The sequence below is a fragment of the Leuresthes tenuis genome, unplaced genomic scaffold (genome assembly GCF_036924035.1).
Source record: "Leuresthes tenuis unplaced genomic scaffold, fLeuTen1.0.hap1 SCAF_20, whole genome shotgun sequence".
Taxonomy (NCBI): Eukaryota; Metazoa; Chordata; class Actinopteri; order Atheriniformes; family Atherinopsidae; genus Leuresthes; species Leuresthes tenuis.
The window spans coordinates 11,815,236-12,099,169 of record NW_027325374.1 but is presented as its reverse complement, the minus strand read 5'-3'; the positions used below and the strand labels follow the sequence as shown (position 1 = coordinate 12,099,169).

The window sequence follows — 283,934 nt, the reverse complement described above, 5'->3', positions numbered from 1 at the left end:
GAACATGAGGTGTAGCTCCTGGGTAGATTGAAATAAAGTGTTAGGAAACTGTGGTGTCTTCTGGCATTTGCTGGTTAGATATTTTCTGGACCAGTTGCCAAATAGGGCCACCCTTTTGAATGTGCATGTGCACCATTGAATGTGCATTTGGATCATTTGTGCTGACCGGAATATGGGGAAGACGGATCTGTTTCAGCACCCTGTGTTCAGAGTTCAGAGTTCAGATCGAGGCATCAATTACTTCAGTTTTTTTTTCTCCTGGCCCGCAGGAAAAGGCCAATCATTTTGGCTCTAGGGAAACAATTCTTTAACATGTTTACTGTACTACATGAAATTCAACTTGCTGACAATTAGGTACAACTTGGAGTTAGGGTTAGGGGTTAACGAGCTGAGAAAGTCGCTTCTTAAATGTGAATATGTTGTGAATGTGAAACGCGCATTACGTGTTTTCAAAACTGCAACAATGGGAAAAAAAACTTTCAGGTGCATAAAGGAGGCGAGGTAAAATGGTTAAATAAAAATTCAAATGAGACTAGAATGACAAAAAATACCTGACGCTTCCCCCCCATCCGATTTATATAAGCATCTGCAACATGGTTCGAGATCCAAAACCTCACAATCCTTTCTACAAAATCCTGACAAGATAATTCGTTACAGTCTAAACTGCTTGTGGCTCATGGCTAAATGTAGATACATTTTAAACTCCCCACATTCTTCAAATGACACCTAAATTATGCCATCATGAATTAAGTCTTTTTCACAATAACTATTTGCATTATACTGTACCCTGAGGTTGGGTTCTCGATAGATTTTAGTAAGTATCAGGACATTATTAACACATCTGAAGTCATTTCATGTCCTCATGCTCATTCAGATTTTGTATCTATGGCTTTTCTTTTGTGTATGTAATACTGACTGCTTTGTTTACTGCTTTTGGAGCATAGTGGTAATGTCCTTTGAAGATTCCTTTGAACTTGACAGGCTGTCGAAAGTCGTTCCCTCCCATGAATTTTTAGAGCTCCTTTCACCCCTCTAAAGCATATGAAGGTTTTTAAGAGAAACAATTAATCAAAACATTGAAATACTTTACACATTGTGTAAAATTTTGTAAGATTATTTTTTTTTATTTTTGTTTCTAAAGGAGTTAGTGTTACGTTTCCTTAAAGAATATTTACAGAATAATGGTTTACAAATGAGACAAGTTAAATTTTGACAGGTCATGCAGAATGCAGAATGATATCAGTTAGCACTTGTTTATTCAGCCAGTGACTTGCTGTTGTTCACATCTCCTACACTACAGCCAATGACCCAGTCAGGTGGCTATAATGCTCCATGTTCCAGAGTGAACAACTTCCAACACACTTGGACTCTCTGGGGGGAGCCATTATGGTCAGTGCCCTTGATGAATGTTCACTGATGTACGTTAAAGTTCATCCTATTGCTATTTCACTTACAGTGGTCTTGGAGGGTTGTCTGTTAAAGGAGATATAATTTCATCTGTTCCGTTCCCCTGAGTGTCTACTCATCTGAGAATATTTATATCTTTATGGATAGATGCAGACAAGGGTACTAGAAGTAGTGAGGCCAAGTGACTATTCATCAACCCAGTTTACACATTTTTCCCCACATACTTTAGATTACAGATTATTGTATCCACATTTTCTTTTTTCCCCCTCCCCCTTAATAAAATCCCCCATTGTAAAGTAATGAAATCCCATAAACAGCATTTAACAATGAAATGATAAAAATATTCTCTAAACTTTGGTGTTTCTGATTTACCCTGGATACACAAACAGTATTTACAAAATGCTCAGGTGCAGTTAGTAAGGTACATGGACTCTGCATGCACACAGCTAAATTACAGGGGAAACAAGTTTCTTTTTTCAAAATGGAAGATTTGATTGAAAAAAGAACTGCAGTGGACTGGAGCAATAAGTCATCAGATATGAGCAATGCCAGAGACTCTTACTAGATCAGACAAGGCTACTTGACATTTGAGCAAGGGGTGTGGGCCACCTGAGGCAGAGATACAAAACGGTCACATAGCTACTCTTTCTGGTGTTCTAACAGTTATTTCTTCCTGGGGTTTTATTCCTCCTCCAAAAAAGTAATTTATCATCTTTTTGTCTTTTAATTTTTCTTTTTTATGCATGCAAAATGCATTTATATAATGCAATTATTGAGTTATCAAATCTTCAGTCATCTGCTAAAAAAAATCCTATCGGTGTTATATTCCAATGTATACATAATGGAAAAACTAAACATTTCAATATATTTTTTCCTAGTTTTATGCAGCCCTCTTATTTTCAGTCCAAGGTTGATAATGTGAACCAGTGTTCCTCCAGAGCTGAAGATGCACACGAGATATTCAATGTTGTCAATTCCCAGCTGGCCTGACTGTTAACAAGTATCCCTCTATTCTAATTTCCAATTGTCTTTACTATCAAATAAAGGGATAAAAACAATCCTCTTAAAGAAATTGATATTTGTGACACCACTGTGAGTATTAGGCCCTTATAAAAAGAAAAACCACCTGCTGTAGGGTTCTTCTCCTAACCTTTCTTAGATTGTAGGTATAAATGTTGTCAGCCTCTATCACTGTATTGATTATTACCCTCTGCAAAGTATTAAAAATCAATGTTTCCTCTCACTGCTAGTGTGCACATTAGAACATCTCCAGGGAGCCACTGTTTAACAAGACTGATCTGCTCATCTCCACAACTCCACTGGATACATAACCTTGTACACATCCCAGAAAGAGATGTGTTACTCTTGTTGTAAATAAATACTTGATTTTTTTCTTCAGTACACCAAATGCCACGGTTTGTATTTGGGTACCAAAAAAGTCAACAAGGCTTACCACTCATTGAGAAGTGAAGACTAATGGAAATCAAAAGCGGCAAAATAATTTCAAAATCCATCTTTTTCTTTGGTATATTATCTTCGGTCCTGCACCTGTGTAGAGCCCATAAAGGTGAACGCAGTCATGGATTGTACCCAATCCACCTTTGTAAAACAAGATTAGTTCTTAATAGGGATCACCATTTTTCTTTTAACAGTGGTTCAGTCTCTAGCATAGCACTACACTTTTCAGATTAATGACTCAGGTAATGTCCTTTTCTGTTACAGCTGAACTCCAGGAACAGGCCTTCACAGAGCACAAGTGGCAGATAGATTCTTAAGGCTCCAAGAATAATTAGTTGGTTCAACATTACTGTGGACTTCCACTTCTGGTCTTTCTCCGTCAGCTATTTAAGTCCAAGTTGGTCCTACAAAAGATTTAATTTCTCAAGATCCCACAGTTCATCACAAAATTCCTGGACTTTTCCTCTTGTAAGTAATGCTGCATTTCCCTCCTTGCCCTTAAACACTGATTGAAATGAGCATATAAGAGAGTTAATCAGCAGTACCCTAATTGCAATGCCTGGCTGCATCTTGTTCATCCACTTTTAAATCCCAGCGCTTTTGGGATCAATGCGCAGGCAAATACACTGCAGGTCTTTTTCACTGGAAAGTCTCCATTTAAAAGTCAGATGGGTTACCTGTCAGAGCAGAAATTTGACATGAGAGCAAGGGACCTTGTTAGAAAATATGCCATCCGCTGAAGAAGAGTCACAGATTTCTTGCTGAGTACCAAGAACGACACAGACCAATTCAATATAATATACTTTTGTGACATTTTAACAGGACTGAACAAAATATATCAGTTTTTCATTTTCCCGTGGTTGGCTTTTTGGTTTTGGAACATCAGAGACTGGTGAAGCAATGTTCATTTTAATAGTTCTTAAACTGATGGAAATAATGTCTCATCATGCTAAGCAAAATCTGCTTTTTAAGTATATATATTCACACAAGTAGTATATAAATGTAAATAAATACAGAAAGTAATTAAGAAACTCATGTAAACCCTAAGTTTGTGCAAGATTATACAAAAACGATGGTACGTTCTATGGAAATATGTTTCCCAATAGCTGGAGCAAGGTCAAAAGACTGTAAAAAAATGTGTGATTCTAAACAGACACCAAGTGGAACATGTTACAACTCAGAGGTTGACTGGCAACAAGCTAGTCACATGAGTGGGTCTAAACGAGCATCCCCAAAAGACCTTCAGAAGTTAAGACCACTCTGTGAAAAACTGTGCATACATAGTTTACCCATGTTTGTCCAATATTTCAGAATGTAAAATTGCAACACAGCAAACACTTCCAATTTGATTATACTCTCTTGATTTCCGAAAAGTGATCTGCAAATCATTGTATTTTTAAAAAGAAAAAAGTTCCATCTGCATAGTTAAACATTATCATTTTTCAACAACAACAAAAAAGATTGTGCATGTATTTAAAAAATGAAAAATGTACTTTCAACTGAAGTAAAACAAAAAAAAAAGTGTTGGCTTATGTAAACAGCCTAGTCTGACAAAACAACAACCTCTCTCTGGGTTCCGGCTTTATCACTCGTGTGTACTCACAGGTCAAATTGCAGCGTGTTATCCAGTGTGCTTTTTCATTGTGCACACAACACAGCTATCCAACTTTTCTATCAGGCTTTCAGTTACAGTTTATCAGAGGGGACAGCAAATATCCCTTAAGCAGTGGTCAAGGCTAAATGTGAGCTAGGTCTATGACAGCTATCTCTGTGTGCTTATATAAACAAGAGATTGAGACCAGAAGCAGCAGATAGAAGAAAACAAAAAGCAGAATGCAGAGTGCTGTCCATGGTGCTGACTCTAGAGACTAAGATAAACAAAATTACTATCCATCACAAAAGTCATAACATTTTATCTCCACTGAGTAGAAAATGACAACAGCCATTGTTACCTCCCGAAGATAATATAAAATGTTTTTTCAACAATTAGCCTAATTATATGATATCTCACGCATGATGCATGTTTTTGTGTCATTAAAAACACCAATACCCTCACGTCAGTACAATGATAGTACATCTATAGGCACCAAAGTTCTTTATCTGAAGCATCTTGTCACTTGGGGCAGGTAGACCATGTTACAGCTGTAGAGGTAATAACACCCTTAACAAGAAACATCACAGAAATGAGTGATTAATATTCAAAATTTTTGAGCACATGCTTCCAAATGGGATCAGCTGTTCTCAGCTGTTGTTCCCAAAAGCACTAGACCTGCAGTCACATCTACATTTACAAGTTCTTCATAACGTAATAGATGGGAGGAGGTGGTGGTGGATGGAGTGGACAGCTGTGTCAACTATGATATGCTGTGTTCATATTCATTGCAGCTTAGCAGCTATTTGGGTTTTCCCATACGTACAGTCAATAACAAATTTAGCTGCTATGAAGAACCTTAAAAAAATATTTCGCATTTAAAGCCAGAATATGTTGACTGTGCGATATTAAAGAGAGTTTTTCATGCATCACTCATTTGCCTTTATTGCTTGCCCTACAACGACTTACTGGGAGGAAGTCTGCAGCTATTTTGTGTGTTACTCAATGGGAAGTCCTGTTCATCAGAAGCATAATTATTGCACAACTTTGTGAAACTAAAATATCTGAATTTCCTAGAGGTTGTATTTCCTCTCTTCTGCTGTTTAATGTGACTTCCTTGATCTCGTATAAAATAGCAAGAGCAATTTCCACCACTCTATTTCATTCTGACACCATGTTGCTTTGAATCAAATGTTTCCAAATCTCCAGATACTGTAACAAAGTAATATCAATAATTAAATTTGACTTTTGCAGAGCTTTGAAATCTTTCATCGTCTTAAAATCAAAATAGAAACTACATATCCTACTATGTACAGTGTGCAAATAGTATGTGACCAAAATATACATGTAAAAATTGCAATACTGCCAAAAGTGCAACATCAAATCCTAAGCACCATTAATTCAATCTGCAGGAAAGCATCATACACATATGTTCACAAATTTCAATCCCCCTGTGAGAATGATTTGGGAAACACTAACCTTAATGTTTTATTCAAATGCCTGATAAATAATACATGATATAGTGTGTGAATCTGTGTGTTTCATGATTTTATTCTTTTTTTAATTGGCTCCACAAAATAGTCCTCTGACCAGTGTCACATACTGGGAATATAATGAGAAACACATTGAATGAAGTGTAAAACAGAGGGGGGCTATGTAAAGCCAGTCTAATGTGTTGTTGAAAAGGTTGTTCATTTTCTTTGAAGTACGGTTGCCTGAGTTACTCATATATTGGCAATGTGTTAATTGAGTTAATTGCAGAACACCTCCAGTGTGGAGAAACAGAAATGAGGGCACAGGCTTTAAGCAATCTACCACTCTGAATGTGGTCAACCAATTGTAGCCAACTCAAAAGTAAACTGCCATTTATTTGCTATATTTTAGATATTTCACTCCCTTTGTTACATCCCCTTTGAGCCTTTATGACGCTGTCTTTGAAGCTGCGTGGTAAAAAAATATCATTGGTGTTTTAACTTTTGCTTCATTTGGACCTGCAAATTTAAAACGACTGTTCGAGACAGGGCATGAGGTTTAGTGAGGAAAGCTGAAATTGAAATAGCAGCTTCGGTTCCCCATCAGAGAGGGGTATCGGATGGACAGATAATGTGGAAAATATACTGTAAATTTAGTGTATAAAACCACTTAAAAGTTATATAGTTGACTTTAGGTGGATCATTTTGTGGGTGGCTAAAATATGTTTTTCATCTAAAACTCATTCACACATACATCCAAATTGGATGAGTCAGCTGGGATCCACCATAGATACCATAACTATGGATAAGTACACCATACATTCCCTATTAAAAGAAACAAATACAAACCTAAAAATAAAAGATGCATTTAACAAAAAAACAAAACAGTGCAATGCTATTTTCCTTACAGTTCGTGACTGAAATGATTCATTGACCATGATGTTATCAAACAGACGTTGCTGAAAAGCCATTCAAATTATTTTGAGCCAGGGAGTGACTGTGTTTGTCTGCCCAGAAAAATTCACAAGTCACAAACAGCCTGAAATATAGATCAGATTTGTGTGCAGTATACCTCACTCACAGCCCACACTTGAATATGTCTCCACATACTGATGCTTTTCTTTCACCTTTGATACAGTACATGTACAAAGATTATTCAAGAACAGAGACAAGCAGCGTTAGATTGTGGGAGGATTTCATTTTTTTCCATGACGACTTTACTGTTCTGAAATTTCCAAACACATTTACAATCCATTTCCATTTAGTCACAGGAGAAAACATTATTCAGAGTGACTTAGAAGTGAGGAACAACAGTCAAGCTTCAGAATGATATGAAACCAGCATTTCAGTGATGCCAAACAAATATCATGAAGAGGAAGAGAGTTGAATGGTAATCTGATCAGAAGTTTTTTGTGTTTTTGTTTACTTTTTTTTTGGTCATATTTCAGCTTATTACCAAAAAAGACTTTGAAACCTACAAATATAGGTCCATAGGTATTTCAAGATGCTCATGTTTTAAAAACAAACCAAAAAAGTGGCAGAGCAACTACCAAAAGTCAATAAGACACAGAGACACAGTTATCACTTGTAAAGGTGAGTCACTCATTCATAATTGTACAAATTTTTACAAAGCACAAAGAGGTGCTTTGACAACTTCTGCAGGAAGTACACAGGAATAAACACGTAGATGTGACATAGGCTCGTTTATAACTGGAATTTACTCCTACAGATTAAATACAGATCAACCTTGGGAGACTTGTAGGAAAACAAACTTTAATTACTAATATTTTTAACATATTTTTCACACAAGCAGCAATGTGCTGCTACATGTTACAATCTTTTTTAACAATTCAGACTAGCAATTACACTCCTCACTTTGTGATGCGCACACAAAGAGTTTGTCCTTGTATTATTTCTGTTTATATCGTAGCACTGTGACGCCATGTAATACTGCTGCTGAAGGTCTGCAGGTTTGTTGATTCAAAGTGACATTTCACACATACAATCCACAACCTGGTTCACACTGTAGCTCAAGGGAGGCCTTCCTCCTGTCCACCTACATTAAAGCCTGTCCCGTCATTTGAGCACCACAGTGCTGCACATTGTAGTAATAATCAGGACAGATATGAACTTATGAAGTGCTTTTTTGGTAGAACATATGTATTATTGATAGAATTAGTGAGATTAAGTTTTAAATGGAATAACATTGAGGAAGTGCTGTTCACCACCTTTATAACATAAAAGGAGATTTTGGTAGAATGGTGACCCAACTATCCAGAGTTTCAGCGAATACTAAAACCAATGCCCAGACATATGAAAATAAGTCTAGAAGCATGTTGTTGCCCAACACCTTAATGAGATACTGGGTTTTATTCCTTAAAATGTTGCCTTTCTCAATATGATGATCTAGTTTAAACTGAAATGTTTAGGGGGGAATTGAGCATTCATAGTACATAATATCTAGTCTATTTTGGTCCCATCGAATGAAATGCACAAAAAGGCAAAGCAATAAACCTTAGTTCAGTTCTTTTTAAACTTACTCAATCAATTGTACACTTAGTTAATAAGATTTTGCAAATGCCAAGGAGTTTAAAAAGCATACTTGGGCTACCAAAGAGATGCAGTGATTGCAATAATACCATCAATTGACAGGAGGGACTAATCAATCACTAAAATAAGATATGAAAAATCTTTGTTATGTTCAATCAACACATGATATATTATACTGTCACATGACCAGAGTCAGCTTCATGCAGATATAATAAAACCTCCAGCAATCTCTAAACAGAAATTCATCATTCTTCAGTGGTTGATCAGATGCACAAACGTTATATTGTATTTTATGTATTAATGTAGCAGCAGTGAGAGATTCAAACTTGAACAATCAACAAGTCTTCCATCTTTTATAGGCATTTAGGTTGCTTGTGTTTACCAGCAGATGCAACCTATCAAGCATTACATTTACAAAAATGTCTGCTTTTAAATAAAATGCCATAAAGCTTGCATAAAAAAAACTGTAGGGGGAGCAATGTTTCTTTTTCTCTGTTTACTTTGACTTTCACAATTCGATTAAATCTATAAACTTTATACGTTTAGGAAACAAAACCACTTAATTAGGTTTAGGAAAACATGATAGGTATGGTTAGATTTCATTAATTTTGCTGAATTTACATCAGGTAAGAAAGTCCATTTTCCAGACTATCTGGGCAATTAGTTCTCCAGAAATTTTACATGTTTCTTTAATGGTTGGTGTAATCTATACTGGCCCTATATCAGCCCCGGTGCAGACCCAGGTCTCGCTGGAGGGATTATATGTCCCAGGAAGAGCTGGAGAATGTCGCTGGGGAGAGGGATGTCTGGTTTTCTCTCCTGGACCTGACCTCAGATAAGGTGATGAAAATGGATAGATGGATAATGACATATACCTTCATGTCTGCTTGCTAAAGGAGAGTAGAGCAAAACTTATATGCCCCCCCCCCCCTCCCTCATACAGTTGCAAAAGACAGAAATACAGAACAAAGTACAAAATTCAACTATGCATGATTAACCATTGAAAAGAGGTACTAATTAGGAAAGAATAATAAGATGTAAAAAGTTATCTAAATGAATAATAGCAGATGAAACAAAAGACCGTCTGTGCATACTTGTACTGCCTTTAGGGACACTAAACAGCCGCTCAGATGGGAGCAACTGAAACTCTGCTTTTAAAGAATGCTTAGTACCCAGAACAATTGGCTGTGCCTTTGAAATTAATCTCTCTTTATATGGATGAAGAGGGTCATTAAGGGCAGCACTAGCAAAATTACAACAAGTCTTGTTTTAATTAGCTTCTCTTTTTAAGATTAAGACCACCAAACCTTAATCATGGCACAAGAAATAACAAATTGCCAGTGCCAGTGATCTGACGTCCATTAGTTGATTGGCACAGACAAATATTACATCTACACTACATTGTCTGAATACATTTCACAATATACAGTCTGTGACTCTGCTATGTTAAACTAAGTGGAGCTATTCTTGACAATTCATGCTGTGATTCTCAACAAGTCTTGACAGCCATCAATTTGACAAAGAAACAAATACTGAGAGCCGAGTAAGAAATGAGTCACTCTGCAGTAACAGTACATCTGAAATTGTATAAAATATTTCTTACTGAGAGACAGAAAAGTAGTAATGAAGTAGTGTGAATAGGAATTAGGAACGAGACTGTAATTTATCATCCAAGCTTGACTTTTAGTGGTTCAAGGCCACTTTAGGAGTGAATATAATACAGTTCATAGTTTAAGGGAATTCTTGGCCTTCAAAAGAGTCAGTTGATGAAGCCAGTTTTTTAAAAACTAAAACATCTAACTCAGCTTAACTCTTTATCGCATTATTCAAATATGGAACTTATGGAACTGATCGTGTCACTTACATATAGAGAGCAAATTTGAATTGAGAGATTTTTCAGGCCACATAGCATACAAACCAATCTATCCTTGGACCCTCAATTTAGGAGAAAAAAAAGTCAACCAAACACAAACAGAGCAGTAAAAAATAACAATATTTCTAATGATAGTGTTATTATTCAAATAGCATAGTTACAAAGTGCTTCATAAATGGAACAAAAAAGAAAAATACAAATCTCCATACGTAGGGTATACACATTCAAACACACATGTACTGCACACATAAGCATTGAAAACATCCATGCACAAATATAAGAGTTGTGCCAGGTGAAAGTTTTAGATAATATAGATAAAAGTAGGTTGATAATCAGAGACATCAGTGAGCATTTATGATTTTAATTTAAGACTAACTAAATATAATGCAACTGAGGAAGGATCCCTTTTTCCAGTATGGACAGACAAGAACAAGACTTGTACAGTTTTAGAGGTCCTGTACATGTACAATCCCAATGTTTGAGTTAAAAGAACAAAGTGTCTCTCCCACCACCTGTGTCATTTTTTTAAAGCTACTCTTTTATATTATAAGCTCTAATTGTCTTTATTTATTAATAGAGAAGGTCAAGATTGTAGGCAGAGAGAAGGATGACATGCAGCAAAGAGCCATAGGCCAGGAACTGAACTCTGGTGTGCCACTACAAGGATTTACAGTCTCAGAACCAACAAGTTCTCAAACTGAAATGGTTTTACGTCATTTATTCAAAACTGCTCATAATGGTGTTTCTACAAGCAGCAGAAGGGAAATACGACCCATATGAGCATTCCCACTTTAGAGCAGACGTTACAAGTCTTCCGTTTACATTTTTCAACCATAGGCCTTTGTGTGACGTGAGTTCAACACAAACATGTGTTCCATGGATAAAACCAACTAATCATTATCTTTACAATGCAGCCGTTAACCTTATGGACGCCATTCTGCTGGTTGCCTTAGTTACATGTAAGCACAACATTACGTATAACATAACATTATGAACAATAATAATAATAAAAAAACATCTCTTGGTTAGGGTTAGAAATCATAACTACTTGGTTAGTGTTAGAAAGCAATTATGGTTAGAGCTAAAACACAACCATCACTGTTATGGATGCCATTTTGACTTTTGACATGCAGCTGCTCTCATTATCCCTTGATGTTCCACATTCTTTGAACATAATCATTGGCATAATCTGCCTTTGTGAACAAACACCACAGGGGCGCTTTTTGAGGAGGAAGACGTCTGTTCATAGGGTGTCTGCTAACCAATTAAACTACGCAGCCCCAAAAGGTAATACTTCATGACAAAACAGGATTTTTTTCAACCATCCTGACATTGTCATTTTAATTGCATAAAATATAGAGAACAAACAAACAAAAAACTAAATTTAATTACGAAAAAAACAATGGTCTGACAACGAAAAGTTAGGGTTTCTTCATTTAAACATCCATTAAGATTGTGGATGGGATGTAGGACAACATTAAGCAACTTCCAAATGTCCCCATTAAGACGTCCTGGGGCAGAATTGACTAAAATGTTGGATTGACACCTCAACTCGGGCTAAAATTGATTGCTGACTTTGCGCTTGATGCCAGTTTATGAGCAATATTGAGCCTACTTTGGTTGAGTAAGTTCTATGAGTTTCTTCTGTTACATATGCATGTAATGCATAACATTTCAAATCAGCTTGCACCAAAGGCAATAAAAGCAAACCTTTTGGCAGATGAGGTCATGAAGACAGAAGAGATTGAAAGAATGATCACATATCCTGAAGCCTTTATAGTGGTTTGAAAAACAAATGTAGAAAAAACAAGTAGCAGTGGATTGCCATGCAGTACAAAAGGTTGAGCAGAAAGACAGCAATATGAGTGATTTAAACTCCAAGGGGAAAAAGTGAATTGGCATACCTTGTGTTTTTAATCAATTATACCTCTTAAATTGTTAAGAGAGTTCACGCAAAGTTGCCAATGGTTTGGATGTATACGTTTGAAGCTGCTATACCTAAACATAACAAGTAGAATATTCTCTTTAATCATGTCTGGACGCTCGTAAAAAGGTAAGCTGCTAAAAATCCACTGTCAAAGTGCAGATGAATATACTGCTTAAGTCATAGGATCAACACAATACAAAAAAGGAACAAATTAAATTATTAAACAATGTCATCCCATTTCACCGGATGTTAGGGCAAATTATTTTCCCACACAGAAAAAGGCAGTCCTCCTTTTAGCTTACTCAAGCAGAAAGATAATCAATGTAAAGCACATGATGTTTATGGATAGAAAAACATAATCCAGAGAAACTACCAGATAACAGCACAGATGGAGGGAAAGCTAGCACCCTGATAATAGCGCTCCAGCTGTCAAACTGTCACATTCAACATTACTGACACAGGGCCCACCTACATACTCTGTTGCTATGTGATAGGTGGGATGACAGGCACCAAACTAATTTGCTCAACACTGTATCTGAGAAGTCTGAAATTACGGGGATTCAGTCAGCTGAGCAAAATTATAAAATGATGGCAATTCAACAAGCAAAAAGTCTCAAATCAATCAGCCATTTCACATGTCTACAGGGAATCGCAAGTATAAATATAAATTACGCATCCTAATGAGGCTATAGCATCAAAGTGCCTCCCGCTGCTTACTTTCTTCTGCTGTCCTTTTCTCCATGTATTTTCAGTAATCACTCTTTCCTCACCACAAATTATTAAACAACCTCCAGCAGCGACTTCTCACATGAATAAGAATTCAAAGTTGCCATGTCAAGTACACCTGCTCTGGTAAGGGGGGGTGGCGATTCCACCTGTTTCAGGTTGGCCTCGTCATCTACTGGCGGCGAGTGCAAGCAGTTTCTCTCCTCAGTAATCATAACAGTCACCTCTGGTGGTGATAACATGAAGACAGCCAATGGGTGACTTATCAGTACATGATCTATGATATAAGCACCAGATCAGTCCTTTTATCTGAAATCTTCATAACATTCTACAGAAAAGTGTTGAGTAACCTTCAGTGATAGCATGACTAAGATTTTGCTTAACCTAATGCTGAGGCTAAACAGAACCTATCTGGGTTGAAACTCTGAGCAGTTTGTGAAATAACATTCCTTTTTCATGTTCAGGGAACACAGGGACCTTTGATAGATGATGCACGTGTGCAGGCAGAAGAAAAAAAGCATGCACGCACACGTGCAGAGCAACAGACAGAGTCATGGCTTTTAGTGACTGAGGCACACTGCTTTTCCAGGAATGTGTGGATGAAAACAGCACTTCAGTGATAACCTTGAAGCATTGAGCAGCGCTGCCTTCAAAGTGCGCAAGAACCCAGAAGGGCAGCAAAACAAATCATTGGACCTGCAGGCTGCAAGTGAAATTACCTCCCTTTCTGCCTCTTTATTTCTATGAGTAACCCTTCATAGTTGATGTTGACGGAATATTAAAGAGGCTCGTCGGAGAAGATGGAGTGATGAATGTACCCTTCTTTCATCTCCTAAGAATTTATTTTCCTCTCTCTGTGGGCCACTGCCTTTATGAATGGCATCCAAGTGAACACACTCGCATTTATCTTTCTGCTGGGATTCTATCTTATCATAGTACATATACAGATAATGACTTGTCTTGTCATTTAAACTGCAATCTGTTCTCCTGGACATGTTTTTCTCTATAATGGTTATCAGTATAAAAACACACTGACATTTTCTATTGTGTCCATGCAGCTGCTTGTACTTTTGGTTAAACTTCATTTTCGGGATGACATGCTGAATCAAAACATAATCACAGTAAGTAACTTCAGATATAACAAATATACCAGCAGAAAACAAATATCCCAACAACAATACTTGAGCTACAAAACAGCATGAGCCGTACTTGCTTAAGATGATTCCATCAAACGTGTATAAGTTTCATTAAAAAGTAAGGATCATAGGAAGAAATATCAACAGTGAGAAAATCTGGGAAGACACAAAATGGTCAAGTGATATTTGGCTAATTTCACATAATATGATCCAAATGAAGCAGCTGCTGATATTTAAGTCAGACTTAGTCGTGAATATACTCAACTGGTGAAAGCAATCATAACTCTGAAATCATTTTGGATGTACTGTATTTCTGCCACTGAGATGCAGACTTCTGATTTGCTGCAATTACACCATGGTTAAGAATTGGACTCAGTTTCTGTGTGTACAGTCAGATAGGGGCAGAAAAGCCTTAAAATCCCAGCTTATCATAAGCTCTCAAAACTCAAGCCCCCCCAAAAAACCCAGACTTATCTTGTACGTCTCCCACATCTTCTTGGCGCGAGTTGTCATTCTTGGGTCAGGTAGTTGACCCTGTGTTGCACCCCTGCTGCTCCACTCCTCTGGCCTCCCCGAGGAGTCTCTTGTCTGTGATTCAGGCTCTTATCTTCACAGTGCATACTGTGAGGTAGACCGCACAGACATGGGTCGCAAGACCGATCGCGAACACACATCTGAGTGAATTATTCAAATTGCCATGAGCAAGAGGAGTGTACAACCTTTTCCTGTTACGTGAGCGGAATGGCTGGTCAGGCAGCAGTCACTGCAGATCAGGAAAGTCATTTGGTTTGGACAAAAATGTAATTTGTTCTCATGTATCTGATTTTATTGTAATAGCTGTGATGGTAATTTGGTAATGACCTGGTGTCCATCTTACATTGTGTGCAGCTTAAATGAATCAATTCACAATGAGCACTGGCTCAATGTGTCCTAAATTAATTAAGAGTTCATTTTTACCTCAGTTATTGTAGTAAAGTGCATGTATGTGTGGAGGTGTTGACACAAGGCAGCAGAAAAAGAGAGGCGACATCAATGTTGTCTGAACATCACAAATATCACAGCTAAAGGTAGCAGCATGGAAATCAATTACATGGTTGGTTCACCTAATTGGTATCCACCTCAGCATAAACATAGATAACAGCTGCAACAAAATTAATGTCAACGAGTATTTTTTTCATGGAAGCTAAACATTTTTTACTAAATACAGAAAATGATACTTTGAGCATATCTCAAGGAGTTAAAAAAAAGTTCAATTTGTGCATATTTTTAATTAGAAATCATTAACTAGTTTGGTTCAAGCTAAGAGAATAATTTTGTCCAATGAAGGCAAACACTCATAACCTGAAAAACTCTTATAGTCCAATAGTTGTTTGTATGTATTAAATGGTTTCCACAACATCAGTAATCCTCAGTCGATTATCCTGCAGTGTAGATGAAAATAATGCAAATTCTGCAGTCACAAACATCAAAGCTTTGCCATAAATTAGGTAGATACTAGACAAGAAATCCTGTAAAGCCAGCTATATCTTTTCTCAGCTGCTGATAGATGAGCCTTGCATTGAACCACAAAAAGATGTTTTCTGTGGCCATCATTATCACAGCTGACCACAAGTAGACATGAAGTCTGCTCCTTAGCTGCTTGTGCCTCACTGCTCTTCACCAGTACTATGCAATTACAACCATTTGACCATAATCATGCTGCAAATGTTTAAGTGCTATTAACAGTGTGATCCTTCTGTGACCTTCAACATTTTCACTAGTTAATTTACTCTTCTCATTGTCTATTAATAATGCTCAATTTTCTTTTAAAGTAATAATGATATCTGTTGAGATTGAGCAGTGGTGTACACCTTAGGTCAGTCAGATTGCAGTCTTGTGAATCATTAACAGCATCTAATCAAGGGAGTGGTGTGTGACATCATACAAGGCTTACAAATTAATCAACTGATCAAAATGCTTTTTAATCCCCCTTTTCACTTCAGCTGGCACAGAGTAGGAACTATAACAGAGGTTCAGGCAAAAATGTATAATTTCCTTATGAAGAAAATTCAACTGTACATTCAAGCAGAAATTCTAGAGAAAAATCCTCATTAACCCACAAATTATATAAGTGCTCAGACCTGACAGGAAAAAGACAGCTAGATCTAGGTCTTTCTCCAAGACAAGCACTCCTGACTCCCTGTTGTAAAGTTATAACCTGCCAAAAAGCCTCTTCTTTGGTGTGAGTGATATTCTCATTAGTTTTTAAATACCATCTGACCGATGACAGAAGACTTACTATCAGAAAGATATGTGCATTCATTTGTAGAATCTGAGGACGTTGAATAACAGATGTTAGCCTGGCCTTGTACTTTTTTTCTTTTTTTTTTTTTTACTCAGTTGTGCATGAATGAGATTGAGACTGCCAAAGAAATACTTGAACAAGATGTTGTATCCTTATATAAGAAAAAAGGAGTGTTTGCAAAGACCTTATCGATTTATTTTATTTTTCTAAATGCAATAGGTCTTTGGTTACACAAAGAAAACGTATAAATGGAGTTATCCATTGAACTGTCTAAAATGTATTATTCATATTACTTAGCCAACAAAACAAGAGCGTCCTGTCCTCTTTTAACTGGGACATCTGGTCTCTTACATCCAGCAAGAATAAAAACCTCAGCAACATTTTAAATTCTGACCTTGATTTTACACCCTGTTTTACTGTTTATTCCATATAGAAATGAGAAAACATTGGTATACGCCATGCTGGAGTTATCAGTTATCTGGATTACTGTAATGAGATACGGTGTATAACTGGGCTGGGACCATTACAAACCAGTCAACTAATGAGAACACTCCTACTTGGGTTTTAAGAAAGACTAAAGTGAAAGACTCTTACTTATGTATACTGTGTCCAAGTTTCTTTTTAAATTTTGTTCTTAATTTTTAAAAAGGCATAAAATGGTCTTGCCCACCCCTTTACATCACTGATTCCTTGTCATGCTTCTGATCCTCTTAAGCAGCTCTTTTAACTATTCCCAGGGTTGCATGAAACCCTTTGGAGATGCTAAGGGTTAGTTGTAAAGCCCCCAACATAGGAAACACTCTGCCTTTAAATATTAGACTTATCAAGTACACAGGCAGTTTTTAAAAACCAACTCAAAACATCTTTTTAATTTTGCAGCCTTATGCTGAAAGGTGTAGTTTTCAATTTATCCTTACCACGAAGAAATGATTTACAAAGTTAAAGGCACTTTTACAAAGATTCAAATATGAATGTTGAAAACAAAATAACACCTTATTAATTTTGTATAATAACTATGCTCTTTTTCTTATGATGTCAGATATTTTATGTACTACTGAAGTGGTCACTTAAGTCAGAAACTAAGATTTTCAGTGAGCATGATTCAGTTAATGAATTCCACTTTGCATATACACATGCACATCATTGTGTATAGCTAAATAATTAACAGTAAGAACAAAATCTGAACAAAACTAGCTTCTTTCAACCCGTCAACTAGTCTTATTTCCAATTTATGTTGCAATTGTGGGTCTTTGGGTCACACTAACTTTGCACTCTATACCAGCCAGGATGTAGGGAATAAGACAGTAGTCCTAAAGACCGTCTTTGCAAATCAAAGGCTTGTGTTGAGAACTTACAACGAGAGGGAACATCGGATCAAATGCAAGTGCCTTCAGAGAACACTGCAGAGCATTTTAAATATTTAACAGGACCTTTTCAAAAATCACCATTCTTTTAAATCTTTTGGGAAGTTTGGTTCTTGTAGTATTGCGTTAAACTATGGAAAGTGATCCAAAAAAAGAACACGTCCTTTGAGTGTTCAGCGATTAAAGTTTTATCAAGACCGCAGGTCTGTGGGTTAATTGTTGCTTTTTTCCTACATCAGAAAGTATTAGTCATCCAACACCTCACCAAAGAGTTTTGTTGCAAGATTATGGATTTATGTTTTTCTAGACCTTAGAGGATTCATTCATTTCAATTGCAATTTCAAGTACATTTACACCTGATAAATGTGTGGTGTATAGAAACATTGGCACCATGCTTTTTTAAAATCAGCGGGAAGAGAATCTAAACACCATCTGCACCAAACATTCATCTCTTTGGAAAGTAATCAAAAGCTATTACAATAAATAACAAGACTGTATTTCTTCATCAAGACTGAATCAGAGGTTGACATGCACCTCTGCTAAAATTTACCTCTGGCAAAATTTCTAAAAAAACAGAATTCCAAATTTACAATAAATTCGCATATCACAATCATATATTAATTAAAGAATCTGAATGATAGTGGTTCATTAAATCTTTCAAGTGCTGCGGCAGATGCACTCTCTAAAGGAAGTCATATTTGAGCCAGCTTCCCCACACAGTCTGAGTCAGTGGGATTTGCACGACCAAAGCCTAATTGCCTGCTTCCAGGCTTAAACTTGGTATATATGATCTAGCATCAGTTGTTCTTGAGAGTTATATTAATGTAAAAACCTGATTTGTTTTCATTAAGATGTTTTTCTCCTGTGATTTCTTATATACCAAGATAGCTCTTAGCCTTTAATGCCTCCACAGCAACTCAACAGGAAAAATGAATCCAACCTCACACCCAAAATGGCCTTCTTACTTTAGATAGGGTAAGCGTAAAATAATTACATTCATGTAATGGACAAGAAATAAATGTGGACTAAAAGTTCAAGCCACAGTCCCTTGGTCAAAAAAATGGAATAAAATCTTTAAAAAAAAAACATCCTGTCAATCATAGAAGGCAATTTCTATCCAAGAGGGAGAAGTGAGAAATATGTTCTTAGATTTCTTATGTTTTCTGTAAATCCTTTGAAGCAGAAATCTGGGTGTTCTTAACCAAAAGAAACCCACACACAAAGCGGAAAACATCGAGATGGGTCTCATGTGCACAGCTGTCATCATAGATGCTCCGCAGTAATCATACTTTAAGATTTAATTCAGAGCTCTGAATTAACAGAAAAAGAAAAAATTAAATAGAATAATCATAGACCTCATGGGCCGCAGGCTCGTTGTGGTGGCCTAGCAGCAGTGAAGATCTTCAGGGATTTGTGGTTTGGGATTACGGCAGAACACAGATGTTCTTCAGTAGCAGCCAAGAAGAGCTGCCAGTGACTAACTGGGAAGAAAAGACAGCAGCTGCAGTGTAAAATATGGAAATCTATCTCATGACTATTCCAGAAACCATATGATAGCATAGTTAAGGTAGGACAAGTTTATACAGAGACATGTAAAAGTTTGGGCAACCTCGATCAAAACTTCTGTTACTCTGAATAGTTAAGTGGGTAGAGGATAAAATGATCTCCAAAAAGGAATGGGTTAAAGATAGAAAAAATAATAATAATAAAATAAAAATCACATTTCAGATAGGATTTATGTATTACTTTTGTAGGTACTTACTTTTGTTACAAATTTTCTGAGTGGAGAAAAGAAACCAAGAAATTTGCACTCTAAAAAGACTGAACTCTCAAAGGTTAAACCAGACTGTAATTAGCTTGTCAGCTTCTTTCAAATCTTTAAAACTGATCAAACCTCGTCTTAGTGTTCAGCAGCCATGGGCTTCTATCAGCAGCTTCCTACCATCATGAAAGAGTGAAATCTTTACTCCTGTTTAAAAAATGAAAGACCCGAATCAAAATGTGAGAAATATCTGATGGTGTCAAAAATTTAGACTGATCGTCCTGCAGGTTATCTGCTGCTCCAAACTCTGTAAACCAACCACGAAAAATATTACCACAAACCTTTATTTTTAGCTCATCTGCCCATAAAACCTATTTTATGTTACTATGATCCTTGAAATTAGTGTTGCTCTTCACAGTTGCAGTCTGCTACAATTCAAATACCATCCATGCATGAAATATGATTTGTACCCAAGTTCATCAGATGCCAGTTGAACAGTGTGGCTTGCAGGGAATTTACAAGATTGCAGATTGCTAAACTCACACAGTATGTAGCTGCATCTCTCTCAAAACTCAAAATGAAGTGACGTCACCACTGAAAATCTGTGAATGGGCCTCAAAAGAGCAATGCATGTAAGATGGCCAAGAAAACTGGGAAAACTAGAGGCCTTTTGGTTGAAGACTGGACTAAAAACCATCACAAATTGATTTTTTAAGGTTTGTTGTAAGTGATGTGCGACTGATTGCGCCATTATTTACTGCTCAGAAAAAGCATGTCTTAGATTTTGAGCTTGACGTGACACTGATAGCTGATGCAAGAGATAACAGCAGGTATGCAACAGAGAAGGTGTGGTGAAGAGGAGAGAATATATCCACTTGTATTGATCTATTTGAAAAGGTAGAGGATGTTGTCTGAACTATCTTACTTTACACATCAACGAATAACATTCAAAAGGAGAGGGCAGATGTGTCCAAGCTTTTACTGTATATATATATATATATATATATATATGAACAAATAAACACACACACACAAATGTAACCATTTCTTCTTGTATCAGTGTCACACTGTTCATAACTTAAAAAGAGTCAGTATTACTAAAGTCACTGTTTTGTAGGAAAATCAATAATTGGAAAATGCAATTAAGAAAAAAAGCAGTAAAGAAATAAAAGAAGCAAAAGCAAAAAAAAAAATACAGAAACATAAATTTACATAAAAACTCAAATATATAAAAAAATATTTTTATCATTTATATCAACATTTATTAATTCATTAATACGCCTTATAGTTGATCTTCTTTCCCTATTACAGTTTAATCTTTTAATGGCACTCCTATTATATTTTTATATTATTATTATATAATATATTATTATATTGTTATATTTTTGCATTTTTCCATATTCTTGCAGCAGGGAAGATGTGGTGCCATTGCAAGGGAGTATTTGAGTCTTTTGTTCAAAAACTAGATTTGTCATTAGTTACCAATTTTAAAAAGAAAAAAGTTATATAAGCCTTCTGAAAAACAGCCAAATCTAGAGTGAAAAAAGGGCGTGTGGCGTGAGAGCTTTTGAAAGTGCGAATTATGTGAATTTCACACTTAATGCGGGAGACTTGAGAGCCCAGATGTCTAATCAGCCGGTTTCTACCATTGAGGAGAGGAGAAGCTAATATTAGCTGTTATCAAAGAATAATTAGAATGTGTTCAATCATTGTTTTAACTACTATATGGTCAAGGTGGCAGGATTTATATCTCCTTCTTTAGGGTTATGTTTCCAGTTTGTAACCTTCCAGTCGTCTATTCTGACTGTTACAGTTATGAACAGCATACCTTGTGAATCTTAACATAACATAACATAACATAACATAACATAACATAACATAACATAACACAACACAACACAACACAACACAACACAACGCAGTACAATGCTGGCTTGTTGTGTTTATGCGCACATCTGGCAAAAAACTTTCACTTTCATTTTCCTTGCCGGATTTAGACATATATCAGCGGCGGATCAACTTTGACTCACTTTCCACCTACTTTCACACATGACAGGATGCTCAACGACAGGCACATCAGCCCCGACTTGAAAAGGTCTGTGTGAAAGAGGCTGTGTTGCGTTTCCTCTTCAGCCATTCACATATGTCATCAGACATGTGACAGGCGTGACTGTACAAAGGTGAAACCCACTAAGTGGCAAAAAGGCAGCCGCAGACTGTTTGACTGGCTGGAAAACGCAGAAAACAAAATGGCGGCAAAGTTATAGCATCGATTGGAACAACATATTCAGAAAAAAGTCAGTTTTCATTACACAAACTTACAAAAGTAAAGAGGATAGAACCAAATAGACTTAAAGCAACTTTCAAGTAACATTAACATGTTCACACTTTAAATTAAATTTTGTGAACTGACTTACTATTAAATGTTTGCTCCAAGTACAAAAGGACACTTCAACCTGCCTTTTCATACCAATAACAGGTTTACAAGTCAAATGTTTTCAGAATCTTATAAATCGAAGGGCTAAGCTTATTAGTAACTGCAATAAGGGGGCACTTTAACTGTGTCACGAGTATGCTCACATACAACATGGGCTGCATCATGGATTCTACTCTCCGATTTCATCCATACTTACAGTTTTCATTACAGTGGCTCTAATACAGTACTTAATGGCATTAACAATTAATACAATTTAAAAAAGTACCAGTTCATTTATAGTCAGAATGTTGATGGGGTCTCTGTTGCCTTAATTTCTCATAAAAATACTGCTGTGTCTTTGAGGCTTTGCTTTGTGAATCCTTTCAGCATACAAACAGCGCTGCCAACTTTTCAGCGAAGCTTGGAGTGAGAAAATGTGGGTTCGGGTGTAAGTGGGGAGGTGACGACTTTATAGCCCTTAAGTCTAATAATGCTTTGTTACATGTGTGTATAAATCATGTTCTTGTTTGACTTATTCTAGTGAAATTCCTATTGTGTAGCAATGTTTTTTTTTCCTAGTTGTGACATCCGTGTTAAAAGAAGACCACAGAGTGTCTATCGTGCCTCAAGCACAGGTATGAGCAGTCATTGCTCTGTTTTAACAATACAGTAGGTTTGTGCAGTGACTAATGCTGCAAGCATAATCAGTTCTTAAGTCTCCCACTTAGAAAAATACAAAATAGGGTATAAGCTGCACATGACTAGATCATGGTCAGATCTGGTCTATCAATTTACATTCAAAAAGCGTAACTAAGGCTGTAGTTCATGTAGGATCTTGAAACATTTGGGGCTTAGTCCAATCCAGTCTTTGGATTTTCATTGGACAGTTATCATTTTCAAGTTATTATTTAAGTTTTCTAAGAATAAAATGAAGTTAAGATGTGTTGTCCAAGTCATTTACAGAAGCTGCCAATTCCAACATAAAAAAAACAAAATTATAACAGCCTGAGTTCTTATTCAGCGTTATCATTTTATAATGTTAGAAACTGGATTGAAACACTAAGACTACATTAGAGGAACATTGAATTTTGCTAACACTTTATTATATTTTTTTAATTAATCAACCAGTGACTCACTTGTGTCACAATGGATGTTTTTGAACTATGACAAAATGTATCTTATCTACCTGATACCCTCCTCTTCTGGAGTTGTCCAACTCTTACAGTATGACTTCCCATCTGTGTGTTGCACTCTTCAGCTCCTCTTGTCCTCTTCCCCTTTCTCTAACCCTCCAGCTACTAAAATCTAATTAAATTTCTTACTTTTTGGTCTTCTAATTAGGCTCGATCCAAGTTTCTTATCTATTGACCTATTTTTACACAGCCTTAACCAAATGGGTTATTTGAACAGAAGAGTGCTTTTAAATAAGGTTTAGTCATAATGCCTGCTCTGACAGCTTAACTACTCCCATTTGTTGGGGGTCATTTTAGGGTTAATATATTAGTGTGAGCCATCTGATTTTATGGGCCATCACTTTTTTTTTCCTCTCTTTAAATTATGTGCTGCAATATTTTTTTTTTGTTATATATTAAAAACTTTATACTATCCTCAACACAACTCAGCTACCACAAGAGCATTTATTGGCTGTTTTCTACACGTGTTCTAGATGTAGGCAGGTTATGGTCCCAGGTCACATGAAGCAGATGGTGCTTGTATGAATTTAGAGAAAGCTTCTTTTAAGAATGAATGTTCAACATTAAGGGCTGAAGCCCTGAAGGTTTTTCAAATGCACAAAGAAAAGGGCCATGAATTTACATGAATGAGATGACAAAGTTTCAGAGCAGCATATATACAGTGTTACTGAATTCACATGCAATCCAGCCTACCTGTGCTAAGAGACAAAAAGACATTGAAAAGAAGCAGCTGCCTGGCAAACCTCTGGTAAGCTAGCTACAGCTCCATGGTGCACGGCTCCAATAACTGGCGTCAGGATAAGCAAACATTTGTCGACAGCGAAAATTTCTTCCTGATTGTTTCGAAAACCTTTGTTATGCTGCATTTTGCAGAATTGCATCCTTGGTATAAAAAAGGAACGTTTCAATATCGTTTCAATACCTGTTTTTAGTCAAATGTTAATTTCAGGTGTCCACAAATCTTTGATAAGTTGCAACAACATTTAATTTCAGGTGATATTCACTTGACTAATGACTAGATACATCATCAACGTTTTATGTTTTTGCCATTCAGAGCGACATATCTATATTGTCTAATGGGAGCAGTGATGTAGATGCGTACCTTCTATGCAGTTGTATATGTTGCGCTTCATTTATGCATCAAATTGAAAATTTGACAGAGTGACGACAAGACATGAAAGTTTGGGGCACAAGATGGCATATTATAATTAATCCTAAGAGAAATAATACTGTCTCTACCAAATGTGATGTGACAGCATCTAATAAGGTGCACGTAAAATAGGAAATAAGTTATGTTAAGAATATTTAATGGGTATCAGGTTTGAAAAAGCTATGACAAATCAGATTTAACTATAAAATTATGAGAGACAAATAAAACATTAGACAAATGCAACTGCAGTAAATACAGGAAGAAGCAAACAGTGTGTGTATGCAGACGCCCACGTATGCGCATTCAGTCAGCCAGTGATACCAGCATGGTCTGCCGAAGAGGGAAGTGAAGTACAAGCTGCATGTTGCAAGCTGTGCTATATTTCAGGTCTGGAGTGTGAAAACTGTCAAGTCTAGCACATTGGCATGGACAAAAGCTTGTTTCTGAGGTAGGACACATTTGCCCCTTGATTTTTTATATATACATTTTCATTTATCTTATTGATTTATTGTATTTATTTATCTATTTATTTTCACCTGTGCAAGTGGACAGTGCAGTTGGGTTGAAGTTTGTTGGCAGAACTGGGGTGGGTGCATCTATAAGGAGCAACTCTGAGACACAGATCAACCACTATAGATTGATAAATTACACGGTATAGTCTCTGTTGCAAGTGCTGCATGGGTTTTCTGTTTATTTTATTCTATTTTTTCAGTATGTCAGTATATTATAGTTGTGCCAAAAGGAATTTTGTTAGATTTGCAATGGTTCTGATAAGAAAAATAGGGTTGCTGAGGTTTCAATCTAATTAGGGTTCATTGTTTTCTGATACTGTGATATTCAATGTGAAATTGTCATTAATTTACTTCACACTTCATTTTTTACTCTTGTAAGTTCTAACACTTTGACTCAACACAGATAAATTGGGGACTATGTTACAGACAATAAAAATCTACCTTTAGAGACATTTCCAGGTATCCTGCCTCATTTCAGACTGCAGATACAAACAGAATTAAAACTAAATGTACCACTGATAAAGAAATTGAAATCGACTTTTCCAGTTGAATAATACATTTGATTTCCATTATCTTATTTAGTTATATACTCTCTGCCACTTTTATTAATGGCATGCATGTAATGTCGGGTACTGAATGTTTGATGGCGGTCTGATGTACATCATCATGATAATCTTTTCTGTCTTGTTTGTTGCACATGCAGAACAACATAAATCTTCCTTACCTTCAGATAGATGTTAGCACGTTGTGTGGGATTCTCATTTTTCTTTTAGGTATTCTAGATAACTATATACATTTTCTTGTCAATTATAAGAGGACTGAGAGCAAGCTAAGTGAACTGTGTCAGCTTAATGCTTGATCTAGTGAGTTTTTTATACAACAAACCTTTGTCTAACCTCACAGTTAAATAAATGTCTCATGTCTGGCTCTGCAAATGGAAAAAAAAACACAAAGACATCTGTACAGCTTTACCAGCAAACTAGCTAAGGCTATGTGCATGTGAAACACATTGTGCAGGGATTTGTATAACCATGTGAGTACTTGAACATTTAAGTTAGTAGGGAAGTAATTTTGAGCACTAATCCTAATTTTCTTTTGCTGCTTTTTTTTTTTTTGCACCTGCTGACACCTAAGCTCAAGGCTGGTGTGAGAGACATCGACTACCTCTCCTTTCTATGGTTTTCCCAGCCGGGGTGATTAACCTTGCTGTTCCAGTGAGAAAACACTAGATTAAATGTGCTGGGTTTGTGGACACCCAGGACAGAAAAAAGGTTGGGAACAATCATGAACAACACAGAAAAGAAGCCTTAGAACTGAATAGAAACGCACAGCTATAACCCACTATTGTGTATTATTCATCAAGTTTTACCATCCCAGTTGTTGTTGTCACAGCTCCTGAGACCTTAAAAAATTTGTTTCATATCACTGAAGGATTATCTGAATTGAAGCATTAATTACAATGTCATAAGATGCATGATCAGCTTCCTTGTTTGCTTTGCTGCAAACCTCTCTTTACTGTAGTCGTAAAAAAATTGAAAAATAAATTAGTTTTTACTCCTTGGTATTTTTAAAGCTGTTTGATGTTTGATGAAAATACATGTTTTGCTTTAGCTTTGGGAAAAGATGTGGGAAAGAATATGGAATGTGTTCGTTTTGACTTGACAAGCAACTTGTTTGTGCTGTTGTTATGGCAATGCCGATCGATATATTGGGGGCATAGTCACAGAAGAGGAAATTAAAAGAAGGGTGTGCTTATCTGATAAATCTGTTGTCACTAATGGTTCTGATCTTTTAAGTATTCTGGTTTTGTTTAAAAAAGTTTTAAATATATAGACAAGTCTTTGAGAACCCTTGATTACCTAGATAGAAAAATATTTTTACATATCAGGACATATTGAAAAATCCAATACCAGGTCTTTAAATTAGGCCAGAACAGGTTTAGAGGAAACCAGTTTGGGCCAAGTTTTGCTGTCATTATTATCTGTTATTATGTCATAATTTCCCTGAGCATTGCACAGTCTGACCTTGGGGTGGAACTTGATAAGACTTCCACTCCTGTGAAGATTAACAACGATCTTGAAAGTTTTTACTTTTGAATAATCTTTCTCGCTGTATAATTATGGAGTTATTATGGGGTTTGAAAATAGTTTAAAATGCCTATATAACCATTTGTAGATTGATGTACAGTAACAATAGCCTCTCTAAGATCATTGCTGTTGTCTTTCCTCCTTTGCGTTGTGATAAAATACAACTGGATGTTCCAGGTGGTTACACTTGATGATCATTTCATCAAGTGCATCTTATTAGCAGCACCTGGCTGCTACTTATCCTCTTAATTATTATGGAAGCAGAGAGGGTGTAACTACTTTTTTTCCACACTCTGCTTCTGTATTTGGCAATTTTTTGCTGAGTAAATATTGACAGGTGTGATATGTCATAAGTGTTGTTGTTCACCTGAGGTTGTATTTACAATTTCAAGACCTGGTTCAGACAAGATGATTTTTTTTCTCCTTATCTCCTGATACGTAAAATTTTAAATTTGAAAGTGGGTTTAATTTCCTTTTCATTATTGTAAATTGGCTTATTGTTGTCTGTCAGTGACTTATCCTGGTCTCTGGACATTTTTCAGTGGTTATCAAAATAAAGAGTGCTGTGGTTAAGATAGTGGAAAGACAAAGAGATTATCAGAAACATGGCAACTCCTGTAATGTAGAAACAGAGAACCAATAACTAAATTCCTTGTGTTTGGCCTCCAGAATATGATCAAAACCAGGATAATGATGTGCATGAAAACACCCATGAGCTCATTGCCCTGAAAGCCAACCTCATCATTGAAATGAGCAACACAGAAAGCCGGTCTCAACTCTCATTTAAAAAACCTCTTCGTGGAATGTCAATGATTCACAAGCTTGAGCTGGGATTTTTTTTTTAAACTTGTTCAAGCTGGTCCTCCCAGCAAAACTGATGCATGCTCAGCTTGAACAGCCTTTACTGTACACTTGGTGATGGCTTAAATTACTATATTTCACTTCAAATACCAGTTCCATCGCTTTTCTAAAATTGTTCCAAGTCGGGAAACAAAATTGAGGGTTATCAAAAATAATAAATTGCTGCTGTTAAGGACAGTAAGAATATAAGAACCTTAAAATGAAGTGACAAAGGGGTGTCACAGACAGATGTGTTAATGGTAGAAGAAAGTTATACTTATAATTAATTACTTCAGATATTTCAGTTGTTAAAAATGACAGCTTTGAAGCAGACTAAATCTGAAGTGTGGTATAAACTAAGCCAAAGCAACATAGTGAAACTTGCTTCAGTCAGCTAATGATAAATGCCCCTCAAAATGCCTCTCAAAATAAGCTGTCAGAATATCTGATATGTAATAAGTCCCATAGCAGCAGTTTGTTCACCACGTCTGCCAGAAAGTAGCACATTCATGATAAATGTGCGTTAATAGTAAATAGTTTTATTAGGTTTGGACACTTATTACACAAATAAAAAAAAATAACCATCTTGTTCTTGATTCCAATGATCTCTTTTTATCATATATTTTGTTGCTGCATTGGCAAACGTCCCCAGAACAACTACAAAGCAATCATTCTATCATCCCACAGAACGAAGAAGCTCAGCTGAGTCATACTGTGATCATACTCTCACTGTAAGGGACCGAAAACAGTGATTACTGCAAGAATGAATCTGAATCTGTGTTGTACAAGCTGCAACTAGGCTAATCTATATTACAACTTTGCAAATGAAGAAGACAATAGTGTATTTTACCTTAGGCGGTTCCATATGTCTGAACTGCCGGTAACCATAGAGATGCTGAAGTGCAGAGAAAAGGTGGTGACTTCAGAGGCTTCAGAGATTATTTAAAGAATGGTGAACTAATTTATGCTATTGTAACAAATTGATTCAGAGAAAACTTAAATGCTTCCAGCATTTGCCATCCAGACTGACTTTATCTCAACAACTTGGTAAACAGAAATAAAAAACGTTTGCAATAGGAAATCCTGTATCATTTGATCAGGAAGACACATGCTGCTTTTGTTTCTGCAGCGTTAGGGTTTTAGAAAGCTGTTCAGGTTGAGCAAGTAATAAGAGAAATTGACGTTAAACTATGGGGCATTAGGATAACGGTAACATGAAAGAACCGTTATCTCGTTCAGACTAAATGAAAATAAAAAAAAACAAAGTCACTGCAGAGAATAAAAGTGAGGAAAGCTTATTTTACAATGCAAGATGTAAGGTTCCTCTTTAAGTACATTAAATGCAAAACCCCCAACTACTACTTGTTTACGCCTACTCTATATGACAGCATGCCTTTCCGACTTGCACTGTGTTAAAATACGAGCCTAAAGGTCATTTGGCAATAATGTTGGTTTAGCAAGTTTTACAGAGAAGTGACCAGGATGCCCTTGCAGACATGATGCTGAAACATTCACCTGCTAATAGATTAATGTGGGTATTGTTCATGTCTGAAAAGGTCCAAAGTAGCTGATCTGCTTTTGAATGCTTCCACACATGACTCAAGATTCTGTAACAAAATGTAGGTGGCTGCTTATGTTGGAGAATGAAAACAGTATGTGAATCTGACTCATGTATCACTAAGATCTTTCTACAGAATTAAGCAGGTACATTTATTCTTAATACCCACCCTGGATTTGACTAAAAACTTAAATAGCAAAGAAAAGAACCTTCAGCATTTGGGAAGGACTGAATAGATGTCCGGTTAAGAGTTGAATATAAATGAGCTGAATAGAAATGAAGATGAACGTATTAATCATAAAAAAGTAAGAAAATGAAAAAAGAAGGTGAAGACCAATGAGTGGATTAGGGTTAAACAATGTATAAACAGTGATTTTTCTTACCTTCTTTATTGTAACCCAAATAAAACACCATAGAAACAGTCAAAGTTTAAAACGTTGTTTGTGTGCTTCCATTTCATGGTTAATTTTTATGTATTTTTTGCCATGCTATGCACAAGGTTAGTGTTTAACCATAGCATCTATACCTATTGTTAATTTTTCAGACAACAAAACAATGTTTTGTAAAACAAGAGAAAGACCCGTTAGATGATTACATGCCTTTATTTCCTTCTTGGCACAAATTGGAAGGAAAATGATCTCTCAAGTTGATAGATGAGAAAATCATTGCTCAGTCCTTGCTAGGCCATTTCTTCATTTTATCTCTTATTTCAAACAGCAAACGTGGTTACTGAACTGGATACAAAAGACAGCATTCAATTTCATTTTAAATCCCACAATAGTCCCATGTTTTCACTCCAAGAAGATGTGATGCAGCTCCTGGAGATGAAGGCTTAACGAAACGCAGCCGTAACTTTAACACCTGAATGGAAGGTTAGGTACAGTTTAAGTGTGAGTGAGAGGGCCTTTCATTCTTCTTTTTATTTTGTTTTGAGTGTAAGGTTGAGAGCTTTCTGTGCCCTTATATCTGGTTCCATTCATCACAAAATCCTTAATGATATTCTAATATACGTTTAAAGTTTTATAATTTTCTCCTAACGTGGGTATTCTTTTTGTTTCCACATTTTGCTCTAATTATTGTTTCATATTTTTACCATTTTCCCCTCAAATAAAACAGGGATTCAATAAAAAGCCTGGTCCATTCTAATGACCAGTGCCAGGGTAAACAAATAAATGTCAGTCCAAAATACAAGCCAGGCAGGGTGGGGAAAAAAAACCTATCTAATCAGTTTGCTGTTTTTAATTAACATTTTGTTTGACTTGTTTATGCATTTGTCAATTATATATCACCAAACAATGGAGCTCTCGAATAATTTAATTAATTCTGACCCTTTTTGGATCTTTGCCCTATGTTGGTACATATGGCAGCTTACAAATATATTCAAAAATCAAAGCCCAACTAAGAACAAGAGGAGTTTTCTATCCAATTAAATACAAAGGGGAAATTAATCTAATACAGTACTGGAAGTGTAAAGCATGTAGTAACAAATGAGAAAACTAGTAGTGTGGAAGCCTGTTACTGCCTCATTTATCCATCATCAACAGACACTGAAATATCCCTCCAAAATCTGCGGCAAGCACAAAAATTTCTCAATACATTCAAAGCAAATTCTAAAGGGACGAAGGGAAAAAAAAAAACAGGTGGAGGATTTTCACAAAACTTTTGGAAATGATAGGAATTCCTATTTTAACGAATGGACTGCTAACTGACTCGCATACAAACACAGATGTAAAAAATGGGATGAAATGTTTGTGTACCATTCCATATTTTGTTTTGAAACATCAAAAGAAGGTATTGTGGAAAAATCTGTTAAGTCATACTAAAAACAAGAATTAGAAATTAAGGAATGATTCTAATAAATGCCCGATACCCTAATCATATGAAGCAGATAAAGGCCTTGGCCTTTATTTGAGGAAATATAGCAATATATTTCACTTGTTATGTATTTGTTTAGAAGCACTCATTATTGTTCATCATGTAATATGCCTCAGTGCACTCACTGTTTTGTGTTTTTGTTCTCCTACATGCTCTCTGATCTCTGCAGCTGAGGCTTTTTCACCTAAGGGAAGGCGCACATTGTGTATATTCCTTTTTTTATTTTTCAACTTATCCACTTGATTTGTGTTATATGTTCCAACATATTCCTGTTCATTAAGTCCTGCTTTGAAAGGGTAAACTGCTGTGTAAAAGAGATGTGTGGCATTCAAGACAGTGCATGAATATTTTATTGTGCTGCAGTGTTTATTTCATAGACATTACAGTGTTTTTGCTGTATGCCTTTGTGTAACATGCATGTGTTTTTTTCTTTTCACAAGATTGAAGTAAGTCACTTGGAATTTAATGATTCAAGACAAGCCCTAAGGTAAAACATTAGGATCATCCCCCTATTTTCAGATGCACTGAGACAATCCAAAGCATTTAATCACTAGCAGTGATTCAACTTACAAACAGGTTGGCTGTGTCTTTAAACATTATGTAGCCACAGTGGAAAAGCATTCAGAAATTAGTAGAAAGACCCTTACTCTGTCACATCCTGCTCTACCATTTGGTAGACTATACTTATCAAAGATTAGAGGAAGTGAACCTACCTTAACTATACCTATATACCTAAAACTATACCTAAAAAATGTTACTTGAGAATGGCAAGTCATCTGTCTCTCTACAATTGGCTCATTGTTTTTGTGCGAGTACAGACAGCTAAAAAGCACATATTAGTCTTTTCTTTTGAATGTTACAAATTGTTTACATAAAAGAGGAATTCTGAAAATCACAATTGGTCGGGATTGCTCTAAAGTAGAGCATCTAGAGTATGGTAGAATTGTCACAGTTTTTGTGTAGGCTTCAAGGACAACTTTAATCCAATTTTTCCAAGGAAAAAGCAGAGCATAGGATCATCTTGCAAGACTGTTGACAGTCACTTGAAGACACCAATTTTAACAAAAATGATCTCAGCAGGCAGTGTGAGATCTGGGTAATCTTGACAGATTTTGCTGAACATGTACACATGCAGGCTTTTCAGCAACATTTTAATTATTTTGATAAAGCACAGGAAAGTGATCTGTCTCTGTACGCTTTATAAGCTGCATAGTGTGCTTCTACCTCAACACATTCAGTAACTCTTCTGCCATTTGTCTTATGATTTCACACGATGTGTGTATAGACTAATGACTGTTCTGTGAAAAAGAGAGCAGAAATAGCACACTGACTCATAGCTTCTTAATTGCTTGTGGCAATTCACTCTAGTCTTTAGCCCTCTCCAATAAGTTAACCGTACTTTTAACTCAGCCTTTCTCACAGTAAAGTGTGATGTGTCCACGTGCCAAAAATGAAATGCAGACCTTTCCCTCAGCAAATATTATTTCTTTAGAGCCCCTCCGGGGATCTACAGGGCTCCAGTAAAGCTGAAACAGTTAGTATTCTTCACGTGGATCTGATCTAAGCTTTTTGATATGCATTTCCTAACATGAACCTGCTTGAATAACTTACTACATTGCAAAGCTATGTTTAAAACACAGCATGTAGGGCATTCCTGCCACATGTTTCATCAAGGTGAAATGTGATAGATTAAGTATGATATACACAATTAGTGAAAATTTTAACCATAACTAGAGGGATGTCAATTCTATGATTCTATGATGCAATATTTAAAATGTGGTGTAGATGATTTGATCGGATGCACAGACCAGGTATGACAGGCTTTGAAATGTAAAATATAAACATATTGCATTTCAACTCAGTGCTAAGACTGAAAGCCATTTCTTCCTGACCTCCTGACTTGTCCTCAAGCTTTTCAATGAAGGAGGGTAAGAGAAAATTTCAAATTGTGAGCATAAAGAGGCCAGGCTGAAGATGGCTGCAGCCTGCTTCAGGGAACATTCTGAGGCTCCTGGGAGGGGAACTCAGGCTAGAAATATGGCAAAGCTGCTGATGAAAGCATCAGAAAAGAGGTCTCAGCCTAAAGCTGATAAGCAGTAGGTAGAGGCTTAATTACCTTATTTCCCTACCTTATTTAATGTAACAACATTACATACAGTGGCAGGATGTTGCAGTATGGTAAAATTAATCATCTTCACAAAAAAGTACAGTCTAACTAAATATTTACACATATTACCATATTCAACCATTACAAAGCTGAAGAATGTGTACGTTGAGTGGTTGTAAGTACTTTGAGTTAGTGTGTTGTGTGCAGGAATGTAGTGAAGCGTCCATTTGAAGATGTTTCCTTACACAAGAATGTGGTGATAACTACAAAATGGAAATGACTGGGGAATTGTAGAAGTTTTTCTCAGGGAAGAATAAGACAAAAAACATTTCAGTAAATTTTGAGTTGAACATGTGCCTCTAATTTGCTTCAAATAGGATTAGCTTCAGGGCCACAGGGATTTCAAAGTGGCAGCTTTTTCAGATGCTTTTGAGCCTAATGGTATTTTATCACGAGTTGGATTGCCCTTGGCGTCATGTCAAAATTAAGATTCAGGCATGGCTTTCTGCCCAGTTTAACAAGTTCTACATGACAATCAAGCAAGCCAAGTGAAAAATGAACTCTGCCATATGTGGACAACCAAACCGAAGATTTCAACCTGCATCCCCCAGCTGTTAAATTGGTAATGAAGCAGCATAACCCTGAGCTACAGTAGCTCAGGCTTATGCTGCCTCCTGGAAAAGAAAATCTTCACTCAAATAGAATCGGTTGAAGATTCATGCTGTAACAGGAGGGTATGTTTTTCTTAGCTTTTTTGTTTGTCATTCATTCAAATCTTGTGGATTTTATTCAGATTTGATGTAAACATGAGCAGCTGATGTAGCATCAAGTTTACTACTGGACCCAGGTGCAGCTGCACATCCTGCACATTATTCTAAAGTCAGAAGACACAGAGGAGCAATCTAAAGGTTTACAGTTCTACAGCATTAAGCAATGAGAGTTGGTTATAAAAGGGCAGCTGTACGATATTGTATTTCAGACTAAATGTCATGGTAACAAGCAGAAAAGCACATGTAGTTCTAAAGCTGCACATAGACATACAGATTATCACAATGTGCAATGTTCCTCTGAGTACTGAGTACCGAGTACCCTAACAAGAACAGACCAACAAATCAACTGTTATTTTTATTAGTGACAAAACTGCAGTGTTTCTCATGTATATTTCAATTCATTAGACTTCTGTCTGTTTGGAATCTAAATATTTTTGACTAAAATAATGAAATGTTTAAACAATCCTTCCCCTTTTCTAATTGAATTTCTTTTCAAGGGCATTTTAAACATCTCCAACATTTCTCAGCAATTTTGTCGGCTTTTGTCTTCCACCTCAAAATCTCTTCCTTAAATCAAACTTTTCCTCTAGGCTATTTCAGATGTTTTTTAATTAACTTATTCATCTATATATTTCTGCTCTGTGACTGAACTTGAAGCTGCTGTCATACAGTTTCTCCCTGAATAAATCTTGAATTTTTTATCTTAATTGGATTGGCCTGGACAAGTAAAGGAGACTCAAAACAGTACAGACTTAAACCATGTGCTTCCTCTACTTTCTACGGTCAACATTTAGATGTCATTGAAGCACTCTTACCATCTCATTGCAAAGGGTTCAGCTGGGGTCTACAAGTGGTAGGAATATATTCAAAAGTAAAGGGTTTCAATATAAAGCATGTAATTTCTAAGATATTGTACTTGTCTTATCATCAGTCGCCACCTTTCCTTTGCTCTTTAGGGAAGCGGAAAGCTTTGCTAGGCAACCGGTGAAATTAAAAAGAGTGTTGATGTCACAGGGCTTTCAATCCAGAAATTTTCAGCAAATCAAATGCATGGCTGGAGTCAAGTTCTTTTTAAGAGGAGATCACAGTCAGATGATGTTGATAAAAGTACAAATGCTCAGACCAGTTTTAAGTTTTTAATCTACTGTAACAAGGGCAAGAAAGCAGGAAGGAATGTTGTCCCGTTCTTCTGCTCCACACATTAAAATATTAGAGTGTGAGTACAGCACAGCATAGAGGCTCCAGAAGTTTAAGACTTCCTACATAAACCTTTCCATTTTGATCATATACAATAGCCCAACCCTTATACCATAGCAATGGTTAAATTGTAACCTTTTGATTTGTTTTCTTGTCTTTTAAGAGACAGGAAGTAATGGAACATGTACACAAATCCTTCTAATCCTTCTACAAACACTAATAGCCATTGCCATTATTTTTGCTAATGTCCTGCATGGCCTGCACTACCACCACATCTCTTATTTCATGTCCCAGGAGCTCTCTGCTTTCAATCCAGAAATTTTCAGCAAATCAAGTACATGGCTGGAGTCAAGTTTGTCTGTTAAAACACTCTGGTTGCTCTGTCTGTATGTTTAATGTCTATCTCAACCCAGACCCCAAATCTTTTGATGTACAATGCATTATGTTGGAAGCCAAAAATAGAGATTGCTCACAGTTAAAAAAATTTTAAATCTTACAGCAAGTTAATTCAGACTCCAAGTAGTATTTGACTTGTTTCAACACAAGATGCAAGAAATTCAAATGTGTAAACGGTGACATTTTCAACATGCCTGATTGATGATACTATGAATATGTTGACAAAGCACAATCAAAAGGAAATTGAATTTTGTATGTCATTTACAGCACTTTTCTGTCCGACTGCTTGCAATTTTAACAGGTAGCTTCAGGCTCACTGGGTACATTTCAAACATTACATTTTTTTTCTTCTCCATTTGTCAGCATTGTTTTTTGCTCCACTGCATGGGCAGTGAACAGTACAGTAGTGAATAAATATTGAATCTGGCAGATCGCTGTGTTAAACTAACCTAAGTTGTTAAAACAGGTATCACAGCACATAACATCTGCTGGCTAGTTATTGACCTCTAATCATTATCCCTCTTCCACATATGTACTCATAAAATCTAGATGTCATTGTCACTCCGTTCCCCTGTGTATCATTTAAGTTTGTAGAAGCGATCGTTATGAAAGGTTGCATATATGGCAAAAATTTTTACATCATGTATCTTTTGTAATGACAGTTACCATGCTGTACAGTTGGTGCACTTAATGACGAACGAAAAATCAGAACTTGCAACTTCCAACAAAAAACGCTGTTTACAAGTCAGATTTCCTTGACAGGATATCAAGGGAAAAGTATTCTGGGACATGGACTGTGTATCACATGTAAACTGAGATGGCTGCAAGGTAAAATACAGTTAAAACTGTAACAGAAGCTGAAGCAAAAAATGGCCATCACCTTTTTTAATCATGTAGCTGAAATGATATCTGGGGGCAGAAGGACAGACCGATAGCCAAAGGTATCTTGTTAAAATTCTATCAAGGGGCTTAATAAGCTTAGCCTAGAGACACAGGAGATTAGCAAGAGAACAGCAACAGTAATTACATACATGATACCATCTGAGAACAGTAAAACATACAATAGGCTGAGCAGCAGAAGCCTCAGCATTCTGAATTGATTCTGATGCACATTAAAAACGTTGAATTACTTGAGTTAACAATAGTAAGTTATGAAATGTTTTAAAGTTCTGCATGATTCGGGGTTATAAGTCTTTCATTAGTGGATAAATCAGGAATATTTCACCCACATTTGATGTATTTCATAGAGACGTGGCAATTCTTTGAAGTAGATTGCCTCACTCTTGATTTGAGCATTGTCTAGGAGAACAATTTCATGCAATTTCAGAGTACAAGCTGGTATCAACATGTTACAAAGAGTCCAGACAGTTTGGAGCACCCATTACATTGTTGTTGGATTGTCCTTGTTTTCGTGACCAGAGTTTTGAGATGTGTTATTTTCTTTTAGGCATGTGGCATTTTATGGTGAAACACCAATACAAAGAGTGTGTACAATGTCCCATTAGCCAACTGTCATACTATTGCTTCATACAATTTTCATTATGTCATGAGCAATTGTGTTCAGTCGACATTGAAATTTAAATAAAACTGCTTGCATTTCACAAGTAGGACTACATTTTAAAGATTAGAAAGAATGTAAATATGATTAATAGCCTTTTTCTTACTATTACATAGTTGCAGGTATGCAACCCATCATTAATAACCCATCATTTATTTGCCATTTAGCTTGTTTTTGAGCCACCTGGAAGACTTCTGATGATAATGAAGAGTTTTATAAATCAAAGGAAACTGGAAAAGTCACAATTACAAACACAAGGAGTTCAAAGAGTAGAAGAATCGAGCAGCTATGCAAATAAACATGCAGCTGTCAGCCCTCCAAATCTGATCAATGGCTATGTCCCACCAGCCAATAACACTGCTGCAAGGACCATTTATATCTCACTGTAAAATGCAATTAATGAAGTCTGAAAAAAGGCAAGCTCTCATTAGCGTTCATTGACCCCTGCAGATTTAACTGCTCCTTTTTTGTAAATATAAAAAAAATGCCAAATTTTTTCTTTTGTTGTATTTTGTACATCCATCCATCCATTTTCTATACCCGCTTAATCCGTCAGTCGGGTCGGGCAGTTATTGAGCGAGAGGTGGAGTACACCCTGGACAGTCACCAATTTAACCTAACATGCATGTTTTTGGAGGGTGGGAGGAAGATGAAGTATCCGGAGAGAATCCACACATACACGGGTAAAACATGCAAACCCCACACAGAAAGGCCCCAGCGTATTTTGTACATAATTTCCAAAATAAATACATAAATAAATAAATGGATAGATAAATTGATCATTTTAAATTCATGCCTAATCTAAACTATTTTCAAACTTATTGTTTTTACAGGAAACATACAAGTCTGTCTCAGCAAATGTGCTCTACAAGCCATCGATTCTGCATGTACCAGTTTGAGGGACCGCATAAGAAAATTAAATAATCCCTTCTTCACTCTTCCTTACAAGCATTTAGAAAAAAGTAAAGCAGTGACAAGATTTTAAAGGCCCTCTCTAAAGCCAGTATGGTTGATTTGAACATCCTTCTAGATATACATTGCTTTCAGGCCGTAAAATACAACTATTCTTTTTTTTTTCAAACACTTGCACAAAAATGTAATCACAGTTGTAATTAGTATTTAGCATTTTTGTCAATAGGTTGCCTAATTTGTTACACATTGGAAGTTTATTGCAATGTGTTAGAAATACAGAAATATGTATATCTACTTACAGGACTGGCAATCAAGCTGTTCATCTCAATAACAATATCTGTCAATTAGTTCTGATTTCCATCATGAGTCATCGGACTTCATGCTACAATTTCCACTCAGTTTTCTCTTCAGAAGGCACTTTACTAAGTTACTTAAAAGAGTTGAAAATCAAAGCTGTGCAGCCTGCTGTCTGCAGCTCTTGATCTAATAGCTCACACTGACATTTGTTGGTGCAAGAACTGCACTGTGTTCAAAATGGCCAAAAATTACCACATTTTCTTTAATAGACACATTTTCAATTAACCTTTCTGACTTTTACACTGATACCCCTGTAAACCATCTTCTGAGGCAATATGGATCCTATCTGAGACTAGTGAAACTCTACCCAAATAAAAAAATAAATAAAAAAAATAAAAAACACCTTTGCGGTAAGACTTCAAAACATAATTTCCGTTTGGAGAAAGATTTTTAATTGCTTTCTAATTTCTATATGTGGTCCTGAAAGAGATAAATGTTGCCAACCCTGACCTACAGTATACCTTGTAATTACTTTGAAGCAGTTCAGTCAATGATTTTTTCTTATTATTACCATGTGACTTTCTGTGCAAGCATCTGCTTGGATGGTTTGACATAAAAGAAAAAACAACCCAAAATGTAGCCGTGGTGATTTGGCTTATCAAAGTCAACTTTTCCATGATAATTCTGTATTGATCTGGATGAGCAAAGCTACCATATAAACTAATCAAGCACAATCATTACTTAGGAGGTTAAGCTTAATTACTTAGCAATCATTCCAACTTGACTGGCTTCTCGATAATCAGGCATAAGTAGTTCAATTGTCAGTAACAAGAAAAATGTAAATGAGCAAAAGTCCAAGTAATTATCTCCAATAGCCTATTGATTTCTTTGAACAGTACAAAAAGAAAACAAGAAACAAACCCCTCATTAAATCATAAACTACATCTACAATGAATTTCTATGTCTCTCTCTTTTATACTAATGTATTTTAACTGTGACATCATGCAATTTCTCATCTATTTGTCACACTCAGTTTATCATGACTGCAGCCTCCACCCTGTCCCTCCTCTCAGATGTGCAGTAAAAGACCAAGCTGATGGATCAACTAACCCCTGCCTCATCTTCCTGCTCAAACAGCTCATGGCAGGAATGGATAATGCTTCCAAATATCATCAACATCAAAGTGAAACGTGCTGTGAAATGAGCTTGGTATTTATTAGAGCCACTGTGAATGACATGATTGCACCCTGGGGACTCAGTGTGATGAAGAACTAATCTACAAATTTGCATCCTAGTGTAGCTGATTCAAGGCTATTTTAAGCATTTGCACATGAACATTTCGTGAAGCAATTCATGTGAAGGTTGTGAAGGGAAGCGGATGGATGGTTTTGTGAGCATCTGGATAGACTTGGACAACAGCAAAGACATGTTGAATGACAAAGATAGCTTAAAAATTCTATCTAGTCCAGCCACACTAGCCTTTGTAAATGAAAAGCTTTGACAGAGATGGAAAATCGAGATCCCATTTGTTTCAGTTGATTAATTATGTATAATCCCAATTTAAGCATATTTTTGAAGTGACATAAGAGAACAGGAAAATGCATCTGAACATTGCTTACGTAATTCGTTCATAATTCAGTCCACAAAAGTATTTATCTGAGTAGAAGTTCAGTGACATTTTCTAAAACTGATCAATGTGTATATCAGATGAACTATAAAAAGGGTCCCAGTGAGCAAGGCCTCAATATTTCACTCTCAATGTGTCTCACAATGATCTGATTTTCAAGCGCATTTTTATCTTTCAAATAGATGCATGAGGTTTTATGTAGGCAGTAGATGTTGTTTAGAGATCATCATGACATCCAATCTTATGTCATATCTACAGTATATCAATGCAGCATTACATCCATATGAAACAAAACTGGGGCATGGAAAAAACAATATGTTGAAAATCTTTGAGTCATAGTAGTAACACCATGCATTTATGCATGTGGCAATGAACAGTTCAGAAAAGAGTTTCAAATACAGCTTTACAACGTTGATTTGCCAACATAAATCATATCACACACCACTTGAACTTTTAATGAATATCTCAATAGACCGCTATAAAACATTTGATTAAGATGCAGTCCTTTTAAGTTCAACCACTATTTTTGTGTGAATCTTCTTTGAAAACATTGCTAAGCCCTTCTATTAAGACTTTTAAATGGCTGCCTGTTTCTATTCAAGTCTTTGGGCTTTGTAATGCTGCTTATACTGAACATAAGGAAACTGATAAACAATACTCCTATGCTCAATTCAGACATTTATATCGACCTGAGCTGCATGGGTTTGAATGGTGCCAAGAAACCACAGCAGGCAAAGTGATCCCACACAAACCAAAGGTGAACCAGCCTCTAAACAAGTAGGAGAAAGGCCACAACTCCAAACCCAAAACATCTTGCTGTGAGGGTACAATGCCATCTACTCGACCAACATACCACCCACGTAAAAGTTCTGAAAGTCAAAGTGTGTATGGATGTACATATAAGCCCTCAGACCAGAGAACATGCCAATGAATTAGAGTATCATAAATTTACATATATACACATGTAAAAGCTAAATGTATACACCAATATGCCTCTCTTGGTGCGTGCCCTATGTTTAACATCAAGCTGTATCTTTGATGGCTGTAATTACTGTTACAGACTTCATCACTCTGCGCTGGATTATTTTGTATTCAGTAACAAACCAGAAGGTCTGCAGAGTCTTTACTCGCCTCCAAATGTGCATTCATCCAGTTAGAGGAAGCGTTTGATTAGCTATTGCGTCGGAATCGTTATTCATCTTTTTGCAATCTCTATTTCTTGATTTTGGTTTTCCTTAAAGGTTACATTTTCAAGTATTTGATCTTGAAAATCAGCAGCAACTATGTTCTCTGAGCAAATTGTGTTTTAACCTAAGAAAGAAGTCACTCTCTGTCTCTGTGTCATAAATCCGGCAGTTCTGTTTTTAGTACCTGTCAGTCTAGTTGCACATTCAAGTTGTCTTTTTCCCCACTGAATAAACAATGTACTGTGGCTAGAAAAAAAACTTTAGAAAAAAAAAAGAGAGAGAGAGAGAGAGAGAAAGAGGGATAAGACCAGAGCCCTCATTACTAGTTTCTCTCAGAATGATCTACAATCTGCTTGAGGGGATCCAAGTTAGATTTCCTTTTTCAGTTTTGATTCTATTTGTTTTAACCAAGATGCGGCTGCCCTAGTGCAACACAAATATTAATTGGAATATAATGAGCATCAATTCACAGGTTTTTGAGTACCTATGTGATATTTCCATCATTAATATCACTTCAAGGTAATGGGTACAAATTATGTGGGTGGCTGGGAGGGTCTGAACCCCCACATCCTCTCTGGAGGAAAATCTGAGTTGCCCCCCTTACAAACATAACTATATATGTCAGAATGACAATACAATCTAATTTCAAAATAACTTACAACAAAATGTAGATGAAAACTGAGTACAATGATTAGAAAACTGTTTAAACCCTATATTGGATTAATTAATTGAGAGCACATACTGTATTTTTAGAAAAATCATTTGACGCCTCAGTTTCTACACTTGTGTTTTGTCTGTGCATCATTTGTAAATCATTGCAGAAATGTAGAAAGTGCTGTGTTGGTGTAGGTGTCTGCATATAGGCATGTTTCCTAAATTTGAATTCAAGCTATGAGCTATGCCCGTTTTTGCTGCCCCAGCCACCGCATCCTTGTGAAAATGATCGTATCAACTGAGGTGCTGTGTTTCCACTAATGCAGAGTTGTGCTAGAGCTCACTGTAAAAGCTCACATTTACTGCAACCATGTGACATGGGACTGAGTGCAGGCTTAACACTTTCCCACTGCACTGACAAGCCAAATGTTATAGTGGGTGTTAGCGGGTGTAAAAAGGGCTACACCGTCAGTCTCAAGGCTAAGCAAAGCTCGTCATGTCCCACCTTCAGGTACAGGCAGAAGAACACTAACAGTCTAAAATTTGAAGAGAATAAACAGTATCAATTCCTCATGTAGAAGAATTCATTTATTTTGGATTTGGTTTCTGTTTTATCATGGCAGGATGAAATGTCACTGCTGTTTTACAAATTATACTCAATGCAAATTGTTGTGTTCCTTTTGATTAGGGAGCAACTGGGATTTAGACACAGAAAATAAAGCTTAGCGCAGCAACTCATAGAAGAACCATTCCCAAGCTTCTTATCAGTTTGGGTCAAGCAACAGTTAACATCTCTAATGTTGTTCTTTGCTTTTTTTTCAATTTCCACACCTTTCTTAAATCTCTGCATTATCCCAGTTGAACTCAAGAGTACACTGACAGCTTTCAGTATGAATTAAAGAAAAAAGAAAAGCTACATGCATTGGTGCTGCATGTGGCAATCAAATGGGAAGTCAACCAACATTTAAAATTTTAATAAAAACAGCGTTCATATGGCTGAATGACGAACAAATGGAAATATTAACACCCCTAGTGGGGGCTTATCTCTGTTGAGGGATTTCTTGTGAAGACGCATCCTATGCTGGTACCTAAATCTTCACTCTTCAGACATGTGCGATTATTATGGCATGCACAGTACACATAAATCCCAAGCTGCAGATACATACACATGCTGTGCTTGTGTACTTAGATAGCGATGCCGCTTGAGAAGAGCAAATATTTACCATGGTATCCATTTTGGCCATTTTTAATTTCAGCAACAACAAACACTGACGCTGCTCTCTAGCGTTCTTGTATCTCATCTGTCCCTCCATCTTTCCTTTGTGACTCAGGCTGATGTTTACAGATTGTCCTAATATTTTGACATCCATCATGACAGTTTTGTCAGTGGAAACATGAAAAGAATTTGTCGGAAAAGTATTTTCCCATTTGATGCTGCTCGCCACACACTACACAAACAGCTGACCTACATAAAGCATACTGGTTTAAAGGGACACTAGTGAAACTAAGATCCATAGCTGCCAGACATTTGTTTGAAAGTGAGTTTTTGAATATTACAAAACAGTGTTCTAGAAAACAAATAAGTAGGAGAGGGTAAGCGGTTCTTCATGAACCTTTTGAAATGTATGAAGGCTTTTTTTTTTTTTTTTTTTAAATCACCATAGGGCTTCATAAAAATGCCAGTTCAATCTAGATTTAATGATGCACTGTTTAAAAATCTGTCATTCTTCACAATTTAAATTAGCTGGCGATGATTAAAGATGATTAAAGCCTTAACTGGCCTACCACCGGAGCTTCAGATGACATAGTCCGTCTCTTTTTTTTGTCATCTCGCATCTCATCTCTTGTTCTGCACGAATCTCTCTATGTTTCTACTCCTAATTAGAACTATACTTCCTGGGAGGAGATGAGAGGTTGTGTGGGAGGACAGAGGCAAAGCTGTAGGAAAGAAACAGGATGCACACTGAATGCATGTAGGCTCAGCTGTGAATGACAGCACAGACAAGGCAGCCTCAGAGAGCAACCTTTCACAACAAGTATAATGAAGACATCTCAAATGAGCTTGCATGACCTGTGCACAGGGTTTGCTGACCTCTTCAGTCAATAACTAGCTTCAAAATCCCCTAAAGACCTCCCAGCATGACTCAGTCATCTCTCTTTTCTCCTGTCTCACAAATATACATGTTTCTCCAGGTAAAAAAGCTCAAGAAACAGAAATAACATCACTTTTTTTAGACCATAAAAAAAAAAGAACCATTGTTATGGCTGAGTTCCATTACAGCAGCATTGGATGGGTATCATGAGGCGTTAATGCCCTTATGCCTCTGCAAAAAGGTAATGATATCTAAATGATTATTTTGCCGCCACATTGCACATATATACGACTGATGAAATGGCCCTTGTGAAATCATTCAAATCATATTACAACAGTAGCACAGACAACTGGGCAGCAAGGAATTCTGAAAGAAAATGACTCGGTACAACAAGGTGCATGTCAAATATTCTGCTTCTGAAACTATGAATAGGAGCAAATCTGCCACTGGAGTCTTTACACCCACTTAGCTAACAGATGGGCTTGCTCTCACCAATGACAAATGTCTTTGAGGTCACTCATTGGTATTCCTTGTATTGCTTTGTGCAAAGTTATCAAGGCCTATTATTTTTCAGCCAGACCCTGAATCAGAAGCTTTACCTTCCAAAAGACCCTGCAGCAGTGTAGGTTGTTTAATTTAAACTGCACACTTTTTTTTTTTTTTTACAAGTCTTACATGACGTTTTTGTCACAAAAATGTCACAAAAATGCTTACCATGCAGTATTTAATATTATCTAATATTTATATGCATAACTCAACTAGAGTAGCACTATGACAGAGGCAACATTTGGCAGATAGTTTGGTGTTTCTTCACAGTGGATAGTAAATTGGGGAAAAAATAACTATTCTAATAGCCATAATCAATTAAACTCAGAATTATTTTGGCGCCAGTGCTCCCTTTCAAAAAGAATGACCAGCCATACCATTATGACCACCTACCTCATTTCAGAAAATTCTCCTCGTGCCGCCATAAAAGCTTTGACCTGTGAGGAAGTGGACAAAGAAACTCTAAAGGTGTCCTGGAGTTCAGGCACTGGAACTTCGGTAATAGATCCTTTAGGCTATGGGGTGGATTGGGCTTGTTTCCCACCGATGCTGCCGAATCCCATCGCTCCTCAGAGTCTTTTCTGTGGTCTAGTAGATATTCCCAAGTATCTGTTCTGCAAGAGACTGTCATCATAGGGGATCTGAGTGGAACCCAGAAAACAAATGTCTTTGTGAAAGTAAAGACAGCTTGTCTTCACTTTCCCAAGAATATGGACATTAGATTAAGTCTATTCCAGATTGTGGTAGTAATGCATCTAAAGCACTTATAATTAGAAGATTTTGAGAAATGTATCATTTACATTACAAACATAAACATGTATGACTGTCTTGAACAAACAGAGTAGACTTCCATTCATGTTAATGTCAATCAGCTTTTTTTTTTTGTGGTTACAACAGCACAGCTCACCTGTATGACCGCATGTGTTGAACTAGAGTGGCTGGAGTCACTTATTCTTGTCACTTAAGGCCAAATGATGACTAATTTCAGAGCAATTTCAAGGTAACTTAGCTGCTGTTATCGCACAGGACAGACCTAGTGGAGGCTATTTTAACAGACCACTTACTGGCACACTGCGGCTACATCTTGGAGGAGTAAATTTTACACCCTTTCAACATCAAGTTACAGGACTGCCCAACTTTAGTAACTGAATTTCAATCAGTCTCAGGGCACTAAGAAGGTGCTTTATACTCTGGCATCTAAGACACAAACTGAATAAGTGAATAGGGCCAATGTCAAGAAAAGATGAGCACTCTTTTACACCAATATCTAAAAAAAAAAAAGCAAAACTTTGACCATTCATCTTTCTCACGTACAACCTAATGACCATTAATAGAGTGTTGCCTCCATTAAGTGAACAACTCATGTATAGATGCAGGATCTTAACTTGCAGTACAAAACCACATTTCCAAGACACAACATAGTTCATGTTTTCTGATTTTTGGTGAGTATAGCTGTTCCCTCACAAGAGGACTCATGCAGAGAGTTGTTTATCTAAATGTGCCATCATTTTTTTCCACGGCCAGCGGCGGTTTCCTGACAGCTGAGGTTAAACATCCCTTTCAGAATGAAAACTGCTTTCATTCATGGCGAATATTTTAAAAAGAAAAAAAAACCTTCAGTTTATACTTCACTAGTTGAAATTCTAAACCATACTGCGACGTTTCAGACACATCTGCTGCAGATCAAACATAAAAGTGCAATCACTTTAATGTACTGCACATCATCTGCTGTCAGTAAACCGAGATTGGACTGTATAACTTTTCTGTTGTTCTCAGTTTTAAATGCAAAACCTCAGGGCTTCAAGCTTACATTTGTTTTAATTTATGTATTTGTTTGTTTGTTTTGCATTACTTTGTAATTTGTTTAATTGAAATTGTGTGCATCCATTGGAACATGACCCACTCTATAAGATGCAGAAAATATATGGGGCGTTCATACAGAAGCGGAGACAGTTTAATTAAATCTGTTGGAGTAAATCTGCAAGTGAATAATTCTAATGTTAATCTCTGTTTGGCGTTAATTACAGGATCACTGATCATCACTCAAATTTTGTTTGTTTTCAAAAGCAAAAAGAAAAGGTATATTTAGGTTGCTGTAATTTTTGACAATACTGCATGAGAACACAATATGTTTCCAGCATAACATGAACAATTTGTCAACTCCTGCTAGACAAAAAAAAAAGCTGCTGTTTTCTGTGTATGCCAGATGTCTGCAGGCTGGCTGGCAAATGAAAAAAAATGGGGGATCCTTGCCAAAAGGACTCTGATTGAAAAATTGATTAATGAGGATGTCAGTAACCTGCATGCAGGGAAGATAGAAAAATACATTTTTCAGATACAAAGCCACTATACATGTGTAGTTAGCAATTTGTTTGGACACTGGGTAGCTCAACAGTAACGCCTTTAGCAAATGTAATGCATGGTGTTCAGTATAAAAGGTTTTGTAGATGTGGGAAACATTATCTAAGTGCCTAACAAATTCTTTATTTTAAATTTTCACAATGAAATATGTACAGGCTTTCTTCTATCTGAAGATTCAGACCAGACCCAAAGGGCTTGACAATGTTGTGATGTAACCTTTAGGTCAACACAGTGCTGTTGGCTTTGGTCATGTCCTCACAAAATAAAACTTTAAAAAAAAAAAGTGTTTGCTTTGAGTTAAAGGGCAAGGGAGCAAGCCCAAGATGAACTTGTGAACTCTGATGCCTCAGACGGCACTGCTCCAAGAACCATTATTCATTAATATAACCACATGCACAGAATTAATCCAAACTATACTGTGCAATAAAGATGCCTGATGGTAACTGTCTCTGTCTTTGGCTTGGAGGCACCTGAGAGAGACCATCACACTTTGGAAAAGTATATTGCGGTGAGACCAATCAGTATTCTTTTGTATTTAAAAAAATGGACACCAAGACCTCCAGACCAAAGAAGAAAGGACCATCCAAACTTTTATCAGCAATAAGTCCAAAGGCCTGGCTCTGTGATGGCATTGTGTCGCATCACTGCCCATAAGCTCATTTACTTGTCTGATGGCAGCATTAATGCAGAAAAGTTTGTGACCTAAATTCCTTTGAAAACCATTGGAGAGAGCTGAAAACTGAAAAAGACGGATGTAAGAAGCATCTAAATGACTGAAAAACTTGCAGAATGTTTACATGACACTAGAAAAAAATGTGTTACACCAAAATTAGACTAAAAATTCATGTAAACATGTTATTCTGACTTAAGTCATTTGGAATCAAAGCTCTCAAATTCGACTAACACCCAGATAATGTAGTTGGGGATCAATCACTCCTGCAGGTATTCGCCCTAAATTCAAATGAGTCTAGGTACTCTGTACATGTTTCAAAGTTCCATCTTATTGTATCTTTTAGTAAAACCTGTAAAATGTAACTGTATATTAACACAGCTAATTTCCCAATAAAGCTGCTCTCTCACGCACATAGTTTTCTGTTTCATTAGTCTAAAAGCTAAATCCATCAGAAAATATGACAGAAAACCAGCCTATTAAGATTGATTTAAAGCATTTCCAGACTGTCACTCTGCTCTAATAAAATCCTGATTTCATAACTGCAGTTCAAATAACTTAAAGACAACATCTGTGCAGTGAACTGGCTTACATGCACAATGATCTCCTATAGAGATAGTTAAAAGGAGTAGAATGTCGTGAATGTTTACTCACACACAGTCCGCAGCATTGGACATACTTTGGTTTAAAACTCAATTCCTTTCCTCTGCAAACATTGGTCCAATTAACTGACCAGATCGATTTTTAACCATAGTTTGACTCAACTGTGCAACTGTACTGATTTAGGGGAACACTAATTGTGTCACAAAGAAATTTGAATTTAATTAATCTGTTAATGTACATTTTTTGCTGAGGATATTGTAAATGATGTCACTGACATTAAGCGGGGCCCTGAATCCTGACCAGGTCTGTATAGGTCAAGTCAGAAGCAATCATTTGGATCGGGACAGGTGCTTGTTTAGCTTTAAGTGATTGATGGCTGGGCTGCTACCTGCCTCGGTTGTCAATGGCTCTGCCACCAAGGGTCATCTCCACAACACACTTTGTAAGAGAAGACAGGAGGCACATGACTCACACACAGCAAGTTGCAGCAGTGTCCACATATCTGTCACTCACATCCGCTCATCACAAAGACAATTGGTTGGCTATACACTTCATGGCCCATTTCTGTCTGTGGGTTATGGCAATGTGCAAACGAACCAGAGCTGCTTTTCAAGAATAATGTCATGCAGTGGGCAGAAATAAGTATATTTATATAGTATAAGTATATAATAACAAGCAGGCAGCAGGAGGGAAATGTTTCCACACTGGAGAAAATGTCATTTTGAAGTGTTTTTTTTTTATAACAAAGTCAGAAGGTTCTCTTATGAATGAAGGAGGGTGGTTAGATGGTCAGGTAATGTGCAGTAAGGGAAATATCCACCCTGAAATTTTGATTACTATTAATCAATATTAAATTTCACACAGACATGATGCAAATATGATATCTGTGTGTTGTCCTGTTGTGGGAAGAGCAGGTTGGTCATTTACTTTTCCATGATACTGGGTTGTTATCAAATGCTCAGCAGCAATATCAAGCTGCCTCTACAATTCTGAGAATTCTGCTAAGTGCAGTGTGAAACATGGGTATTCAGAAGTTCTGGCTAACTAAAGGCGACTTGAGGTTATGAGGATGGGTCAGGAAATTATGCTAATATAATGAGTTGGATTTAGTGTCAGACAATAACAATAACTTTCAGCAAATTACTTGTTAGGTTTTGACAAGAGGAGGTGACACTCAGGAGGGAGGACTCAATTCTTAATTTTTATGTAGAGCAATGGTGTGCTATGGTGGGCCAGTGAGAAGATTTACTAAACAGATGTTCCTGCTTTTTTAATCTTTCATGGCTTCATATTAGTAGTTAGTATTAGTATTTCTAGTAGTATGAACAAACTATATTTTTCACATGTCTTTACCTCTAAACCATTCATCTTGCAATGTCTGGTCCCCATCTCTGAGAGGCTACGCTGATGTAGGATGCATTTGTAAACTGCTTCATGCGTTGCATATATTTATGAGCACATATTTCTGCCAAGAGCATAACCCACCACTCCATGTCACTGGTCACTTCACCAGATGTTCAAAACAGTTTAATAATACAATAACATGGAGCTGACCCAGTATCTCTCTGCATTAAAGCCTAACCTAGTTTACTTAGTCTCTCTTGTCACGTGGGTTAGGCTTCATGCAAAAAATATTGTCTTTTTTTTCTGCCCATCTGAAATTAATACAGAAATTGAAAAAAGGCTCTGTTTAAAATTTATGTTGCTCATTAATAGGTAGTTTGTCTTGAACTCTTGATGAACAGAGAGTCCGTTCTAAGAAGCAGATCACAGTAACTCAAAATCTATGAGGAGTTTCTTTTGACAACCAACCAGCCAATTTTACATTATTTATCCCTTTAGTGGGTATGGGTATGCCTAATAACCCATTTTAACACAGCGTTTGAGTTCAGAATGTTTTTTTCCTTGTTTTTCTACCAAGTATTCATGTCAAAAACCTTTCCCCTTCTAGTGTACATACAGCACAAGTAAAGTTATTAGTGCCCTTTCAATGACTTTGCCTGTAAATTTCATTCTTTATGTACATATGTGTACACAGTATCTAATTTCACTGTAACACCTCAGTTATACTTTAAAAATAAAGAACCACAAAGCATATTACGCAAAGAAACCCAACTCTTATATCGTCAACTTTCCTGAGATTTTTCTTCTCATAGGAAAACACTGCATATATTTAGGATTTGAATCGTAATGTAAAATGCCATCTTCTCTTTTCAACAATCATTTTAAACAGTCTCAAAAAGGATGCACGGAGTAATCTGTTTCCATACATTTAGCTGAGACTCCAATTTACTTTTAAAAATGCATTCCAGCAAAAGTCAAGCTCATGTTTCTTCAGCAATACCTCATAAATATTCCCACAGTTTAAACAATCTTCCACAAGAGGTTAGGGTATTGTAGATGCTGACTGTAAAATGTTCCACTGAAAAACACTGAATCCCATTATCAGAAGCACATTTGAACATTCAAGAACAAATGCAATGCAAGGATTGTGACGTGTTGACTAAGAAAAAAAAACTTTAAAAAGTAAAGGGAAGAAAAGATAACTCAACGAGAATACAAGAGTCATTCGCTGCATATAATGAACAACAAATAGTCGTGTCAACAACACTTGTAACTGTCATTTTATGCCATTTTTCCTCCCACTTCTAAATATTCAAATAATCAGTCTTGGTTCTACCTCCTCTAGCCTCTTCTTAAAGCGCTAAGTTGTTGTTTTTTTTAATGCCAGATCTGTGATCTATGTGATCACATGTCATGGACATAAATAAAAACTACCTAAGTTACATTAGGTAGGTTATATATTTTATTTCTTTGCAAATCATTTTGTACAATCAAAAAAAAAAAAGCAGAATAGCAAACATGTTATGCATTAGTAATTCAACAAATCAAGCCCCTCGTCCCCCTCAACAGTGTTTACCAGCTGTTTAAATCATCACTGCTACAAAAACATAAATACATTTTAAAAAAATACATTTCTTACTTCAGTTTAATTTTCTAGCAACCTCTTGGGTCTGTGATACATTAGTATTCCTGCATACCAATGGCCTATTGTGCTCAATTGCTGAGCAAATTGCTCAATCAGTTGGCTGCAGATTGAATTTGCTCATGACAGTGTGTGGTGTAAATATCCTGCAGTCACCTTTCCACCAAAGTACCAGGAAACAACCAATGCACTTTTACAAAGATGGAGATGTTGTATTTATGACAAGAAAACCATTTTGTGAAATCGAGAAAGGACCCTCTGTCTTAACAAGTAAGGGCTGTTAACTACATGCTGGTAAGAGAACTGGATGAGATGGTGCTGTATGATGTCTTGAGATCAGTGGCCATAGTATGAGGACTCGCTGGGTCATTATTTTTAGATGAAACTGTATCTAAGGACCACAAATTATGGTTTCATCTGTACAGCTCTAACTTATTATCCTGTAAATCTGTCAAGCATTGTGTCCCTGCAATTTGGCACCTCGCACTACACTCCTCTGCTACTGTGAGCTAAACACGTCGACAAGACAACTAGAGGAATCTCATCTGCTGACTGCACTCTAAGACAGGGAGGCAGCATCTGTGGTGTTAAACACCAGACACAATCATGGATGTGACATTTCTCAGCACGGCGTCATACTCCTCCACGCCACAGAAACCCCCATCGGCACCCAAGAGGGCCCCCTGTGGCTCTTTGTTGTCCAACAATCCACAAGTACAGATGCCTCTACAAAGACAAAGATGGCCCCTGCTGTACTTGCCCAATGGTTATTTCATTTCAAGTGTCTATCCCAAGTCTATTGATAATAGCAGTTACTGTAGTCTGGGTTGGGGCTTGTCACTGGCCTCTTTGAACATTAGAGGGTGTAATTTATGTGTGTGTGTGGAGGGGGGGGCAAGCAGAAGGAAATAGCAATGATACAATGTATAGGCTTAGTTCTTACAGTGTAATCTGATCTAAAGTGGACATAAATACACATAATCACAGTCTTTGTTGCAGTTACAGTTGAAAAATTGGCTATATGAAAATGTAGTTTACAATAATTTAAGAGCAGGTGTGGAATGATCGAGGGTCGGCTTGATCCATTTATATTTACTTTTAATGACATCTCAAAACATCAACACATACCGGCTTAAGAAAACGTCCTGTAACCCCCGGCAACAGCACATTCACTTCCACTTGAACAAGCTTGCGTTACAAAGTAACTGTTACTGTGGCAACATTAGTTCAACTATATAACTATATATGACAGTAGGCATTTGTCATGATGCAATATTTCATATCTTATTATAATTGTACATATACACAATTAAATGCCACATCTTAAAGAAACAGTTCTCTGCTAATTACATGTGCAAATTCAAAAAACAAAACTACGAACAGTTAAATTTTCTACTGGAAAGCGGTGACTAGCAGTTACCTACATTTTCTTTTAATCCAAAAATGGTGCTAAGCCTAATTAGGAATAATAAATGCATACCAGTTGAGAGCCAGTGTGATGAAGGTGTTTCTCAATTCATTCACTGTAGGGCTTATCTCTAAATTTTGGAGTATGTCAGCAGCTTGGGTCTGAATTATGTTTCCGCGCTGCAGCAATAAAGTCTACAGCCAAGGGTCTCCATCTCCAAGATGTAGCTCCTGCTGAGTGGAGATGGATACAGCGCCACACACTGAGATATTTTTAACTTTTTGCATAATATATTGTCTCAAATCTAAATGCTTTTTATCATTGAGGAGCACATGCTGTACCACACAGCGAGGTCCAGCTGAGAAATGCTATTAAACATTTTGTTGAGAGGACAAATGGTGTTAGATGCTTCTCCTCTTGTTTTTCTTAGCAGTATACTTTAAGACACTGCAAATATCTAAACTCACCATGCGCCATTCTCTCAGTACGATATGAACTGTTTATACACAGATATACTGTATTAGAGCTGCTTGCTAAAATGTGCAGAAATCTAATGTGTGGGTAATGTTTAAGTAACAAACAAAAATATTTTCCATCTCTATTTGTATCTGAATTGTTATTTGCGTAACACATTTATAAATATGCATATCTAAGTGTGTAATCAGATCTCTAAATATGTGGAAAAATATCTGTGTTCAGATTCACAAGTGAATTTGTGCTGAAAATATAGACCAAAGAAATCTGTTTAAACTTTTTGGTCTTTCCACAGATTATTTTTGCTGCATTCCTGCTGTAGCATATCTGAAAATGTGTGTCTCAATTTGCAAAGTGGGGAGAGATTTGTCTGTGACTAAAGGTTTTCCTTTGCCCTGAGCCCTGGCTCACAGGCTCACTGTCAGTTTGTGTACTGCTCTGCCCGCAGTGTGCCTCAGTAGCCTACAGCCAATATACTTCTCGGTGTCAGCGTTCAGGGATTTTCAGCATGACATTGCTGGGTTGGGTAGTGGTTGTGGCTGCAGCTGTGCCAGTGAAAGGCAGTGCGGGCTACAAGGTTGTGGAAGAATCTTTTAGTCAGGGTTTGAAGTCAGGTTAGATGTGGAGCGACAGACGATTATAGGTGCAGAGCGAACAGATGACTGGCAAAAACACATTACTTTTTACCCTGTAAGCTGAGGTTTGTCACGTGCATAAATTCAAAAGTAATTTTTGCCTCACAGTACTTCTTTTTATTTTTCATAATTAGTCACCAAAATTAGGTAAAACTTTGGGTACAAATAGACTTTTTCACAACATTAACCAAGCCCTTTTGCTATAAGTATCAGGACACAGTTGGTCCAAAAGGATTTATTTTGAAACTGAACAATATTGCAGTGTTCGGATGGTTGAAAATGATCTCATAACCCCTCAGTCTGGTCTGTTTGTCAGGTAGTCAATAATTCAGGTATCAACCTCAGTTTTCTGATCACAGGTAAGTTGTATGCGTGGAGGTGATGAGAACAAGATTATGTTCTGATTTTCCTAATACAGGACGGGCAGAGGAGCTGTATGCATCAGTTATATTTGCATAGAACAAATCCAATTTTTTTTTTCTCTGGCGGAAGGCTGAAAAAACTGAAAGTCAAAAGTATAACAGAGTGAAAGACAAGGTAGAAACCTCTAGAGATGGCCATGAATGTGTTGGGGTGTTGTGTTTGTAGCCTGGCAACAACTGAATTGATGAAATCAGACAGCAGTGGCACAGGTTTAAATATACACCGTTACTAGAGTAACACAGGTTAATTCTATTGGTAGATAGCAAGGACAGAAACTCACAGCTAACTGTTTAATGTCCTTCAAAGTGACATGCCAGGATTACATCATATGTTGTTAAAGTACCCCTCCAGCACTTCCTGATTTATTAAATAATAACAATAATAATCATAATAGCGCCATGCACATCTCAGCACTTCCTCTAAAGTCACTACACTGGTCAGTCTGCTAAGGGAAAAAGAGACAGTCTGCCCAGGTATTGTTGCTCAAGAGATGGTTGAGAAACCTGACAGTATGTGACTGCCTCCCTGGGAAAAGCCTGTTTCTCCTTAGGCTTTCTGAACTCTGTGCCACAGACAGCGCATTTTTCTGAGGAATCTGAACACATCATTTTGTCACCAGGCTGCAAGCGGGATTGCTCATGGGTTTTACCTGGGCAGCATGAACCAAAAAGAGTGAGACAGAGAGAAAACAGATCTGGGGGTAAAAAAAAAAAAAAAAAAAAAGTACCAACATGCTCTCTCCTATTTGCCCTCACATCTCTCATATAAAAAGTTTACCCAGTTTTTTTTTTTTTTGTTTAGGTTAAATTCGTGAACGGGGGTTGAGAGGGGTCATGTCATAATGGAACCTCAGCCAGTGGATGACTATCTGCCCCAATGTCTTAAATGAAAATACATGAAAAGAAATTGACTTATTGGACGTCCTTTCTCATACTCACGGTGTCTCCCAGAAAAATAGTTGGAACAGTGGCACATTTTATGGGTTTCGTTGTAAAAAAAAAAACAAGCTGTTCATGGATCAAATTTATCAAACAGGTTTCTTAAAAATGAATGCTGCACACCTGTGTCCTATCTGGTATTTTCTTTTAAATGAGCTACCTCAAAGTCTCAAAATAAATTGAATACACTTCTGCTGTAGTTTAACATCTTTGGATTACACATGAAGGCTTACAGAAGGCTTACAGAACCCTATTTCATGCTATCACAGGCATAAACAGAACAGGTCACGTCTGCCATTTTTTAGCAAGCAGAGGAAAACAAACCACCTTGTTTCTCCACCCTGCATGTGCTACTTTTTCCTGTAACTTGCTTTGAGCCCTAGTCATCAGGATTTATTGGTTCTGGTTCTTCTTAATAGTCGATGTAGAACATTCTGGCTGTCTGGTTTCACCTGGAGGCTAAAGGTGGTGCTCTGTAGATTCAAAGTAGTAATCTTAGCCGTAGTGTTAGTTTTGGCACATTTTGCTTGCGATTTGTCTTGTACTACAAAAAAAAAATCTTATGAACATGTTAACATGGTACAAAGTTAGGAAATGGATTTCTATCCGAGTGGAACTGTGTCTTCATTGATGCTCCAAGTATGTATTTTGTTTGATCTAATTTTCCTAAGGATGATCGAGAAGAGGCGTTTGGCTCACTCAACACCCAGGGCTTTTCCTCTTCAACTCATCACAGATTAAAGATCTTTTTCTGAACATTAGTTGGTGCTTGGAGAGCTCAATCAACTATTCCCATTTGTAAAAAAAAAAAAAAAAAACTCTTCTATAGGCACGGTAGCTTATTAAAACAGGAGTTACAAAAAAGTCAGAGGTACCAGGGGAAATAAGAAAGAAAAAAATAAATGTTTTAGAAAAAATTTAAATCTATAAAATAAAAATAAAAAATCTCAACAAAATACAACATGATCAGAGCTGCTGCAACTTGCTGGTAATATGGTTCAGATTCCAAGATGTATAACAGAGAAATCTATGCAAGTGTGGGTATAGTATATAAAGTATATCCAAAACAGTGCCATTACAGGGTCATAAGTACTGAATTGGTAGGACTTCTTATCATGCTTTTTTTTAAGATAGTTACAGCCCTGCTGTAACTACCTTTAGTTTATCAAGTTTTTTAGACTCAGTTGTCCTTCTCTATTTCAATTTTATGTTACGAGAGAACAAAGATATCAGGCCGATTGGGAAGTCTTTTTGCTAGCGTTGGCATTTTACTCTAGTTTCTCAAATTCACTTGGCAAACTTACATGGAATTTGCATTACTTTGTGAATGTGGGATGGGCACAGAACTAATGTTTCTCAGCTACTCTCTGAACATGTCTCACTCAAAGAGAAATTACAGAACTCAGCACAGTAGGAGTGCAAAGCAGCGTAGACTCAGAGCCTACAGGTGGATTCCAGGGATGGAGGTGGAGCTTTTAAAATTCTGTATGAATTGCAGGAGTAGGAAACCGACAGCACACAGTAGCCGTCAGGGGAACACGTAGGAGTGAATGCGTAATAAACTGAAAATACACTCACACTTTGTCAAAAACAACTACGTTAAATACTGAAATTTCAACTTGGCAGAATCATAAGGAGAATGTTTTGTGTAAGGGTTTGCAGTTTTCAGAAGGCATGTGAGATGAGCAGTATAACTCATTCCACAGAGAGTGTAACAACACCAACTGATACGTCTCTGAGTCCAAGACCTCTCAAAGATTTACTGTAGCTGCAGCTTGACAGATCGCCCTTTCTTTGTCTCCAGTGGCTGTCCTTGAGAATCTGGTCAGGCCAGACTTTATCCCTCTCCATGTTTCCGTTGTTGTTCTTTTTTTCCTTTTTTCGGTTGGCACACATCTGTCACTGTTTGGCTCTTTCTGTGAGCATCTTTTTGCCCTTACGACTATCTGTGTTCATTGTTTTATTTCTCTGCACATGTGGGGAGCCTAAGAAACAAAAGTCAAACATGTCTTACTTGTCACAAGGCCAAAGAAAGTGTTAGAGTGACTTTATGTTATATTCATATTACCTTTTGTTTTATTACACTATCAATGAATGTAATTTTCCATAGGAATATTTAACAAATCCCAGGTGATATATTCTTGCAAATTTCACATTATGAGCTCTTTTGCACTTTGTAGTCATTCATTATTGCTTGAAATAAGTAGACGAAGTCCTGTCAGTGAAAGTTGTTATCTTCTGATTGTTCTGAGGCTAATCTTCTCCACCAAGTAATGATTAGATTGTATCAGATCCAAGGATAAACATCATTTGAATCTTAAACAGCCTGCTTATTGTTGAGACTAGCATTTGATGTGCAGCAGACAGAGGTGCAGAATTGTTGCAGCTATAAAAAGTGTGAGCTTTATGACAAACCGGCTGAAGTTACATAGGCTGAATATCAGTCAAATGTGTTATCTAACGGCTTTGAAAACTGCTAACTTTTAACTTAAACTGCAGAGCTCTTCATCTTTCAATTTGCCGCATTGTTGTTCATCATGAGATTTTGAATTCTAGCTCTTGTCATGCACATGAGGTTTTTGCTGTGTGATGATGTTATTGAAGCACACCTAAAAGCCCCACATTTGAAGGCAGGTATCACCTTGTGAATCTTCATGATCAAAAGACGAGTGGTTACCTGGGGCAGTGAAAAATGTAGATAGGCAAAATGGGCTCATTGTAACTGGGAGATCATTTTAGAGGCACCCTGCACGGCTGCAAAGTTGGTTTTTGAATCTGCCGTTCTAACAATCAACCTCCTTGGTAATATTCCAAATAACAAATCCCTTTATGTACAAACAGTTTAACAGCATGAGACAAATAATGATAAATTGTTAAACTTGTGAATATAAATCATTAAAGTCTGAATAGATATTGCAAACCACATAAATAGCTGTACATTCCTATTATCCTGATATACTTTACTGATCCCAAGCTGAGAAATTTCATATCACAAGAAACTGGAATGATGACCAAAAGCAACAAAAATGAGATCAAAGTCATTCAAATTTTCCCCTTAAGAAAGATTTTATCAACAACAATTAGTAAGGATTGTGACTATGCTTCAAAATCTGAGTTCTAGTTTTCACATGATTTCATCACAAATCTAAATCAGAGAGGCAACGTGGGTGAAAATGTCAAGGGTGAGTCTCTCTACCTTCTGGAAAATAGTAAATTCTGTTAGCGCTGTCATAGTTTAGCTCTGGATTTCACTGACTTACTAATACATACTACACCCCCATTCACCTTTACCCTGCATGAGAATTTGTGAGTTAAGTGCTAAAAGACTCAAGCCTTGATTAGTTAGACTAAATCAAATAAATTAAGCTGCTCCTTAGCTTTCCGTTCATTTAATTAAAACAAGCTACTGTATCTACTGTAGTGCACCACAGCTGCTGGTGATAGGATACATCTCATTATTAAAGATGTAATAGATGATGACAGACACCCCCCCAAACACACACACACACACACATTTTATCTGCACCCTCACTTTAGGCATTGCAGTATGAACACAGTGCCAGGGAGATTCTGCAAAGAAGGCAAAAGGATCTGCTGCTCCAAGTTGAACAGTCTCTCAAGGGAAACATATTGCCATGACAGATGAAGAGACAGTGACTGCTGAAGCATGTGCAGATAATGCAGAAGCATATGCACAGAGACCGAAATTAAGAGTAAATACACTGCAGGAAACCAGGCCGCCGCTTGTTTGAATCTGCAGCCAACACCTCAACGTGTCATTCCGATGTGGTCTACAAGAGAAATGAAAAGGCCTTGACTGGGCTCTGTCTGATATGATCCAGCTTATATCTCTATTATGCCTTTGATGCGAGAGAGTGTTGTATGTTCAGAGTGCTAAGGAACAGATTATCATGCATCCTAAATTTGGTACTATTTGCCCTCGTCTTTCCAGGAAGCACTGGCACATATTAAGGCTATGAATAGACGTACATTATGAATGTTAATTCAACGAATTCCCACTCCCAACTCATCACATATAGATGCTTGGTCCGAACCCCTTAGAATCTCATTTTAATGCTCAGATACAGCTCAGAGCTGCAGTGCGGGTAATGACACAGAGCAGCGTGGACGTTCTTTGAATGAGAAAATAGCGACTTAATAAACAATAGTCTAATGCGAAAGTGTCAAGGGGTAAAACGATTTATAGATGTTTGTTCGAATTTGCTGTGATGTTCTTGAGGTCCGAGTTATTTTAGATGGAAAAATGTATTTCCTGTGTTTCTTATGGAACAACAATATATTTGGTCTCTGAGCTATTGTTGAGTGGATACATACTTTAAATGATTTGGAATTACTGGATACAGGTTTTGTAGAGCACAGCCCATTTTCAGGAGAATTTTGACTGTCTACAAAATATGACAAAACGGCTGTTTAGCTTTTAAGAGAAAGAAAAACATCATTGACAGATATGCCTATGAAGCCAATAGCTTCAAAATTAACCAAATGTCCCATCCAAACTGAACAGGTGTGTAGAAACCATTGAGCTTTGTTTGGCAGTTACATTTGTTTAATCTAATTAGCATAATTTAAAAATAATGCCAAAGCTTTGAAGCAGCTTGAGCAGCATCCTCTGGGTATGATAGACCATTTTTATTTTCATAAATTTATTAATTTTAGTGTCAATTTTTCAATCGAAGGAAAATTTGTGTACAATGTGCATACAAACATGCCACCTTGTAACGATATTGTATCTGGTGCAGTGTGGTCTAAACAAGTAGCAAGTGTCAGCTGCTGAACTGACAGTATCTCTCATCGCTTATCTCTCTTTTGATTTATGTGCGAACTACACTTGTGTACCGTGGGTCTTATCTTCTATCAAAACACATCATAGACTTCCTCCAGTGGTTCAAATAATAACAAACTACTGATCCAAATACTTTCACTAAGATCGTTGCTATTCGGTTTAACACTTTACTCTTACATGCACACAATGCCTCACCTGACTCCCACTTCTAAATGACATTGTGCTGCATTCCATTCGAGAGTCTGAAAGGGTTTCTTTCACTGATGCCCCAAACAATAGAGACTGCTCTAACAGAATTAATCAGTTATGCATTCGTCCAGGATCATATAATGAGTGCATGTTGGCATGTGTGGTGCCAGACACATTCATTTGAATTCTAAGATGGATCTTTGGAAAAAGTTCTCATGTTGAATTCCCAGCATGATCAGACCGTACTAAATAAAATTTAAAAAATCAGTACTTTTGTACTTATTTTTATTTGCACCTACATAAAAAAGGCTGCAAATGATACTCTGAACCAAGGAGATTTGAAGAAAAAAAAAAGATATTTCACATAACTGTGGAGAAGCCTAAACAGTTTTTTTCCTCTCCACAACTCTTTGGATTCTTGCTTTAATCAGAAATAGAAACACACAAAACATTTTGCTTTAATGTGGAAGAACAATGTAAGGCCTGCAAAACTCAACAGCCTGAAGAACAAGGCACAGCTCTTCACTTGCTGTTATTTCATCCTGTCGGGGTACTTGGGTGGAATAGCAGAGATGTGTACAGGCGGAGCATCCCTCTTGCAATTCTGTAGAGTCAACAATCGCCTCTTGCTACAAACAAGAGTGTGAGATATTATCACCGTCTCTCAGCCAAAACCAAAAACACTTTAAACTACCCAGTGAAGTCTCAGTGAAGATAAATGTAGTTGATGTAGTTTCCTATGCTTGACCCGTCCAGTCTCCGAAGCTTCCTCTTCAGCAGGTAAAGCTCTTTCATAGTACTTGTCAGTCATTCTGATAAAGTGCATTGCCTGAGGCTGAATTCACCACTATCTGTAAAATCAGCATGGGAATATCCATAAGCAACATGCAAGACAATCAAAGATCTATGTTATGGTTCACCCACAGTCCACTCAATGTGACTCCATGTTGTGCATCACTCAATTTCAGCATCATTATTTTTGCAATAAACTGGAAGTAATGTTAATATTCTAAATAATTTAATTCTATTAATCCCAAGAAGCAGAAAAACTCTACCATTTATTAAGGGGGCTTAATTTAAAGCTATAAAATTCACTAAAACGCCATTTTCACAACATGCTGTAGGTTATAAATGGGAAAAGAAGGAGAAAAAAAAACAACATCCATCTCAGCCGGAGCTCCATTTCTGTCGAGCAGTTAAAATTCCTGTTGACACCGAGATGCAAATGGTGGACATCATTAGAGATGCTTTATCTGCTATGTGATTCTAGAGCTCTATTCGCAAGAAGGCAGATTTAGTATGTATGCACAGCACATAAGGGAAATATAAAATGTGCAAGATGCTGTTTACATAGAATATAGTAATTCATATTAAAAGCCTAAATTGTTCCATACATTATCATAAGAACATCTCTGGATATTCGCAGTAATGTAGTATTTATGGGAAGGGGAGCTTTTAGGAGATGAGATTGCAGTCAGAGAAAGGATACTTAAATGTTGAATGATGAATGTGATAAGTTGCCCAAAGCATTTTCACTGTGTAATCAGAGATCACAAAAGACATTATACAACCTGAACTTAAATTACTTCAGCTAGTATGCTGATAGATGAGTGTTTTACTGGGAAAAGAAATCTGTTCAGCCAGACAGTATTTCATGACTGTGTTGATACTGTTTGTTACCAACACATTGCCACCAAGAATTTAGTTCAAACTAAAACTGGATCAAACTGTTATCTAAATAAGTAAATGCACATTAAAAACAACAAATGTATAGAGTCGACCATATCGAGGTGATGATTTTTCTACTTATTTATACTGCCTTCTAATACGGCAGTGGATGAATCTCAAGGAAAGAAATGTGCATTCTAATCCAACTAAAGTATCACCAGCCCAGTTCCACAGAGTGGCAATATATCCCATCTGTCAATCTGACTACTGCTGAATTTGCATGATATAATGCAAATAAGCAACCTGAAAGTCACTAAATCAAATACACTTGAAGTATTATTGAAAAAATGATTTAATTTGTTCAAGTTATAAAAATGGATGCGGAATAAAGCACATCTTTTCATATGAAATTAGTTGCTTATCGCAGGCTTTGTAAGAAAAACACTGTTTTCTATGTGCTTTTCTAAGATTAGAATATTCTTAAAGATTTTCCCTGTGCCCCTTATCCAAATACACATCAGTTGATTGGGACTACCCCTGTTTAATAAATGATGTTTCAAGAAAGCCCAACAATTCCCAGACTATTCAGTATGGTGGCACAGGAAGAATAAGCAAGAATCCTGACATAAATTATTGCATTCTCAGTTTTATCCTGTTCAAGGTTGCAGGGAGGCTGGAGCCTATATTTTGCCTATGGACAGGTCTCCAGTCCATCACAGGGCTTGCTCCAAACATTTCTCATATTGTCTTTGAGTAGATTGTCAGCTATACTACGGCATAACGTGCAAATTGAATTCATCCAGGCAGCTCAATTTGCCTTTAGTCTTTACTGTGGCAATGGAGCTCAGGGCAGGGCATCTGGATAGCTGAGGAGGTCAAGGATACAGGTTGAGCTGTACATCAGTATGATCTAAAGATGGACCTTAAAGTCTGAAATGCAGTGAGAAAAAAGAACCTACAAAAATATTTTATATGATCTGATGAAAATAAAACTGTCATACAAATACGAACACCCTGCAAAGCCTATAGCACCCATAGTACATTCAATGTAGTAGCAGACAGCATGTTACGGTAAGTGGCTCCCGCGACATGTTTGATATGATACTATTATGACTAATGAAGAAGAACCTGTCAGGTAATGGTATGGCTTTGTCATGTTTATTTATGCGAAGGAAGGAAAAACATGTAAGAGGTTGGTCACTTAGTCACAAAAGGAGATAAATGGCAACAATTCAGATGATATTAGTACTCAGTGAACTTGAGCTGGGTAGTATTTTTCATAATAACTATTTCAACTACAATAGCAGCAAAAAAATATTATCAAAAACAATGTTTTTTTTTCCTTGTCCAAGGGCTAGTTCAAACATAAATTGAAAATAGACCTTGGTTTGATTCAATGAGGCTTCATAAGTTTGTGTACTGTTGCTTTAATTCTTCACTTGAGTATGAAAGCCATCTAGCAAAATGATTCACTAAGAGAATGTTTTACAATCCATGATACAAATCTTAACAATACGCCAACATAAGAAAATTTATAAAACTACACACATTGGTTTGCAAAGCTCCTTTTTGCAAACAAAAAATACAAATTTAAAAAAGTGAAAATAAAATTAACCAAAAACAACATGTAATGACAAAGCCTAAGAGCTCAAGACAAACATTAGGTTGGAGGGCTGGCAACGGAATCCTTTTATTGGTTATGCAACTTTTACAACCCTTTTGTAGAAATAACAATGTAACTCAGTTTGAGGAGTGCTTAAGAAAGTGGAAAGACTCTGAGGAGTAAGACAAGTGACCGAAAGAGGCTTTTAGCGGAGCATCACTGCGTGAAGATGTTGCAGAACAGCTGAAACAGCAGCACAGTTGAGTTCACACACAATCAGTGAGCCAGACATTTCACTGGGGAGAAAAAGCGGTCTCATAGCTACAGGCTATATTCAGGTATATACAGTATAAGGTCAGTTCCACTGTAAAATTACTTTCTGCTGATTTTTCACTTTTTCTTGATAGGGTCAATTGTTACATACTTGCACAAGTACATGGTGACCAACAACATAAAATATGTACAGACATTTATATGGTTCATACACAGTGAAAGAATGCACCTCAAAAGATATCCAATTCAATTGGTCAAAGCAATCCATCAAAGGGGACCGGAGGCCACAGATCACATTTTTTTTAAATTTACATCACAACAATAATCTGGCCAAAACTTTATGTCCACTCAGATTATCAGATCAAATCAGAGCTCAGCCCCACTCAGAAACTATCAACACATAAATCCATTCATTCTTTCTTTCATGGAAGTGAGATAGTATGGAGAGCTTTACTGTAGATCCCCTCTTTGCTCGGCTTTCCTTTTGGATTTTTTATTAATTACTGGTTTATAATCTCATAATCCTAGGTTTTCCTCATGTTAATCACAGTCTGGAAATAAACAGATTTTATACCTTGCAATTTTGATAGTATTTATATAATTGATTTAAAAAGCATCTCAGGCAAATGTAAGAAATTGTACAAACAAAACTGTAATAAAAGCTTTTTGGAGGCAGGGAATCAGCAGAAATTCGGTTGCACTTGCTGGCTTTTTTCTTCTTTTGATGAACCCATAAAAGGCCATGAGAACAGGATATACACATTATGATGCAAGGTGTGAGTAGAGTGAATGTTCCTGTTCTCACACTCCCTCTGGAAACACTGACCTCTGGCATGACAACAATCCATATGAGCTCTACAACAGTTTGTTCCATTCACTTTCTCCTTTAGTCTTTGGTAAAGTGTTATCCTGATTAGATTCTGATTGGTGATACTTTCTGGTGCTATGAGTGATGTGGTGATGAAAATGCATTGTAGGCTTTGTGATTTATCAGACAGGGTTGTAGTGAAATTCATGTATTACTTAAAGTGCTGTGACTGCACTGTTTTTTTTTTTAATTCACCTGCCAAAAGCTCACTTTAATAGCTGTATGTAAAATATTGTACTAATGAGCTGCAGCCTCAAGCCATGATTGGTTCCCAAACATTCCCTTCATATTAAACATATTCAAAAATAAAATTAAATAATTTTAAATGTAAAGATCCTCTTTAAGAAAGTAATTTAGGCTTACTGTATGGAGCTACTCTTTATACTTGCTGAAGCAGCATCACAGAAAACACTACATAAGCATATAACAGGGAGCCAATTCAGCTCAGCTGGCAAGAGGGCTGCAGTATCATAACTATTATGGTTCAGAGTTCATTGCTTACAATGTGTTAGAAATTTAAATACCCCATTAAAAAGCATTAAGACTTGTAAAACCAAAAGAATAAAAGTAAACACACAATGGTTGCTCTTGGAACAGACTACAACAGGAAACCTTAAACTTTAAGGATTCTGAAATGAACACAAAGTAAATTTGGTGTGACAAATCAGAAGTTCGATCTTGGTACTGCCTCAAAAGTAATTGTATGTATGGATGTCATTAGGATGACTTAGCATCGAGACCAATGCGTATCAATACTACTCCAAACTTAACTTAAATGCTGTTTCTGTTGTATTGCAATTATTAGTACATCAGGACAAATACCGAAAGACAAGAACTAAAATCATTCCATATCACCTGATGTAATTAAATTACTTAACTTGTACTGCGGAACACTGTCTTCAGTAGCTTTTAATGCACTGTCTGCATTGACTGTGTTGCTCAATGTTTTTACTCTTATATGAACTGAATCCATTATTTAAACTCCTACTAGTGTTTGAAACCTCAGTGCTCCGCTTGTCATCTTTTTCTGTAGTTACAGATGGACGAGGCACAATCACAAAGCCATACAGGCAAGGAATCTCTAGACCAACATTAAGCACAATAACAAATTTAATTCACATGGACTACTTGCAGTTATAAATGTAAATGATAAGCTATACAAATGAGCAGTATGGTTGGACTCGGGTGTCTTTTGATATCCACTTACGGAGCTGTAGTTGCAAAGTGACTGACATTGCCTGTGGGTTTATTTAAGGAATCAAGTTTAAAGTGCTTAAAACCAATGCTGTGTCCTTTTTTTAAACCGCATAAAAGATAAAATCATCTTAACATGATTTAACAAGATTGGGATGGCCATATGTCTATGTTAGTAAATCTCAGCACTAAAGTCAGTTAGCTGTACTGTGGATGTAGCAGTAGCCACTGTGCTAAACAATCTTCATATTTCTAGACTTTCGTATTTAGAAGCATTTTGTTACTCTCTGAAATGCAACATTTTATGCATTTCTCCTACAATATCAATAGTAACACTGGGGCTTATTGATACTTAGTTATCTACTTGTCAGAAACTGGCATCCATATAGCACTGGGTTTTGACACTCATCCCTGATGTTTTATAATTAGTTAGCCACCCCATCATCTTTAAGTGCCTTTAATAAACCCCCCATTGTATTGTTTGGATCTGCAGTTTCAGACATTCAGAAATATTTAATGAATTGCTAAATGTTATTTGAAATGTCAGGCTTAAATTAGCCCATATAATCAGTTTCAAGGAAAGTCGTGTTGTTGAAGGATTTAAATTGACATTCCCACCAAAAAACTTTGTCTGGGCATATTCAACTAATTTTACTCTGACAATGTTTATTACTCAGCAATCAAAGTTCTGAATTTCAGGACCAAAAGAATGATTTCTTTTTCAACTATTTTATCATATAATTGATGTGGACATAAAGGTGTTTTTCAGATGAAACATCTCAAACTACATCAGAGGCAACAGAGGTACGGGAAAGCTACACAACATAAAACTAAAGTGAGGGGGAAAAAAAAAGTATAAACTCAAAAAGGTATATGGGCATGTTCGTGCATATGTGGGATAAAATGCACCTAAATTTTGTCTAAATTTGTCTTATTGGAAGTATGAACAGTTTAAAGTAGCTATTGATTGCAGTAGTATGCAATACATACAGTACAAGACTACGTCATTTGTATTGAGCATATTTGGAAGAACAGTATTTCTATTTTAACTATAAAGGTTGCATCTTCTAATGCATTGTTTTTTAATTTTGTCAATTCTTGAGCACTGACAATTCACCTGGACCTTTAGATTAGCTTGATTCTCATAGTTCAGCACAATATAATGCTTTATATTGTAGGTTTAGTTTGTATGTAGCTTGACAAATCACTTTCGTAATGGGTTTGTAATGGGTCGTCCTTAGAGCTGTGAAATAGTGCTGAATGAATATATTTTTAGCTATTGTTGTGGGAGGTTTCTAAATAACAATATAGATGTTGGTAAATTATGTTCTAGGAGTACAACACTCATTCTTTACTAAGATGCAAGAGGGAGCAGTTGGTCCGGGATAGATCTGTTTCTAAAGTAGTCGTCTACCCTTGTGTGTCACATTATAGCCGTTACCACGACAAGGATAATTGGAAGTGTGGTACAGAATACCAAGTACAAATACTGAGGACAAAATAATGCCAGAAAAAAAAAAAGGGGGGGAAGCCAAGAATAATATAGAAGCCGTCTGCACTGATTTAAAACAATATATAGTGCACCATCATTTTAAGGCATTATAGTTTAAATACATAATGGAATTTGTAATTAAAGTTGGGAAGTGTGATAAAAAAAAGTTAACAGAGCTGGTGTAGATTGTCAATCATCCAGGTAATGGTAATCCTAACAAGCTTAAATAGAAGGCAGCTGGACTTCTGTTCTTGTAGATGTTTCACCTATCATCCAGAAGGCTGGTGGGGATTTTCAGGCTTATAAACTGTAGCTAGGACATTTTAACAATTTTGGGTGTTAAAATGAAGATATCTTTTACTAACTTCAATATATAAAAGTTCCTCCACAGCTATGTGCTCATTTAGTGCCTGTGAAAATCTATGCAACCTCTGAGGCCTTTATGTTCTTTTGAAAAGCAGATTTCTAGCATGGATAAACTCAGATTGAAAATTGCACGGTTAAACAACAAGAAAAACAAATTACTTAAACTGTTCATAGGAGCCAACGCCAAAATCCAATATAATGACTAAAACTGTCAGCACTCACAACTAAGTTTTACAACAACTTCAATCATCAGTTTTTGAGCAGATCAAAGCTGTCGTAAAACTAATTTGTGAGTGCTGACACTTCAGTCGTTATATCTAATATTGTACTATTCATCTGAGACCACCAACCTTGTATATGCACTTTGAGAGCTTCCCAAATGGGAGCAACTGCTAGCAACTTGTTTCAATTACTCTACAAGAACGCAATAAGCCTAAATATGTCTAGCTCTCTCAAATGAACTGAAGGCCAAAATATCCCAGATATCAGAAGGTGAAGAAGGTAAGTGAGTTGGAAGCCACTGCCCAAAGACTTGCATCATATACAGATTCCTACTCTACCAAAAATCACACAGCAGAATCAATGTGGAAAGCTAAAATAACAGGAATATTGAAACCTCAAACCTGACCATCTACATATAGAATATGATAAAATACCAGCAGAGTCCTGTTTTGCGATCATGAAAGATGGCAGTCATGTTCCTCTAGTATTGTGACCCTGCCCACTCACAGTTTGCATGCATTACATACGTGGGGAGTTTAAAGGAATCCATAAACACTAAGCCTATTGCGGGGGGTGGGGGAAGAGGGGGGTAACTGTTCCTCATGACTGGCTCTGTCACCTGGGAGAGAGGGGGAAAAAATGACTCCACAAGACGAAACCTGCAAGATCATTGCACGATGGCTAAATTCTCCCAGAACATTTGGGATGATCAGACAATGGCTGTGCAACACTCAGCACTATTTTTAAGATGATCTCAGTGGTGTTATGAAATACAGAGCCATCTTCTCGTGAAGGCTTTACATTACCTCTTTTGATATAACAACATTGCCCCCTCCTGGTCTTATCATGCACTACAGATCACATATATTGTGCTGTGTATAAGTGCTCATGTATGCTGCTGTTCCCAGTATGGGAAGGATTGTTGTGCTATTACAAAGCACTGAATGCACTCTGTCGAGAGCTAACACAAGAAAATTTGCCAAACAAGCAAAGCTGTGTCATAAATCCATCTAATCATCATTTTGGCTTTTCTAAAAGCCAGCTGGCTGTGTGCTCCATTTTGGGTTCATCTTTGTATGTTCTCATATGTCAACTGGTCATAAGGTAATTTGTTGTAAATCACAGACAATCTTCCAACACAGCAAGCAAGAACAGCCTGAATTACATGTGATCAATCAAGTTGTTTGAAGGTGTAAATAAAGGTTGACAGGGCTTCATTAAGCACAAGTGCGTTTTTTAAAAGTGGGAAAATGTAAATAGAAGGCTCTAAGATCCAGTATAAGTTACTTATTTTTGGATTTATCAAAGGAACATAGGATGCCACTCAGCTGGGTGCCTTTTTGTGCAGACTTTGCATGTTCTCTCTGCTTGAGTTTTAGCAAAATAAGAGATAATTGACAATCTTATATCTGTTTTTTTGTTGTTGTTTTTGTTTTTTAAATTATATTTACAACAATTGTTATACCTGTCAATGTTTATCATTTCAAAACCTCACTTTAAGCTGAAACACCAAAGTTAAAACAATCTAAATCTTGGTTGCATGTGAAAGGTTTTTCACTTTTGCTTCCACGCATAAAATGCACTTCTTTCCCAAATATAAACTAGCTTGGAGTGAAGGCCTTTTATCATCCACTGAGGAGATGGATGTGTACTTACTGACACAAGACCCTTACTTACCATATAAGAGAGCAGAGTTCAGAAGCCTAGAAAACTGGTGGCTTTTTTCCACTTAGATGAGCTGGCAGTTTCCCTGCTTGTTTTATCACTGATGTCATATTTCCCCTTTTAGTCCCAGATAAGTGAGACAAGTGCATCTACTTCCATTACCACCACAGCAGGAAAACATGGCACCACAAACATCCTTTTTCTGGGTCACAGAGGATGAGTTTTAGAGCTCTAAGACACATTTCTAAACTTGCTCAGTTTAGACAGGTGTATTCATTGTGTCCAAATTTTAGCATAATCATAGTAACTTTTACAGATGCTAATCACAACCAAACTGACCTTGATCTTGTTTCAGGGAAGCTATGAATTACACGAGGGATTTGAGTTGCCTAATGACCTACCTTTCTCCCTATATGCATCTATGATATGCAAATTAAAGCAGCAAAGTACTCCCAAAATTCAATCAGATCATTTGCCTATCAAGAAGAGCCCATAATGAAAGGATAAGGTTTCTACTTTGAACTGGTACTATGTTTATATGAATATAGTACAAAAATTATTAGTTTTTAGGATACAGCCAACTCTAGACTGATATTAATTTATATGCACAAAAGTTTTATTGTCATGTACAGGGAATACACTACATTTGTCCTCTGCTTTTAACCCATCCAGGTTGGCACCTGTTGAACACACACTCATAGAGACAGATGCCATACACTGGACTGGTGGGCAGCCAATTACAGTGCCCGGGGAGCATGGGGGTACGGTGCCTTGCTCAAGGGCACCTCAGCCGGGTCAAGGAGGTGGACTGACATCCCTCCAGCTGTCAGTTTCACCAATGTTCGAGTGGCGAGAGTGGGAATCGAATCTCCTGATTATTGGATGACCCACTCTAACCACTGAGCCACGGCCACTCAGTTAGTTAATAGCATTTAATCTCACAGTAACGTGGCAATACCATATTTTAGCATTTATTTTGGATTCTATGTGTTGATTGTGAGCCAGCAAGTCGTCAACCTATCAAGCAGCATACCTATTGCAACAACACACTCATTCAAGATAACCTTGAGAAAATATCTCTGGATCTATGGTTTGCATCTAATATATGTCTAAACCTTTAGCCATATTTATTTATTTTTTAAATATGAAGACTAATCAGTACATCTGATTTTATTCCAGTGATGACGATCCAAACAAGGGATGTCTTTAATAGCATGTTTGAAATCAACAAGAATTCATTTTATACAGTAAAAAAAAATAAAAAATTGTTCAATAGATCAAAAAAGCTTGTACATACTTGTATTTTCCACTAGATGGTAGTGTTTTATTTCACTGGGGATTTAGAGATGTACTATTCACCCTCCAAATATGACATCTCTTCTTCACAAATAGCCTCCATTTATGGAAACCCATTCAAAATATAAAAATTGTATGCTTTCAAGAAAAACTCATTTCAGGTATTCACAGATAGCCAATAGGTCTGAGATGTCTCATTGATCCAAGAGGAAAATACAGTGAAATTAGTCATGTTAAAAAAAGGCTACAAAAATGAAGCACAATGTGATCCTTTCATTAGGATTTGGCTGCTGGGATTACAGTATAAACCTGAATGGTTGCTAAATTACAGTCAAGACAGGAAACTATGGATGACAATGGTAAGAATTTCAGGTATGCTTACTTCCTGTAAAAATGTGATGTTTCTTTGTTGCTTACCAGACAGCCATCCTACTCCAAGCTTTAAAAAGATACAATGAAACAACCTTAGAATGGACATTGTGTGGTTGATTTACAAGCAACTCTTGGATAATTCTGGTGAATAGACATGACTTTGCTTTAACAAACCCAATATGTTAAGAAATCATGGATCTATTGAATAAAGGGAGCAGTATGAACATTAGAAAAATAACAATTGCTATTCAACATGGCTTGTATCTATTGGAGCAATGTAAAAGGGATAATTTTGCCAATTTATGTTATATCTAAAAACAAGTCTAATTTTATGAAGAGCTGTGCAGTATTTTCACTGTGAAGAAAATAAATCACAGTGTCAATAAACTTACAATTAATAAGATGTATTCATCTTTTTTGTGCATCTCTGGATTAATAACCAGAAACCATTTAGTCCATAGGCTCCAAGGCCAAAATATAGTCTTATTAATAAATATCTATGCTGTTCACATTCTCAACAATGACTATATCTGTGTTTTTTCTCGCAAACGTGAGTATTTGAAGTATAGAGATGAACAACAGAGGGGTAGAATATGCAACAGTTTAAAATGCACAGATTAAACATTTATATTGAGTTTCTCAAAACAAAAACGCCCCATGTCTTACAATCAATCCTTTAAACCTGTAGGGGGAGATAATTTCATACTTTAAAAGATCAGTTTTGCATTTGGCTTTATTTTTTTTCCAAAGCTTAAAAAGGGTGTCAAGGGAAGAAATGCACACTTCATCTACTAAATAAGTCAAAGTAATCATAGAAATGATCAACAAACTAACTGCACTTCCGACGGGTGCAATAACTCAAATCATACAACATCCTTTTCAAAGGCCCAGAGACTGACTTGGAGACCCAGTAATAGGTTAGTGTTGGTCTCGTGATATACATAGAACAATGATATTGATTACTCCCCAATAAATCTCACCTCACAAATGTTCTACTGTGGCAAAAGCTTATGTGTTCTTGGGGGCACATCAAATGAATGATCTCCATAAAGAACAGGAGATGGAAATGGTGAAAGAGCTTTTGCAAGGTAATAAAGAACCTTCCATGAGCAAAGGACTTCAGTGATTGAGCTTCTTCCTGTTGCTGATTCTGTATGGATTTTCCATTTGTTTAAGAATGATGCATCATATGAAAGAAATACAACTTTGGCTGCCATCACTGAAAACGCTACATCTGATGGCTTTTTCACCTCAAGTGGTGCTTTAGTTAGTAGCATTTAATCTCACAGTAACGTGGCAATCCTATATTGTAGCAGAATCATTTAAATCTGATATAAAATTGCTTTAGCTTAGTGACAACACCAGAAGGAGATAACACCTTAACAGACTTACCTTTGCATCATATTTATGGTTTAAAGCAAAGATTTAATTGACATCTGATATTCTCTTTAACAAAGAAAATAAATAATAGAGCAAGTATACACATAAGGATGACTACTGTGTATGAGCCAAAGTACTCGGATAGTTCAGGCACTACAAACAGATATAGACCTATTGGTCTAATAGCCCAGTTCATTTACAAGATGCCATCAACTAATCTGTGAAATTACCATGTGATTAACTATACAACTGAACACAAAAGTAACAAAAAATGTTAATTGAGAAGGAATGAGAGCTGGTTGAAGAACAGTGTTGACATTTTCATGGTTTTGCAAAGTGATGAGACTAAACAGAGGTCTTTATCTCTGCATCATTTTCTATCCTGTCATAAATACACAAATCAATGTCTTTAATGTATGCCTTTTACTTAAGGCAGGAAATGTGCCATGACTTACATCTAGTGGGATGTAATCCAGCAAGCACTCCAAAATGATTAATTAGACAAGCTCCGATTGATTTAAACTTGTGGCAAGCCCTCTGTCAGACTCTTTGCTATCATGCAGGACATTCATGTACTTTAAGGGATTTCCCTTCTCTTAAACCTGAAGCAAAAAGAAAAAAAAACAATATCATCTCAAATCAAACGTTTTCCAAATCTTTTACATTTCAAACTGAACAATTTAAGATAGCAGATAGATGGTACAGGCAGTGTCAACATAGAAAATTATAACCAAGGCCATAGGTTAATACAAGTAATTACAAATAAGTATAAATCTCCCAAGGCTAAATCAAAACACTTGCCTTTGCACCCTCTGCATGCTCAGTCGTTGTGTCTGGAACCAGCTCTGGAGTTACCATCTGCATTACATTTGTTAGTATTGCTGCCATTTTCTAAGCTATTTAAAGTTTGCTGTAGTCTTTTTTTGCAATGGCATATTTCTGCTATCTACAAAAGAAAAAAAGAAAAAAATCAAAATCAATGGACTTAGGTCACGACTGCTGGACAGTTTTAAAGCAGTCTCCACATTCCATCAGTTCCCATGCAACCTTGTTTTTTTGTTGTTTTTTTGGGGGGGAGGGGGTCCTGCTAAAAGACCTCAGAGGCAAAACAGAGGCAGCAAAGCAGCCCACAGCTTGTTTGTACCTCCAACATATTTTACTATGGATAGGATTTTCTCTTTATGGGCTTAACTCATTCGCATGCAAACAAACTGATGCACTGCATTCCCAAAGAGCTCTACAGTGCAGTGCTTTCAGCTGTCAAAAGAATATCCCTCCAGAGACACTGTGGCATTCTTATTAATATTTAAATATAACTATTGTGTTTTGTGCTCTTCTTTCAATAGTACTGCTCTTCTTAGCCATCATTCCATATGTGCAGCTGATGATATGGACTGAAATCACCACTCCAACATGCTCCAGGACAGCATCAAGCTCTCAAGATGTCGTGTTTTTTTCCCTACAATCTGTACCAGGCTTCATAGATGTGTCTCATTCAGTTTGGTTTTTTTCTTTTTCCTTTTAAAGCCATATTCTGGAGGCATCTCATCAGTTTTATGACCGTGAAACCTTTTGGTATTAAAAACTGTTCAAACAGGGAATTCAAGATCTTTGGCTTTATAGTCTTTGGAACGGTCCTGGTATGGTAACAGCATTCCTGATGCTCTCAGAGCTCTTTGTATCAAGTTCTTTAGGCAGTCATCACCATTTGTGCGGTACTTGAAATTCAGATATAGAAGCAATATGATTTTTCATCTGTCCAACACTAATCACCTTTTGTCTTGTCCTGATAAACAAATATCTTTAAACTTAAAATATATAATAATATAGATGTATAATAATCAAAATATAAAACTGTTACCCTGCAGGCTACTTCCTCTCTCAAATAAAAAGGACAGACCCTTAACAGCCTTTAGAGTACAAATAAAAACTTGGACTTAAGTGAGAAAGTGAGACACTGAGACTTAGAAATTGTTGCAATTGAGTTGTTGATAGATTTACTACATATCTGTTAAGTGGTGTCACACAGGCCTGCAGGTTACATAATGAGCCATTATGGGCTTGAAATGTTGATTTTCCACGGAGTTAATAAGTGGACACTGGAATCTTATTATATGACGGGTAACCTGCTCGCCGCCAGCCATGCATTTGTTTAAACCGTTTTAAGAGTTTGATGTAAACTGAGACTCTTAATAGGCTTATTAAGATCATTGTGCGCACTACCACGTGACGTCACACCTTCACGCGCTGCATCCCGAGCTTCAGTTTTTTTTTTTTTTTTTTTTTAAATCACAGAGTGGAGGACAGGCTGGATCAGACAGTGTTATTTTGTCTTTACCTGCCACGCGGAATGCATTTCTTCAGCTATTTGGATATAATTGAAGCTTTCACTCCACCCTGGGCTGTAATGAACAGAAATCTATCTCCTTCATTAAGTTAAAGTATTTGGTCTTTGAGTTGATTTTGGAAAAAAAAAATCCTCTTTTTCGGCTATCTTTGAAAGTTTGTCCTCAACCCGACCGACGGTGCCGGATCACAGACCGGCGCAGACTAACAGACCAGACGGAAAAACAGGACGGTGAAGTGGAAATCAGTCGTCCAAAAGTCGGGCAGGTTCGCACGGCGTGGTTTTAGCTGCCGGACTCGAGAAGTGGAATTCTGTCTGTTGGATCTACAGAATGCTTCACCATTTCATCCCACACAATGTGCAACTCAACGAAAAGTGGATCAGTCTGACAAGTCGTCTTGACATTTAATTTAATTCCTTTTTAAATCTTGGAAACCTTCTTTGGCGAAATGATTTTAACCTTTGTTATTGTATTGTCCACCCTGGGTAAGTGACACCTTCATATGTTGAAGTTTTGCTTAGTCTAACAAACAATGCGTTTACATACATATTTATAAAAATGGGACTTGGTTCTTTAACCATTCATTTGAAGCAGTGGCAGCGATGATAAACAAAGCTCACCGCCAAACAGACAGCCAGTCATCATCTTGAGTTGTTGTGATTATTGAGGAATGAGGAGCATTTGGGGTTCATGAGGTTTAATGCTTGCTGCATATTTGAGTATTTTTTGCCAACACAAAATGCTCCCAGTCTCCTTTTTGACAATGTTTGTAAGCAGATGGCAAAGTTGTGCGTAAAAGAATGTTCCAAATTGGTTAACACGCATCACACAAATGCTTCATCAGTTATTGTAACTCGCAGATTCGGTGATCCCCTTGAAGGGTGACAGCAGCTCAGCCTCCCGTCCCGTCCGACTGGACTGCGTGAAGGCCAGCGAACAATGTCTGAAGGAGTACTCCTGCAGCACCAAGTACCGGACGATGAGACAGTGTGTGGCGGGGCGGGAAAGCAACTTCAGCGCGGTTACCGGTCCAGAGGCACAGGGCGAGTGCCGCAGCGCCATAGATGCCATGAAGCAAAGCCCCCTTTACAACTGCAGGTGTAGGAGAGCCATGAAGAAGGAGAAGAACTGTCTCCGGATCTTTTGGAGCATTTTTCAGAGTTTACAAGGTATGCGTGGATTCCTATTGAATGTATTCATGATGCTGGGAGAATATGCCAAAGAAAAAGCAACAATATGATAGTTTTAACTACTGCTTGAAATCTAACTTTTCATACAAAAGTGAAAAAATATGAGCAAAATGGACTAAGTTATGCAGACAGTCATTTTGTTGTACTGCAGCTGGTCAAGTGAAGAAATATTGTTTTATATACCAACAATTATTTTAATCTGTAATGATGTATTACTTCTTAAAATCAAACTGTATTTTCAAATTAAATACGTGTCAAGAAAATGCAGTAACAAGTATCTTTGTATTTAAGTATAATGAAATCTCTGTTTCAAGTAGTTTGAAAATTAAAAAGTAGTAAGCTAATACTTCATATTTGTACTTTCTTCTTGATTAAGTGTACTTTATAATCATTGAACTTAAAATCACCCAGTGTTTAAATCATACTGCAGTAAGGAAACTTTAGCAATCTGCACAGCTATCCAAATGTAATGCATGCATGCATGTTCTCAGAGCAAATGCATGCACTATAATCCAAGTCATTCTAGTTTTAGATACTTTTAACTCCTTTGCTTTAAGCCCAAACATCACAATCCATGCAGTCCTAAGATTACGTGCATGACCATCAAAGCAGTTTTAAACCAATGTGAGCTTATTGAATGCATCTGACCAAAGCAACATTTGAAAAAAAAAAAAATAATCCATTTGTGTTCATGCATTATGGAGTTATAGCACAAATCACTGACATCAGTATACGTAATTAAGAGGGCTTCTCTAATTGGTGTTATAATGTTAAGAAATATCAGACAGCCTCCACTCACTCAAACATGTTTAGATGTAAGGCTCACACACACCATTTCAAGCACACATTGTTGACTATCTGTTTTGCCCTGCAGGTAATGATTTACTGGAATACTCTCCATATGAGCCAGTCAATAGCCGGCTCTCAGACATCTTCCGCCTGGCTCCCATCATAGCTGGTAAGAGGCTGAGTTTAAGTTCTTAAACGTTTCAGTTTGGACACTGTGCAGCATTAATTTACCATGTATATTGCCGATATTGCTCAGTTGTACTTAACACAAGTCACCATATCAACAAATCGTAACTATATCTGACAACCACTCTCTTCTATCGCTGTCTGGTTTCAGGCTGCAGCTTTCAACGCCCATGATCCATCATAAAAGCTTTTATCTGCCAATGTGACCCACATTACACAAAGCAGAATAATTTGGTATATTTCACTTTTAGCCCTCAGAGCAGTGAGAAGCGGTCTGCATGTTTTTCCGCTGTTGTAGTACTAATGCCAAACATAGCATTTATGTGCTAGTTTTGAATTAATCATCCTTTAGAGTAGAATCTGTTTTGTCTGAGCTCTCTGAGCCTGTTGGGCCGAAAGCCTTGGAAAAAAAAAACAAAAAAAAAACTGGATTGGTTTTCCATTGTTATTCTAAATGCCATACACGTCCACAAACATCAAAGGTGGACCTAGGAGCATACACTTAGGCAGGCCCATATTTAGGTGTACAGACACATTCACACAGAGGAGCAATTAACCATCTGTCTGCATTCAATGGCTCTGATAGAACAAGAGTGGTGTGACAAGTGCAGAGCTATCTGGCACTCCTGAATGTTGGGCTTTCTGGCTGGATTTGGGCGTTTGCTGAACTGGCCACCAACCATTACAGTGAAAGAAGGTCATTTGTTTCTCGTCCTACCCAGACCTTGTCGGTGTCTGGCTCTCACTTTGATTAAATCCACTTAGCATATCACAGTGGCTCTGTTCCACATAGGATGACATAATGCTTAACTGTATTTCAAACACACAGAAAAAAAACAAAAAAAAAAACAACACATTATTGGATTCTAAATATGGTCCAGTGAGATATAAGTCTAGCAATGGGACACTATGAAATGAAGAACTCAAAGAAAATTAAAATTTCAGAAGTGGTTAAGACTTAACAAGGCTTTTCAGATATCAGGAACATTGTTGTAAGCAAAAAATTAAATTTAAAAGCCAAGAGGAAAAATCAACTTGAAGAAATCATTTTCTCACTGCAAGGTCTGATGATTAATGTAGCTTAGACGAGGCAGCAGACGCAGACACCATAAAAAAAAGTAATAATTCTTTAAAAAAAAAAAAGAGGGGGGGGGGGGGATAATTCAATCTTGATTAAGATACGTTTAAAAATCTGATTCATCCCTAATGTGCTCTTCTATCAAAGTCAATGACTCAGAATATGGAAACTTGGCAGGATAACTCATCAGTATTAGGTGCTATTATCATAAGAAATCATCTTGATTACCTAGATTACGTGAGAAAGAAAAATTCTATAAAAAGGATATAGAATACGAAGCAGTGTAGCCATTTTAATGTAAACCAATGTGTAAACAACCACAGGAGCCTCCAAGAAAGAAGAATCACTTAATGGGCAACATATCAGGAATCCATTTCCCATAAGTGACCTCATTCCTGCCTGAAACTAAGCCAGGCCTGGGGCAATCAGCAGTGTAAAATAATGCACGCAACTCAGGATAGAATGGCCTTTACTGTATCCCATGGGTCAACTGTGAGGGGGTGATGCTCAGTATTCTGAATGTCCAAAAAATAAAAAATAAAATAAATCAAGCTGGTAGTTTGGACAGTTATACATACGTATAAGTTTTACAACATTCATTCTGAAGTCCTTTACTGCATCTTACATAAAAAGATATCGGTTAGTGCAATATACATCTTTATTTATTCTGCTACTTTCAAATGTAAAGCCATCAATACATGTCTGCATGTAGAACAGCAGATATTAGTGGAGCTGCTTAAGTCACTTAGTCTTTAAAAGTTTTTAAAGGTCTTTTTTCCCCTTAATCTGATTGTTAGCAAGTAAGAATCCTAGAGAGCCTTCTTAACCTGCTGTTAGGTCATAGGGTTGGGAATTTTAGCAAACCAACAACCATTTTTTTAATTATTTTACCTAGTTTTTCTTCTCCCTTTTTTAAGCCCAATCATTTTTTAAGAGTATGCAAGTGCCACAGCTCTTGTCCCCATACCAAGACAACTCCACCTTAATACAAATGATGACTCACATCAGCTCTGAGCCACTTGTAAGCTCCTCTTTGATCAAACCAATGTTATGATGATAAACAACTGAGTAAGAGACATTTGGTAGCAGGAGTGCAACATTAAACATCTTTGTCCTTTACGATCATTAATCAAGTTGCTCCTTGGGTTCAGCACTAATAGTTTAACAGAACTGTACAGATCGCAAGCTCCATACAGAACAGCTACAGCTGGGGAGTTTAGCTTAAGGATGGGCTATGATTTTCAACTTTTCAAATAGTCATAGATACAAGAAATCAAAAAGTTTATGCGACTATCATCTTGATGAGACTATTCTGTTTTAACCATCAGCTGGTAGTAAGCCATCTCCACAAGGTGGCAGTAATGCACAGAACTGTTTGCCAACTGACATAAAAACACTGCCAGACTCCAACACCACAGATCTGACACTATAAGCCTAATGCAAATGGTGCTCCAAGAGGAGAAACATACTAAGCTGAAGGCCGCAGCCATCAAACACTCCTTCAAGTGTGAAAATCCGTCAAAAAACACCAACGACAATGTTTTTCAGTACAAAACTTTTCCAGGTATTGCTAGCATATTATACATTTTTCAGAAGCTTTTCAGTCATCTCGGAAAATTAAGATCTTATTCAGAAAAGGATACATAAAACAAATCAAATGTCAAAAGTCATACAGTCTACCATTTCTTGAAAAATTTTAGCTCATCTTGAATACGATGGCAGCAGCATGTCTCAAGAAAGTTGGGATGGAGGTGCCTAAAGGCTTGAAAAATTAGTGGTACTAAAAAGAAACAGTTGGATGTTGCAACAAATTAGGTTAAAGCTCTATCGTGCAAAGAAGAAGCCTTATGAGGACACAATCCAGAAAAGCCTCCATCTTCACTGGGCCACAGCACATTTATCATGAACTGAGGTAAAGTGTAAAACCGTTGGGGTAGACAAATCAGAAATTGAAACTCATGGGGCGTGGGGCTGCATTAGTGCCCAAGAATCTGACAACTTGCAAATCTGGAGAGGCACCATCAATGCTGAAAGGTATAGACAGGTTTTAGACCAACAAATGTTCCCATCATTTTTTTTTCCCCCCAGGGAAGGCATATTTTAGCAAGACAATTCTAAACTGTATACTGTATCTATTACAAAAGCATGTCTTCATGGTAGAAGAGTCAGGGTGCTTGCAGGGATTCCAATAATCTTGTCCTTTTACTGATTGAAATAATTTGCCTCAACAAAATCGATCCCGGACTGTGGAGCAGCTAGAATCCTATATCAGACAAGAGTGGGACAACATTCCCCTCCCAAAGGCCCTGCGACTGGTCTCGTCAGTTCACAGACATTTATGGACTGTTGTTAAAAGAAGAGGAGATGCTACATAGTGGTAAACATGGTCCGATCTAAAATTCAAGTTGTTGCTGCCATCAGACATCTAAAATCATTTTAATTAAATAGTAAAATATCTCACTTTCAACATTTAAAGTGTTTTCCCATGTTCTACTGTGAATTAAATCTTGGTCTGTGAGGAGTTTACAGTGTCAGAACCTTTTTGGAATTAGGCTTGTAGGAAGTTATCAATGAGCTAAAAACAACTCCTGTGGTGATTTTGAATGGACATGTGTTTTCTTGATTTTGCCATTTCCAATGCATAGGAGGAAGGGAGGAAACAAGATTGTTGCAATGTATCATCACATTCTGAACTCATTAGTAGCTTGTAGAGACAACATTTCTTCAACAAAAAAGGTATGAACATAGTTTCCACTCAAAGAAGCACAAACAGTAAATAAGATAAAGCAAGAGGGCTTTTTTGTTTCTTCTTCCTCCACTCAAAACACCACAAATGTTCTCTCAAAAAATATTCCCAGTTTCAAAGAGACATATTGGAAAAGTTAAAAAAAAAAAAAAAAAAAAAAACCTCAAGCAAAATATCCAATTTTAAACAGAGGCAGTAATTTTCAATGGAGAGCTCACTTGCTCTGACCCTACTGCTGATTCCTGTATCGCTACCGACTTCTCACAGTCCTCTTATCTCATCTGTACTCTTGCTGAGGATATAGTCCAGTGAACAAGAAATTAGGCCTAGCATGATAGTTCTCCATTTCAAGAATCTCAAGAATAAAACAGTTGATCTAGCTGCCTAAAGCAACTGATTAATCCTCTAACATTTGTCTTCTGCCATTGGCCCAGACTGCCTGTGAACTGTGCACATAAGAGCAAGCTACTCCAGCTGAACACTGTGGCTATAGGAAGATGACAAACTTTAAATTTGCTGATAATTTTTGCATAAGAGCCATAGCCATATTGCCAAACTAGCTGCAGCCATTCCCTATCATATATTTCTCCCTTGTGTTTGGTCTGACCCTTTGTGACCCCAGAATAACAGAATTTATTGCAAATGAAAATAAGTAGTGGGGTGTTTGAAAGTTAGGTTTATGCGCGATCACATGAGAAAACTTCAGATATCAGGGTAATGAAGCAAGTAAATCGAAATTTGATTATGTAGTTATTATAGCATAGTGGAGTCAAGCTCTCAAATTACCATATGAGAGTACATATTTTTTCATTAATACATGCAGTCACATCAGTTGAGCTACCTTTTTATTTAGTGTTTTCTAAATGAAACCTAGAGAGCATTCATGACTTTCTTTATGGTTATACAAGGGCTTTTCTTAACCAAATTAATTATTTTTATCCAAGGGTCTTCATTTGCCCTTTTCACTTTTCTAGCTGCTTTTAAAACGAAACATACCCAACTGATTTTGATGTCATTGACATACCTTGCCTAAATATTATTTTCTCTACCTTAATCTGTATGACAAACCTCAATAATCTCTAGACCTGATAGGTCTTTTGTGCACAAACTGACATTTGAGCAACACAAAGCTGCCCATGAAACAGCAGATAAAGGTGTAACAGTAAGTATCCTTAACAATCTCAATAAAGCTGTTACGGTTTGCTACATGTGTAAGTTTGCAGTAGGGTGCAGGTATAACTATTTCTCTTAAGTGAATTCATGATGTGAGTTTTAAGGCAGCTCAACATGGTTCAACAGTTGTTATAAACCACTGATGATTGTCTATGACCGAACAGAGCCATAGATCCTTTCAAAAGGTGTGCAGATTCAGTGATTCTCTTGATAGATTTATTCAGTTTGAAGTCAAAGTTGAAAGCGTCACCTCAATTCTCGTATAATTTGTTGGACTCGCTGTACAACTTGAGTTACAGAAATTAGGTCAGGAGGAAAATGGTTATAGGGTTTCCTCAGATTAAACATTTCGAAAGTGGTAAGTTTCTGCGAGGCAGATTTTACACAATCACTGTGTCTTATCCAATTCTTGCTCTTCAGTGAGTTAATAAAATCTGAAGATGCAGGGATGTATTCTTTCCCACTCGTTGCATTTTTCAAATCACTAAACTGAAGCTAAGCTTTGATTTACTCTGCCATATAGGCTAAAATATCAGTGTAACAGCAGAAAAATCCACTGACAATTTAATGCTAGAAAACTACATGTGACATAACAATGTTAACAGTGCAAGTTTACTGTCATGCTGAGGCCAGTTAATAATATAATTTAATGGATGCAACTAACTCACAGTTATGTCTTCTCACTTCATTTTAGATCACTTTTATTTTACTGTTTGTGTATCTAGTTAGTTACCAGTAAAAGACAGTAGGGTATCCACCTCAGGTTGTTCTGTGCATATAACTTTTCATACTGAAGCAGAGCATATTCTAAAATAAAAATAAAAAGTATTCTGTATTTGCTTTGCCAAGAGCTGACATGTTTCTTGCTAATTCATGCCAAGTAAAAATATTTTATATGAATCCTGCCAAAAATGTCAATGAGCAAATATTTTCTACATAAACTTTCTATGGAAGCAGACAGATGGAGAGACGCTAATTCAGTCATTTACATACCAACGTCCTTTCTTCCAGCACTCTCTGCCACAAGTGAATGTTACTGAGAAATGAAGGCTCAGTTAAATGGCTTGAAAAACAGTAATTCTTCAGCAAGATCAATGTACCTTATAGCTGAGCCATGACAGACTGTGTAGGAAGCCAAGTGGATATGCAGGTGCAAGTCATGCAGGCAGTGGCTGATCATGGTTTGGAGATAAGTAAATAAAGTGCTGTAGGCTGCAGAGTACACAGGATAATAGTTTCAGACAGGCATAAAAAATATTTTATGTGAGCTAGACACACCCTTCATCACAACCACTAATGAATGTACACAAGCACAAGATTCCTAACACTATGTGCACTACTGCATCGGAGGACCCCCATCCACATGTAAATCAACCTGAATTCACAGGTACACGCATATTTCTCAAGATTTAGAAATGTCCAGGAGCTTGTCAAATGCACTGCTTGCCAGACACGGATTTATTTGCAAGGAATATGCACAAAAATGTAAAAAAACTCAAACATTGATTTTGCACCTGCATCACTTTTGAAAGTGATCTCATGGTACTTCAGGGTTCAAATTCTGAAATTTTGATCGGTTTTGTTGTGAAAACATATGGGACTTAATGGTGCATTCAAGTATGACCTGCACATTGGAAAAATCTGTACCCAAGTAGTCATACAAGGTAATACTCTCCTCTCCCTTCCCTCTCCCATTATCAGAATACATCAATTAATACATAAAACAATATATATATATATATATATATATATATATATATATATATATATATATATATATATATATATATATATATATATATATATATATATATATATATATCATCCACAGCAGAGACTTCTTGCTCTCTCAAACAAATGCTTCAATGACAGATTTGACAAATTTCGGTTTTCACCTGTTGTCTTGTCTGTATGCAGCCAAATTATGTTATATATATATATATGAGGAACTTCCTTAAGCTACCACAATCAGTCCTTGTTGCCCTGTCTGTAAAGTCCTTCATCCACAGTATAACATTTCTGCAGAGATTAATCAGTACTCTTTCAATCAATTTAGGATAAATGTCTGACACAAAGATTGAAGAATAGCTGCTGCAGGAGTAACCGAGTGGGAGTTCACTAATTACATTGGTGCATTTAATAAATGGGACTTTGGTCTGGTCATAAATATTAAGACGCTGGTGTGGATTTTGTCATGTTGGCAGGAAGCTTGACAGGAGACAGGGCACCAAGAGGGATAGCGCTCAGACCACTGCCACTTTGCTTCTATGATGGGAAATGATAAAGAGAGCACTAAACGGAAGGAAGGGTTTAAAAAGATTAATTAAACCACTGATACAATATGAAGCACATTGATTTGTACAATTTGCTAAACAGCATGTTTTAGTATGGGTATTTGGAGCAGTTAAATAAAGATACCCTAGAATCAGACATAAGTTAATATAGCTGCAAAACTTTACATTTATATATTAAATTAACATAACAGACAAACTTCATTTGAAACATATTCAGTTTCCGAACATGCAGTATTACTGGAAATCATTCATCTTCTGCATAGATAAGAAAGATGCCAGATGCCTTTTGGATGGTAAAAGATTTTGACTGCATTTTGGGAAATTTAGATGTTTGGGAAACTTTTATTGTTTGATGGAGAGTTTTTTTTTTTAATGTATACTTGTATGTTTTCTTTTTAATACTAATATTTTAAATCCTGATAAATGGTGGGGACATGTACTGAAATTGGGGTTTTAAATATTGACAATATACAAAATAAGCCAGGCAATTTTCTTTAAAAGAACTTTTTTGCCTCTGTACTTTTAGATGTCACAGACATTTGTGGCTGACATCAAGGGTCACAATAACACATAATCTGGATTGCTTGGACAAGGGAGGCTTTTCAAATCATTCAAAGATAAAAAGCAGCATCTTGAGAGATTTGTTGACAGTGTTATTCTTAGTGTATGTTTTTATTATCACTCAAATATGAACTGGTAGAACAAATAAAACCATAAAATCCATGATTTGGAATGTACTTCAGTGTATTTATATTAGACCTCAGAAGAAAAAAAAAAGCATTTTAAAAAGTGTCTCACTGCACATTGTCGTTTTAAGATGCCTAAATGGCGGCATGTTAATAGAATACTAAATAAAAATCAATAACACAGAAGCCTTTTTTTTTTAAGAACTCAAACTCTGAACAAACAGAGTATTTGTCATACCTTATATTTCTCAACAACTGTACCCATATTACACAACATTGTAGAGGCAAAGACAAACCTATGAAGAGAAACTGCATTTTCCTGAGCTTATTTATAACTTAGGTGAACATATTTTCTCAAGATTACTGTAATTGAGGTAAATCTGTTTCACCTACGGCCCAAGAGCTACAAAACAGCCACTCAGGGATCACAGCTCACATCTCTGGGCACTTTTCAGATGTAAGTAATGGGTTTTGTAATGTGTGATTAACCCAAGGTTCAAAATTTTATTCAGATTTAATCATGGCTCATTCCGTGGTGCATGAAATAGTGCAGTGAGCTTCAATTCCACATCAAAAGGCAAAATTATCAAATTCATTCTTCCATGTCAAGGCCGGGGATACAGTTTGTGTTACTGTGCAGAAGTCAGTGGAGCAGGAAGGACTTTAGCTACGACAATTTAGAAATAATGAGAAGTGAGAGGCATTATGTTGACCATGGAGTGCTGTTGATGTAATGAAAGGAAAGGGAAGGCATACTGGGATGGAAGGAAAGGTGAGTGACTGTTTCCAGAACCATTTTTTTCTTTTACGTTCAAGATCAACAATTCTAGTTGTCTAGTAGACATATGACATCAAAATCACACTTATGAAGCAAGAAACCCTGCAGCAGGAACACAAACAATGAAAAGATGAAGGCATTTAGCTTTTTCATGTGAATGGGTGAAAGGTAATTTGATAGCTGCTGTGCAGAGTGTTCTGTTGCACACAGTATGTGACCAAGGAGTTTTGATAGAGGTATCTCACAACTAGAAGCACACCATTTAGTCAGCTAATTTCGAGTTTAAACATAAGAAAGTAACTACAAGAAACTACGCAAAAACAATTCATGACATAGTTCCAGTAGAGTGTTTGCAAATACAGCAATGGTTGATCTCAACAGGGCTCAAAGTTGTTATTCGGTTGCTGTTTTGTTGTTCCAGTTATGCGATAAGTGAGGCAATTCCAGCCTAAATGAGTCAGAAATTGCTCTTAAACACATAAAAAGACGTCTGGGGAACCATTTCAAAGATCGTTTAAAGCTTTGCTCTAGCTGTGACTCTGGGATAATTTCTCCTCCCATCATTTGAATAATAGAGACAGAATTGCTGGTAACAACAATAAATCCTTTTCATTTATTTATTCATTTTTTAAATCATTAATCTGAATTACATGAGATACTGTTGTACATTTCACCAAAGGCATTGTCTGGGAGTTTTTCATTATGTGGAAATGGGGATTTCACAGTTTTTTTGTTTGTTCTTTTCTGTCCAAGAGCTGCAAAATAAAATAGTATATTAAAAAGTAGCCAGAAATGCAACCATAGAGGGGGGGGGGCTGCACCACATAGCAAACATATTAGTGGAGATGGGCTTATAAGAGTACCATTCCAGTAATATATTTCCATAAGCTACTCACCCTCTAATCTTTGACCTTTAGACACTGTAACAAACAAGAAAGCAATAGAACCCCAACAAAAAACATTATGAAATCACCTCATTTGGATGTTTTTTATCCAGTTTTTTCCCCCCCTTCAGATGAAGAGAACAATTGTGGAATCAAGAGTAAAACAAACGACAACAAAAAACAACCTCCTCTGGCTTTTATGACAGCTTGAATTCTTTGGGGCATAGACTTCACTGATGAATAACAAAAAATCTTCATCTGTCAGGTTAAAACTTCCTTATATAGCAGTTAACTAATTAGCTTTCCAGGATGGAGCCTGGTCATGGACCATTTATACCATCTGCACCATAAGTTTTCAATCATAATGCAATCCAGGCTGTTTGGTGACCAAGTTGTTGGGTTTATGCTTTTACTGAAGAAACGTTTGAACGCTCTTTGCTTTGTGGCAAGATGCATTGTATCCTGAAAAATAACCTCACCATCACCAAACCACATTTAAAATTATGGAATGAAACAACATTTCAGTGTCTACCTGTGCATTTATTGTAGATCTCATCTCCCAGGTCTTTCACCCAACATAATTGATTGTGGAAATGTGCTGGTTTACTTCAGGCAGTCATCTTTATAAGTTTAACTGGACCTGCACAAACAAAAGTTACAGCAACATCTCTTTGCTTAGTGCAGACTGGTGATTCATCATTGAATATCACCGCCATCTAATCATCCACAATCCATGATTGCTTCTCTTTAGCTCACTTGTAACCTCGTTTTCTTCTGTTTGAGTGTTAGTGATGGTTTGTGTTCGGCCTCCCTGGATAGAAATCCGATTTCCTTCAGTCCTTGAGGTTCAGTCACAAATACTGACTCCTGTTTCAGCCTGAGGCATACTGCTTTGAGTTTTCTAGCCTTAAACTTTATTATTCTCCTTGGTCAACCTGCGTGCTTCCCATTGACAACCATTCCATTTTTTTTGTACACTCTAAATTTAGAACCAGAATCATCTAATTGAAAGAGTTTTATTAACCACTTTTCCTGTCAATCAACTACGTGCAACAGCTTGATAAGCTTTGCAAGCTCTCTTTAAACTCTTTTGCATTTCACACAAATGTGCTGGCATTTGTTGTACAATTGTATTCATTTGTGTTAAGCTTGTTTTACAAAGCCAGAATGTTCAGCCATTAGATAAAATTGTTGTGTCATATCCATAAAAATAAATAAGGATAATGAACATCCATAAGTGTGTAGTATTTAAAAAGAAGCAATATGCGCCTCTCTCTTCTGTCCTAGTTGAGCCCGCTTCCACAAAGGAGAACAACTGTCTCAATGCTGCCAAGGCCTGTAACCTGAATGACACTTGTAAGAAATATCGCTCAGCTTATATCAACCCCTGCACTAGCAGGGTGTCTGCCTCTGAGGTCTGCAACAAGCGCAAATGTCATAAGGCTCTACGACAGTTCTTTGACAAGGTAATTAAGCATGCCAAGTTTCAGAGGTCTTTTTGTCTTGTTGTGTTTTTGTGCCTACCAGGTGACAAAATAAAAAAAAAATACTTTAATAATGATCTTAAATTAAGCTCATTTTGGATCCTCTCTCTTTGTAGAAGTCATACATGTGATATCATGTCGTATAGTGTATCAGTTAAAGGTACTTTTCATGTCGAGTGTGGCCACATTAGATGTCAAAGTTTCAGTTCCCATGACTACAAGGTGTTTATAAAATTTGTAAGTTATACCTAAAGTAAAGAAAATTTGGCTGAATTGAAAGTTCATGTTTGATGGGACAAATTGCATCAGCATCTCTTGTTTCCCTTCCTTCTGAAATTAAGGTTCCAACCAAATACAGCTACGGAATGCTGTTTTGTTCCTGTCCAACCGGAGATCAGACAGCGTGTGCAGAGCGCAGACGACAAACCATTGTACCAGTCTGCTCCTATGAAGATAAAGACAAACCTAACTGTCTGTCTCTGCAGAACACATGCAAGACGAACTACATCTGCAGGTAAAATTGCAAAGAGATCCATAACAGGCTAATGTTATAAGATCTGCTTCCTCAGTCATAAAAAGATTTTAAAAAATAGTTTTGAACCAAGATGAATCTCATCAGTCCTCAGATGTTAAAAATACATATGGAAGAATACTTTTGCCTCATCTTTAGAGATTATGATGGCCCTCTCCTAAGGTCAAAACTACTACTGTTACTGTTGCTACTAGTGCAGTGTAAAAACTGAAAATCATTTTGAGAGAAAATTCTACCTTTCACTCCAGTTCACAGTCAAAGAAGAACCAATAATAATAATAATAACAATAACTGAAAGGTAGCATATATTGTGCAGTGTAATCATAGGTTACAGAGTACGGTTTGAATGGTAAATGTTTTTAAAAGAATCAGAGTAGGTGAAAGTTTTGCAAAAGTTGCCTTAAAGGAAACAGTTTGACATAACTTCTTGAGGCTTAAGAAAACATCTGCGACATGCTTTGGTAATGGAGTGCCCCACTCCATTCTGCCCTGCCCCTCTTTCCTCGAGGCCTCTTTCGTGATCTGTAATACTAAATAACCCTTATGAGAGAACATACAGTAAAACAGCCTGAGAGCTAAGACCTTACAGCAGACTGAAATATATAATAAAACGTATTCCTGATTTAAAACAATTTGCCGTTTAAGGCACAATCTCATTACAAGCTGTTGAACAGCCCAAATTGGTAAAATATGCAGCTCAGAATGTCAACAGCCACTGGCCAGTTAATAACACCAGTGAGAACTTGCAGCACGGTTCTTCACATATTGGCTCCATAAAATCTGGGCTTTTCAGTTACTCCATTCCTTTTGTGTTTAAGTTTTTACTTGCCAACATTAAAGCTGTAGCTTACATGGTCAATATTTCTATAATGTTTGTTTTTGAAGGTATAAATGTGATGTATTAATAGTGCATTCAATGGGATATTAGAATTTCTAACTTTGAACTGGAAAACATTTGAAGACTGCCAATCAGATGTCAGTTTTCCTTGTCAAGACATTGAACAAAGTCAAAGTACTGGTATTTTATTTCTTATATGGAGATAATGAGAAAAGGTGCTCATAACAGAATAAACATGTTTCTTGTATCGCTCTTGCTAATAGGTCAAGACTGGCAGACTTCATCAGCAGTTGTCAGCCAGAAGTTCGCTCCATATCTGGCTGTCTTAGAGAGAACTATGCTGACTGTCTGCTGTCTTACTCAGGCCTGATTGGTAAGTCATTCTAGACTTAAAGCTGGACTAATAATGCTATTTATTAATGGTTTTATGTCAGTGTTGTTGCCAGATTGCATCTAAATTAGCTTGCAGGCAAAGAACAACAAGAAAAAAAAACAAAGAATAAAATTACTAAAAGTCAGAATTTAAAATGAGCAGAAGCAGAAATTAGGATATTCATCAATAGGAGTGTACATAACATTTTGTTAATCAAATTACTTTTCAAGACATCTATTTGGAATGTTACTCATTCTTCATTTACTTATTGTATTTATTTTTATTAGCAATGTTTACTCTTTGTTGGCTCAGTCAGAAGTTATATTTGGAGCGTTAATCAGATTTAGTTTTTTCAAAACGAAAAGGTAACGGAATGAAAACATTTTTTCTTAAGCAAATACAAAGAATATAAGCCCTCTTTAATAACTCAAACAGCTACAATTCTTACATGCTTCAAATCATGTATGTTTTTTCAACCTGGAGGCTGCGAGTTGAATTACAGATGTTCACAAGCAAGTTTGGCAGGTTTGTCTTAATGTGTTATACAGAGCAGAGGTTGTGACACCAGTTCAATTAAGCCACCAGACAACGACTGAGATCAGAGTGAAACTGCACATCTACATGTCATGCAGTTCATACACCACAACACTATGTAGTAATTGTACCCTTTCATCAGCAGGTTTCATTATATAGAGACGAAAAATTATGTCCCACTGAGATTTTGTAATGAGATTTTAACACAAGGCAACAGTGACCAATTGCAATCTCAACAGGCAGACATTTTAATCTACACCACTCGTATCCGACTTCACAGAGTTTATCACTTCTAATGGACCCCCCCCCCCCCTTCCACTTATTCTTGTCTCCCCACAGACACACACTGCCACCCCCCACCAACCCCCCTTTCCACTCATTCTTGTGCCCCTCCCCCACGCCAAAGTCTGCTTCACAGAGCTAATAATTGAGTCTACTCAACTTCATGCTCCCGAAACAAAAGTAGCCATTTTGTTTAGTTACACCACGATGGAAAAATAGTGTTGTTTCACTTGACTTTTTGCCAATGAAGTATAATGTGGCTCGGTCATCGTTGATGACTTGAAACTGCTGTATAACGTTAGCAGCCTTAATTAGACTTTCCACAAGTTGCTTTTTCCCCCCCACTTTTGTTTACATTAGCATTCATTTAAACAATGTTAACAAATAAACAAGACCAGCAGGTATGTTACATAATCCGGAAGATATCATACAGGTCAATGTGGCTTATAGTCACAATGCAGTAGGTTGTTAATGTTAAGTGTCAGCATCAGGGCACATGGCAGACTCAGGGGGTTTCACAACTTTAGCCAATTAAGTCCTGTCAGAGCCTGAAGGTCTGCTCTCTAATGGATTGTTTTAATATTCTATGCAAGTTCTCTAGAACTTAGAAATGAAGTAAAGGCTACATATAAAGTGAAGTAAGCTCACTTTTCTGCTGTATGACAAACATCTTTATTTTAGGCTGAAGAGTCTCAAAAATACTTAATAAACCTAAAGTTTCCCGTTAAAGCCTTCATCTTAAATAATGGGCTCCACTCGCATTGACTAACTGTAGTCTTCTCTTTCATACTGCAGGTACAGTGATGACACCCAATTATGTGCGATCTTTTGGTATTAGCCTGTCACCATGGTGTGACTGCAGCAGCAGTGGGAACAGCAAGCCAGACTGTGATAAATTTGCAGAGTTTTTCACAAACAATCGATGTCTGCGTGAGTTGCCATATTCTGCTTTCCTAAAGAAATACATTTCAACCCAACGCTGCATTTTTGTTCTCTGCATGAGTTGGTTTAAAAATTGTAGACTGCGAAACAATAGCTTTAAAAAAAAAATTGATATCCGATAGTCTGTGATGTGTCTGACATTCTTTTCAGCGATTTGACAATAACAATATAGTACAGCATTCACATCAGCATTTGGTTTGTCACTGATGTGGCAATCAATTGCTTTCAGTGTTATACTTTTAAAACTTGGCTGAGGGCATTCTGGTGAACAATGTTAATTACACTGAACAACTGACTCAAAATCAAGTAATTTGGTGCATATTTTCCTTCATATCTACAGCATTTTCTTTGTTTTGCTAATTCAATACCATTCAGTTCTTCAGTTTGGGAAAGTCAGATCATTCTGCTCTTCTCTGGTAGGTAATGCCATCCAGGCATTTGGCAATGGTACCGACGTTGGAGTATGGCAACCCCAACCCCCAATTCAGCCTACTGTAGAGCAGAGCATCACTCAAAGGGGCAAAGCACGAACAAACAATGCTCTGGACACACTGACAGATGTAACCAAACTGGATCTTAATGGCGACTCATTCGACATCTGTGGGACAATGCAGGTGAAGTTTTACAAAGAGAAATTCTGAATTTGGCTACATATTTTCTCTGAAGAAACTATTATTCTAATGTCACTGAGTATATCTTATTCAATGCAGTTTATGTGTACAGACAATAGAACATTCATTGTTATAATCCACCATGAATGGAGCTACCCAATTAAAATCTCATCACATTCAGAGGGATAAATGTCTTCCAGTTTATACCTCTACTAATTTCTCATTAAAAAAAATGTTTATTGGCCTTCTAAGGGCTTCCCAGCTCAAAGAAAAGGGCACTGCAAAATTGTGATGTAATTAGTGTCTATTTTAGCAATAACTATGTATTCAAATGCAGTAGTTTATATGAAGTTAATGGCGATGCCTTTTGGTCCACTCGGAAATACACACATTAAAACCCTTCAGGTTAATAACTTATGTTAATTAATGTCCATCCTGTTTACCTTTTGTGTGCATTTTAAAGGTTTTAGAAACCTCTCAAAACGTTTTTTGTCTCAAAAGAAAATGGTTGAATACAATTCAAGATCTATTTAGCACAGCTTCTTTCTTAGTGGCAGACATCTGGCATCTTTCACCTTGGTGGGTCAGGGATGGTTCTTTGATGGTATGCACAGGATCTCCCTCCTGGGCAGAAAGATAATATGTCAGTGTGGAGTCAGAGTTTCCTAAGCTGTCATGTCAAAGCTAATTGGTTGCCTCTAACATCAGAAATGGCCTACAGGGGTAGTGTTCATATGACCGTGTGTGTGTGTCTCTCTGTGTATGTGTGTGTGTGAGAGCAAGCTAGGAGCAAAATATTATGGCAAGGATCAACCAAATGTTTTCTCCCAATGCTTCATAGTCAACTGTGGGGAGTGGAGAGGGGTTTAGCATGTTTCCTTTTATACTCTGTTATTGTGAGAATGCTTGAAGACATTCTCACTATTGTTTTCCTGTTTCACTTTATTATTATTATTATTCCGTACGCTTTTCGATGCTCAACTACTTCTGCAATCTTTCACCAATTTCTAAAATTTTGGTATAAAAACGTTGAGCCCATCCAGGAGATTTCTTCTATGACTTTTGTTGTTTATAACTTTTATACTTTTTAAACTATTCAACTTTGATTAAAAAATTTTCCTCATTCAAATGAATGGAAAGTGCTTTCAACTCTTCAAAAACCTCCTCTTTCCAACCTAAACTACTTCTGCATATTTTCACCGATTTGTACAATTTTGGTATCTAAACGTTAAGCTCTTTCATGAGATGCTATCTTTGACTTTTGGTGTTTCTATGTTTTACACTTTTTAAAATGTTTAACATTTTATTCAAATTTTCTGCAATTTATAGGCAAATTTCACATTTCAACTGTTTCTCCTCTTTCCAACCTAACTACTTCTTCATACTTTCACCGATGTCTACAATTTTGGTCTCAAAACGTTCAGCTCTTTCGGGAGATTCCAGCTTTGACTTTTGGTGTTTCTAACTTTAACACTTTTTAAAATATTTAACATTTTATTCAAATTTTCAGCCATTTTTATGCAAATTTCACATTTCAACTGTTTCTCCTCTTTTTAAACGTAACTACTTCTGCATAGTTTCAGCTTGAGACACCATTCAAACTTTAAACGGGTGACAACACATTCAGCTATTACCAATTGGTGCAGCTTTTTCAAATATTAAGCCAGTTTTGAAATATGACTTTAAAAAAAACATGAAAAAAGTTCTCAATTTTTTCAGCCCTTTCATCAAATCCTCTGTTTTTCCAATAGGTTTAAATCATTCCACCATTGTTATTTCAACTTCAAATTCCTTCAACCAGGACTTCAGCAACTGGTTTTTCAGCAATTGAAAGATTTTCCATTTCAGCATTGTCAGCTATCCCTATTCAACTTCATCAGCATTCTCACTGCTTTTTTTTTTTTTAACAGCTTTTTCTAGTTCTATTTTTCAGCCAGTCAAGTCATTTAGAACAATTCTCAAATTAGCTTTATTACAACTAGACCCTCTATTATTTGGATTACAATACAAAATGAATGAATATGCTATGAGAAAAACAATTCGAACTTGAAAAATCACCAATTCAGTAAAACGGAGCAATGATAATAGTGTATGATTTTTTTTTATGAGGCTATTTTAACCCATATCCTATTTTTTCCTCCTACGACAAGTACATTTGGCACCTAGACCTAATAGCAAATGAAACTGCAAAATGTAAAGACAATATAAAATAAGTTAACAGTCCCATGTAGAGCTTGCACTGATTGTCCTTAGTGAAATTCCAGCGTTTTATTTCTGCATATCATCCTTTGACCTCAAAAGTCAGATTTAAATACAGACTGCTGTCGCCATCTCTGCAACAACTCGTGTTATTGCACATTTAGATACATGCTTTTCTCATAGGCCTGATGATTATGATTTTTTGTTTGTCCATTTACTTTGAATAAAGCCATATGCATGCAAATCTCAATTTGTGATACTTTCCCTTTTGTTCAGTTGCATTTCATTGTCCTGGTAACCGCTCCAGGGACATATTGGGCTTAACAAACACTAGATATTTGCTGTTCTTGGACAAATACTTTAAGGGTATATTTATAAATGAGATTATATCATATACTTTTAACCCAGGCAATCTGTCATATTGGCTTTTAATAGCGATAATATGATGTATTACCAGTTAAACATCCTTTAGGAGGAAAGAGCTCTCCAGAATTCTGATTCACTGATTTTTTTTCTACTTAAGAAACCAACACATGAAGTGTTTATTCTGCTCCCAAACCATTACAGACTCACTTTATCATTTTCTGTATCATAACACTGTATCTGCGTTTGTCTGTATGAGAAAAAACAGGTAGGCATTTTGTGTGTGGCTTAGAAGCTTTGAAGCAATCTGAGAAACGTTTCAATACATTTTTTTTTCATTTCATAACCTTGAGCAAGGACAAACTGGAAATATAAAACAAAATACTTTTACATGCACTTAAATTTCACAGAGGAGAACAATTAGGAAAATAGGTTCAGATAAAATCTCTAAACATGAGAATTGAAGCAGAATTTTATATTTTTTGTCACCACCATCAGTCTGGCTCTTGGTAAAGCCAATAAAAAAAAAAAGAAACTAAGTTATTGTCTTTTTTCTCATTTTCCCTACAGGCCCAAAAACTGGTGACAAATCAAACAGTGGACACGGCTCTTTGTGTGGTAAGACACAATTTATCCTGTGCATGCCAGGACCATAGTTCCTCTAAATTATATTATGAGTCAAATGGCATACTATAGTTAAAATAAATTGAATACCATTACATTCATGACCTAAAACACCAGATTTTCAAAGTGCTAAAAGTTGGTAATTAAAACAAAAGTATTACTTTGGATTTTTTAGATCCAAAAAGGTATTTTAAGGGTGAAATTAGAGTTTGTTTTTGTTTTTTCTTCCTTTCCAGTTCACAAATAATGTAGCACCACTGAAGAAAATACAGTATTTCTACATAATTTAAGAAGCAGCATTACGGTCTCTTAATTGTTCTACATCAGATATTTTTGTTGGTTGCTACCATTTGTCTTCCCATATAGCAAATGTTTCAGTGGAATTTCAAGTCGGAGGCTTAATGTATGCATATCAATTTATTCTATATCAGTGTCTTTACTTGTTGCACCTGAAAAACTTTGATGCATTGAATCTTGAAAAACAAAAACATATATACATACATACACATATATATCAATGTTCCACCTGAGGTGCATCCACACTGTGATCTCTCCCTTTAGAACAATCAAATGGATGAGTCCAGCGCGTCGAATGCCATTCCTAGAAGCTCACCAGCGGAACTGACCTGCTTACGTCCCTCAACAATGCTCTTCGCTCTGGCCTTCGCTTTTACGGCAACAGTTCTACAGCTCAAAAGTCTCCAGCTTTTGTAGGAACCAAGGACCGTGGATAAGCATTCTTGTCGAAAGAAGTAATTGAACCAATTTTAATTTTGACATTTACCAAAGTGCAACACCTAAATTTTTCTTTAAATGGAAAAGAGATGTGCAGCACAGTGATAGAAGTAAAATCATAGGCAATAGTGGGATTATATTTGTGGATTACATGTTGACTGTTCTGTGTGGAAAACAGACGTGCAGAGATATCAGCTCATTTGCCGTCCATGCCCTGTGGGAGAATTTTGTGACTTCAAAAAAATGTGATTCACACTTGGGAATACACATTCTGGAGATAAACTCCGATCTGATGTGATTCAGCTCATTTTTCTTTGGAATGTGCGCAGTCACTGCACATTTGACTGAATGGACTGCCGACAGTGTTTTGAGCATAAAGTGAATCATTCTCTGCATAACTGCACGTGTATCTGTCCTGTTAATAAGCTTGATTCAGTTGAACCAAAAGGCAATTGGAGAGGTAAAAGCCTGGATCTAAATGTGAGGACAAAATATTAACAACAGATTTCATAGACTTATTATGTGGACCGTGATACGGAAAAGGTTTGAACTCATTTAAGAGTGTAATTTGTCAGGGAATCCACAAAAGACAAAGACGCATCCACAGGAAGAAAATCATTTTCTCTTCAATGTGTTCAGTACTAGGTATAGATCAGTTTTGTAAATTTGATTCTCATGGTGGTTTGTGGCTTTATCACATTACTACTTAAAAGACCATTTTGTACATATAATACATGAGTGCCCACTCTGTTACTGTATGCTGCTGTTAGCTTGTAATAAATTGTCAGTAATATTCCGAGATTCTACATTAGTACAGGTGACTTAGGTCCTTCTGCTTTATCTGTGACGAGATATGATTCTTGTCTCATGTGGTTGCAGATATTACTTTATTGTACAATTATCTTTTGAGTAGAAAGTGAAAATGGTATCCTAAACACCATTTCCTCCAAATCATTAAATTATTTGTAACAACAACAACAAGAATTCACAAAAGCATTTACTTAAAAAGAATATTAATTGTTTATTGGTTTGATCCAAATTCTTAAAAATGCTGCCTTTAATATTTTCTAACTACTCATATTTTGGGACAAAGCAAGTGGACTATATTTGACAAATAAATAATTTGCCAATACCCATAAGCAAAGCAAATGCCAGAAGACAAAAGCAAACAGCCATTAATTACAAACTATTGAAGCTGATATGAATGGAGGAAATGATGAAAACACAAAAACAGTTTGCACTTAATGGCAGCAATTGTCAAAGACATTCAAAAAAATTGAATGAACGCTTGTTCGTAAACATCCTTACCATTTCTGAAACTGTAACATGCAGCTGCTGTAAACACTTTTTAATACCTGTTGACATCTAAAGAAAAGCCAGTAATGGTGCATTACTGAAAACACTGTGCATAAGAAGTCAAAAATTGATTTTGGTCAAAAAAAAAAAAAAAAAAAATGTCATTATATAGTTACTACTTACATAAACCATGAGACATTGCAAGAACAAGGACACTTCATGTACTAAAATTTTGTTTTCATTTGCCTAAAAGCAAAAATAAATGAAAAACTGACCTATACTGGTCATCAGTCAAGATCAGTTAATGTATCCTGGCTCATATCATCCTTTCCCTCCAATGGCTAGTTTATCTCATCTTTCAGTATAGGAGGAAGTCTTGTATGGAAGGATTATAAAATGGCACCTGGCAAACGGACTGCTATTGTCAGTCAGATAATATCAGTCCCTGTGCAGTGACACAGGCAGACAAGGACGCAGCCTATTGAGGACAGACTCCTCAGTGGACAGGAGGGGGATGTGTATCAAGAATACACCCCACCTGTTTTGGCATAGTGATGGAGTACATGACCTAGAGAATGTGCCAAAGATTTATTAGACATGTCACACAACCAGAAGGGCCATGTTATGCATGAGATTGAAAAGACAACTGTCCACTTTGGCTGATGCAGAAGTGCAAGACACTCAACTTACCAGCACCTTAGGTTCTTTTTTTTTTGAGGTTCTCAAAAACTAACCACAAAAATGAACCACTCAAAAACCACAGTGTGAAAACTGCCATTTGCCATTTTGTGTCCTGCACACATCTTTTGTCTGGATGGGGACAACTACTGTACCAGAACTTACTGGTTTTACTATAGAGAATGTGATGGTATGTAATCCTGTGTTGCATGCTGGGACAGGAGCGCCATCCTGTAAGGACTGGCCTCCCCTTTGCTCATCCTGCCACAATTATTTTGTCTGGCTAAAGAGCCAAATTTAAAAGATGGGAAGAGAGGAAGAGAAGAGAGAAGATGGATCATACCAGGAAAAATTGGGTCCTGCCACTGAATACACGAGCTACTAATTAATAAGCCAGTATTGTGCCAAAATCCGAACCCCGTGTAAACCGACTCCCCTGTTCTGGCCAGTTTATTAAAAGTAAACGAATTATGATACTTCTAAAAACATTCAGCGATTGGTTTATATCATACAGTCATGTGTAATGGGTTTTATAAGTCACAATGTTGATAATAAAGATGTGTTTTAATCTTGAAAATCATGAGGTTTTTGGTTTTTTATTTATTTATATATATATATATATATGCTCAAATATATATACATGATATATATATATATATATATATATACTTGTAGTGGATATATACGTTCAGCAATATTTATGAGAAGAAATGGACAGATGTGATTTTAGAAAATTAACAGTTTGATTGTAGAAACATGAGCCTGAAGGTATCATTAATTAAATTGTGCTGTCTGTGTAGCTTTAAAGGGATCTATCCATACAGTTTTTCTATGTGATGCTAGATAAGAACCATTTGGAAGTTTCCATTTTTAAATAAACTCATAATAAATTCAATTTTCTAACACATGTACTGCTACATGGAATTCTACTATGGCATTATTACACTCGGAGATGTGAATGACAGAGTTTAACAATGGAGGTTTTAAGAATGCAACACACACAGCAGGTGACTCAAGCCTCCGGACAAATAGCTGTCATTAAACTCATTATAAATATCAAGGCTTTATTGCAAGTTTATTGTTCTCTTGCAATAAAGCCCTGAGGACAGGCAGATAGTGTTTCGAGACCTCCCCTCCCATGACTGTAAAACCACCACAGGTCTACTCAATCTGAAAATTCACTCTTGGCATGGATTAAAGTGGATACTGATAAAAACAGTTCAATCACAGCAGCACTGTCTGCTATCAAATTACTGCAACGTTGACCTCTTCAGTATCATTGTTTAAGCACCTTAAAAAGAGCTCTGGACTTCACCTTTTCCATTAACAGAGAGAGCAGTTACAATTCCACTTTATTACTTTTGTTTCCTTGTTGTGCCCAAATAACGGTGTGTGTCTGACTTTTCACAATAACAACCTCATAGTATCAGCTATTTCCAGATGCTTCCCCTCATATCTTTGAAAGGGTGAAAAATGAAAGATCATATTTCAGGTTAACTCTTACGCTTAGTTTCAGTTAGTTTTGATGCTACTTTAAAAGAAAGTTTGATTGGATAAAGAAAATAGACTTTAGATAATAGGTGACAATCTTTTAGAGTACGGGTTGAGAACAGACCACTCACTTTGTTTTGATGTTGATCAAATTTGATAGTTAAGTCTTTAAAACGGCTTTTTGGTTTATCCATCCATCCATCCATTTTCTATACCCACTATCCAATTCAGCGTTGCAGGGGGTACTGGAGCCTATCTCGGCTGCTATTGGGCAAAAGGCAGGGTATACAGATTGGTTTGCATCCAAGACCCACCATGGTGAGGCAAACAACCATCCACACTCAATTTAGAATCAGCAATGAACACAACATGCATGTTTTTTGGTTGGTGTGAGCAAGTACTCAGAGAGTACCCACAAATGCATACGGAGAACAACTCTACACAGAAGAACCCAAACCCGAAAGAGAGATTCCAACCAGGAACCCGCTTGCTGTGAGGCAACAGTGCTTCTCACTAACTGGAGTGTAGGTTTTGGTCAAATGCAAAAAAGCAGTCATTGGTCATAGTGCAGAGATCATATTTGTCCAGGATCCAAGTCAACAACTTTAACTATCCAACTCAAAGGCAACTTTTTTTTAGCTGTTACCAGAAATACTGAGACAGGTTTTTATGATGAGCCATCTCAACAACACTATACAGCAATCCTGCAATGACTAAAGTCACGAGTCTTCAGTTGAACACATTAACCATGGCATTTTGTAACGATGTGACCTTTTAACACATCGTGCCACATAAAACGAATGAACTAATCTTTTTCAAATAGGTAAAATTTGTGTGATTAGCTTGACTATCTGTAAAGGTTCCTTTGCTCTGATTATCTGTCACAATGAGAATTTAGAGCTCGCCAAAGATCTTCATATTATGGTTCTCCATTTGGTAATTTATCAACATGATAAGCCCATGATCCAGTGACTGGATAGTGTCCTTCATGTGGGTGACTGGAGTTCAAACCCTGAACCTCCCTGCACGAAAGGTACTACCTCCTTATAAACATGTTCATTCAGCTCAAACTGCCCATACTTGTTTATTAATAAATCAAATAATTGACCACCCAAAAAGCCTTTTTTTTAATAAACCATTACTGCAAAGTATCCATAAGAGTGTCTAATCACTTAAAATATGATTACAGAATTCTGTTTAAGTGGGTCTTTTCTTGAACATTATACATAAATCTCTTACATTCAAATAAAGATGACCTGTCTTAAATATAAGATTTACCTCGGACTCTACTGAATAAACACAATCCTAATTTTCTTAGCCTTGAATGAGAAGAACAAGTTTAAGTCTGAAAACGAACAAAGTGAGGAAATGGCTTTGTTAAATTAACCACAAACTGAAAAATGTCATTCCACTTAACTTGGATTTCAGCACCATGGAGAGCATCATTTTCACAAAGGGCAACCTGAGGTGAAACCAGAGTGACTGATACCAGCTGTTCTCAATCAAATTAATGAGTCCCACAAGATGATTTGTCCCTGTTCGCTTTTAAATAAGGAATGTCCATCAATTTTCTCCTTCTACCCATTGTGGCCAATGTCTGATCTGTACCGTTTCTAGAAATAATACATTCTTGTCTTTAAATCTTCTTTCAGAAGATTTCTTTCTTTCTTTCTTTCTTTCTTTCAAAAAAAAAACAATTTTAATAAAACATCCTTTAAAAATATTATCTACAAGTGTAATAATAATAATAATTAGTGGTTTATAAAAGACATTTTATCGTGAGGGAAGTTTTAGCATAAAACAGATTATTCTGAGACCTTGTTAAAGTCCCCATGTCCTTTGTGGATGGGAGTGTACATGGCAGAGAGCTGGTGACTAATGGGGGGGAGAAACATGACACCTTTGGTGACTTGAGTTGAGTAAATCTTGTGTTATCAGGCTTATTGATATCAGCAGGCTAGTTTAGATGGCAAACTCGCACATTGAACAGGTTATCCATCTGATTGCAGAATGTGTACAGTGTTGATTTTATATAAATACATATATATATATATATTTATATTCAGGCACTGACTCTTATTTCGAGCAAACCCTAAACTCAGCAATGCAGAAGTTGCAATAATAAGCATCGGCCCCGAAGTAATGTTACAGAACTGATAACAGCAACGTTATTCCTCAGCAGGGTGAAATATAGATTACTGTTGAGTCAGTTGGCATGGGCCAATGTTAACCAAGAAATTCATGTATGGAGACACGAACTTAAACATTTCAGATACTGTATGCATGGGATATTATATCAAACTTTTTTCATTTGATTCCGAAGACACAGGAAATGGTAATTACTGACTTCAACATATTGAACACATTTGAATCTTTGCTAGATTATAATGTTATGTAGCACTAATAAGTAGCAAATCAGATAAATCTGACCATTTTTGCTCTTGAGCCTCCCCCTACAGTTGTGGGATGTAACCCCATTGTAGTAAAAACAAATCTGTCTGAATTTGGCACATGCACGGCTGTACACATGACTGCAAGACAGAACATTTTCAGAGCCTGCCAAATTCAAAAACTGTTGTAAAAACTGACCAAATATTTGCAACCAAGTCTGAAATGGGACTGAGGTGGCCAACAACCAGGGACGATAACAAAAAGGTTATAACTTATATTTCAGTCTCTGATATATAATAGAATTGGGATGAACCCTGTAGTTTTTATATTGATGTAGTTTTTATATTATGCATTTCCCATTATTTGTGATGCAGAGCAGTCAAGTTTGGAATATATAAACATATTTTATATAGTTTATATGTAGTTCTTTTTTTTTCTTGCCCTTCCCTCACAGCTTCAATCCCCTCCGATTTACAAACTGAGCAGAGCAGATGGAGTAATGATCATGGTTGTATTCTCTTCACGATCATAAACTTGCATATTAACAACTTCACCTATAGAGCCAAGCAAGCAAAATAATCGGTTACTGCTTAACATTCAGTAGCAGCAAAACTAAGTTTGCATCAGTCTTTCTAATATTCGTAGCTTACAGACGTTAAATACTCCAACACACAGTGTTATGAAAGCTTTAATGCATTCATGCAGAAGTGGCATTCATACTTTTTTATCCGGTGAATGTGAAGTCAATGCAGCTCTACTGGGGATTGAACAACATTCTTGTAGACATAGTAACTACTATATACAACAGCATTGCAACAATTACAGCTGTGCACTACACCAGTGCAGAACTTTGTGGCAACATTATCCATAGCAGACAGGAAGACAGAAAATGAAAAAAAAAAGTGGCGTTCTAAAACAAAAGCAGGGTTCAAAAGAGCTATAACAGAGTTAGTGAGGTCTGCTAGCTGAATCCAAAGAATCTCAGATCGACTATGCACATCAGAAAGCCAAAGGAGGGCACATAGCTGTAGACAGCTGAATGTTTGCTGACTGTCTCATCTCTATCATACACTGCCACAGAGTGTGATTTAATATGCTGTGCTCTCACACATGATTTTCTCACACAGCTGCTGGTCTGTTTAATGTGTTCTTAATTGTGAGACCGAAGCATTTATTATTGGACCTCCACTGGTTAATGTGCTGAAATTATTGTGCAAAAATGTAAAGTTGTAGACAGCAGGACAAGAGGAAAGTGGATGGCAGGTAAAGACTGAATTTGTTTGCTCAATATTTGGATGCATTAGGATGAGCAGGGCCCACTTTGACCATCTTGCTCTGGAGCACATTGCGGACATCTTACTCCATTGTCACCAATTTGCATGTAAAGTTTAACTGGTTATTCGAAACTGACTGCAAAAATTAGCGTGCATAGTTGTTTTGTCTCTGTGTCCGAGATAAACTAGCAACCTGTCAAGCCTTTCGCCCAAAGATGCCCCCCTGTGACCCTGCATAAGATGAACCAGTTACTGAAAATGGATGGACGGAATTGAGAAGCCATAGAAACGTGACCTGTTTTGTTTTAGGACTGTGAGCTAACTTACTTAAGAATTTAAAATGCTGAACCATGAACATCTTATGAACTAAACTAATTTTGCACTATTAAAAAAAAAAAAAAAAAAAGACTTTACTAACTGCAGGATAATCTGGTCCAAGTATTGTGGTGATGTTAAGTGGTTTTTAATGTGAACTTGGTCCAAATATGTTATGCGACATCTATTAATATCTGCATAAATGAGTTGGCATTAATAGACCCAAAACCAAAAGCTACACCTGAGATGGGAAATTAATAACTGCAATTCAGCTCGCACGATTTATAAGCCAAACGCAAACAGAGCAGAAGCAGACTTGAACTCACTGACAGAAAGGTCTTACCTTCCTACAGCGAAGGACATCCTCTACATCGCAACAGAGACCTCCCAAAGTTTGCCAGTCCCAGAGAAAACATGCGAGCTTTGAGTGCAAGCTTGTGGGTGATGAGCGCCACTCCGACGAAAAAAATGTCAACAAATTTGTCCTGGAGTCATAGTTGGTGTATGGCGAGCAGGTTTTCACACGTCCAAAATGTCCAAAAGTCTTTAAATGAGATTGAAAGCTATTAAAAACGGCTGCAATCGCTAAGAGTGGCGTAAAAATGGCGGTTCAATTAGCCTGACCTGTTGCAGGTGTGTTCGTTGCGTAATCTGTGCGTCTATAAAAGATCAGGGAACGAAGGAGCCACTAAAACATCCAGATACAAAAGATACTGATGGTTTATGATAGCCTCCACTCCTAATGTTGCTGTTTCTCCGATATTAAAATGTAAATTTGATCAAGTAAGCCTATTAACACTAAAATGAGGCTGTTTTTTGGGGGGGGAGTAATGTTGAAAGTATTATCACGACGAATTGTCTTAAATAGCATCCATCATAAAAATGCAATTTTTTTGCAATGAAAAATATGACCATGGATTATCATTTTTTTTGTGTATGTTCTGTTTAATATGAAAGTCACAAAGAATCTGAAGATTTGCCTACATTTACAGTGTATTATTGAGTATTGTTATTTATATTTAAACCATCAGCAGCGCCTGAGACCGGAATGAGGAACCGACTAACGAAAAAAAAAAATTCTTAAAGTAATAAGAGTACACACAATGAGTTGCTTCCTTTTCTTTAAACGACTCACCATTTTGTTCAAATTGATGAAGGTCCAATCAAATAAAATATCAGATTGACTGCTCTCCAATATTCTTGTCTCCGTGTAACAGTCTGTTTTATATATTCTATCTTTAGAACTCAGTTCAGATCAACACGGATCGAGACATCTGGAGCTGGACAAAAGATTTTTCAGAAAGACACATTTGTGCAGCAGACAGTTTATATCAGCCAGTCTTTAATTGGCATATTTTAAGATCAGCTCTTTGGAAGGAAAGGTAAGTCAGTAGTGTTTTTTTTTTACACAAAGTACCAAACCTTGATAATCTAGTAACAAATCAAATGTAAGTATTAAAATGAGTCAGCTGTTATTTAGATGTAATTACCATCACAGCAGCAGGGGAAACAGCTGTTGAGTTTGCATTTTCACTTTAATGCTTGTTTTTCTTTCTTTTTTTTGAAAACCATAATAATTTCACATTCACTTGTCAGTTTCCGTGATAAACTCTGAGCTAAGCTGTTTAATGTTAAGGAGTTGCAATACATGAATGGCTGTGTGGTCGCTCATCTTTTTCATGTTATGTTTCTAAGGAAAGGCTTAGATGATGATGTGATTTGTCATCTTTGTGAAAGAATATGAATATGAAGTAGCTAAGTTAGTCCACAGAGCAAAGCATAGCAGTTTCACAACAAAGGCTCAAAGTTTGTAAACTTGTCAAATTTTCTGGGCTACAGAATTGTGACACGCCAAAGGTTAAACTATATGCTGAAAAATGAGGAAATTGCTACATTTTCAACACTCCAAAAACACTCCATGCCTATGTTTTCCTTTGCAAATTGTTAGATGCTTAAATTTTTCATTATGTGAAACTGTATGAATATGATATTTCACATATTATATATGTACAGTATATATACCATAGACAGTTATCGGGTGGATTTAAGGGTGTGTTCACACTTGTGGTTCGGTTTCCTGGTCCAGACGGAAGTAGAATTTAGCCCTGGTTACTTTTTCTATTCTGGTTGGCTTTCCCTTTTCACTCTGGCATTCTGGGTAATGGTTCTGTTAATCAGTCCTCTACAGCCACTGCCTGAGAGGACCTTTCACTTTGTACAGAAGCAGGTTATTGGCTGGGAGTTGGATGGAACTGTCCAACCTGGGTAACCAGTCTGGGTTTGTTCCATCCGTTAGCAGCCAGTTAATTTGTGGTGCTAGACATTCATGGAGATCAGTTAGTCTCTTTCGCCAGAAGGTGTGTATCATACCTGGGCCTGGTGCAGTCCAGCTCGTCATATTTCAGACCCTTTCTTGGATGTCTGTCGCTGTGATGGTGACTGGTTCTTGTTCTGGGAGACTGCTGTACTCAGATCTTCCAGCCATGGAGCAGTCATTGGTTGCTTCTTTCTCTCGTATGCTCTGCCAGAATTGTTTAGTCACAAACACTGACCGTGCGGTTTTGGAGGTTTCAGTCCTCCACATGTAACACATTTGGTGAGCTACTCTGGAGTTCTGTTCGGAAAATCTCTATCCGTTTTTCATCAGTCTTGCTCAAAGAGTTACAAAGTGCTTGGATGAACATTTTTTGGTGAAACCTCTGCTCAGCCTCCGATGATCAATGAAACACTGAAATGTCTTTGTTCAACTGAAATGGAACAAAGACAAAGAGACCAAAATTAGCACGTTTGTCATGTGGAAACATCTCAGCAGCTGAACCAGTCTTCATAAATCAATAATCTGTGTTCAAGCTTCCTTCTGCTCTTTCTCTTTCTGCACTCCATAACTTTGGGCCTATTTCATCCAGGGAATTATCTTCCACTTCTTTTTTAATTGATATATTTCACATGAGCAAATCTTCTACTGAGTTTATTCAGATAATCAGTGTAAGGTATAATAAGGATTGCTATTTTACAAATAGCCTTCTCGTGACTATTTTGAATTGATTTCTTTTTCGTTTTACAATTACAGTTAGTGATTTACTCATATAACCTAACATGTGACTCCTTTCACATGCAATCTTGACCTGACTTGACTCTAGCACACAAGACAATAACCTTTATAGTCAACATTACAATAACAACCGGCAGTGATTGTTGGGAGTCATACAGCTTCATGTGCAAAACTGGCAACTAAAAGTGACACAAAGTTGCAAGGAACAGTGGAGCTTCAACCCCACCAGTCACATCCCTTTAAAACACAACATGTTGATTCACTCACAGCTGTCCAGCTGAGAAGACCAGTTCAGACCAAAAAGCCCTCAGCAAAAGGTGCATCGTTGGCACTCGAGAGTCAAAAGTAACATGCTGACAGAAAAAGCAGGATCGAATCCCCCTTAAAAGTCTGAGAGACACTGTAACATTCGATTGTATGCTCTTTGTGTGCAGCATACACCGACACTAACTAGGTTAATCTAGCTCTTGCACACTTCTCTAGGACACTAGTGGCTTTTCTCCAAGAGCGCCTGCAGCTAATAAGTGCACTGTCAAGAATAAGTGAGGATTATCCAGAGTAGCACTTTGGCAGGCTGCCTCTCTGTTCCTGATGTCCTCATTCAAATGCACATCAATGACATTGAACAGGGAGCACTAACACTCTAAAAGGTGTAAGCATCCTGGAGGACAAACCTCTTGATAGGGGGCAAAACTTCAAAAGGACAAATGGAGTGCGTTTCTTCTTTGTTACATGCCTAGCCTGAGCTGCACCATGCAGATGAAAGTAAAATACTCACCAGGATTTGCCATCTTTGACGTCTCGACTACAGCACATGCAGTCTAGTGACACAATTAGATTTCTATTACATGTCTAATTTAGCATGATTTTTTCTTCCCATATTTGACTGAATCTCTTTTGTCCATGCATGCCAAATAATTAAACGTGGAAATAGCATTGTTTGCGTTAGTGCTGTGCCTCCTATCAGATGTGTTACAATAAAGATGAAACTACGAACCACCTACAAAAGAAGGGGATTTTAATGTGCCTGGAATGTCATTTTAGAGAAAATATAAATGCAAACGTATACCGTACGTGTCAAATTTAAAGTTACAATCCAAAGGTTAATATGACCCTTTGCCTTATGGGAAAAAAAAGCTTTATTCAACTCCCATTTGCAAAACGTTTTTATCTTTTAATAGACAGCATAATTCAGTCGCCGACTGTGAGTCAGCTGTGTCTAATAAAACAGTTTGGATTAATCCCTTTAAAATAAAAGTTTATCAAAGTACAAAGAACCTACTTTACATCATATAGTTATACTGTACACATTTAAAAGGGGAAGTTCAATTTAAATTGCACTGTCAAATATGCTGAAAGTAATTATCTTGCACTAACACAAAATACATCAAGGCTGAGTTTTGAGATTTGATCACTTTTAAAGTGAGCAATTATCTTTCCCTGGGAAGGCAATCACAGATTGAAGGTTTAAGCTTCAGAGGCTTCAAGCCTCAGGCAGCCACACAGAAGCAAGGGAACATCTAGAGCAGTACCACAGTGCGAGGAGGGTTTGAGAAAAGACTTCATTGCACAAAAGATTTTCAGTTCAGAGTTGTTTTTTTTTCTTTTTAATTTTCTGGCACATTGTCCATTTTTTAAAATACACTGACAGTCACCGATATGCAGTTTGTTATCTTTTTCACGGTACAGTGGGACTCTTGATTCCTGTGTAATGACAGTATTAAAGGATGACCCTACAAAGACGAAATAAAAACACATTAGCAGGCATACCATCCTCACGGCGACCACTTCTGCAACAGAACATCCAGAAAATGCCCAAACAGTTCATAAAGATGGACAAATCAAGAGAAGCAGACATTAGAATAACTGGTTTAAGTCTACAAGATACTCAAGTTAAATGTGCCATTACACAGGAATCTGTTAAATATCAAAACAAATTATTAACAGAAATGCTCTTTTCACAAGAGTTGCAAAAAAACTATTTATTATAGATATAATAGTATCAGGTCACAAGGCCTAAAATAACCAATACTTTTTTTTTTGCCAGTTTGCCATAAAAACCTGACAAAAACACATGAAATCTCAAGAAACAAAAGTGACAAAGACGCACGTTTGTTCAGCAAGACACTGTACAGCTTCGGGAAAAAACTTCTTCAGGTCCTCGCCTCCCCTCTGTTAGAGTTCACGGAAAAGCCAAGGCATTATAAAAAGGTAACAACTCCTTGCACTCGAAGATTGAAACAAAGTCATAGCTTCAGAGGACTATTTGGAAAAAAAAAACCAAAAATTTAAAATAAATGAAACAAAGAAGTAAACAGCCAGAGGATCGTGATGTTCCTGCTCTGATTTTTATGAAGCAGACTCCTGAACGAGGTCCATCCACCACGGTGATCCACGTTCAAAAGTGTCAAAATGTCCAGGTTGCAAAATGATGCAATTATAAAACTACAGTAAAGAACCAACCAGAACTTCAGTGTTTTTTCTGTCTCACTTATTAAACAGTAACTGGGAAAACAAAACTTTTTTTTAAAACAAATTAAACTTCCAGTTGCTTAATAAAATGTGTCTTACTTCTCCCGTGTTTTGGAGACTCCCATGCTTTAGTTCTATGAATGACTTGTTCGTGCCCTCTTCAAGTTTCCCCAACTTCAGCCACACGTCGCCAGTAGTGATCGCCGTCTCTGCAGCCTTACTACACGTGTTCCACAGAAAGTACAGACTTTAGCTCTAGCTGGGTGGATAATTCATATGTACAGGAGGTGCTAAGACAAATCAATGATGGCATTTGACAGAGTAGTGTGAAGAAAATTCTCAAGCTGTCGTGATCTCTGTAGTTATGGAGCGTCAAATCCTCCTCACAGAAAGGCCAAATGAAATCAGCCCATACAGCGAGTCTTTAAAGTGAAATGCTTCAGCACCACAGAATTTGCAAGCAGGCAAAAAGAGGGTCAAAAATTTGTGAAGGCAGTATGTGTACCGGAAATCTATCAGCCGTTTTTAATCATCTGTTGCATTGCATTTCAAGAATAGGAGGGTCATTTAATAGTGACTTCTTCTAAAGTACAGTCAGCCTTGTTTTTCTCTCACAAAGACCAAAGAGATGGGGTCACAAAGCATTTATGACTAAATAATCCATCTCTGATGTCACGACCAGTCACATACAGGCGTGGGTGTCCACTTAATGCAGACACTTTGCTTTGTCATGATGGCTCCCCAAGAAAAAGGGAAGAAGCCCAGCTGGGTGGGGGCTGTAGCAGAAGCTGGTGAAGGATTTCTGAAGTTAAAGTATGCAACAAAAAAAAAAAGACAAGAAAAGAAAAGAAAAGAAAAGGTAATATGGGTTGTGCTCTTGGAGCATGAAAAGTTCAGTGGTAGCAGCTGAATGAAATCTTCCACGTGTATACATGTTATGTCTCTAGAGAGGCTTCCAACCAGGACCTGAGACATGTTGGAACAATATGACCTCAGATGGGGTCGAAAGGGGAGCGATGGAGGTTTAGAGTCAAACGCAAGTCCCTTGGTGCGCTGGAGGAAGGGCTTTTCGATTCTTTAAAGCCTGTGACTTGTCCTTGAAATCGGATGGTTTCTGCTGCGAAATGTCTGTCAGCGCACTGGCAACAATGAGTCCTGCAGGAGGGCAAAGAGTGAGAGAAGAAACAGGTTGGTTGAAAGACACAATAACAGGCAATTAACCAAACAAATACACAAATGTTCCAGGTATGACGTTTTCAACATGCATACGGTGAGTTTTAATGTTCACACAGGACACAGGATCCATTCAAGAACTGTGCACCAATCAGACTAAGCTGTTCTCATGCTGCAGGATTTACACACACACTGCACAAGCAACCAGCTAATTTTAGGTTCTTTTAACCTCATTAATTTGACCAAGTTTGAGGGAAAGAAGCCAATGAAACTAATCACAAACAATTAAAGAAAAAGCCTGACGTGACTACAAAGTGAAATGACCAAGGAAATCTCTACAGTGTGTCTGAAAGGGTTCCCTGGGTCCACTACAACCAGGAGAAACAACGCAAAGGTCCCCAGGTGCCAGCCAAAGATCCTTACACCACAACTGAAACTGCCAACGGGCACGGACACATTTCCCAACTTTAATACGAGAGAAAAGACACGTCTGCTGTGTAATATTAATGCCATCAGTGTGTGCCGTTACCTGACTGTCCAGGTGGAGGTAAGCCTGAGGGCCCAGAGGGCAGACGCATGAGGAGAGTCAACACAGCAGCTTTTCCTCCGGAGCACGGTTCCACTGCAACAGGTTTAGGTGCACCCTGAGGAAACAAGATGCACGGGAAAACACACCACAATTTCAGGACTACTGACAAAGACTTTGTCCGATCTTAAATCAGATTTTACAGTCGAGACTCATTCTGTGTCCTGCACAAACCCCAATTATCATATTATTAAAGTGCAGAACAGAGCGGCTGCAACACCCTCTGTTGGCTTGTCTTCTAAAGCTTCAAAAACATGCTGAAATCATTGTTTTCTGCAATGGCCCATGTGACGAGTTCCCTTTCATGGGACTGACAGACTAAAAGTCACTTATATCAGCTGCTGGAGCTGCTGCATTGAAGTCGAGATGCCCTCCTCCTGAGACAAATGGTTCGAGTGGTCACAACAAAAACACGAGTGTTCCTGTCAGATGTCCACGTGTTGAGGCAATGACCTACCCTCAGACTTAATGGTCAAAACTGCTCGTCTCACGCGTGAAAAACATGTCATCCTGATAATGACTGTCAAGGGTTTCACAGCATGCTGTGGATGAAAGGACAGAAATTGTGGAGTAACTGCGTGTCTGAGTAGATGGGAGGTTGTCTTTTTTTTTTTCTGTGTGGCTGAATTTAAAATGGAGATAACAGAAGCAGCAGAGGCAAAATGTGGAGGGAAAAAAAGGTCTTTTACAAGTGGGATGCAGTCGTTTGTTTTAACGTTCTGCACTGAAATTTGTAATAAATTCCGTCCAACAAAAACCTGATGCAAATGTGCACGTTTGAAACGTTTCACATTTTATTTGCTTTGAATGCTGCCCCCCTCCCTCTAACCATGAATGTCTTTAAAAGCACCAAAACGGATTTACATGGAGCACAGGTACCCTCTAGTAAAAAACCTGGGATTGGTCAAGGAAGCCTCAAGTATCTTCTTCAGCCCTGCACATGAAACTAGATCATTACTGATACCCTGAATGACTCAAACACTTCAGAAGAACCATAAAAAGGAAGCAAAGGAAGCCTCAAATTGTACAGATTTGCTGCTGTACATTGTGTCACAACGCTTTTTTTTTTTTTTTGTCATGCATCTGCTCAGGCCCATTCATGATTGAGAGGGTCATAATAAATCTACCTCTGACATAACGGGTGCCATTAAGTTCCCTGCCATCTCATGACGTTTCAAGTGATTCCTCTAATGAATATCTGCATAAGCCACACATAGCTTATCTAAGGGGTTTTCTGATGATTTGTAGGCTAAACTTATCTGAACCAAGAGGTCAAACATTATTACAGCGGTTTCGGACTCACAGTTAATGCGACACTTAATGAAACACCACTGTGTGGAATATGTGAAAGTGCTTCGTTTTTACACAGTAGAAACACCAAAACTATTAACCAGCTGTTAAGTTAATTAATCATTTTATCTTACTTAAATGTATTAAAAAAGTGCCGTTCTTAATGATGCAGCATTGGATTTGGTCCAGATGATTAATCCGATTAATTTAACAGACCAACCTCCATAAACTAAGCTGTAATATCCAACCTCTTCCACTGGCTATTGATGCCCGTGTACTTAGTGTTGTTAACATAGAAGTTTTCCCTAAATATGAGAGAAGGAAAATAAAAACAAAGCCTTTCATTCCAGTTCAGTCACACAGTTATTGTTTTTTATATATACACATATATGAACATATGTATATTTACACATTTGAAACTGTGTATCCAATTCTTAGATCTTCTGATTATACGGCCTGCATTTCTTACTTTGCATTAATCAATCGGATTACGGTCATTTATAACCCTCCAGGCTCATAAACATGTATACACACACGCCAGCACACACACGCACACTGTATCTGCTTCCCTCTCCCCACTGACAGGTGTCATCAATCACACTAGCTGTTCGTTAGTGGTTCCATATGTTAAATGCCAGCCATCTTGGTCTGCAGTGCGCAGGGAGTGAATGTCTTTCTGTCCAGCAGCTGCTGACATCCTGGTCACTAAAAGCAACGTCCATCTTGGGGGTTTAAATCACCAAATTGGAAAGACTGTGCTGATTTATTTATTTTTTTGCCACTTAGACCAGCTGGAAAAGTCTCTAAGGTAGCAACAGAGAAATGCAACCAACTACTGCAGCACGATCGGAGCCGATGGTGGAGGCAGAGATGAGAGTGTTGCAGGTTTTCATTTGTTGGAATGAGTGCAATGGGGTTATTTTGGTGCCGCAGCCCTCCTGTGTCCCGTTTCCTACACAAACTGCTGTTTGCAGTGCAGTTGTGATATTCAAAAAGAGTCAAAGTTTTACAGGGCGACGTCAGTCAGAACTGGGTCAGAGTTAAAAGCGCCGATAGAGCCGTTGAAACAACAAAACGCAGTAGCCGTGTCCTTTTTGACACCAACAAATATTTGCAAAAGCTAAGTGGTGGCAGATGCTGACTAATTAACCTTTACAAACCAGAATTAGTGCCGTTTCCTATGGCTCACCTTCAGCTGGTGCCAAGGTATGTAATGAAGCTGTGTGTCATCCAAAGCGTGCATCTGCACATCGGGAACCATTTTCAGTTTTCATTTCCAAAAATACACGCAGAATAAACATAAACACATCTGAGATAAAGGCTTTTTTTAAATATGACAAAGCACATCTAGACCAACAAACACGACTCATAGTTTTAGTTTGTGAAAAAAATTAATATGGCTGATGTTCAATTCTGGTGCAAAAGATGGAAATTGTAAAGACTGTCAAAGAAATGCTTAAAGAGCTCTGACAAACATGAGCTTTTTAGCACTGTTTTTTTTTTTTAAATTAGTTTCCCTGCATGGTACGTTTAATGATCCTTTGAAGTGTAGCAAATGTTACCGTTTAGTTTGTGCCCTTCTGGCATTAACATCTCATCAATGCTGCCTTCACATATTCATGAACGTGACTTCAACATCTGATCATCAACTTAACGCTTTGCCATCATTATTACTACAACGATCGTCTCCTTTACAAACAAAGGAGAACATTTTCAATCAATTATCCAAATTTGACCTTTTAGGCCACAGGTTGGAGCATTCTTTATGGATGATATCAAAGTGTTTTGCTTGTATAGAATGGACCATAGAGGATGTGTGGACACTGACATGCGCATGAGTAACAGTGACATCACCGGATGTATGATACTAAGTAGGGAAAAAAATGTATCCCATAATGCAGCAACTTCTTTTTGCTGCTTGATACAAATGGGAAAGTCTACATATCCTGATTTTGATATGACAAAACATTCTTTGTGTAGTTTCATGGCTGTTGGAAATAAAGATGTTTGCTACCAGTGAGCATTATGCAGCCTTGGTATTCAAAAATGGCGTTGAAAAATACACATAACTGACTGGAGAAATGAGTCTACTCATTAATACGAGCCAACCGCAGAGCCACATGCCAACTGGCAGTGGTATTTACAGCCCTTCTAGGCCCACAGGTGCGCTCCACTACAAAATCCCCACTATCAATCTAAAAATAATGACCTCTTTTCTAAATAACCTATTCAAATATTCTACAGAAAAATTCCTGATCCTTTTTAATGCTGAATTAAAAAAAACACTGCAGTGCCAGTTTAGTTGTTTTTATTGTCAGTGTAATGCAGCCCTAATGCAAATCTAAATAGGAAAGTTAGAGATTCATACGTCCGCTCTGCGTCTTGAAAGGGTCGATTAACAGAAGCGACACCATTTACAGCTAAATTCTCTCCAGCATTCTGCAGAGTCTCCACTTTAACGTGACTCACAAGAACGCAGTCTTGAATTGCTGTGCGGGAAAGCAAGGAGCACTTCTGGAATAAATCATTAAAGCACCGGGTGGACCCCCGTCCCTATGACAAGGATGCAATTAACACTTTACTTTAATCAAGGCACTGCCCTGCTTGCAACGCTGCTTTGATTTAGTCTGCTTTAAAAAGGCAACAGGATAGTGCACTCAGAGAGCTGAGAAGCATTGTTTTTCTCCCCTTATGTGCCTTACATTGCCCTTCACAACACCATAATGCCCGATGAGTACCACTCAACACTACACTCAGCGCTAATGCGGTGCCTCTTCACACGTTGCCACAGCAATTTTCTTTCTTGCAGAAGCAGGAGCCACAGAGCTTAGGCCTGGCTGAGGAATCACTGTTGGTACTTGTATGCAGCGCCGCGTGTTTCTTAAAAATACGCTTCACCTTCCCGGGCACCAAGCCCTCTGACACTCTGATCTGTACGAGAGAAATAACTGAGAGTAGGACAAACTGGACAGTGCAGAATATTACCGAGCAGTAGCATAGGAGCATCCAGGGCATTATAATAATAAATAAAACCTCATTTTGAGTGTAAAAGACATAGAACATATAACATATATGTACAGTAAATAACCCAAAAGGACATTTTTGCTCATTTTAAGGTAAATCGCATCATTTGGGACATAAAATAATAACAAAACCAATCACGATTCAGAAATAATATGAGCACATTCCTTTTATAGTGTCACTTATCAAAGTTGTTTTTCCTTTCTTCTTTTTTTTTTTCTTGCTAGGAAATAAGAACAGTTAAAAATAAAATTATTAAATATATATATATATATAAGAGCTGCATTGATGCCAAGAGGACACTTTTCACAAAAAGATGACAGACATGGAAAGAAAAGGCCGACAGATTTCTTATTGACGACTGGATGAAAGGCAAACGTTTAGTGAATAGAGGACCTGAGGCAGAGCACAGCCCGATAACCTTTGATTATGTGGCAGTAAAAAACCGTAGCATATTAGTTTACGTCCTTTGAAGCACCTTTCAATATCAACTTGTGCGTACCGTACAGAATATGAATGACACTGATGCAAAAATGGGTTCATGAAAGAGATCAAGGTTATTTTAAGATGAAAATATTTGAATTCAGGCAATAAGTAATTAAAAAATACACAGTAACAAAAGCTTATGTGTGTGTGTGTGTGTGTGTAAGCAAGCAATCTATTTAAACTCACTTCAGCCAGAGGCTGCAACACTTCGGTTAGCTCTCCTCTGGCATCCAGTGAAACAGCAACTGAGGCAAATGGACGACTGGCCATCTGCTGACGCTCTCTCATCAGCTGCTGTAATATCAAACACAGATGAACACATTAACAACACAGAAAACTCTGCTCAACAATAGACACGTATGCAGAATTCAAGTTCAAGATGAACGATTCTTTCTGTGACACAGTCTTAGCAGGACTGGTGTTGTTTTTGTGTTGGACAATCTTTGGCGTGGAAAAAAGAAGGTGGAACCATACAAAAATACGAGCACATTAAAGGATCTAAGCTTTCACACGACTCCCAATAAAGTCTCGAGCCTTTAATCAGCAGATGCCTCATCAGGAGAAAATCTGTCCCACATCCAAACCACACAATGCGCCGTCAGAATAAGACGATCTAATCAAGCCAGATGCATTGTGAAAAGCAGCCCCGGGGACTCATTAAAGTTGGAACACTCCTTTTTGGCTGCGATGACTGAAAAGGTATATTTGGTGCAGAACTGAATGAAAATAACACTGCTTGAACTGTTGACTTTGCTGGCTGGATCGGTCGTGCTTTGTGTTGCAAACAGCGGAAGATAAAAAAAAAGTGGACACCTTCTACATCAGTGTAATGATCCAAAAGGCACACTGACTCCCACAATGGAAGCACAACCTCTAGGTTTCACTATGATGACAGTCCCCTGATCTAAATGCCATCAGAAATCTGAGAACTGTAAAAAAAAAAAAATCTCACTGAACTTGGAGGTCCTCTCTTTACAGGAGAAGTGGATGAAAATACGCCATGCAGAAACTGAAAAGTTCTTAACTGGATACAGGAAGTTTGCAAGCTCTTACTTTAGTTGATCAGTACTAAACAAAGACCAAAACTGTGCTTTGGGTCATTTATCTTTGCTTTGGGTCAGATTTTTGCTTGAAATATTCAATCACTTACAGCAGCTAGTCACAATGCAACAACTCAGGCTGCCTTTCATTTTGTTTTGTATTAAAACTGAATGAAATAATCATTTTAAAAAATATATATATAAAAATCAACCGTTTTTGTGAGCCCATCTATGATGTTCAAACATGCTATTTGTGTGCCAACTACAATCACATTTCATATCAATATTCATCATCAAAATTCATCAAATAAATATGTACTCATTTGATCAGCGCTGCCTGCCATATGACATAGTTATCCCAAAGCCTTTTTCCAGAAAAGCTGAGGTTGTTTTCGTGGAACAATGTGACACAATTTCAGGTGCCTAGATCAAGCAGAAAATAGCTTTTCTTGTTCCCCCTTAATCAATATTGTAAAACAACTACTGCCACACTTTCATCAGCGACGCACTGTCTGATCAATATCTAAACAGGCAGCCATTTTAGTGCCAAGGACATCGCTGATTGCTATTGGATCTGTGATGAGCTTAAGTGTACCGCATTAAGATCTAATTGTGTTTCAGATTACAGAGCATTTCAAGTGGTGGCAGTGGCCTCATAACCTGCCCTTCTTCTGTACTTAATAAATAAAGCTCTGCGTGCGCACAAAAAAAAAAAGACACTCCATATATAGTGCAGAAGATAAGATCTCTGAAAAAGACTTTGTTGCCATTTTTGTTTTTCCAAACTCGATCCCCCTTCCATCTCAAAATTCAAAGAATGAGCTTTAAGAATGACTGTTTTAGGAGTTTCCAAATATCTCCCATTGGCATTGATGGTGCTCGTTTGGGTCAGATGTACGAGAAAAATTAAGTTGTCATTAATTAAGTTGGCATTTATCCACAAAAATTTGTCCTTGAAGCAGAAACGAACCCTTGAATTCTTGTGTGCAGACCTCCCCGCCCCAACTCACTCCAAAAATAATTGGCTATTCATTAGTCTGGCTATTAATTGGCAAAAAATTCATACGAGGTCTGGAGAGGTTGACATTGCAGAGAGGTACAGGGGAAAAGACATTCTGAATCAGTGTCTAGGTGTGTGTACGAAAGCAATCTGTACGACTGGGTTATGGAAGGGCTCATCAGGGCAAATCAGTTTTCAACTGCTTTCATTCTGTCAAGGCTGGAGCCAGAAAACAGTGACCCGTTTCTAAGATAATTCTTAATGTACAACCTTTAATCATTGGTGGCATTTTGGGTTCCATTAAACATCTCACATCAGCACACAAAAAAACAACCGATGTCCTCTTTAAATATTCCCAACATTTTACTCATCGTGTAAAGCCCTCCTTTCTAGACAACTAACTATTCTACCGTGCATTCATTTTTCAAGTACAGTTTCTTATGTTGTGCGTTTTATCTACTTACTTATGTTTATATATCTAATCGAGCCAGTTCTGGCTGTATTTGGCAGATGATAGTTTGCAATATGCATGCCATCACCAACAGGCAGCAGCAGCAGCAGCAGCAGCTTCGTGCCTTCATGTTCTCTCAGAAAGGAGGGCCGACGTTTATCATCTGCAGATTGGCCAACATCATGGCACCGAAAAGTGTCAAAATCACACCATCTCAGCAGCTACAAAAACAGATTTTCCAGTGTCACAAGCTCTCAGCGTCGTTCTTTGCCCATCTTTCACTAAAGTCACACTCTCCAAGTCTCTGCCCTACTCTTCAGGAGCCATCCTTACTAAATAAAGGCAATTGCTCCACCAGCAAAACATATCTATAATCGCTGCTGGTGCAGGACACCAATTGTGAGGCTACTTGCGCCTCAGCCAAAAACACATAACCTGAAACCAAGTGAGATGGATTCTCTCGCGATGTTCCAATTTTTGCAGAAAGATCTCATTGACAAGCAAGTTAAATAGACTATATTTTGTTTAGGAAAATCCATATTCATTATCCAACTGTACTCAACACATAACTGCACAGGGATAATTCCACATAGCATAAATCCGCACGCGTATTCGTCTTTCGGACCCAAATGTTTTTTGTCAAACGGTTCAAAACTAAGAAATACGGTCAGCGGTGGCCTGTGCAGCCCGGGGTCGACACAGCCCTTGTTGAAGCTTTTGAAGACTCTGACATTACTTCACAGTCGTACAGAATCATTGGTAAAGAGTGAATGAGAGCAGAGTTGTACTGCTTTGTTGACTTGCTCGGGAAAGAAAAAAAAACAAACATTCCCTCTGGGGAAGTAAAACTGAGAAAAAACAGCTGCCACATGAAATTGACATTGATCACCCGATTGATTTTTCTTTTTTAAAAAAAAACTTTACGTGTGAGGCCCAATGTTGAATTGACGAACGTTTCTACCATTAAACATCAAACCGGCAATACAAAAAGCTATAGATTTGAGCCGCTGGGTCACCGCAGGTCAAAATGAGAAATGCTGCCCTTTTCCACAAAGATAAACGAAGGGTGGAGGGTCCGGCGAGGTCGTTGCAAAACAAGAAAACAGCTTACGGCTGATTAAGGTTTCCGACACAAAAGCTTCAAATCCAACAACATTCATCCTAAATGTCAGATAGCTGTAATGTTATTTATCATGTTTGGAGAATTCATTTTAAGGCAACAAAGCACAAGAGGGGGAGCAGAACGAAGCCTGGGAATGCTGGCACTGTGCTGTGCTCTGCTGTATGTCATCAAAAATGCGCTGGGAATACAATCATCAAAAGGGGCTGCCACAATACCTGAAAGATACTAGAAATTAATGCCGAGTTAATCACACAAGGCAAGAGTGAACTCAGTAAAACCAATTAACGTTTGTGCAATGACAGACTGATTTTGTCTAGAATACAAGCTGGAGCCTTTCACAGTTTTGATAAGGGTGGGCATGGAGTGGATTGCTATGCAACTTGATTAATTCGGTTAGTGAGGGCATGAATTATCTGTCTAGGGAATACAGCATTTTCCTCCCTTTATTGGATTCTATGAGGGGTTGGGTGTCATCCTGCCTCTGAGCTTGCTCTTCACCCTAAGCAGGTCACTCTGTCCCTTTGAAAGCCCACTGGCTGCATCTATATGCTCCGTCCTGGAGAGTTAAAAAGTACATATTCATGTGAAAAAAAACAGAAAAAGACAACACTGTTTTACTTTTCTTGTGACCAGTACCCTTTATTTTTAGACTATTCTGCTGGTGCTTGTTTAAAAACCTGTACAGGAACGGTGGATTAAAGGACTGGAGGTCAAGAGATGAAGATATTCAGCCAAGAGTCCTGCTAGTGTTTACAGTGCTGATAGAACGCTGATGTGACCAAGAACTAAAGAAAACCACGAATCGCATGTGCTGTTAGCATTGGAAAGTTATGGGGTTAAATTACAAAACAACCCAGCGGTAGCTTCCAAACCTCTTAAGAAAGAGCTGATCGCAGTTACGCTCTGCGCGTAACTAAACTTATAGAGGGCTTAACCTCACCCTGAACAAAGGAAAATCAAGGTGACAAGGGGCTTAAGATTGAGATCATCTTTTTGAGGCAATCGATGACTACTGATTGTGCTCGTCAAGAGCAGCGCGAGGGGCTGTCTGCAGGGGCACCTGTGGAAACACTTTGGTTAGTAACGTCTTCTTTTCCCTTGGTTCAATCAAAATAAGTCAAGTTGACCACCACGATGTTGGCCATTTCAACGAAAAACAGACTTTTCCAATGTTTCCAATACTTTTCCACAGATGCTCTGGGCATATAAGAAGCTCTGTAGTTTTGGTGTCTGATGATCCTTTCAGGTTTTTGGTAAATAAAATAAAAAACAAACATAGAAAGCTATCCGTGACAGGTGTGCGCAAAAGGATTTTTGTGGCCAGCCCTTTGCATAAGTGTTAGTCTGAGTTTGCATGTCAAGAGTGAAGAACTTGGGGAGAGGAGTCATAGCCATGAGTCATGGAGTGACTGATAAAGGCTGCAAGAAGGAGGCGCCGCCAGCATCAGAGAAAGCGCATTAGATGACACAGAGGATGTTTTTCAGAACGCACCGATACATGATTCTCAATTATCTGGAAGAAATAAAAGGCAACCTGAGAAACTGAAGTAACAGGGATAATCATTACATTCTAATTATTTTGCACTTTTTAAAAAAAACCAAAATAAAATGTAAAAATCCGGGAAGGCTGAGCCACATTTTCACCTCCTTTGTCCCTGAACTTGAGTCCACTAACCAAAAAACCTACTCAAGGAGACTTTTCAGGCGTGAGCAGGTTTATACAACAGCAGTCCAGTCTACATCTAACATCTGGAGTACAAGATGAAATAAATACACCGTAGTCTTTGCTTTTAACTTGTACATCAATCCAGCCCTCACACCAAACAAAAAGCAGGTTTTATGACACAAAAGTTACTAATGCCATGTGTAATGATGCAATAATGCAACGGTCCTTCTGCTCCTTTCAGAATCACCACTCTGCGTAGCTGTGGGTGTAGAAGGTGTGTGTCTGCATGCACCTGCCCGAGTGTGTGAGAAAGATAAAGCCAAAGAAGCTGCTTTAGAGAAAGCCATGTGTTCGTGACTGGATCGTCTTCGGGTTGCAGTCTTGTGAAATGTCAGCACGCCCTCCCCTCCACCCACCCCACCCCCCCACAGGTAGCTTCAAAGAGGTCAGCCCTCGTCTTCCACTGTGGCATTTACAGCTGTTGTCTCTCCTTCCCTTGGTCCCCTCTCAGGATCCAAGTCTTGTCAAAAAAAAAAAAAAAAAACCTCAACAAAAATTATTTACATACAAGTCCAGACAAAAAATGTAATAGAAAATATCTGTTTGTCTTCATTTCAAATATGTTTCAAGGAAAAATCTTGAATTGTGAAGAAAATCTGGTTCAACTTAAACGTGTTGCTTTTTAACTACACATATTACAGACACACATTTTAAAACACTCAAATCAGATCTCCATATGCCACTTGGCAGGATCAGAGTCTCATTATTGACCCTGCTGTTTCTGAAAGCCTCATTACAACTCATTCATTCCACGCGCTTATGTCCAGTGGAGGCTTACAACTGGTGCCCAGCACAAATCCTTCCATCCCTGGTGAGTGAAAGGGCTGCTCACAAGTTCTTGCAAAATAACTGGACAACTGTTCAGTGAGGAGCCAATCAGTTCAACGGTGAGGACTGACCGAACCCGATCCGTTCATCTGATATTCTACAAAACCTGGCAATGTCTTGGCACAAAAGACTGACCGCAAATGCCTCTCTAAAATGATCATAACTTCACATTAGTTACAAGCAAAATGCTGCACACAACATTACACTATGGATCTATAAATCAGAAGCAGTGTTGTGAATAAATCATTAGGAATAACATCCACATGATAAAAAAATCTTTAAAACCTTGGTTGGTTTATGAGAAAACATAACACTCCTGCAAACTCACTCGAATCACTTTCACTCTGGTAGAAGTATATCAAAAGGGCTCGTGTATTCTTTCTTTAATCAATTGGTTTATTTTTTGAGGGATGGTGGTTGCTCAGGGGGGTTAAAAAGGCCCCATTTGAGTTAGGATCATTTTGTATCGTATGAAGGCCAAGCACGGTGGATATCTGAATATGCTGATTACATTTGTGCAGGCAAGACTGTGGCCCAGTCCACACATATTTTAGCTTATACAAACAAGGTCAAACATTTGGAAAAACACTTTGTGCTGACATTGTACAACTGACCGTTTATCATTTCTATTTCAGTTGCATGTACATAATCAAAAAAACCAACACTTTATAGGATGTTTTTTTTTTTTTTGTAATTTTCTTTTGATTAGCCTGTTTTTACTATTGAACATCTTGATTTTGGGGCAGCTTTTTAAAAAGGGCCTGATTATGTCTGACGCTGCCAGAGAATATTAAACAAAGTTGCGAAGAGGGTGCAAAGTGAAGGTTATTGAAAGCTCCTTCTGGAAGCTAGAAAAATGCCAAATAATCTACTAAAAATGCTTATTTTTAAGGTCAATCTATCATTAAAAATTATTGCAAAAAGATTTTAAAAAATAGCTCTGCATGAATGGTCTGCTTTACTTGCCTTGCAAAATATGCAGAATTGGGAAGAAAATAAAAAGTTCTTAACTTTTTGGGGCTTTTAAGTGTTTATTTATGTGGGTTATTTCATACATGAAAACATTTTGCAGTGTTAGGGTATAAAAACGGCATTAACTGGCTGGGTGATGATTTCTACAAGTGATTCTACTGATCTGGATATTATGGAAAACTGGCCATGATTGAAGCATGTGAGGTAGTTTAAAGGCTACTTGCAAAGCTGAAAAAAAAACTGTAACTGCACTGCAGGACATCCTCTAGGCTTCCAGAGATTTCAGGAAAAGGTTACAAACACACAGGTTCTTCTTTGCGCCGTTTCTTTAAAAGTAGGGCAACCTGAAAATGCCACAACAGAAAGCTTGGAGTGTCACGTTTCCCATGTTTGTGAAGCACTGTGCCTGAATACAGTTGAAGAGCAAATGGCATTAAAGCACGTTCGTGTTCATTACAAATAAGCTGTGCAAAACCTGTTTCTTTCATTGGCTTTCAACAGGATATCCAAGTGTTTGATCAAAATTTTTTATATCCTTGGCCGTTCAAAATGAATTTCCATTAAAACCTGAAAGAGCGTCGCCTGTACTGCCAAGAAAAGCGCGCCGCCAATCCAGATGGACTGCGAGCAGATTTTATGGCGTAGCAAGGATTCGAATTCAGCCATACGGAATTGTAAGGTTCATTTATTAAATACATCGTGTTCCAAAGAGAGAAAAATATGCTTGCTTCTAAACGAGCCCAAACACAAATCTCAGGGACTGAGCTTTGTTGCAGAGGTCAGTGGAAACATGTAGCAGTAATGTTTAGATATTCCTTCACAATGTGTCTTCAGCAAATAAATGATCCTGTTTTCCCTGACGTTTGATCAAATCGTCCTGCTGTGACAACAATTAGGACACCAAGGTTTCCATTTAACAATGTAAAACAGCAACAACCAGATGATACGAATAGCAAGCGCAGACACAAAAAAATGAGTAGAATTTTAACACCATGAGCCCATCTGCTTGCATTAATTTCCATTGACTTTAATTCCTTTGATGGGCATAATGAATTTTTTGTTTATTTTCATATATCAATTAGAGGATATGAATTTCTGGTCCTGTGATTATATGAATGTGATCCTCGAAGGCTAAATGAATTGTGAGAGCTTTATTAGCAGACTGCAGGTCATAAAGAAGGACCAAATTAAGCTTCCTGCTGTTGAGTATCAAACAGCCCACAGAAGAATGAGGAGTCAGCTTCAAGAGATGGAAATGATGGCTGCTTACAGAAACCACAAAACACCCAGTGCAGTTTGGATAAAGAGCAGTGAGGTAAATTTGCATGCATTTGCTCTCTTTTTCCATTTCCCACGCCGTATTTTTCCATTCCTGCTTTCATAATTTCCACTGCCAATCATCTCATCCTTCCCCCTATTTTACTCCACACATTTCCCAGTCCCATCTTTCATTCCAACACTGAATATTAACGATCCCCTCATCTTATTCATTCACACCATCTCTATTTGCTGCATTCAAATGTTTCTTCCACTGGTCACATAAACTGTCAATGGTCATATAAATGTGAACCAACACTCTTACCTGAATTATTATATTACACGTATCATGATTAAGGAAAGACTTTTGTATCTGCTGCTTTCCTTTCTCTCTCTTTTCCTTTTTGCCCAAGTAGTGGTGAACATTGAGGGCTTTGCTGAATGCACAAACAAAGTCAGTATGGGCAGCAAAGGGGTTGATAAGTAATATCGGCCGTTGCCCTCGAGGCTGATTGTGTAGCATGGTACTGCGTTTGCTTTGTCTTATTTACGCACGGTTTTGCAGATGCATGTCTACTGGTTGTAAATTCTACTGCTACTTGAGGAAAGTGTCAAAAACATCAGCAAAAACATCAAATAAAGTCTGTTTTTATTTGTGACTGTGTTGTTGTTGGTCCTTTAGCTTTGCCCTGCTGTAAATCAAAGAACTTTGTGTCAGAGTGGAGCTGAGAAAACTGGTTGGTTTGTGGTTCAAGCTTCATTTCACTCTACATTAGGTGAAGCGAAGTTTTGTCATACGTAAAATTGGGTACTCTACGACTACGACTTGGGAATTGTCAAGTTTGTTCATCTTTTTGCTGTATTTTGACAGAATAAGACTCAAAAGATAAATGCACACGTTTATCTATTCTCATCATTGAAACCATGTTTATACACGGCATATTTCCGGGACTTACTTCTCTGCGTCGTGACGCCCAGCAGGTCTGTTTGATCTTCCACACCACCGCTGCCACCAGGAGAAGTGACAAAAAGCAACTGCGAAGAAAGAGAAATCATATCTTTCAATAATTTAGTCTTTTTGGTCATTGACTGAAGCAACAACTGAAACAAACAGCTCACTTTATTTTGCACATTTCTCTATTTACACCTTTAAGGGGCAGTTACAAAATGTTAAGTGATCAACACAACATTATCGAAAGTTGCTAACTTCTAAAAACACATGACAGGGAAGGTGATTTGAAGAGGCATCACACCGACATCTCCGCAGACGGAATATTTTGGCCGATTACTTCACTTAATAACCCAAAAGCGCTGCCGTGGTCATTAGTCATGGGAAATCCAGCAAGATCCACGCACGACTGAGATCGAGAAATATGACTGATTGAGAGCTTCCACTTCATTATCCCGGCGACACATGAGAATGTATAGATGATTATGTGCTAAAGAGACATTTGGCAGACTTTAAAGAGCCGATCGGTGGGTGGATGTAGAGTTTTTAAATCAACAAGCACCTAAACGGGTTGATGCTTCTTCTGTCTCTGTATTAATGGTGTGGTTAGCAACTTGCTCCTCAAACATTACAGTTAGGAGGAACGCACGCCTCTAAAAACATGTCTTCATGTCCGTTAATTCTCATTTAAACTGATAAACAAAAACAACATGTAACTCAACTATTCTGTGCACTATTCCTACACAACAATAAAGTGTTTTGAACATTTCTCAGATCATTCTTCAATCTCTGACTTGGAAGAGAATATGACGTTTTTCTTTAGGTCCCGGAACAAACACGACTCCGTGTGGAATTGAAACTAATCCTGCAACATGAGCAGCGAGCTCTCGTCTTTAGAGACATGCCACAAACCTGTAATGGGCTATCGGACATAAGGAGGACGTTCAACGAGGGACACGCAACCGGCTCTGATATCACGGGCCAATATATGTTTGACATGTAACCTTTAGAAAGTCACGTGTGCTGGATCAATTTGGCTAGATGCTTGAAGTTAGTAAAGAAGGTAATAATTTTAAGCTAATACCGCTTTCATACAAGCATTTATGCTATCAGTGAGGTTCTTGCACCTTAATGCCGTGAAAGACAAAAACTGAAAACATCCTCTATTTAGTTATGAATAAGTTGAGCTGCAGAGTAAGAAACAGCTGCTGTGAATTCCTTTTGTGCCCCGAAGCACTAAACTTTCTACCAATGCTCTGTACAAAGTCATTGCATCGTTAGCATTTGTTTTTAATGGTACATGGTCAAATATTCCATATCATCTGTGGCAATTGTGTCCCGCAATGTTTAACATCAAAGAAAATTGACTGAAATGAAACTGAACTGGGCTCTGCAGCTTCGGTTACACAGTGATTTCTGTAACCACAGGGCTACAGTTGCACCAGGGTAGAACAATCAATATCTACCAGTACCTGCTGTCTAGGCTGCTAAACAGATGAAAAAACACAACGTACGAGGCTTATTAAAATAGTAAACGAGAGTTGGAAGACATTTTTTTACCAGTTACTGAAGTGACTTTCAGTAGTTTGTGGTAGTAAAGTTTAAACAAGGGTTAAACAAGGGTTAGGACAATAATTATGATGTGGTGTAATTCAGTAAATCAACTGCACCTTGTAGTTTAATGTATGAAATGGGCAAGATGAGCACTGTCTAAATGCATGTTTCTTTAAACGTTCAACTATGATTAAGCCTCCCATCAGAAGAAAATAAAGGTTAGTTTAATAAATTCTAAAGAGAAAAGAACAGTAGAGCAAGGGTCATGATGTCATGTCTTTACCCTCCTTCTCTCATTCAAGGAGGTCTACAAACCCTGTGGGACAATTTGACATTTTGTCATCAGGCTGATTATGTTTCCTGCAGGTTCATTCCTCTTCAAATCTGCCCACTAACATTTTTTTCCTCAGTTTATGGGTAAATGAGAACTGGACAACAAATATGCAGAAAAGGATAAAACAGAATTAGTATAACCTGCCAAGCAATAGGGGGGGAAAAAAAAGGAAAAGCCAATGCATACTAATGGGAAATGATGCATAAAATTAGGCAGGCAATAGGAACAATCTGTGTGGAAAGCTGGGACTTAATGACGTGGGGGAAAAAAGTTAAGCAAGTCGTGTTTAATGTTACTATGCAAACAAAAAGAGGACAGAGAATTATTGAACTAGGTAGATTCTGCCTGTGACCCCGACAGTGTACGAAACATATGTACCATAAAGCAGAAAACACAAACACAAAAGCATGACGATCAAGCCTCAAGAGTCCACTTTATCGTCCTCTGCAAACAACTCCGTAAGTAGTCAGTAGAGATTAGTGAGTGGGTGGGTGGTTTTGGACACGGCTTCTTTTCAAAACGGCTTCCTGTGCAGATGATGTCAGCAGCTGTCAGACATGTTTCAAATAAGAAAGACGAAAGGAAAAAAAAAAGCTCTGTCCTTCTCCCCTTTCCTCCTGATTTTGGCTATTCATTCTGCAATATGATCAGTTGGAGGCAGGAGATAACCGACTGTCTGACAGCTTTTCTGGAAACTTATTGTGGGATGGGGGTGATGGACGGGTGCCGCGGGCAAAACCTGTTTTCTCGTCCCTCTGTGACACCTACACAGATTATGTTAGCACATACACAACTGTGAGCTAAACACCTTTAAACTCAAATGAATACACAGAAGCTGCACTGCGTTTGGTGTCGAACCTACTGACTGCTCTATGTCAGAGTTTAAAGACACTCAGGACACCCACAGGTGTGGCTTCAGGATTCAGGCCTTCGTGTGGGGCCCAATTCTGCAGTTTTTCTTGGTGACCAACCTCTAAATTGAAGTATGAATTTCTCTTAACACACTCAGGCAGTAATGTGCATTTGAAACCATCTAATGGGATCATTTGAAACAATGATTAAAGACTTCCGTCGCAGCTCTCGAGGTGAAAAATCATTAAGAGCCCTCATACCTTTATCGCCCACACCTTCTCCTTAGATGGCGCTTGCAGGGAAATGTGCACCTATTTAAATTGCTAGTGGATGTTAATTTGCCACTTGAAAAAAAAAAAAAATCATTGCCTCGAAGAGACAAAAAGCACTGACATGTGCTCAGCTTATGAACATGTTTGAGCAACTCAATACGCCCTGAGAGACAGGAGGTTTGATTGATGAAAACTTAGAAAAGTTCAAACAAATGACTGGGCATGCATATTGAGGATATATATTTATGTATCTGAAACACTTACCTGAAAAATGTGACAAAGAACTGGACGAGGTCCATGATACTGTTGTGTTGGGAGAAGGCGATCTATTTGAGGAAAAGAAAAGAAATTAGACAACTCTTCCTTTCTTTTAAACCTTTTCTGTGAATCTGTACATGTGGGTAAAGCTAAAGCAGGTAAGATGGTTAGTCATATTGTGCTGTTTTTGCTTGTCAACCCACATTTCAAGATAAAAAGAAAAAAACATATTGTGAGAAAACATCTACAAATGTCTAAAGGATTCAAGAACACTCAACCTGCCCTCCAAGAACATCCTGTAAATTCTGCCTGAACTCTCCCGCTTGATATGTGACATTGTAAAGGGGTTAATGTGATATGGCGTCCACAATTCAAGTCAGCATTAAGAAACCAAGAGGACCCGTTAAAAGGTCACCGACTCACTGGAGGCCCCGCAACTAAAACGGTCTGTGAAAAAATGTCGGCTTGAATGAATTGGTGCGAGACGAGAGCAAGGGCACCAGTTTGTGGCAGCAGACAACAGAACTCATTGGATCAACTGGATGGATGTGGTGTGACGGAACGGGCCGACCCACGACTTCCCTACTGAATTCCAGCTCGTCAACACTCAGGTCTGGATCCATCTGGACATACTGACGCATATTTTTGATACTGCAGATATCTGCTGAAAAATATTTAAATTATAGCTCTGTAATGAACGTAGCTTTAATTTGAGAGAGCAGTCCCTGTGTTATAGTTATTTATCAAAAAAAAGCAGGTCAAAGGTCAGCTGCTGCCACAAGGAGGCAGGCCATAGGAGCTCTCAATGCAAGCGAAACAGACCATCCTTAGACTGCAAAAACAGAAGAAAAGAAAAAAATAAAGAAGGTAGTGGGGGCATCTAGGCCCAAGTCAACAGTTTGGTATATTCTGAGAAAAAAAGAAGACCACACTGACGAACTCGGCAACATAAGAAGGCCCAGATGCCCCCAGAGGACGGCAGCAACGGATAATTCCAGCATCCTTTGCGTGATACAGAAAAGGCCCATTTTAAACATCCAGCCAAGTGGAGAACACTCTCCAGGAGGAAGGCATATCATTATCAAAGTCTAACAGTCGTATGTTAGATGTTACTAACGTAAACAGACGATTTCATGAGGGCAAATACAGAAGGATTAAACCTCTCAGAAATCTAAAGAGTAGAAAGGCTAGATCAGACTTTACGAAACATCTTAAAAAGAAGAACATCTGTCCAAAGGGGAAATCACAAAAAAGAGGAAGAAACGGTCTTTGGGGTACCTCCATGTGAAGCCAAACTCCAGGCATCTACAATACGGACCGTAAAAGATTCTTGACCAAGAATTTTTAAAATGAGCATTTTATTTTGAACCCGTCTCAGTGGTTTCAGATCTATCTGTACATGAACCTAAACCCATAGATTTTAAACTCGGTCAAAAGCCAACTTACCCAGACTGTTTTTTTATCCTCACAGATTTAAACATTAAACACAGCACATACAAACCAAATGTCGATATAATACAGATGATATCAAACATTGTTATTTCAATGGGAAACGGCACATATAGCCGATTTGTGCATACATGCCAAAAAGGCAGCGTGGCCGGTGAATAATGGGCCAGAGATATGTTTCATCTTCATTAAAGAAGAGATTACACACAGGCTTGGCAGCTAAATTATATATGATGGGCCACATCACAGTGACAAGTCATTATCTGCTATAGATGCTTTGAAGCTATTCTGCCCTGAAAGCATTTAAACACACAAACAGAATGTCTGCAGCTGCATTGTGCCTCTGATTGGCAACATGTAGAGTTGGGTAATAGGGCACAAATTGTGCTTTTAGAGGTGGATTATTCGCGTCATATTCGTTGCTCTGAGTGCTGAATTTAAAAGTGGATTAATCAGATGATTTGAAATGGCCAAAAAGCAGAAACACAGGCGACCGTGGGTAGTTGAAGTGGAAGAGAGGCAGTGATTTATACATGTAGACATTTACAGGTGAGATATATTGTATGCCTGAATTGTACTACTTGATTATAAGCGACTGAGAAGCTACAGAAAACTAAATATTTGGCTTTATCGGTAAAAGGGAGAGAGGAATGTGCATGTTTAGGATGAGACTCCTCACTGTGCTGATGTCCTTCATTGACAACCCCATTACCCTCCCAAACGTCTGCCACCTTTGACTTTTTCTCAACCTTATTAACGAGAAAATGAGAATCGCTGATCTGAAATGAGATGCTCACTGACGTGGCTAACAAGCCACAAAAGCGCAGATGCTTTGCAGGCCTTTTCGTAACCGGGACTTTTCTGCTTTGTGCTTACAAACCAGCTTTTCGCAAGATATGAGCTCTAAGCAATATGTGTAGGGTTAATTTAATTTCAATCCCTTCATCTCAACCAATCAATGGCATCATTTGAGAGCATTCTTCTATCACAAGTGGACTGCCATGGCACAGAGAAGTCCCTTGGATTGCAATTATACTGACAAATGATGATGTCAGAGAAAGATTTCACCTCATGATGGCTCTTTGCTATCTTGATTCACATTTAAATGCTTAGTCTGTGAGCTTGAATCTTAAATATGAAGGCTCCTGAGTGCATTCTCAAATTCTGCCTCATCTCATCCAGGCTTCCACTCTCCGCCCAGCATCATAAAGGCGAGCAAGGAAAGATAGACCTTATCCTGTTACAGGAGCTATTTGCTTTTACAGCTTGGGCTCAGTCCATAATAAGTAAGTGACTGTTGGCTGGGAAATCTAATAGAAAACTATTACCGGGCCACCTCCACAAATGGACTAACCCTAAAGATGTTATTACCCCAAGGTGGTCCACTCATCTACCATGTGGAAAGCTGGGACAGTATATAAAAATCAATATTTGGAAGTGGGATAATTAGCAAAATGGATACAGTGTGCTACTATTAAAAATCCCCATTGTTATCTCACTGTCTCATATTTCTTAGTAAAAGCTTTTGCTTCTTACTAAAATTATTGCCTTTTAGCGGGTTTGTCATTATAAGCGACACCTTACACATGATAAGAATTGGAACACTTTAGTATATCCGAAACACTGTTTTTGCATAACTTTGAATTGGGCGTTTTCATAAATGATGAACATCCATCCTGGACCAGATAAAGCTACACAGATCAAAATCGTGATACTGCCACCACCGTGTCTTACAGGTGGGATACGCTTTGTTTTAACTGCTGCCGTGACATAAAAAAAATTGTGGGATTAATAAAGCATCCATCCATCCATCCATCCATCCATCCATCCATCCATCCATCCATCCATCCATCCATCCATCCATCCATCCATCCCTTCCTCTTTGCTTGTCAGTATGATTTACGACATCAGCATTTGGATCTCCTTTCAAATCTGACGTGCATTCAATCATTGTAAGTGTATCCTGGTGATGGTTTTGTAAACTTTAACAGCCTGATGGGCATGAAAAAAAATGTTTTTTTCCCCCCTTTTTCTTTTTTGTATGAAGTCCTTAGAGATCATATGTTTTCCCAGCCATTCACACATGATTGTCATTGCACTGATTCAACACAGCTGACTGTAATTTTGCCTTAAAATTCAATATTAAGAGAATATTCTGATCGGATCGCTTTTCACAAACGATAAAAGACCAAATGTAGTATTTCTTTATCTGCTTTTGGGATTTGTGTGAAATCTGGTATACTCTATTTCATGTTTCTGAAGATTTGTTGGAAATGTCTGGAGGTTCACAAATTTTGAAATGCCAAATTACGCTTAACGACTTAAATTTCTTAAAACAACTGCCCGAGTCATTTGTATGCGAGTGCATGTGACTTTCAGCTTAGGTATATGTAATAACACTGTTATAGTAGTTAACCTGTCAACCCAACAACAATAAAAGCCCCTGAGTTAATTGTCACTCTGTGCACTGATCAAACTCTCCTTCTCATTACTGAGAAATGTCGCATCGTGCTTCTGCCAATAAAAATAAATAAATAAAAAAAAATAAAAACAGCTGTGCAGCTAATTGTGCCAACAACCATTCATATAATCTGGAATTACAATGAGGAGCAACGGTGAAGTGCTGCAACTCCAAACTCCATCTTTTTAGACCTCTTATACATAACTAGTCCTTGTGTTTTCCTTAAAACTGAGCAATTCAAGCTCGTGGACCACATGGATATTTAAAAGAGTGAGATGAAAGTCCCAAAGCGGATCTTACCTGGATCTTGATGGGCCATGAAAAGTTGCTGACGTACACATAAAAAGTAATGTTGGGGTTGCTTCTAAAGGTGAACTTTTCACAGGAGAAACTGTCTCTGTATTCCTTGATGTTTGTTTTGGACACAATGGGCACCTCCTCACCAGAGATGGTTCCAGCTGTTGGGACAAAGAGTTCATTTTCAGCACAATGCCATTTGGTGCTCAGAAAGCGTATCCATAGAGATGGAGCTGGTTCAGCCGCAACATATCATTATAAACGCATTAATGGATTTATTTAGCAACTCTGAACAACAGGAAAGCACTCAAGTGCAATTATTATTATTTCTTATCTGCATTTAACTTCTTTTCCGCTAACCCAAAACAGTGTGAGGTTTTATTGCGTAATTGCACATACCGATCATATTTTATTCTTAAATGGATGTGGGACAAAAGCACGGCTTTAAAAATGGGCCGACATGCTGCTGACCGCAGGTTATGACATGTTGGAACACTTTCAGCTCTCAAATTCATATCCACACCATCTAAAGCATGTTTGCAACCTAGAATTTTGCATTTAATGTCCGCAGGTGCACCGCAGAAGGGCAACAAAAGTCATTTTTTCTGAAATACTTGTTTGGGTAATGCGAGTGTTTTTATTCATTGGGTGAGTATCACAATGGTATCACAATGGCCACAATTTTTTATACCCATCATGACTTTAAAGTTGTTTGTTTTTCCTTTTTCAGAAAAAAAAAAGGGGGGCTATTTTCCATCAGTCTTAATGTTCCAAGTAATTTCTCATTCTTCCTCATGTCAGTGGGTCCTCATCATTGACATTCCAACCCACGGCTCTGAAACAAAAGCAGTGAAAATGACAGCTTGAGAGCAGCTACGTGAGCAGGTTTATCTTAATTGAAATCACCCCCCCCTTCCCCCACCTAAAGGCGCTTCACGCTCTTGTCGATTGTGAAGAGGCTCCCGTTCCTTTCGGTGACAAAATATCTTTGCGGAGGAAAACGGACCCACACTTCAAATATTAATGACGGTGCTCCAGAAAGGTTAAGGTGGCAGAGAGGGGCAGGTGGGGTTGAATAGTTTTAGTAGCTAAAAAAAAGAAAATAATGTCCGTCTTGTGGGGACGGAGAGAGTGCCAGAGCGACTTGAGAGAAAAGAGAGCAGAAGATAAACGGTGGCGACTTGACGACTGCAGTGTCCTTGGGTGTCTTTTCTCAGGGGGCCAATAATATCTACTCAACAGTGACACAGCGCACACTAAGAAGAGAGAATGGATTACTGTTCATACTTGATGTCTTATACCAACTGACTAAATGAATATTTTAATTAATAGAACATATGAAAAAAAATCTTGGAGTATGATCTTCAGCACCTGCTTTGGTGTCCTCCGTTATATAATTCAGAATCCTAACTCATACTTGTGATTTCAACCATTAAGGTGCTGAAAATGTTTTTGAAAGCCTTAAATGGTACATGTGAGTGAGGAGAGGAAATGAAAACTCAGTCACCAGCAACCTACAGATAACTCAACAGACAAGGCTCCCACAAAACATGCTTCAAGTAATCCGATTATTACTAATACGATTGGAATCGATGTCCAGAGCCTTGGATATTGTTCAGTAATACTGCAAAATGATTCAAACTATTACCTGTGGATCCCACTGACCACGTGATGTTGAGGTTAAAGTTGTTCGATGCATTGATGGACATGTCCAAGTTCTTGTTTGCCTTTAAGAAAAGAACACAAACGCGACATCGGTGTGGATGAATATAAATAAAAGTACACAGAAAATACTGTGATAATGTAAGGAGGTTATAAAATTTAGCTTTTTGTGGCAATTTAAAAATTTTACTTTCTACTGATCAAAAATGAACAACCAGTCAGCGAGTATAATCATGAAATGAAACTGCTCTGCAAATGAAAGCGGTTTACGGCCGATGGATGCAAGTTGTCAAGAGTTACCTGCTCAGGGGAGGCCATGAAGTTAATGGCAGTGTAGTGATTATCATCTTCTTGGATGAGGCTAAATGTGAACTGGTAGTCGATCAGGAGATTGTCTATCAAGAAAATCAGACAGGAAAAACAGGACTTAAATATCTTGTGACACTTTGTGCATAGTACTCCAGATGCTTTTGGCCCGACACATACTTCCCTTTGGATCAGCAGTACCTACAGCTTCCCATAGATGGGCATTAAATCACTCTGCACTACATTGTAAAGGTGTGGATAACAGAGACTCTCCAGCAAATTCCTTCTTTAAAATGAGCATCACTGTTCTTCTGCTGCTCCTAGCCTTCTCTGCTTCATATGGTTTGGTTTTATTTGGTTTTTTGATTGTTGTGCTCAATCCACACAGTTACAAACATTTGGGCTGCATGTTGTCAGCCACAAAGGGAACCCATGGACTCTCACAGATGAGTGCTGGATGTAAAAATTTAAGCCAAACAAGCAGATCAGATGCAAGTACTGTCATACAATTTTACATTCATTTTTACAATGCCGCAGAAATACTGGCTGCTGAACTAGCCGACAGAAACATTTAGGCCAGAAGTGGGTCTGTAAGGTCATCTGTGGGTTGAATGCCACGTGAGGATCAATACCACTAACTGTTATTGATAGTAATAGTTCCTGGTTTTGCATAAACGAGGTTCCAGAGGTGTCCGGAGTTTGAAACAAGCCTCAGGCTTCTAGCTTCCTGTGTTCCTCTCACTGAGCCTGTTGTCGGGTGGTGGCATTTGAGAGGGGACAAAACCTTGGCAAAGGCTGTGTTGTCAGTAGCAGAGAGCTGAGAGGCAGATAACAAATCACTAAGTACTGCAGCACCGTGAAGGACACCGCATCATGCAAATAAACACAAAGCACAAACATCCGAATGTACAGTATGTGGAGCCAAACCTTAGAGCTCCATGTCAGCTTTATGTAAACCTCTGATGTCTCGCGCTTTGAAGGATTTCTTTTTACCTACAAGTCACGCTATCATTTACTCGACTTTCTAAATGGATTAATGAGTAGATGCGTGATTGAGTGAGTGGACAAGTGGAGAATTTTTTTTACTCCTCCGTCTCTTTGATTAGCTCAATCACTCACTCCCTCTGATGCACTTGACATTTTCACGACAAGTCATTCTGTCACCGAACAAGCGCCCCTGGTGCCAAAGCGCTAAGATGCTCCATCTGCCCTGAGAGGAAGAGTGCAAGTGGAGGAGTGGAAAGAGAAAGAGAAAGAAAAAAAAAATAGCCAATAATAATCAAAGAGGCGTTTGTCTGCGTCTCTGTGTGCGTGCGTGTGAGCGCAGATGAGCTGTTGCTTCAGAAAGTAGCTGTCCAGCGGAGAATTACTCACAGTAACAGGTTCCTCTGAGTGGATTGCCAAGGTAACGGTTTTCTGAGTCACATCTGCAGTGAAGAAAACAGAGAGGAGAGAACAACATGAAGATGAGTGTTAACAGACCGAGAGTAAAAATGCCTCTTATCAGGTGCTGTGTGTGCCAAAGTGCCAGCGCATTAGCGCCTGCTGTTGGCGCTTCATCAAGACTCTTACTTCTGACAAAGAGGAAGCCTCGTGATAGCTGGTAAAAGTTCGTTTGCTTTTTAGCTTACTAAAGCGACGCGCTGAAATTAAACTTTTCCCTCCACCTGATCAGAGAGAACAAATCGTGTGTGTGTTATTTAGTGGAGGACAGCCTGAAAGCTCGCCCGGTATGGACTGCACCGCAGTGACTCGCATTCTCTGTCGTTCATATACAAACATACTGACAAGGCACACAGCAGCTTGGATAACAACACAGCCAGATGGAGAGTAGCTGCAGTCCCTGGTAAAGATGCAATTACGCACTTATATTTCTAAAGTGAGAGTCTTAAACAAGCTTTTCCTGCACATTTGCTTAACTAAAGAATTCAAATAGGTTTCTATGGTCTTCATAAGTCTTCTTAAACAACTGCAGTGTGACAGAGCAAGGACCTTTGCATATAACAGAAATGTGGCATCAGCCAAAACAGACAAGTGCCTGGTAAAATAAATAGTTAACATGAGTGCAATCAACTGTTCTGAGAATATGTGCGTGCATGACTTGTTAAATCTCGTCTCTTAAACTTTTATGTGGTCAAATGTCAACAATCCACTCCGAGTTGCTCGGTCGTCCCTCCTCGGTTTCTCTACTTGCTAAACCGGGTGACTAATATCACACATGCGCTGGAATGTGCAAAGAAAGTGAAAAATGTCAAGGCAATTCAAACCTTAGACGTTTATCATCGCACTAATTGTGTTTCACAGTCATTTTATCTTACAGACAACCAATTAAACTTGTTAGAATGCGAATATCAGAGGTGCTGTTGATAAGTTGGAGAGGACGGTGAAAGGGGAGGGAGGCAGACCGAGAGACATGAACGCCACTGAGGGGGAGGTGGCTGTTAGTGATGCAACATCAGACAGGGGATGACTCTGACTCTAAAAATAAGTCAGGATTTGTTGCTGTCAAAAATCGGCCGGTTGAGGGTGGAGGTAATGCATCTGACGCGCACCGTCCACATCATAAGAGCCAAAACCCTCAAAATGTGGCATGGCATTAAAAGAGAGAAGAGAAAAAATATATATAATAATAATAATTCAAACCACGACCAACGGCTGCGTTTATTAATTAGAAAACAGCTGCTGACTTTCCAGAGACACAGAATACAGCAACAATACCAACTGACCAAATCAAGATGGATGTTAAACTTCATATTTAACCAACAAAATCCTAAAGAACATGGATCAATGCACCGAATGACCTAATAGGGGCAAGACACAAAGCTGTGGAGGGGCAAACTCTGCTGTACTCCGTTTTATGTTAAACAAGCAAGGACAGGGTAGAGTGCTCTTTCGCCACGGTACAGAGGACAGAGGACAAATGCCGCCACAGGCTTTGGAACCTCGCAGAGCATCGCTCTTGGAGTATTTCAACAGCCTGGCATTTGGAAGGGGGCAAAACAAAAGTACCTGCACACTCATCTGTATAATGCTGCTCCTCTGCACTGTATCTTAATATAATCTACACCTTCATGCATGTGTGCACACATCTACCCTTCAGGCAGTCCCCCCCCCCACTGTATCTTAATTTGATCTACACTCGGCTTGAACCCGTGCCTGTGCACTCTCTATAAAACACCCAACAAACAAAGGAGATGTGCTGTGAACCTATACGGTATCAGGCTGGCCGCACCAGGCGCTGCCTTCCAGACCCCGTTACCTGCTGCATAGGAAGTTTTCTGGCTAACAATGGGCATCCAAATGAGCACTGGGGAAGAAATACCTCCATCGCTTTTCATGTTGGACTCACCGCTGTGACGCAGCAAATTAGTTTTTCTTCGAACAATTATTATTGTGCGCCAATGCACCCTTTATTTCATTAGTGCAAGTATTACTGCGAGGTCCTAATGGCATCGGTGGCCGCAGTGCAAGAGCCTGTAAAGGTTAGTATGAGCGCAGTTGTGTGTAGAAGTGAAGATAACACTAGATGTCACGAAACCTGACACACACTTTACAGAAAAAGGGAAAAGCAAACACCAAACATTTAATGGTAGTAACTAGACTCCCCTTCACAGGTTCCTTGTTCGATGTCACATTCCATAGAACTGTAAAAATGCATTTTACACTCTAAACACACTCTGAAGCCTTACATGATTATAGGCCAGAAATGGGATCCTATTCTGATACTCGACGCTGTTTCTATAAAGTAGAAAATTAAGGGTTTGTATCAACTTTGGCCACCTGCTTTCCCCCCCCCCCCGAGCTGATCAACACCACCCTGCACTGCATTCCATCTGGAGCAGAAATCAATGTGACATTTTTGTCAATTGTGTTACGTGTAATATATTTACTCTCAGAGTTGAAAGAAACCACTGAAGATTTACGGAGAACTCGCTTTCCTTCCACTCATTTTTCTCTATTCCCTTAGTTTCTTTCTCAGTCCCATTGCTGTGTTCTTGAACTTTTAAAGCGTGTGGGGAAGGTGCCCTTTGGCATATTTGTTCATCTATTCCTTGTGGAGAATACGGATGCATTTGAAAACAAAAACGTTGCAGGGAATATTAATAATAACGATAAATGAATAATTGGATCATTTCTGTTTGGAGGTCTACCAGAACAGCTTTACGTTATTTAATTTATTACATACTTTCCAAAAAAGCCAAGCGTACTCGTACTCCGACAAAGAGCGAGGCCACTTGCTTATTCTGTTCTTGAGGAAATAAGCGAGACATTATGCAAATGGGCACTTTAAGGGCGTCGTGATTATGTCTGATCCCATTGGTGACAGAAGTCATCTTATTATATACAGTGAGGAGAAGTCTCAAGTGAATCAGTTACAAGTGAAATCTTATTTAATGACAAATTATTTTTCTATCTCAAGCACTGAAATAAATTCAAATATAGTGTGAGACACGTGTGGATAAACTGCGTGACTGAGCATCCAGACATGTTAAAGCCAGAGTACAGCGAGAGTGAAAAAGTGATTTTATTCTGAGCACATATTGTTGGCTGATTCTATAGGAAAAGAGATAATAGAGGGGGAAAAACCATTTCATTGTGTGTGGGTGTAGGAATGTGTGTTTAGCGTTGTCAGTGACCTCCATAACTCTTCCTGCATTACTGGTATTAAAAACAAAGTGCACTCTGTTTATAACGGAGAAAAGAGACAGTTAAGAGAAAATGGTCCTCCTACACAGCTGGAATCCACCAAGTCAGCAGAAATCAGCCTGGAGGTAGGTTTTGTGGTCGATAACGCCAACTGACCCTTCCCTGTTTCTACCCCCCCTACCCAAATCATCGGGATCTGCAGCACATCCAAGGCTCCACATGAGAGGAAATCTGACACCAATGCTCAAAACTGTTTCATAAAAAACGTGAATCGCTGCAGCTGATTAATCATAAAATCATTAAGCCCATCACAAAAATCAAAAACAAGATAAGTTCATTTATGTGTCGCATACATGCGGTCGCGTTTGTCTGATCCGTCGATGGCAGCATTCTGAATAAGCTATCATTGGCTAACAAAAAAAAATGAAATAGACAAAATCTATTGTTTCTGGGGTAGAAAAAAATCTTAATCCAATATATTCACCGTTTGTTAAAAAGGTTAGCACTCGTCGAAAACAACAGATTTGATGACAACACATTAAAAGACAACACATTCTCTGATCTGCGGCTAAATTGTGACATTAATCTTCAGGCCGCCTGTGTCAGACTACTAGCAGGAGGCCAGGACCTCATTCAAATTTCTAGGGTGAGTTTACAATTCAGATTTGTAACAGCGGCTCTGTTTCGCATCCACAGCAGACGGATCATAACTATCCAGAATTTGCATTAATGATATTCAGCTTTTTGGAGAAAAAAAAGAAAAGCACTCAACAGCTCCAGTAAGAACTTAGAACAGCCTCACGCTCTCCATGATCCCAAGTGATGACTGACCCGATGATGAATTGACTGACATCCTGTTAAGTGATGAATGTCTGTGGGAACATCGTCTGCACATTGTCTTTGAGGCAAACGGAGTGCTTATAAATTATATGATCATTTGGAAAAAAAAAAGAGTCAAGTGCAAGATGTGGAAGTCAACAGCTCCCAAAATTACTGAACTGAGAAGAGACACAATTACGATGCAGTCAGGTTAATGTGAGGTAAAAAGCCGACAGCGAGTTCAATGAGCAGACAATTCTTTTTTCCTTCACTGAATTGTAATGCGATGAGGTCAATGAAAAGATAAACCATTAAATGTTTTCGTTATGTCCCGAGTGTAACATCTTATGCCTGGGAATGGGATTATTTTATAAAACCTACAAGACTGCAGTGTCTTGGATCGTGTGTGAGAGAATGTTGTAATCATACTCACAGCTGGCACTGGTCTCCTTTGATCCCCTTGGTGGTGCAGAAGCACTTGCCAGTTAACACCTGGCATACATTTGCATGACCATTGCACTTACAAGCTGGAACGGGCGACAAGCACAGATGGAGAGAAGATTGGTAAGAGAAAGGGTCGCAAAAAGGAGAACACAGGTGCAAAGACATTATTGATTAGAATGACATACAGCCCAACGTACGGACATGTGACCAGTTAGTCATGACAAACCTAAGTTTAAACATTTGAGTTGAAGGCCACCTGAGGGCACAATAAGTCCTTCAACTCCCATAACATGTGCCCCAACAATTATTCTCCCGCTTTAAGGACTAGGATGGCAGTTTCCCACGGCTGGTGGTGTTTGTGCTAAGCTGGGCCACAAAGATCCCCTCTGCTGCACCAAAGGCATACAGCGGAAATTGATATTGATCTGGATGAGATGGTAAACAACTGAATTTCCCAAAAGATTGGCTGAACTTCAAAGATCTAATACTAGATCCCCCCCACCACCACCACAAGACAGGAGGCTACAATACCCAGCAGGTATGTGTGAGTGTGAAATGTACAAAGTGCAGGAAAACGTGTGAAAAATGAGTGAACTTGCTGCTGAAGTGCTTCTACTGTGTCAGCCTTTCAGGTTTCGCATTTGAAGGATTTAAAAAAAAAAAAGAGAAAAAAAAGGCCTCTTTCCTTCAGTTCACCAAGTGTCAAACAATGGGAACGTGCCTCCCTGAAAGACCACTGGACCTTCTAACTCTCTCTCAGATTATGCATCTTAATATTTTAGGTGACTGAAATCCTTTTCACCATGTTCCCTCACAACAGCCCTCTTTAATGCATTCCCACTTGACATAAAACAAACACCAGAGGCTATTCTTACACTTCAAATTAATTCATAGATGCATTACAACACACGGCATAATGACTTATAATGGTCCCTGTCCCCTGGCCCTAAGGACTGAGAAGGATACTCATAGGTGCTCACCTGTTTAGTTTCACTTTACAGGTTATGACTATAGCCTACGTGTTAACAATTGGTGTCTGAAAACATAGAGCTCCCACGTCTGCCTGCGTCTGAGTGTGGGCGACTCCAATTTCTGGCAAATCAAACGTCAGCCGACATGTCATTTCTCAGGAATGCTATTCATGTCTCATAAGGGAAGACAGCAGGTAAATCTGCTCCTGAAGGGGAACCTGTATCACCCGCCTTCAGTCAACCAGCAAATTCACTCAATAGAGAGACACTCACACGGTCATCAGATACTAATGCTGTCACTTTGTGTTTGATTTAACGCCCTCTCCTTTGCTGTGCTTGCAACCAGTTTCCACATTACATTCAGCAGGCATTAACGCGCCTGTGCTTTTGAAAACAGGAGTCCTGGATAAATTATGGGTTGCACTCACTTGAGAGAATGCATTCAGCTTTAGGGCGAGAGACTGAGAAAATGGAATATAAGTGTCACATCGTGTCCGATTCAAACCGAAAACGCAAAAAGCGAACGCAACACGTAAAACAACACGTGGAAATGTGTAAAACAGTGACAATACCGAGCTGCATCTGTTGAAATTTGTACCAAATTTCCCTGGAAGGAAAAAAAAAAAAGCTCTGGAGCTCTTGCTGAGTATTCACCTCTTAAAACTAAATCGAGATCAGTGGTGCGCGCTTATTTCTTTTTACCAACAAGGCTTCACCTGCCGCTCCCACAGTGCACCACACACTGTATGTTCTAAAGGTTTTGCTTTGTTTTGGGTTTATTTTTGGGGGGTGGGGGCTTGCAACTGAGAGTCAACAAAAATAAATGCACCCCTCTAATAATCGTTTCTCTTTCAACACTTTAACAATCTTCTTAAAAAATTAAAAAATAAAAATCAACACTTAAATCGGGTAGAACAGTCAAAATGTCAAATGTCTAGTTCAAACCAACACACTTCAGGTTATGACACAGCATCTGTCAGTAAAACATGCTGCTCAGTATTCAGGTAGGGTCATATTCATCGAAAAGCTTCATCATCATTTACACAAAAAGTCCAAAAACAAGACAGATATGGTAATGAATAATGTCGGTTTCCTGCACTGAAAGCAAGTACAGATGATGGGGAAGAGGTCACGGGGGTAAGGGGTTAAACTGCATCGGTTGACTGCCTCGCCAAAACAACAACAAGTGCATCCATTAGGTCTCATGTGTGCAGAATAACTAATATCTGAAGCGATGGCATTTGCTCACCCTGGCATTTGCCACCGTTGGTTGGGTCTCCATGGTAACCAGACATGCAGGTCTCGCAGTGAGGCCCGGTGGTAAGGTTATGGCACTGCTCACACACACTGCCGTTCACACACGTGCTGTGGCCATTGCACTGACAAGCTGGGAAGGAAGCAGAGAGGGTGGTTGGATTAATGCAACTGCAAGGTCAGGCTTTATCGCGCGGCTTTGACTTTCCGCAGCTGCCTTTAACTTTGTGAGTAAGAAATACGTGAATGAGGGAAAAAAAAAATCAGAGAAAAGATTGCTCTTTTGTTTCACTGCTTTGCATTGCATCTGCATGAATGTCATTAAATTATCTCAACATGATGTTAGACCTATAGTTCTTGTTATTGTTTCCCAGAAGAGACCCATTAGAGCTGCCAGCAGCTTGCGTCTGCCGTGTCATATTAATTATTGTTTAATCAGTCCAGCTCTTTAAAAATCATTTTATGGCAACAACTTTTAATTAGCCTGAATTAAATCTCCAAATGGAAAAACATTTGCAAATTAGCATTGTTTGTATTGATTTTCCCGCTAAAGTTGTTGAAGTCCACAGCACCTTTGACGATCATTACAAATGTCCAACCTCTTAACCCCCCCCCCATTGTTTTTATGAGAAGCTCTGCATCTGAAAAGAAAATGTAAACTAGGATAAGTAGAAAAAAATCAGAGACACAAAAGAGTAACTTATTTAAATAATCTGTACCAATGAACCCCTAAACGCTCGTCACATGACTACTGGAAACGAGCACATTATCATCCAACATAATGTGGCTGTGTGGACCGATAAAATGGTGAACTAGTATAAGGTTGCACGGAGTCCTCGGGGAGGGATTAGATGCACTGAGAAGCTGAAACGGGAATCCAGGCTAAGAACATCTTTCCAAACTCCTCAACGGTCAATATCCAACAGCAACCTCTCACATAGACACACATGCAACACATGATCTGTAATTTTAGGAAGGTGGCCAGGAAGTTTATCACTCACCAGGACAGTGAATGAAGGCCCACTCGAAGCCTTTGTCCTTTGGGCAGCTGCCTGGCTCCAGGCTCATGTCATGAGACTGGCTCTGCTGACCCTGTTTCGCCAGCCTCTTCATGGGTCCCCGGTAGGAACCCTCCATGCACAGCCCCTTTCCCGTGTTGCTCGGATCTCCACACCAGCCACACTCGGGCTGCTCCAAACACTGGGAACAGGTCCGCAGTCCTGAGCAGTTCTGGGCTAAAGGAGAAAAGAAGTGCTTTTAGCTCATTGCTCAAACACCTTTCCAGACTCTTCGCTGACAGTCTCAATACCTAAGCTTGTTAGTTTGTTTGTATTTATTCATAAAGTCATCATTTGTCTAATTCTTTTTAACTTTCCGGTTATTTACCACAATAGCGTTTGACACAAATAGACACATAAACAACTCGGCAGCAACAATAGCAAAAGCTCATTGTTGCAGCAAGCAAAATCCTCCCTGCAGGATTCTATATTCTCATCCCTTACAGAGGCTGCAGATTAAGGCGGCTTAATGTGCTGTACACTAAGACACAAACTGGTTATCTAGAGCGGTGTCAAGCCAACAGATCTGAATGAAGATAAGAGAATACAAGCATTTAACAGTTAATGGCGGCAGGGAATGAGCGATAACGTACCAGGGAAAGCAGAAAAAGTTTGTGATTCGAGCACAAACTTTCACAGAAGGATTTAATGCACCGTGTGAAGTGACACCTCCTTCAACCTTCACAAACCCAAGGGAGCAATACAGTTTTGTCAGCTGAAGGGATGAACTTTAAGGCCACTAAATTGCTTGACAAGTTTTCCGAGCGACCACTCGCCTGCCAGACAGACACTTCAGCGGAGAAAATGCCAGCACCATCTTATAGGAGACAAACAGTGAGTGCTTTTACCTCGGTTTATGTCAAACAAATCTCCAGCTATCCTGCTAATGGATGTGAAACCATGACAACACAAGAGCAATCAGCGCAAAGTAAAGCCATTTAAGTTTGTTTCAACGACAGGCCATGAGTGGTGAGTTTCTGTGGAAAATACAAGTCTCTCATCTTTCCTGAATGGATTTCCAACAACTACATCTGATGGTTAGATGTGTTGGACACATTGGAAGGTGATTAGGACTACAAGTTCTCTGTCTCGAGCTGAATCCGTCAAAAATACTGGCACGATGGAATCAGCCGATTACAGCTTTGAGGTAAATATGCTTTTAGTTTTTATTTGTAGTTGTAAATCACTCTGAAATATTACTCAATTTCAGGATGATCGAATTGTATAAGATCAGCTCGTTGCAAATCTACTTTACTGTCCCGCCTCGGCCTGAAAAATTATTCACACTCCTCAAAATGATTCTTCCCGGATGTCACAGAGACTGCGGCGATAAGTCATCAATGCGAGACCGAAATAAACAGTTCTGTGGGGAAAGCCGCACAACTGTCCTCTAAAAAGGACCCCGACACATGACAAATGCGGTTTCTAATGAACAAGAATCCTTGTAAATCAGTAGGTTAACGCCTTTAAATGTAGCTGCTACAGCAGCTTCCATTAAGTGGAACATTTTTGTACAGAAATAGATTTTTTTTTGTGTGTCCTTTAGAAAAATATGGAATCCAGCAAAATAAGGTCAAATATAAGGTATCATTATTATTGTCATTTTCAAGCATCTTAATTTCCCTCCTGTGTGAAATAGCAAACAAGTTGTAAGCATTTAATTTAAGATAACACATCAAATCTGCTAACAAATATCTGGTTTTGATATCAATTTAATTATTGAATCTGCTGATTGTTCCATGTTGTTACATACTGTGTAGTTTTAAATAAAAAATTCCATTATAAACTCTCAGATCGAAAGATGCTTTCATCAGACCACTGATAGTTTTCCCCTTTAAAATCTTTTTTGTCGTTTTCAGCTAATCTATGCTATCAAAAATAGCTCAATTCACAAATAACATAACATGACAAATCGCAGGCCGCAAACGGAGCTCATGGTGGCTGATCGGTATTGACAAATCCCGCTTTCTGCAACCTGTTATCAGTAAATTAGCCTTAAAAGAAAAAAAAAAACAGATCGAAGCACCATTACTACATTTACACGGTATAACACAAGAGGCAGGAAAGCCTCACATTCGAATGCAGAGAACCTGGAATATATGTCACCTTTTCTTGAAATCACCAGCTGTACATTGGTGTGGGGAACATACAGACCTGACCAAGAGAGGGAAATACCATCAAAGTGAAAGGGACCCAGTCTTGCATGTTTGAAATTCTGTCTACACTAAAAACAACTTGAGGGGGTTTTGTGTTTTTTTTCTTTAACCACCACGAAGAAACAGATAACCACGTGTTTATTTTGGCTATTTAAAACTGGAAAGTTATGGCTGCCCAGGCAGTGAAGATACATTTAATAGAAATGTCAGTAACAGAAAGTTCAACCCCACAGCGAGGCATCTCTCAGCAGCTAACATAATAACTACTTGTCCGAGCTCAGATCTCTTTTGCCACTGACGGCATCAAATATAAACAGCCCTTTGGAACCTCCCTGCAGGCAATTCCACGGCAGGATATATTTTCCTGGGTTTGTGGCTTTAAACGCATCTGTGCCCTACGCTCAGCCTAAAGCACACGTCCATTGACACTCAACTAAAAAGAGGTGTGAAAATTCAAAACTTAAGTGGTGATTGAAGCCGTTCTTGTCCCGTGTAAACAGAGCGAAGAAAAAAAAAAAAGAAGAAAATACAAAGAGAATTTACGGAACAACCTTTCCTGTCCTTCACGCCAACGGAGACTAATTCGTCAAGACGAATATCCACCGTGAGCCGAATCTCTGCGTTACCCAACACCAGCAGACACAAATGAATTACAGCACTCTCGGGCTCCCTAAATTTGTTACCCGCTAAACTGATCTGAGATGTTTTCACAATGTGACACAACCGTGGGGATAATTCATACATCACAGCGGCACAGCGGCATGATCCTGAGCGACGACGTCGACCTTCAGGTGAAGGAGCTCCCCAATCAACTTACTGCAGGGCGAGAAGCACGCTTTCACTTTGGTATGCGTCCAATACGTGATCACAATCGGTGCCTTTATTTTTGCAGCTCCGTGTGCGTTCAATGTGCACGTCAGATGGTATTCTGGCCTTAAACACATCTTTATGTTCTTACCCGACATATTCCTCAACCACATTCCAAAGTGGCCACATTTCGCAAAGAGAGACAGTAAGAGAGAGTCACTATAACATCTGTCAAAATGATGATTTTCTGCTGCTTCCCGAGCAAAACTACGTGTTACCTTGTTAAAAACAATACCTCAATTACAATAACCGCAGCGCCGTGCAAGCCATTTTGCAGTCTGAGGAAACCCGAATGAAAGCTAATGCTGCTCCAGCAAGTATTCCAGCATTTCATTCATCTTAAGTTTATGACAGTGTTGCTACTTTGGAGCTCAGGCCACTGCCACCTCAACTCCTCCACTTAGCTCTCAGCCATAAAAGCCCTTTCATGCTCACAGAAGGAAAAACATCGCAAGCAAATTTTCTGTCCATACTCACAGATAACGGCGCAGTCAAGCAGATGCTGAAAACTTTGTGCTGAGAGATTTCATTTCAGAACAAGAAAATTGATCAGAAATCGGCAAGGGGATTGATAAAGAATCAGCCCCTTGAGCAGAACAGATAATGGGGTTTTGGGATGAGGAAAAACGTATCGACTCCAATCCCCTCGTGCAACAGTAAAGTGTGCAGGGGAAAAAAAGGCATTACAATGTGCGAAAAATGTTTCTACAGACTTTTTAGTTTTCCTCTGATTTGTTTTTTTTTTTCCCCAAATGGCCATAAACCTTTTGTTTTTTTGTTTTTTTTCTAACGTTGGGAATCTCGTGATGGTTAAGACAAATGTGTGGATGCAACAGGAGATGAACTGAGTAAATATCAAAGTCGTACATGTGGTGCTTAGTGTGTTAGGATGACGCTGATGTACGAAGTTTAAGCACCAGCTTCACTTTATTTCTGGTACTCGCGAAAGGGAGACTTTAAGTCAGAGCATGTCATCAAAAGATAAAACCATGTAAGCACAAAATGCAAAAAAAAAAACTGAAACAAAAGCATTTAGTTTAACATTAAATGTGGAAATACCTCCTTGTGCCTCCTCCTCATTCACTTGCAGCCGCTGTCCATTGATGCAAGACCACTTAAAGTCAACTAATAGTAAAGAGCCCATCTATAGCTCAGTCAGCAGGGAAATCTAGCAGTTGGGCGTGAGATTATATGCAAAACTAATTGGCCATTAAAAGCCAAAAACAGCTTCCAAAGTCAGTCACAGGACACTAATACGATTTTCCCTCTGAATCAAACGCATTCCACTTTAAGCCGTTTTCCTTCCCCAACCTCTTTCCTCTTCGTGATGACTATCGACTACTTACAGAAGCCAGTCTAGGAGAGCTCATCGTCTGCCACCTTAACGCCAGACAACAGACATCCAAGAAGCCTCGTCTAGAGTAGGTTCAGTGAAAGACACTTACCCACACAATCTGAAGTCTGCCACTCCAGACACTGGCCATAGGGGAAGGAGATGACATATGCGGTGGAGTCCACACAGCGCTGCGTGCTGCCACACCACATGCACTCCATGGCCTGGCTGGTACAGTTGGCACAGTTGGTGTGTAGCGAGCAAGGCTTCTTGCAAGATGGCCGGGTACTCTGATTGGGGTTTCCTGCAAGGAACACGGAAAGAAAAGGACGTAAAAACAAAAAAAACCTTCTCAAACGATAAACACTCTTAGGTCGTGTGAGGCTGCATGTGTGTCTCACCTGTAGCTTTCTCACAGATGAGGCCATGAGCAGTAGCAGTGCATGGATTGGCCCTCAGCCCCGACACCTGCGGCTTCTCCAGGTACGCGCAAAAACCAGAGTCGCTGGGCTCGCCGGGTAGCCAGCGCAAGCTGCTGTTGGTGAAGGGAGACATGTCTTCCCAGCCCCAGTATGACACATTGATCTTCCGAAGGCCAACCCAGGGAGACAGCCGCTGTGGGAACACGGCAAATGTCACCGAGTATTCAAATGTACGACAAAATGACATAAGCGTGCTTTCCATTTTGTTATGTCACGGCATGTTATGAAAAAAATAAATAAATAAAGTTACATTTACACCAAAAAAAAAACCAAAGATCCCATTAAAAGTCTGCTAAAAATAATTTCACAGATATGATTACTTATTTGCCTTCGGGATGCAACTTTTAATAAAACGGAAAAAATGATGCGGAATGACACGTCGAGGCTCTGTTTGGAGCAAACAACCGAGTTTAAACCAAGCAGACTGACGGCAAATTATATTCTCATGAATACAGAGGCATGACCAGACAAAAATTAAGAGAGGACGTTTTCCGTCACTGCAAGAGGAACACGTAGCTGTGAGGTAGAGGAAGGAGAAGATTTGCCCAAAAGGTAAGTTAAAGACATCAACTTGTGATAATGAGGCTTAAATGACGACACTGATACTACGAACAAAACCTCATTTGTATTCTATTATTTATCATAATGAAGAAAGAAAAAAAAACTGAAGCAAAGCAGCTGGTAAAATTTTAACTTGAACTTGCTTGAATGTTCAGTCTGCATTCATCTCTAAGGAGGACACAGATTACACTTATTTTCAGATATATCTTTTGATTCTGGGACACAACATATTGTCACTAACTTCGCATAATGCACAGTTGAATGTCCATCTCACACTGCCTATTACGCAGCTCCTCGGTTGAGCCTCTGCCTAAAAAAGGCCGTATTAGCTCCTCTTTAATGGCTTTAATGCTCCGTAAAAGTCTACTTTTTGCTTATTAACACAGATTCCATAAGGCTGTTATGGGGCACCACCTAGAGCCTTCAAGCACTACCTCATTCATTCTCTAAATATCTAACAAGGAGGGCCACTGTAAGTGGTAAACATTGCATGTTTATTGTATGATATAACTGTAGATTCGGGCTTGTAATCACAATTAAAAGCACACAACGATAATCCAGAGTCCGAACAGACGTTTTTGCTGTCTCATGGATCCGAAAAAGGCATGTCGGCTCAAAAGGGTGAGTGAAGTGGTTTTCACAGATGAACACCAGCTATTTTCTGCAGAAAGTTTGGACAGTACAGTTCAGACTCTCTCCAAAGCTGTTGCATGCACTTCACCACAGGAGACGCTCCTGAGTGGCTTCTGGGCAGAGCTCAGCGGAGGCTGGACACAGTGCTAAAAGTCATCTGTGGCAGTCACGGTGTTACGTTGGCACACTCACCGATCTTCAGGAGTTTTCACTGGGTACAGTAACTATCTGGGTCATCTCCACAAGAAGTCGGTGGTGGATGTTACTGACATTTGTTTACTCAGATGCAGCCCAATTGGAAAGTCTCTGGAAACGTTCTGCGATACATGTGTGAAAAATGGCTCGCAAACATACCCATCCATTTCTTTCCAAACCCCCAGGATCGTGGACCCTGTGAATTTGCCTCTCAGACTCCCAACAAAATCACTTTTAATCGGCCAAGTCGCACTTTGCCCTACATCGAGGCAGATATTCTGATCCAAGGAAAAAACGAGCAGACTGGACACAGCAAGAGCCCTGATGTCACTATGTGCTAATGATTGTGCCTGCAGACGGTGTCACATGGTCGTGTTTGGCTATAGAAAGCAAACATGAGTGGGGAGCACAGTCTCATTGAGCAGTAGGTGTGCCTCAGGAAAAAAAAAAAAAAAACAGAAAAAAAAAACAGTTTTCTATTTTGATTGGCAATTGTTTTTACCTTGTCTTGTAGCTGGAGTTTCTTGAGCTCCTCCAGTACAAAGTCCACTTGTTTGGAGGTGGTGAGCGAGGCGATGTTTCCATTGAGGTTCTTGCAGTAGTGCTGGGCGTTGTCATAGCTCTCCCGGCTGGAGTTGATCCTGAGGCAGGCGTCACCCACCTGGCTCCAGCCCTCACTACATTGCTGAGCTGGAAGAGAGAAACAGTAGCCACAGATGATGGCAGCTGATAGGAAGCGTTGCAGCAGGGTTGGGCTGATGGTGGAAGCCTTCGCCCCACCACCCCATGTCACCGTTATGTTTCTGGACAGGCATCATCCAACCTTAGTTTGCAGGAGAACCTACTGCAATAGGACTTGTATTGTTAAAGAATGAATTAAGTAGCTGTCTAAAGGTATTAAGTTAATTGCTGCTCAATGGGGAATTGTGCTTCTTTAAAAAAAAAAATAAAAAAAAAAGCAAGCAAACAGGGAGCATAGCGAACATAACAAACCACAGAGGGACTGAAGATTTAGGGCTTAGTGCGTGTCTGGTTGTCTCTGCTTTTGCGTGACTGTAATTGTCATCTACTGGCCTCAGACTTATGCTTGCTGTGTGTGTGTGTGCGATCAGTAACTCCCTTTCAGGCATGAGAAATCTACAAACACACACTCAGATATTATTTGCAGCTCCCACTGCTCTCGCCTAAGGCAACAAAGCTTCACAAGCTGAAAATTACGGATAAAGTGACAGCACTATTTCTACAGATTCAGCCAGCGTCAAAGGCAGCCTGGGTGGGAGGGAGCTGGTGAGAGGTAAACTAAATGCACTGGCAGACCTGATAAACAACATCAAGGGGACAGTTTGAAAACAACATTTCTGCAAAATACCTGGTGCAGTTTCCAGACCGTATTATCACATAATTATTCAAGTTGGTTGCGTCACACAAGCCAACTATGATAACAAAATTAAGGAAATATCTGTAATAATCCCTTTGGGTGGGAATGTCAGTGGATCTATTCATTACAGTGATCACAGCAATCTATGCGGCTGTTGAGTGTTACAAAGGACTCGTTCTTCTAATCAGTGTCTACAGATTAGATCAAGAATAGGAGTATTCACAACACAGTATTCTCTAAAGCATAAAACTTTATTTCCAAACTTTACTTTCCTTGACTGGAACATTTAAAGCCCCAGCCTGCATCTCAAACATGAGTAGAAACCAAACCAAAAACATTCAATGAGATGTCCGTGTGCCCAAAAATGTAATTCACGGTCCATCGACCAGCTTACCGGGCAAAGCGTGGCACTGGGAGTGATTCTGGTCCCACTGACAGTTGAGATTCAGAGAGCAGCTCTTGCAGTTGGCAAGCTTGCTGCACACCTGCTCATTCCGCACTGGACACTGCGTGAAGTTCTTCACATTCTGCGACAGCAAGGAGAGAAGGTAAAGAGTGATAAAAAGGTCTAATTACGAGATAAAATCGACAAGTTCACATCAGGTGTGCAAATCGACAAATTCAAAAGCACATTTCTGCTTGGGCAAAATGCAATAGATTGCTCTATGGGTGCGAGGATAGTATGTAATCTGAAATAGGGATAAAACCATAGCCTGGAGAATAACAATAAACATCCACCAACCCTTATATGCACAACTCCGAAAACCCTGAGAAAAGAATCTGCTTTTGTGTGCATGTGTGAGTATTTTAAGAAGCTAAACGTGGCACCAGAAGTGCTCTGCTGCCCCCTGCTGGAACACTTACGGAGGTACAGTTGCTGGAGGCAGAGATGCACTTCTTGTCGTCACACCACTGGCAGCCATTGGTGTTCGCTGTGCAGCTGGCACAGTCTGAGAATCTGTAGCACCACTCATCCACTGTGACTAACAAGACATAAAGAGAGAGAAAACAGTACAAGAATCAGTACTCAAGTGTTTATGGGTTCAAAATACACTTAGTAAGATTACAATTTCTGAAATGTCTAAAAATTATGAGGCACATGTGCCAAAACATCCAGGTTTAAGTTTTTAAAGAAAAGATTTGGACTGAAAGACTCTGACATTTGTCTGACCTGCTTTAGGGGGGCAGAACGAGGCACGAGTGAGGCTGGCATTAGCCATGCTGGGTTCCCAGGGGAGACAGCGACCTCTGCTCCAGACGCAGCGGACCCCCGGTCCAGCCTTCACGCACTCCTGCTCTGCCAAGAAGGCCTGGCAGCTGGGAGGCCGGTAAACCAGCACGTCGTTGAGCAGCACGCTGGAGAATCCCCCGAAAACATACATGGACCTGACGAAGAGAAACAAAGAAATAAATGAGAACAGAGTGTTAACAGTAAGGAGCAACACAAAGAAACTCCTGACTGCTCCGTTATGGAAACGTTTAACTTTATTTTCTGCGAGTCAAAACTGCAAGCCACAAGATGGATTTGTTGAAACTAGAGATTTTTCTTACTCTATAATCATTGCAAAAAGTGCCTTCATGTGGCTTCTTAAAAATTTGTTTTAAATTTAGACTAAATGAGCCGGTCCTGCCTAATTACAGACGCAACAATGCAGAGGAAACTGTTGATTTTGAATAAAATTGTCTGTTTGGTGTCGTGTGGAACTCGACTTCCGTCTTTTTCAGCTTCTGAGCATCCTCACGTCAGGGGTGTGATGACTACAACAAGCATGAATTAAAACCACGTTGAACACGTTAGAGGTAATGAACGTGGCAGTTGAACAACTCACCCGTTACTGACCACTGCAGAGTGCCCAAAGCGGTTGACATCCCTGTGCAGGTCCGGCTTCGGCAGGAGTCTCCACTCATCACACGCTGAGGAGCAGGACAGGCCAAATTTACAAGAATATGTGGCTTGTTTATGCAAGCAACATCTAAATGTGTTTGCTGTTTCTATAAAATTCTGTTAGGAATAAATCTTGAGATAATAATGATAATTAGAAGAAAACTGCCTTTACTTTTTAACCATCAAACGCATGCATTTAATGTTGACTCATGACTTTTCATAAGTCAGCCCACAATAAAGCCTTAATCCAGCACATGCAAAGCTCTTGACTCTCTGAATAGATAAAACAACAAGAGACCATTACTCAACACCAACGGGAGTGCTCACCAATGTCATAGGCGAGAAAGTCAGCAGAGAAGCACTTGGCTCCATTGCTGAGCGATGTGTCATTGTGTGTGTTGCCCCCAAAGATGAGCAGAGTGCCACTGAGCAGCACGGCTGAATGCAAGTACCGCGGAAAGCTGCTTTCTCTCAGAATGAACCTGGAACAAAGGCAGGAGAAGTGTGTCGGAGACAGCAAAATGAGACACATGCAGTCTGGAGGGCAGAAAGACTGATTTACCATGTCCGCGTGTTGGCGTCGTATCGGTAGAGGTCATCGACGAGGCCGTACTTGTTGGCTGGCAGAGCTTTATAGCCACCGTGAACATAGATGCTGCCACTGGCAGCGTCATATGTGCTGCTGTGGCCATAACCTCCCAGGGGAATGGCACCTTTAGTCTCAGGCACCAACCATGTGTTGGACTCTAACAAGAGAGAACACACATGAAAGAACTTAACAAAGAGGAAAAATCTCCCCCCAATCCGCTTTGATCCCTTTCCTTCGCGAGGAAGTGAGTGGAATCAAGAATGCTTCCAGCCTTCATCATTTGGAGTCTTCACTCTTAAAACCTCATTCATATTCCAAAAACGTGGCCTGAGACGGTAAACATCTGCTGGGTTTCCACCCAGTGGAGAAGTGAATTCCGAGCGAGCATTGAAAAAAAACACACATCTATGAGCTCGGAATGCACAAACTGAGGTGCAGCGTCGCTATAGGTTAATAAACAACATGGTAGTAGCTGTCAGCTGAAAATCTCTGAGAAAAACAAAACAAAAAAACTCGCAACGCCAGTTTGCTTTGAACATATTTCAAAAGAAACGTGGAGGGATGTCTTTACGAATTCTTATTCACTGCGTTTATTCTTTCATGCAATTAAATATGGTGCGAGGAGCCGGTCTGTCAGAATTTATTCACGATTCATTCAGGTGTTTCCATCACCAACACTTCTTTGCAAAACCAGGAACTTTGAAAAAAGAAAAGAAAAGAAAAAAAATCTCATTATTTTTTTTTTTTTTAATAACTTTAAGATGTGCCTGAAAGCTGTTGATAGAAAATCCAGACTGTTGTCATTTTGATGTTTGTTTTTTTTGTTTTTTAATTACAACATCGGACTGAAACTACCTTGCGATGTCTAAAAATTCTTAAGTAAAGTTTGATGTTTTGCCGAAATCCACTTGTGACCACTCGGTTTACTTTCTGGAACTTTGAAATTGATTTGTGAAGAGGGGGTAAATTGTACAGGTTTGTATGAATTTAGAATCATAAACTTGTAATTGGCGACCTTTAGGAGCTTAAATGACAAGATATCCATTTATTTTTACTTCAGTTAAAAAAAAACTAAGCTCATATTTATTCATGCATGAGAAAAACACACATTTTTAACACATAAAACAGATAATTGTCAGATAATATAACCATGCTTGAGGTTCACAAGCTTCTCATTTTACTGGAAACCCATTGCTACAGAAAGCTGCTCAGAGATAACAAGATGTTACTCACTCAGGTTGTACTCCTGGACGTTGCTGATGTAGCTATAGATGGGGGAGTAGCCAAAGATGACCAGCATGATAGTCTCGCCACTGTCCAGCAGGACACAGTGGGCCGTGTGTCCCTCCACAGCATAAATCTGAGCTTGGCCCGGTGAGCCGACAACAGGGTTCCTCCGTTGCCACGTGCGACTGGGCCCGTTGAACACCCACAGCTCATCCGTCACGTTGCCCCAGCCAGCCTCCAGTTTCCCACCGAACATATAAATATCGTCCTGAACAGAGGAGAAATTTGCTTTGGTGTTACCCAATACAGCCTTATTTAGACAAGCATGGAGAAAAGCAGACGCACGCTGCGATAAAAGTACCTTAAAATCCATCAACAGCGTTGAGTTTACAGAGCGACATACTCAGCGCATATTCAGAAGGATACAATGTCAGATTCATAGTCTTAAAACAGTTTTTTTGGGTTTTTTAAAATCACAATGTTGTGTGAAAACAGAAAAAACACCCTCAGAGGCTTATTGTTATTCGGTGTTGACATGTGTTCACACTGGAAATGAGCAATTTCCCCCTGAGAGGGAAAGCTTACTGCTCTGTGAGAAAACATTTTCGCAAGTGGTAGTTGCAGTTTTCTTTATTCCCTCTGTAGCCGGATGGGTTGAGCCATATCTGTGTCTCAGTGTGTGTGTGTGTGTGTGTGTGTGTGTGTGTACCACATTTACCTGGTAGGCAGCAAGCGAGTGGCCGTATCTTGGCACAGGGCCACTATTGATGGGAACCGTGTTCCAAATGCCACTCTCCAGGTTGTAGCTGCGGAGCAAAGCAGCAGAATATCATGCTTTAACTACTTCCCCAACAAACATCATGTAATTGCACATAAGAGGAACGACACAGAACACACACTCAACCACACGTTTGGTTTGTCCCTCTGTGACCTAATGTAAAGGGATGTTTACTTCATGGTCTGCTGATTTCATCAAAGAAAACAAATGGTAGCAGCGTCCTTCATGCCACAGGTGGCACTTGAGTTTTCCAGCCACAGACGATGCTTTTGTTAAGCTGCGAGCTTCGCACAATGACGAGCGCACGCCGTTCCCAGAGTGCGCTCAGTCACAATGCGACGGAACACCTGGTCACATCAACACTCGGGGATCAGAGCACCTGGCGGCGAGCAAACGCTCAGCGGATGGAGAGAGCTGGGTTTGGAAAGTCTGAGACGCGACATAACTCAGCACAGAACTCAGAACATCTTCAGAAATAAAAGTAAATGAACCGGTTTAGTAGAATATGAAATTTATCATAAACAAAAAAGGCGTCCGTGCGGTGAAATTGGGTTTGCAGATTTTAAGCTCACTTCAAAAGGTTTTCAGTGGGATTTAGGTCAGGACTCACTGTTGGCCAGTTTAAAATAGTCTCGCTTTTATTTTTCCAACAGTCATCAGTGCTGTCGGATGCAGGTTGTTAAACTACTGTAAAACAAACGAATGGCTTCGGCTCAAACTTTTCACTCCAAAAAAAGCTTTAGTAATCATCTTATTCTATCATTTCTTTGATAGATTCGGTTTCAAATCTCTGCGGTCATCTGGCACATTTGGCTCAAAGAATTTGGGCATTTTTGTTTCATTTTGATTTGAAAAAAATAATAAAATCTGGTAAAAGGGACTTACTTAAGAATCATCTGGAATGAGCTGTAGTTGAAGGTATATCCACCCACCACCCACATGACCTTTTCCTGCACCACGGCCTTATGGGAAGCTCTGGCCAGTGAGGTACCAAAAGGCTTGACGCTGGGCAGGACCCAGAAGGACTCAGTTGAAGGTACGGTAAGCGAGCAATCTGGGCCTGGAGGGACAAACAGGACAGGAAGCAAAGATGATATAGCAGGAGAGAAAAGGTGAAAGGCCAACAATGAGATGCAACAAACCATTCTCCGTACAAGAGCTTTAAGAACTATGGTCACCTGATGCTTAATTTTCAGCTGCAAGTTCCTCACAGTGACTCACAACAGCAAACACGCCTCTTTTAAAGCAACACACTGAAACATAAGCACTGGTTACTCCTTAAGAGAGATAACAGACAAATTTATGAGCATGCCATGCAATGTTGTAAAAGGGGCATTTCTCTGCCAATGATTCTGTCAAGTTTCATCATGCAAAGGTATTTGCCTCCCTACAAACTGGAGCCGCGTTAAAAGCTCGGCAGAATGTTACAACACAGCTGCTCGTGCTTTTTTGGTAACGCATCTTCCAACATAATCACCCCTGCAGACACAGAGGGAGTGGTGACAACTTTATGACTAGTCACTGCTGAAGCAAGCTTCACGCAATGAATCGGCGGTTTGAGAGGTTTGCGTGTTGTAAGCTGCAGGATCCCTACTTGATCTTCTTGAATGACCTAAAGGATCTGGGAAAAGCTCACTCCTACCCTGCCAGCTCTCATTGCAGACACACAGCTTTTCCCCGGTGAGGTCGCAGTAGCCATGGTCGGGGCTCCCACAGTTGTTCCTGCAGTAGGGGATGTCGCAGGCCTCGCCCTTCCAGTACTTGTCACATTCACAGTAGACCCTGCTGGCGGCCGAGTTCCCCGGGGTGCACTTCCCATGGCCGGAGCAGTTGTTGGGACAAGAGTTGATCCTGGATAGAAATGCAGTTTGCTTAGAGCAAATGTGATAAGAACTTTGGTAGTACATGAAAAATGACTCGGCAGGTCACTACTTGGGTTGAATCAAGCAAGCAACAGCTGCTGCTGATACAGAATTCAGTCAGCAAGAAAAAAATTTGTATTTTTGCTGCAAAAAACAGAAAAAGAAACTCCTTGTAGCCTAATAATAAGTTGGAATAATAGTAAACTTAACAATAAAACACTGGCAGACATGTTTGTATACCTCAGCACTAAGGAGCTGCCGTGACACGAGACAAAAAAAGTTATAGCGTTTTTACGCTTTCCTTCGCATTTCAAACCAACGTTGAAACCTGAGATACTCACGAGTAGAATATTTCAAATCCTGTCAGGTTATAGGCAGCATCGCTGAAAAAGTGTAGTAGTGCATAGCCCGAAGTTGCCTCAACCTCGGGAACCGTCTCATTACCTCGTACCTCTGGCACAATGACGCCGCTGTGGAAAGAACAAACCCAGAAACCTTTTATGAAGTCAGAGTGTCTAGACGGCGCAATAAGTGACAAATGCAATTTACAAATTTGTGCTAAGCTCACAGTTTTTAAAATACAGTCAGAGCTCCATAACACACAAGTTAGCCTTAGCAGTATCTGCTCTGACAGGCCTACAGTCATGTGAAAAAGAAAGCAGAACCTCTTTTTGTTGTTGTTTACACATGATAAGGAATCAACTGGTCCTTACACAGGTCAACACACATTACACTGTGTCATTGTCAGACAGAAATAAGCCAAAATGTGTGTGTGGAACCACACCTTGAGCAACAATAACTTGCAGCAATCACATTCTGTATGTCGTCAGTCTCACAATATTGCAGAGTATCGGTCATCTCTTCTTTACAGCAGTCTTTCAGGTTTGTTGGCATTAGCACATGCACACAGCTCTCTTAAGGTTCCACCTCAGCCTTTCAATCAAGCTGAGTTCACATCTGACTCTAAAATGCTTTGGTATTCAAAAGAGTTCATGGTCGACTAACTGTAACATACAAAGGTCCCGTGGCTGCAAAACCACCACAAGTCATCACCCCTCTACCACCATGCTTGACAGCTGGGTTGGGGTGTTGCTAACATGCTAACTCAGGCCCGTAGAGTCTGAGATGTAGCTCTTTGGTGTTTTAGTCGGACTCTTGGGTGAACTCAATGACTCACAGACTCCAAATGGTATGGAAATGCCTTTGTAAACCTCACCTGCCTTTCTAAGACCATTGCGGTTGTCTTTCTTCCTTAGCATTAACACACACACACACATTTACCCACACACAGTTCTTTTATAGAGGCAGTCAAGTTCACTAATAATCAATTTATCAACTGGCTGCTACTTGCCATCCTACCTCAAACGGAAGTATAAGGGTGGACACAAACTGCTTGTGTATCTTGGATTTGGATATTTTAAAATATTCAATGACTGTCATAACAGACGGTGGCTTTAGATTTTAATTACCACCAATACATGTACCCACTTATGATAGAACAACAAGGTCTGGCACAAAAGCCAGTCTCTCTCAGTTTCTTACCTGAAAACAGCAACCAGAGGAGCATACACCGAGTCTCCGTCGTAGATGTACATGTGGTCCCAACTGCATTCTGTGGCAAAGTGGTTGAACCGCAACCGAAGAACCGCATTTGGGCTGAAGAACAAACATGGATGAACATTTGAGCATATAAACCCTCAGACTGATCAGATCCTCAAGAGTGCTGACCAGCAGAACGCAACCACGTTGCAACAAATAAACTGGCAGTTATGCAAGACAGACTTTTGTTTCATTGTGCTCGTTGTGGCATTAAAATAGAATTTCACCAAAACGTGAAAAGACCTGGAAGTGACAGGCTGGCCTTTGTTAATTACCAAAAAAAAAAAAAAAGATTAGCAAAAACTTTTCAAACAAGAAGCTCGGAGGCGTTGGTTGCCACGGTAACTAAAAGCATCTACAGGTAAGAGGACTCTTGATGCGTCTGTCTGATGATGCTTATTAACGTGAAATACTGAGTTACATACTGTGCCTTCAAAGGGCCAGACCCTGCTTTACAACGCACGCTTTAAGCTGCACAGCGTACACACGCTCTCTAGAACACAGATGATTATCAGCTTGATTTAATGACATTAATCAGTTACCACTAGATAACTACATTTGGCTGTGAATGCCCAGCTTCAGTAGAACTAAGAACCATCATTGGCACTTACTAGCCCTCAATGAGCCAGGTGCACTTTGTCTTGTACTTGTAATTGATGGGACCGTCGGTGAGGTATCCTGAGGGTTCTGTCAACCTGAAAGACCAAAACAGAACGAGTCATTTAATTGGCCGTTTGTGGGCTGGTACATAAACACAGGTGACGCATAAAGGCAAAAACTCCTTGACCCCTACAGTGAGGGGATCTGGTGTCTGTTATGATAAGGAGGAGGGGGGAGGGCTTTGCTGTCAAGATTTAGATCTATTTGCTCCCTTTGAAGCAATAATCGCCGCAAATCAATGCAAGATGTGAACGATCACTTTTTATGCTGGGACTGGGTCTCTGTTCTGAGACCTCAAAGCTTAGCTTAGCATGTCCTTTTCCTTTCATTTGTTGCCCTTCTTTATGTACTGTGTGCAAGATCACCAAGTGACAATCGCCATAAATTCAATGTTATCTTCAGATTATCCAACGCTATTTAGACTGTCAGTCACATCGCGTCAATATTTCTTAGTAAAACAAGAGGTTGAGTGATGTAAAACAGTCAAATGAAAGAGACGAGAGCTGTGCTGTTGTTCCGAACAGTAATATGAGCGCGAAGTCGTAAAAAACATTTATTAGACTCCTCAGCTCACAGTATAACTTGATCAAATCATTTTTGAGTGCATTCAAGTTAACAAAGAATGACTTGTTTTTAAAAACGTGCCCAAAAAAAAAAAACTGCCAGTAAATTCAAGTTTAGACCAAAGCAAACAAAAGATTTGACCTCCTGAAAAAGGCTCCTCCACTCCCTAAAAAGTATTCTTCACACGTAAGACTCCAGTAGTGTTTTATAATGATATATGGCTTTTCAACAGAGACCCTATCACATCACACGAATCAGAGCTGAACCATTCCCACCCACACGTAGGAATGTTTTGGTGACACTGCGATGCATCGGACTGTTTTGCAACACATTTTTCCTTGTTAAAATTAACTTTGGTGTCAAAGCTGAGAGACTCGGTGAAATGTGTACAAATCGGTGTCCGTAAGACTTGACAACGGTCATCTGTTTTGGGAACACTGCAAATACGCGCCAGGTCCCTCAGAGGTGGTCTGAGAAACACAGGAAGTGACCTGTGCTCACTCTGTGTCCCTCAGCGTTCATCATTAAGATGAATAACGTGACATGAGACGGCATTAATGCCAGAGGACTGAATGGGATAAGGGATTAAAGAGGGTCGTAATTGCATAACTGTGCCACAGCATAAAATAGGATTTTAGAAAATGATACATAGGGTTTGTCTCCGACTCAAGCCTCGTTACACTTCCCACTAACTGCTTTAGTTGAGCACTTATGAAATAAGCAAACAGCTGGAGGAAAGCAGCAACACATCAGGGGTGTGCAGACACCCAGGGAAAAACTACCATCATTTTTTATGTGGCACATTGGCCTTTACAGAGAAACACTGTCCTGTTTACTATGTGCGTAAAATCAGAGAGGTTTGGGTATCATTTCTCAGAACCCCCCCCCAACAACAAGCTTTAAGGCAAACACCAAACCTCAGACACATGTGAAGCTTTGGTAATTACTGCGATCGCGGTACTTCTGTGCCACAAAGTGCTGCTCAGGTGCACTGAAAGGACATTACAAGCTCCTATCAAGATGAATGCTGTTACGATGCGCCTTTGCATCCCCGCCTTTTCTATTAGTGCTTCGCTCACGGGCCTCGACTCACCCTTAATGTGTTGTCATGGTGTGTGCCTCGGCTGATTGACATTTATTCCCCCTTTTGAGGAATAAGCCATTAGACTCTGTAATAACAGAGGTTGAAGCATTTCTATAAAATCAAGAGGATTACAGATAATGCCGCAAAGCTACTGTGGGATTTCTCTTTCCACAAAAGCACACTGAATTTATTTGTTTAGGGATTTTATCTAGCATTTTCTGCAAATGGTAGAGACCATAAGTCAATACGCTGGAGCAGTGAAGCGCAATGTGCCTGGAATAAAAGCTCAAGCGCAAGCTTGAAAGGAATAAAGCAATGGCTCTCATTGACTGACCACTTTCTCCTCTTAAGTGTAAGATACCGTCACAGTACTAATTAAAGCTAAATCTGATTAAGAGAATAACCATCATACATTAAGTAATCCTTGTAAACTTCTACAGCAAAACATTCAAGATCTGCTGTAGCTCATGAGGTGGAGGCGTCTTTCAGTTGGATGGTGGCTGGATAATTGAAAGAAATGTGCAAAACTGCACCTCAGGTGTCCATATTACTGCCTGTTCTCAAAGGTCTGATGTAAACAGTCTGAACAGTTGTGATGAACAGAGACAACTTTGCAAAAGTAGATTTAAAAAAAAAAAGAGACTGCAACCCAAGCAGCCTGACATTAATCAAAATAGATCTGTGTGTATAAAACTGTAAACACGCACCGTAAATATATCAAGATTATGAAAACTATTCTATTCTATAAACAGCCAATACTATCTGATGGCAGCTTATGAACTGCATAAACTTGATACTTCTTTATTTTTTTTATATATATAAACTTTTCAATCTGTGAATGTCTGTTCAAAAGTATTCACAACTTCATAAAACTGTGCTCAAAGGGAATTAATCTTTGTCCTGATGTAATCCAGCTGTACAACAGCTACATTAACTGGATGTCACTCATCTTTACTGACACTTCTGTTGAATGGAGAACAGCAGTTACTGACTCACACCGATTGCTTCGGATCACTGCTGTGACATTATTAAGAACTCAGCAGGAGAGGCGCTCACATTAAAGAGTGGGTCGGATGATGCGGGCCACTTACTTGAACCTTCCCTGGCAGTGCTGGCACAGATCTCCAACCCAGCCTCGGTCACAGACACAGGACCCGTTGACGCATTTCCCCGAGAGACAGTTCTTATCACACGGCTTCGCCGGGGAGGCGTGAGTGTACAGTACAAAGTAAAACAACACATAGACCACCAAGTATTTGTTGATTCCCCGAGGGTCACTGTGGGCGGTTAATTTGGGTCCGAAAAGAAAGAGTTTAGCCTCACATTTCCCCCCAGGATCCATTGTTTTTTTTTCCTTTTTCTCCTGCTCACCAAACCGAGAAGACCGGGGCCTCGAGGTCTACTTTCAGAGAAAGCCTCGGTTACTCAGGATGTTTCCGTTACAACAAAGAAGTCCTGCATATTCGCCGGGTATTGGTCATACTCTGGTTAAGGCTTAGCTAAGCCTGCGTACAAAGCTCTGGATTAGAAAATATGCCTAACAAAAATGATACAACGTTAGCTCAAGTGTTTACAAAAGCTGCTCGGTTAACCGCATGCATAGATTTGGAGTGGGAGGAATTCCCTTCACCCACCTCTTGTTGGAAGAACCTACCTAAACAAACGGGCATCAATCAAAGCTTCTTGAAAAGCTAACTAGTTAAATTAAGTCACTAGAGAATGCACAATCTGTTAGCAAATGTAGCTTATTTGCAGTTTGGCCTCTGCTGGGTACATTACTGCATTGATTCAAGACCATTCTCCCACAAATGCCATTTCAGCAGCCATTTTAATGCGTTAACAATCCTTCATACTGAAACTGGGATGAACATTTGAACAGACGATGGTCTTTCCACAAGCTACTATGATTGAACCGGATCTTATCCACAAACGAACAAAGAGGCTGTGGCGCTTTCAGCCACGGACTCAGAGAGCAGGCTGCCGCAGTCAACATGGATGTGGTGTGAAGTGGGAACTGGAGGGCTATTCCTGCCGACTGGGGGTATTGAGCCAACACTTTCAACTGTTGTTGATCCAAACGGTCTGTCTCCACAGCGATTTAAGCATCTTCAGATGTAGACTTCATTGGTTGGCAGTGTGTGTTGTTGACTCCTTACAACTCCAGTGGAAAAAAAACCCAAAACATCTCAGTTTCCGATAAAACATGAACACAACAAGCTGCGATGGAATTGCTAGCGCAGCGACACTAGTCAGTACCTCAGGTTGGCGAAAACTAAACACAGCCTGCGCATGCGTACTGGAAATGGCTCCCACTTAAAGGGACAGTATCTAAAACCCGTCAAATTAGTCAATGCGGCACTTAACAAATGAAAGTTTTTGCTTTTTTTAAGTCAAGGACTTACAAATGCATTTCAAACACTGAGACACATTGGCAACATATTCTCCCTACATCCCTTTAGAATACAACTGTTTTCAAATGTAATTGATTTCACGAGAAGTTACTTTGGTCATTTTGTGAAAATTACACCTTCCAGTTGTTAAGACTTCTTTTTGCCTTTTTCAGCCTCTCTGTCACTTTATGGAGTCATTAGCCAGCGAGCAGGTGTTTAATGCAGTTGAATGCTATATTTGAGTAGATGGAAATAAACAATCATGTTTTATGACTTAACGAAATCCACTGATTGGATGTGTTGGTTTTCTGTCTCTTTGCCTCTAATAGCACATAACTGATTACTGAATCCCAGGGATGGAATGAAGAAATAAATAATTCAATAAGCTTTCACAAACTCTGAAGAGATCGCTCTCAGTTACCCCGAGCTCGTTGTTGAGTTTATACTGTACATGGTGGCCTTACTTCTCCATCTGCATTTGAAGTACATCTACTGCTAGCATAGTCACAGCCAGAACATCTCTGTATAGGACTGATTGGGGACATAAATGAGTTAAAAGGATAATAAGCCATGTCTTGATAAAGCCTTAGCTTTTACTCTTGACAGGATTCGATTGTGAGCATGGTCTAAAATAAATTTCTCTTTGACAGAGCACTTATCTTTGTTTGAGATTTTGAGATGAGACTCATCAGGGTGGTACCAGCAGCCAAGCTGGAGAGTCTAGTGGAGTGTGCAGCTGTGTGATGCAGAAGGAAAATAGATATGATCTACAATGTGTTTCTTTTATGTGTCACTTGAGCAGATGGTTATTCGAAGACAGAGAGAATCTTGTAACCCCACCTCCACCCACCACTGAGTAACAGCACCATATACTAGGTGACAAGAGAGCAAGAGCAAGATTAACCTTTCAGAATGTAGTGAGAATTAATTGGTTATTTAATTTGATGTCTTTTTGCACTGTCAAGATGAGGTGGTCAGCGGAACTGACGGTTCCACAACAACAGAGAGTAGAGAAATGATTTATTCTTAACATACTGGTGTAACAAAAAATAATGTTGAACTTTAATCTTCATTCTGCCGCAAATTCAACTGATCCATGTATTTGGAGCTGCCTGCACTTCTGCAGCTGCACCGCCAGATGGCAGTGTTGTACAGTGAGAAATGTTTTCAGGCTATGCAGCTTACTTAGGAAAAAGTTCAGCTTTCTGAGTATTCCAGTTATACACAGATTCTTTTAATACATGCACGCTTAATAGGAACAAGTTCAATATCAGAAACGAAACAGACTTTTCATTTACAATGTATGATCTCGTTATAACTTCTACAGGAGAGTCTCCCGAGAAGCTGGGTTAGGGTGAGGGTAACAGGTCAAATAAATGTATTTATATAGGTTCACCCTTTACATTGCTAAAGAGACTTCTGTTTTTACTGTAATAACTTTTGCCTCAGTCAAGTCATTGAAACTGTGCAGCGTAAATTGTGTTTGATGGAGACTCGACAAAACAGCTTAAACGTAGGTTGTCTATTTTGAGCATGGTACTATTGTAAATGTGTTCTGTGTTTTATTTAGAATTTGTTTTCACTTTGTAGTGTATTTTGCTCATTATTTAATGAGCTGTCTTCTGCTAGGCTATTAAAAGCATGCAAGTAGTGTTTAAGGTGTCACTTGATTATTACCTCAATCTTTTCACAGCCCTCCCATGTGCCAATCGAAGAAAACACTTTGAATTCTAAAGAACCACCATTTATTTTCCACAGAGGCTGCGGTTAACCTGATCACACATGAACTAAAAACAATATTGTTTTGCTGTGACTTAACACTCCTCCACTTAAGCCACTGGAGAGCCTGCTAGCGTTTAGTCAGGTGCAAATGTCTCTGTAGTGCGGGGAAAGAGGCACCATCTTCACAAGTTGTAGTTTGTCTGAAACCAGCACCATCTGCATTCTTGGTTCAAATGTTATTAGAAAAACAGGGAGGTGCTGCAGAATTAGAGGGTTCGGCTTTCTTTGGAAATTCCCAGATGTAACAGTATGAGAAAGCGCATGGTTCAGACTAGATTGGATGAAAATACCAACGTAGATGGGAGGTCTCTTTTCAGGAGATTGAGGGGTTACATTATGTGTCTCTACAAATGTGTGCAAACATGGGAGAGACCCCTGAATCAAAGAGGTTTCAGTGTTAATTTGGAGTTCAGTCAGTAACCTTTGTCCTCTGATTCGCAGCTGAGGAATGCTCTTTGTATTTCAATAAGCAGCACAACTTAAGAACACAGCCAAGTCCACAGTCTCACCTTTGACCAAAAAAAGGCCATCTGTAAACCTTAATTGTACATGTGACCCATTTTTAAAACTTGTGTCATACTTTTTCCACATCTAGATACATATACCTCACACACAAGGACACGTTTGAGGACCCTAAATTATCCAAATCTGAGTGTTGAAGGCTTTAAACCTCCCATACAACCAGAGGGGCTCCAAAGGTCTGCTGCACAATAGGAATTCCCCTGCTGAATTAATAAGACAGCTAGCTGTGGGCACACATACAAAGAAACAGAGGAGGCAAGAAAGGCCAGACCACCCTTGTTTCCAGTTCATGCTGAGCCATCATGTCTGACTCACATTTACACTTTCACCATTGGCTCAGCGCTTTGCGATGAGGTGTAGAAAGACAATGACATCATCCGCTTGCTTGTCTGAATGGAGGTGAAATCTGCTAGCTTGAGATTCAAGGCTAAGTTCTGAATGAATGTGGTACAAGTTTCTCTAAAAGAAGCTAAAAAGAATGTTTTTTTGTTTTTTTAATACCAATAACAAATAATAGAATACTTTGTCTTAAGAATACTAGTTTATATACTGTGCAATACTAATTGTGAGGTCAGAACATGAAATATTGCCAACATTTATGTCAAATCTCTCTTTCAATGAAAAGTAATTGGGAAAAAAATCCCTGAGAGTTCAACTTGCTGCAACAGCACAAAACATGCGGTAAAACGTATGTTCAGACTTATCTATCACGGGACTATCAACAGAGATGTATCTGATGTGTTCACAGTAAATTCCCTCAACATGACCCTGACATACAGCCAGATTCACAAAGAAATATCTTTAGCGACAAGGAAAACAAGGCATTTCACGTCAGATGGCACTGTCCCCAACATGAAACAACACAAAGAGGCAAAAACAACTGAGATAGATCCCACGAAGGAACTGTGGCAAGTTTTCCAAGATACTTGTGATAACTGGCCTGCCGAGAACCAAAAAACATTGTATGGCGTACCTTTGAAGCTAAAACTTTGAATCAACTCTTATATATTGAACCTTCACAAGTCAAACAGACAGATTTTAAATGAAAAGTACTGGAATTAAAACTGTGCAATTAGTAGTGAGGTATGTATGTTAGGAAATCGCAACGTTCTCCATTGGAATTGAATAGATTCAGGAAATAAGAGGCGATACCCAGCCCTAATAATTTTTAACCCCTTCAATGTCATCACTGACAATAAAAACAATAGGAAAATGTTTCTTAGCATTTTATCATTAACCCTGGCCAAAAATAAGATGAAATGTTTATAGCAAATAGCTGAGATATCACTTCATTGTAACTGTGTAATTTGAAAAAGTTATTTGAAAAGTTAGTAACTTTTAGCATTACTTAACTAAAGTGTGCGGTAAAGATGGCTAATGCAGATCTACTCCTACCAATTTTTAACAAGATACAATAGAGATGCTTAAAAATGTGCTTTACCAGCAAGACATTAAAGGATTAACAAGTTAATATAACAAGTAAACAAGTAATGTAAAGCATTCAATATATTGTTAAATTGTACAGCTAAAGATGTCAGACCTTGTTATCCTGTTAAAGCAACCCTAGAAAAAGTTTCTGAACCTTAAAACGATGTGCTTCTCATTTGATTTGTAGTGCATTTACTTTTGTAAAGCACATTTCTACCCCTGAAATGTCCTGAGATACTGGAGTTCCCCACTTTGGTTTCCAGCCCTGCACCACACCATTTAGTTTCACGGTTGCTTGACAGTTTTTGTGGGCTTTTGACTGCCTCGTTGTGGCCTCTTCAACAGGACAAAAAAATGCATGTCTATGGCTGTACGTGTGCAGGAACCACACAGAGATTTGTTTTTCTGACAATGGTGTCACATCCCACAACTATTGGGGAAACCAAATAGCAACAAAATGGTATGATACCTGGTATGATATAACCTAAATAACACATTGTGGAAAGAATTGCTAAACGTACAGCAAAACTGCAGGAACATCTCCAAATGACTTCACTTCTGCCTGTACAGAATTGGGCCAAGACGATGACCTTGTCACTCTTTGCTGACCCCACTCCCCCTGGGTTCAGTGAGTTCAGGTTGTTTCTATCTGGTCATAATCCATCCATCCATCCATCCATTTTCTATACCCGCTTAATTTGTCGGTCAGATGTGTATGTGTGCGGTTACACGCCTGGAAATTGTTTTTGGATTTAATGATTACTAAATTCAGATTATTTCATTAACTGTTGTGTGAACAACACATTGTAATAAAGATTACGTACAAATTAACCAAATGTTTGCAGTAGTTCCTCCAGGAATTGCGTGAGAGTGAGAAATAAAAACAAATGAGTCTTGTCAGCAGCACCTCAAAACTCTGCGTTTTAGGTCCCTAATTCTGAACTGTAGCAACTGACTCTTTAGCTGCTGATTATTGGTTATCATAATCTCATCTGGGATTATGCAGTCTATCACTTATATTACATCACTCTCTCCCTGATGTCTGATGAAAGATTGTTGTAATATGGGGGTGCTTACAGATGTGTTTATTTATGTGCTTTACTGTAAAATATGATTGATACACAGGGGTTTTGGTTCCAGCTTGGCTGCTCCTTTAATTTTTACGTTTATTATCCCTTTGATCTCCACCAGTTTGTTGTTATATTTGTCATCATCACTGTTTTGCTTCATTCAAGTTTGCTCTTACCCTGTTCAGCTGATTATCTGGGGTTGCCTGCCTCTGCAGCATCCTTTGGATTCCAGTGAGGAATTACATTTACTTTGCTCCTCATCCTCCTGGCCCCTGCTGTCAGGTGCAACTGGGTCCTGAACTTCGGTCCACTACACACAAAAGCTTTGACAGATGGTGAGACAGGTGAACAACAGGAAAAACCACTTTCCAGAGGTGAAACTGATGGACAGTAGCCACAGTGGCAAATACCTTCCTGTTATTCTTTGCACATGTAGAGTATCTCTTTTACATAGAAAAGTTTACTAATGTTCATAATGTCTGTGGAAATTAGCACGTTTCAGTGCCTAACAACAATTGTTATTTAATTAGTGTTGTTTTGTTTTGGCCAACCCTATCCCTATCCTGCATTTTTACCTTTATTAATTGTTTCAGTGGCAGCTGTATGGTAGTTTCAGGAGTATTGAGCCTGGCAAGGGGAATTCATGTAACATATTTTTTGGCATACATCATGCACACAGCAGGTTTTTAAGATAAAAAGATGTGATCTGAGGAATGGTGGGGTCTGGTCTTCAGTAAAGCTTTGTTTCCAGCAACACTTCTGCCTGTCTGTAGCATTTGGAAAGAATATAAAAAAAACAGCATCAGATTACATCACATCGCTGCCTATAGTTCTTGCGGTGTGTGGCTTTTTCAGGCACATCATAATCCTTGTTGTCTGGGTTGCCTTAAAAGAACAGTTAACTACATCCTGCTTGTCTGCACGTGCTTATCGTCCTACTTAAGTATAGGCTATATATTAAGCCATGCACAAAACACTGGGATCGGTGTCATGCGTTTTAATCATCTTCCTCGGTGCGTTGTGTTACTCCGCTTGACATTCCTCTCATACCTCCACCCGGTCACGGTTCTCCCACGGGAATGCTCGATTGTTATGGCGAGGAACTTAAATTTTCTGCTAAGAATGAAGGGGCTTACAACTGAAGCCCAACTACAAGATAACTGCTTTTATTACCGTGCCAAGAATTTCCTCCACATGCACCAGTGGCTCTCTTCCCTTCTATTGCGAGACCAAGGAATCCCCAAATTGTTAGTGGCTTTTTCCTACCATATGTCAGGATTTGCACAACTATCTGGTAGAGAAACAAATCAAAGTCTAGTGAGGTTATGATAGGTGCCCAACAGGGTTTCCTTTAATTTTGTGGTTAAACACTGTCGAGAGCATAAAAACGGTTCAAAAGCGCTGATGGGACCCCCGGGGATCTGTTGAGTGACACTTGGCTATGAAGCTTCTTTCTGATGCTGCTGGCGACTAGAAGGAGGAGGTGCTGCAAAAAAAAAAAAAAAAACACTAGGAAGAAGTGGAGAGCACTGTTGTTCCGTCTCAACAACACTGTGTGTAGCTCAAGTCAGTGTGTTGTTGAGAGCCGGAGGTTCAGCTCGCCGTCCCCATCCCTCCTGAAACTTTTTGGGATTGTTTCACTGTATGAGCGGAGTAACGCGGCTGAGGGAGCGAGAGTCCGTTAGAGCGAATGGAGAAGCACAAAGGTAGGTGAAGTTTTTTTTTTTTTTATCTGACGATAACATGATAACAAGGTTGCTGACTTGTGGTATTGTTTCCTTATGTACTCGCTGTAGATGACTTCCCTAGGGACGCTGCGCTGCAATTTGGTGGTGAACGATCTGCAAAAAGTCCGTTCCAAAGGAACCACCCCATGACATTTGTTGATTTTGGGTGCATGAACTGAAAGCCAATGAACCGGTTGGCTGATGTTTTTTCTATTTACTTTGGAACACGAGCATATAAAAGCACCTTCAGGTGAACTGAAAGTAGTCTTATGAAGACTGTTCTCCCACTTGTGCAAGTCTGTCACCTGCCAATAAACTGGAGTATGGAAGTAGAAAAAAATGGCTTCATCAGAGCCTCAGATTGAAACTAGAGCCAACAGTTTCACCTAGGAAATACAGGATATCAGTCTAAGTGCGGCTCTGTGAAATTGCTTACACTGTGGCCACTGATAAATTCCAGTAGCTGCATTATTATTCTCACGGCATTCCTCAAATTCCTGTGGTTATTTGTTCATGAGGGATGAACAAGGCCATTTTAATACTGCCCGATTGACATAAACAAGGAGTCTGAGCCAATATGTTGAAACAACAATAGAGTGATTTACTCTTTTTTGTCCAAGCAGAGAAAGCATTTTTCACAGTTAGGTAGGTGCCTGTTTATTTTCTAAGCTTAATGGAAGAAGCTTCACAGTGGTCTCTATGGACCCCCCTCTGCCTTTACTGGTCTGGATGGACCACAGAAGCAACTTTCTGGACTGGAAACAATGGTGACCTGTCAACTTAGAATGAAATCAGCACAATTTGAAAGAAAGCAGTCTTGCTGCCACATTCCTGTTCACCAACTGACTAGACAGCCAAGTCTGTTTACTCCCACTCTCTCTCAGAGTAAATAGTCTATGTTGCATGAAGCCAGTGCAGAGGTGTTCCATGTATAATGTTTCCTGTGAGGGGATTTAATTAGTTGTGAAGGCTCTGTGTAGAGCATCCAGCTACTGATCACGGGAACAGCTCAAACAGTTAGGCCATTGATTAATTAAAAATGTTTTTTTTTTACATAAATATATGTATATACTTTTTATTTCTTCCAGTTTTTCTCCCATTTATCTTCTTTAATGGAGGTGTACTTTCTTGGTTTAACAGCTAAAATGCACTGAAACACATTAAATCAGACCGTGAAGAGCATGTTTTATCAGACTGTACGTCAAAATGTGATGCAGTTTATGGTCACGTGTGAACATTAATGAGATTATAGTGATTGTCCGATTGTCCGCAGTGACAGCTGGGAATAACTACCTTCACAATCTGTATCATCATTTAAAAGCTGAAGTTTTTCAAGGCAATTTGTTGACTACAAAGTGATCAGGCAGCTCATTTCTTTAAGATTGGAACTTGAATCTGAATCTGGTAATAAAGAACTGGTTGGAGCAACAGATTAGCAATTGGAGTGTAATTGGTCAGCAGGTAGAGTGATGCAGGGAGAGAAATCTGCACCTGGCGGTCACAGATTTCAGAGAAAGAGCCGGTGTGTTCAGGTTGACATAAGGGCTGGTGTGTACGCTTTTGGCAGCTGTGTGCAACAGCACCAGGACATTGAATTAGATACTAGCAGCCACAGGCAGCCAGTGGTGGGGTACAGCAAAGGGAAAGCTGGGAAAGGTCAGGGAGGCCAGTGGCAAGTAAAGGCATTATTTAGTATTCTGGATGATGTGTGTTACTGAAACCTGATTCATGCATTTCAAAGAAAAGCTCAGCAGCTCATATCACTGATTCACACACCTTGTGTCAGTGAGGAGGATCAAATTGTTGAAGTCCCCTGGAGCTTTGTTTGCTCTGACTGATCTTTGGGCTGGCACATGTTTGAGAACTGTTTTTACAAGAGAGTGTGTACCCACTAATAACTTTACCAGGCCTACTTACAGCTCACATGCTAACATCCCAGCTAGATGATCAGAAATATTTGTATAAGCTATTTTACAGGACTTGTTTACACCATCTGACTTCTTAACTGCCTTCATCAGCAGATAAATGAATGAAATCATTCTCCCAAAAATGGCCTTACTAAAGAAACAACATTCAAATCATGTACAATGTATGAAAATGATTATTTTCCTCATTGATGAATGCCTTTCATCTTATGTCTTTACTTGTTTTGCTTCCCCCATTATTATTTTGAGGGTAAAGCATGTTGATACACTGGCCCCATGTTCTTCAGGATTTTCTAGTCTTCAAAGGTGAAAAACATGCATAAGGATGAAGAAAGTCTCCCATCCTGCACTACTAGTTTTTCTAATTCTCTCTTACGCTTCACGTTTACTCATTGTTTACTTTCACTCACCTCGTAGAGGGATTATTCTTAATTTTCATGTGTTTAAATAGCATATTTCAGATTGAGTGCTCTACAAAACTTTAGCAGCAGCAGAAAGGAAGAAGGAAAAGAAAAATGTATACATTCATACGTACAATAATGACATCGATTGATTGTAGCACACTGAGCTAATTTACTGATAGCATTGATGTTTCAGTAATCCTGAGCAAAAGCAGTCCAAGAACAACAGCTAATTTAGTCACAAAATATGCATTTGAGTGCAGCATGACAATGTAACAGTCATTTGATTCAGGGCCTTTGACCTCCCTTCAGCTTAGCGGAGGCAGGCTTAAATGTAGGCCATCGGGGCTTGTGATAGGGTCCTCAGGTTCACTTGAATGAACTTGTCAACGGGGAGTGAGTGGAGTGTCGGTAATACAGGAAGCTGAACTGGGCTATAAAAATGATGAAAAGAAAGACGGTCTTCCTGCTCTGTGGCAGTGGGGTGCTCTGTGTGAGTTTGGCCCTTTTTTGCCCTCCAGGTCTCACTCTCGCTCATTTTCAACACATCAAACGTGTCTTTGATTACTGGATACAGGAGCTCTAGATTAGACTTATATTGTCTTTTATTTCTCACCAGGTACACGTTTGATGGAAATACTACTTAGTGAAGGAACCTAAACCCTTATAATCACTCACATATGCACACTCACTCTCTCACTCACTACTCTGCCTGCAGCCCTCTTGGCCACTTTTCAGTGGTATAATAAATGAGCAGAGAGGCTTTCATGTGATTTTCTCGGAGGCAGCATTGCTAGTTACTTTTTGTCAACAGCTGCTTCTTGTCTGTCACTTTGTTTCTCATCAAGCCAAGACTGCAGAAGCTTGTAAAGCCTCCTTTTTCTTAAACATGTATTTGTTTGTCACTAAGCAGTGACTCTTTATTGAAAAATGACTGATGGCTAATGCCCACCCAGAGCGATACACACACCACCCACAACACAAGTAGAAGTTGATGCCTTTGACTGATGGTGAGAACGTCAAACATCAAACATGTTTCACAAGGAAGACAGATCCTTCCTGCAACAATGATGCCATGGGCTCCTTAGTAAGCATCCATATGGGATGAGATGTGTATGAAAATGGGTTGGTGAAACCTGCACTGCATCCTAAACAAGGCAAAGGGCCTCTTCCTGTAAACAACTAAGATTTACTAGGACTTTTAGAGGCCATTAGTGAGTTTGAACTGTGAAAAACTCTCATTTCTCCAAGGGCCAGCTGTAAGCCTCAATGAAACTGAGACAGCACAGATTCAGAAGATTGCAAAAACAGGAGTGTCAGGAAAGTTTAAGAGTGAGACGAATAAAGATGAGATTCAGTAGTAGGAAATGAGGGAGGATGAAAGAGGAGCTGCTTGAAAAAGAAAGCGGAACTACACTTGTCAAGTAACTTCTTCTGTACAGGCAACATCTTTAGTGTTTGTACATTTATAAAAGTTAAGACCTGGATGTGGCTCAGTATGTTGGGATTTACTACCTTTGTTTTGAGATGAAACAGCTGTCAGATTGTCTGCATTTTCTTTCACATTGTTTATTGGTTTACAAATGCATTTGCCATAGCTGCATGCCTCAAGCACATTTGAAAGGAGATTGTTTGTCTAAAGATTGGGAATAAAAATAAATCAGCTTCATTTCTTTTTTAGAAAGAACATTTCTGACATTATCCTTGCTTTCATCTCAACAGCTTTTTCCACTAACTACGGTAATCACCCTTCTTTCTGGGTCAATATTGTGTAGTTCAACAAGAGCAGTGCAATCTGCAGGATTTTCGACAAATTTAAGCTCAACATTAAGGATAAAATAAATTCACACATTCTATGTGAAACTTCCTGTGCATTAATACACTACATGATGTCATCCAGCAATTGTTTAAACTTTAAAATGATGAGGAATTTGTCACTTGTTTTATCTGTTAACCACTTTATCTAGCCATGTCATAGTACACTCAATACACCCTCCAAACAAGAATTCAACCCTGTCACCTATTTATTTTACACATAGATTTCAACAAATTATGTTCAAAGGAAATATGATTGCTAACATTTCCAATTAATGGAACAAGGAGGTGTTTTTATGAAAATATTTGGCATGCTCCAAATATGCTGATTCAGTTAAGTGGTCACTGTGAAAAATACGAACTGTAGAAAACTGCATCTCTTAGCAGTAAATACAGGTTATCTTCCAGTACGAGTTTGGTTTAGGGGCGTCACGATATACCAGTATTGATGACAACTGAAATTGAAAAGAATTAAATATTGAAAGGTATCTGTCATACACATGTGATACTTTGTGATTTGGTCTCAGCTGATAAAGTCAATACTGTTGAATAGAGATTCATTTTTGTTCAATATTTAAAGTTCCTTACCCAATTTTCGATTGATATTGCGATAATATCGTTATTGTAAATGCTTAAGGCCACACTAACTGTATAGTGAAACTTTGATATCGTTACAGACCTAGTTTGGACTTGAGATTGTTGTTTTTGTTGACCTTTTGAGCTGGAGCTTTTGATTAACTAGAACCGAATTCTTCAAGGCTTTTAAGTCCTTAAGACAGTCTTAGTCCAGAATCTGTTGAAATGCTGAATACTGCTGCTGGCGAGAGACTCTGGAGGATAATTCTAACACCACATTTCAGTAGTTTTTAAAAAACAGCAGCACACTTCGACACACATTGATCAGTTTTATACATTTACACTGATTAGCCATAAACCCACTGGCAGTCATGTTAATGCTACTTGGACACATATGACCCATCTAATGATGACTGAAGACAAAGCACAGTCCATGGCAGTGATGCTGCTTCACAATGCTCCATGCCACACTGCAGATATTGCTCAGGCGTGGGTTGAGCTCAAGGGCTTTACCCATGCTCCAGACTTGTCCAATTCCATCGAAAAGACAGATTTAGGAAAACTCCTAACGTGAAAGACTCAAAGGATCCGCTGCTGGTGTTAGATGCCACAGGACATCTATGAGGTCCTTTCCCCATGTGCCGCTGGGACAGAGATATGTTATCAGTGGGACTTTCAACACAACATTAGGCAGGTGCGTTTAATGTAGAGCTGTTCTGCTTCCGTGCATTCATTTGCAAGATAAATTATTTATAAGGTTTTGGGACAAAACTGGAAAAAAGAGTAATCTGCAAGAGCATCATTTTACCGTGACATTTAGTTTCTGTGTATGTGCTCTTTATTACTTATACCGTGTGATAAAGGCATTAACTACCTCTTTTTTCTTTCTTTGGACTTACAAATACACTAAAACCAATATCTCTTACCTTTATGTTGGAGCTCAGGGGAAAGTTGGTGGAATGTTAAGAAGGCAGTGGTACATTTATCTGGGATATTAAAACGCAAACCCGTGACCTATGTATATTTCTGTGTACATGTTCTTTCACTTCACTTCTGTTGTCATTTTGTCCATTTCTTTCTAGAGTTCCCGTAGTGCTGACATCAGACACACAGCAAGTTTTCTGTCATCAAGTTAACACCAGATTTGTTATACTTTGGTTTCCATGGCAATTACATCAAAACACAGCTTGAATTAATCCAGCCATGTCAGCTCAGTCCCTGCCCCACAGCTGAACCCAGCTTGCTTCAGGGAGAAAAACCATTGTCTGCCAATAACAATCAATGACAATCAAACCGCTGTTTGATATTTTATTCAGGTCCTGCCATAAGTTAATTTTCTGCTACTGACACGAGAACAAACTCAGGCTGGAACAAAGCAATCATACGTGGCTCCTTCACTGCCATTTTTATGTTTTGCCTGAACTCAGAAGTAATACTTTCTTTAAGAAGTTTAGCTACCCACTTTGATTTTTATCACTACAATAAGTGTGTTGTTCACACTCTAATAATTAGGTTTTTTGGCTGAACTTCACCTCCCAAAAATGATCTGTCATTTTCTGATCACTGGTGAACACGGAGTTATCCAGACCACGCAGGTGTCCTTATGAGTATGTTGATAAGTGCATGTAAGATCTCCTCCATTGCACATATCTGAACAGGTCCATTTTAAGCCAGATAGTTGAAGTTTGTATGAATAACTGTCACTCACATGGATAATGTTTCACTAATGTTTACAAGTTTGTTTTTGTGATGGCATGTTCCGCTATTGAGCTTCTGATAATGCTTTTTATATTAAGTGGGAAGTCAAACTTTACAACTTTTGACTGGTAATAATACTTAACTCAGATTTCCTTACCAGAATAACCATATAAAGAACTGAACTATATCACTGCTGATGAGAATTTGCTATTGATAGCACTGCAAAAGCAAACGCAAGACTTTCGCCTTCCCTGCAAATGCAGAATGATCTTAACCTGTGGACTGAGATAAAGATGAGAGGGCCGGGTTATCCCAGCGTTAGCTGGTTCTTTGATGTAACAGCACGCTGCAAATCTGAACAGCTAACAGACGGAGATATTTTCAGACTTTGGCGGCCCCTAAAGAAAGTGACAGGGTTGTGATATGCAGAATTTTTTAATTGGTGGTTACACCAATTGGTGGTCCCCCTCCTCTGGTCGCCCTCCTCTGGGCTCGGTCGGGCATAGCCCGAAATGATGACGTGGGTCCCCCTTCCGACGGGCTCACCACCCGTGGGAGGGGCCAAGGGGGTCGGGTGCGATGTGAGCTGGGTAGCGGCCGAAGGCAGAGGCCTTGGCGGTCTGATCCTCGGCTACTGAAGCTAGCTCTTGGGACGTGGAATGTCACCTCTCTGTTGGGGAAGGAGCCGGAGCTGGTGCGCGAGGCTGAGCGGTTCCGGCTAGATATAGTCGGACTCACCTCGACGCACGGCTTGGGCTCTGGAACCAGTCCTCTTGAGAGGGGTTGGACTCTCTTCCACTCTGGAGTTGCCCGTGGTGAGAGGCGCAGAGCAGGTGTGGGCATACTTATTGCCCCCCAGCTGTGTGCCAGTACATTGGGGTTTACCCCAGTGAACGAGAGGGTAGCCTCCCTCCGCCTTCGGGTGGGGGGACGAGTCCTGACTGTTGTTTGTGCCTATGCGCCAAACAGCAGTTCAGAGTACCCACCCTTTTTGGAGTCTCTGGGGGAGGCACTGGAGAATGCTCCTACCGGAGACTCCCTCGTTCTGCTGGGGGACTTCAATGCTCACGTGGGCAATGACAGTGAGACCTGGAGGGGTGTGATTGGGAGGAACGGCCCCCCCGATCTGAACCAGAGTGGTGTTATGTTGTTGGACTTCTGTGCTGGTCATGGACTGTCCATAACGAACACCATGTTCAGACATAAGGGTGTCCATATGTGCACTTGGCACCAGGACACCCTTGGCCGCAGTTCGATGATCGACTTTGTGGTTGTATCATCGGACTTGCGGCCGTATGTCCTGGACACTCGGGTGAAGAGAGGGGCGGAGCTGTCAACTGATCACCACCTGGTGGTGAGTTGGCTCCGCTGGTGGGGGAGGATGCCGATCAGACCTGGCAGGCCCAAACGTATTGTGAGGGTCTGCTGGGAGCGTTTGTCAGAATCCCCCGTCAGAAGGAGCTTTAACTCCCACCTCCGGCAGAGCTTCAACCATATCCCGGGGGAGGTGGGGGACATTGAGTCCGAATGGGCCATGTTCCGTGACTCCATTGCCGAGGCAGCTGATCGGAGTTGTGGCCGTAAGGTGGTCGGTGCCTGTCGTGGCGGCAACCCTCGAACCTGCTGGTGGACACCAGTGGTGAGGGAAGCCGTCAAGCTGAAGAAGGAGTCCTATCGGGCCTTTTTGGCCAGTGGGACCCTGGAAGCAGCTGAGAGGTACCGACAGGCCAGACGGGCTGCGGCTTCGGCGGTTGCTGAGGCAAAAACTCGGGCCTGGGAGGAGTTCGGTGAGACCATGGAGAACGATTTCCGGACGGCCTCGAAGAGATTCTGGTCCACCATCCGGCGTCTCAGGGGGGGGAAGCGGCTCACAGTCAACACTGTTTACAGTGGGGACGGGGCTTTGCTGACCTCAACTAGGGATGTTGTGAGTCGGTGGGGGGAGTACTTCGAGGAACTCCTCAATCCTACCAACACGTGCTCGGAAGAGGCAGAGTCGGAGAGCTCGGAGACGGGGCCTCCCATTTCTGGGGCTGAGGTTGCCGAGGTGGTCAAAAAGCTCCTCGGTGGCAAGGCCCCGGGGGTGGATGAGGTCCGTCCTGAGTTTCTCAAGGCTCTGGATGTTGTAGGGCTGTCTTGGCTGACACGCCTCTGCAGCATCGCGTGGACATCGGGGACAGTGCCTCTGGACTGGCAGATTGGGGTGGTGGTCCCCCTCTTTAAAAAGGGGGACCGGAGGGTGTGTTCCAACTATAGGGGTATCACACTCCTCAGCCTCCCTGGTAAGGTCTATTCGGGGGTATTGGAGAGGAGGATCCGTCGGATAATCGAGCCTCGGATTCAGGAGATGCAGTGTGGCTTTCGTCCTGGCCGTGGAACAGTGGACCAGCTCTATACCCTCGGCAGGATCCTGGAGGGTGCATGGGAGTTCGCCCAACCAGTCTACATGTGTTTTGTGGACTTGGAGAAAGCGTTCGACCGTGTCCCTCGTGGAGTCCTGTGGGGGGTGCTCCGGGAATATGGAGTGCCGGACCCCTTGATAGGGTCCGTTCGGTCTCTGTATGACCGGTGCCAGAGTTTGGTCCGCATTGCCGGCAGTAAGTCGGATACGTTTCCGGTGAGAGTTGGACTCCGTCAGGGCTGCCCTTTGTCACCGATTCTGTTCCTAACTTTTATGGACAGAATTTCTAGGCGCAGCCAGGGCGTTGAGGGTGTCCGATTTGGCGACCTCAGAATCGGGTCTCTGCTTTTTGCAGATGATGTGGTTCTGTTAGCGTCGTCAGGCCGTGACCTTCAGCTCTCACTGGAGCGATTCGCAGCCGAGTGTGAAGCGGCTGGGATGAGAATCAGCACCTCCAAATCCGAGACTATGGTTCTCAGCCGGAAAAGGGTGGAATGCTCTCTCCGGGTCGGGAATGAGATCCTTCCCCAAGTGGAGGAGTTCAAGTATCTCGGGGTCTTGTTCACGAGTGAGGGACGAATGGAGCGGGAGATTGACGGGCGGATCGGTGCGGCGTCTGCAGTGTTGCGGGCTCTGCACCGACCCGTCGTTGTGAAGAGGGAGCTGAGCCAGAAGGCGAAGCTCTCTACTTACTGGTCAATCTACGTTCCCATCCTCACCTATGGTCACGAGTTGTGGGTAGTGACCGAAAGAACAAGATCGCGAATACAAGCGGCCGAAATGGGTTTCCTCCGCAGGGTGTCTGGGCTCTCCCTTAGAGATAGGGTGAGAAGCTCAGTCATCCGGGAGGGGCTCGGAGTAGAACCGCTGCTCCTCCGCATTGAGAGGAGTCAGATGAGGTGGCTCGGGCATCTGGTTAGGATGCCCCCTGGGCGCCTCCCTGGGGAGGTGTTCCGGGCACGTCCCACTGGGAGGAGACCCCGGGGAAGACCCAGGACACGCTGGAGAGACTATGTCTCTCGGCTGGCCTGGGAACGCCTCGGGGTCCCCCCGGAAGAGCTGGAAGAAGTGGCCGGGGACAGAGACGTCTGGGTTTCTCTGCTCAAGCTGCTGCCCCCGCGACCCGACCCCCGGATAAGCGGCAGATGATGGATGGATGGATGGATGGTGGTTACACCCAGATATATACTCTCAGTGACTGAAAAAGTCAATAGCTGAGATGAAAGATCTGTTGTTGACTTTTGAGAGTCACCGGTAGTCAACCAGTAGCCAGGAGTGTCGCTTAGATATAATGTGTATGTGTTATAAAACTCAAGTCTGCTTCTGGCATTTCTCTCATGTCTGTTGAAGCAAAAGCATTGTCAGTCTGTTACAATGAAAAAAAGTACATTCAGTCGTTTTACTGTGATGCTTTGTCATTGGTTCCAATTCTCCTTCTTGCCACCACTTCCCTTTTAGATAAAGTTACACCTCTGTCAGTGGCAGGCAAGATAAAACATCTCATTTTCTCATTGCTTCGTGTCATTTTATACAACTTTAGTTCACTAGATTCTTTTTTTAATATGGAATAATGTCACTTCCTTTTACTATTTCTACCAAAGTATCTTGTGTATATGTTGATCTGGATTCCATTTTGATATGATTATGTCACTATGCTTACACTGCACATGTAGTGCAGATAACAATCGATGTTGCTTAAAACTACTAACTCATGGGTTCAGGTTCCATACCAATTAACTAAACGAGAATATGTAATGCCCATACTTACAGATATAGTGAAATTTAATTGACTTTTTAAAGGCCAAATGTGAACGTGATCATGTGCAGATATGTGTATAGAGCTGGTTTGGAGCAGGCTATCGCCGGTGTTTTACAAAGCACATTGTGCTGCTCAGCATGTCATTTGTGAACTGCTTGTACTGAGCATGGTTATTAGTTATTAGATTAATCAATAGAGACTGTTTGGTCACTCTGTCTGGTGGATAGACGGCATTAGGTGGGCACACGGGGGAAAAAGACATGGAAATATAGGCAGGCAGACAGATCATGTGGTGTTAAAGTTCAGTAATTGCAGCATTTAGTTTTTGGTTAAATGTGAAGAGAGCAATGCGAGCACATCTGTAACTGTTTTCAACATCTGCACCACATCCCAAAATATGACTGTGATTCAGAGGAAAAGGAAGTGTCCCAAACAAACCTTAACCAGCAGCTCCAAGCAGGAAACCCATCTTACATTGCAGCTGCTTTTATTGCATCACTGATTAAAGCAGTATTACTGTGTAATTTCACATTTCAACTTGTTTTTCTGTTTTCTTTTGCTCTCCACTCATCAAAGTGAATGTAAACGTGTAGAAACGTTGCATCAGATACACAACGGACACTTCCAGGCTTTGTTTTTGAAAATAAGACAGTTGGAAGGAGATGGTGTTGCAGATGAGATGAAACTTTAAATTAGGGCCAGTTTAAGTTTGGAGATGAGAAAAAGAGAAGTACGACCAAAAACACACAAAAAAGAAAAGATGGAAAAAAAGAAAGAAAGATTCTATATATTTTCTGCTATTTAGATGACTTGGGTGATTACTTGAGGGTTACATGAAGAAGTTCTTCACTGGGCTGAAGTGTTCTTTCAACCAACCATTACTGTTTTGTAGAGGTGCCTCATACTGTTTTGTGTGGGAATAAGGAGTGTGAAAAGGACAGATAATTAGATTCTATTCACATTATATTTATAGTCTTGTGCTTGAACCCACCAGTATATATTTCAGTGTATGAGATTTATGTCAACTGTCCCATTTAGCCTGGAAGTGGTCTATCTGAAATGAGAGGCCATGTCTTCTTTGTTAATTTCAGAAAAGCAAGTGTGGTCTGTGAGTCTTGATGTAGGACCTCAAGCTTCTCAGAACAGGAAATGCCGCCAAACGACTGACAAGACACCCTTGTTTAGCTGATGTTCAAAATTAATAAGGAATGGTGGGGCAAAGACAAGTTCAGTTCCTTTGCTGGACAGAACAAAAAGTCCCTTTCAGGAAGTACGTTTTTCAATCTAATGTCTATTTTAGTCTACAGTTCTTATTTACATACACTTATTATGACCATAAATTTCATAGAAAAAAAGGGGCTTTCAATAATTTTTTTAAAACAGTTTACAAGGGCAGAATAAATTAAAAATGTATATTTTTACCCTAAATAAAATAATTTGATGCACAAGTTTTGGATGAAAATGATCAAATGATACGTTTGAATGTTCTTTAGCACATTGCATCCTCCAGACTTCGGCATAGTGACTACACCTCCCAAAAACATATGCTTTTTCTTACAAAACTTTAGAATGATGAGCCTAATCTGCAGTTGTTTGGAATATGGCTCCAAGACACCTGAACTTTCTGAGATCTGCTCTTGGACTTTGTTTTGCCATGTTATGATCAGTGTACAGAGTGCCAGCAGGTATCACAGAGAAGCTACCAGATATCAGCAATCATGATCACTAACAGGAGGTTAAGAGGCATTTTAAAAGACTTTAAAGGACCCGCAAGTTTTGAAAGAGATAACTGAAAAACCAATATTTTCCATGACATACAGGTCCACGATGAGCTTATGTAAACTTCTACCCGGAACCATATTCAGTTTCTGAACTAACATTAAATGAGATTAACCATCAGAATGCCCTGTGAATCTGAATAAGGATGTTTCCCATCTCAATAGAGATCATGTTTAAAACCTGTTTTTAAAACAAAAGCTTTATAATCACCCTTCTCCTCACAGGAATGACACGAGGTCAGCGGCTGCTAAAGATCCAAAAGAAGCAGTCATGCATAGGTCAGATGCGCTGATGAATGCAAAAACAACCATATCCTGTACTGATTATTACTGGATGGCTGTTGAAGTGAAAGCTCTTGTTTAGTTAAACGATCCATCCTAACTAAAAGAATGAGCCCCGCTTTATTGAAAACAGTCAGGGTCACACAATGTTAGCCTTCTGCTGATATTAGAGGAAATATTTCATTTATATAATCTGGGGTGTGATGTTTTTCCTACATAGAATTCTCCTGCAGGAATTAATAAAAAAACTGTTTCTAGTTTAATTCCAAGATCTTGAAAAAGGGCAACTGGGCTTCTTCCTGGATCTTGTTTCTAAGTTGATACAAAAGAGACCTGAAACTGAAGCCATTTGAGTCAGACTACTTTAGAATTGATCATCAGTTTAAGAGACAAAGCCACTGCACATTATTAGTCTTCCAATTCATCAGAGCACCTTATCTTATCTATTGTGGACATCTATAATGTAAGGAATAAGTAAACAAATATGTGGTCATTTCTATTTGGTGATAAAGGAAATCAGGAAGTCCAACGTCAGGAATGAGGAAGAGAAATTCTGCTTAAACATAATGTACTGTAAGTGTTTGGAAACCTTTAATTTACTTTATTGATCAAACAAACTGCACACTATCAAGAGAAGTGATCACTATCAAGAGATTTTATTCTCACCTGTTTTTACTGATCAAAGTGCAACAGTTGAGAATTCCTGTCGTCATCTTGCCTGTGATAGTCTCTCAGGTTCCTTTTGGCCAACCTACAGAAGTGAACTGTTTATTCTGTCGAGGCTGCGGTCACTCGCTGGATGTGCAGTGGGCGTCTGGCCAACACAAAGCCCACAGAAATGGTCTGCTACAGACCTCCCTGTCCTGTCAGCTGACTCCGTTTCCCAGGGTCCTCAAATCCAAAAGGCCATCTGAGTCAATCTCTGCAAATACACAAGAAGGAGACGATGGAAAAATGTTTAGATTCATGTCGAGTGGCCAAGCATGAGCAGCAGAACAACAGTTAAGAATACAGTGGTTGCGTTTTTGATGAGTGTACTAACATTTTAACACAAAGAGGCAATATTTGGGACAGTTTAAGCTATTGTTAATGACTTTACATCCTCACTGTGTGTATGTGTGTGAGAGCAGTGATGTTTTCCATGGTGCCTCTCAGCAGAGGTTGACTCAGCTTGAGCAAGACTCATTAAAGTCAACCCAGCTTGTTGCAGCTTTGGGAAAGCCTCTCGTCATCTCTGAGAGGCAAAGCTTACCGAGGTCTGACGCCTTATGCTGGAAAAAAATTCAAAATTTTACTTTGATGTGTGGGAGTGTGGCAAGGAGGGGAGAGAACACGAACATTCTCCCACCCCCCTCAAGGCGCAGTTAGTGATGGTTTGAGCCGGAAGGAGCCACTAAAACAAGATAGCTGACAGTTTTAATGGAGTTCAAACAGACAGGAACACTTCACTATTCTTATAGGAGTTTGTAGGCTTTGTTTTACGTGGAGCAGAGTTTGGCTCAGATTAGTTTCATATGAAAGAGGTATTTTTGTTTCAGCTTGTCTAAAAATTATATATTTTTTTTTTACCGTCAAAAGTTTAGTTGCTATGAGTGACAAGATTCTATCCTGACCAATTTTTGATTACTTTGTGAATATATGTAAATATAAAGCCAGTAAACCTACCTTACAGAGTGATGTGTACGTGTGGACTGTTAGAATTAAAGCCAGCTGAAATGCCAGAAATAAATTGTGAGTATTTTGGTCTGAAAAGAACTAAAAAGCGACCATGTATTCAGTATATGGTCACTTTTCTTCTTTTTTTTTGAGTCTGCATGCCCGTATCTCAGTACATTCCCCCCAACCAATACCTGCCCCACCTTTTCCTTTAATAAAGTCTTTCTTTTTACCCCCCGTATGTCTCTTCTCTTGCTGAAGCAGTGCTCTTACACGTGAGGCCCACTGTAGCAAGGGGCCTATTCATGAGGCCAAGAAACAGTGAAGGGAAACACAAAGAGCTCTCCACACAGCAGAGAGAGCTGTGAGCTCAGCGCTGACCCCTTAAGGATGTGTGTGGGCTGCACCCAGACACATTGCCCCCCTCCAACTCTGGCCCAGGCTCCTCCTTCCTCTGAACTTGACCTTTTACTAAACTCCCAAAACAACCCCAAACATACTTGCAACTGTCAATAACAACTGGTTGAAAGAAATTTGAAAGTTATCGGCTGTTACTAGCTCAAAATTTCTTCCACGTATGTTACATCATACTGCTAAAGGAGAGCAAAGGTGAAAGAGTGATCAGAAAGGCTAAGAAACTCAGTGATTGAACTGGTTTTAAAAGAAAAGTTCTATGCTTGAGCAAGTTCTCTGTTATTAATCAAAGTAGAAAATTCTCAAAATGTGTGTTTGGAAACCTCAAATAGTTTTTCTTTTGTTTGGCCATGGCTCTTCTCCTTCTTGATGATGGGAACTGTAACAGGCCTGGTCTTAAATCTTAGTTATTTCTATGCCAAGGAATGTGCAATGAAATTGAAAGCATGATTTTATTTTGCCATAAATCTGATTCCCTCTTCTCTGTTTTGCACTTTCAGTGCTGGACCAGCTCCTGATGGAGCTCCACCGCTTCTTGATCATCCTGGACAAGGAGACTCTGAGTGGGAATGCCACCATCCAGAAGGGCTTGCTGGCTGATCTCATCCAGTCCTATAGAGCCTCAAATGGTAAAAAGAAAGATTAAGAAGAGAACACAGGAGTAAAGCACACAGGCGTGTCTTTTAAAAGTGTCACAATAATTGTGATTTTAAAAAGGGATTTCAAATTCATTCAGGAACCGATTTTGATGAATTTTTCAGCCAAATTTTTCCATATCAAAAACAAAGAAAAAGTGAAAAGTTGGAAACAAGTCCTAGATGTTAAAATAAGAGCTGAAATTAAATTAAAGGAAGAGAAAGTATTTCTGTCTGGTTGTGAATTGAGTGGTCACGTTTATCAGAGGATGTTGAAGACTGTACTGATGTAAATCAGCATATATTGTTCAATAGTAGTAATGATAATAGACTGTTGCAAATACCCTAACATTTGGAAGTACTAGTAAACAGAAAAAAGTCTATAAGTTTCAACAGAACTGCAGTGAAAGACGATGTCGGCTACTAATATTTCATTCCTCAGAGGGATTTTCCTCAACTTTTCATATGGCTGCGGCTGTTGTGATTACGTGACTGTCAGACTGGTTGAAGATTAATTGAAAATGCTTAGATTAATTGAAAATGCGTTTTAGACCAGCTGCCAGTCAGTCTGTCTTCATGTGGAGCGTCTCAAGTAACATGCATCACGCGATGTGTTTCACTCTCATTCACCGAGCTTACATTGTTGGCAAAAAAGGAAGCTATTCTGGTTTCATTTTGCTACTTTAAACTCTCAGTAACCATGTAGTAATTATAGTCATGCAATCTTTTAGCTGCCATTACAATTTAGGGTTATTTTCTTTCCTCTTTTTTGCGACTAACACGTATTGTGGTGGCAGAATTTAAATTATTTGCTTGCGTATCTGCTTCTCTGCCAAATTACGAGACTGACATTACTTTTTTTTCCAGTTTTGTCACTATTTTCAACTTATGAACTTGTATTCCACAAATCTTTCTAAACTGATGCATGGCCTGTCAAGCTGTGAAAGCAGTATTTTTCTTACTGCTTCAGACGCTCAATATGAAGATGGTTCAACTGCTGGTGAGCTGATGTGATTCATGTTGCCTGGAAGTCCATTTAGTTACTGTATGAACTAATCTCATCCATGCCTCAGCCCCCAAGTGAATGATAGATTAGGGACACTGAATATCACTGAAGAAACCTCAACATTTTGTTTCATTTGAAAAAGCAACAGTAAACCACTTTTTTTGTTTTGTTTTGTTTTAATGAGACAATTCTCATTTTTTTCTGTGTGTTTTGGAATGAAAAAGTCAGCTCTACTTCCTCTCTGTCTTTCTCAGAGTGCTATCCACTAACACACCCAAGCAGTCATGGTTTTCCATGTTCAGGTCTTGGACTCGTCTCTCCATACTTCCTCTTCTGGCTCCAAGCTGTATCATTTTTCCGAAGCTGCATTTATCCTCTGGGGATGCTTACTTCCTTTGCGCAGCAGTTTATAAATAGCCTTTCAACTCCGTTCCCTGAAAATCTGTTTTCACTGTACAGGCAAAACATAATTTTATTCCGCTGCTGTTTGGTTTCACCTCTCGATATCTATTTCAAAGGAGAAACCCTCTCCTTAGGATCGCACAAGGTTAGGGTTTTGTTTGGTTTCCTCTCAGGGTGTAATCTTAGTCAGCTGAAATACTTAATTCAATGAAACAGGCTTCTTCAAAACTGCTCCAGAACAAATTCCCATAACAGGTTACAGTAACCAGCTGGAGACTGCTTTGCTGCAACTTCAGGGTTTATCGTTTGAGCAAAGACATCCATCGAGACTGTTTTTGTGGCAAAGCGAAATCCGGCTTGTAATTATTTCCACCATGTTCAGAGGGACACAGTCCTTTTTTCTCAGTATTTGTTAGGATGTTATGAGGTTTCATCATCTCCAAACCTTGCTAAAATGATTCCATTATTCATACAGATCAGCAAATCATTGTGTGCAGGAATATGTCAAGTTTAGTCTCTTACCACAGCTGCAGTCGTTTATCCAGTAATGTTTGCTTAAAATTCCTAATTACTTTGAAAAACCAACGTATAATCGCAGTCTTATTTCACTTAAATTATTAGAAAATTCTGCCATTTCAAACCTGGGACTAATTTTTCCCATCTCAGGGACATACATCTTTGGAGTCTTTCTAATATTGAGCAACAACACATTAACCAGCAGCTTTTAGTTTCACTTTTTGAATGAAGAGCTGAGCCGTTCTTTTCCTCCTGCAGATTATGGGGAAGGTGAAACATCATCTTCAAAACGGCAATGTCTATGAACACATAGAGATTGTCCTGGTCTTCCATCAGCAGTTACCACAGTTTGCAGCAAACGTTTTCCTCCACAGTCGCTACAAAGACTCCTGAAGTTCGTAGTATTTCAGGACAGTCCCATGTCCTCTGTTTAAGCTGCATCCATCCTCTAGGTCTCATCTTATGTTTCATTTAGCCCAGAGGTTTTGGAATTTGTTTTGAATCAACATGGATAACTTCCACACTTAAATAGAATCATAGTGTTTCACTGGGTAACCCATTCTTGCACTCTTGTGTAACTGCTGAGTTTCGAGAAAGTCAGCCTCAGTTTGTACACAAACCCACTGTGCACTGATGAATATGACATGGAGATTATGTCAACCAGAAAGTTGTTCTGGACTGAGATGATTGAGATATTCTTCTTTTTAAATCTTTGGTCAAACAGAAAATTATGCCTGTTAGTGGCTGAAACAAACCCTTTTCCTGCTGTTTCATAGCTGCACTGAGCTAATTTGCTCAGTGTTGGACAGATATTGGACTAACTTAAACCCAAAAAGATGGCGAAGTAGGTCCCATGTTTGAAATTACCAGATTTTTTATTTTTCTTTAAATACTCTTACTTGTCAGACATGTAAGCGTTTCTTTTTTTTATTTATTGTGTATTGGTCAGTTCTAATTCTTGTTGACTTAATTCATTGTAGATATTGAGTTTAAGTGCAATTTAAGAATAAGCCTCAACCTTGTTTTTGGTTGTATTGTAACCGCTGTATTTGGATTCTGTTATACAGTGATGGACCAACCTCAGGATCTGCATTCCATCTTTAGTTTCATAATCCTCAAAACTTCAAAGATAAAAGTGGCACAGAGCTCTATCTATGCAGGGAAGGAGGGCTCTGACTAATGTTTGATGAATGCTTGCCACGGTGAGTGTGGGTGTCAGTGCTGATACCATCTGTCTGCACAATGGGCTGCTTGTTTCGATGAAGTACTCCTTTAATCCTGGACTTTTGACAAATATCCTGAAAGTTTGTTTGGCACTAAGGTGGCATCAGATGTTCCCATCTTGTACTACACGGGAATTCACAGGAACAAAGGAAGCACAATAATCACATTGTGTGGATACTCCACCACATTTATACCAGAGCAAAGTGTCAAAGTCTTGAGGCGTTTCAGCTGAAGTTTGGATTTATTCGATTAAAATTAAACTTGATTGCATGAAGTTGCAATGTATCCCTGTTCTAGGTGGTCAACATCCTACTGAATTTGGCTTCTTTGTCATTGGACTTTTACTTACAGAGTCATGTTGTTGGAATACATGCATGAATGAGGTTTGGCATATTCTTGCTGAAATAAGTAAGACCTTCCCTGAAAAAGACATAATCTATGGCACAACCTTTATATAACATTCAGTATGAATGGTGAATTCAAAGATGTGTGAGTTATTTATTATAAGGCAGATCAGAGGTGGCAGCAGTGGCGGAGTTGCAGGCTAGAAACAAGCATAGAAGAAAGCTTTCAGGGTGGATATTATAGCACAAGGAAACATAGCTAAGTCCAAAATATTCAGAAACCACAAGGAACAAAGCCGGGATCTCTGGGAGGCTAAAGGATGTGTTACCATACTGACTTTTGCAATGATCTGACTGTGGGTGGATGAGAGGACAGAGATGAAGTAGAGCAGAGGATGAAGGGAACCAGGTGTGCAGACAGGTAGGAGGCTGGAGGAAGTACTATGCTCACAACACACACAAACTCAAACAGAAAGACAGAGAGGTTTTTTTTAGCACAGCTTGGACAGATTTGCACAGATTTAGATTTATATTTTTCAGCCCTCATAATTACAGTAAGTGGACAGTTTTCCACCTTACCTCTTTACATCTTCAATGAGCTCTTGCCTGGAGAAGCAAGCAGAATTTTTAGGTCTTGTTTATGTTTTTAGAAGTGTTCCTTAGTACATAGAGAAGTGTTTTCCAACTCCGGTCCTCGGGACCCACTGCCCTGCATGTTTTCGATGTTTCCCCCCTCCACCACCGGGGAGGAGGACCGGGGTTGAAAAACACTGACATAGACAGTTTCACACTACATTATATATATAGTTTTAAAAGTATACAAACAATGACAAACTTCTCATTTGTAAAATCTGATGTTATGTCTTTGTAAAATTTCCAAATAAATACGGTGTTTAAACAATTTGAAAATCTTTTATACAGTGTGGCAATATTTTAGATTTTTTTAGTCTGGACATAAAGTTTAGCTACTGCCGAGAACTTTTTGACATAAAATCCAAGGATCGGGAACGTAGGAAAACACACTCATGTTCAGATGAATGAATGTGGGAGTCTTTGGAACAATAACGAATCACATATACTGAGTTGGATTCAAGCTGATATGAATTCCACAAAACAGATCATCTCATTGCTCTGTACAATAACTAGTAGTACAGTATTTATTTACTGACTGTAGCAGGTTATTTAGAGATGCTGCTGTTGTTCTACCGAAGATGCACGGTCACAATTATTTCACATTTTCTCAAGTGGTGTTAGAATTGCTTCTTTGGATCAACAACGTTGTATGGTTGTCATTGTGGAAAGTTCCACAGTCTGAGCTCAGTTTTACCACTGTAACCTGTTAACCATTTTCTGCATTTTCTCACATAGGTGGTGATGAGGAGTATATCTACATGAATAAAGTCGTCGTTACTGGAAAGGGCAAAGATGACAAAGGTGTGAGTTTTCAAAGATTTCTCTTTGAAATGTGATAATTTGTTTGAAAATTTCTCCTGGAAATACACTCAGGCATGTAGTGATGGTATTGCAAGATGATTACTATCTATGATGGCTTGTGGCATAGTACAGTACCACATTTTCCCCAGGCAAATGACATAGTTGTATTGTAATGTTCAATAGTTGGTCCATCAGTTTGATCCAGACTCAAATGTCCTGCATGATCTTTTCAGACATTCTTTTTCTGGAAATCAACTTTCCCTTGATTTTTCCTGTCACATTTTGCCAATCTACAAATTTCCCTTTTCTTTTTAATAAGTGTGTGAATTATAAGTGTTCTATATTTAGTTTGATTAATTGTCATTAGCTTTGCACCTATTTCGGTCCTTGATCAAATACCATTCACATTACCATCAGCTGTTCATTGTTTTTATGCCAAACAACACATGTTAGCATTGTTAAGCTATAAGCTAAGGTTGTATTTGAAATCACACACTCACTCACAAATCCCAACTTACTTCTCATGGAGTTGTATGATGAAAACTCTACAGTTTTCTACAGACTCATCAATTATAAAAGAATGTTTTTGAGCCATATTTTTGGCGGTGTGAATGATATGACTCGTGTTCCACAATTTAAAATACCAGGTGCTTATTTTAACATGTGGAATTTCAACTTTTTTCCCTAAGAATTTGAATAATCAACATCTTGAGCCTTTGTTTTATGACTTTTTACACATTATTTTCATGTGAAAACATATGTATTTGTCAAACTGATAAATCTTTTTTTTTCATAAAGATACATCATTATGTAAAAAAAACATTAAAACATCGTCAAAATAATAACAAAATTCCTCACATTTGGATGACAGGTTTTGGAGGTGCTCTAATTTTCCATTCAGCTCAATGCATGATGGTCTATATTCGCTGGGTTAGTTACCATTGATTCTGTACTACTTTTCACTGTGCATTATGTAATACTTTGACATAATTTGGGCAACACAACAAGCTGGCTATCTCACTGTGTCGTCCACTGTTTAGTGAGTGGTGAGTGACCTCAGACAGCTGAAGAGTCTGTGATTCATTTGATTGAAGCATTTAGGTCACACTACACCTATCCTGACTTACAGAGTTGCTGCCATGGCTCTAGACTTGCTGAAGACCATCAGTTTATTCAGTGTTTAATGTTTGTTATTAAGTTTATTTTATGACTGGGCTATATCTCCTCACCAGTCAACACATATCTGAGCAAATAAACTAGTTCTGCACATCTGTATTTACATGTTCAGTTCAGAAGTCATTATCACAACCAGGTATCTACAGTACTACATTCACTCTGCTATCATAAATGTAATATCACCATTTCAGATGCAGTGTGACTGCTTTGAACTCTGTTTTCGTAAAGAATATCTGTTATGAAATGTGGTATTTTGTGTTTGTATAAGCGGGCTGAATAGTGCATACTTATCATTTTATCACATCTCAAGGTCAATTTAGATTCAAATGAATAGCAGAAAAGATAAGCTGCTGCTGCAAGCAAGACACCCACTCAGCTCCCTTCCTCCCTCCCACCATTTCCTGTCTGTTTCTCCGAAGCTGCTCACCATCTGAGAAAGACTTATTTTGTTTGGACGGTGATAAAAAATGTGGTTTGAGAGAGCGACAGACTTAACACATATTTTCAGCAGTGATGCTAGCAAAGTTTCTTTTTTTTTTTTTTTTTTTTTTGCAGAGACCGATGGAAAGCTAAGGCGCTAGAACAGTGATGTTTCTCAATGAATCCTTCACAAAAACAGACAGATCTCTTAGCAATGGATATCTCAGTCCTATTGCATGCTCAATGTCATATGTAAGAATGCTGACGGATTGTTTTCACCGCAGTTCAGTTTGTTCCCCATCCCTATGATGATATCAAAAGACACTGACATACAGTTTAGTACATAACTGGTAACTGGAAATGTTACTTTATGTCCCTAACAGCACATTAATGAGCTCCACTCTCTCTTTTCTTTTTCCTGTCTCATTGATTAAGATGCTCTGTTAAGTCTGAGATAGAGAAAGAGCAAAACGCTGAGAGAAAATTACTGGGTCAAAGCTCAGATCTGGTTTCTCTACTTTAACCCACATACGGAAATGCAAAAGGAAATCAAGAGTTTGTGAAAGTTTAGACGAAGGAGTTCACAGTAGAAGTATATTTATCAACTCACAATGTGGGTCTGAGGTTAACAAGTTTTGATTTGACATTTTCACCGCATTGCAGTACATTGTGTTTATTAATTTATGTTGCATTTCATTTTATTGATCAGACTTTGATAAGAAGACTGATGCCACCTTCATATTTGCATGCTACATATTTAGCTACAGTCAACAGAAAGACTTAGAGGCGGACTAGTTAATAGTGCAACGCTGCACCTTCAATGCCTATATGAGTTTCCTACATGAGTAGACAAAAGCCAGACGGAAAAAAAGAGGTTGCAGTTTAATTTTGGCCAAACAGCAAATTGTTATTTCCCTGAACAACCTTTTATGATAGTCACAAGTCTGACAGCCCGGGACAAACTTTTTTATGTGCTGCTTTCACACAGGCAGATCTATCAGCATTGCAAAAGGCATGTGAGGCATATATGCTGAGAAGATACATGTAGCAACCATGATTTTACTCAGGACAACTGGGAGCTTGAGGGGCTCAAGGTTGCCATTTAAACTGTCAGTATCTTGATTAATGGAAGTCACAAGCAAGACTGTGGCTCTGAGAATCCATGGATTGTATGCACAAATATTGCACAGCAGTTTGTCAATCACAAGGTAGCTTTGCCAGTAAAGATAACCTCCTTTATTATATACTTAGCTTTAATTAGGATTCTAATTTACAACATAAACATCAAGCCAATCTGTGTTGAAGAACATGTGAATCAAGCAACTGTGACCTTAAACCAGTAAGGGAAATGTTAATTACTCAGGTGAGAAGAAAACATTTCCATTACCTGGTTTAAAACAAATAGATTAGGCTGTTGTTGTGTGACTTATTTTCAAGAGCAGATGTGTGGCCCCCACCTGGCAATCTTAAAGTAAGGAGGACAAGCGCTTTGGCGCTGGCTTTCATTTTCAGACGATTCATCGATTCATTTTTTGTATGCAGTCTATCACTCTCACTCATTTTGGCACCCAGCAGCCTTGGATGTAACTTTGCCCCTAAAAAATTATGTCAAAAGGCAATTTGTTTTTGTGGACAAACATGAAAGGAGGTCGCTGTTAGACCTAACCGTGGCAGCCTAACTGGTCAGCTGAAAAAGTTTTCTTTTATGTATCAAAGATATTTTGAAAAGAAAAGGGGACTGCCATTCAACACCAAACCCCAAAGAGTAGGCTTAGTCCAACAGCTGACATTTATTGAGGGAAACTGCATAAATACAGGCCATTGTGAAGTCCACCAAAAGCCATAACTCTTTAAATCTGTGTGCAAAGTCTTCCACAATTTTCTTGAATGAGTACTGTGGTCATGTTTGTTTTGTATAATGTGGTCATTGCTATCATGCAAAATGTTTTTTACGTGATTTGGGTTATGTGGTATCTGTGATTTAACAAAGAAGACTTTGTGCTCACAGGGATACCAGGAAGCGCTACTGTATTGTAGACCAGATGGACATCTGGAGATAGTACTTGATAAAGAAAATCTAGACATGTTGTACTAGTCATTTGATTTTTATAAAATTTTTACCCATAATTGTAAAAATCAGTGTAAGGACAAGATGTAAAGATTCCTTTTTGCATTAACCTCCCATGCTATGCTTATTTGATCTAGAAAACCGATCTGATGATCCGGTCAATGGAAAAGCAGCCAAATATGTTCCCGTGCCACAGAAGAGCCTTCCTGAACTTCCACCTCCCAGAACAGTAAGTTGTTATCAGCTCATTTCCATCAGAGTGGCTTAACATGAAAAATTGTCTGTCTTAATGCACGCACACACAGACACACACAGCTTTCTGAGTCTGTGCCACTTTGGTGGGAACATTAGCAGCATAACTGACCTCGGTTGGACAGCTTAATTCAATAAAGTCAATAGGAGGGATCAGTGGATTATGTCCGACTGTATGCAAAATGCTCAACAAAATTCAGCTTGAATGTAATAGACTATAATTTTGTCTAATGGTATAGCATAAACATTACCGTTACTAAGCTCTGATTGTATTTAAATAAAGCACACATACAGAAATAGAATTACATTTGTTTTTTATTCAAATAAAAGTGGTGCAGTCTATGCAGAACTAAAGACATTTCCCACAACGCTGAGATTCACACACCTGAGGCCATACGCAAATTGTTTTCTCCCACACAAACAAGCATTAAACCACTTTTGGGCCACTGAAGTAGCAGTTGCTCAGGTGTGTGTGAGTGAGCTGTGGTGTGTTTCATATTGAAAGGGAGACTGCTGGATCCTGAATTGACCCAGTGTGACTTCAGGAAAAAGGCAGAGAATGAGAGGTTTAGAGTGTCCCATCAATGCCTTTGAAGTTTACGCTCAGACACACATGCACAGCAGCCTCCCATAGTATAAACTACAGTAGCAGCTGTTTCTAATCAGAACAAATGCTTAGTGTCAGAACACATCTAAGTGTGTGTGCAAAGACTGAGGCATGTGAAAGTGAATGCATTGCAACGAAGAGTGATCTTTCAAGTTGCGGCCTCCAGCATCATCAGATGTTTTTTACTCTTGCACTAATTTCACAAGTGCTGTACAACATCCACGACTCCCTCAGAAGTGCCTGGCAAAGACGTTTCTTCATCCCTCTCTTCCACATCCAGTTGTGGTGTAACTGGTCCAGTCTTGGGGAGCCTGAGTAAACATGTCCATAGTGAGCCACTCTTTGGAAAGCCTTTCATCTGCCTGCGGGGCCTCCATCCATCTGCAGTGATAGTGTATTCAAGAGTTAACATGTGTTTTACTGTGAAGGCAGAGTCCCCCCTTATCATTGCAGTGAACAATGCTCCCTTGCTGTTGATGTAATGACCGGGCATGGCTGTCCACTGGCCTGTTGTGATGTTATAGCAATCCATGAGGCAGCGCAGGAAGTCATCGCACGGCCCATTGCGCATCACATACAAATTGTCCCTGTGGGCTGCCATACAGTGGCCATAGCTTTGAGGTCTTATCATCGTGGTAATGAGTTTCCACTCATCTTTCAGTGGTAAGTACTCATAGATATCTGTAGTGTCAGGTGGTTTCCAGAAGCAAACAAACATCCGCCGACGTGCAACGGCACAAGCTGCAGATGCCACAGGTCTTGGTGCATGTTGCATAAATGTCCACTCTCCCTTTGCAATGTCATACCTCTCTGCAGTGGAAATTGTTCTTTTTTGGACTTCTCCGCCAATGGCATAGAGCTTTCCATCATGCCCAAGCAGAGTGAAATCATATCTCGGTTGCTGGGGACCTGGAAGGGTGGTCCAAATCCCTGACTCGGGGTTGTAGCAGAAGCTACTGTCCACTGTGTCCTTACCATAACCATAAACTCCACCTACAATGTACAATCGATTGTCAAGCACTGCTACACCAGCCATGGAGGTGCTACAAAGTGTTGGGAGGTTCGTCAGATGTTTCCACTCTCCCTCTTTTTCATCAAGGAAGCAAACAACCCTAAATGAGTCATGCAGCAGCTCCATTGAAGGAGAATGGGTACCGATCGCAACATACGTAGCAGGAGACAATTCTTGAGAATATTGCAGCAGCTCTTCGGGGATTGTACTTTCTGCTGCTTCTTTGAGGTCATCAAAAGCATCACACAGAAATAGAGCAGCATTGTGAAACAGTCTTTGTACACCAAAGATGGCAGCTGCATGGTAAAGCAGGAGGCAGTTATCCGAGTCTATAATATCACAAAGATGCTGGGCCAAACATGCAACCTGCAGAAAAGCTGCACACTCTACAGCTTCTACAAGCTCATCTGGGTCACTGATGGTGGGACTCTCTCCCCTGCAGACAGCCAGGGCAATTAGGAAACCCCTTGCGTGCACTCCGCCCTTCAGGTAGAGCTCATCCTGCTGGCTCTCTTTCATCCCAGAATGAAAGAGAGCCCGGAAATAGTCACTGTATCTTACAAGAAAATCCCGTTCCAATGTGAACCAGCTCCCTTCCACCCTCACTCTCACTGAGCCCACCTGGGACTCTCTGTACTCCACACTGAGGGTTGCATTCTCACCACAAATATCCTGGCTGTTTCCCAGCCCTTCAGGCACTTCCATGATCTCTCCAACAGGGACATCTATTCTTCCCAAGTAAGGCTCCCATGTAATTATTTGGTGTGTGACCTGAGGGTAGATTAGCCATTTTCTTCTCTAAGACGACATGGTGAATAAAGGTCTGTGTGAGTTCCATTGCGTCCTGTCTGCATGGTCTGAAAATAGAGTCGGACTATAGATAGCAGCTGTGCTGCTCGCAAGCGTCAGGCAGAAAAAAGAAAACTGTTGACATGCACTCTAAGCGGTTAGGTGGCTAACAGCAACTGGTCATTATCATAACCGCAATATTATTGGCTAGAAGGCGTTTATGCTGAATTATTCATGATTATGCATCTGTTTCTAGCTTGTGTTAAGGTGCTTGTTAAATTTCACAAGTGTGGACTATCTTTACTTATAGTTTATTGTAAGCTGGTTACTTGTAAAAGTTTATTCTTTCCAATTCAGGGAAAACCTGGAATGAAAAATATAAATGGTTTAGAGAAGGTCAAACTGTTCCCAAGAAAAACAAAATAATGGGAGATAAATATGAGTATGTGCACAGTCTGTGTCATGTGAGTTTTTGTTTGTCTCTTTCTGTCTCCTGTGGTACAGCTGACCTATACTGCCTCATTTCTGCTTTCACTCATGCTACTTTGTAAGAAGTGACTTTGTAAGCAACAGAAAAAGGGAAAAATTTCTCCTGAGCCTTGCTTTCCAAAGCTGAGCTGCACTGATAATTTTTATCACTACCTTCTCCTTTGCTCTGAGCGCCCTGCAGGCTTTCTACACTGTGTGTGAGCATGTGTGTGTGTGTGTGTTTTGCTGCAGCAGATTCTTGGCATGGGAACTAGGGATTTTCCATGTTCCTCTGAATGTTCGTTTTTGGGCTCTTTTTCCCACTCTTGCCTCAAAGCCCCTCCACCACACCCATATTCCTCACCGACCACCCCCTCTTCTTGCTTTGTTATTTATGCTCTTCAGTCCATTCCATCTAGTCAGTGTTTCTGTGGCGAGGATGTATGTGTGTGCGAGAAGTGAAAGGAAGGAGCTAAACAGTTGGAGGGACTGCAAAGTCTTCTTGGGGCAAAAAATGCACATTCCTGTCCTCTTTTTCTTGTCTTTTTCATCAGTTCACTATACTCATCTTAAGCCTGAGCCCACACAGCAAGGAGATTTAGATATATGAAGATGAGTTAAATGGAAAGAGTAAAAGACAAAAAGGAGACATAAGAGTGGGTGGGTAACCAGGGGGGTTTCTGCTCCTGCTTCTCTGGAATGCCTGACTTTTTCTTTTAATTAATAACACATGTCTTAGCCTTTTCACTTTGGAGCATTTTGTGTGTGTTTAATCCATTTTCCAATAGCATTGAGTGGACGAGTCTGTATGGGAACAAAAGGGATGTAACCAATATCTATATCATTACATTTAATGGCACAAACAAGGTTTGGGGTAATTAAGTAGCATTTAGTTTTACGGTTAAGGCTACTGTGAGAAACATCATTCACAGGTGGAAAACATTTAAGTTTAGGGCTCAGAGAAACTGCAAAAAACCCAAGAGCTACATCTCAGACTTTGCAGGCCTCTGTTAGCATGTTAACTGTTAAAGTTCATGACAGAACAATTGGACAAAAACTGAACTGAAGTATGGCTTGTAAGAAAGAGCTGCCTTTCTATCTAAAAAGAACATGGCACCACAGCTTAGGTTTGTAAAGTTTGTCTAAACTTCTGAAATAATGTCCTTTGGACAGACCAGACCAAAGAAGAGATTTTTAGCCATAATAAACAGTGCCAGATGTGGCAAAAACTAAAGACATTTCAGCACAAACACCTAGTCTATCAACTGTCAAGTAAGATGGTGGAAACGTGACGATTTGGGTTTTATTTGCAGCCATAAGACCTGGACAGCTTGCGGTCAGTGAATTGACCATAAACACCTCTATATACCAAAATATTCACGGGTCAAATGTGATGCCATCTGCCTGACAGCTAAAGCTTGGCTGAAATTGGATCATGCAACAAGACAACAATCCCCAACAAAGTAGCAAATCTACACTAGAATTACATCATTGAAATACTGTGGCGAGTCCTGAAGAAATCTAAATGAACTAAAACAATGTTGTAGTGAAGAGTGGACCAAAATTCCTCCTCACAACGACACGAGGGACATAGAACGTGTTCCTGCAAGGTATTGAGTCATGGGATCCACTGGTATCAGATGATTAACATTACGTCTTCATATGTTCACCTAAGAATTAGAAGAGGTTGTACTTCCTTTTTTACGAGATTCTGCATCTAACTCGATCCGCACAACTGTGAGTGTGACAATCATGTTTCAGATGAATCACAATTGATGTTTCACACTGCCTCACTTTTAAAACTGCCTTAATATACTCTAAACTTTCTCATTTTATCATAAAGAAAGACCTAATGTGGCTAGTTCACAAAAGCAGAACTTTTCTTAGTCTTTCTATGTCTTATTAGTGAACTCTGTGTTTAAGCAGTCTGCTCTTATTGTTAAAGCTCAAAAACTGATCAATTAATCAGTCTGCAAAGCTTCTGAGGTTACTTCATATTTATTTTCTACATTAACGCTGCAGCATTTTAAGAGAGAAAATTATTACTCGTATTCATTCTGACAGCTGAATTTGCTGATGTTTGCATTCTTAAAAATCAAACAACCCTGTAATATAAAACCAGTGTTGCCTTCCTTGAAGTGTGGCAATAGCATTTCTGTGCCACACATGATTTTGTGGAGTCTTTCCTACATGATCTGGCATGCAGGCTAATCACACAAACAAGTCTTCGTCACTGTAACTGTGTGCAGACCGCGACATGACGCCAGTTATTATGACAGCTTACAGCATCTGCTTTGCATTACTGGAAATGTGTTAGATTGCAAACATGATAGGGTGGGAAAAGCTCTCAAACAGGGACTTGCCTGTTTACTGTGAATAACAGGGACTGTCTCGAACGGCACACATCAGATATAATGTTTTTGTGATTTGTGTACGAAAAGACAAGCATGACTTGTTTTCCATTTTTGCTGGTCTGTAAATTTTTGCTGAACCAGCAAATCTGCGCTTAATCTGTACCGTGTTGCATGAAGATTTAACACCAAACACAGTTTATTTGCTGTTTGCATAGTATATTCTGCTACTCTGCTGAAGGGCTATATTCCACATATCTGCGATCTTGCAGACAATGTGGAATTAACAGGAAATCAAGTGAAAATGAAAGAATTCAGGAATGTGTTCAGGTCAATGAGGGAGGAAAGTAGTTAAGAAATAACTTTTTCAGCTCTTACTTTAGTGGTTCACTTCAGGGCTCTATGAACTGCTCTAATCTCACTGAAAGAGTTTTATTTTAAGGCTTTCCTTTTCTCTACATACGTAAACAGAATATCTGAAAAGCTGTACAAAACTGATTTCTTTGATTTCTACTCAGACGCTTCCTCCCTCTGTGGAATTCTATCCTAATCGTCCATCATTGAGTGTCATGGTTTAGGTAAAAATAGATAGAAAGCTTCTGCATGTTTTGAGCTGTTATCTCATTTTATTTTTTGAAGGCACCAAGACCATACTTGCATATCTCTCATTCTCTCCTTGCTATTGTAGATACCAGATAGCTTGAAACTTGTGGTCACAGGTTGAAGAGATAAAGATTGTTTTCAGATAACAGATAACAAAATCCCAACTTGGGTTACATAGAGTATGAGTCCAAAAGTAAGCTTTAGAGGCCTGATGAAATGATGAAGTAATTCCAAAGAAACCTTTACACAACCGCTTACCGGAGAGATGACAGATTGTTGTTGTAGCCTTAAAGACATGAATCATCTTGTATTTGGCTGCAGAAAAACTATGACTGTATTTTTCAAATAAATGGAAAAACTTGATTACTTTACTCACTCAAGATTTCTCCATCATTTCTACAGTACGCTCACTAATGACCAGTAATGTCAGTGTGTGACACCATAAAAGAAGCTCAGCTGGACAAAGGCTGTTCCATTTTATATCTCTTCTGATAGCTGAAATGTTTACTTCTGTTATCTTCTGTGACATCTAAAAAAGTCAAATTATTGTCCAGTACACATACTGTATCTGTACAGTAGGATTTTGTCCAATACATAAGATAAGAACAGACAGTATTTTCTTCCTGTTGGGTTAATATCCAGAGGACATAATATTGCCTCTCACTTTTTTGCTGATGATACCCAGATGTACTTACTGCTCAAATCTCACACTGGCAATTCTATAAACTTGGTGAAAAATATTTCATATCTAAATGTTGCTCTCACTAAAATTGTCTTAACCTTAACAAAGATATGTCAGAGACATAGATAATTAATACCTCTTGTTTTCAGGCAGTTCTTCCCACTAATGTTGCATCTTGGGACACCCTGTTGCAAAAAAAACTTCAAACACCTGGGTGTTATTCTTGATTCTTCTTTTTCTCTGAATTTGCATGTTAAATATGTGATAAAAAAGCAATTTTCACTTTGATTTTTAGCAGAGGTCAGACCTTTCATTTAATGGTCTTGATACGCTCAGACTGGATTGCTGCTATTCATTGTATGTTGTAATGAGCCGGGTGCTAAAAACACAGCAGCAGTTGGTTCAAAAAGGTGCAGCCAGCCTTCTTAATGGTGCTTGTAAATATGAAAATACATCTGTCAGCCACAACATTACAACCACAAACAGGTAAAGTGAGTAATACTCCTCGTCTTGATAGAATGCAAAGCCCTATTGGGAAAACCTGCATCATGGCATTCACATAGTTGTTACTGTGTTGTTACAATGGTGCCGCTCCAGTGGCTGCATGCTGCTGCAGCTCTGGACATACTGAAGCTTTCTTTGCACTTCTTGAGATTCTTCTACTGAGCTTTTTTTTTGTTTGTTTTAATGAAAACATGGATGCTGGCCTGCTGGACTGATTTCTGCTGGTAACCCTGGCCCTCTTTTTTTCATTTGTTATGATGCATCATCATGGCAACGGGAAAGTTGTTTGCATCTGAGAGCAGCTGATTCAGTGTTCCAAAGCCCAAGTAATGACTTAAATAAGAGCCCATTTCCAGATGAGCTGAGGAGGAGATGTTCAAGATGCAGAGAGAGAACAAAACGGAGAAAAAGTATCAGGAAGAAACTGTTTCCTTAGTTGATTATCACGGAAAGTGTGACATCACTGGGAGATAATATTGACTAACTCGGAATGCTGATGAGGATGCAGGAAGAAGGCAATATTATTTTTTCCCTGATATGGCAGCAGGAACAACAAACTGTATGTGCAGACACAGACTGACGGTAACAGTGAAGGAGGAGGGATTACAGATGATGTAATCCTGAACATCACTAAGAAGGAGCATCTCTTTGCCCCGGATGTTGATCTGTTGGCTGTGAGTTACTGTCCACGTTATCTACAGAGCGAGCACTCCGGTGTTACCTGCCAACGCTCTGTGTACACTCATCAGCTGTTGTTACAAAGCTACAAAAACAACACTCCAATCTATTCTTTTTTTCACAACTAAAAACATATTTCTATTTTAAGACCTACTCTCCTATTGTTGGTGTTCATTATTGCTTCCCATGTGATTATCATTTTTTTCTTACCTAGTTCATGTAATAACTTAATTGATCTATGAAATAGCTCATTTGCTGTCTTTGGTTGAGGACTAGCTACAGGGCAGACCAACAGTCTTTATCACACAGGGGATGACAAGAGAGACAGAAATTAAACCAGACTGTTGACTGATTTCATGAAAAGCCAATGGGCCCACACACACCACGCACAAAAAACACACATATATATATGAATACATGCCCCCCACTCGTCTTTCCATGCTCATATGTACATTCTTCCCCGAAGGCTGACGTGTCTTTCTCTAGTACAATGGGTCAGACCAGGATTGGTTACATGAGGAATTCCCTGATTACTCCTGAAGTGAAAGCAAAATGAAGCACATGTTCAGTCTGCAGGAACAAGGTGTTAATAATGTGTGTGTGCATGGTAATGTTACTGCTGTTCACGTGGACATTTTCTGTTCATGACATTCATTTACCATACTGGTTGTAGTGACAGAGGTTTTCAGGACTAAATTGGATTAATAGAAGCATTGTCTCTTCAACTTTCAGTGCGTGGTGGGTCGGGAGCCGTTCCCTTTACCTGCAGTTCCAGGTCCTGCCTGTATAGACACTTCAGAGAGTTACTATGAGGAGGCTCAGCCCTACGAGGAAACCGTCAATGGTAAGAGCCCTGGTTAAAAGTTTCCAGTGAAAGGTCTACCGGGTTGTATTTGGTTACGTCTAATGGCAAAGGTGTAGAATGCAATAAATTGAAATCCCCACCACAACCCAACCCTCACTCTTCTTATCCAAGCGTAAAACTGTGGTGGTCTCAAAAAATGTTTTAAAGCAAACGAACAAAAAAAAACACATAGTCAGTGTTTGACTGGCTTGTCCATTGAGGTGCAACATGGCAGACTGTGGGAAAGAGGATCAGCACTGTCTGTAGACATAAATGGCTTGCTTAAAGGTAACAGAATTACAACAATTCTTATTTTCCCGCATTTCTTCACAAATGAAAACAAATATTTGAACACGGTGTTGCATTTCTATCAGCAGTACCCCCTGAATTATACATCTTGGAATATTTTTACTGTGCTGTCAGAGCCAAAACTGAAAAAAATCTGCAGCAATACTTTTGAATAAGCTTCCAACGAAGACCAACTCTTTGTGTTTGACTGAAGCTGTTCATGGAAGAAAAAAAAGTTATTTGTAAATGTGTGAATTAGTTACATTTCCCTATCCATGCAGTGTATTCAGAATGTGATGTCAGCCATGAAAAGTAAGAGATACCAAAGCTCAGTTGCAAATGTCATAGTAAAGGGACTCAAAAGTACTCAAACCCTACTCTCCTGATTGAAAGATCCTCTGTTTAACCCGTTTGTCTAACACATTCTGCTCCTTGCCTGGAGTTTATTGCTCCTCATACTAGCTCATCATATGACCTGTGATTGGCCACAGCCTGTCATAGGGATATGTTTTAGAGCCTGAAAACAGAACCAAGAGGCAGTTGATTTATAATAGACTAAAACTGTTGTGTCTAATGACAGCAAAATGTACTGCCTAACCCAGCATAAACAAAAAGTTCTTGCTTTGTCTCTGTATTGTGTGTATATTACAAAGAAAGAATAAAGGGATTCAGTTTCAAGATAATACTGAGACATAACACAATGCAGAAAGCTTAAAAGGATTTGAAAACTATACACAGACTATATGAGTCTACTCCAAACATACCAGCTATGTTTTCCAATTCAGTTTTCACTGTATTACACCTGCAAGATTAATGTATACTGCCTGGTCTATTGTTGCATTTTATTATGTTTATGTTTATGTATTTAGCAGACGCTTTTATCCAAAGCGACTTACAAATGAAGATATAACAAGCTATATAAAAAGCTAACAATAAACTACATAGAAGGAACCCACTAGTCTGACTCTGTCAGAGGTGACAGAGAAGAGATAGGGTGCAGGCATAGAAGGAAGTGCAGAAAGACTTATTATTCACACACACACTCGTCTGAAATGAGCAATAGATAATACTTGGAAGTATTAGTAAATTGTTTAATGTGTGTCAATAGTAGGATACATCTATAAATGTTACCACAGTTGAATAAGCTAAAGACGAGGCATTTTGGTGCGAGGACATGAAATTTGGCGAAAGTGGCTGAGAATGTTTTGGGTGAAGTTTTTTTTTTTTTTTCCATTTGCCTTTCTTTGAAAATTCTACTTTTCAATTTTGCTACGTTTTTTTCTTCTTCTTCTTCTGACTGTTTTCTTTGATGCTGTGTAGATCTGGAGTGTTCTGGCCTCCTCTCAGGGCCCTGGATACGAGTGCACAGCTCTGACAGTGTGATCTATGCTGTTATCACCAGGGGTAGCAAGGACTTGTGTGTCTCTGTGTGGCATGTCTATAATTGTTTGAGATCTAAACAAAACGTTGCATGGGGAAATCAGCATGACCAGAGTCTGGCATGTAAAGGATCAACTTCCAGTCAGAACAAACATCATCAATCAGTTTTCTGAACTGATCATTTTTTCTTTCATCCTAACTCTCCATCCCTTTCCTGGCCACCATTCATCAATATTTAAGACGTGCTTACCTGTTTGAGTGAGTCAATCCTCGCCATTCAAGATGGGCAAGACATGAGACATGATCCTCATTAACTCCTCCAAACTCATCCAACAGAATCAGCCCTTTTGAATCTTTGCTTTTCACCCCATATCATTTTGCATCCTTTGTATAATAACTCCTGCAATGTTGTAATTGCTGCCTCTTCTTTGTGTCTCTTAGATGACGGAGATGCTGTTAGCAGTTCATATGAGTCCTATGATGAAGAAGAAGTGACCAGGGAGAAGTCACCATCTGCTCAGCACCAGTGGCCATCAGCAGAGGCGTCTATTGAGCTGATGAAGGACGCTCACATCTGCGCCTTCCTGTGGAGGAAGAAGTGGCTTGGCCAGTGGGCCAAACAGCTCTGTGTGATCAAAGACCATCGCCTGCTGGTGGGTAAAAGACTGAGCTGAAATTAAAGACCCAGTGAGGTTTTGTGTCGAATATTATGAGCACAGAATTTGATTTACCCTGACCATTCTTTTCCTTTGGAGTACATCTGTTTGACTATCGCTATTTTCCCAGTTCCAAACCTTAATGAGAGTGGAATTAGTATTATTATGGGAATTTTTCCATTTTTCTTTTAACACATTTTAATATACCTTGGCCATCTTTGCTTATTTAATGTTTCAGAAAAAGTTTTATTTGGACTTCTCTAACTTAAAAAGTATGAAACCGAGACCAATAATATTAACTTTATTGGGTTTACTGGTTTGAAGTGATCCATGTAAACATTTAGGTAGGGCCCTGATTATAATTTATAGGGGAGGGCAAATTTTGTATCAGTTTTTCCAATATTGAAAAAAACACCCTAAATACACTGTTGAAAGGCACATGTGGAACAAGTGAGAATGTCTAATGAACCAGCTATTAACAGTAAAAAAATAACGTGTAGTATGACTGTAAAGGGCTCTTATGACAGAATTGCATGTGCCTTGAAATAAACATTTACACATATTAGCAATGACAGTTTGGCTAGAATAAGCTTTACTTGTTATGTCATTAATGATTTACTGGAAAGATACATCACACTACCACAAACAAGCTGTCCGAGCGTGTTGCACAGCATGTTAACCTGCTTAGATGAGAGCTGTTATCAGCCCATATGGGATCGAGTTACCGTGTTGTCTCTGCCTCTCTCAGTGCTATAAGAGCTCCAAGGAGCAGACACCTTTGCTGGATGTGAGTCTACTGGGCTGCAGTGTGGTTTACAAAGAAAAGCAGTTAAAGAGAAAAGAGCACAAGCTGAAGATCATTCCAGTCGGAGGGGAAGCCATCGTGCTGGGCCTTCAGAGCAAAGAACAGACTGAGCAGTGGCTGAAGGTGACAAATACAGAGTTGTACAAGTGTCTTCCTGCTATTTCTGTGATGATTTTCATAGAAAACTTACAAATGATGTGCATCTCTTTATACACGTCAGGTTATTCAAGAGATCAGTCCCAAACCAGCTGAAAACTGTGACCTCCAACATTCTGTGTCTGACTCCCCAAGGCTTATTTGCACTAAGGTACACTTGTTTAAGCCTTTTTCTTTCTTTTTTTTTTTTTGTTTTTAAATCACACACCCTGTAGTAGAATTCTGATGGGCTTTCCACAACAATAATATTGTCTCTTTCAACTTTTTTTCTTCCTCATTTCTGATTTCTGAATAATGCGCCTTTGAAAATGACTAAAATGTAGATCTTAAAACACACAGGGAGAGATGAGCGAGAGGTACTCAGTGGCTTCAGAGAGCGGCAGCAGCACAGACAGCCATGCTGAAACAGCAGAAAACAAAGATGGTGAGTAACCTCAAGAAATTTTAAGGTTGTAGTTTCTGGCACCAGCCGATGTGAGTCACAGGCCCATGTGAGACGCTCATGCTCCGATAAGACTCATGCTTGCACTATAATCGCCCCCTTTTCCTTATGCTGCGTAAATACAGAAGAGCTAAATGCTTCTCTGATGTACATAGCCACATTGTCTCTGATTTCCAAAATAAACAGTAATATGCTTAATTCCTAACCAGTTTTCATGAAAGTCTGTTTTTTATAAGTGTGATGAATTACATATCATGCAGATTTAGATTTGAAATTAAGTTCCTCAAAACACTAAGTAAATATCCACAGGATAGTGTGGGCTCGGATCCAGTGACAATATCTATGTAGTATTTCCTCCAAATATGTAGAATTCTACACCACTTGGTTGCTTGATGTGATATATTAGTAGGCTAATTAAACTTTGATAAATTCTTCATCTGAACATGCGAGACACATGTTGGACAGATGTGATGTTGGACAAACATAATCCCAAACATTCTTTATCTCAGTTATTTTATTTTAATTTTAACAGTTGGTGCTGTTAATTAGAAATGCTGTTAAGTAACCAAATGTATTACCTGAACCATCAGATCTGTGTTGGACTCCAGCGTTGCATGGATAACTTGCATCATGCAGCGACAGTTTCTGCAAACAAGCCACTCTGATACAGGCTCTGGGAAATGGAACTGGGCCTCGAAAGCAAAATCTATTTTTTTTCTTGTCTTTTTGTCTGCAGTGAAGAAAAAATACGGTGCAGGTTTGATGTTCAGCAACCTGATGAACATTGGCAAGAAAAAAATCTCCTCACTAGAAAGCCAAGAAAAATCTGTTGACACCTCAGGTAAACATAAGTCCACTTCACTGTACATGTCCTCCTTGGTTCAGATGTCACTCCTTTTTGTGGTGTTTGCTCGATGGTATTTTTACTGGAGGGTGCATTAAATATATCCATCCTAATTATTTCATTATTATTTTTTCCCCTAAATTTAGCACCTGGTTACTAAGTGTAGTCACAATTACTCTAAACTCTGGAATACAACTTAAGAAACACCTTTAACATTGCAGTGAATGATAGTTGTTTCTTTTGATACCTATAATGTATTCACTGGTTTTCTACTACCAAGAGAATAAATTGTTTAGTTTGTGGTTTATTTAAGCAGTTAATTCTTACTCCCATCTGGTCACACACTGGTTTTCACAGATTATATCAAATCTGAACATTTTTTAGCCGTTTTTATAATACTTGCCTGGACATTTTTCTCTTTTGCTCACCCTTAAGTTAGTTTGAGACATCAGAACTAAGTCCAAGAAAATCCTGTTTTGTAGGCTGTAGTTACAAGGACTAACAAGAGTTGAAGTGTCCATAAAATCAACTACAGATTCCACCATCACATTTTAGCAAAAAGATAATTGATCTTCTCAGCTGACAAATGTCAGTTCCTTGAATTGTTTTTTTGGTTATGGAAAAATCTTACTCATTATATTTTTTTTAGTTCACCAGGACAGTTTTTTTCTGATATAAATACAACAGTTATATGTTTTATATCTGGGATGTTTAGGGAACCAAAATTTGTTAGCTGGGAAGCGGTCTTGACAGTTGCCAAGACATAAATAATTAATTTGCCTTCTCATACACCCTTGTCATATACTTACAGATACAATAATAGTTACCAGGAAGAGAAACAGGTGCCTTATGATTACGTTGTCTCTTCCATCCTCCCTCAGGCTACCTCAACGTGCTGGTGAACAGTCAGTGGCGGACCTGCTGGTGTCTTATTAAGAATGGAAAGCTGTGGTTTTACCAAGACAAGGGAAAGAACAAAGTGAGCCAGCCAGCTGTGACCCTGGAGGGCTGCAGCGTTTTGCCCGACCCCAGCCCAGAGCACCTCTACTCCTTCAGGATTGACATGGATGGCACACAGCTGGCAACCCTAGAGGTGCACACTTAATGTAGTTTCTGCACTTTTCAAAGTTAGGACTATAAGCAAATGCTTGAGAAGCTGTGGCCTGACACTCTTTGACAGACAGTGAAACTTTACTTTAACTCTGACGACAGCAGAGGTGGTTTCAGTCAGTTATGAGGGGACATAATACATTACAAACTGCGTGTGCTGCTTAAGCAAAGTCTGTGTGCATGCAGCACGTTTCCTGTCTACGGTGCATGTGTGCCTCAGATGAGAGCTCACTTTAGCCTCACTGTGTATTTTAGAATTCTGAGAAATAAGCAGAGGTCTAAAATGTCTACTGATTGAAATCCCCAACACTAACATGTCCTCCTTTAAAACTTACTTTCTACTGACATCAGACCCAGTCACTCTATTATATGTATGCACACAAGGGTGGTCTGGCTGCTTGTGTGTATGAAGGGTGGGAATGCACTGGGATTTTGTGGACTAATGCTACACCCTATTTCACTAGTCCTTCAGTACCACCCAGCTGCGGCGCATATTTCGTCATAGCCAGTGGAATTTAATGTTTAGTCTTGAGGGCTCATTCTTTTTTTTTGGGGGGGGTTGGTCCACAGAAACGTTTTACAGAGTAATCTGTGTCAGTTACACCTGTATCATATGCTGGGAACATATACAGTTGCTCTAACTGAGCTCTTTGAAACTCTCAGAGTAATAAAAGGCTCTAAGCATGCTACCAGGCCACTTACTGAAAAAAAAAAATGCTTTACATGTATCAATCTGTTCCCACATTCATTGCTAATAAGCCTCTTCTCATATAATGTCACAGCTAACTCGAGGAATAACCAGTTCTTGTTTTAAAGTCTTTAACGAAGCAACCAATGCTGTAGCAATAATTTTATTAACTCAAAGTGAAGGATGGCATTCAACATAAACCCAAGAGGGTTTAAACCCATGATGTCGCAAGTGCTTGTTTTGTACTGAATGCGAGGTCTTTGTTTTCTTCTCCCGTCTCCTCCCAGGCAAAGACATCAGCAGATATGGGTCACTGGCTCGGCCTCTTGCTGTCACAGATGGGGACAAAAACTGACCCAGAGGAGCTGACGTACGACTACGTCGATGCTGAGAGGATCTCCAACATTGTCAGTGCTGCAAAAACTTCGTTATAGTAAGTCAAGTCTTACAGTAAGTATATATAGTAAGTCAAAGGGATGTTGTGCTGTCTGCCAGAACAAAGGTGAGATGTCTCTGTTTGTGTCTCTCTAGCTTTATGCAGCGGAGGTATTCAGAGCCAAACACATATATAGACACTCCACCACCCATTCCTCAAAACTCGGAGGAGCTGTATGATGATGTGGCCTCTATAGCTGATCCCGAGGCAAGTGTGAAAACTGAGAATCCCTGCCCTATTGTTTTGCTGTTTTCAGTTTCAATTTGACATGGACTCACTTCACTTGGCTGCTTTCCATCCCTAACATCCTGCCCCCATGTCACGTAGGATGCTGATGAAAACAGCCTGCCACAGTCTGAGGACGACAATCTCCTGGAACATAATCAAACATGCTCACAAGATGCTAACTACCCTATTGATACAAAACAGGATACCGACAATAGAATTTACCTGGACCTCATCCCCGTGCGCTCCTTCCTTCATACATCCTGTGGAAATAAAACCTCTCCTGCCAAAGAGTCTTCGAGGCAGTCGCCAGTCCAGGAAGAGGACCAGAGGGACTCCTCCCAAATGAAAGAGGTAACTTATAAGAATTGATCACACTGTGTATTCTGTATTTACAACTTATTGCTGTTGATTTGCTGTTTTAACATATTAGGTGTTCAAAACAAATCTACAGAAGCTTTGGACACCTCTGATGAGAAGAAGATAAGCTGTTCACCAAGAGGCATATAAATTAAAACTTTAAGCAAGACTAGTGGATTATTTGTGTTTTAATTTGAGCTTTCATCCATCGCTTGATATATGGAGCAAAGGCTTGTTTACAGTCATCACTGGAATGCAAATTTCCAAAGCTTTTAAGTAAATATGCACCAATTGTAAAGTCCAAGCTGATAGTGATTTGGCTGAAGACCACTTGTCATTTATTTTCTGTTTAATGCCAGGGAAACAATGTATGATGCAAATTATTTTACACAAATGTGTTAAAAAGCCTTTATTACAACCTTTCATGTGAAATAAAAAGCCTGTCAAACCATGCCCAACTCAATAGCGTTTTGGTGCTTTAGTAAACAAATCTAGTCAGTTTCAGGGTCAAGTCAATGCAACACAACAAGGACACACCAGATAAATTGTCAACCACAGCCATCAGTTGGTGACATGCTGTTTGCCAGTAGGCTGATTGCAGTCAACAAGCTGAGTATTGGTCAACATATAGGCCAATGTATCTGTGCACCCCTACCTTTAAGTACTGTTAAGTATTTAAAGGCAATTCATGGTTTCCTCTGCCAAAAGGTCTGTATAATGTATATTTCTTCATCCCCAGCAGTCCACAAGGCTACATCAGGCTCCTCTGCAGTCAGTTGTGCCCAGCTCAGATATTTGTAGCACTGCAGACTGTGCAAACTACACATGCCCCTGGATCGATTCCCATAAGTAAAAACACCATACCAGACAAGAAAGATGAGGGGAAGAATAACTACATTGCCTATTTTTCCACACCTTTACAATGTCCTGTAGACTGATTGCATACACATGCACAGGAAGCTTCAGCACAGCTAATCCAAAAGATAGCATGCATAGGACTGTGTCTGCGTACACATAAGTTGAAACCATGCGCTAAGCATTAAACGTTGCCCTAACATTCAGTAGTCACGGGCTACTAAAAGAAGCTCCTAAGAAAATTGGACCAACTGTGTTTTTCTTTGTTTTTTTGGGAGATCGGTCTTTCCTCACTTGGTAATGCAATTAAGTGATGGAAATTAGAACAAGACACCTTTCAGAGAAAACTGCCTGTAGCGTTACTACAGACGCACATCAACAGCTCAGGAAACAACATCAGAAGAAAGCTTCACTGCATACTCACCCGAAATTCACCATCAGAAGTTTGTAAATTAAGTTTTATCAGCACTGAGCAAAAGTATATTTGGAGAAATAAAGTGCAGAATTAAATTTTAAAAAAAGAAGAAGAATTTAATCACCTTTCCATAGGGGTGGACTGATAATGATTTGGGATCATGTTGTAGCCTGTGGCACAGGAAATCAATTGCTAGAGGAGAGAGGAATAAAATCATCTATTGGAGCAATTTCTGGAAGCAAACATAACACCTTCTGTAAAGAATCTTCAGGTGAAAAGTGGCGAGGCTGTACAAAAAACAATGAATCTGTGGATAGATTAAAAAAAAATAGATAAAAACTGCCAAAAAGTCCTCCAAACAAAAACTGAAAGAGTTTTATTTGCCAAAAGAACATTTACATGGTGCAACAGTTGTCAAAAGGTGCAAAAACCCTTTTTGTGCCAAAAAGTAGTCTCAGATTAAAAAAAAAAAAAAAAAGAAATAAGTCTTTCGTGCATGTAACTATCCACAGCAGCAATAGTTTTCCCCTGAACTTTTACATGTTTCTGTATTATTAAACTCAATTTGTAACCAAGCTCCTAACCATAACTGTTCTGAACAAAATGTTTAAATTTCAGGTAATTTCAACCAGCTGTACTGAGCCAGAGTCAACACCTGTATTAAATGGGCTTAGTTCGCCTTCTGGCATCAGCAAATCAGAACAACAAAGACCCCCGACTCCCACTCCGCCACAGCCGCAAACTCAACCTGTCAAGACCTCATCCCAAAGCCAGGAGACCCCTAAGAAGACCAGCCTTGGGATCCCACAAGCCGTCAATTCCTCTGGGACACAGATCCAAAAGGGCCAGGTAGCTCAGACTGCTGCTACCACCTCGCTCCCTCACAGCCCACAACCCGCACGGCCAAAGGCACATACCATGGGTCAGTACTAACAGAGATGATGAGTTTGCTGGATATTGTATCAATAGAGAAAATGTAGCTGTGTTGGTGTGAATTTTGAAAGCAGGTTGTCTTTTATAATCATCATCACCTGATTCTTTAAAGATATTTCCTTGAATCAGAAAAAAAAGCTTTAGTTTCCTGGAATGTATTCTTACAACTGTGGCTCCCTCTAGTGAAAAGCTGCATCCTTTACAGCTAAAGACACTGCTTCACTATTTGCTGAATTTTAGATCTGAAGCAGTTTGCTTCAAATTAATCTTTCATTGCCTCGCAGCTTCAGAGAAATGTCCATTATGAATATGTTTAGGTTTTTTTTCTGTACATATGGATCAACCTAAACTATTAACACCTTATTACCAGGGTGTTCTGTTGAAGTGAAACTTGGCAAGAACCGCACAGAGGCAGACTTGCGCCGCTACATAGACGAGCGAGATTGTCTGGAGAAAGAGAGGGAGAAGGTGAGGAGCAGTCTGGCAAAACTAAAGAAAGAGAGAAGGGAGACCAAAGAGGAGCTCAGTGCCTGCCAAGGTACGTCTGCTTGTACTGCTGCACATAACTGCTGTCAGGTTTTACGCTGATAAACATGACTATCAGCTGCCTGCTATCCTTTAGATCCCAAGCAGCAAGCCTTATTAGAGACCTGTCTGAAGCAAAAGGAGGAGGCGTGTCGAGAGGCAGAGCTCCGCAGGGTCGAGGTGGAACTTCGATTGGTAGAAGTGAAAGAAAGTCTGAAGAAAGTGGAATCAGGGCCTTTCACTCTGGGAACCACATTGAACAGCAGCCTCCAGGACACAGCCACGGTTGGTTTTCTAGTTCCGCTTCTCTAAATGCACAACTTCAGAGCACATCGGTTTGCTTAACATCCTTCGGGTGTGTGTGACAGAGATCAATGTAAATTTTTAACCACTTTTTTTCTCCACAGCCTAAACCGGCAAGCTTGCCCAACCCCCAATCATCATTATCGCCATCATCTTCAGCATCGTCTTGCCAACCCTCCAACAACAACAGTGCAGACTCTGCTTCACCAGTTAACTCTGCCTCTGCTCTTAAAAGCAGACCCGCCTCCATGATCGCCACGAAAGGCAAGGTCTTGCAGAAAGCCAAGGTGAGACTACATTTAATACAAGCTGGAAACACCATCTGTAAAAATAGATTGAGACTCATCTTAAAATGTCACATTATTGTGGGTTACAGTGTCTGTCTCTTGTTGTATTTAAAGGAATGGGAGAAAAAATCCACCACCTAGAAGGAAACACCCCCAAAACCCATAAGCTTTCATTTGTCAATCTTCTACATCATCCATGGCAAACAGTTTATTCCTTTCCTCCATGGATCCTTCATCCACATCAGCTTCTTGCCAAGGCTATGAAGAGCCGATCAGACAGAGGAATGAGCTGTCTTCTTGAATACCACTGGATATTCAATATAATACAATGACTGTTTGAGTTGTTTTTCTCCATTTGCAAAGGAAGGTAGTAGCATTTTGGTTTGTGTACTCGCACACAAATCTGATGTTTCAACATTGCAAACAACCAAACATTTGAAACCACTGAATTCTGAGACAGAAAGAATCCCCTCGAAGAAATTGTCCATCCTGTACACTTCAGATTGTAGCTTGGTTCATGTATGCTGGTAGCCAAGATGTAAATATATCTACACCATTATTCAGCCTTTTGGCTTGTATTGCTAGCTAAAAATGCACTTTTTATTCAAATAAAAATGTACTGACCAAAAAAACAGGCTTGAAAACTGTCCATGAAAATGTCGCTTTTTGCCTTTGCTGCTACACTTTCCATATCGTTTGTGGAAAAATGAAAGAAAGGATGCAGACAAGCAAACATTTACAGAGCAAATGAAGTCGACTCTCACTGATTAAAATAAACAAGTATGATGAAGGTTTAATGTCAGAATTTCCCTTTGGACATTAAATTAAATAACTCATGTTAAAAGCTTTTCAGCTGTCATACAAGGTGAATCATTCTTACTTACTGACTTTGTCCAAACATAAGTTTGCATTGCTTATATAAAATAGTATTAGTCTAACAAAATTAGACAAATTAGATGAATATACACAGCAGTAGAGACAGTACGGTAGAGACAATTGTTGATACTGAATTCAGCTTTAAATACTGGAAACATCGCATCAAACAGCAGGTTCCCCTGTGTACCTGCAATTACCCTTGGTTCTGAAGTGTTCGTCTGATTTGTTCATGACTTGTTTATGTGTGTGCTGTAGATCAGGCAGCTTGCCTCCGACGGTGTTGTTTGTAGTGATGAAGAAGCTCCTGGTGGCTCTTCCTCTGTCTGCTCTTCTTCCTCAGACCAGCAGGTCTCGGACGATCGCCTCTGGATGAAGACTTACTGCTTCCTGCAGGAAAACCACAAAACAAGTCACAAGTTGTCAAAGAAATACAGCTGTTGCTGTTTTTTTTTTAAGCCAACGACTGTTGTGCATATTTTATTGCTCTAGATTTTCTCCTAAGAAGTAACAGACCAAGAAGAGTTATCACATTGCAAGATTCTATATTTGGCAATAGAGGAGTGCAGGTTTTTGCAGGCAAGATCTCGTTCCATCAAGATTTGTTAAGATGTGACCAGAGTAAACAAGATAACCTTTTTATTTAAACTTTGAGTGTTAAACAGATGAGAAACGTACTGAATTCAAGATTACTAACAGAAAATAAGGCAAGGAGACTTGGATAATGTAATTTACTTGTTTCACAGTGTGGTCCTTCATAGCCTTGACACTGACACGAGAAGCTCCCTCCAGATAGGATGCAGATCCCATCATGCATACATGGGTTGGGCTTACAAAGATTTATGGGTTTCTTCACCTCTGACAGAGAGAAAATGAACACAAAACAGCTAATTACATGCAGGCAAAGCACACAAGCATTATATTCATGTTTCTTCGCAACTATTCATCTGTTATCCATTTTGTAAGTGAGGCAAAACACAATAAAAACAGAGATGAAATCACAATTTTCTTAACGTTCCCTTACTTTTATTCAAAGAAAAGGAGACATCAAACTTTCCTAAACTGTTTCATAACAGAGGAGATTTTTTTTACCTGAACACAGCATCTGAACCAGTACATCCTCAAAGTACTTGAGATCCTCGTAAGATGGCACTGAGATCAGGTGCTCCTCTGAGCCTGCAATCTGCATCAGCTTCTCTCTCTGCGCATCTCCAATACCAATCACAAAAACTGAAATGCCGTTGTCTCTTAACTTTTGAGCCGGTACGACTGCGTCGTCCCCTCCTGACCCGTCCGTCAGCACCACCACGGCCTTGTTGACTCCTGGTCGTGCACCATTTGTCACTGTCAGGACATTAGAGTGGATGTGGAGTAAAGCTGCACCTGTCGACGCCACCCCGTCCTTGTAGCTTGCTTCACCTACAGCCTTTAGGATGGCAGAGCCGGAGTCATAGACATCCAGGCCGAAGACAGTGGTAGCTCTCCGGCTGTAAGCCACGAGAGCTACTTGAGCCACATCGCGGTTGATGTCGAACTGAACGCTGAGGCTGCGCACAAAGTCCTGCAGAGTGCCAAAGTTTTCACGGCCAACACCCGCTGAGGCATCCAGGGCAAACACTAAGTCTACTGCTTGACCAAGACAACCTAGTAAAAAAGGAATAAAGATTTCTTTTTTTATTAAGTAGTTTGACATACAAAAGATCATTCGGAGGTTGTATTCCAACAGCTTAAAAATTCATTATTTCTTTTGGAAATCTAAAGGTTTAGCAAACTCTGAAACGTAACTTTGTACAAGTCATTGTATCTGACATTCTATTGACTTATTGGTCACCTTCAAATTCAGGGCTAATCCGTAAAATTCAAATATTTTTGCCTCGATACGATCATTCTTCCGAATAAATAGTGTAAAATTTTTGAGTCCTCTTTAATATGTGTATGAAAATCAGATGTTGTTTTAGATTATATTCAGGCATAAATCTTTTTTAACTAAAGTTCACAAACTTTTAAGCACTATTCTAGACTCTGAAGTAGTTATTTACACACAGGGAACATATACAGTACAATCTAGGAAGATAATACTGTATATATATATATATATATATATATATGTGTCATCCACACAGAAACTCATGCTTGGTACATTCCTGTTCAAGGTTTCCTTTGACCTAAAGAGGGCACCAATGCACCGAGATATGCAGCAGTGCACCAGCAATGCATCACAAGTAAGAAGACCTGTTTCAGCATGGTTAGAAACAAGTTTTAATCTTGCAAATGTTTTGCAAAGTAGGAAATTCAATAATTATGTGTGACCTCAGAGATAAATAGTTCTGATGAACACTGGATATAAACATGACATTAGATGAAGCACTGTGTTGGATACGCATACCTCGTGTATCCACGCTGCAGATCTTGGCCTTGAGCTCAGGTATCTTCCCTGTGAGCCTATCAGGTGATGTGTAGGTGAGAGTCCTCTGGGGATTTCCTGTGATATTATTCAGGTGTCGCTTTAAGCCATCTGGTCCCACCCCTATCAGGAAGATCTCTCTATCTCGTGCATATTTAGAGGCCTCAAGCACATCGTCAGCAGCAGGAGTGGCAGTGAGCAGCACTACCACGCGGGGAAGATCATCCGAGATGTCGGCATAGACTGGCTCGCTCACAAAACCATTACGGGTAACATAGCGGAGTGCCTGCCCAGTCAGTGTCTGGCCACCAAGGGGTTGAAGTGCGTCCACCGCCTTAAGAAGACCCCTCAGGTTCCCTTTGAACTTCCCAACCTGGGCCTCTACTCTAGTTTCTCCACCAAACACAGCTAGGCCAACTTTACTGGGGCTGTCAGACCCAATCACAGTCTGCAGGAAGCGTTTTAAGAAGGATCTGAGGCGGAGGAAGCCTTCTAAAGTGAGTGTGGCAGAGCCCTCGAGCAGGAAGAGCAAGTCCACGGAGCAATCCAGTGATAATGCAGGGGCTGAGGAGGGAAGGAGGGTTCAGTTCATTTCTTATCTACAGTGTCTGATTAGACATCACCTTAAGACACAGCTAGTGAGTGTACTGACCGCAGTGTGGGTCTCCTCCATAGCCAGGGGGACACACACAGTGGTAGCCCTCTGGACCTTCTGATACACAGGTCCCACCATTCATACAGGGCTGAGAGTCACATGGATCTGAGGATGAGGATGAGGAGGAGACAATATGGCAACAAGTGTGTTGATCAATACTATGTAGGAGCATAAATGGTTGCAAGAATCAAAGGAAGAGAAGATTACCTGGACAGATAGTCCTATGGCAGACTGTCGGGTGTCTCTTGTAGACCTTGTTGTACCTTAAAAAATAAATGAAATTCACTTGTTTTTATTAGTTTAAACAATCTTTTTACAGAAGAAACACATGTTGCCGATCCTCAAATTGTCTTCCTCAGGTAAATTCCGTCTCTATATTCCAGCTTACTCCACTTGTGCAATTAAGTTGTGTTGAAACAGCTTTTTTATATGTTAAGTTAACAAAAAACACACACCTCCAAATTCAAATACAGTTATTGTCCTACAGCTATAAGCACTTTAAACTCTGATACTTAACTTGAAAACCAAAGTCAGCAATCTCCCAAGCGTAATATCAACTGTCTTTGCCAACTTCACTTATATTTTTACATTTAACTATTTATATTTGAGTTGAATGATGAATTGCCTGATGAATTTCATTATATGCCGATTCAATAATGACAATAAACTCTCTAAACAGAGAATGCATGCTGCCCCAGTCAACTCACCAGAAGTGATCAAAATTGTAGTCCTGTAGAATTATAAATATGTGTTACAGGAAGTATTTGTCTCCATGCTTTTATGAACATATACCTGTAGAAGGGGCAGAGAGAGGTGTATGGGGAATACCCCTTGGAACCTTTCCAGCACATGAAATTCCCCTGTAGCTCCTTCACTGTCTCCAGTGTCTTCCTCTCACAGGGGAATGACTCCACCTGACAGCCTGGAAGACAGAACAAGACAGGGTGGTTGGTGCAATTGGTGTGATGATTGGTGTTGGAAAGAGAACGGACAATTTTTTAAGATTCTTATGTCTTTGTTGGAATAATTAGCATAGATAGCAATCAAAACTCCTTTGGGTGAAAACTCCAACCTGCAGGTGTAGCATTGCAGACAGAGAAAGTGCTCAGTGTGGTGTACACGCCATTAACAGCATCATAGAAATGCTCAGCAAAGAAAACATGACTCTCCACTGGCTCACTGGCCAGAGCGTGCAGCTCTTCCCACCTGTAAAGAAGACAAAGACAAACTTTTTGGGGACTGCTTTGCAGAGAATCAGAGGCATTTTAATGTTTCATCATTGTCAATGATCATTTTCCAATCAACAACCATACTTGGGGTAGCGTAGGCCAATAGCAAACAAGACCACGCCCATCTCTTTTAGCTGTGCAGCTGCCTGGACCACGTTGCCCTGAGACCTCCCATCCGACAGGAGAATGACGATTTGGGGGACACTGGAGGAGTTACGGCCACCTGGAAAACCCTTCCTCAGGATGTATTTCAAAGCCAACCCTGTCTGTGTGCCGCCTCCCCTGAGAGTTTGGAGAAGGATTTTTCATGTTACTGCTAGGGCAATAATAAATCAGAGCAATTGTGGATTATTTACTGTACAAAAGAAGTAAGAAGGGAGAATAATCTCTTGCATATTACTGCCAAAGCAAACTTAAGTTTAACTGCAGCCAGATTCCTCTATCACTTCTTGGACTTTAGTACATGTTGGCCGAGTTACAATACACCAAAATCAATTCAAATCCATTGGTTTAAAAAAGAAAATAATAATATGACTAATAAAGACAATACTTGGAGCGGTGAAACTACAGGATGATGTTGAGAAAAGTTGTGAGGCCCACAGGCATGATTTAACTCATAAATGGACTGGAAAACTGTTCTGTGGTCAGACGAATGGAAATGCAAATCATTGCATTCTGCTTTTATTTACATGTAACACAGCATTCCAACTTTTTTTTAACTGAACTTGTAAATTAAATAGAATTCATTAAAGATTTAATTAAATATATATATATATATATACATATATATATATATACGCAGACACCTACGCTTTCTCTAAACTAATATGCGTTTCCACAACAAGAATTCAATAAGTCATTACCATCCCACGTGCACAAGCATTTGGTCAAACGATCTTCTTCTCCCTCAGTTTGTGCACTCACCCACAATCTTCAGACCGCATGTGGTTCATCTCTAATCTGAAATTAATTTGTTTTTTTCTCTCCAGGGTTCATTTTGTATCACTTACCTTCCTGATGTGAGACTATAAGTGAGTTTTCTTGTGAGCTTAAGTGTTAACCAAAGCTACAGGAATAAACAGAATATGGAGACACAATCCAAACATACCAAAATTTCCTTTGGTATGGTTTTTCACATGCATGACAATGTCCTCACTTATATAATAAGGCACTGTATTGAAACCACTCACAGGTTAAGTGAACACTCACTGTTTCATTACAGCAGCACATTTAGTACCCAACATAAGTCGTGAAGGAATACCACTGCACCAGTATTAGGGTGATGGTTGCTCTGGGCTCACTCATACAAGCAGGAGGTGACGTTTTTAAACCAATGTTAGAAGAAAGAGCATTTTAGCTTGCTGTATATGAGGCTGCAAAGCCACATGCTGGTCAGACTGCCCACGATTCCTTCTTTCTGGCACTAAAATGGTCTTTTAGTAGGTATTGGGCAGATGAATGTCAAAACTAGATGACGGAACAAGAAGAGAGAAGGCGTGGTCTAATAAATCAAGATCTTTGTCACATCTACCTTGGATCATTGTGTTAATGTGACATTACTTTGACTATGTATTGCCAACCTAAAACATTGTCGCAAGCCAAGCCCACCCCTTCATTATTTTACCTGGTAAAAAAAATGTTCGGGAAACGTGTCCAATAATTTAATCTAATTGTTTTTGGGATTTTTTTTCCCCCAAGCAATGAACGTCTCCCCTTACAACAGACAGTACTCTTGGAGTCTGTTGCAACAGGAGGGCATCAAAGATCTTGTGAAATTCATGCCGCTACAGATCAGGACTGTTGTGGTGGTATAAGTGAACCTAACACACTGGTATTTTATCTTTTTAATGAACGACAATCTACCTAAGAAGGATGTCGAAATTATTAGTTTTATTATGAACGAATGTTCATGCTTTATGAACTTTATGAACACAAACACATTGAATATTCTCAAGGAATTCTTGAAATATTCTTCTCGTGTTTTCATTAAAGAAGCATAATTCCCAGCATAGTTGAGGGCTTCATTTAACTTTATGACCTACTTATGCTGGGATGTCATTTATTTTGTTCTTAATGAGAAATCATTTGCAATATTACTACTGCAGCACAGAAACCAGACTGGTGGTAGCTACTGCCACTCATTCGAAAATACACTATAATTGTCTTTTGTAATCCAGAACATTACTTGGGGGAGAGTGTTGGGAACACAGACCTGTAAGAAGTCTTCTTTATTTGCTTCTTCAGCTCCTGTTTGGTGGAGTATGAGTCCATGGAAACCTCCAGCCGAGGTGTGGAGCCAAGCTGAATTAAACCGACTCGCACCTGCACAAAGCCATAATTACAAGAATGGCAATCGATGTGATATGAAGAGGGAGGGGGCGCCTGAAGTGACAGAAAACAAACCTTGTCTTGTCCAATGTCTAGGGCTTGACACAGCTTGATTGCATAGTGCTTGGACCTTTCAAAGCTACCCTTCCCAATGCTGTATGAGCCGTCCATCAGAAAGAGGATATCCATGACTGCTGAGCACTGCATCACTTCCAGAGGAAACACACACAAAAGGAAAACTGCTAAACACATTGGATGTATAGACAAAGATGTAGGTCCAAACTCTGTTACTGTCTTCTTCGCATCTCTGCATTATATCAACATTACAAGTTGATCCCAGTTGATTTTGAATGAACTGAAAATGACACCTTTTCACAAAAGAAAGAACAGCTTTGCATGCCACAGCTCAATTTCCTTTCCCTCGGGACTGCATAACAATAAACTAGCACAAAAAAAAAAAACCCTCTCTCAAACATGTTTGTACTCGTTGCAGGGATAAACAATCAGTGGTGCTGCTGCTATGTGTGCATTCAGACTTAGTCGTGTCTGCACACTGTGATACGGACATCAGAATGAGAAGACCACCCACCCTTATGTTTTATTAGTGCTTTACAATACAAATTCAAGCTTCACTGCAAGATTTACAGTGTACAGCTGTCAAGTTATAGGTTTTACAGCCCGATGTGTCAACTACCTCACTCATAATGTCACAGTTTTTTGGCTTTAGTACTTGGTATTTTACTCTTTTGCTATACATAATCATTTCTTTAATGACAGGATTGGGAAGATACTCACTTTCTGCTGCTGAGTTAATCTTTACGATGTTCTCATGGCTGGTTTGGATCTCCTGCACAGAGGTACCCTGCTGAACTAGTAGGGACAAGGGACATGAAGATCAGCCAAATGTCATACTTGCACATCTAGTTCAGCACCTACTAAACCTCATACAAGCTATGTTTACAGAGATTAATATTTCTCTCATCAGACCGAGATCATTCTGATTCAAGATGAAAAATGTGTGTTTAGAAAGGATCTGGTAAGTTGTTTGTTTACCATCAGCAACCCGTTTTATCAGAATGAAACTCGTTCGACTTGTGAAAAGTGACTGCTAAATTGATGAAAATATAAACAAAAAAATTTAAATTTGCTTTTGCAACTTTCTTGTTTAGATAGAGAAAGAAAAACAAGTTTATCTGTCTGTACCTCGAGCGGCTTCAGGGATAGTTGCCTCACTGCTTTCTGATGGGCACAAATGTCCGCGCTTTGAAATAAAATGCGTTTTACAGTAAATATTTTTCGACAGTTGGATAAAATGTGCTCCTGGACTGAAAAAGATAAACGTAGAAACCCATACATTGACCAGTTAACCACTGCTTCTCCGTGTTAACTGTATGCATCATTAGCTTTTTCATAAAAGCAAAGTCAAACAATAAATTTGATACTTTCCTGAAAGCCAAATCAAACTCCCAATTGACCCCTTTTGAAATGTCTAATTGAGTATTCAAAGCTAATGTGAGGGGACAAGTGAAGACAACCATTCTTTGGCTTCATTCACTGAAAGGACACTCATCTATTCAGGCGTATGTACAGCTCGGAGAGGAGGGAGGGACGTGTGATTTACTGCGAACATGCCATGTTGCCCCTGGCAACCCCAGATCACAGAGGTATTTGTCCAGCACAGAACACTGTAGTGCTTCGGGCTGTGACCTTTATCTTGATTTAGTGTCTGTTTCTTAGCTAAAATAGGTGAGAAAATGTAAAAAATTCAAAGAAAGGTTAGATGTACAAAAGTTCAAAAGGGAAAAAGTACCTTGTGTTTTTGTAGCTTATGAGTACCTTAAGTTTTCCTCAGATAATTTAGTGCTTCTGCTAACTTTGTCTTTCTATCCTGCTCATTTTTCCATCACTAGAGCTACATGGGGGTGTTGAGGACAAAAAATATGGTGCAAGTAAACCTGTCAGGACAACCACTTCTGTTGGATGATCCATTACTCTAAAACTAATTAAGAGTATTTATGGCGACGCAACAAACTGCCACGTGCATTTTGCTTTACATTACCGGCGCTGAATATCTTTTAAGAACAGCTGTTTCAGTCACAGAGAGAAAATATAAAGAAATACACATCCAAACTGACCCACGACGAGACTGTAAATATTAGAGTAAAGCTGAAATTTTCTCACCATCTCACAGACTGACTTCCTTCCCTCAACTGCCAGTGACATTCTAGTCTTTCCAAAAAGTCTTCAGTCATCATTTCAGAGATGATGAGACAGAACACTAATCATCAAAGAAAATCCCCACCTGCAAACAAGAGGCCTTTGGCCTGACCTCTTCAAAGTGCTGACCCTTTCATCTGGCCCTGACTCCATCATTCCAGCCTCTAAGTCCTCTTGACAGTGAATGTTTAGTGGCCTTGGCAGGCAGCTTTTTCATAGTCAGATGGGCCCCAGGGCTCTGAACAAAAAGTCTATCTGTTCGGCCTTAGTGCCTCCAGCAAAATTGCAGTGTATCTTTAATGTCCATGAAAATAATGTCAGCAGGGAAAACAGGAGTAGCATAATGAGTATAAATCCCTGTACTGTGGGAGTGATGTCTATTTGGCATAAATCCCACCACAGTCTGGGAGCTGTACTGCAAGTAGTTCTCCCCAACAATTGAAAACTACGGAAAGTTTGAATTGACAGACTGAATTGCATGGATAATTACCACTGCAACGTGTTATCTATGTTGTCAGCACAGGAACAGAGAGCTGGGCCTTCTGACACGAGGAAATAGTCTGGTTTGGTCAAGTTCAAAGTCTTAAAGTGGTCCGTAATAAATACTTGACGCGATGCTAAAGCTGTCATTTTTGAAAACAACTCAAAGATTAGAACTGCACCACCACACCCTCCTCTTCCCCCAGGCAAATACCAATACTCGCAGGTCTGAGAGAGCAACTGAGAATGAGCTATAAAAGAGAGGCAAAATCTACCTTTCCTGGAAACAAGCAGCATATTAAGCTCAGGAGGAAAGAAATAACTTTGGAAAGAAGATGATAGGAATTCCTCACAAGTGAAAACAGTTTTAAGCACCAAAAAAAAAAAAAAAATCCTCTGAAGAATTTTAAGCTGTTCAGAGGAGCATCAGAGAATTACGACACTAGGCATGAGCATGCGAATGCCAACATAATGGAAATGTTCAACGCTGTATTTGTGAGGACATTTGACCAAATTTATTCTTAGTCATAAGTTTATCTATACCCTTACATAACCGGTAGCATTCATCTCAATCTTTAAATGCTAAATCTGGCACACCGCCCAATTTTGTAGACAAATATTGGCTATTAGAAGTGTTTTTATCATAAGTTGAAGTGAGTTATTTAGAAACAATAAGATAAACAATGAATATGCTGGAGAGGTTTTTCAAAAAAGTTAGGACAGAGGTAACAAAAGACTGTTGAGCTAATCAAAAAAAAAAAAGAAGAAGAAGAAGAAGAAAAACCTCATCTCATCGCAAATAAATTGATTTGGAAGGGCTTAGAAACAGAATTACAGAAAGTGTTTTACATCAGGAGGAGTTTGAAAGAATGTTCGGGCTAAACTACTTCAGAATTATGTTTCTCAGTTTTACAGTATCTTAAAATTTTAAAAATCTCTGTACATTAAAGAGAAAGCAGGAAAGCGGTACTGAACGGTCCCGATCTTCATGCAGCACCTCAGCAAAAATTATGTGAGTCAGTAGTGGGAATCACTATAAAAACACTTCTGTACATCACAAATTCTGTACATCACAAATGCAAGTATAACCCCGTTTTTTTAAATGGGGTTATAGATGAATTACATTCCAAAACAGTACTTTAAACTACTCTTCCTCTAAAGGCTTGGAATACCAGACAGACACAGGAAGCAAAACAGTAATAAAAATCAATCAACTGACCTTGAAGGAGCAGCAGAGTTAAAAGGAAGGTGAGACAGATATCAGGGTGCATGTTGGGACGCCTGGAATGATAAAGAAATGCACACACTTAGCTAGAATCCAAAAGAAAGGAGCAAAAATACTTAGAGGTGAGAAAGAGGACAGCCTTGAAAGAATTATGTGAGGCAGTGCACCTGTCCCCTTGAGTTTCAAGATGTGTCTCTCAAGGGCATTTTAATGAATTCACATCTACTCATAGAAAATATACAGACAAGTCAGAGAAAATAAAACAACATTCTGAAGGAAGTGATGTTCATGTTGAAAGGTGGTTTCACAACTCAGGAAACGATTCAAAGAGTGGCTGCCAAAAGACAGAGAACAGATAAAAGGAGCTGAAGTTTTGTTTTTTCTCCTAACGACGCGAATCAGGTGGTGAAGCAGAAACCTGGCTCTGAGTGCATCGTACCGCTTGGTGTTTCAAACAGAGCTGAAAAAAAGAGGAAAACATGATGAGTGGACTATGGATTATGTTTGTTGAGTCGAGCCTCAACAAGCTATGTATGCACTTTATGATCTAAAGTGTGATCAGATGGTTTTCCAGGTTTACCACTGAGGTGACATAACGATTTCCAGAGGCAAATATTTCAGCACCGCTTACATCTTCTCAGAAATGTAACTTACGCCCACTGAGCAAGAGATTACAAGCCATGGACAATTTGGGGAAGATGGCATTCTTCTGAGGTACACAAGGTGAATTACTGCAGCTCTTTTTTCGAATGCAACCCAAAAGTCCTATAATAAGCTCCACCTCTGTTAAACTTAGACTCCTTAATGTTTAGATTACATCGATTTGGGCAGAAGAAACCAAGTCAGCTTGATCTATTTTAAAGGCTTGAAAATGGTTTTGGTGCACGAGATTCCATTCAATATTACATCCTTATCATATACAGGAATAAAGTGTTTTAAAAACAAGTGCTGATTAAAACGAGTCACATGTAAAGCTACATTTATCCAGTGCAATATTTGTATGTTGGATTGTATTTGATTGCAGACTGTGACCTAATCTCATCTGAGTATTTAATCTGACCTCATAACCATTCCGTCCAATCCCACCCATGATCTGTCAGCTCCGTTTTGTGTGTGGTCATCGTTGGCTACACATAAGATGTTGAGGGGCACCAGATAAGGTCCGATTAGCTCTGGCCGCTGATAAGCTTAGCTATAATATCCTGCCTGTCGCTCAACTGTGTGCACTGAGGTAGGCAAAAGCGCCAGACGCGCCAGAGAAACCTTCTGCATATGTAAAGCGGTGTGCATTTCTGAGACAGAGATAGAATTGTGTGCAGGATGGAGGCTCGCTTTAAGAGGAGTCTGTGTGTCTGCGATAGGGCTCTGCAGAGCTGACATGGTGATGGCTGGCTGAGACGACCCGTGCTGATAAGCATCATCACAAGCTATCGATGCTCTTTTTGTGCACTCGCTGCTACGTCTCCCCGACAAAGAGATTTCATTACAGTCACAGGGGTGCAGCTTCGGGCATGCACGCTCCCAATAGGAAGCAGCCAAGCATGCAAACATTTAAAATACACACACATGTAGTGCACACACCTGTCTTAGAAATTGGCTGCCTCTTCACAGGCATTCCTCCGGATCTCTCCACCCTCCATCACTCTGTCTGTAATGAACAGAACCTGCTCCTCAGGCTCCGACTAACACAGGGGGGGCCCAATGAGCTCATATCTTATAGTCACATATCTGACTTGAATTAAGTTATGAACTGAATTTAAAATAAAACTATATCAGCAGCCAAAACTGTTCATTAAAATAAAACAGTGTGCTCTGAAGTATTGAAACGCGTTACAAGAGCAAGCTGGAATTAACACAAAAAGAGGATAACCGAAGCCTAAAAAAAAAAAAGATTCTCATGTACAGTAACAAAACTTGATTGATTCAAAGTGCTGGCTCATCACGGATTTAAAACCAGTGTCACAAATGAGAATGGCAGAACTTTGGTGTATGATGTGGATGTGCAAATGAAAGTCAGTGATTCTCCTGGTTGATATGTATACGGACACTGTTGCAAATGTATGGTAAGGGTACAGATGAACTGCAATTTTGAATACATATTTAAAATCAATCTGCACATTCGGTAAAGCCACGATTCACATTTTCTCCCCAAACATATTAGAGTCAAATATCAATGCAGAGTATTTTAGACTAAAAAATCAACAAAAAAATCCAATTTAACAAACACACACACACAAAAAAAAGATCAGATTTTTTTACGGTTGATAAATTATGTGTGATGTTGTGAATGGGACTCCACGTGCCACATCGCAGAAAATTACTGCATAGTAATAACTGAACGAGTATGAAACGCATTTTCCACCCGTGATGCTCTCTGCAAGTAACAAACGCTCAAAACTCAACATGAGCAGCGCGTAATGGTTCACTTTTGCCTCTAGTGACTTCTTTGATGTCAATTTACCACCGAGCTCACCTTCTAGTTAGAGGGTCCGTCAACATCTGGTCACGTGTCAGGGATCAGGGCAAATGTGGGATGGGGTTGCGACCATGACCCTGAAATGCAACAACAGCTGACCTGACAGTTTTTTAACAAGTTGTTGTTCATCACTATTAGTGCAACAGAAGAAGGTGGAATTTAAGAAATGCCATTTTCTCAGACTTTATTCGTTTATATAAATCCCAAATTTTCTTTTAGTGCCGACATCACGTATTCCTCTTCTATTAAGAGAAAAAAACTGTTGCTTCTTTTAATTGCAGCTGCTGCTACAAATTCCAAATATTCAAGTTATATATTATTAGTTATATATTTTTATTTACTCGTTTCGGGGTTTTCTTGGTAGATGCAAATGCTCGCTTTGTGCATCCAATGGCATTTCCTTCGGCAGCGGTCGATCCGCGACCACCTGGTGATCAAATCAAACGCACCCCTAAAATTGCCTTCTTGACGGGTAAAAACGCATCCTTACCCTACGCCGTTCCTTCTTGTTTTCTGGGGCCGTTTTCCCACAAAGTAGTCCTCTCTGTGTCCCTCCACGGCACTTTGTTTCCGCACTGCTCCGATCTAACGAGGCTCTTTGCTTCAAACAGAAGGAGCAGCGACCCCACCCACTCCTAATTCCCACCTCCGATGTACCTGCGTGACGGGCTTTAATTTGTCCTCCTATCCCGCACCACCAGCTATGGAGAGAAAGACCCACATGGTCTTTTCCCATGACTCCTAATAGCTACGATAAATGAATCCACACCATCAAAGTTGAATGTAAAAGTTTTTACACTGCAGTGCTTTGCCCTGTGGAGAAACTAATGAGTAGACTAAATAAAAATAAAACGCCATCGACTTATTATGTTTTTCCATATTGAACTTTTATGTAAAACTCAAACAGATGTCAAACATAAATCAATCAGGCAGGACATCCCACCTGAGCAGGTGATTAAGAGTGAACAAAGGAACAGATGGACTCTCAGCATGTGTCACCACACACACTTGCAGGAGACTTTTTTTTTTTTTAACAACCGAGGCTGAACATGCCTTTGCTGCTGTGGCTTTTACAGGAAACCCCATCAGGTGCAACCAGAAACATTAAAATGTGTAACAAACTGGAATGTAACCACAGGTTAAAAACATAAAAGCCATGAAAGTAGGGTGCCTTTGCAAAAATCAAATAGAATGGAAACTGAAAAAAAAAAAAAAGGAAACTGAAAAAAATGGGGGAAAAAAAAGATGGATGATGGATGTTCAGGCCTTATATTCCCTCTCCATAAACTGCTTGAGTAGAGAAAGTTGCAGCCTGATCATATGTTCCATGGTGTCAATCTGTCAACGGCAAGCAGATCAAACAAAGATGATCATTTTCAATTGTCAGGGAAAAAAAAAAAAGATCACAAGAAAGATTTCATTTGTATCCCATAACACATTTCGACAGACTAAAAACACCAATTAAAAGCATTCATTTCAGCAGTTCTAAAGGCAGCTCTGACCTTTTTTATAAGACTCTGACAGCAGCAGCCAGAGGTCTGAGGATCTGGATTCAAAAGGAGAGCTCAATGAACATCAAACCACTAATCCATGTACATCACAGCCTGAAGAGGTCGCTCAGGGCGTCTTTTTAAGGCATACGTACCATTATCAACTGATTTTTTTGGGCAAGGTGGCTCCATTTGGTCAATAATCTTCTCAACTGGATCCTCTGAAAAACAAAATGAACCTCTGATTAAAGTTCTGTCAGGGATCAGCAGAGCCTCCCCCTGGTCATCAGTAACACATGCTGTCCTGAGTTGTAGTGACTTTGAAAAGTGATCAGATGCATACCATAAAAACATCACTAACTACTGCGTTGTCTTTTCCACTGAGGTTCCCCAATTCTACTTTAGTAATTAATCAAAAAGACTTCATAAAAATGAGCTAATTAACCCCACACAGAGAGAATTTCTAACTTGACCAACCACTGGCTGTTGCTGCCAAAATATTTTCGTTCTGCTGACAGCTCTGGGCTGCTGGCTCTGTGGTATTAACCGTCCTAGTTTCATTTTCCACTTCACTTTGGGAGTCAGGTAATGACTTGGGCTTGGAGAGCTCAGGTTCAGGTTCAGCTGTGGTGCCCACGGATGTGTCGCTGCCAGGTCCGTCTCTCCTCTGGGAGGTCTCTGAGTAAGGCTTAAACTGCGTGTGGGCATGACATCTGTCTAGGATCATGGCAGTGAGGTGTTCCCCGCCCCTCTCACTGGGCAGCGTAAGGGAGAGCACATTAGCAGAGCCATCAAAGGACTGAACAGTGGCAAGGACGCCATTCACCAGCTCAGTCTGGAACATCTGCTGCACCTCCTCTGGCAATTCTGCAGGGAAGTGCTCATTACCTATTAACACAGGAAATTAGATGAATGTAAAACAGAGCGAAATGCTACAGCCCAAAGAATCTAAACATCTGTGGGTTTGAAATATTCCATAGAACCATTGCCTTACCGGTGAGGGTGCAGCGAGTGATCTGAAAGGGAAACTGCAGCAGGTGTGTGGGGATGGGCAAGATTCGGGCAAATGGAACCTTCTCACCGTTGCCATAGTCTGCATAGATTACACTGATCTCATTCTCACCAACATCCAGGACCACCGCACGGTACCAGTTATTATCCGCTGGAAAAAAAAAATCATTAAATAGAACAAAAAGGTCAACTATAGTGCTAATTCGACTCTCTCAAGCATATTTTTTTTTTCATTTCTATTCATTAAAAAGGCGTAAGCGAAACCAAAACACTGCAAAATAAAAAAAAAACAGTTCCAGCAGTAATAGTGGAAATGTTTTCAATGCCAAAAATATGAACGGCCTGCAAACAAAAATGTTTTTACAGCAGCTGCTGCAACATCCAGCAATCTCCATTAAAACAGACCCTGTTGTTAACTGGCAGCGGAATGTATGCCAGACCATAGTCTCCTACTTGTATACTGTGTTTAAAGAAGCTCCTACACACGCAAACACACCGTGTAATTATCTCTCCACACATGGAATTACCAGCTTAGGTCTAGGGGGGTGTCTTGAGAGCACCAAGAGAGCCAACTTTAAAGTGGATGGGAGTATGAGAGATGTATGCCGACAGACTGTGTGGGTGCGAGTGTCTCAGTGGACTAGATGAGCGAAGGCTCGGCCAGTCTGTCTCCACAGCATCATTTCTCTGTAATCCTTAACTAAAGAGCAGGAATGGCCCTCCCTGCGCTTTGGGGGTTTCCCCTGAGGACATTATCAAACTCATAAACTGAAGTGATAACAAATCCTCCTGATTAAAATAACATCAAATTGTTTTCCCAATAGCTGGCCATTATTACGGTGGCTTTGAAGTCAATCTTTACCAAGTGTGTTGAAGTTAGAAGTGTAATGGCTGCGTAGCTGTGTAGATTTGATCATGTGATAGAGGGGAAAAAGGATTCATCTTTGAACCTGGTCGCTCATAATATAGAAATAAGTGGTTTTCTCACTAGAGAACCGAGCACAGCAGGCAGCCCCAGGGGCAGGTCTACGCTTTCCACCTGCGGATAAAGACCCTTGATAGTTGCTGCAGTAGGAAGCAAGCTCTGCCATCACCTCCTGAAGCTTCTGCTGGTCCACTTAACAGAAAGAAAACACAAAAATCCTCTCACAAACTTTGCCTTTTACACATACATACAAATATGTAGTTGATATTAGATAAAAGACAGTGAGTGGTGCTCCCACCCTGAGTAAGACCAAGTAGGTAGAAGAGGGAAGGACTAACGACAGCTGCAACGTGAGGCTGAAAGGTCTTGTTGAGCGGCAGCTCCACTGTTTTCCAATCCACTGGGAAAGATGCAGCTGAAAACAGACGACAGTATTTCAAAACTAAGCTCAGATAATTACCAATCCCAGTGCTTCACATCACATTCTAGCTGACCCTCTGTGGGAAATGCAGTCTGCCCTTCACTCGTTGTCTTTTTGGAACTGGCTTCTGTTTGATTAAGGGCTTGAACGTGCAATTGGCTGTGCTCGTTCTCCTTCAAGCCCTCTTCTTTTTTCTGTTCTTCCGAGTCCGTTTCAGCACGCGTCTCTTTAGCGAGCTTTGTAAAAACTTTGGCAAGGTGCTCAGAAATGAGGGCAGCTGCCACGTTCTGTCCTCTGCTCTCCAGATCCACGCCGTAACCCTGCTCAGTCACGGTAAGTACACGAGCAGACAGCTGCTCGCCATCCACCAGAGTCTGGAACCACAGCAGGGCTTCACTGCTCCACTCTGATCCAAGGGGCTCCACGCCTGCATGCAAACACACAATTTCATCACGATAGCTTGAAGAGTCTTTTGGTAATTAAACTAACAGTTATTTACCTGTAAGCCAGCAGCACACTGCCTGAAAAGGCAGTATGAGGAGTTTGGGTGTAATGGACCGAAGCTGCCTTTGTTCCACTGTCATGCTGTAACCATAGTCCACGAAGTTCACGAAGGCCTTGTCTTCAGATAGTTTGTTTACTATAACCCGATACCATGATCCATCGCCTGGGGGAAGAACAGCACATTATGGAAAGCCAAATACCCCAAAATAAGAAAAAAAAGATCATTCTAAATACCCTCATTACATCTGATCTCAGGTGTTTAAACACTTTAATGACATTAAAATGTCTTTCTTATGTCTTTCTAACTTTTCAAAAATAGCAGTTCTTATCCCGGGCCTCACCAGGAAACATGGCACAGCAAGGCTCTCCCTCTTTGGGCTTGAAAGGTGGGGCATCACCCTCACAGTGTTGCTTTAACTGGGCTCCCAGCTCCATCAGCCTCTGATGGTCTGACAAACGTACAAATAAACTGTTTAGTTGGTAAAAGAAACTGTCACATATACATGACACTCAAGAAAAATGTACTAGATTAGTTACACATTTGCTAAGCCTCAGTTTTACATGGTAAATAATACAGAGCATCGCTGATGAGCTGTAATGTAAAAACAAGAGTCTGTTTGATTCTAATGTTGCAGAGTTATTCAAACAAATCAAGGCACCTTTTTCAAAAAAAAAAGAAAGAAAGAAAGAAAGAAAGAAAGAAAGAAAGAAATAGTGTTTTTCTAGGCTGAAGAAGAAATACCTTTAGGATTGTTGATACGGCAGTGAAACTTTCCAGGACTCTCCACGACACTGGCAAGTAGCGCCACTGTCTGGCCGTTACAGGGCAGCTCAGTACTGGACCAGACCAGAGGCTCACACACAGGAGGGGACACTGAGGGAAACATTTTAACAGGACATCCACAAAGAGCCATGCAGTATTTATCATCATGATCAGATTATTAAGGCAGCGTGGGGTCATCTTCATCTAAAGAAGAGCTTTGAAATGTCCTTCAAGAAGCCTGGAGAACTATTCCTGAAGACCACTTAAATACATTTAAAGAAGGCTTTTTAAAGAGACTGTGAGTGAGTCTCAGATTTGATGCATCTGCTCAAACTACAGAAATGTCTTATTGTGTGAAACGCACCACGTGGTTCTGCAGTAGCAGTTGTCTCATTGGCCTGCTGGGCAGCACTGGTGGTAACAGGACCGGGTGCAGCATAACCTGCAGAGATCAGCAGCTCAGCTATATTGGCCTGAGGGTCACTGGCCTCATCAATCATCGTCACCAAGGCCTTGCCATCGTGCGCTCCCTGAATGTCAATGCGCAGTATTCTGTTGGACACCCGTCGCCGCAGGGCCAAAAGGCACTCCTCTGACCAGCTACCCCCAACAGGCTGCACCCCTGACAAAAACACCAAAGACAGATGTTAATGCACAAGACAATTTGTTTTTTTTACCTGAATAGGTCACTACTACAAACTTAAACAAACAGTTTATAATTCCATTGCTGACAATTTAACCATTATGGTATAAAAGTAGAATTTCTTCTAAAATACGAATTGACTATGATAAAGAAGGAGAAACAAAATAAATGAATAAATTAAACTTCTACACAAAATAAAAAGGCATTTTGATATTTTCCTCAAAGATTCATAATCTGCTGCTCATCTGACACATTACCAGCGAGACCACAGGGCACAGCCTGCATGGGAGGGGCCAGTAGAGAGGTGCTGATAGGTCGCAGACAGTGTAAATCCACTTCCTCAGAGTTGCCAAAATCAAGGTAGCCGACACAAACGCCTTCCTCTGATGAATAAGCCAGAACTTTGGCCCTGTACCACTGCTTGTCCTCTGAAAGAAACACAAAGTGGACAGAAGCAGGTCGAGAGGATACAAACTGAGGATATTTCTACTGTAATATGTAGAGGAACATTTTCAGATGAGAAATAAACCTAGCGGATGTGTTGTATTTTCAGGAGGCTATCTGTGAACTGGTCCTTTGGAAAAACTTTTAGACTTGGAGCATTTTGAAATCAAACCATAAAATAAAACTGTCAGTTTTTGCTCAACTGAAACTTTGGCGAACAGTCATGTGTCACAGTCACTATGTGATATATCTAAGGCCAGGGTGCACAGAGGTGTTGTACCTGAAAACTGAGCACAGCAGACTGTGCCAGGAGCTGGTCTGAAGTTCTGTGGGGCTGCAACCTGGGAGCAGTGTTCCCTCAGCTTCAACTGCAAATCCTGAATGATTCCTACAAACCAACATTGCAGCCGTAATAAAGATGCATTTTGGGCTCAAAAGATTTAGGTTGCATTACCAAGGTCATGTGCTACTCACCAGCATTTTCCACTTTCTGCACAATAAGATCGTCGGGTGACTGGAAGTGGGTGACCAAAATGGATAACTGGTCACCTACTGCTTGTGTAAGTGGCTCCGGTGGTTGAGCCCAGGAATTGTCATCTTTCCCATCAGAAAGACACCTGAAGTTTTCCAAGGATGCGTTCAGCATGGCACCTGAGAGGAATCAACCCTTCTTATTAATGCCTTCAGTACAATACACTAAATGTAGTATTAAAGCCTTTGTACGCCGAGTCTGTAATTAAAAGACGAGCAACGACATGGTGAAATGCATATTGTGCCTGGGTGACACATCTGTGAAAGATCATTGAGAAAATATTCTTAGAACTTGATTAGCAATATGCATTTTGCCATCGTGGCCATGAAGATATGTTTGTTATCTGCCGTCACTATTTCAAAGAATAGAAACCCTCACTAAACACTCTCACACTAAACACTGGTTATCAGCTCAATAAATTAAAATTTGTTCCTTCGGTGTGTGAGACTTTATCAGTCTTTGGAGCAAGTAAAAAGCAAACATAAAAACAGAATTCAAATAGGCTCAAATTACATCATTATGTTAAAGTATTGGTTTAATCAGTCTCTTTTCAATAACCTGTTCCCTCAGATAAGAATTTTAAGGTCTCGTACTGCAGATGCTCACCGTGGAGGGCTAAAGAAATAGAATGTCAGGTTATGTCAAATATGAAGTTTCCTCACCAATTCCAAATCCCTATTTAGAGTTCAGATTTGCCAAATTATTTATGATGAGATGCGTAAGTGCACTTTAAATGAGCTTACATATGTCTTGTTCAGTTGGTGCTGCGTTGACCGTTTCTTTCAGTGCATAGCCTTGATCAAGAAGGAATGTGCTCAGGTGTTTTCCTAAAAGACAGGGAGGGAGTTGCATTTAAGGGTTTAACTTGTGCAAATACTCACTATGTGTATTCCAATATTTAAGCCTTTTCAGCTCCATGTAACCCACCAGCTGAAAGCAGGATATCCACAGCATGAACACGACTAATCTCCTGTGTTTCCACCAGCTTAACAGTCACAGTCTTGCCAGCCAGCAGCAGTCTAACTGCAATACAGCACTCGTCTGACCAATTGCCAGACACTGGGGCCACGCCAACAATCCGGCATTCCATTGCCTGCAAGCAATAATGACATGATTATTAGACACTACAAACGGCTGATTTTTTAATAGAAGATGACAGTTTTATGGAAAGTTCTGACGCCCAATAGTTGAGTGTATAATTCATTAATAAAAAAACCCACTGACATCCATCACTGTAACATGGAATACTTTAAAAAGAAAAATTACTGATACAAATAAGCACTCACACATGGGCAAAATGGCTGGATTTGAGCAGCCAAGGGTCTGATCCTGTCCACTGGTACGTTTTCTTCATTGCCAAAGTCAATGTAAAGGATATTAACCATCTTCTGGTCAGCAGCCAAAGTCTGGACAAGGCCTCTGTACCAGTTCTACACATTACAGAAGATGGAGGAGAACAGGCCAAGAACTTAATCTATATACCCAAATATGCATCTCCTCTAACTGTTACAGAGAGTTTCTGCTCACCTTATCAAAAGAAAACTGAACGGCGCACACTTCCCCAACACAAGGTACATAAGGGATCACTGAGGAGCTGCTGTAAGTTTTCTGAAGCTCTGTGCTGATGACCTGTAGAGTTTCCAGCAACTCAGGGCTTTGAACGAGGAGGAAAAACCTGCCAGGACTGTAGAACTCTACAACTGATGCCTGAAAACATACGCAATAAACAGATATTACACTTAGCCAGCTAATACCACAGACTAGATGCATATTAACAGCTGAGTAGAGCATACCTGGACATCTGTCTTGTTGATGATTTTAGTAATATGTAAGTCCTTCATATAGACCCTCTGAGGGCCAGAGGAATCAGTGGGCTTCAATGAAAAGAGATAAGAAAACACAGCTCATTTTTATTTCATACAATCAGAGATCAAATCATCAAAATGTAAAACTTGAAACTTTTCCCAACATTGGAATATAATTAAATTTACCTTAATCTCTGCCAGGCTGGATTTAGGTGAACCTATGGTTTCATTTGGGCTCTCTCTTTAGATTGAAACAAAATAATGCACATTATTCCTTAGACAGTGTATTTTACTGATAAAAATGACAATGTGTCCGCTCCATTGCACTTTGCATGAGTCAGCTGGAAGGGATGACATGCAGCATGAAGAAGTAAGAAGTATATCCCATATATGGAAGGCAATGCTATTGTCAATGTAAGAAGGAGTACTTTAAAACAACCACGACCTGTCAAAGCGATCAAACAGCATTGTTTCATGAATCATTGACAGGAGACATGTGCCACAGAGAGGGTGAAATATTACCAGCTAGTTAATGTGCTACCTGAAATTAAAACATGATCAATAGTCAATTACTACCCTTTACTCTGTGCTGTGTTTGTATCATTCGTATGATCGAGGAGGCTGTAAATGCCGCTTGCATCACTGGATCTCAGTGGGGAATCTGACATATGCACCAGTTGATATGCCATTTAAATTATGTGCAAACTCCACCTATTTGGCCCACTGGCATCTAATTGATACCGACCCAGTCAAAGGCACTTACGGTTGACTGCACTTACTTTGCAGGTTCTGGTTCAACAGCCTTGCACATATGTCTGTGTGCCTTCCAGTCTTCTGTCTGACACACCACAGAACAGTAAGGCATCTTCTTGCAGCGCTTGCACCGAAAATTCCCTGTCAAATGACACCAGTCGATTGAGTGTAGCTAAAATGTTGATTCTAATAAAAAAACAGCAGTGCACAGCACCAAAGCCATTTCCCTTCAGCTACATTTGCACCAAATATTAACAAACAAACCACAAATTACACCAAGGATTATCCACATCTGTTGCCACTTCAGGGCCAAGTGTAATTACTGAATTAATCTGGTATTGAGACTGACCTTGCTGACCACAGTAGTTGCAAAAGTATACTGTAAGTGCTGGAGGAACCAATCCTAACAACTGGAAGGTATGAAAAAAAGGCACTGAGACAAGAGCTCAACTCAAAATGATACAACAGACTGATGAAGACAACATAAGAGAGCTTGTTACATACTGTAGATTTATCCCTGGTGACTGGTGAACTTATGGGACCTGCAAAATAACAAAATAAAATTTAACGGACTCTTGCATTAATTGCCATTTGGTTCATTTTCGCTGTGTACAACTGGCCAAAAAGGGAAACTGAAAGTGATCAAGCCCGACTGACTTACCGTCTCCAACGGCTCCTGACTCAGAGCGCACAGGTGTCGCACCGGGCGTGGTGGGGCATCTTTGAAGGTGTAATGCGGAGGAGGGAGACATGGGGCCTGAAGAAGGTTTCCTCAAGGGCCGGTTGGGTTGAGCCGTATTTTGCAAAAATGCCAGGTTCATGTCGGCAGCTGTCACTACAAATTGGGTTAAGAATTAGACAAACACATGGAATGAGCTGCAAATGTATGCCACGTTCTCGCTAAAAAAAAAAAAGTCTTCCACCACTCAGCATTCTCAGCTAGCCAAATGACAGCGAAAGGCTAACATTACACTCTCCAGCGATATCTGCCAAAAGCTCTTAGCAACTCGATCCAAAAGCTCCCCTTAACCAAAACATTCTACAAGACAAACCTGAAAAATGTAACACAACAACAAAGAAAGAACTAAATATGTATTTGTTTTAGTTTAAATTACCACAGTCAGTATCATACCTAAGTGCACGTGCTGGTTGTGGAGAAGAAGATGTTGCACCTGCGCAATAGCGTCAACTGCAGGTCAGGATGAAAACATCCATCTACTTGTTGCTCATTAGCGAAGTCCGAGCCTTTCTTCTTCTTCTTTGATTTTTAATGGCAGCTGGCATCCTTGGTGTTGCATATGCCGTCATTTATTGGACTAAATTTCTTTTTCTATTTCTTCTTTTCTATATTCTTTTAATCATTCCAGTAGTTACCAGGAATCCTATTGTTATTCTCCTCCCTTCTTTAGACTTAGCAGATTCTACTATATTTTTCAAATTACATTCTATTATCGCTGCCCTCTGCAGCCCTATCTTCATTATTTCCCTCTCCCTTCCATATCTGGGACATGCTACCATCACAATCCACTGTCTCCCTCTCCCCACAGCTACACTGCCCAGTTGGATGTTTCCCCATTATCTTAAGTGTATTATTCAATTTACAATGTCCTATTCTTATTCTGCTAATAATGACTTGTTCTGTCCTGTCCATAACACCCTGCCTCTCCTGCTACACTTTGTAATTTATATAAATGTCTTCCTTTTCCCTGATTCTTCCAATATTGATTCCACTGATTGTTTATTTCTTTCCATACTAAACTTTTCCCTTCTTTTTGATAATTTTACTTTCATTTCCACCACCTCTTTCTTTACTGCCTCCTGAGCAGCTTTTTCAGATTTTTTTTTATTCCTACATGCGCTGGTACCCACATGGACACCATATTTCCCTTCCCTGTTGCATTAACCTGGATGTTTTTAACTGTATTTCATATAAAATTTCCTGATGTGTTTTTGCTGTTCCGTTTTTAATACTTAAGTGTGATGAAAATGAATCGCTACATATAACTGTTCTCCTATCCCTCACCCCCTCCATCCATTCTATTGCTAGCAATATTGCACATAATTCCACTGCATGTATACTTACATGATCTGATGTTCTTCTTGAAATTGTTCTATCATAAATGGGAACCACCATTGCTGCTGCTGTTACTCCTGTTGCCTGTTCTTTGGACCCATCTGCATATATATACATATATTCTCCCTATTTTTCCTCCACATAGTGATAAAATTCCTGTACTAGATCTGCTGTTTTATTTCTTTCCTTGTTGTTCCACATGTTTAAGTCTACATTTGTTTCTTGTAACATCCGTTTTGGTATTGCTGTCCACAAAACTGTTGGGCTGAATTCCACATGTTGTATTTTAAGTTGTTCAACCAAACCCTCACTGACCCACCCAAAACTATTTTTTTCCTCTTTCCCCTTTTCCAGCACATTTCCAGAACTCTCTTTGCTGGATGTTCATCTTTATGTCCTTTTAAGTTTACCCAGTAGTTGGCTATTAGCTGTTTTCTTCGGAGCCATAGTGGCATTTGTCCTGCTTCAACCTGTAGGGAACATATTGGTGCTGTTTTTATTGCTCTTAGACAAGTTCTTAATGCTCTGGCTTGGATTATATCTAATTGTGAGAGTACTGATTTTGCTGCCGATCCATATCCCACACTGCCGTAATCTATTCTCGACCTTATTAATGCTATAATGCTTAACTCCTCTCTCACTTCTTCCCATCTTATCCTATACCCAGATGATGTACTGCTGCTTTAACTATGACCTGTATTCTTTCTGTTTTAGATTTAACACCTGCAGTCGCATTTATGACCCCTGCTATGAATGTCACCAATCTTTTTTTCTCCTCCACCATTTTCTTTTCAATTTCTTGCCCAATATCCGTCACCACTTGTTTCTCTCTGTGCTGTTGCTTACCGCTACCATTCTCCTTTCCCGCTCTCCTGGCAGCTTCAGCATACGATATTTTCTCGTTCACTTTCATCTGCTGCACTGTTATCTCTTTCTTCATAGCCTCACATCCCCAGTATGCTACATTATGTTCTCCTCCACAGTTAGAGCATTTTGGTTTCACACCCATCCCACTTTTGCATCGAATTCTACAACCGCTGTTTCTGATTCTTTTTTCTCAGGTCCTCTTGTCATTCTTTTAACATCTTTCACTGTTGTATTTCTTACTCTCAGGTTTTCTATTACAACTTTCATACTGATTCCAAGAGGAACCCCTGTTATCACTCCCTTACATCCAAAACTTCTCTGCTCTCCAGTTCTCAGTTTTTGTAACTTTCATTTTTCCTACACAAGCTTTTTCTACTTGTGTATCTGTGTTACATCCAATTAGCAAGTTTCCATCTCCTAACACTTTAGCGTCTTTGACTTCTCCTACTTGTGTTCTGATTATTTTTGTAATTTTTAATGGATCCAGTTTTTAAGTCCCCCTTCACCTTCAAATCTCACCATGACATTAAAGTTTCCCTTCTTCCTATACCTCTCCTCATCTTCTTGTCCCTCACTCTCCGTGTCTTCTACTGCTATCTTTATCTTCTTTCTTTCTCTTTTTCCCACTTTCACCTTCCTCCCCTCCCTACTTGCTCCCACTCACCACCCTCTTTATTAATCTCCTTGTAGAATGTAGGTAGGTAGATCATTTACAGACAGTATCGCCAGGATATCACTACCGGACCTGTACAGGCCGTCGGTCGATATCTACCACTCTACTCTCCATAAGTTATCTACCTGCCTACATTCTACACTCTGGTGATGATGATAAACACTCCTTAATTCAATTTTTAGCTCTTCACTCGAACAAGTCTCGCGCCAAGACGACGATTCAAAACACAGGAAGCGGAAACTCAACCAAAGAACTAAATATGTATTTGTTTTAATTCAAATGACCACAGTCAGTATCATACCTAAGTGCACATACTGGTTGTGGAGAAGAAAATGTTGCACCTGCGCAATAGCGTTAACTGCAGGTCAGGATGAAAACATCCATCTGCTTGTTGCTCATTAGCGAAGCCTTTCCTTTACTAAAAGTGCTTTAAAGTGGTTTATTTGTTGTTGTTTTTTTTTGTTGTTTTTTTTACTTGTTAAATCCATAAAAAAAGCAATGCTTTGATTGAAATAAGCGTATTAATTGAGATGAGATACGAAAGGTCTTGATAGCAACTGCAAGGACACTGTGTAATTTTATAGTGTTATACTATAACTCCTAGAAAGTATGTCATAGTCTTGGATAGCCGTTTATAATAAGAAGTGTTTTTGATATCTCTTATGAATTTGGAAAGCTTACATCAGCTGATGGACTAGAGTATGTAACACAGTCAAAAGCTAATAAAACGGATTTTTTGTGATTTTCAGTGAGCCATATGGAAAAGTTAGAAATGTTTGAGTTTGGTTTTACAATAAGGCTTTCTAGAATGTCTACAGAAAAGACACGTGGCAGGGAACTGCTCCTTGCTCCTAAACCCCTTAACACCCCCCCCCCCTTTTTTTTTTAATGCCACTCGTGCCTTTTTAGGCCCAGTTCCAATTCTCCCCTTCCCCTTGGCTCCATTTTGTAATACTCTGTGACCAATACTTCTTAATCCTTAAAAGTAGCCCCTTATCCCTGCAAAATGGAAGTTTAGGGCCAAGCTGTAGATCTGAGGGAAGGAAGTGGGCTTTGTCCTTAGTCGCTATTTAGCCACATCGTCATGGAAACTAGTTATTGAAATAAAAGAAATGCTCACTATTATTCATTAAAGAATATACTCTGATCATTACGGATATTGTGTTGAGTAGGTCCTCCTTAAGCACAGATCAGACCAGTCAAGGGGTTGTGGTCTTGGTGAATTGGGTTTGCTCCTCCTGCAAATGCCATCATGCCAAACACGTGTATTTATGTATAATAAATACACGTGTTTCATTTTATGCAGCATTCAATCAAAGTTAAGTTATCAGTGCCTGAACCATTTGTTTACATGCAAAATATGCACATTTCACAGAAACTGAGTTTACTAATATTGTTTATTGGCTTCAAGTAAATTGAATATGTCTGGTATCAAACATGTGCAATATAAAACGTGGTTAACCTAATTTTCTGGCTAAGAAAGGGTGGTTACAGGTGTACCTGTCGTGTGTTGACGTCAGAACTCCGGCATTTGTCAGTGGGCTTTCATTGGTTTGTGAGGGCCCATCGTTTCTCCCGCAGTGGCCATATTTGTTGATGTGTCATATCAGAGTGACTTGTTGGTGATCAGCTGGTTAAACAGGGAGCTCCAAGTTCATTCTTATTCCCTTACTGTCTTCGTACGGAAATACACCATGGGTTTTCGGCATTTGGTGGGTAGAAATATAAAGACCTTTAATAAGTTTTACTCGGTATTTGTGTGTGATGCTAGTGTTAGCAACGTTAGCTCAAGTGTGATCGGATTGTGTTGTACAAGCTAACGCCTTTATTATCAACGTTAGCTTAGCTGGCTAAATATGATAGTGGCCCTATAACGTTGCAATATGTTATCAAGCAGTCAAGCACATAATTAGTTTAAATTCATCCATTGCTAATTTACTGCGTTTTATCGTTGTCCTGTGTTGTGTTTTAGGCTTGGTTTTATGTTTTCCCATCGCTGTGTCCTTATGTAGTGTCCTAGCTAACTAAACAGCTAGCGAGCTAATGATACCAAAGGTGGTGCTAACGTTAAATTAACCCAACTGCAAATAAAACACGAACGTATGTAAACAGTATATTTGCCTACTGCTTGCAGTCACCAGCCCGATTCACTGTGCTCTACGTTCATGCATAAACTGTGCTGTCTACATGTAGTATGTTAGCCCCAGTGTTATGGAATGACACCTGTCAGAACAGCATCTTCATTATTTGACTTCTGCGTTAAAGCTTTCACTCTTTAACCGTAATAAACCAAACTCTGTTTCTGTTTTACGCAATAACAATAAGCTCATTGTGAGCTCAGTAAGTTTAGGTTTTAAAGTAAGATTCATAAATGTTATCCTATTTGTGTGATTGAGCATAGTGGTCAGTGCAAGGAAAGGTGGGCCTAAAGGGTGTTTTGAATAAGAAAACATGGTGTATCAGAAGAAGGGGATCAGCTTTTTCTTTCAAGACAGTATCCTAAGGTACAGAGTTGTATTAAAGATTGAAAAGCCTCCATCCATTCTCAATCATTCCAGTAAATAGTGACACATTAAAATGCTGATAAAGGCCTTTTCAGGCCAGTGTTGGATTGAAGAGATTCAAGCCGACACTGAATGTTTCAGAGATAGTGATCCTTAATCATTAACAATCCCCATGGTTTTAGCATAGACCTTGTTGCTTATCAGTTTTAAACTATTTACATTATCTGTAACATTCACTGTTTATATTAAGATACAGTTCTCCATCTCTTAAGCACTGACAAGCTCATCCATCCAGGTTGTATTTACTCTTCTGGCTGCATGTATTTAGATCTACAGTTATGCAATTTCTTGATTGCTGTTATTTCAAGCTGATGCCAGTCACTTTTGTATTATTTCCTAGACTTGCTGGATAGAGGTTTAAAAGAAATTTCACATTTACACTCACAGCTCTGTCTGCCATGTGTCAGTGATAGCTTTATGTATTTATACATTTTATGTCGTCTTCCATCCATTTGCATACAGCATCAGTGTGAACATTTTTTTAAAAAAGTAGTCAATGTTGCAAACACAACTAATCTAAAACTACAACCTGAACTACATTTACTGCAATTATTAGTATGACTGTTAATTGTGATTGATTTCATGATCATGACCATCTTATCTATACTCTATTGTATCAGACCCTAAGGAGACACTTAGGGTCTTAGGCTTCATATTGTCTCTTTTTGCACTGAGGTTATCAGAAATGGAGTATAAACATGTATATTTACAGTACACATTGAGGACAGTGATGGTGTTATTTGACTCTTTACACTGACAAACTTGGCAGAGTTCTTCTCAAATGGGAGTTACTATGAGTTCTGGATGGTATGACAGCAAATTCTTAATACACCTCTTACTTAGTTATCATGAATACCTGTCTTAGTTGTGAGTCAAACACTTTCCAAGCGAATCACAGGCATTTACAGAAACACACCTCTCAGTGTGTGTGTCACAGTACTCGAGTATGACTGTTGAGCAGTCATAGAATATTCCTTATCATGATAGATTATGGTAATTAACATGAGGAAATATGATGATTATTGTGAGGGTTTTTTTTTCCTGGCTCCACAAGGATGTGCCTTTTGACCAGGAAGGCATAACATGCAAATAGCTCAGAGCTGCTGTACAGGTGGATTCCAGGACTCATTGGTTGTTTGCAGAACTTTGGTAACACTATGTATGAAATCACCAAGCAGTATATCAATCCGCTCTCATTCAATCTCTTTTTCTCTCTTGTCTGTTTCTTCCTTTCTGTGCCAGATTTGAACAAGCGAGGGACCATTGAACAGTCTGGCCCTGCTACAGATCATGGAGGTATCAGAGGTTAATTCGGTGTCGGAGGGATCACACTCAGCGGATCAGCTTCGTAACAGTACATCTAACGTGGAAGAGGAGGAACAAATTTCTCCCATCAGTACGCATGAGGCAGAAACGTGCAGCAAGGTAAAAGGTGAATTACAGCTTGACAGTGAATTAATCAAGGCTACAGGAGATGCTGAGACGGATACACGCAGAAACACAGAGCAGAAAGCGCAAACATGCAGCCAGGACGATCTGGACGGGAGAGAGCTGGCTGCTGATGGCGGGTGTGATAGCAGTACAGTTCCAGCTGGAAGTGAGAGATCTTCACCCAGTCTTTTAAATGAGGCTGCTGCTGTTTCGGAAACCCCCGTCATTCCACAAACTGTTGTAGAAAGCTCATCTGCTGTTTCTGAAGGAACTTCATTAACTTTTGACACTCAAAACAGTGATGAGCACCCATCCCTCCAGATTACCAATTGTTCCTCAGAGCCATCACCTGCTGTCAATAGGGACTCAGCTGAGAGTCCATCAACCTCCTCTGTCCAAAGTACTTCCAAAACCTCACTTTCTGACTCTACGACAACCTCTGGATTCTCCAATGGTCCCTCCAGCCCGAGCTCTGACACTGTCGGCTCCTCGCCTGCTTCCAGCCCACAAGCCAGTGCCAACAACTTTGTCCCCTCGCATTCCTCGTCAAGCCCTTACGACACCGACTGCAGCCGAAAGCTCATATCCGAGATCCAGCGCTCACTGTCGCAAGAGTCACTTCTGGATGAGCTAGAATCAGAGCTGCTGGCTTGTCAGCTGCCTGAAGGTGAAAGTGGAAGACAGAGGAAAGGAAGCCCACCTGTGAACGGACTTCCTGCAGACCAGGAAGACTGCATGGTGGTCTTTGAGAAGTGTGTGCAGTACAAGTATGCGCAACAGGAGAAAGCTATTCAGAGGTAAGTTACTACTTTAAAGAAAAAAATATATAGAAACGCAGCCATTCCACTGGTCTATAGAATTTTAATATTAGACCCTGCTGTACAAGGCCAACTGCCATCTTAAATTTTCCCAGTTTATGGGGAGCTCAACCCAACTGGTACCTGTTATTCCTTGTATTCTTTCACCTTGCATGAAAACTGTCTTTGTAAACTGACACAGGGTAATATGAATTCAATCTTCAGAACATTTGCAGGAGTATTATAATGCACATACTGTTCTGTCCAGCTCTGTCTTAATAGCTATAGTCTAAATCCCTCAGTACTTTGGACTTGACCTAAACTGTGAACGTGTGGTTGCTTGTTCAATCTGTATGCATAGGTTGCTTGAGGAGAACAAGAGGCATCAGGAGCTGATTCTGGGTATCTGCTCAGAGAAGGACAACATGAGGGAAGAGCTGAAGAAGAGGACTGAAACGGAAAAGCAACACTTGGCTACCATTAGAAAGGTCATTTTTATCCTCTATGGTCTCCTCTGGTTGTTGGATTCGTACTGCATGGATTGTTAAAGAGGCTAGCTCTATGCGCTGCCTTGTCCACAACAAACCTCCAAAGCAAGCGCATGGTAAAATAATGGGCTTTGTTCATCACGCATGTCTCTCCGAGCTATTTTTAAAATCCTTTGGAAACAAAGGAAGCCTGTTCACCATGTCCTGTTTCATAGCCAAGGAATTACTCTACTGCAGCGTTTTGTTTGACATCCTGTGCATGCCAGGTTATGATTTCAATGTAATGTTTACACCTGTAGAATTGTGTATATCGTTGGGGGTTGTAATAGCTTTGTTCTGCAGCAGCCAGACAAATTTATACCAACACTAATGACTTATTCTATCATTCCTCTTGACCATCACTAAGTCGTGTGGTATTTTAAATTCTCGCTTTAAGGCGTAGATGCCATATAAGTTCCAGATTAGGTATCCATTTAGTGTTTTATTAGATAACAAAGAAAGTCACCCAGGAGTAGATGTAATTCAAGTATTGGAGGATTTATCCTCCACTTAATGTTGCGCAACTAAAGAGACAAACCAAAAGACAAACCTTGTTAAGCTGCAACAGTCAGAGTGACTGTCCAATTCAATTAAATCTGCTCTCTAGCCCTGTGTTGCTGGTGATTAAGGACGTCAAACAAAGCAGCCCGTAGGGGAAGGGGAAAAAAGAAATCCTGAATCCTGATCACTTGCACTCAGCAGGCATCTTTTTTTATTCATTTATTTTCAGTCGTGTCTCTTTGATGTGCGAACTTTCATGTCGAACTAGCACTCGAGAAGAAGTGCTTCCCTAGTCACCGGGCTGTGTTTAGCATTGCTGGTACCATGCTTAAATCAATTGCTTTATGCTTATGTGGCAGCACAGTTTGTTTAAGCACTGTGTAAACAGAAGAGCATAGGAGTGATTTGTATACCAAACACCCAATGTATGCTTGGATCCTTTTTTCCCCAAATCATAGACATATAAGTTTGACAGATTAAATGACTAAGGATAATTTTATCATTAAATAATCCGATTACTTTGAGGATAGAAACTCTCCCCTGTCATATCTGATAGTTTTAAGCTAATATTCCTAGAGACAATACTTATTTTATAACAAAAAGAATTTAGTTTTGAGGAATTAAGCATGCTGACATCTGCTTCTGCTGCTTTCTAAGTTTAGTTTGCCTCCAGGATTATCGTTGGATGTCATCTTGCGTAGCAGGTTAGATCAGGTGTGGCCCAGTCTTACATATTGCCTGACAGGTTGCCTAACCTGTGTACACTCTGTTGTTGCAGTTGGAGGGCAGGGTGGAGGAGCTGCTGAAAGAACTAAAAGAGTCGCGGGATAAACTAATCCACCAGGAGCAGACGGCTAAGGCTGCCCTGCAGCAGATGCAGAGGGAGACGACTTACCGACTAGAACAGGTATGACTGGGATCGAAACGCCACGAAACCTCTCAATAACTGGTCCTGCGACTTGGCTTCGCCTCAGCCTCACCCTTATTTTTTTCACCACTTTATTCTGCTGCAGCTCTAATGATTTAACTCACAATGCGTTGTAATAACACAGCCATTTCAAAGGCTTCCAGTCAGACATCCCACAGACCAATGAAAAGCAGCGAATCCAGACAGCTAATGAGGACATTTTAAACCAAATCAGGCACTCTGTGCTTTTATCCTGTGGTCGACTTCGCATGTACGTGGGTCAACACCAAATGAAAACACGATGCAAATCTGAAGCACTCTCACAAACTAAAAAGATTAACTACACTTTGTGTTTAATGGCGAATTGCAGTACCACCTCTTATATGTACCACCGCTGTCCTCATGTAAAGACCGGAGACAACAACGTGCATTCTGATGTCACAGCCAGATTCTCAGTGTTCCTTGTCTACATGCCAATACTTGAGAGTTTCTGTAAAGGAATTTGTCTTGGAAGCTTTCAGCGACTTAAAACTTTAAGTAAGCTTGTGGATAAAATGCTAAAATCAGTAGTGAAAGCTATGTTCAAAATGATACTCCTGTATGGGTGGATAAGCTTTAGTCTCAGTTATGTAAACAAGAATACTTGATTGTTTGATGTAAAAGTCATTTGTGTGTCGATGTCCCTATTTGCGCCACCACTATCTTCATTTAGCAATAATAAAACCGCTCTGACCTGGCAGGACACAATAGTTCTGAGGGTGTCTTTTGGTGTCTGGCATAAGATGTTGGACACCGGTATTTTGGGTCCTTTTTGTTACAGGGTGGGGCCTTGATCGGGCCTGTTCCAAGCGCTAAATGCAATTTCTTTATCAGACTTGATCAGCCAATTTGGCTTTTTGTTACGATGCTTGAACCACTCCCGAGCAGTTTTTCCAGTGTGGTGCATTGTCCTGCTGGAATAGCCTGCTGCTGTGGGGGAATCTACTTGGCCTTAGGACCCAGTTTTCCCAAACAGAACATTTAATCTTATAGTCATTTCTCATGTTCTGGGTTGAGCAATGAGTTTTTTCAACCTGCATCACCTCGCATAGCTAAATCTTATCTTCACATTAAGGTTATTACTAAAGCTGAATCGCAGGTAATCCCGACTGGCCAACATACAGTATTTTTCCCACACGCTGCAGTCCCTATATCTGTGGACATTTCCACAAAAGTAGCAGCTGAATGCTTAAGGTCTCGACACACCAAAGTCCTGTTATTGCAGATTTAATCACTTGTTAAACGAATAGTGCAGGAAGGCACATTTTTCATCCTGAGTTTGCACACCTGGTTGAAACCATGTAAGGCACTTTTCTCTTGACAGTTTTGTCACAGTTCACAGTTTTTAATTTCACCGTTCAGTGAACAATACGAGTTAGATTATATACTCTGTCCCTTTTAAGCCCTTTTCTTGTAGCACTCCTCACTTGTATTAAGATGGTAACTCAGTCCTAATCAACTGTTGGCTGCCTCTGAGGTTCTGAACATTTTGTCATGCTTATTCATAGAAGCTTTGCATGAAATAACTGATCATTTATGTCTTTTTAGACCTCATTTTGAGATGAAATAACTTCACTTATACAGTTGTCTTGTTACTCTCTTGTTCACCCAAAACACCAGCATTACACAGCTAATAATACTAGCTGCACATAAATCTTCTGTCTGCCAAACTGGGTTGCATGTGATCATCTCATCGCACAGGTATGAGACTAGAGGGAAAACAATAAAGCAAAACCACCGGTCTGCTAAAAATAGCCTGTTTTTTGACAGAAGCCACATTAAGCTGCAGTGAACAGATGAACCCAACAGGAAGTCAGACACAAGAACAGCATAAAGAATCTGGTCAGTTTGCAGCCTTCCGATCGTGTATCGCATTACTTCATTGATGTAATTGGTGGCACCAGGCCAGAAGTGAGCTGGTTAGAGGACAAAGTGTCATATTACACCACAGATGCTTTTAACAGACATCAGAAAGGACAAGTCATGAAAATTGACAGTAAAACGTGAGTGTCCTGGTAATTGAGAACCATTAAAAATGCTGATTTTCTTTTCTTTTCTTTTTACCGAACCAAATGTGAATGGATAAAATGATGTATTGTCCCAACTAAAAGCTCTATCAGTATAAAACTATCTCATGACATTAAAAAACCCCAAAACCCTCCTAGGTGAACAAGAAGTGTGATGAGGCGCGTCAAGAGAAGGAGGCCATGGTGATGAAATATGTCCGGGGGGAGAAAGAGGCCCTCGACCTGAGGCGGGATAAGGAGGGTTTAGAGAGGAAGCTGAGGGAAGCGGTCAAGGAAGTGGACCGTCAGGCTCTCCGAGGAAACCAGCTCGCCCAGGAGAAAGGACGGCTGCAACAGCTGTATGATGCTAAGGTAAATACAACCTTTGGGTCCACAGGGCATGAATACTTCAAAAATCCTACATACATAAACATTGTCTTTTTCATTAAGTGTCACTGAAATGTTCATTTGTCCGGAGACATTAAGAAATGACTAAAGATGTCCAGCTCATTTGTTTCTTTTTACAGTGAAACTTCAGAGTTTCTCATAGATGTGTTTCAGATTGTTTCAGGCACACAGATTTTATCTTGCTAATAGTTGTTAAACCTGTTTTTGTCAGTGTTTTTTTTCTTATTCTTTGAAAGTATATTGGCTCTGCCTTTTGATCACTTTTTTCTGACTCCATCTATGCTACCACCTGGTTTTTTTACAGGAAGGGGAGGTTGGCAGGTTGACACGAGAGGTGGAAAAGTTGAAGGAGGAGATCAACTCTCATCTCATCAAAGTCAAATGGGCCCAGAACAAACTAAAGAGCGAAGCAGATGCCCATAAGGTAATCTAACCACTAACTGTTGCTGTATACAGAGGAAGTGCGTACAACTTAACTGTCAAGTCTTACAAAATTCCAATTTAGATTTACGATATTACAAAAGACAAGCCCAAAATGATTTGTTAGTTGGGTAGCATACTGAATCGTATGCATGGACAATGCCAGGTTTGGCCAAAAATCCCAAATCTCAAAGGTGTTCTATTAGATTTAAATCTGACAACATACTCAGCCTGGTTCGTGCTCTTCTTCAGAAGCTTCTGTTGTTTCTGACTGTGTGCTTTGGATCGTTTTCATGCTGTTATGTTGCTCCTCTGCGAGACATCGGCACACAGAGACATTATGTGGTCTCCTTCACACTATAATACTGAGGTAATGCCTATGCAAAGTGTTGAGGCACAGTGGTTTATCAGAGCTGCATTGCAAAAGAAATGTCTGTGCTGGTATTTTTGAGGACACCCCACTGTGTCTCGATTAGTGTTGTTGTGGCTCGCTCTGCAGCCGCTGATTATGTCTGTAACTTAACTGTCTGGGCTGCTTTTATCCATTGTGCTGTTTCCAATCTTTTAGATGTTTTCTTTGTAGCTTTTGTAATCGACCTTTGAAATGATCATTAAAGTGAGGGATATATTGTACTTGTTCCTCTGAGCTGTAGATGCTGTTATAAACATGGATGTCATCTCAGGATGCAACAGTCAAATTTACATTCAAATGACACACTGGATCCAGATAACTACATTTACATGATTGCAGCACATGACTCGCACATTTTTCTGTAGAAAGTGGTTGCAGCTTTAATTTAGTGTGTACATTTACTAGGAATAAGACCATTCTGTCCAATGTGTTTTCAGGCACATAGATGATGCCCCCTTCCCGCTGAATGATTTTATGTTGGATGAAATGTGTCTTATGACTCAGGATCTAAATGAAATGGGATGAGAATGGTATAGTAATGATCCTCCAAGGACATCATTATCATTCGAGCTATTTTTTAAGAATATTTGTTACTAAACAGTGGTTTCATTTCCAAGCAGCTCCAAGCAATTGCACAGCTACAAACAAAGAGGGAGGGGAGGAAACACAGAGCAGTTGCTGAAGGCCACAGAGGTTTAATGTTTTGCTAATGTTTCTCTTTGTGGTTATGATGTGTGTGTGTATTTCTGCCCGCATCTGCTAGAAAGCAGAAACTCGATTTAAAAAGTCCTTGTTACGGCTCTATGTTGCGTTTGAAGTCAGACACGATTTCTTTGACTGTCACAGCCACAAAAGCCTGTTTGTGTGTATTTGTATGCAGGAAACTAAGGACAAACTGAGGGAGACGACATCCAAGTTGGCTCAAGCCAAAGAGGAGACTGAACAGATTCGCAAGAATTGCCAGGACATGATCCGAACGTACCAGGTGTGTGATATCAGATGGAAGTAGAATTTTGCTCTTGACCGTAAATGCAGGCAGATAAATCCAAATGTCCGAATGCATCTCTCTGAAATATGTGGATCTCAACAAGGATTTCCGTGGTTTTTTTTGCAATGAAGTGATGTGCATCCTTACCGAAATCTTGTAAGGGCTGTATTCAATATTCAACTCGGATACAAAGACGAGTTTGCACTGTTTGTATGTGGAAAAGATGCTATTCAGTGAACAAAACTGAACCACGAAACAGGAGGGATTTAGCTTCGGGGGGATGGCAGTTTTCATGTGTACCTTATGATGGTAGCAAAGAGCTGCCTGAGTAATGTCACTGTTGTAGACAGATTAGTTCAAGTTACTGTAGTGTCATTAGCTGTGTTGGCTCTGCAGTATAGCACAGCATGACATCAAAATAAAACAAGATGAATCCCCCCCCCTGCATTCTCTCCTTCACATTAATTGATGTGTTTCTGAAACCTTTGCTCTTCTTTTTTATCAGGAATCAGAGGAGCTCCGGTCCAATGAGCTGGATGCTAAACTGAAAGAGACCAAAGGGGAGCTGGAGAAACACAAGCAGGAACAAACAGACCAGTTAGAGGTGACACCCATCGTCTCCACATAGAACCACTTTCTCACAAACACAAACCCGTCAACTCCAATCTCTGTCATTTCCCTTCAAAGCCTAACTCATTAGCTGCATATTTACCACAGTGTTAAAAGCACAGAGTTACAGCCTTAATTTGACCTGTAGCATTTCAACATTAAGATGCATGAGGCCTCTGTGAGAGAAAGCTCTCTTGCAGTTTTTATGCTTTAATTGCTGTAATTGAATGTTATTATCTTGTAGGCAGAAAAAAAACAAAACACCATCAATCACAGAAGTTGCCACCTCAGCAGCTTTAGACTTCTAAAAACATCAATCCTGTTCTTGGTCATTTAGAAATACATTAGGCCTAGTAACTTGAGGGTTCTACACAGTATCTTAGCTCTTTTGGAAAGAGATCTGTGATGTTCTGGGATTTGTTTGAGCCACTCTCCCGGTTTGGAAGCCACAGCCCTGACCACTGGCATCACTGCTGTCTTCACTCTTGTTTTCCTTCTTTATGTTGTGGCCGCTGTGGACTGCTACATCTTTCACCTCTTCCCTCTTCTGTCGTTTGTCAACCACCACTTTTTTTCTTTTTTTTCCTCCTGTCTCTTGCTTGGTTCCAGCTACCCGAGGCAGTCTTTGATCAGTTCATCACTCGGGGCCAACTTTCTAATGTGTTCCTGAACCTAATGGCTCTGATGGTCACTGGCTCACCAGCCTCTCACTTTCCACTTGGTGTACAGTCAGGGTGCTGGACTAAAGATGAAGAGCCTTTTTGTCTTGATATTAGAAGGCTTGTCCTCCTTTGGCCAGGTTATAAGCCCAGCTGGGTATCTGATAACTGGCAAGGCATGCGTGTTGATGGCTGGGGCTTTGTTCTTCCCACTCAGCTGACTCTTCAGGCCTTACTCTCTGTCCATACTCTGATGTGGCTGACTTCCATACAGCCTTTTTACGGTTGCCATTTGCCTGTGGAGCCCCAAGGTATCTGACACTGTACTTCACATTCTGCCTTCTGATGGCTCATCCCCTTCAGTTGTGATCATCTAGCCTTTTCTGAAACCATTCCACCACATTTATGTAATCCCTGTGACATTTCAGTGTCCTTGCTTTGGATGCTGGCGAGGTGAAGCGGTGAGTTGATCACGCAGTCCTGGGATACAGCTCAATATCATCCATGTTGAGGAGGTGGCTGATAATTGCTTGGCCTCAGAACTGATATCCATTCTTAGTAATGATCTGTCTGACAGGGTTGTGGCCTTTGAAGAGCAGCAGTGAGGACAGAGTCTCTGTGGTCGATTCTGCACTTGATGGAAACTTGTCCAGTTGGCTTGGAATTGGCTTCCAGGGTTGTTTTCCACAGTCCCATTGAGTTCTTGATGAAGACTCTTGGTGTCCTATTGATGTTGTAGAGTTCCAAGCATTCAGTATTCGTGTGTGCGACTCTGAATCGTTGGCTTTCCTGTAGTCAATCCAGGTGATGCACAGATTCGTACAGATTCTCTGCTTTTACAGTGTCATGTAAAGGCGCTGTTGATCAGTAGCTGGCATGTTGGACTGTTCTGTTCAATAATTTGCTTTGGTGGTTATTCTGTTTAGAAAATACTATGTTTTTTCCTTTTGATTAAAAAACATTTGGAAATATTGCTATTATTTAATGTTTGTCCGTCAAATTTTGTAACATTGTCTGGATAAGAGCAACATCAGTGTAGCTGCTGCTTCATGTCTGCAGACATGCTTTTATGTTACTTTGGTTTCTTTCTTTTTCTATGTAGATGACTGTCTTATCAGAAGAGGCTATAAACAGGAATACAAGTTTGTCCTTAATTCAAAGTTTTATAACGAATTCTACTTTGCCAATATTCAGCCTTTCATTGATGGTGTTGATAAAAGCTTCTCTCCCTCTTCATATAAGAATATTTATTTTTTTTTAGCTGTTTTCCTCAGAGAGGTGTGATTGCCTTAGTTTGGAATCAACATTACACTCCCCCCTGAGCTCTTCAGGCAGATGCGCATGAACGCAAGCACACACATGGACTCAGTCCAAGAACAATGGGCTGTTTTTCTCTCTGCCGAGAATCAGACTTTAAAAATAAATGGCCTAGAAATAATCAATATGACGCGTTTCAACAACAACCGAGATGACATCATCCATTTCTCAGTCATTCCGGAGTGAAGTTGATTCATCCATGATGATTACGACTCCCTAAAATGTCCCTGTGTAATAATAAATCTTAAATTTAGATGAATTTTCTTATTGATTTTTTAAAAAAAAAAAAAAATTTTGTTTCATTGCATTGCTTTTTGTCATAATTTAATTTAATAAGTTTGTGAATGAAAAGATATGTGCAAGCAACTTTACGTCTGTTGATTGAATTTTCTGTTGTGCACTGAGCTTTACCATCTCAGATATTTAGCAATATGCCAGCCTGTTGGCTTTCCAACAGGTTTTCACACAACTCTAGATTTTGGCAGGTTTCACTCCCTTGCTGATAAATAAATCAGTCCGGTCCGATGTTTATTCTAACATCTGTGTTGTGCTCAAGTGACGATGCAACTCACTCCTGAATAATGCAAACCAAACAGTTTCCATTACTGTTGGGAGGATTAAATTGAGATTGGATGCGAAGGGATGAATTGAGGAAACAGAGTTTAGCAGCATCTCCATTAATGCGACGTTGTCTTGGATACCAGAGGGTACTAATGGCTTCTTGGAAAAGTTGACGAACAGTAACACCAGTAATGGCTTTGTTTCAAAAAGTAGAGCCAAAACATTCTAAAAACATCATTGGGTTTGCATCCTTAATGAATGCAGAAGCAGAGGAAGTGTATTGAATGCACCACTTCCTCTTTTGTCGAATTATGCAACTTTAAAAAAACAAAAACATTCCTTTAGGGTGGGACTCGGATTGGACTTGATTTCTAAAAATGACATTATTCAAAGCGTATACATGTCTGGAGTGTAACTTGATGCATTTGGCAGGTGCACCGAGTGAAGGCCAAAGAGCTGGACGACCTGAAGAAGAGTTACAAAGAAGGCATGGATGAGCTCGATACTCTTCGCACCAAGGTTTGTCATGTGGGTTAATGTTAATGTGCACATCTGTGCACTTGACATCGGCGGAGCTGGTCTTTCGGTTAACGATGGCGTCTCGTTCCTTAGTTAAAGTGTTTGGAGGATGAGCGTCCGCGATGGGAGGACGAGCTGAGCAAGTACAGGGAGATCATAAACCGGCAGAAAGCTGAGATTGGCCGACAGAGAGAAAAGCTGGAAGAGGTCACTGCACTTCAGGAGCAGCACCAACGGTACGAACACACACACACACACACACACACACACACACACACACACACACACTCTCATTGATTGTAAGGGAACAGTACTTAATGTAAAAGCTGAAGCATGGATACGCTGCACAATATCAAATACTGAGAAGTTGAATCAATACCAGTAACAACAATGGGATAGTACTGCGTGTCCAGAATCTCATGGATATGACTAAAAACAACAAATTTGCTGGGTAATTTATATTGTTAGGCCAAGGATACACTATACATTGTTAATGATCAAAACAGACATTTGGGAGTGAACCAAACAGACTCTTTGCTTGTTGTTCTGATGACATTCTCAGGCATTTACTCAGGTAACTGAAATAGGTGTGTGGGACTGTCGTGGTTTTTATCCTTTTCCAGGACTGTCACTGCAGTTAAGTGCTCGAGTGATGGTAACGATTCTAGCTCTAAGAGATATCATTCCATGAATATTTGCTGACTTTTGGAAGTATTTCTGTTTTGACAAGTTGTGTGCACAGTGCGTCATATCTAGCCAGGCGTTTTGTGGTAATTCACCATCCCTTTTGAGTTCTCACCTTGTTTTTAACACTCTGACATGACTGGTTGTCATAGAACTGTGCAGGTGGTAAAGTAGCTCTTGTTCGTTTTTCTTTTTCTTCTTTGTCAGATCACTCAAAGATAGGCCAGGGACATATATATAGCACACAGGGCAGGAAAGGACTCCGGTCCCTCAGAGTATGCGTGTGCCTCTGCTGGCCATGTGAAGATAGCATAATAGAGTGAGAGTTCTTGGTTGAGAGACTTCTCGTTTTCAAACTATTTTAGATGCTTTTAAAAAAATAAAAAAAATAAAAAAATTAAATATAATAATAATTTATGTGCTTTCCACAAGTGGTTGATGTCATCCCGGGATTTTTATTACAAAACATGCTTTCTTTTTTTCTTTAAGAATTAATGATTAGAACTGTGTGTTTCCTCTGTAGAGATCCATATAGCCATTCTCATATGAATAAATAATGCATTTAACTACCTGGTTTCTAGCGAGTTTGTTGTTTTTTAATCCCGATATGATACATGCCCTTTCCTGTGTGCAGTGACAAACAAGAGATCAAGTCTCTCCATGAGGAAGTGGATAGCCTGAGCAGTCAGATGGCTGACCTGCAGCGGGACGTTCAGGGCAGCAGGGAGCGCGAAGCAGAGTTACTGGGCTTCACCGAGAAGCTGAGCAGCAAGAACGCCCAGCTACAGTCGGAGAGCAACGCACTACAGTCTCAGTTGGATCAGCTCACAAGCAGCTTCACAGAGCTCCAAGCAAAGCTGGAGGAGACCAGCAGACTGCTTGATGACAAGGTGGGGTTACTATGGGTTCACAGTAAGACACAGTGTGAAACTTAAGCGTAATGGCCTTTAACACCGTTTTTCTCTGCTAAACATTCAGGAGCAAGCAGCCATTGCCACAATACATTTCAACTCTGTAAATTATGGCTAATTTTGGACTCCTCCCCTCTCTAATCCTGCAGTCACGGCAGCTGAAACAGGAAGAGGTGCTGAGGCAGCAGGAGGTGCAGGGTCTGCAGGAGGAGCGGGGTGCACTGCAGACGGAGGTGGCCCAACTAAAAACCAGAGTGGAGGAGCTGAGGGATGAGCTGGTGACACAGAAAAGGAAACAAGCGGCCAATATTAAGGACCTCACAAAACAACTAATACAAGGTAAGGTTGTATGTACAAGCTTCATGCTTTCAGTTACCCTTTGGGATATATTTGTTAGTCGACATTTTCTGTTGGCTATATGGTTGCACGAAGTCTTCTTCAAACGCAACCCCACTCACATTTATTCAGGTAGACTAGCATGCAATAGGTAGTACTGACACTTTCCAAACTGCGTCTGTATTATGCAGTAGAAGCTCTATCCACACAGTGACACCACAGAACTTTTGAAACATGTGTGGAGCATTTGATCCAGACTTTCTTCCACAGTTGCTGTCAGGATAGAGTGCGTAGGATGCAGGACATGATTAAAAAAAATGCTCTTGAGTGTTCCTGTTTACCGTTTTTGTGCCGCTTTCAAAGCCACATGTGGATATATCCATTAAATTAATTAGTGAGTGGAAGGCGACGTAAAGGTCAGCAGAAAAGGCTATGAAACTCTTATCTCCACACACACACTCGCTTGCCATAAAAGCTCTGGAGTATTTGCTGTTGTATTCACACATGGGCACACGTGCTGATATTCCAGGCTCATTACGAGGTAGCTGGCCAGGTAATCTCTCCAAAAAGTCAGGAGAAAAGGTTGGGATAATTGCAGTCTTCCATGCAGCCCCCCTGAGAACATGCCTGGGAAATTTCATAGCTGCAATGCATGTTTGAAAGCAGCTGCAGACATATACTACATCACTTCCTTTATCTTTCTCAACAGCCCGTAAGAAGCTGGAGCACGTTGAGAATGGAGGATGTGACCGGGATGCCAGCAGTATGGGCAGTCGCTCCAGTTCTTCAGGTACTGCTTTGAGATTTGGTTAGTATTAAACACTCACGGTAAGAACATTAGGACATGATTTTTCAAAATGAATTTCATGATATTAAGTTAGAGATTTTCTGAAATTGTCTTCCCCCTCAAGAAATTATGGAAGAGGTGTGGCTTGGTTCTTGAAAGTGGTAGAAAGATAGAAAGTTGGTACATAAGCAAAGCCACAACAGTAAGCTAATCAGTCTTCGTTCTCCTCAGGCTCCTTGAATGCACGTCACGGTGGGAGCAGTGGTGTGGAGGAGTCACCAGAGAGCCAGTCGGGTCCTTCGGTGGTGGTTGTGGACAGCTTCCCGGAGGTGGACAAGGCTGTGCTTGTGGAGCGTATCGTCCGTTTGCAAAAGGCTCTGGCACGGAAGCAGGAAAAGATCGAGTTCATGGAGGACCACATCAAGCAACTGGTGGAAGAGATCCGCAAAAAGACAAAGTGAGTGGCACGGTTCCATTTAAATGGAGCAGAGATAGAGGGAATCATCTGAATGAATAGGAATGTAATGAATGCACAGTAACACAATCAAAGAATACTTAAAATGGATAAATGGTTGCCAGCGCAAATGCCCACCAGCAGTTTTCTTTTGTTTGTTTTTTTGTTACAGTTGTGTTTTACTGATATCGTTTTAACTGCAGAGACTCTGAAACACGTATTTTTGCTTCAATATGTAAATCTATCTCTTGCCAATTGGTCTTAAGGTCATACTGAGCCAAAACTGACCAACATGACTGCTGATTTGATCACATCTTAGTATCATATCTTTGTTCCACACAAATCTTCTCCACATTGGAACAAAACATTGTGTGCACAGCATACCTCATTCTTTGGCAAAGCAGTGCCTCGGCTGACCTTGACGGGGAGTATATGCTTACACCCACATTTTATAACCCCCTGCATCCTTCTGTGTCTCTTCTGCTCATCTTCCCATTCTCATTCATGCAAATACTACCCCTCTGACGCATGACAAAGTTCAGTCAGAGTTGTTTATGGTTTAGGTGTTTGGGGGCTGTGATTCTTAATGAGGCTTCGTACATATGCATGGCAGTGACCTACAAAAAAAGACACAGTGTAACGGACATTCTGCCTGTCTCGATCATATGCTTTATATGTGAGTCACGTATGTTTTGGCTCTCAGAATGTGATAGGATCTGAATTGCCCAAAGGTTTTGAATGATTTCTTTCCCAGAAAAATGAGGGAAATGTTGTTGATCAGCAAAGGTCCCAGCAATCCTTTTTGATCATCTCTGCCTTTCTTTCTCAGATTTCTCACCTAGCTTTACAGTTGAATCTATTAGCCTCAACCTACATTTAACAGTTAAAATTGAGGACGGATCCCACGGTTGCGGCGCTAAATTTAGCTCTTCCGAATCTCAACTAAGCCCGGGGGTGTTGCGCTACCCAGAGTCTGGATGTGAATTTGTCCTTTTTGCCTCTCTGTCCCTATCCCCCTCAGGACAGCCTGGTGAGCATTGATGAACCAGCTGTAAGTCTGAAGCAGGTGATGAATAAAGGATCCGAGATGTGGAATCCGAGGCTTATTGGGTGTTATAGGGGCAGGTTTTGGAGGGAAGTCAGCAGACTAATTTTTGATTTACATTCCCTCACCCCCGCCACTCTTTTGTACCAGAGCAGTGTTCTGTGTCTTTAAGCACATTTCCCTACTTCTGTATTTCTAATGATTTAGTTCTTTTCTTTTTTTTTTTTATTATTCTTAGATGCTTGTTCAGTCATCTTGAAACTTTTCAGCATGTACTCCAGATAGCATGTTCATGTCGAAGAGAACTCGTTGGCTATAATGTGTAGCTAGCAGTATGTTTTAGCTCATTTAGTAAATCACATACATGAGATGTAGAAGAAATTATCTCAAACATACGGTAAAAGCCACATCATCCTTCACGGGCAATTATGTTTATTCTTTCATCCTCATGAATTATAATCATGATGAAGAAATCTAAGTGTGCTAAATTGTTCATGTGGCTATAATTAACATGATTGGATAATAACAAAGCCGTAGGTGTTTTAGGTTTAGATGCCCACATGGGGAGCGCTCTTTGCGGTCTTGAATTTGTAATCTATAGTAACTAATTTGTTGTTGATCCACACTTGCTGAATGTGATTTAAATGATTGCAATGGATTCCTGTCCCACTGCCAGTCAGGCTTGGCTTTTGTTAATGTTTTTTCTGTCATCAACATGCGAGCCGGGTCACCTGGGACCTGCGCTACGAAGCAGGATTAGTGGCTTTGCGAGGTAGCGTCAGGTTCTGCTCTGGATTTTCAGTATCACAAAGCTAGTTTGCTCCTTACCAGGTAACTCACCTGGCAACTTATTCCGGAAATTAGTTCAAGATAAGCGATCCACATATATAAAAGCACCGCATCCCGACCAATCGCTACTCAAAAAAAAAAAAAAAAAATAGTTATCTCGACAACAGTAAGAGTGTCTGTCCAACTTCTACTTGAGTAAAATATTGATTACGCTGTTTGACTTGAACTCAGAAGCCAAAGGGAATGTTTATGTAGCTAAAAACAGGGATAGATTACTCCAAAGCTTGTTCCTGCCAAATTTTAGAGATTTGTTCATCAAAATCATCACTGAAATATGAAATATGTCCTTTTTCTCATACGTTACATGAACGTGAAGCGTATCGAATTCGCGATATTGCATCAGTTGGTGTGTGTATATTCATATTCACATACATCCTATAAAGTGTTTTACAAATCATTAGATTGCTAAAAACGCTTAAGAACATGAATATACAAAATAAAGCTCACTGACTGTTTTTGAATCGCTTTTTTTCCCATCTTTTCGCTGTTTTCTCTCCTGTTTTGGCTGCTGCAGCCGTGTTGCTTATACAGCATTATAGATTGCTATTGGTCAACTGATGCCAAGACCACCTGTTTCACATAGATCTGCACATATCCCGAGTCGAAAAACCGAGGTCGACTTACGAAGTCGATGAGCAGCATCGTGGTCCCTCCTAGCGAGATCGCCATTGTTAGTTAAGCCAGATCAGCTAAAGACACCCTGAAGCTGCTTTGTAGTACAGGCCTCTGATCTTTTCTAAATGATACGGAGCATGTTTATTAGGGTTTACTTAGCTCTCCTCACAGTTATCAAAAATGTACTGATTGCAACACAAATGCTTTTAGCCTCCTATATTACATTTAGAATTGCCCTTCAAATGTGTGGTTTTAGTGAGCGTAGTTCGGAATTCATTTGAAATATGACATGACTTTGATAAATGAAGATGTTACAGTCGGGTCACAGGAATATCTTTGTCTTGCAGTACCTTGTCTCTCTCTGAGTCTCGCTGTCCTTGTTCAGGGAAAGGAAAAAAAGCAGCATGTATCAGTCACATTTGAATAAGATGCTTCTCTGTCTTGCTTGTTTCTGACCTGCTGCTCACAACGCTCCCCCCCCCCCTGCGAGCCTCTGCATGCCATTCAGCACATCGTGTAGCCACATCTTTAATTTCTGTCACTTTTTTTTTGTTTTCACTAAACACTGTCGTGATGGAAGTGGGGTCCAAATATGGACCCTCGAAAGCCTAGTCAGAGGTAAGTTTGATTTTATGTGTGGTAGCTCAGCTGTGTGTGTTTGTGGGGACAATTTATGGTGGCAGCTTCTTTGCTGTAAACACATTTTTTTTTGCACCGTAGTTATTTGCTTTTTTTTATATATATATATAGTTTATAATGCACACATTGCAGCATTTAGGTTTGTTTTGTGTTAGATATTAGGCTGATTTCTGTGGTGCTTTTAAAACCCCCTAGAAAGAGAATACATTAACCATTGTCTAATCAAGATGGATGCATTTTTCCCCGCACAGACTGCACGTGCATGCAAGAGCCAGTACTTACTGCCACTTTAGATGCTTAAAATGCATGATGAAATTGAACCCCCTTTTTATTGGAGCGAACTAATCGGTGGCAGTTTTAGGCTCCTGCATGCTGAGTGACGTGCAACACAGTTCAGCTGTTTTCTCTTTGTAGTGGCGTCTACAGTGCATTGCATTGTGTATATATATACTAAAAGTGCCATTGCCTGTTTTCAACCCTTTCCAAAAGCCGTGACAACGAACTCGCATAAATAATCTGTTTTTTCCTGACAGGAATGACTGGCAGGATCCTTTTTTTTTTTTTTTTTTGTGAATGTAATTGTCTGGATTGGATTCCTAAAGTTATTGACTTGTTTTTAGCTGGGATACTGTTTTTATTTTTTATTTTTTGCACATGAGGGGAAAAAAAGCACAGAAGGGGATAACCTCAGGGATTAAGTAAATGGACCATTTCTTTTCCATTTATTTTTAAGTAGTTGTGGCTGCAATACCAGCAGTTGTACTACCAGCTGCACTTTTGATATTTGTCTGTGTTAGTTGGAGCATTTCAGTAATTCACCTCCAGTGAGTCGACACTCCTGTTGTGTTCCTGAGAATGCTCATCCGGAGTCGGGCTGCTACAGCACCAGCTTTGGTTTAAATGCAGTTTATTAACAGTGCTTTCAGGAAATGTTCCAAGACTTTGGAAGGAAACACATCAACATAAAGTTAAATGTTACAGACATTAGACTTTTCATTCCTCAGTATCTGGTATCTTCAAACTCTCACTATCCGGGCTGTAAGTTTTCTTGCGGCAGTCTGTCCCCATGCAGTTTGTAGACATTTACAGAGCAACTGTCCATTTGTTGGCCCCAAGCTTATCCCAAACAACTCCTGTTGGGTTGAGATTGCGTGACTGGGATGGCCCTGACATGACAGATGGGACACCAGCCTTCGATTTCTTCTACAGATGTGTGCTCGGGCTCACTGACCTAAAAAGTTGGGACCCAGCAGAAATATTTTCTTAGGTATAGCGAGACTCTGCATCACCAACATGACTTGCAGCAAAACATCCCCAAGCCATGGCTTAACCTCCCCGTATTATTTCTTTGAAAGAGTGTTTGAAATCTGGCATGGAAGTCTGATTTCCAATAGTCTCAAATATAGCTTTTGCAGAGCTGGACTGCGAGTGCATTACAGTCTGCTAACCCTGATACCTTTAAGGCCGTTAAAACACTTGATTGGTTTGGAACCATTATAGCTGTTTTAAAAACCTTTAGATGCTATGAAGAATCCCAGATATGTTGCCTGTAACATTAAACGTTTGTGTTTTAAGTTATGGCATATTGATATTTCTGTGTCTGACTCTGTAGAGGAGTGCAATTTCTTACTGAGTCTCGTTTACAGTCGGCTCATCCTGTAGTTGCCCACTTTTGAAATATCCCTCTAAAACCCGAGCTGAATTTGAATGAAAGCGATGCCTGTTGGAGGCCGAAAGTTTCTGATGTTTAATGTCAGAGCTTTAGGTGTCTGGCTGGGTAGAGAGCACATATAAAATATTGATTTTTGGCTCATTTCAAGAACAAGAAGTTATTGACCTTTTCTTCAGGGCTGTATATGGCCCTCTTCACCTCTACACACACCTTTTCTGTGCCTTTGTTAAATAAAAGAATATGGTTGCAAATGGAAGCTTTGGAACTGCAAAAGCTTTGCAGTTATAACCCTCAACAGTGCATTTTACTTTTATCTTTAATGACTGAAGCCAAGCTTCACTCCCATATCTTTAGACATGCACAAAGAAGAAATGATGAATGAGATTCACACACTGTTTCTTAACTGTCTCTAATTTCCTTTACCATTTTTTTTTTAGTTATTTTTCTCGCAATAGCATATGAAAAAAAACACATGTAGGAGGCAGTAATGACAATGAATCACAGTGGCAGCACTCTCTCTGGATCTGGTTTCCCCTAAATAGAAACACTTGTCAGTGTTCTCTGGACTGCACTGGGAAATCTGAACAACAGGAAATGTAGTGCTGTTAGGTTAATGAAATCTGCTCTCTTCCTTTCTGACACAAACATGGCTTGGAGCTCCACACGTAGAATTTTACAAAGATGAAAATGTATCGCAAAGATTTATCTCACTTTCTCCTGCAAACAGAGGAGAAACGCGCAGCTGATTAATTTAACCCCAGGACGGCATTCTAATTCCAGGATTTTCATTACCTTTTCCTCGTCCGTCTGGCACAATAATCGTTTCTCGAAATATGACTGAATGTGTCCTGCGTGCACCAGTCCAATAAGCCATCCCACTGGAATTGCGATTCCTTCAATATCTGCTTCTTTTTGCTGCTGGAGATTGTTTATGGCTCTCTATGCTCTCTGACTATGAAATCCTGCTTTCTCAATTTTCTCTGCTCTACAGTCTCCAGCTGACGCCACAAACTCCACTCGTTTCCTCTTCTTTTGAAGCACACGGTTAGACTCACCTCCTCCTGTCCTCCCACAGAATTATCCAGAGCTATGTGCTTAGAGAGGAGTCAGGGGCCCTCTCAACAGAGGCGTCGGACATTAACAAGGCCCACCTCAGCCGACGGGGGGGCATCATGGCCTCGCTTTACACCTCCCACCCGGCGGACAGCGGGCTGACCCTGGACTTGTCGCTGGAGATTAACAGGAAGCTGCAGGCGGTGTTGGAGGACACGCTGCTGAAGAACATCACTTTGAAGGTACGTTCTGCCCCAGCAGGCGTCACCCCACTCTGCTGAAAATGCAGAAAAACTGTTTGGAATTCATTGCTAATATCGATAATGTCAGCGGTTTCCTCCAAGGCCTCCTAATTTGCTGTAAGTGTGTGCTTGTTAAGGCGAGAGTGAGTGGATAATTAATTTGCTGTGTCCATGCTCCACCTTGAAGCCAGTGATAACGGTGACATTATCATTGTTGCAATTTATTAAAGAAACGTTTTTTCTGTCCAACCTAAGGGCAAATAAATGTACGTTCTCCTCAGTTCAGATGAGGGCCTCTCATTCATGGAGCTTTTAATGCTGAATCGCTTATCTGCTAACAGCTCAGCTAATTTGCAGCGATCCATAGATGGTTATGGTTGTAAAGTCTTTCAGCTTTTTGTATTGTTTTTAAATGGGTTGGAGATTTAAACATATTTTTGTCATACTGGTTGTTTAGCTCAGTTACTGAATGTCCTCACACCTACACCAGCCTGAGAGACTGCAGGATCCCTGTTAGACTCCACTTTACCACCTTTGTGTAGACTATGAAGCGGTAATGAAGAACACTGAAGCAGATTTTAGGTTTAGGCCTACACCTTTTCCTAAGCTGCCTTTAAGCTTCCTCTCAAAGCCACATATGTCAGAATACAAAGCTTCATATTTGCTGTCGGGATCCCCAAGTTTGCATATTCGCTGTTGCACAAGTTTCACGAAAGAAAAAAAAAATGTATTGCCCAAATATCTGACTGATTTGGTTTTTAATTGAGACACTTCTCAGCATAATGTTTTCAGCCACAGACACAAATCATTGAGTGACTTTTATACACAAACAGCACTTTACTTCTGCAGCTTCAATTCTTTTCAGAGGACTTCATTTAAAGGGGTGTTGTATGGTTTTTTTTGTTTTTTTTTTTGTTTTGTGGTGCATGCTTTTTAAGATTGAGAAGAATATGACTTCTTTAACATTCAGTTTGTAGCTCATAGTATTTCCTCTTTAATCCATAGAGGCCCAGACTTTGAGTTATCTTCAAACGGAAGAATCGGTGTCAACATCCTGTTTACCTTTGTTGTTGCAGCTTCTTTGATTCTGAGTTTGTCTTTTTGCTCTTTTTGCACTTTATATACTTTGATAAGTATATTCATTTTGCTTTGCTGCCAATCAGCTTCCTATTGTGTCAAACGTATTCTGTTCAAATACGAGCCTGAGTACGACTGCTGTTATTATGATGTGTGCGTGTGTGTTTCCTGGAGATTTTCAGTGAACACAAAGCCAAATCAATGCTTCGTGTTTCACGTGATGGTTGATGAGCTTTTTCCGTTTTCAAGTGGATGACGATGGTTTTTCACACGAACAGTTGTTTTTCGCCTTGTTTTTTCCGGAGTAAGAAGGATACAAAGCCCTGTGCAACAGTATCTTTGTCTTGTTTTTTGTCTGATTTATTTTTCTTTGAATAAGAGCACATCAGCTCCTCGTGTATCGTCTTTTGAATGATGCATTTTGTCTCTACTTCACTTCTCAGGAGAATCTGCAGACGCTGGGGGCTGAGATTGAAAAGCTTATAAAGCAGCAGCGGGATCCCAAGGACGGAGTCAGTAGGAAGTGACATGACTACATCACACAAAAGGCGAAGGAGGAGGCGAAGGACCAAAACAATACTTGAGGAATCTCAAACCCTCCATTTTTTTTCTTTTTTGTTGAAATATGAAGGAACAAATGCTGTGTTGGAAGTGCCAGTGGGACATGAGACCTCTCAATCCGTTTCTGTCCTTTTGGAGGAAGCTTACTTGAACCGTCACTATTCCAGCCGCATTGTATCGCCTCCTTTTTTTTGCTTCTGATGCAGCAAATCTTCATTTGGCTCATGTTTGTCTCCCATTGCCAAGATGACTCTTTTGGGCCAGCTTCCTCAAACTTGAACTTCTGAAATTCTGACTTTGAATGCCGTCATTGTACCTTTTAAAAATAGTTGGATAAATATCCACTTCTTGATCCGCCAGTGAATTCATCCTGTAGAAAAATAAGTAAATAAAAAAAAAACAGTAAGTTAATTGAAATAATCACGGCCAGCATACTCTCTCTACTCGCCCCTTGAAGTCCATCTGCCCATAGGCCAAATGTATTTATGAAGGACTGCTCGTTCAGCTGAACTGCACACGACTCCATGTTTGAAGCCACCGTGACAAATGGACCAGGCCGGGCTCGATGGAACCTTATGTGCGTCACTTTTGTGTTTTTTTTTTTTCCTTCTTTTTTAATTTATTTAGTTTTTGCTCTGCACAGCACTTACAACGGAGCTGATGAGGCTCGGTGCCTCTCATCAGCTGACGCCACCCGTCTGTGGGACACAGGTGCTCGAATTCAGGCCGCATCTTTGGAATGTTCCCAGCAGCTAACAGCAAAACGTCATCCTGCTCTCGAGCTACGTTAACTTTGAATCGATTTATGAAAGCTAATGCTAAAATCATGAAGGTGGACATGTAGAGTTGGTCTTTAGTTTGGCCAAACTGAATGTAATGTATTTTTCCCTTTAAGTTGGTTTGACATACATTTTTATTTTAGTATATTTGATTAGATTTATTTTTTATGATGATGTATTTAACATATAAGCAAGCTTTCTTTTTTCTTTTTTGTTCTTTCTTTGAACTTAGTTGAAGATAATGAATACCTCCACACATTTTAGTCTTTTCCTCTCTGAAATGAGGCTCGGTTGAATATGTGGGCGCTTGATAAGTACCACGTTTTCTTAACGTGACGGTTTCCCTAAATGTTAGTGGCATTAAAAGCATTCCTCATTTCAAACTGCGGACACAGAGATGCTTACAGCGTGGAAGCCCTTTGCACCGTGTGCATGAGATAATTGCCGGCAGAGGAGGCTAAAATGTCGGAGCATTCTTGTACACTCCTTTATTCTGATTTATTTGTAGCATTACCAAGTCCAATTGAGCTAAATCAAGTGTAGAAGAATCAAAGGGAGAAATTTGTAGCTGTAGCTCAGGAAAGCCACAGAAATATATCCAGGGACAAAGTGCAATGCTGTTCCAGATGTTCTTGTTTTTATTTTCCTCCTCCTGAGTGTTTGAATGTGTGCCAAAACACTGTTTTTTATGCTTGTGTCAGTGCAACATGCAACCGTGCTGGTGTTTTGAATATTTGAAATTGTTCATGTGCATGGCTGCATGCGTGCCTTTTTGACCTCTCGAGCTTTTGTGTTTACACCCCTGTGTACATGCTTTAGCTCTCGATTGATCACCCGAAAAGTCATTTTCATTTCCACACCTGCAGCTCAGTACCTCTCGGCGATATATTGCATGCTTTTGCCTAACTGCAGATAATTCTTCCATCGTGCGAGCAGACGCACAGCCGAACACTGCAGGATTGTTTGTGAGGGGGAGCAACTTGGCTGCACAAGACCAAAGTTTCCTTTTCGTTCTTTTGATCTGATTGCAGTAGCTGTCGCAGAAGATAACCCTGTATCTCTATTTTACCCACCATCAGAAAACAGGCTTTTACGGCGCCTGAACGTTTAGAGGCCAGCCCCCTTTGCCATTCACCCTGGGGCTGCACTCAAATGGACCACGACGTGAATAAAGATAAAAGGCTCCACTATTGAGGTCACCGAGACCTTATAGCCTCTCTATTGCTGCAGTGACTGCTCAGCATTTGATGTAACTCTACTTTTATATCAACTGAACTGACTTCTTTACGACATTAGATCAATACGTAAACGTACAGGCAGCAAACCCAGAGATCTTGGTTCTCCATCATGCCGAATTTAAGCAACCTGGGGGAAAAAAAAACATAACTTTTGGCATTAGATTGACCTTGTTCTGTAAAGTGGGTCCATTATTTCTAATAGAAATCTACATGAAAATAAGGTGCTTGCTGCTGAATAGATGTTTGTTTTTATTGTCTTGCAATTAGTTTCTGGTGCAGAGCTAAAGCCATAGACCGGCATGGGATATTCTAATAAAGTCCGAATAATTCTCTGAGGCATGCTAATGCGCTTCTTCAGATTTGGTCCCAGTATGTTGCACGAGCCAGACTGAGCGCTTGCCGATCCAAGATTATCCGCATTTTCTCAGCCGTGGCGTGAGGCCGTGCTGCAGCGTCGCGTGGCTGAATGAATGGAACCTCACGTTTCACCATGAGTACGAAGAAATGGTGTTCAGTATGAGCGAGAGAGAGTCTGTAAAAATGAGCTGTCGTTGTTTCTGCCGTGCAATGGTTCCCTTTGCTCTGTTTTGTGAAATATCCAAACTGTGATTATAATATGCATTTGTAGATATGTCATTCTGTAAAGTTATGAGAGCTTTTTTTTTTTTTTTTTTTTTAAGAAAAAAAACGAAAAAAAACAACTGATTCTGGATGATGTTTGTACATATGGTGTTTCCAGGGAATTAAAGGAGACGAGTCTTATCTTCATCTTGATTCTGTCTTCCTTTGTGTGTGTGTGACTCGTTTTTCCTGCTTTATGTTTTGCTTCAGAAATATTAAGTCCAACTCTGGTAATAAAGCATATCTTCAGAGAGATGACCTCTCACCCTGTGACTTCCGTGGATGCAGCTTCAAAAACAGCAGCGTCAGTGGCGCTGGAGGTCGTGCGTCTGGCTGCCACTGTCAATCAACCCAAGCAGCCATGAGGATGATTTAAAGCGGGGGACTGCTCCCTAAATCTTGGTAACTCAAGGGTGAACTTTACCTCACAGCCACTTCATCATTTTACAAGTAAAATCAGCATTGTTGTGTGAGCTGTTATGAAACTTTAACTTTTTGAAAAGATGAATGACTAAAGCGATGCATCTCGAGTTGGTGTCGGCTACAGCTGAAAGCTCAAAAGTCTGAAAGTGTAAAAACTTCGAAAAATAGAGTTTGAAGAAGCGAGCTTATTATAACTGTGGCGAGCCAAAGCTGAGAGGATCACCGTGTTTGTTTGTTTTTTATTTTTTTGCATCAAAATCCCATTCTGAAAGCCATTTAGTTAAACAATACACTTAGTCACCCTGCCAGTGTGCTCACATCAAAATTTGACATCACGCATGTTTTTTCCCACGTATGAATCTGTGCAGACATTGAAAAGCGCCCACACACAAACGCATAACAACTCTCATCAAATGATACATAATGTAACGGGAAAATAAGGCATTTGTTTCCATACAGATTCTCGTCACGTCTCGGTGAAAGTTGCCACTTTCTCTGCACACAGTGCAGCAGGTTCAAATTTCCAATTTGGTGTATTGGTTGCCAACAGGCTATTTTTAGCCCAGAGATAGCTGCTATCGGTTTAGATGACCACCCCTGAATTCATCGAGCATCGGCCATGTCCTTTAGCCAAAGCGGCACCCATGATAGTGACTCTTGAAGTACAGAGATAACATTCATATCCTGTCCCTGTCTTCTGTTTAGTTTACTATTGTCCACATTAAAATCAGGCACACATAAAGCTGCAGCATTAGAATTAAAACCAAAAACACCTTAATATGAATGGGACCTCATAATGACTGTTATTAAATTCCGCTAATTGCCATTTGACAGAAGTGTTATGTAACACTGTGCACAATAATAGGTTCTTTTAATTGGGAGTATTCATGGAACCATCTGCTCTGTCCCATTAGAAAAATCTGCCCTCTCATTCGTGGATCCTGTCGGTAATGCTTTGATTGTATGCCACTCTCTGTTCTGCCTCTTCAGACGGGAAATTGAGACAATTCATTTAATACAACAGCGCAGTGGCACATTAACGACCTTCATTTTTTTTTTTTGTCTCGTTCATTCAGATTTGTAACTGATAAAGAGGTGCAGAGCGGCAGGTGTTGGCTGACTGAAACTCGTGTTTACACTTTTTGGCATCAGACAGACTCATTAGCTGGACTGGATGGATTCAAAAGACAAGACCCAGGCATGTTTAGACCAGAGCTACATCACATGCTTGCAGTGTGTGTCTGGAGGTTGTCTCCTCTGTTTGTCATGCTGGAGACTGACAAGTTAAAACCGTGAGTCAGTGATGACAGTAAAGAGTCAGCAAGAAAGGTGGTGTTTAAACCTTTTTGTGTGATGGAGACTTTTAAACGAGCTGGAGTTTGTTTTCGCTGCTTTTGCAGTAATGGAAGGTAACTGAAGGCATTTACTCAAGTATTGGCTTGGAGTGCAGATTTACTTGTCTTTAACTTTGTATTTGTATTTTTATTTCATGTTTAGCTGTAGTTACTAGACAAATGAAGATATTAAATGGACCAGAAAACTGTCATATTCCAATGCCTTTGTAAAGAACAAGTTATTTGAGTATCCACCTTAAATCTCAGGCCAATAATTTAATCATATGTTAATTGTTTCCGTATATCCTTTCATGACCCTCAGTTTAATTGACTAATTGATATGAATTATTTTCTTACTGTTATATCATTCATTTTTATCAGGGGATTCCACAATGGTTCAGCATGATAAGTTTGTGACTGTATTGTCACTTTGTGGTCACAATTTTTTTTTTCCCCACTCTTTTTGACATTTTATGAACCACGATTAAAATCTGTTTGTCTCCTTTGTCTATATGTTGGCCCTGTGATGGACTGGTGTTCTGCCCAGAGTTCACCTCTCCTTTCGCCCACCCACAGCAAGCACAGGATAAAGTAGGAATGAAGGAATTAGTTATTTGAGCCTGATATGATTGTTGATTAAAGTTTTATACACTTCTATATCACACACCTGTACAGGAGAGATCCTCCAAAAACAACTCCCAAACCCTTTGTCTATATTTAAGGCGGTTAGCAGCGGTGCAGTACAGAGGGAAACCTATCCTTCGTACTCCATGATGTCCACTAAGGAAGATCCCTCAGAAGGTGTTTTTTCACCACTGTTGCTCTGCCTTTCTGTTTCATTGATGCAAAACTGTGGCATTTAAAGTGAGGGATAGAAAGAAAGTCTGAAGTCTGTTGGCCCCAGCTTTTACAGTCTCTCCTGCCTCTTTTAGACTCTCATAAGACTATTTGATCACTCTGTAAAGTCACTCAGTGTGTGTGTAAGCTCATCTTTTAAACCATGATGCTACTGTGAAAGATTACGTCCGTCCAGCCAAAGCTGATTTTGAGGCTTTCAAAAAGATTACAGGTGACAAAATAATTATAGTGGTGGACAGATATCTGCGCATGAGTGGCAAATCAAAACAAGCTCTTGAGCTCAGAAATAGTAAGCGGAGGATGGAGTCTTGCAGAAAACCCTTTGGTTTTCACTGAGGCACTCAGCGGAGAGCTGTGCTTTCAAATCAAATTGAGCGTGATAGAGACTCCTTTAATGACAATCGTGTTATTGCACACATTTTCCCTGTGCAATAAATATCAAGGCATCAAAAGGGACCATACTTGGACCATCAGATACTGGATCATCGGCTTATTTGAATTCAACGGCAGGATAGTAAAAGGTCAAGGCTCACAAGGCTGGCACGCCAATGAACAACTTGGAGAAGAAATCAGGGTAGGAGCCACAATGTGTAAATCCATAAGCACAAGCGGTGGATAAAGTTTTTCATTTGGAGAAACTGAGGAGAAGATAAATAAGAGAAAGAACACCAGAAATCAAGTTGCATCTGACAGATGCGCTCCTCATCAATACTGTATTTATATGCAGTTAATGATGCTTACCTTCAACACAAACTCCCACCAAACAATCAGTAAACCATTCTCAGATCTAAAAGCTGTTTTTTTTTTTTTTTTATCTGATCTGGGATTTGTTTCTTTACTGTACCTTTTTATTTGTTTCATAATGGGAAATAAATCTGCACCTCATGTTTGCTACCCCTGTTGAAAATGTCTCTTAAAAACAGTTGTATGGTTATGAATGTAATATGTTCAATTTCTAGCTCCGACGCTGGCAAGTCATTCAGTTGACATTATGTAACACAATCGCCGTACACAACCGGCCATATTAACCCAGCCTTTATGTGAGCTGCAATCAATCGGAGAAAGCCAAAAGCAAAGCAGATGGAGACCAAAGAGCGCCAAGTTCACATGGGAATCCAAACAGATGGACACATGAAGTGTAGCACCTGGTTTTGGCACTGGACTCAGTATGAGTTTGAGGGGAAAAGTAAAGGGGGAATTTTAGCTGATCAGCAAAAGCGGAGGGGGAATTAGAGCTGATCAGCCCGCAGAAGTTGACATTTATCAGTGTTGTGCATCAGAGAATCATGTGCCACCTTTAGAGCTTCCATGTGGTCATGCTTGTCATTTCGCCATATGGTTCATTCATGAATAACATTCACGACTAACTACATTTCTGTAATAAAGCTAATCTAATTCTAATTCACGTTGTTTTGATTTGTGAGCTTCATAGGACAGAAAAAAACACATTTCCATTACATTCACTGCAGCTATTCACATGTTGTGCAAAATTGACCCCTCAATGCTCTCATAGCATAAATGTAGCATCTCTGTTGGGGTCTGATAAGGTTGTAATGATGAGCAATCAGCAGTAATTATCCCCAGGCGCTGACATTTATTTCCTTCGGAGATTCCTGTTTGTTTTTTTGTTTTTTTTTTAGATTGTAATACTCTCCCCTCCAAAAATTCCCCTGCAAGAAACATCTTACATTCATTGTGCTTTAAAATCATTTTCCTTTTAAATTGATTCATTAGATGCTTGTTCACTTTAAAAGCTTATTGAGTAAATGTGTGTATTAGTATCCCAGCAGCAGTCACACACAGCCCTTATGGTTTATGGAGTGTTTTTAATTCTCTGCCATGATTATGATGTTTTTGTTGGTCTTCAATCAAGCGCAGATGGCGGCAGTAGGAGGTGGTTGGCAGCAACAATAAGCATGATCTGGTTGAGAGGAGGCAGAGCCCATGTAACGATTGGATGAAGCGGCACACCTGTTGCTGGAGAAGATCTGAAAGAGCACAGGACACTCCCCTCAATTGTCAGTGCAGCTTGAATGCTATTATTTAAGAAGTGGTGCTTAACTCCAGTCTCTTGATTATTTTATGGGTGCACTGTCATAATATGGTCAATTTAGAGGGGGATTGACCTTATATTTAGGCAAAATCCCAGTTCCGTTCAGTGGCATTTGTTATTTGTGGATCAAAGAGTTTTGGTTCTTCAATAGAGATGTTGGGGCAGGTTGGATGGATATGGCTATGACTCCTCAGTCCCGATAAGAAAAGGAGCAACTGCTTGCATGAATAAAAAATAGAAGAGTAGAGGCAAGGGGAGGAGTTGGAATTTGGCCTAAATTGCACCTTGTTTTCCCATATTGCTCAAATGATAAAGGTGCAGTCCAGTGCAATACAACTGAATTAATGGTTCATAATTTTTGTAAAATGTTATAAGAATATCACCATTTCTGTATGGTGAATAAGCTTAGCATAAAAACTGGACTCTGGCTCTGTCAGAAAGCTTTAAAAACAGCTGTAAACAGTAACGTCCTGAAGTCTTTTCTGGTTTCAGTGGCTCACAGACAGAGGTTCCTATTTAAACCCGTGCTGACTTACTGCATTGACTGATTTTGGTTAAATATGACAAACAGTCACTTGGCTATTGGTACATATTTTCTGGACAGATAAGAGATATATCTTATCAAGAATAGTGTTTCCTAGACATATTATAACATTTAGGAATCTAGTTTTGTGACACATTAGCAATAATACATCATGGGTAAGCCAATCATACTGTTATTCTAGCTCACTGCCTACTTTATTAGTTAAATGTGTTCAGTTTCTTATTAAAGCAATGAAACAGTCAGCTGGCAGAAACTGATGGAGTGAATCCGCTGAAATTTAAACCAAGCATTAGAGTGAGAAATAACAGTGATTTACTTTTTTTAACATGGCTGTTCAGTGCCAGACTTTGGTTTACAGAAACTTTTTTACACGGAACCATGTCTGGAGTTAACCAACTTTTAATAATAGAAAAATACAACAAAAAACACCCGGTGAATAGCACATGGACCAAGAAGAATTGAAAAAACTTAACCTCACCTCTTAAGTCTAGATTTCTTTGTGCACACGGGAGCAGAGAATTTGGCATAAACAGCATGAAAACATGATCGCTTCTGCTTTTTATCAATAATTCAGGCTACTTCTGGTGTAATAGTGTAGAAGATTTTTTGGCGCCCCTCTGATGATCAAGCATTTAAATGCCACAGCCTGCTATTGTTACTGAGCATGCCCATCCATTTAATGACAACATGTAACCATCCTGTAGTGGCAACTTTCTGCAGGTTATTGTTGATGATACTAAACTCATATTGACTCAGACTGTTTTTTTTTTAAAGAGGATTTGATAGGGTGCCCACAGTCACCACATCTCAATTCAACAGCAGAATTTGGATATAGTGAGTGGGAAAGAACTTGTACTTGCAATATAAGTTAGATCTGATAATAGTACCTGATAAAATGGCTGCTGGGTGCATACTCAACATCAGAACATCAGCAGCCACTGTTTACACACGCAGAGGTCATTTTGATATCAATCTATCTACTTTGCTTTGGAGCAGTCGAAATGTCTACTGATACACATGCAATTTTACACAATTATTCTTAAAACCACTGATTAGCTTCTCCATCTGTGAGCCCACTGCTGTTCTGCCCAAATGCAAACCTCCTGCCAAACAAACAATGCTCAGTAATAGAGCAGATCTTTGCCAGGAGGACATCAATGATTCTGGCTGCACTGATGTTGTTATTTTTCCAAAAAGCTGGGTTTCATTCACACTGATTAGGTCATCCAATCATACATTAAAAAAATGTTCATTAGCCAAAACAGCTGAGCTCACTTTCATTCAGCTTTTCGGGTCTAATTTAAATGTACGGTTGAGCCCTTTTGGGACAGCATCATTAGCACAGCACATCATGCTAATGTATTTTAAAGACGTCCATCTTAAGGGCTAATTAATATTCCTCAGAGGGAACTGCAAATCTCTCCTGTAAGAGCCACTTCATAACACCAGCTGCCGTGATGTTTTCTGAAACGTTTTCTTTAGGCTTTCAGAGTAAGACGCCAGGGAACTGCAGCCATAAAAACAGCACACTCAAGAGGCATTTAACTTGTTTCAGAAGATTACAGGGAGGTGAGGGTTTGAAAGCATTAGGGCTGACACCAGATGGTAGATTAAATGCAGACTTAAGATAGATCAGTTTACGTTTGAGGACACATTAAATCCCAACATAATAAATGCTTCAATAAAACTTCACGTATGTTTACACGACAAGGATATATCAAACTGGTTTTGTGCCAAAATCCCAAATCAGGCTCACCAGAACAAACAATCTGATCCAGATAGCACGAGCAACCCCTTAAGATTCGCAGGTACCCAGGTTTATGTCTGTGTTATGAAACTTAACTAAGTAAGTATCTAGCTAAAATCTTGATTGTCACATAACATCTATAGGTCGAACAAATAAATCTGGAAACAGTTAAAGGAACAAAACAGCCATGTTTTTGTCCAGTGTTGCTGGAACACAGCTGAGAGTGACACACTTAGTTGATTCAGCTGGCTATGGGTCTGAAGTTGAGTTTGCCTCTACAAGGCTGTAAAAATTGTACTTGAATACATTGGCTTTGGTTGCTCTGTCTTAGCTTTCCCGTCGAAAAAATATCATCCTGTTAATGTAAGGAGTACAGCAGGGTTATTCAGGCTAGTGTTTGGAATTTACTGCTGCATTCAATGCTGAAAACTTGGAAATCAGACTTCCTAGTCTACAGCTTGAGCAAGATTGTTCATCCCAGACTTCCACCTCATACTGTATGGCATTCAACAATAACTGCAGTGAACCTAGAAAATTGTGATATTGTTGACACACACATGCACGCACGCACACACACACACACAGACAAAACAAGACCATGAATCTTGAGGCATTTTCAACTAATTTGTTTCCTCCCAAAAGTGATCATAACTGTTGAGAAGCGTTTCCTTGTTGAAAACAAGGCTGAAAACGACATAATTTTGAGTTCAAACGACCCTTTCTTAAGATTATGGGACCCCTCCTCCCACAAATAGAAAAAAAATAATCAACTAAACAGAGACTATATCAACATGCAACATCAGGAAAAACAGATTCGGGTGTAAATATCATAATAAATCATGGCTGAATTCCATGTACACGCTTTAGTTTCAGGGTGCTGCTTTTGTGCACAAGAACAGAGCCGCCATTTCATACTCCAACATCCACTCCAGTAAGTCCAAATGTGTGCTGTGAAGAAGATAAAGAATGCCTGCGCGCTGAGCTTTAACATGCTGATATACCCTCTGTGCATAAACAGTTTATAGAGGTGAGAATGGAACAGGTTGAACATGTGATCACTAAAAATCCTTCTTTATCCAAGGTACACAGCCCATATTGTGTAAGCTATTAATCCACAGTTTAAAAATTCGATTTTTGTGGTTTATCTCTCCACGGTCAATCAGATTCCAGCTGCTCTCAGCAACCCCAGCACGCGTGAGGCATTGAACATACCGGCAATTCACTGATCCTGGCTCATATCTGGGTGACTTGCTGCTTTAAGAAAAGTTTGGTTTTATTTTTGAGAATGAAGTGGGCCAAGAATGTTTAACAAGAAAATAACCATTTCAAACTTAGTGTTTCTATGGCAGTAACCATTCACAGGAAATGAAGCTCGAACAGTTCTTAACAATAAAACTTCCTTTTATTTTCACAGACGTTAAAGCACCAACTCACAACAGCATGAGAAGCCAGAGACAGATGGAGAGGCTCGGGTCCCTCCCTTCAATATTAAACACCACAATATGTACAATGGGCATCCGCCCACCATTCACTTGTAAAAGACAGCGCGGAATAAATACACGTTAATTTACATCACGTTTAATATAAACAAGTACCTGTCGTACAAATTGCACTTGCCGATGGCTGTGAGGTAAAACACATTGTGAGCTATACATGACGACAAAACAGTCACTCCGACACCGTTTTTGGACAACAACCAGCGATAGTACGCCTGAGCGGTCTTCTTAAGGATAAAATGTGACCCTTCAGCAACATGTTATTCTGCTTGTCCAACTAATTTAGAATAAAAAATAACCTATGTTTGAAATAAACCACTCGAGAGGACGCGCGCTCCTTAGACTAAAGCGCATCCACTGTTTGGTAATGGCAAAGTGCAAATATCACGTTTGATCGCCGGCGTTTTACACCTTGCAAAATGTAGGGTTGATCAAATTTGGCAAATTGTAATTATGGCTTTCATCTGGCCAGAAGTAGATGGAAAAACGGACCCGTTTTGACTAAACGGTGTGGCCCTTGCGCATACCTTTCCCAAAGAGACGATCAAGTTTTTCCGTTTTCAAACTGTCTCAACTATGTCTTAGTTTTTCCTTCACAGCTGTGATTCAGAGTGAGACAGCTTTCCGGTCCCCACCAGGCTGCTGTCGCTGTTGTCCATGCCCGCGCAGTCAGACCACATCTCCAGCGTCCCGGGCTCCAGAGCAGACACGAACCCGCCGGAGCATCTGGACAGGTCGCAGGAGCTGATGTGCAGCCTGCGGTCGGCCTGCCTCGGGCAGCAAAGCAGCCTCTTGAAAGCCTTCCTGAAGTCCGGGCTCCGGCAGTAAATGACGGGGTTAAAGGCCGAGTTCACGTAGCCCAGCCAGTTCAGGAAAACGAAGAGGTCATTGTCCACCACCTCTGCGCTAAACACTCGCACGACGTTGACTATGAAGAACGGCAGCCAGCACAGTGTGAACGTCCCCATGATGATGCCGAGAGTTTTGAGCGCCTTCTGCTCCCTGAGCGCTAGGATCTTCGACGGCCTCTTCTTGCACTTGGACGTGAGTCCGGTTAAGGTGTTGTGAAACCTGCCCTCGCACTTGTCAATCTTCCTCAGCTGCTTTTTCGCCTCTCTGTACACGCGCGCGTAAACAAAAATCATGACCAGGAGAGGAATGTAGAAGGAGATGATGGATGAGGAGATGGCATATGCCCTGTTGGTGACAAAGTCGCAACACGCAGGGTCCTCATAGCAAGCTGTGTCCTCACTGTCACGGGACCAGTGCATCAGGATGGGGAGGAAGGAGACCAGAGCGGAGATGGCCCAGACCACGCACACCACCGCTTTGGCCCGAGCTTTGGTCAGCAGGCTTTGGTAGCGGAAAGGTGAGGTGATGGCCACGTACCTGTCTATGGCGATAACGCACAGGGTCTCTATGCTGGCGGTGACGCAGAGAACATCCACAGAGATCCAGAATTCACAGAAAAAGGAGCCATACAGCCACGAGCCGCTCACCTCGAGAGCGGCGCCAAATGGCACCACCAGCAGCCCCATGATGAGGTCCGCGCTCGCCAGTGACACGATGAACACATTTGTGAGCGTCTGCAGCCTCTGCGTCCTGGCAATGGCCACGATGACCAGGATATTCCCGAACACAATACACAGGACGATCAAAGCCATGACCAGGCTCAGCCCCGCCATCCACTGCTCCGACGCGGCTTGAGCAGACCCCGGTGCGTCGGACGCCTCACTCTCTGTGCCATTGTGAAGGTTCACTGGCGAGGACGCGCCACCGTCCCCCATAACGGGCTGCTGCGCTGTGTGTGGGAGCAGGTCGAGTTCATCCAGGCAGAGCAAAGTAGCCTTTCCCGTCTGTCGCACGAGCTACAGCTCTGATCCCATCGCGCGTCAAATCCATCTGGAGGTCCTCTCGAGTCTTGCACTTGATGCTGCACCGGCCGGGACAGCAAAGCAGGCAGTGACATCACCGCTCCTCACTACCAATCAGGTGGCCCAGCGGAACAACAGTCCCAGCAGTGAAGCTGAGGAAATACGCGGTACCTGGATCTAAAACATTTTACTTCTGTAACATTTTTGGCCAACATTTCGTGGCCACTCTTATATTTTATGTCTCGGTACATTAATGGGCATACATTGGAATTTAAACCCCTAACCCACTTTTACAAGACAGGTCAGTTTTGGCAAGCCCCGCTGCTGTCATATTAAATCCTCCTTCATGAAACTTCTCTCTCAAAAATCCCTCAGACTGTGGGAACACGACGCGCCAAATATGGAAGTCCAAGACATTATGAACCACAGGCATTTGCCTGTTTTCATCACTTGCCATCACAAACAAGACTTGTTATTCCACTTGTTCAATTCATATTTTTAACTCTAAGAATACATTCCATGGGAGTGAGATTTGGCCTAACCAAACCCTTTAACGCTATTAAGCAGAATTTGCCTCAAAAACGGCTCGTTATATGCATCAATGCAAAGATTCCCGGTCAGCTGCAAGTCACCAAACACCACGATGTCAACAAAGTGAGCAAAGCAGTTCACTGAGATGAACAGCATCATGTGTGAGTCGGCGGATGGACAGGTGTCCTGTGCTTACACAGAAACAAGGAGTTGGACAAAGCAACCCTTGCTGAAAAGCAACTGTATTCGTCAGTGATTGAAAAAATGCCAAAGAATGCATTAATCTGATGTGTTTACAGGGAACAACATCGTTTAAATGAATACATCTGTATTTTCACAGTGTTTCCTAACAACTCCAAATCATATGCTTTTCTGGGTCTTTATCTGAAAAGTGAGACACTCAATGGAACAGACATCTTGATAATCAGTAAATAATGAAGGTTTTCTGGCAGAAGTAAGATGGATAACTGTGCACGCCTTTTTTTTTTTACTCATTTGAGGATTAACATGTCTGCTCTTGGCCGAGGCAGTAAACCAACCTTGCGCAACAGAATAAAGCAGCGTCAACATCGTCCCATGGACAGCAGGATGTTTTTCGTCAGAGAAGTTGAAATAACTACTTTTCATCAAGCTTTTTTATTCTGAGGGGGAACCTACTTCCATATCAAGAATTTGTGGGTGAAGTTTTCTTTCTTTTTTTTTGCTCAGAGGTTTTCCCTGTTTTTCTTTCTCATGGGAGACAGAAAACTGTGTGAAAGAGACAGAATCAGCCCTTGTAAATAAGTCATCTGTGAAAACTAATTCATGGTTAATAAAGAATACAAATCTAGAAATATTGTTTTTGTAAATCAGTTATCGGCCTTCAGAAAGACCAAATTAGGGGTTAACAAAAATCTAATTAGCTGATGGGAGAATGAAGTCAAAACTTTCTTCTTTTTTTTAAAAAAAAATGAGTCTACTTACTATTTTTTCTTTTTTTAATAAAAACAGACTTTAAAAAAAGTCTAGTAGCTGATTGACAGCATCCCTCAAAACCCAAAATATAGCAAGGCAACCAAGTTTCCATTAGTCAGTATATGTTTGTCCAAACAATTCCCAAGAGATCTCCACTCTTCTAGTTCACCTTCAACTGACCAAACACTGACTCGACTTTTTTTTTTTTTGTCCTTTCAGTCTGGCAATTTACCAATTTTCTAAGTGTCCCAAAATAATCCTGGTTGCTGTGATCGATCCAACCGTTATGACAGAAAGTTAACCTTTTCATTAATTTGGTATTTGTGATTTGTCTCCTGACAGACAGAACAGGAGTCATTGAACCACACCAGCAACTAAAAAGCTAACTTTATAATTGTGGGGTTTCAACCACCCCCCTGTGTGTTTTATAGCTTTGTTGTGCAGTCTCACACCAGAATGCGTAATGTCACTATAAAGGCTCAATGCATTTCTACACTGTTTGGACATCAGAAGTTTACACGTCCTTGTCTCCCTTTTGATACAAATTGTTATACTGTCTACTGTCATGCCAGCACAAAAACTGTAAATATTGCAATTTTCAAGGCTCCAAAAACTTTACATACTGATGTAGTGTATGTTTATGTTTTGCATTATCTGAAACTGTCCCACATGTTTTATTTCATATCTATAACATATTCAAATTACAAAATGTTATCCAAGGATTTTTGCTTTCCAGCTACACCATCATGGATTGTTAGAGTGTACCCTGCCTCTTGCCCAATGGTAGCTGGGATAGGCTTCAGCCCCCTCGCCACCCTGAATTTGGCGGGATTAGAAAATAGGAGGATGGATAAAATGACAAAATACATCTTTAGAGCAAGTGATAAAAAACATGTGGTTAGGCTTAAATACCAATACATACATTTTTTGTGAGTTTGCATCAAATTGCATAGACACTGCCCTCTAGATAACAACAGCAATGCAATACTTTACCACTGTCACAATGTTGTGTGTTTCAGTAGTGGATAGGACCAAAAAATGGATGCAAGCTTCTGAGATTAGATAGGTAAGATAAAGTGATGAACTCTAATAAATAAGACTAAAGGCAAAGTAGAGATAGGGTTGAATCCAGAGAGCATCAGTCCAGAGCATGGCAAAAGTTGACATAAAGTGAGTATAGAATAGAACAAAGAGGAGGATCTGACAACGGACATCAAATTAAACATGAGACTATATATACTGAGGGAGGTCATAAGTAACACAAGGAAGTTATTGTAATTGGCTAATTGAATCCAGATGAAAGGAGCAGAAAATAAGACTAACTGAAGCAAAGTAGAGAACAGACTGAAATGAAGCAAGAATACAGGAAACAAAAGCAGATTAAAAAAAGAGACTTTAGGAAAACCAAGAGCATAAACCCAAACATCATGACAACCAACTCACAATTTCTAGCATCTATACCACATTTTCCTCACAGACTGGGCTGGTAAGAAGTGTTACATGTGCAAACAAAACAAAGAGTTATTCTCCTCCACAGAAGGATCAAGACCTGTGTGAAAGGCTTTGTTGGCAATCCAGGTTTTTCTTCCTCAATTTCACAACAGTACCATTCAACATTTACATAATGCCTGCCTAGTTTGTTGTTTGGCACACCTTTAAAGACTAAGCCTCAATGTGACATTGCTATTTTTAACCAATCAGAGCAGACTGGATCTTTAAGGAAGGGGACCTTGAACATACAGAAACTAAAACCGTGTTTTAGGCATAGGGGGACAAGAGGTGCCACAGAAATATACATTATGAGAAAAAATAATGTTGTATGTGAATGTTAAAGGATTTAAGCCTACTTTAATAGACCTCCACAATACAGTACAGTTGATTTTGCTGAGGATTAGCGTAATACTGGCACTTCATTAGCGTACGCCACCTTAAACAAAGCTGAAAAGTTCCTTCTTCTGTTTAAAATTCCAGAACAAATTGTCCTTCATCACTTCTGTGGAGTGTGATAATATTCATGAGAAATATTGTTTGAACTTCCCTCATGCTTTCCTCACATATTTCCCACAGTCTTTTCAGCCATTTCCCCTGGTCGAGGCCTGCTGTCAGAATTCACACTGGAGGATTTATAACAAGCAGAACAGCTGGTCAACTGTGAAGCTCTGTGGCATTCACATCTGGGCTGTCCCAGATGCGATTCTCGGCATTGAGTCTCGATTTTACCATTTTTAATTTGTAGCTATCTGCAGAGTTTATTGTTTGTTCATCAAGCACGAAAAGGATACAATTTTACAGCAGATATTTTGCCTTTTCAGAACATACAGAGTATAGAAAAAGCTATCGGCATGAACCGAAGAAGTAAGAGTGACACTCAAAGGGTTTTGATAGGTATTTGGTAGGACTGACACTTCAGGTTGTTTAAATAAAGCAAATTCCTTTTTTTTTTTGTTACACGCTGTTATTTCTGAATTACTGCCCTCAAGCCCTTGAAACAATTTACAAACTTTACAATGTGTTAAAGGCCACATTCAAAACATTAGTACCTCTTTTGATGCTGTTCACCTTTTCCCAATTTTGTGCTGCTGCTCGCCCACTTTCAACAAAAGTGTTCTTGATCACTGAACAGCGGCTCCATCCCACACATCACGCAAGTTCTGCATGCCGCTGGAGCCGAGAGAAGTAGAGCATGTTTAGCTGGACCTATCAGCTTGACCTCATGTGAACATGGGCAGAGAGTCAAAGGTCAAAGCTTGTCATCTGAAGAGATGCAGTCCTGTTTTTAGACTTAGCTTCCACGTACCAGCTGAGTAGATAAACTGAAACACAATTTTCAGCAGCTCTGTTGTTCAAAAAACCTTTTTTTCCCCTGCTTTTTGAGTTAGTATGCCTCATGCACTGTTACACAAGGCAGATTCTTTTTTAATTTTTCCCCGTGGTGATATGATCTTAATGGAGCCCACTAAACCACAACAAACAGAGAATTCATTTCTTTGTGAGATGTCCTCCAACGTAATGTTTGTAATCATTAATTGGCACCAAACATCCTGCCAATGTCACCTTTTATAAGAAAATACTTTGGTAAAACTTAAAGAGTGTCATCGTCACGGATCATATGAGTGTCATAAGAGGCACAAGGTTTAAGCCCTTGAGAAGGCATTTAAAAGCTGGTTTTGTGCTGCTGAAAGGAGCTGTGTGCTCGTGCGAGCTCTTATCTGATCAATCAGATTCGAATTCCTCATTGCTTACTCGAGAGAATTGTTTACGTTAAACTTAAGATGATTTTTTTATCGCCATGTGGTCTATCAGACGA

General features: G+C 39.5%; 8 protein-coding genes across 9 annotated transcripts; 3 read left to right on the top strand and 5 right to left on the bottom strand.

Annotated features, from left to right (window-relative positions):
- The first annotated feature begins 74,727 nt into the window (after window positions 1-74,727).
- On the top strand, window positions 74,728-97,571 carry gfra1b (gdnf family receptor alpha 1b). Its single transcript, XM_072373904.1, has 10 exons — window positions 74,728-75,248; window positions 75,624-75,932; window positions 76,828-76,911; window positions 87,855-88,033; window positions 88,393-88,565; window positions 89,685-89,794; window positions 91,406-91,540; window positions 91,973-92,166; window positions 95,296-95,343; window positions 95,911-97,571. Exons 1-10 carry the CDS (start codon window positions 75,212-75,214, stop codon window positions 96,061-96,063), a joined length of 1,422 nt encoding a protein of 473 aa, XP_072230005.1. The 5' UTR covers window positions 74,728-75,211; the 3' UTR covers window positions 96,064-97,571.
- A 10,601-nt stretch (window positions 97,572-108,172) lies between these two features.
- On the bottom strand, window positions 108,173-163,713 carry atrnl1b (attractin-like 1b). The gene is made up of 29 exons (XM_072372819.1): window positions 162,538-163,713; window positions 159,750-159,833; window positions 159,082-159,195; window positions 157,881-158,009; window positions 157,320-157,528; window positions 156,563-156,737; window positions 155,618-155,705; window positions 154,906-155,167; window positions 153,646-153,829; window positions 153,411-153,565; window positions 153,028-153,112; window positions 152,370-152,584; window positions 152,063-152,181; window positions 151,593-151,725; window positions 150,323-150,510; window positions 148,351-148,564; window positions 148,062-148,253; window positions 143,537-143,770; window positions 142,531-142,668; window positions 140,300-140,393; window positions 135,775-135,827; window positions 134,395-134,489; window positions 134,081-134,159; window positions 132,436-132,593; window positions 128,232-128,293; window positions 124,963-125,041; window positions 115,796-115,903; window positions 110,756-110,870; window positions 108,173-110,208 (listed from the first exon to the last, which is right to left on the bottom strand). Exons 1-29 carry the CDS (start codon window positions 162,786-162,788, stop codon window positions 110,084-110,086), a joined length of 4,137 nt encoding a protein of 1,378 aa, XP_072228920.1. The 5' UTR covers window positions 162,789-163,713; the 3' UTR covers window positions 108,173-110,083.
- Window positions 163,714-170,073: 6,360 nt separating this feature from the next.
- On the top strand, window positions 170,074-214,425 carry afap1l2 (actin filament associated protein 1-like 2). Its single transcript, XM_072373803.1, has 19 exons — window positions 170,074-170,344; window positions 185,571-185,699; window positions 190,566-190,631; window positions 194,433-194,524; window positions 202,974-203,085; window positions 205,195-205,406; window positions 206,158-206,337; window positions 206,435-206,521; window positions 206,710-206,794; window positions 207,549-207,653; window positions 208,538-208,749; window positions 209,742-209,887; window positions 209,986-210,097; window positions 210,218-210,469; window positions 212,364-212,667; window positions 213,049-213,216; window positions 213,301-213,488; window positions 213,611-213,793; window positions 213,908-214,425. The coding sequence occupies exons 1-19, from the start codon at window positions 170,329-170,331 to the stop codon at window positions 213,932-213,934; spliced, it is 2,676 nt and encodes an 891-aa protein (XP_072229904.1). The 5' UTR covers window positions 170,074-170,328; the 3' UTR covers window positions 213,935-214,425.
- On the bottom strand, window positions 195,337-197,065 carry LOC140278731 (kelch repeat and BTB domain-containing protein 13). Its single transcript, XM_072373804.1, has one exon. The coding sequence runs from the start codon at window positions 196,869-196,871 to the stop codon at window positions 195,354-195,356; it is 1,518 nt and encodes a 505-aa protein (XP_072229905.1). The 5' UTR covers window positions 196,872-197,065; the 3' UTR covers window positions 195,337-195,353.
- On the bottom strand, window positions 214,419-228,257 carry vwa2 (von Willebrand factor A domain containing 2). Its single transcript, XM_072373806.1, has 14 exons — window positions 228,171-228,257; window positions 225,199-225,260; window positions 222,078-222,152; window positions 221,358-221,491; window positions 221,167-221,276; window positions 219,039-219,236; window positions 218,798-218,931; window positions 218,518-218,647; window positions 217,933-217,988; window positions 217,723-217,830; window positions 217,053-217,634; window positions 215,759-216,310; window positions 215,402-215,524; window positions 214,419-215,056 (listed from the first exon to the last, which is right to left on the bottom strand). Exons 2-14 carry the CDS (start codon window positions 225,248-225,250, stop codon window positions 214,926-214,928), a joined length of 2,385 nt encoding a protein of 794 aa, XP_072229907.1. The 5' UTR covers window positions 225,251-225,260; window positions 228,171-228,257; the 3' UTR covers window positions 214,419-214,925.
- A 683-nt stretch (window positions 228,258-228,940) lies between these two features.
- tdrd1 (tudor domain containing 1) lies at window positions 228,941-237,792 on the bottom strand. The gene is made up of 25 exons (XM_072372911.1): window positions 237,629-237,792; window positions 237,476-237,503; window positions 237,321-237,381; window positions 236,998-237,112; window positions 236,405-236,459; window positions 236,207-236,287; window positions 235,941-236,120; window positions 235,700-235,843; window positions 235,341-235,506; window positions 235,157-235,240; window positions 234,356-234,532; window positions 234,162-234,269; window positions 233,695-233,865; window positions 233,162-233,416; window positions 232,774-232,905; window positions 232,373-232,480; window positions 232,027-232,194; window positions 231,601-231,954; window positions 231,405-231,521; window positions 231,170-231,298; window positions 230,165-230,332; window positions 229,648-230,058; window positions 229,326-229,391; window positions 229,183-229,226; window positions 228,941-229,018 (listed from the first exon to the last, which is right to left on the bottom strand). Exons 1-25 carry the CDS (start codon window positions 237,790-237,792, stop codon window positions 228,941-228,943), a joined length of 3,564 nt encoding a protein of 1,187 aa, XP_072229012.1.
- Window positions 237,793-242,162: 4,370 nt separating this feature from the next.
- On the top strand, window positions 242,163-268,960 carry ccdc186 (coiled-coil domain-containing protein 186). 2 transcript variants are annotated; one of them, XM_072372794.1, is made up of 16 exons: window positions 242,163-242,297; window positions 244,392-245,377; window positions 245,739-245,865; window positions 247,184-247,312; window positions 249,517-249,729; window positions 250,070-250,189; window positions 251,478-251,582; window positions 252,091-252,189; window positions 255,164-255,250; window positions 255,344-255,486; window positions 256,569-256,824; window positions 256,995-257,184; window positions 257,891-257,971; window positions 258,200-258,425; window positions 264,318-264,537; window positions 266,058-268,960. In XM_072372794.1, exons 2-16 carry the CDS (start codon window positions 244,440-244,442, stop codon window positions 266,139-266,141), a joined length of 3,018 nt encoding a protein of 1,005 aa, XP_072228895.1. In that variant the 5' UTR covers window positions 242,163-242,297; window positions 244,392-244,439; the 3' UTR covers window positions 266,142-268,960. The 2 variants fall into 2 exon arrangements, with proteins under 2 accessions (XP_072228895.1, XP_072228894.1); XM_072372793.1 differs by having other exon boundaries at window positions 257,891-257,989.
- Window positions 268,961-277,158: 8,198 nt separating this feature from the next.
- Window positions 277,159-279,312, bottom strand: adrb1 (adrenoceptor beta 1). Its single transcript, XM_072373938.1, has one exon. The coding sequence runs from the start codon at window positions 279,053-279,055 to the stop codon at window positions 277,862-277,864; it is 1,194 nt and encodes a 397-aa protein (XP_072230039.1). The 5' UTR covers window positions 279,056-279,312; the 3' UTR covers window positions 277,159-277,861.
- Between the last annotated feature and the right edge of the window lie 4,622 nt (window positions 279,313-283,934).

Excerpts from the sequence above, each read along its gene's own strand:
- tdrd1 (XM_072372911.1), bottom strand. The coding sequence starts at position 237,792 with ATGAACCTGGCATTTTTGCAAAATACGGCTCAACCCAACCGGCCCTTG. Across the intron at positions 232,195-232,372 it reads TTGCTGTGCCATGTTTCCTG|GCGATGGATCATGGTATCGG; the intron begins GTGAGGCCCGGG and ends TTCTTCCCCCAG. Across the intron at positions 231,955-232,026 it reads AGTGTGCTGCTGGCTTACAG|GCGTGGAGCCCCTTGGATCA; the intron begins GTAAATAACTGT and ends GTTTGCATGCAG.
- ccdc186 (XM_072372793.1), top strand. The coding sequence starts at position 244,440 with ATGGAGGTATCAGAGGTTAATTCGGTGTCGGAGGGATCACACTCAGCG. Across the intron at positions 249,730-250,069 it reads AACAGCTGTATGATGCTAAG|GAAGGGGAGGTTGGCAGGTT; the intron begins GTAAATACAACC and ends GTTTTTTTACAG. Across the intron at positions 257,185-257,890 it reads CACAAAACAACTAATACAAG|CCCGTAAGAAGCTGGAGCAC; the intron begins GTAAGGTTGTAT and ends CTTTCTCAACAG.
- LOC140278731 (XM_072373804.1), bottom strand. The coding sequence starts at position 196,871 with ATGGAAGTGCCTGAAGGGCTGGGAAACAGCCAGGATATTTGTGGTGAG.
- atrnl1b (XM_072372819.1), bottom strand. The coding sequence starts at position 162,788 with ATGGATCCTGGGGGGAAATGTGAGGCTAAACTCTTTCTTTTCGGACCC. Across the intron at positions 153,566-153,645 it reads GACGCCAACACGCGGACATG|GTTCATTCTGAGAGAAAGCA; the intron begins GTAAATCAGTCT and ends CCTTTGTTCCAG. Across the intron at positions 148,565-150,322 it reads AACTCCAGCTACAAGACAAG|CGGCTGTCTCCCTGGGTTGG; the intron begins GTAAAAACAATT and ends GTGTTCCCACAG.
- adrb1 (XM_072373938.1), bottom strand. The coding sequence starts at position 279,055 with ATGGGGGACGGTGGCGCGTCCTCGCCAGTGAACCTTCACAATGGCACA.
- afap1l2 (XM_072373803.1), top strand. Across the intron at positions 206,338-206,434 it reads AGACTGAGCAGTGGCTGAAG|GTTATTCAAGAGATCAGTCC; the intron begins GTGACAAATACA and ends TATACACGTCAG. Across the intron at positions 206,795-207,548 it reads AACAGCAGAAAACAAAGATG|TGAAGAAAAAATACGGTGCA; the intron begins GTGAGTAACCTC and ends TTTTGTCTGCAG.
- gfra1b (XM_072373904.1), top strand. The coding sequence starts at position 75,212 with ATGATTTTAACCTTTGTTATTGTATTGTCCACCCTGG. Across the intron at positions 88,034-88,392 it reads TACGACAGTTCTTTGACAAG|GTTCCAACCAAATACAGCTA; the intron begins GTAATTAAGCAT and ends TCTGAAATTAAG. Across the intron at positions 91,541-91,972 it reads CACAAACAATCGATGTCTGC|GTAATGCCATCCAGGCATTT; the intron begins GTGAGTTGCCAT and ends CTTCTCTGGTAG.
- vwa2 (XM_072373806.1), bottom strand. The coding sequence starts at position 225,250 with ATGCACCCTGATATCTGTCTCACCTTCCTTTTAACTCTGCTGCTCCTT. Across the intron at positions 222,153-225,198 it reads AACTCTGCTGCTCCTTCAAG|TTCAGCAGGGTACCTCTGTG; the intron begins GTCAGTTGATTG and ends TGTCCCTACTAG. Across the intron at positions 221,492-222,077 it reads GATTAACTCAGCAGCAGAAA|TGATGCAGTGCTCAGCAGTC; the intron begins GTGAGTATCTTC and ends TTCCTCTGGAAG.